At 55.8% G+C, this 234,108-nt stretch overlaps 6 protein-coding genes across 12 annotated transcripts in view; 1 reads left to right on the plus strand and 5 right to left on the minus strand.

The window, feature by feature from the left end:
- Nucleotides 1-2,730, minus strand: part of ERAL1 (Era like 12S mitochondrial rRNA chaperone 1) — a 9,762-nt gene extending 7,032 nt beyond the window's left edge. Inside the window, exons 1-3 of the mRNA XM_054008232.1 lie at nucleotides 2,601-2,730; nucleotides 476-637; nucleotides 21-148 (exon numbers count right to left, since the gene is read on the minus strand). Coding sequence (XP_053864207.1) covers nucleotides 21-148; nucleotides 476-637; nucleotides 2,601-2,667 — 357 coding nt within the window. The 5' untranslated portion in view covers nucleotides 2,668-2,730. The remainder of the gene's footprint in view (nucleotides 1-20; nucleotides 149-475; nucleotides 638-2,600) is intronic.
- Nucleotides 2,731-13,306: 10,576 nt separating this feature from the next.
- Nucleotides 13,307-44,730, minus strand: FLOT2 (flotillin 2). 6 transcript variants are annotated; one of them, XM_054008816.1, is made up of 11 exons: nucleotides 44,617-44,730; nucleotides 35,010-35,091; nucleotides 28,369-28,459; nucleotides 20,979-21,102; nucleotides 20,481-20,599; nucleotides 19,827-19,940; nucleotides 19,597-19,716; nucleotides 17,930-18,144; nucleotides 17,539-17,722; nucleotides 17,028-17,177; nucleotides 13,307-16,578 (listed from the first exon to the last, which is right to left on the minus strand). In XM_054008816.1, exons 1-11 carry the CDS (start codon nucleotides 44,663-44,665, stop codon nucleotides 16,540-16,542), a joined length of 1,287 nt encoding a protein of 428 aa, XP_053864791.1. In that variant the 5' UTR covers nucleotides 44,666-44,730; the 3' UTR covers nucleotides 13,307-16,539. The 6 variants fall into 6 exon arrangements, with proteins under 6 accessions (XP_053864791.1, XP_053864792.1, XP_053864796.1 ...); XM_054008817.1 differs by lacking the exon at nucleotides 28,369-28,459 and adding an exon at nucleotides 30,614-30,704; XM_054008821.1 differs by having other exon boundaries at nucleotides 44,648-44,727.
- Nucleotides 44,731-47,287: 2,557 nt separating this feature from the next.
- DHRS13 (dehydrogenase/reductase 13) lies at nucleotides 47,288-51,875 on the minus strand. Its single transcript, XM_054008252.1, has 5 exons — nucleotides 51,503-51,875; nucleotides 50,323-50,441; nucleotides 49,424-49,547; nucleotides 48,868-49,179; nucleotides 47,288-48,050 (listed from the first exon to the last, which is right to left on the minus strand). Exons 1-5 carry the CDS (start codon nucleotides 51,627-51,629, stop codon nucleotides 47,788-47,790), a joined length of 945 nt encoding a protein of 314 aa, XP_053864227.1. The 5' UTR covers nucleotides 51,630-51,875; the 3' UTR covers nucleotides 47,288-47,787.
- A 2,866-nt stretch (nucleotides 51,876-54,741) lies between these two features.
- PHF12 (PHD finger protein 12) lies at nucleotides 54,742-100,644 on the minus strand. Its single transcript, XM_054008276.1, has 15 exons — nucleotides 100,194-100,644; nucleotides 99,792-99,973; nucleotides 80,043-80,115; nucleotides 74,458-74,845; nucleotides 73,513-73,633; nucleotides 72,240-72,372; nucleotides 71,319-71,483; nucleotides 69,831-69,992; nucleotides 66,942-67,755; nucleotides 63,875-64,003; nucleotides 62,310-62,453; nucleotides 59,870-59,968; nucleotides 59,113-59,195; nucleotides 57,443-57,581; nucleotides 54,742-55,907 (listed from the first exon to the last, which is right to left on the minus strand). The coding sequence occupies exons 1-15, from the start codon at nucleotides 100,257-100,259 to the stop codon at nucleotides 55,573-55,575; spliced, it is 3,033 nt and encodes a 1,010-aa protein (XP_053864251.1). The 5' UTR covers nucleotides 100,260-100,644; the 3' UTR covers nucleotides 54,742-55,572.
- A 4,845-nt stretch (nucleotides 100,645-105,489) lies between these two features.
- Nucleotides 105,490-165,813, minus strand: SEZ6 (seizure related 6 homolog). Of its 2 annotated transcripts, none has more exons than XM_054008566.1 (17): nucleotides 165,681-165,813; nucleotides 131,480-132,307; nucleotides 130,342-130,472; nucleotides 124,111-124,303; nucleotides 119,197-119,382; nucleotides 118,617-118,785; nucleotides 116,679-116,845; nucleotides 116,371-116,565; nucleotides 115,993-116,131; nucleotides 115,374-115,570; nucleotides 114,870-115,064; nucleotides 113,513-113,704; nucleotides 112,905-113,102; nucleotides 112,400-112,438; nucleotides 111,245-111,362; nucleotides 110,727-110,829; nucleotides 105,490-109,881 (listed from the first exon to the last, which is right to left on the minus strand). In XM_054008566.1, exons 1-17 carry the CDS (start codon nucleotides 165,763-165,765, stop codon nucleotides 109,852-109,854), a joined length of 3,165 nt encoding a protein of 1,054 aa, XP_053864541.1. In that variant the 5' UTR covers nucleotides 165,766-165,813; the 3' UTR covers nucleotides 105,490-109,851. The 2 variants fall into 2 exon arrangements, with proteins under 2 accessions (XP_053864541.1, XP_053864540.1); XM_054008565.1 differs by having other exon boundaries at nucleotides 105,490-109,897.
- A 47,031-nt stretch (nucleotides 165,814-212,844) lies between these two features.
- On the plus strand, nucleotides 212,845-222,641 carry PIPOX (pipecolic acid and sarcosine oxidase). The gene is made up of 8 exons (XM_054008740.1): nucleotides 212,845-213,029; nucleotides 213,980-214,128; nucleotides 218,000-218,213; nucleotides 218,699-218,881; nucleotides 220,308-220,451; nucleotides 220,990-221,148; nucleotides 221,515-221,590; nucleotides 222,119-222,641. Exons 1-8 carry the CDS (start codon nucleotides 212,904-212,906, stop codon nucleotides 222,247-222,249), a joined length of 1,182 nt encoding a protein of 393 aa, XP_053864715.1. The 5' UTR covers nucleotides 212,845-212,903; the 3' UTR covers nucleotides 222,250-222,641.
- The last annotated feature ends 11,467 nt before the right edge of the window (nucleotides 222,642-234,108 follow it).

The raw sequence follows: 234,108 nt of genomic DNA on the forward strand, positions 1-234,108 counted from the left end.
CTGAAGTATAACAGATTTACCTTTCTGCCCAAGAGTTTATTCGAGAGGGTAGATTTCCCAGCATTTGGTGCTCCAATGATGGCAACTCTCAGAACCTTGGGGTTCTCTGGCTCATCTGGTTGGTGCACCAACAAGTTATCTTGCTCAGCTGCAGAGAGAGAAAAAAGGTGTTCAAGTAATAACACTGCAGTCACACCAGACTGTACACATTTAATTGATTAGTCCACCAGAGACTAAAGAGATATCACTGCACAAAACACAATATTAAGTGGCTAAGAGATTAATCTTGAGAGAATGTACAGCCTTTAATCCCCACCTCATGGGGTATCCAGCTATTTACAACTGCCTGAACTTTCTTTTACAAGTCACTTCTTCCAAGGCTGTTTTCCAACTTTCTGCTATGCCCTCTTTAGGGGTTGCCCCTAATGCTTATTGTTCATCACCTCTGAGAAAAATCACGCAGGCAGCTGTTTACCTTTGCAGTAAGACACTGGTGGCGGATGCTGCCCTAGTGCACATTCTGTCTTCTCTCTGGAAATTCCTAGGATGGTATCCAGGGCAGAACTGTTTCCATAAAAGCAAGCAGGAAAAATGTTGACCCTCTGGACTCTGTTCTCCAGGAAACAGGCACCACTGACTGAAAAACCAACACAGAAATACCAACTTAAACCTCCTGCACGCTGGACCAAAAACGTTACAAGAAATTCTAAGCAAGACGGCCTCAAAACACAGCCGAGAAATTTGATTTATTTTACCAATATGGGTTCCTCAATCCCACTAACAGATTACAGTTGGGATGGTAATGACAAGGACACACACTACGTAGCCAGAGAATTCCATAATCAAGGCTCCTAAACCATTAGTATGAACTATGTACAAAGGACTAATCACTTCGGAAGAGATATTAGCAAACACTGTGGCTGAAGCCCCTGCCTGTAATTCTCCCCAGCCTCCCTCCTTGCTGCCCATTACACTTAGAATGCCTTCTCATGTGCCAGTTCACACGGCTTCTTCCACGATGCTTTTCAAGTTCAACAATGACCTGAAAAGAGGTCAGCACCATTTCCCAGCATTCGTTTAGGGAATTGTGTCTGAATTGTACTGTCCAAATCTAGCAGCCTCTTTGGCAACCTGTGCAGAGAGAAGTTTTACCAGTTCTCCCACCTTTGGTCTAGCATTGGTGCTAACAATGGAACCACAAGTGCAGATTGGGCACAAGCATTTTTACCACCAAGTCCCTAAGCTCAGCTATGAGTATATTAGATAACATGATGATAAAGGCATCCGAGCCCAGTCTACACTAGTACTTCTAGCATTGCTGCAATGCTGTCAGACTGCTAAGAATTCTCACTTTCTACAAGATGCTTCAGGGCTAGTAACTTGTCCTTTATGCCTGTACATTGAGATTTACTATTTGTAACATGCTAGCACCTAGGAACCTCAGTCCCGGACCAGGACCCCACTGTGCTAGCTGCGGTAAAAACACACAAGAAGATGGAACCGACCCAAAGAGCTTACAATCCAAGTAGAAGACAAAAGACGGACAAGTGCAAAGAAACAACGAGAGGATATTAGTCAGCAAGACACACTGGTTTCACACCAGTGGCCCGGCCACTATCAAGTTTTTGTAGACATCACAGCAAAGGAAGAATTCAACAGAGGATAATGAGATGGCTTTGCAGATATGTATTGGGAGCTCCTGACAAGTGAGGGGCAGCAAGGGAGAAAGCACAAAGGGGCTTGTTTGGGAGATGGAGGCTGGCTTTATGGACTGATTTGAGGTGGGTCATACAAAGCTAAATAGCAACTGCCCTCAATACCAACAGAAAAAAAAGTGCTGAACAATGACTCCTAAGGACTGAACTCTCACAGGGATAGCAGGAAGAAGAGCTGGTTGTGCTCCTTTTGCCAGGAAACTGAACATGGGTGCTGTTTGTATAACGGGTGTCAGGGGACGGTGAGTAACCATAGGGGAGAGTTTCTCTACATGTGACCTAAGCATTAAAGGGCAGAAACTCTTATTTGAGTAACTGTATATGGAGGTTTCCTCTACACTTGTCAGTTATAGCATCCCCACCCCCAGACCCATCCCACTGGTCTGTGGCTCTGCAGGTCTGGGGAGAGCTCCCTGATCAGAAGACGGGGGCTGCGCACTGCAGGGAGTGGGGAGATGGGCTCCTGGCGGCTGAGGCTGACCGTCCGGGGCCTGTATCAGCGTCTGAGCAGCGGCAGCAGAGCATCTGGGACGGTTGTGCTGCCAGGGGACCAGAGTCCTATAATCACTCTACAGCAGCCCCATAGTCCGCCCTAAGTGCGCCAGAACCAGCCCTCAGGGGCCTTCCAAAGCGTCACAGCCCCGCGGCTCCTCCTCCCCCACAGCCCCACACCCCGGCCCCTGCCCAGGCCCCCCCCCAGCCCGCCCCAGCTTCCCCCCCACCCCGGCCCAGGCCAGCTTCCCCCAGCCCCAGGCCCCCCAGCTTTCCCCCTCCCGCCCAAACCCGCCCCTCCTCCTCCCCAGCTTCCCCCCGGCCCAGGCCCCCCAGCCCGCCCCAGCTTTCCCCCTCCCTCTCCCAACAGGCCCCACCCCCAGGCTCTCCCACCTGTGCGGGCCCAGCCCGACCTCCCCGCCTGCAGCGCCGAGCTCAGAGCCCGGACCACGGCGGCCATGACACCCCCGGGCCTCAGCAGCTGCAGCCCCCGCCGCCTCGCTCTCCGGGCGCCGCCATCTTCACCCGCCGCGGGGCATTGTGGGAGCGGAGTGCGACGGGCCCGCCCCATTGGCTGCGGGAACATGGAGGGGCGGGGCCCGGCCCTAGTGTGGGCGCGGGGCGGCCGTCGGGGGCGCCACAGACACAGTCTGCGCCGGGCGGGGCGCCCCCTGCTGGGGGGGGCGGGGTCTGAGCGCCTCGCCCAGCAGAGCCGCCCCCGGGTCCCTGCCCTCAGGGCCCCTACAGCCCCCGCAGGACCCCTACAATCCCCTCAAACCCCCACAGGGCCCTTACAGCCCCCCCAGGACCCCTACAATCCCCTCAGCCCCCCTACAGCCCCCCCCAGGCCCTCCGCAATCCCCTCAGCCCCCCCAGGGCCCCTACAATCCCTTCAGCTCCCTACAGCCCCCCCCCCCAGATCCAGTGCAATCCTCTCGGCTCCCCCAGGGCCCCCTACAGCCCCCATGGTCCCTACACCCTCCCAGTTCCCCTCCAGTGCCCCCTGACCTCCCCCAAACCCCCACCTCATAGGCTGACCAGATGTCCTGTTTTGATCGGGACAGTCACAATATTTGGGGCTTTTTCTTATATAGGCTTCTTCTATTACCTTCCACACCCTGTCCCAATTTTTCTCACTTGCTGTCTGGTCACCCTACCCCTCAGCTCCTGCAGCCCCCAGCAATTCGTGGACCTACAGATGCTCCCCCAGCTAACACGCCCCACTGCTGTGTTGCTGTTTGCATTGCCGAACCCCCCAGCTCTGGACCCTGTGATGCTCACCTTCAGCCAGCGCTCTGCTGCTGCCCAGCCCACCCCACCCCAGCATCCCCACCTCTGCCCTGCAGGGCCGTAAACTCTCATTGCCCCCAGCAAGATCAGCGTTGATACACGCCCAGCCTAGATCTGCCCAGGCCCGTGCTTGGCAGGCACAGCGGGCTGCTGACCCACCTGCCCCGATGGTAGCATTGTTGTGTCTGGCCAAGGACTAGTTGCCATGTGCTGGCCTGGTCCTGCCCCACTGGCTTTATTTACTGCACCACCTCGAAGAATAAGGGGACAGGGCCCCGGGCGTGCAGGTGATCCATGTAGCCAGCATGCGGTGAGCAGCAGGTGGCAGTGTCCCATATGATCCAATCACCTTTCCTTAGTGAGAGAATGGCCTCTCTCTGGAGGAGGAGCCCGCAGAGGGGTTTGGCCATCTCTCACCCCTGAAATCCTGCTTAGCCTCACAACCCCCTTGCGGGGAGCGGGGGAAAATCGTCTTTCCAGCTGGATAGAGACCAAGGCACAGAGAGGTGAGTGAGGTGCCCAAACCCCCAGAGGGAGGGGGTACTGAGCTGGGGGAGAGCACAAGAGCTCCTACCTGTCCGGTGTGGAGCTGAGGATACGCAATGGGGCAGTGGAGTAAGGAAGGAGAAGGCCAGGAACAGAAGAGCAGGGGGGCTGCATGGCAGGAGCAGGGTGCCTCACTAGAGGGGAGCAGACTGCTGAGTACTTTTTATACCACCCTTTCCTTCCCCCCTTGAGCAGCTAAATGAATTGCCTGAATTGCTGGTTCTCGCTGCAGGGTTGTAGCCAGCACCATGGCAGACGGAGACACCGGGTGCAGGTTCTAGGAGAGAAGAACAGAGCTCCCAGGGCAGGTTTCTCCTCGTGTGCTCAGTCTCACTCCAGGAGGGGAAACTCGCTGCCCCCCACCCTGCAAGGGGCAGAGGCAGCACCAATGCTGGGCTCTGCCTTTGGAGGGCTGTTTTCTGGGATTATACAAATAGGGAAAAGAAATCCAGACATCAAAGAAAACATCTTTATTTCTCATTGATTGGCAGAGGGACTAGGGAGAGGAGGTCTGCCCCAAGGGAATGTGACCCCCAGGCAGGGCACCCCAAGCTCTCCCCCCTACAGCTTGGAGAGGACGTGGGGGGAGGGTCTCATTGCTGGCCTCCCAAAGAGGCTGGCACCCTGGAGGGGTGCTGCTCCCCCTGGCAATGGGGTGCTGCTCCTCTTGTTCTCCCTGGCCGGATGCTGGGGCGGCAGTAGAACCGTTACCATTACTAAAGTCAGTAATGGTAACGGTTTCATTGACGCCCCATGGGCTCAGCTTCTTGGCAGGTGCCTTCGCCAGCTCTGAAAGTGGCTTCTTGCCCATGCGGCAGTGGAATCTTCCCTCTCCCACCCCCCATGGCTTAGCAGGGCAGTGCCTCCCAGCCTGGCGGGAGGAATGGTTGTTAACCCTTTCTTTCCCATTGGCTGCCTCCCCACTTGCAGCCTGTTCATGCAGATGTTCCAGAGCAGCAGCGAAGGTAGCACTTGTTTCCGTCCCACACTGGAAACCCAGGGAAAAGGAGCACCCTGAATGCAGGAAGAGGCTGAAGGGGTGAGGCTGCCACAGGCAGGGCCAGGCCTTCATGGGAGGCTTTAGCCCCCCCACAGTGCTTAGCCCTCCACCCTTCTGTGGGAGGGGGAGGAACTTGTGCTGTGCTAGAAGCGCTTTGGGCCACTGCTCCCAGCTGGCCAGGCGTTCTCCTGTACGCTGGACCTGCAGTAGAGCTCCTGGCTGAGGGGTGAAGCTCAGGATAGTACATCATCTATACTGTAGTGTCTCATAGCAAACTTACAGTATACGATGATATCCTGCCCAGAGTCCCCATGGCGGGTGGACACTCTTGCTGCCTGCGCTGGAAAAGGGAACCTAGAAAAACACCAGGAGATTAGCGTTATGAGCGAGACCAGATAGCTGCTGAGACAGGACAGCACGAAGCCAGGCTGGCCGGCCTGCCTGAGAGCAGCCACTACTCCCCTCCTCTCACCAGCTTCTTGGCTGCCCTAGGACTTCCTAAAGCCACAGAGTACACTATAAAGCCAGGGTAGGCCTGGACTCTGGGCCTCCCAGCTCCTGGGCAGGCAGTTTGGTGCCAGAGCCCCACATGATGTCTTATAGGGGTGCGGAATAGTCTCCAGAGAAGAAATGCCTGTATCTTGGCCTTGCTTGTCCTGCCCTCCTGGCATCCAAGGGAGGCGTGTGGGGCATTACCCTCCAGTTACCATCCCCAGCCAGCACCAGCCTCCTGCCAAAGGGCTTCCCAGAGCAGCGTGAGCACTGGACGTGGCAGTGCCCCTCAGACACGCAGAGCAGGGAGTGCTCCTGGAGAAGGGAGCCCCATAACACAGGCCTTTCCGCACGCAATGCCCCAGCCTCCAAACAGAGCTTCCACACCCACAGCGCAGCGATGGGCACAGAGGCAGCTGCCTGGCCCCCCACAAGTCAGGGGTACACAGAGCTGGGCTTTGGTCTTTTGCATCCCTGGGGACATTCCCCCCTCCCATGGCGAGGGGCCCCTCTCTGTTCCCTAGTGCAGAGATTGTCAGGTGCCTGCTGGCTGCTGAGAGGGAGCTGGGACTTAAGGGAGCAAACCACGAAAGTCCAGCCTGTGATAAAGCAGCACCAGGGGCCCCAGGCCTCTCTGCTGCGGCTGCCCCACTGATGCAGCTCTGGGAAAGTCTAAGGGGGCACTGCCAGAGCCCCTTTCCCTTAGCCTGACGGCCATCACCAGGAGAACCAGCTTCCCTCTGGAATCTCCAGGGACCAGCCCTGGCAGAACCTGCCCCAGGAAGACTGAACAAGCACGTGGCAGTTACCACCCAGGCCAGGGGATAGTAGCATGTAGCAGAGTCCAAGCCCTCTTCAAATGTGACCCACCCGCCCACGGGAGTCTCCAGTGGGGTGGGACGGGATGCAGCCAACTCACCCTGATGGGCCAGAGCAGAGCAGGTTCACCCCTGGGGACTATGGACATGTCATTAAAAGGAAGAATCAAAAGAATCAAAGAGAGCAAGGCCCCTGCTGGTGAGCCTCAGGAAGGCAGAGCAGGCTCGGGGCACTTACCTGGCTCGGGTGGGGGGGAGTGGGCTCCTTCTTTCCACTCCAGAGCCAGGGCCTCCCGCTGAGTCACTTATAATACCTACTCTGGCCTCATTTGCATATCAAGTATCTGCTCATATTGGGCCCTTCCCCCTTTTAACCCTTTCCTTCGGGGCTTTGGTGCAGCTGCAACCAAGAGTCTGCCCAGGAAATGACAGAGCTGTGGGGACAGCGACTGAGGCTGCTTCCTGGGCTCATGTCTGCTTGGTGTGGAGCTAGCCCCCTGCACATGGGCACAACCCCCACACCAACCACCTGGCCCAGCAGCACTGCCCCCCGCCTTGCTCCCCTGGGTCAGAGAAGCACTGGCAGGGCCTGGATGCAGGGGCAAGTTCTTCCCATTGGTAAATGGCCTGTGAAGCTGCACCAGAACTTGGGGTGTCATTACACACATTCCCCAGGACTGATGTCAAAAGGAGCCCAGCCCAAGTGCCCTGGCCCACGGCCAGCAGCGCCCAGGGGCCTGGCCCCTGCTCCAGGGCTAGCACACGCATTCGCACACTGCGAGAGTGGGGGGACTTGGGCACCAGTGGGAGGGGCCCTGGAAACTGAGCAGCCGGAGCAGTTCTTCCCCCCACCCCACTAACGTATCCTGGAGAGAGGAGCGCTAGGGCCAGGGGTGCTCATGCCCCAGGGGCCACTCTCTGCCCAGCCTGCCAAGAACAGGCCCCAGTTCCAATTTGGGCTGGTTATAGCCATGGTGTTTGGGCCAAGGCACCTGTCTGCTAGGAGCTGGGCTAAGACCCACTAAACTCATTCCATGTGTGGGCCACCAAACAACCAGCCCAGGGCTACAAAGCTGGGCCCTGACCACGGCTCTGACCAGGAACCAGAGACCCCTGCTGGCCCAGAGCTTGGCGGTTGTCAACTTCCAAATGGTCTTGCTTTTTTCCAAAAGGAAACCCCATTAGCTAGCAGGATACGTGCAACACAAACCAAAGCGCCCCCCAACCCCCAGCCTGACACAATCCCTGGCCCCGACTGTAGGCATCCCAGACCCATCCAGGGACAACCCTGACGTGGGTGGCTCCCGTCCCCGCAGGTCTAGGCACTGGCACCTGTGACAGCACTACACACGCAGTGCCTCCCTGTGACCCCTGCCCCTGCCCCCAGCCAGGCATGGCTCATTTCACTGGTGTGCCCTGAAATTGCCTGTGGAAGCTGCAGGCTCAGTAGCCCTGAGAACCAAGCTTGGGCGATTCGACCGGAGACCCTGGGGTTGCTCTGGTCCCCCCTGCCATTGGGCCATTGCAAATGCCTCTTAGGAGAGCCACTGAGGCAGGGGGCCAAGCTAGGCACAGCCAACGGGGGGTATAGAGGCTGTTCTTGGTGCCGAGCAACACATGGCTATTGCAGAGGGACTCAGCACCGGTATAGCTGGTGGCATCTAGGTTGGGGAGGGACAGACGTGGGTGTCCATGTGTCCACATGCCCAGCCACAGAGCAGGGCTTAGCCTTGGGGGTGGGAGGATGGCTGGCGGGATGCCTGGTCACCTCAACCCAACTGAGTGCAGGCTCCTCCACTGGAACCCTGGGGTAGAACATCTGGGGGGTCACTGTGTGCGTGGCCTGCGTGCCTGTTTGCTGGCTGGTTCTTTGGCCTGGCAGAGGGGTGGGGCTCAGGGTTCCTGGAAGCCGCTCGCCTGCGGGGCCTGCGATAAGGGGCTGGATGGGGCGCTCTGCGGAGGAGTTGCTGATAGGCAAGAGCCAGCTGCTTATCAGGGGCCCTGCCCTGGCACCTGGGTGGGAGCCTGTGCTCTCCCAGCAGCCCTGCCAGCACCTCGGCACTGCCCAGGTTGCAGTAGGACCCCAGGCTGGAGCTGCTCTGATCCTGGCAGGGAACAGGGGTGGGGCTTCTGTTCTCCCAGGAGCAGGGATAGGCAGGAGGTGTCCCACAGCGCCGGCCTGGGGGGAACCAGCTGGTAGCACCCAGGAGACTTTCAACTTGTGCTGGCTTACGGGACAGGAGCCCCCTGGCAGGTCCGGCCACACTGGGTCAGCCCAATAGCCCAGCGATCTGTCTTCTAACAGTGACCGGTGCCAGACGTATCAGAGGGAATGAACAGAACAGGGCAATTCATCGAGTGCTCCATCCAGTCTCCAGTCCCAGCTTCTGGCCGTCAGATTTAGGGACAGCCAGTGCCTGAGTTGTGTCCCTGCCCAGCCTGGCTAATAGCCACTGATGGACCATCCTCCATGAATGAAGGGAATTCTTTGTGTAATCCAATTTTACTTGTGGCCTTCACAACATCCCCTGGCACTGAGTTCCACAGACTGACTGTGCATTGTGTGAAGAACTACTTCCTTGTGTTTGTTTTAAACCTGCTGCCTATTCATTTCATTGCATGACCCCTGGTTTGTGTGTTAGGGGAGGGGTAAATAACACTTCCCCATTCACTCTCTGCACACCAGTCATGATTTTATAGACCTCTGTCGTATCCCCCCCCAGTCATCTCTTTTCCAAGCTGAACAGTCCCAGTCTTTTTAATCTCTCCTCAGATAGAAGCTGTTCCATACCCCAATATTATTTGTTGCCCTTCTTTGTACTTTTTCCAATTCCAATACATCTTTTTTGAAAGGGGGTGACCAGACCTGCCCCCAGTATTCAGGAGGTGGGCGTACTATGGAGTTATATAGCAGCATTATGATATTGTCTTATTATGTATTCCTTTCCTAATTATTCCCAACACGCTGTTTGCTTTTCTGACTGCCACTGCACATTGAGTGGATGTTTTCAGAGAACTATCCACAATGACTCTGAGATCTCTTTCTTGAGTGGTAACAGCTAATGTGGACCCCATTAGTTGGTATGTAGAGTTGGGATGATGGTTTCTAACATGCATCACTTTGCATTTATCAACATTGAATTTCATCAGCTGCTTTTTTGCCCAGTCACCATTTTGAGAGATCCATTTGTAGCTCTTTGCAGGCTGCTTTGTAACTATCTTGAGTAGTTTTGTACCATCTGCAACTTTTGCTCTCTCACTGTTTACCCCTTTTTCCAGATCATTTATAACTATGTTGAACAGCCCTGGTCCCAGTACCTCTCGCCACTGTGAAAACTGACCATTTATTCCTACCCCTTTGTTTCCTATCTTTTAACCAGTTACTGATCCACAAGAGGACATTCCCTCTCAGCCCATGACTGCTCACTTTGTTTAAGAGATGTTAGAGTGGGACCTTGTCAAAGGCTTTCTGAAAGTCCAAGTACATTGTGTCCCCTGGATCCCCCTTGGCCACAGGGCTGTTGCCCCCGTCAAAGAATTCTAATAGATTGGTGAGGCGTGATTTCGCTTTACAAAAGGTGTGTTGACTCTTCTGCAACAAATCATGTTCAGCTCAGGCGCTGATAATTTTGTTCTTTACTATAGTTTCAACCAACCAATTTGCCTGGTACTGAAGTTAGGCTTACCTGCCTGTAATTGCCAGGATTGCCTCTGGAGACTTGTTTTAAACTTCAGCATCATGTTTGCTTTCACCAGTCATCTGGTGCAGAGGCGGATTTAAACTATATATTACATACCAGAGTTAGTAGTTCTGCAATTTCATATCTGAGTTCCTCCAGAATTTTTGGGTGATACCATCGGGTCTTGGTGACATCTTACTGTTTAATTGATCAATTTGTTCCAAACCCTCCTCTACTGACACCTCAATCTGGGACAGCTCCTCCCATCTGTCACCTAAAAAGGAATCGCGTGGGAAATTGCCCTCACATTCGCTGTGGTGAAGAATTCATTTTGCTTCTCGGCAACGGCCTTGTCTTCCTTTAGCACCTCAATCATCCAGTGGCCCCACTGATTGTTTGGCAGGCTTCTTGCTTCTGACATACTTTATTTGGCATTCAGCAGTTCTATGCTGAGTTGATTAGACAAACATGGGGGGTTAGGATGCAGGGTTCATTACAGCTTCAAAGTTACACAGAAACCATTTTTAAAAATATACAACAACATTTTATTGCACATACTGTCCATTGCATTATACAGTTTTGGATTGGCTTAAACCACTTCCTGTGCTGCATGCGCTGTTTATGGTTCCATTTCCTCTTTTCCTCATCATTACATTTGTAAAACTTGAATATAAACTAAAGAACAAAAAAACGAAACAGTTTCCTGGGTGTTCTCCCCCATGGGAGATGGCTGAGACAGTTTGTTTTTTTAGCCTAAATATTTACTTATTTAGCACAAACATTTTGTTTTAATCTGATGATTTACTGACCTCCCCAATTCTATCTGCAAAGAAATGAGCCCCCCACCCCTCCCTGTGTTAATTCCTCAGGTCAGACCCATAGTCCAGATAGCCCAGGAGCCTGTCTTCTAACAGTGGCTGGCACCAGATGTTTCAGAGGAAAAGAACAGAACAGGGCAATTATCGAGTGACCCGTCCCATCATCCAGTCTCAGGTTCTGACAGTCGGATTTAGGGACACACAGAGCATGGGGTTGTGTCACTGACCATCTTGGCCAATAGCCATTGATGGACCATCCTCCAGGAACTGATCTAATTCCTTTTGGACCCGTTATAGTTTTAGCCTTCATAACATCCCCTGGCAACAAGTTCCACAGGCTGACTGTGAGTTGTGTGAAAAGAACACTTCCGCTTGTTTGCATTAAACCAGCTGCCTATTAATTCCACTAGGCCCTGCACTGCAGTGCCAGAGCTAGGACAAGGTGGGGGAGACGCTGCCAGCGGTGATGCAGCCAGAGGGGCTCGGGGCCAGTACCCCAGGACCTGGCCTGCACACACGCCCTGCTCCCTGGATGTGCCTAGATAAGGGATCCTCCAGCTCTCAGCCTCTGCTCGGACTGCGGAAAGTTTTAACTGTCCCCACCCTGCACTATCTGCAGCTTCACAGGCGTCAGACAGACACACACCGTTCAGCTGTTTGTCTGTACAGGGTCCCTCGTTCCGGGAGCTGCCAGACACACGGATCTTTGCTCAACAGATGGCTCGGCTTCCAAGCAGCAGCCAAGTTTTGTCCTTACCTCCTAAGCCTCATAGAGGTTTTGTAAGAAGACTGATATCCCCACACGCAGCTCTGCCAGTGCCCCTCGCTCCCAGCCCCTGCTACCCCAGCCCGGGCCCTTCCCCTCACTCCCAAACCTCTCAACCCTGACCCCAGGCTGCCATGTTCCGGGGAAGGATGACCCGGCCTGCCCTGCTTCGGGGTTTCTCCTGCACAGGCATTACTACCAGGCTAGCAGGATTGGGATGCCCTAGCCAAGCCAAGCGTCCATGCTGAGCTGCAGGGGCAGGTGTGTTGGGGAGCAGGGCAGGCAGGGCCAGCCAGGACCCACTGCTTGAGGGGCAGAGCAGTAGCTACAATGGGCAGGGACGGAAAACCAGAAACACACTTGCCGGTTTTAGATTTGATTGGCACCTGCTGCTCCTTTAGCCGGGCACTGCGGGGCCCAGGGCCTGCAGATGCCACAGCTTGAGCAGGAAGCGTAAGCGAACAACAAGCGCGGCTGCCCCAGTCCCACGTACAGCGACAGGGACTTGCTTTAAACCCGGTTTCTAGAGGGGCTGCGCTTGTGTTCCCGGGAAGGGCTAATGTGACTGAGGCTCAGGGCAGACGCATGGTAGGTGGCTGGGACACTGCAGTTGGATGCCTGTTTGCCTGGCCAAGAGACCCACAGATTGCATGGAACTGGTCAGCGTGGAACAGGGACCCTACCCTCAACGTCAGCCGGCAGATCCCAGCACGTGCTGTGGCCAGGCTGTGCTGATGCAGAGAGCAGCGTGGGCCGGACCCAGTTTCCACGTGCCGCAGGCTAGGCACTGAGAGCCCAGAACAGCCACGTTCCCTAGGAGAGGCCAGAGCATGCCAGCCTGCCCAGCTGCAGGGCTGACGTCCCTGCTGTTACTGCCCTCTGGCAGCTGCAGGCACTGCCCCATTTCAGCCTCGGGCTGGTTTCCTCGCTGCCTGGGGCAGGGACTAACTACCCTTTGGGCAGCAGCAGCCCTGGCTAAGGGCAGGCAGCACCGCCAGCCTAGAGTAGCTGGAGCTGTGGGATGCTACCCTGGACTCAGACTCCGCTGCCTGACTCACCTAAGGAAGATGAGCTTGTTGGCAGGAGCCTGGTAAATCCACTTGGACACGGAGGGCAGTATGGCTGAGTGGTCAGCGCAGGGACCAGGCCCAAGGGCGGCAGGATTCTCCTCATCTCTGCCATGGACTCTCTGCAATGCTGGCCAAGGTGGTCACCTTGGAGGTGAAATGCGAGCGGGGGCCCCTTTGGTGCAGTGACGCACCATCCACAGTGGCTTCCTCCTGCCATCTACCAGCAGCTGGTACGAGACTGGGATCCCAGCTTGGCACAGGCAGCGCTACCCTGCAGGAAACACAGGCGAGCTTGGCAAGAAGCCTGTGGCTGCCCACCTGGGCCTGGTAAGAGAGAGACAGGGAGAGTCCCGGCCCAGCTGCAGAGTTGTGGGTCCCAGAGCAGACTTGGGCTGAGGGCAGTTCTCAGGGCAAGGCTGGCCCTTTGAATGCTGCCTGCCAGGTCAGCCCCTGCAACCTGCCTGTGTCCGCCTGCTCCTCCAGCTGCCTCCAGCAGCGGCTGTGGGGCTCAGTGGGTGGCACAGGACAAGCAGACCCTGCCCTCCACCTGCTGGGGGCACTGAGGGGAAGTCGAACCTGCCCTGTGACAGAGAAGGAAGGAGTCAGAGCAGGACACGACTGACAGCCAGTGCAGCATGGTCACGCTGCCTCTTTATTATACAGTATGTAACATGTCAGCAGAACGATGGCATGCACAGCTGTGCCGCACAGTCATGCACAATTTACATGCAGATATGAACAGCCTTTACAGAACAGTCAGCTCCAGGCCTCCCACTGCAATAAGCTAGTTCCAGATATACAGAGTAGTGTGTCTGGGGCCTATGTGCAAGCCAGCAGATAAAACCATCCCTTCCCCTCCTGTTGTCCAGCCAGCTCCTCCTCCCCGCTGGACGCAGAACTAGTGTCAGCCCTGAGAGAAGCCCCAGGAGGCCAGAGATTCCTTCGCTCCACATGTTTCCCCACCGAAATCCTGCCAGACCCAGTTTCAGCTCTACATTACACTCCCGTCACATCCTGGAACTCCCCGCTCAGCTCCCAAAGAGGGAGGCGCCTTCCCAGATGCGGGGAGGTGGGGAGCAGCCTGCCAGAGCGCACACAGCTCGGACAGGTTTTCACCAGCTGCCCCACGGCCAGAGCAGTGTTGAGGAAGGAAACGGGTGGTGGGAAACCAGGGCACATTCGCCATCAAAGCACCAGGTTTGCTCTGCAGGGAGGGCCTTCCACAGGACGCACAAGACAGCCGGAGCAGGAGGAGGAAGAAATGTAACAGGGTGCAGGGAGCAGCAGACTTTCTCCTCTGCAGACCTGGGGAGTCTTACTTTGGCAAGGAAAGAAACTGGTGCCCATGTGCCCGGGGCTGTCACAAAACCAGGCACTGTACCTCAGCGTAGGATTCACACTGCAGGCCCTAGGAGCAGAACAGCCGGGGGCTGTGGGTGAGGACTGAGGGCAGGGGGAGAACGGGCACCCGCCCTGTGGGCCTTAGGTCTTGGGCCCCTAGATCACCACCAACGGCAGCTTTATTGTTATGCTGATGGGCTTGGCACCTTTGCCTGCTGGCCACGGTGCCCGTGTCCTTGCTAACCCGGTAAAGTGAGAGACTGGACGTCAGAGCATTTTCAAGGCCTACTGTCAGGCACAGCTTCCCTCTTGGTTTAATCCACACACACACTCCCCCTTCGGGCCTGTGAAGCTTCCTTGTGATGGTCCCTATAACCAACCAGCGAGTGAACGCTCACTGCAACCACAAACACTTGGTGCTCAGTCCAGCACACCGTCCCGTACAGGCTCTGGCCTCAGCCCTGCCCCTGAGTTCCAGCAGGGCCCTGGGGGGATTTCACACAGCACTCAATACGCACTGGGCACTACTGCACCCCCCTTGAGCGCGGAAAGCAGTCTGTACAACAACCGAGACAAGCCCGAGGCAGGTCAAACAGCACCGGGAGCCCTGGCGTGTGGCCCTCCTGCTGGGGGATCGACCCACACACCCCTATGCCCACCCTGAGCTGGACAAACCGCCAGGGGAAGAGGAGAGGGCACCGCAACAGATACAAAGAGGAAAGCCTTGGCTACCACTGGCAGGAGAAGACACTTTGGCAGCAGCAGAGTGCCCGCTGGCACAGCTTGGCACCTACAGCAGCGGGATCAGTCACACCGAGAGACAGGAAAGGTTGCTACACAGCCTCATTTCACATTGCTACACAGCCCAGGATGACAACAGCTATGGACGCAGGTGGCACCTCACACTGGGGGGAGTGGCAGGGAGAGCGCGGGAGATGGAGCTAGGACTCTGGGCCACGTGTTCAACAAAACTAAACAAACAACAATCAGGCGGCGTTTGGATTACAGCCCCGGGACCCCCCACCTGGGCGAGGGATTACACCACACCCAGATCCCTCCTTGGCATTTGAACAACTGCCCTGTCAGGATCAGGGGGACACCGGCACCCTGGCTACTCCCCAGCCTCAGCATGCACAGCTCCAGCCAGATCAAGCACGCCGCAACCCAACGCCTCTGCAGGCTGCACCTCAGCGGCCCAGCCGAAGGAAGCCAAGAGGCTACACTGCCCGGGCGGGGCCTTGCTGGCTGAGCGCTAGCAGGGCTTGTAACGCTGCCGAGAGAAGCCGTCGGGAGGCTGTGTGTACAAAAGGGAGCCAACAGAGCCATGACTCCCGTGGCCCTTCCATAACGGTAGCTGGCTTCCCCAGGAGCAGTTTCTTCTCCCAGTGTCAGGGCCGGGTCTGCAACGCACCTGGGACAGGAGGCTGGCTTCATGCTGCTGACTGACAGACTCAATCTGGTGGGGCTGCAAGCAGTTTCCTCACTGGGGCAGGCAGCTGCTGGACACACTCCAGAGAGCCTGTCTCCAGAGCACCTGTACTAGCCACGCTACTGTGCGCCGCAGACAACAGCCAGGAGAGCAAGGGGCGCTCCCAGGGCAGTGCTCATCCCGAACTGGGCCCCAAGGCTCTGGCGGGCCCTGAGCGGAGATCTGCCGAGAGAACGTCACTGTAGCCCCCTCAGCAGCTAAATTCTGAGACTGAATCAAGCAGTAGAGGAACCGCGGCCCCCGGGCTGCAGCATGGCATGGCAACAGGCTGGGCAGATCTCGGCAGGCTGGCAGGACTCCTGCATTGCCTAAGTCATTGTCGGAGGGCGGGCTCCTCTCTCAACCCCCAGCCTAGACTGGGCCCTTCAGAATCAGCATGGTCCTGGGGCTTGGCTCAGTGCAGTCTTGCTAGACTCTGCGTGCCCTGGGGGTAGTGTACAGGGGAGGCCAGCCAGCGGGTGACCAAAAAAGCAGTTGTGAGTGCAAGAACGTGGGACTTGCTAGATCACATTTGTAACTCGGGCAGACAAGAGGACGTCCTGCTCAGGGTTCTCTTCCAGCAGTTCCACACACTGGGAGCGCTGCAGAAACAGGCTTCTGCCCTAAGGAAGAAGTTTGCAAGCCCCTCCATCTACACTCCTCACTGCCCCAGTGGATGCTCCCTGAGCCCCCGGGCTTCCAGCTCACCCCTCTCGGCCTCTCTGCCCCTGAGCTCCAAACAGAGGACAGAGAACTTCAAGGCACCAAGATTGCAAGACCAGACAAGCTGCCAATTATAACCGAGGATTCAAATCGACACTCCAGACTAATACAACACACAATTAAACTTACAAAATAAATTCCCCTTAAGAAAAGAAGGCCAATTTAACATGCATCATTCTGGTCCTACAAAATAAGGCACCAGAGCTTAAAAATGAACTTCCAATTGTCTTTGATATAAAAGGATTTCCCAAGTGTTAAAGGCAGTTGATGTAAGAGTGCATAACAGGGGGTTGTCTTCACTAGCTTTGGACTGGCCAGCCTCATGCCTGGGCTCCCGTGGCTTTCTGGATCAGGGGGATCTGCAGGATGGGGAGAGAGAAGCTGTTAGGAGTGTTGCAGTGGGACACAGAAGGCGAGGGAGCCAGCACCAGGCTCTCGGGCTGAGACTCTGCAGGGAGAGGGGAAGATATCAAGGACGTGTTTGAGTTTTGAGACGTGGAGGGTGCACTGAAAGCCCCCTCCCTGTCCCCCCAGCACATCATGGGAAGGGATCTCCCTCCTTCCCTTCCAGGAACTGCAGCCATGACTTGGCCAGGAGCGTAGGGCCACCATGGTGACCTCCTATCAAGGATGGTCAGAGCTTCCTCAGTCCGACAACATGCAAAGGGCATGGGGAGGGGTAGGATCAAAGGGGTTTCTAACCGGTGCTGCAGATATGGAACAAACCACAAAGAGAGCTAAGGGCAGGTCCCCTGAAGTGGGAAGAGGCCTCAGCTCCCCATGTGACGGCCCCGCTGGTCCCGCTCACCTTGGACAGATCGACGCCAGTGAGGGCATGCACAGACGCAGGGATCTCAGCCAGCAGACGGCTCAGCTCGGACGTCACCTTGTTATTGTCCCCGCTGAGAATAACAATCTCGTCCACTTTAGCCAGCGGAGCGGCCACCTTGGCAGCGATCTGTGGAGGCGCAGGGGAAGGAGACCAGAATGAACCAGGGACCTTCATCTCCAGCAGGAGGCCAGGAGGGGGCTGCTTGCAGACTTGCTGGCCAGACTTCGAAAAGGTTCAGGCATAAAAGGGCACCTGCGAGCATGTCCCCCTCGGTGCCTGACTGGCAGGAAGGCTCTGAGCACCCGATCTGGCCCAGGACTTAGCCACCAGGCGCCGGCACGGTGCTGTGTGCGATTCACAGGCGCAGCAGAGCCAATGCTCCATTAACCTTTCACTGTCCTTTCCCACAGCCCCCACCCTGCAGAGCGACTAGCTCAGCGACCGGCACCGAGTGGCAAAAAGCCGCCGGAAGCCTCGAGCCTCTCACCTGGGGCAGAGCATCCAGCACCAGAGCCATCTTGGCCGCGTCGCCGTACTGCTGGTAAGCCTCTGCCTTCAACTTCATTTTCTCTGCGTCTGCTTTCCCGATGGCTTCGATGACAGAGGCCTCTGCCTCGCCAATCTTGCGGATCTTCTCTGCTTCGGCCTGCGCAATGAGAACCTGCTTCACCCTGGAAAGGAAACAGCCCCTGCTTGGAAAGAGCCCAGAGCCCTGCTGCTTAGCAACGCGCTGCTGTGGACAGCCCCCTGGGCCGGGCTCAGCGCGCTGGGACCCCCATGGCTCCCAATGCAGGGCTCAGCTCAGCTCAGCCGTGCGACTCCGGCTCTTAGCATGCTGCCAGCCGAGTCTGGGCACCTGTACCCGCTCGGCCACTCACTTCTCGCCCTCGGCGATCTGCTGCATGCGGTGCGCCTCGGCCTCTGCCGGACGCTTGATGGTGGCGGTCAGCTCCTTGTCCATCCGGATGATCTCTTTCTCCTCAACGTCAATCTGCTTCCTGCGCTGCACCACCTCGATCTCGATCTCCTCCTGGCGGATCTTCTGCTGCTCCCGGGCACCCTGCAGCTCGTAGGCCAGCTGGGCCTCGGCAGTCTGTACACAGAGAGGGACAGAGCACGGCCTGACTCCAATGCTTAGCCTACAAAGCCGTTCGCTCTGTCTGCCCAAGCCTGGCTGAGACCGCAGAGGCACGAGGAAGGGGAACCCCTCCTCGGACCCTGGCTATCGTGCTCTAGACAAATCCAGAGCTCAAGCGACTGCCCCAACAGGAGTGATTAATGGATGGCTGGAGCACAGTGCTCCCTGTTCTCCAATGTCCCGATTCCAGGCTTGCTCCGAACCTCCCTCCCTCACCCAGTTAGCAAGCTCTAGAGGTGACAGTTTCCCCTTGCAGCAGCTGCTGCCCTCACTTTCCCCAGTGTGGGGAAGGACTGCAGCTCCCTGGGCTATTTTAGGAGTTTGCCATGTCTGCATCTGTAGTGGAAGCAGGAGCTCTGAACCTGGCTCTGAGGAGAGCAGCAGCATTGTTCTTCCCTCACCATTGCAACTGAGACCACAAAGTCACTTTGGGATTTCCAGCCATAAAGGCTCTTCGTGCCCACCCTTAACACCGACTGAACACAAAAGCCTGGCCGCTGACCCAGTAACACACTGACACTGCTGGCCGTCACCAGCAACGGAAACAGAAGGACCTTGGCGGAGAGGAGACGGTATGGCCTGGGAACGTCTCAAGAGTGAGTGGCCTCGGCCTGAGAGGGCAATAGTGCCAGAGCACAAGAGCCTGCAAAGAAGCAGTAACTGCTCTCTTGGGAAATCAAGCAGATGCTCCCTCCCTCTCGGACGGGAATCTGACGGGAGCTGGAGTCGCAGCGAGGTAGCGACATGGCAGGGCTTGGAGGAGCCCGCGATCTGTCCACTCTGCTCTCCACCAGTCCCAGCTAGCCCCCGATACGAAAGGGGAGGAACGTGCTGTGAGGAGCACTCAAAACTGTGCTGGGCCAGTGACTGCCCAGCTTTGCCCACACTTTCTCCACAGCAGACTGTCCCCATGTGCCAGCCCCTCGTCCCCCCACTCCAGGAGCTAGTGGTGGACTCTGAAGCACCTGGACACATCAGGGCCAGCTCCTCATCATGCTCCAGTTGGACCCACTTGGGAAACCTCATGCTAAGGCAGCACTTGTCCAACTGGGAAACTGACCCCACCTCTTCTTGCACCTTGTGCCTAACGAACCAGCCAGTTCAGGTGCTCTTAGCATTTCTCTTCCTCCCTTCTGAGGCAGTACACACAGCCCTAAGCATCCAACACATCTGCAGAGCTGCCAGGCCTGGGGAACCTAGTTTCTTACTCAAAGGATTTGCCAGTACTGCAACTAACCTGGAATGTAGAGTCTACAAATCTGGTTGACAAGCGACTTCTTCAGCATATTTCAGTGTAAAAAGGAGAGAAGACGACTAACCACAGACCCCGGAGAAGGGCAGCCGGGAAGAACCCCTGCTACTGATCTCCAGGTCAGAAATCCAGCTGGGGGAAGCAGACTCTCTCACCTTAATGTTAATCTCCTGGCTGAAGGCGGCTTTCTGCATCTCAAAGGCCCGTTTGGAATCGGCCGTTTTAGTGTCTGACATGAACTTGATGTCCAGCATTTCCCTCTTGCACTCCGACTCCTGCAGGAAGGGATCACACCACACACTCAATTAGGCGCACGAGGACATCAGCAGCCTTGGTAAGCAGCTGAGGGACGACACTCGCTTTGGGGGAGTGCTGCTGAACGTACCCGAATGCCAGCGTCTCGCTCAGCCTCTGCCACGCCAATGTCGGCATCTCTCTGAACAACGGCTGTCTGAGTCTTCCCCAGAGAGCTCAGATATTCCACCTTATCGTACACATCCTAGACAGAGGGAGAGACTTCAAAATCATCCACCACAAGTCATTCCATCCCGGAGCCCACCCCTCCTTCCCAGAGTGCCTAGTGCTCCCGATAACACAGCAGCCGCTTCGCTCCAGGATATGCAAACCTGCCTTGCCAGCCTGCCTGAGAACTAGAGAGATGCCAAAGGGGGAAGGTTACCACACAAAGGAGGATAGAGAAGCTCTCTGTGCAACCCCCTTGTGACTCCTTAGTGGTGCAGTTGGCAGCACACGACGTTTACAGCCGGCCCTGACGGGGCGCTGAATTCCAGCTCTTTGCATACAGAGAACTGTACGTATGGTCCGTATTTTATACCAGCCTGTAGCTGCTGTTATGGAAACTCCAGCAGGGCACAGGCAGACTGTAAATCCCACAGAGACCTTTCCAAATCAGTCAGCCTCAAAGAAGTCAGGACCGATAGGTTACTGCCCCATTAGCATTGCAGGGCTTGGAGGAGCCCGCCATCTGTCCAGTGGGTTCCCCTCATCCAGCTGTGGGGTTCCCTTTGCCTGGCTGTACCTTGATGGTAAAGCTCAGGATCTCGATGCCCATGCGGCCCACATCTGGAGCTGCCACCTCCCGCACTAGCTTGGCAAACTGATCCCGGTCCTGATAGATCTGCTCCACTGTCAGGGTGCCTGGAAAAGGAAAAAGCCAAAGCGCTATTGCACGGACAATGGGAAAAGCACAACAGGCGGGCGGTAAGCTCGGGAGGTACCCGGGAACAGCAGGCCCCATTATCTCCTGGCTGTTCAAGAGCTGGGAGAAGTGGGGTCAGGGTTGGACGTGACGGCACAACCGTTTGCCCAGGCTTTGCCAGGCCTGCCTACATCTCAATTTCACACCTTCACATGAGGAGGAAGATGCCAGACACTCCGACTACGAAGAGCAGTTGTACTAGCTTGTTTCTCGAGTACCCAGAGGACAGCAGCCACTGAGAACTGTACAGACAGAGGGGAAACGCCACTCAAGGCACTGGCTACTGTGACATCAGTGGCAGTGCTGGTTGCACCACACCTAGGATGGATCGCAGATGCCCCTCCAGCGTTTGAAGGACCACGTTCTTAATGTCTTGGACGTTCTTCCCCAAGAACTGCTCACAGGCCACAGCCAGAAGCTCTCTCTCGGTCATTATTTTCACCTGGAGGCAGGAGAAAAAAACACAGTGAGATAAAGGTCAGTCTAGAGGAAGACAGGCACCCACCAACAGCAGTAGAAGCAGCACTGCCACCAGACTGTCCAAGCTACAAGCACTCCAGGGGACCTGGCTACTTCATGAACACCAACAGCAAGACTGCAGGAGACACAACTGAATGAGCACTGGCAGTCGCTGCTGCAGAGTGAGCAGTGATGGAGAGCAGAGACGCAGACCTCTCCAAACCCATGACTACAGTTGACCTCTGCGGGTGGATCACTGCAGTTACCTCTAGGTCAGTGCCAGCGATAGTAGGTGACTCCACTGGCCAATGCCAGAAGTGGGTCCAGTGCGCACACCGACTGTACCCAATCAAACTGAACAGGTAACAAATATTGCAGAGGTGACCCGACCAAGGCCACAATTACCATGCAGATACCCAAACACATGGGGGAGGGGTATACCCCAGGAGCAATGTACAATCCCATTTCATTACCTTCCTGCTTCTCGCTCTTCCTTTGCTAGAGCTAGCCCGTCCACAAACAGGAATGCCAGAGAACGAGAACAACCCGGACTTGTCCCAGGAGCACTTGGAAATCAAAGTTCCACGTAACGTTCCTAACGAGAAACAGCAGCCGGGGCGGGCGTCAGACACGGAGCCTGCTGGGCTCCGCCCTGCCCACGGCAGGAAGTTTGCCAGCCGCGTCTGCAAGTGGCTCAGGTGGTGACCTCAGCCTATCATGGCAGGCCAGGCTCCCAGTCGTCTCACCAAAGGGAACAGTCACACCCAGAGGCCCCTGTGAGAAGCGGGTCTGACCCAGGACGCCCCAATTATCGTGACAAGGTCATTGGTCAGGTCAGTAGCTCTCTGCAAAGCTGGGAACGGTTCTCTCTCCAGTAACACACAACTCAACTTTCAACTCCCAACAGCCTGTCCATTAAGATCATCGAAGATTTACGTTCCCGCCGGGCTCATCAAAGATGGTTCTCTTGGTATGGGACATGTTCCTTTAAGATAAACCTCGTTTAAATCCAAACCCTACGGAGTACGTTAGCCAGTGGAGACCCTGGGCACACGCTGCAGCTGCTGCCACTCGGTGCTAACAGCCTGTGGCCGGGGAGTTCTAGTCATCTACTATGTGGCTGCTTTTTGTTAACACAGAGCTGCAGCCCATGGAAAATACAGATCCCAACATGCAATGCTCCATCTTAATCTGAGAGCCCACTGCTGGGACCTGAAGTTTCCATGGGTTGTGTGCCCCAGGGATCTCCTGAGGCCAGCTAGCAAAGGGCATGGGGGTACCCAGCGGTATAGGGATCCCCGGGGGGGGTTCACTGAAAGAATGTCAGGTGTGGTCTCTATTGAAAGCCTGTGTCAAATGCTCACACAAATCACTGAGGTGGAGGAAGGAAAAAAAGACTGAGGAGTTATGTGATATTCTAAGAATGACATTCTCTAGGCCTGCTAGTTAAAGGCAGTGTGCCTGGAAACCGGCTTCTCCAGACCCGAGGGGGAGCCATCTCTCCCAGGGGACCACTGTGTGTCTTACATCAGAGGGCTATTCGCACACTGAGTCAAATGGTTAATGAAGAGCTTGCGGAGATTTCAGAAGGAAAACAACAGGAAGAGGTAAATGCAGGGGGGGGGGGGAAGGAGGAGACACTGTTTTCAGGTGAAGATCAAAGGTATCTGGGGGGTGCAGAGAGACATTCTGCCATCCTTCAGGCAGTGAAGACAAGTTGCCAGTGACTTTGATTTTATGAAGTGTGTGGGGCGGGTAATTTCGGCCACCCTGACTGAAAACGCTGGGAAAAGGACGTGGAGCAAGCGGTCCTGTAGGAGAGAGGGGAATGTCTTGTGAGTTACCTTTACACACTAGCAAGCCGGTTATGATTCTGCTGTATATGTAACCATTTGTTTCCAGTGTAATTACTTTCTATCATTTGAATCTCTGCCCTTCCATAATAAATGTGCTGTGTTCACTATGTGCTACGTGTCAAGGGGAGCGGTGATCCCGGGCGCACACTAGTAAGTGGTGTGTACTGTTCCTTTGGGAGTAGGGACTCAGTGTTCAGTGGATCAGGGGCTGGGCGCTCCCTCTCTGGGCACTCCGGGGACGGTGGGTGCCTACTGCTAACCTGCACCGAGAGCGAGGCCTGGCTGGTGGAGTCAGGGAGCTGATCCACAACCACACAGACAAGGTGCCTTGCAGCCCCGGGACGCATCACAGGCTGCCACTCACAGAGGACAGCTTGTGCCATCTGCACCTTCTCATGCTACTTCGAGGTGACTCTAGAGCAGCTGGCAAGTTGCTCGGGGCTCCTGGAATCGGCATCTTGTGGTGGAGGGCCTCATTCCTTGACGAGAAACAAAACCCCGCTGGGCCATGTCTCTCAGCAGCGCTGCCACATTCACAGCACTGCAAAGAGGATGGACTCAGCTACCGCTGGCTGAGATTCTGACTCTGAGAGTCCTCAAACAATTTCAGAGCTCTGCATGAAGCGCTTCCAGGGTGTGGCTGCAGTTCTCGGAGGTGTTTCCCTTGATGTCTCACCCTACCACCTAGGGGAGCAATATTCAGTGCTTCAGCACGCTGCCCAGGCAGAGGAGACAGGCCCAGTGCTGGGAGAGGAAATGACCCTCACATCTAATCAATGATCTGGAAAAGGGGGTAAGCAGGGAGGTGGCAAAGTTTGCAGACAGTTCTAAATTACTCAGGATAGTTAAGTCCAAAGCTGACTGTGAAGAGTTACAAAGGGATCTCACTACACTGGGCGACTGGGCAAGAAAACGGCAGATGAAATTCAATGTTCAGAAGTGAAAAGTGATGCACGTTGGAAAACAATCCCAACTGCACGTACAAAATGATGGGGTCTAAATTAGCTGATACCACTCAAGAAAGGGATCTTAGAGTCGTAAGAATATGAGAATGGTCCAACCCAATATGGCCAATGGTCCATCCAGACCAGTATCCTGTCTCCCATCAGTGGCTAGATGCTTCAGAGGGAATGAACACGACAAGGCAATTATCGAGTGATCCATCCTTTGTTGTCCAGTCCCACTTCTAGCAATCGGAGGTTTAGTGGCACCCGGAGCCTGGGTTGTCTCTCTGACCATTTTGGCTAACAGCCATTGATGGACCTGGCCTCTAGGACTTTATCTAATTCTTTTTTTGAACCCAGTTATACTTTTGGCCTTCACAACATCCCCTGGCAACAAGTTCCACAGGGTGACTGTGTGAAGAAATACTTCCTTGTGTTTGTTTTACACCCACCACCTATTAATTTCATTGGGTGAACCTGGGTTCTTCTGTTACATGAAGGGGTAAAACAACAATTCCTAATTTACTTTCTCCACATCATTAATGACCGTGCAGACTCCATCATCCTCCCCCTGGTTATCTCTTTTCTAAATTGAAGAGTCCAAGTCTTTTGAATCTCCTCATACAGAAGCTGTTCCGTCCCCCTAATCATTTCTGTTGCTCTTCTCGGTACCTTTTCCAATTCTAACACATCCTTTTTGAGATGGAGTGACCAGACCTGCACGCAGTATTCCAACTGTGAGATTGCCTGCATTTCCCAGAGAGCAATTTGTGGTTTTTACACCAGAGGGGGTTGCAAGGGCCATTTATGGGGCCACACGACGACGCAGAAGCCTTGCACAAGTCAGCTCTCTTAGCATATTCAGCCTGGGGTTCAGATAAGGACTCTTTCAAATACCACAAACAATTGGAGAGACTCAGCAGCAGAATGCACAGCACGAATCAAAGATTAACTTCCACTGTGTGTCTTCCACGAGCTCCCCTTTCATAACAGAGAGCTGTTTCAGTGCAGTCGAGTCAGCTAAGCCAAGCCCCTGGATCTGGACAGCGATTGGGCACTGCTCTTAGCTCTGGGTCTCAGGTGTAGACGCCATATCTGACCCCCCTCTTGGGTAGCGGGACCCTGCAGTCCAACTGCCTTGACCCTGGAACCAGTGCCTCAGCCCCCAGCTGCTTAGACCTGACTGTGGGAGCTCTGGTTTCAGGGATGACGTGGCAGTAAAGCAAGGAACACCAGCTTAACCAAAGAATCTCTAACCACTAACAGTTTATTCTTAAAAAGCACGAGAGTTACAGATTTACAGAGGGCTCCCGAACACAGCCCCCCAGAGCAATCTCACCACTCCTGTGCGTCCTGACTTTGGTGTTAGCATCCTTAGGCCAGGCACCTCTTCCTGCCAGCTTGGCCTTGTCTTTTGACTGCAACGGTCACAAGGCCTCTGAGCGCACAGAACCCCCTCCTTAACTAAAGTCTCTCCTCGTGACTGGCCAAGTGGAGAAACTGCAGCTGTCCCAGCCGCCCGTTGAGGTTGCTGTGTAGTGAGTCCTCCTGGCAGCAAACCTACTGTTTCTGTACAGAAGAACCATTTATAGCTGAGGACCCTCTAGGAGGTGTCCCACCCCCTAGCAAAGCACGGTGCCCTTGTCAGGACCAGACTGGTTTTTCCAACATGTCTTGGATGGAGCTCACAATACATAAGTGACAGGAAGTTTACAGTCAAAATGCCATTCATAAAACCAAATGGGAGTGTACGATTTGACCCCTACATATCCCCAGTCTGTCACACAGGGAACAGCCACAGCATGGGATTTTTTTCAAATACCATTCAAACAATTAAAGGAATTTTCAGCGGGTGTGAAGTCAAAGTGCCTCTGCAAAAAGAGTCCCATTTTAGCGGATCAATATTGCCACCCCCAGGTCAATCTGGCATTAAATGAGCATAGGCACAAGCCAGCCAGCCGCACGGTTCAGTGTAAAGGTACAGCGCAATCCTACAACACCCAAGGCACAATCCCCATGTGTCCCAAAGCACCCCACTGACACAAAGTGAGGTGCTACCAAGTGGTAAAGGGTCACTGCCCAGTGACGTGCATTTTGAAGTGTCCTTATTTATGTTACAAACACTTTAGAGCATCAAAACAAAGAATCAAACTTTTCCCTAGTAAGATCCTTTGTTTGCTTTCTGCATGCCTTAGTTTGGAGAAGGCAAACAAACTAGTCAGTTCCACTTTAGTTTCTTGTCAGTGTCATTTTCTATCTTCATGCACTAGTGCAATACGACAGTGGAATGATGCAACACAAAGGAAAAAAGCTGATTTACTTGAAAAGCCTTTCTATTGGAACTTCATAAAGTTATGGGAATATCTGTCTTATTTTGTAGGTCCGCACCCCATGCTTAAAACCCACAGGAGCTACATGTGACCTGAGGAGTCCTTTACAATTATATCCCAACAGTTAAAAACCCTTAACATTAATTCTTGATCCGGAGGGTAGCAACATTTTTTACTGGGGCTCCTGGTTTTGGCAGCAAAGAGCAATGAGTGCTATGAGAGGATACAAAATAAATTAAGTGAGCTCTGCATTGGATTTTAAAATGAGACATTCAGCAGCCTGTGCCATAGCAAACACTCAATCAGTTGGTATCGTAGTCAGCTCTCCATTATACTATTGCCACAGTAAAGCCACTGGCAAGCAGGGTTTCCTAGGAAAGAATGCTGCAGAATTAGATCAGAGTGAGAGTGGGCTACTTAGACAATGGTTATGAAAACAGAAGAGTGTCTTTGGATAGATGAAGCCACAATGTGACGTGCACAACTACCTGCATTTGGTCCTCACTTTAGCCCAATATGCAGGAAATTCTGTGGTTATGTGAACATGTTAGCAGTCAAGTGGAAATGAATGATCTGCTAAGCCTGAAATATAAGAACCAACAACAGCCATTTGCATTGTACTAGCACCTTCCATCTGAAGTTCTCAGAGTTTTACAGACATTAATGAATTAATTTGCTGCCCCCTGAAAGGTAGGTCAGTACTGTTCCAATTTTAGCGAGAGAGCCATATAGTGGTTAAATGACTTGCCAAAAGTCATACAGAAAGCCTGGAAGAGATCTGCTGATCCCCAATCCCATGTTCGAACCACATGACTATTCTCCCTGAAGCATCAGTGCGGATCTAGGTTCTCTTTTGATGACTGAGGCATGCATACAACCATTCTGCTGCGCATGACAGTCCGGGAATGCCAGTGTGCTGTTGTTTGTTATAAAGATGACGTTCTGCACCACCACTTTAAAACAAGGCAGTAGACTGACAGACTTTCATGGGTTTAAGGCCATTTGCTACTTACATTTCCAGGAAATGGAAGTGAAATTCATTCAAGTCCCCATTCCCAACAGGTGTGAAACAAGTAGATGATGTCCCTTGCTAGCAGCGTGAACATCTGGCTTTTTGACACCTGGCCACAACACACTGACGTGACCAAAAACACAAAGTAAAACTCCTCAGACTAATTGTTCATGATACAGAAAAAGGACGTACCCTTTTCCTTTCACCGTGATGTGCCTGTATACACACGCTGTTTACACAAGGAACCAAGTACAAATCTGCAGTTAAATGCACTTTGAAAACCATTTTTGCATGAACCACTTTGTCTAAGTTTATGTCCAACTGAAAGACTGGCTGTGCTGAGCTGCAAGCAGCCATTTTTATTTGATTTTTTCTCTTAAGAGGCATCTTGCTACCTGAGTTGGCAGCAGAACTCAATACCAAAACGTGACATTTCTCTCCGCAAACACTCTCCAGGAAGCAGACCTTGCATGCCAGAAATAAACCCCAAGTCAATTTCTTGGCTGATTTTTAAACTTATGAAAAATAGGAGTATACAATTCAATAGCATTGTAGTGAGCCTTCTGGCACAATCAGAATTCAATTCAAGCATAAGAGACTTGTGTTTTTCTTTTTAAACAACATTACACACATTATATGCAGGGACTAAGTCTTTCTTTAAACTCTGTAAATCATCATGTAGAATTATGATGCGCTACAAATGCCTATTAATATTAATGCAAAGCAACAGGATTGATGTGATTTCAGAACAAAATGGTTCAGTTCTGGGAAATGATAGATCAAGCTCAAGGGGCACCGTGGTATGTTACAGTTTTTAGAAGTAGGTCATGTCACCAATACACACCTCATATGCTGCATGAATGAATGAGACCAAACATTGGAAAAGAAGCAATGATTTTGTGGAGGGTGGGAGAAGTCACATCCCTCCCTCACTCCATGGACATGCTGTCGTATGAACCGACAACAGGGACAGTGTTGTTGTCATACAAGAATTCATTTCAGAGCAGATAACCTCTGTTACTGGACTACAGCACCCTTCTAAGAGGAAAAAATGAGGAGGTAGGTTAGAGGCATGCATTCCTGAAATGATGTTTGGAGTTACTGTACCTGTGCCACACCTGTGACAGTTAAAGCTACCCCCTCCGCCGTCTCTACGTCCTCGCACCTGGGCTGTAACGTCATTATCTCTAGGGAAATCCTGCCAAAAAACGTAGAACATTTGCACGTTTCCAGGTAACACACTGTCAGCTTTTCCCCTCTACCTCCTGCCCCAGGCTACCTGCCACACTTCTTACAGGTAATGTAAAGGATGCTGTCCAGTGACTCGGTTCATAATTAGAGAGGTAATTTCAGCCAAGGAAGTAAGATTTTCAAATAACGCTTAGACATTTTCTAAACAGAGAAAGGCCTGGAAGCCAGACTGAACAAGATATTGTGACCCCTTCCCTTTTATTGAGCTCACTAGCAGGTTATAGGCTAACCCCCAAAGGCCCCTCTATCTGAAAGTTTGGATATTATAAATTGCCCAATAAAAAGGCAGTATATGATCTGCTTGGTCAGTGTCACTAGTTTTAAAAGTACAGTATCAGATTGAGAACGCCCAGCCAGATTTCATCTCTCTAACTGGAGTAGCGACACAGATACCACAAGACCTGTGCAGACCCCATAGGCTCAGACATTCATCAAGTAGTACTCTAGGAGAAGAGTCACAAGTACATTTTGAAGACATCCTGGCCTATAGCCATCCTTCCCAGTCTCACTGTCCAGGCCAGGAGTTGATTTTTGAAATAACTAATGTCCCAGCAATCAGGATATGAAACCCAGGACTGAGGCCGCCCCACTGTGGGTGTGAGAGTCTGGTAATTCTAATCCACATGTAGGTTGTTGCTTCAGGGCAGCTCCAGGCATCCAACCAGTCTCCTATTTCCTCAGGAACCCAGAGCTTATGGAAATGGAGAGCCTGGGCCCTCTAGGGCCACGACTACTCTTCAATATCAGCCAAACAAACAGGAACTTTAAGCTATTGGGTTGTATCAATCTGCTCCTTTTTCCTCTTAATTCCTTGCTAGTTAGGACCAAAGTACATTGGCAGAGCTGTGTGTGTAGGAGGGGGAGGGTCAGGGATTGGAAGAACAGAGGATGCTGCCTGTCAGGAGTTAGACAGAACCACAGAGCTGCGTGTGTGCCCCAGACCCCTATTTAGATACATAGAATACAAGGGATTGGAATTCTGAACCAGTTCTAGGAGAGTAAGTATGACTTGGCTAGCAGCCACGACAAACCAGCTCTGAATCAAATCAAAGAGGCACAGGTCAGAGGGTTTATGTCAGCGAACATCAGTTCACAGGCATGAGATAGGAGTAGGCAGCAGTATCCACTGAATAGGCCACTTTACCATTCTGTGAAGTCATTCAAATGTACTGCAGTGAGTCTGCGCTCTGCAATCACCCTAATTAAACTGGCATGCAGGCATGGGAGCCCATTACACAGATCCTGCTGTACAGTGCATACAACTGGGTATCACTGCCACGTGAGTTTATAGCGATGACTATATTTAACAGTTAGTACAGGGCTGGAGTTGTGTTGGGGAACACTTAATTGTCCTATCTACGCTACGAACTAGAACAAATATGGTAATGAGTCCTCAATTCTGCTGTAGCATACATGAGCTCTTGGAGCAGACCAAGATTCAGCCCAGTGGAAGGAAACTCACACCGATAAATAATAAGCACCTACATCGATGCTTTGGGCGCCGTACAAACATCAGTCAAATGTGAAGCAAAATAAGATGGACTCTTTCCATACTGTGCTTTTAAAACACAACAACGTTCAAGATGGGCGTTACCGCCATGTGGGAAATAGAAGGACTTGGTTTAATCTCACAGCACAAGTTTGGGAACAAGTCAATGAGCCAGTCACATTAGGAATTTTCCACACACAGGCTTTAAATTGAACAACAAAAATCCTACATCACAATTTGCCCCTCCCATCTCAAATAAGCCTGAACTTGGTTTGGCTTGCGATTACTGGATGCTCTTGTGTTCTCCCATGGCACACGACGAGGACAGTGTCCCCAAAGGAAAGAGGGAATGTCTGCAGCATTATTGAAAGGAGCCATCCTGGCCCTGAATTTGGAATACGTCAGTAGCATCTCTCTACATTACCTACAGAGCTATGGAGTGCACCAGAAGGCAAACACCAGAGAAGGGGGCAAAGAGGAGGGTGTTGAGATCTAGTTGTAGTCCCACTAGAGGAAAAGTTAGTGTTTCTGTTATCCTGCTGCTGCTGTTGCACAAAATGGAAGGGAGAGAAGAAGGTTAGACACAATGTTAGGAAGCTGGTGGGTTATTACCTGTGCAACCCCTGTTACGTACAGTGGGACCCCCTCCGACGTCTCAATATTCTCACAGCGACAGAGGATGGTCATAACCTCCAAAGACAGTCTGAGCAGCGATAAATAAGGGTAGGACAGCAAATACACAAAGCAGTTACCAGAGAATAATAGACACAACGCAAAGGACAGACGGGACTTTCAGGTTTTCATTTTCCCCTATCACTTTCCATGTCTCCCGCTGCCCACTCCGGAGTCCCTAACACAGCTGCGCAGATTTCCATTAGACAAACCCCAGCCTCTCTCTGCCTGGGGGAGTGGGAGTTGCCACTGCTTAGTAGCTTTATTTAGATTGTATAAATGCAGTATGGTTTGATCTGTAATTCTGGCTGTGAACCATGTATTTAGATATTCTGCAAAACAAAGGCTTCCTGCCACCTGGACATTGCTGCTACAGCTGATTAGGAATTTTCTGTCAGTGCCTTTTTGCAAAATCAATTTTTTTCAGGGAATTTTCGATTTTGCCAAAAAAAATTAAATTTCCCACTGGGAACATGAAGTGACAGCCCCCACCTGGAAGGCTCTTGTCAGTTTCATTTTCTGCCCGCCAGGCCTGCTGCCAATGTGCTGAAACATTCCATTCCAGGCCTCCACATTTGAAAAGTCAGAATTTCTGTCCACAGAATATTTCCAAGGCTGTTAATTTTTGTCCTGAATCAGACTGAAATGTTTTATGAAACCTCAAAATTTTCTATGGGATGGACATTTTGTTTTCTGACCAGCACTAATTATTACTCCATTTTCCCAGTTCAGAACCACCAGGACTTCCCTCCGACAACTGAGCAATAACTGCAGCTGTTCTGGCTTTACCTTCTGACTGGTCCTCCTGTGGAGATTTTCTAGTTCAAGAGAAGAAACGTCTCATTCCCTCAGGCAAATGTGAATGCAGGAAGCTTCATTACTTACACTGTGCTTAGAGTTACTCAGGAGGTCATCGGCTCTTGGAATAAGAATCAAATCCTCCACTCAGGACCTGGCATGCCTGGTAAGGTGCCTCTGAGCTCTCTAGAATGTGTGTAATTAAAGCTATGTCTACATTGCACAGCTGTAAGGTACGCAGTGTAGCTGCTCTGTTGCCAGGAGAGAGCTCTCCTGCCAACAAAATAAAACCACCCCCAACGAGGGGCGGTAGCTTTGTTGGCGGGAGCACTGTTCATCGGGCAGGGGTGTGTTTTTTTCAAACCCTTGACGGACAAAGATTTCACTGATGAAAGTGCAGTGTTGACATAGCCCAAGCCTATGCACCTCATGTAACGAACAACCTGGTAACCCAGACTTTTTTGAAGTAAAAGATTATATCGTGGCAACACCTAAAGGCCCCATTGTACTAACTAGTGTACAAACATTTACTAAATTACAATCTCTCCCTGCCCTCGAGCCCACCCCACATTTTAACTCTTTAGACAAATCCTCAGGCCCCTTGAATAAGTTCATTCCTTCTGCAAATGATGTGTCAGAGCCTCTCTTTGGGGTTTCTCAAGAAACTCAAAAAGGGAACCATTTAAACACAAAGGACAGGAGCCATCTGTTCAAACAGTAACTCCTCTCAATGCTCACGTGGTGTCAGACTTCTGAAGCAGTGTTGGGGAAAAGCCTGACACCACTGAAAACACACCGTACCAAAAGCATCAGTTCTCCCGTGCTGCACACCAGAGCTGGGCTTTTCTTCACTCTCCCAACTGACCCGAGTGCTACTAGAAAGTCTGTTAAGACGGCAAGCATTAGTGGACAGCCTTCACATGCAGTCGGAGTGCTATAGTGCCCTGGCACTGTAACAACCTAGTGTGGCAGCCACCACAAGAGAGTCCTGTACAGGTGGTGTCAATCATTTGCAAACAGCATCAGATGAGTGCTTGCTGTGCCCACAAGCGACCTGAGCCAGTGGGTATCCCGAAGCAGACAGCTAAGACAATGTGTCATTTCTATTACACTGGAGGTGCACAGTAAGGACAGCAACATGCTAACTACATCTGACAGTGGCAAAACATCGAACGAGAGAACAAGTGAGGAGGCCGGCCAGCCAGCGCAGGTTAACTAGAACCATTTGGCATTCACTCTTATTGCAAAACCAAAAAGTCTCGTCTTTCTCCTTTTCCCTATTAATTCTTATAAGTGTGAAGGAACCCCACACAGGTCAGTTGGGTGTTACGACTGTTACTTATTGTGACATTCCCATGGACCTGCAGACTAAGCAGTTACATTAGGACAACAGCAGCACTATCACAGCATGTTAGTTCAAAGACTGAAGCAATAATAAACAGCAAGCAAAACGCATGGCTGGGAATGGGGAGAGAAAGGAAATCCCTTGGTTTTAAACAGAAATTTGGACCCAATCCCAAAGTAACGGTTAGTTTTTGAAACTACGCAGGGCTGCATACCTTTAGGAAAATAGACTTGAGTAAGAGGAGACGGAAATTGCTCCTCACTCCATCCCTCCCCTGTATGTTCAGTGCCACCGGCAAATCACCAGCACCCTTATCAAAAAGACTGGCTTGGTAAGAACAGTCAGACACACGGCTCTCCCAACAGAGCTTCTACACTTACTGATAGACAAACCAAACTGGCCACAAAGGAAAACCAGCCCCCACTACACAGCACCTCTATTACAGCCTCTTAGCAAAGCAGCAGCTGTGTCCCTGTCACTGCATTTCGCCTCCCAGCAAGGGGAATAGCAACTGAAAGTTCTTGAGTTCCCCCAAACTGACTGATTTTAGCAATTGGAAAGAAAAATCAATTCAGTAACATTAAACATAGACACGGCCCCTCAATTTGGTTTGATTTTGAGGTATCTGGAAAAAATAAAATAAATGTTAAGGGGGAGACACACAATATCTGCCTGAAGAATACTTCAGCTGAAAGTAGACTCTCTCTATCATTCGCCATGGTATCTGGGTATCTCTGAGCAAGTAATCTACACAGAGAACGCAGCCAGAGCCAGATTGTCCTGAGACTACCAGGTTATGTGGGTCCCAGTGTTAGGATAGAGATATTCAGGCCTGTCTGTAAAGTCCTGTACTTTAAGAATGTAGGTGTATTCTTATCACTTAGCTAGTTGTAGAGGTATAAAAGAAAGAATCAAAATCACTTTCTGTATGTGTCTGGGCCTTCTCGTACTGTGACAGTCTGAGGCCTGGTTCTTAGGCTAAGGCCTTCGGCTAAGCAGCAGAGGCAGCCATAAACTGGGAAGTGTATGGTCACATCCTCCCATTCCAAACTAGTCACATTGAAATAAGGTGCTATTGGGCTGTTAGGAATACAATTCAGTCCTGATATTCCTATTGCCTCCAGAGAAAGGGAAGAGCCTAGAAGATGGAAAAGGAAACTTAGTTTGATAGCATCCTGTCTGGCAAGAACTCACTTCTCAATAGCTGGGATGTGAAATCCTCATTTCTGTATTGTTCCATCACTGTAGTCTTCACTTCCCTATTGTTTGGCTGTATAATCTCTCCCTGGTTCTGTGATTGTTTCTGTCTGCTGTATAATTTTTGTTGGGTGTAAACCAATTAAGGTGGTGGGATATAATTGGTTAAATAACCGTGTTACAATGTGCCAGGATTGGTTAGTTAAATTTCAGTAAAATGACGGGTTAAGCTATAGCTAAGCAGAACTCAAGTTTTACTATCTAGTCTGCAGTCAATCAGGAAGCAAGGGGGGAATGGGAACAGGGGTGGGGGAATTGGAATCATGTTTTGCTAAGGGGGGGAAATGGGAACAGGGACACAGGCAAGGCTCTGTGGTGTCAGAGCTGGGAAGGGGGACACTGAGGAAGGAAACTGGAATCATGCTTGCTGGAAGTTCACCCCAATAAACATCGAATGGTTTGCGCCTTTGGACATCGTTGCTCTCTGTTCCTGCGAGAAGGACCAGGGAAGTGCGAGGGTGAAGGAACAAGCCCCCTAACACCTGTTTTGAATAGGACGACATTACTAGATGGTACATTTGAAACAGCAGGAAATATTTCCTGAAGTATCACAAAGACCAGCTGCAGGATGTTCGGAGGATGAATCCACAGCTGGATTTAGAGGGCTGTGCAGGTGTTAGCGGCCCTAAAAGGCCATCATTACATGACTGTAATTAGATCTCATGCTTCAGGACATTCCTCAGGGGCCAAAAAGGATCTTCCACTCCTTCCCATCGCTCTATCGACTACAACACTGCACAACTGTTTAGAGGCATCGTGGGGGGGTGGGGGTGGAGCTTTCCTTTGAAACACCATGGATGGAGGCAGGGTACTGGGCTTGACGGGGACCAACGGTTTGATCTTGTTTGGTCAATTCTATGTTCCTAAAGGTACTGCTGGCAGCCTGAAGGTTTACCTACCCAAAAGACACAAGCAAGAGGAGAGAGGTCTCCTTACCTTTGTGTGTCAGAAATGCACCACCAAGCCCAGGCCCAGCCTCCGAACACATACTGCTTTAGATCGGAGCCACAGCAGCCACCTGCAGCACAAGCAGAAAGCACAAGTAGGTTATAGTTACACACCCAGCGCCATCTCCCCTGGGCAAGCGACAAATAAAAACTTGCTTCCAAAGAGCTCTCCACTCAACGCTGAGCCCCGGTAGCGCCCCCAAGCTTGCAGAAAATGCATGTGCAATTCCTGGGAAAGCAAAGGCAGAGAGCAGCTCCCGGACAAACAGCAGCTTCTGGAATACTGGCCTTTCTACCTCCAGAGGCTGAAGAACATGGCTGAGGAAATTAATTCTGCTGGTTTTCCCCAATCTTCCTGAAACCACAGTGATGTACTGACACAACAGGCGACCGATGCAATGGTAGAGGCGAGCTAAATGCATGGTAATCCACAGGACAGAGCACATGAAGAACATCTTTCCTGAAGCCCCCCTATATATTGCTCTCCTCACCATTGAGGTTGCTGAACATTCAGTGCTGACCCAACTACCATATTTGCAAGAGTTAGACTAGGGGTGGGCAAAATATGGCCCGGGGGCCGCATCCAGCCCTTCAGATGTTTTAATCCAGCCCTCTCCCACCGGGAAAAGGGGTCAGGGTTTGGCCCCATTCCACGCAGCTCCTGAAAGCAGCGGCATGCCCCCCTCTGACTCCTACGCAAAGGGGCAGCTAGGGGGCTCCACATACTGCCCCCGCAGCTCCCATTACCCGGGAACCATGGCCAATGGAAGCTGCAGGGGCGGCACCTGCAGATGGGGCAACGCGCAGAGCCGCCTGGCCATGCCTCTGTGTAGGAGGCAGAGGGGGGACATGCCGCTGCTTCCGGGAGCTGCTTGAGGTAAGCACTGACCGGAGCCTGCACCCCGTCCCACTCCCTGGCTCCTGCATCCTTTCCCACCCTCCAAACCTCTCGGTCCTAGCCCGGATCCCCCTCCTACACCCCCGACCCCACCCCCAGCCGGAGCCCTCACCCCCCACCCCAACCCCCTGCCTGGAGCCCCCTCCTGGACCATGAACTCATTTCTGGCCCCACCCTAAAGCCTGCACCCCCAGCTGGAGCCCTCCCACACCAACCCCCAATTTCATGAGCATTCATAGCCTGCCATACAATTTCCATACCCAGATGTGGCCCTCGGGCCAAAAAGTTTGCCCACCCCTGAGTTAGACTGTAATGCCTTAGCACTTGTATTACAGCAATGGGTGCTAGAGAAAACCCCTCAGAGGGATTTTCAGGGCAGGTCCTGTAAAAAGCCACATATATTTGCAGCACTAAATAAAAATTAAAAATCCTTTCCAAGATACGGGGGACGAAGAAATCCTGCCAGGGCCTAGAGTGGGTTAGCTGGATACCGTTTCCTGTACAGAACCACAGATAATATTTACAGTAAATATGATGTGAACTCCTTCTCTATGTAGAATCAGGAAGCTAGTGCCCTTTTCCCTCTGCTCAAATCTCTTTTCACAAGGTTATTTTCTGAAGGCAACTTTTCGATATAAATCCTATTAAATGTACTACAAAATGTTTGTTGTTTGCCATATTGAAATCCAACAGGCAGAAGGTGCCTGTGTTTCAAAAGCAGGGTAATTTATTATAACAACCGAGGCTTCTTTTCACAGACACAGACAGTGTTATCTCAAAAGCACCTTATGCTTCAGGCGTCTTCTAAAACAACAGTTTAAAAAAACAAGCTGAAAAGTTGGATTCTTGCAGGGGGAATACCCCAAGCTGTGGACAATACCGGCTGCTTTTAGCTCAGGAATATTAGGACATCCCAGGCTTTGAAGGTACAACACAGACTCAATTGCCTGCAAGTTGCTTAACTTTGTGTTTTTCCCAGTAACTCTTTTTGCCATGCCCGGGTTTAAGACCTGAAACCAATGAGCTTAAGAGCCACTAGCTTAGATTTTTGTTTTGATCACTACTTGTACATGCATTTTTCTCCCACCTCCAAGACAACAGCTCCATGCCAACTTGCATGACCGCTGGAAGACTATTCCTCCGAATCGGGGGGGGAAGACTTTAGGCCTGATCTGCACTTAATTAGATCAACCCCAGTTACCTCACTTGGGGCTGTGAAAAATTGTGTATCCTGAGTGCCGCAGTTAGTTTAACCTAACCACCCATGAAAAGGCAGCTAGGTTAATGAAAGAATTCTTCTGTCGACCTAGCTACTGGCTTTGCGAGAGAGGGATTAGAAAAACCCCTGCTATGGAAGTAGGGAGTGTCCATGCTGTGCCGCTGTAGCGAAGACAAGCCCTCAGAGAAGCTGATTGCTAGGACAGCTCTTAAAACAGATTCAAAGCAATGTCATTTAATAGCTCTTGGAGGCTAGGAGACTGGCTTGCTCCGTTAATTAGCCAGACTCTCAGAATGTACGCTCTCTGCCGCTTCTTAACCTCATTTTCTGACTGTTACTTGTATAGCAACATGTTCTGGATAGATTCTGCTTCCCAGAACCGTACTTATCACTGGGCAGAAATGGCAGCATGTGTCCCTTCAAACAGATGTTATTTTCTTTCACGGACAATGCAAGGAAATATCCTACTTAGAATCGTCTCCAAAATGAGCAGCAGCACCTTTGCTAGTTCTCACCAGAAAGCACAGAAAGTTACATTTGTGCACAGATTTGGTGAGGTTTATAAAATCATTCTGAGTAGTGTCCAAAGCAGAAAGAAAATATGAAAAGTTACAATAAAGTTCTTCTAGAAAGAGTCAATCTGAATTTACTAACGGGAATGAACTGCCAGACTGGTTCTTTAATACAAGTTGTACATCTGGGCACAGTAGAATACCGTGGTGGTAAAAGAATGAGCTGCATGAACTAATTGCTTTAAACACTAATTTCCCATTTACAATTTTGCCATCTGCTTCCCAGGTCCCAAAGATCAAGTGAAAAACCAAAAACAAATCACCGATGTGAAAACTTTGCAAATCTGGAAAACAATCCCCAGCACAATGAGATTTGGCAGCGAAACCTCCTATTTCAGCTAGAACATCCCCTCTTTTCTTCAAGTGTGGGTCTCACAGCTACTTGGCTACAATTTACAGACCTCCATTGTGCCTTTTCCAGCACAACAGAATGCAGCCAGCCAGATTCCCAAGGGAGGGAGGATTCATGCCAGACAGCAGTATTCCAGCTTGGAGCCTGCAGAGGGAAGTGCTCCTGCATTAAAGTCAGAAGTGTTCCCAGAGCCAACAGAAACTAGATGGCCTGTTTCTTATGAGATTAGATGAACCAAATTAGGGTTTATGATTAGTTCCAAGTATACATACAGAAAATGCCTCCAGCAGATCCAAAAAGGCACTTTGCGCTGCTGCTCTAAGAGTCACATTCAAGAAACGACAGAAGCCCATCTGGGGAGAGGCCAGAAACACAAAGCGTGGCTACATTAACATCTGAAACAAGCCTCCCAGCTGTTGACAGACTTAGGCTAGCAAGGCTTGAGCTAGCGAGCTAAAAATAGCACACTCCCAGCTGCAGAGAGACATACCCACTGAGGCCCAAAGGTAGAGGTCCCTTCTGCAGTTTAAACCATTAAACAGATGCGTATTGTCTGCTGTAATCAAACTAGCTTTGATGAGTGAGCGTGACAATGTGAGCCGTCACCACCTACTCTGGCTGCTGCATTTGGGAGCTTAACCGTTACAGATGGTAGCAGGTCATATTGGGAGGGTCTCTGGTGATCACACATCCTCTTCCAGTGACTTCATGGAGACAGGATGGTGACGGGAAGGAGAATCAAAATGAGCTGGGTCCCAGGAGACAGAGGAGAAAGGAGGGACTAGGAACCTCCTCCCCCCCCCCCGCCCTTCACCTGTATGAAACAACTTCTCTTGCTTTCTTCTTATCCCCCCTCTCACTTATGGGGAAAGGGATGCCAAATTTCATTGTTCTGTAAGTAGAACAAATGGTGAATGTCACATAACCCAATCTGTTTATTGTTCAAACATACTGGGCTTGTTAACCAAAATAAACTGAGCCATGCTGGGAAATCTAAAAAAAAACCACTAACAACTGAGTGCAGAAAACTAGGGAGCTGGTTAGTAATTAAAAGCAATTATTGATGGGGAGGAGAGAAAATGAAACTGAACAACAGATGCATAAAGAAATTCATGTGCAGTGAAGTCAAGTCTAGGCATAGATCAGTGTCAGAATCTCAGAGTTAAGTTGATACAACTTGTGTGTAGACAAGGCTTAACTAAAATTAATTTAAATGGTATGGGTTAGTTAAACCAGTGCAAACTCCTGTTTGGACACTTATCAATCAAAAACTGGTTATACTATTGTCATAACTATAAAGGGAAGGGTAACAGCTCTCCTGTGTACAGTACTATAAAATCCCTCCTGGCCAGAGACTCCAAAATCCTTTTACCTGTAAAGGGTTAAGAAGCTCAGGTAACCTGGCTGACACCTGACCCAAAGGACCACTAAGGGGACAAGATACTTTCAAATCTTGGGGGGGTGGGGGTGGGGGTGGAGGCTTTTGTTTGTTCTCTTTGTTTGGGAAGTCGTTTGCTCTTGGGACTGAGAGGGACCAGACATCAATCCAGGTTCTCCACATCTTTCTGAACAAGTCTCTCATATTTCAAACTTGTAAGTAAACAGCCAGGCAACGTGTGTTAGTTTCTTTGTTTTCTCAACTTGTAAATGTACCTTTTACTAGAGTGTTTATCTCTGTTTGCTGTACTTTGAACCTAAGACTAGAGGGGGGTCCTCTGAGCTCTTTAAGTTTGATTACCCTGTAAAGTTATTTTCCATCCTGATTTTACAGAGATGATTTTTACCTTTTTCTTTAATTAAAAGTCTTCTTTTGAAGAACCTGATTGATTTTTCCTTGTTTTTAGATCTAAGGGGGTTGGATCTTGATCCACCAGAAGTTGGTGGGAGGAAGGAGGGGGGATGGTTAATTTCTCCTTGTTTTAAGGTCCAAGGGGTTTGGATCTGTATTCACCAGGGAATTGGTGAAGAGTTTCTCAAGGCTTCCCAGGGAAGGGAATTAGCTTTGGGAATGGTGGCAGCGGACCAGATCTAAGCTGGTAGTTAAGCTTAGAAGTTTTCATGCAGGCCCCCACATTTGTACCCTAAAGTTCAGAGTGGGGAAGCAGCCTTGACAACTAGTTTACCTAGCACCAGTAACAAGCTAAACTGATGACAGTTTTAAACTAATCTAGACAGCGTCCACACAGCATTTGCACTGGGTTAACTAAATTGAGTTCAAAACACACCTTTGAATGAACTGGTGCAACTGTGTGTATAGATCAGAAAAATCCAATGTATGGCTTGAATTTTACAAGCCGTAACAAAGATGTGCAACATTACACCATGAAAATCTCACACTAAATTCTTCCTGGAAACTAAAAGGAAAAGCCCTAAGACAATGTTAAGCAAACCACACATGCAGAGAAGCTATTCCAACTCTTTTGGAGACTTAACAAGCACTTGACAAAGGAAACATTGGATTCAATCTGTTGCAAAAGGCTACAGTGCTGCCTCCTGGGAAGGGCAGTGTCTCTGAAGAGCGCAGATTACCCAGTTCTATGTAATTACTGAACAACAGTATTAAAGATTGGCTCAGGCTTGTGTCACACTGCAATGCACCTTGACAGGCTGTGAGGTTGCGTACTGGACTGTAACAAACAAACAGGTTTCAGGGAAAGAACAGTACTGTATCCAGTCACAGTTCAAGGTTCTTGGCTAATCACATTTATGAAACTAAACCGATTATCATGGTACTCGGATCTTAGGGGAAATGGAAGCCCATTTCCTTTAAAGACCTTTTAAACAGCTAACCTTGCATGAGGTGTGTAAGAACTTCACTTTCAGGAACACATATTCTGAATACAAATGTGGAAATCTGATTCCAAAGGCTAAACAGATAAGGGTAAAACCTCTCCCATGCAGAGAAGACAGCCAGAGCTGCCTGTTCCCCCTTACTGTTATATCATGCCTACAAACTTTTAATCCATCTACAAAGCTAGGGAATTAAAGCATTGTTAGTCAGAAGATCATGGGAGTCCATATTAGTTCTGTGACCTGCATATCATATTTGTTGTTTACAAGTCAAAAAGGTGATTTTTTTTTCCCCAAGGAAAATTGGGATGATCCTTCTGTGTCTTACATCAACATATACAAGAAAGGGTCTGTCACCGAACATAGGTGACCATTTTGTTGCTGACTAGAATCCAGATTACTCAAGAGACAAGCAGAGTAAAGACATGTCAGTAAGGTAAGCCGATACATTTGATGTTATTTACGGACTGCAATCACACGTTAAAGATTGCTCATGTAAGATATCTAGTAACAAGAAGGATATGTAGTTTGTGTGTAAGTATTACAGGATCACAATTCATGACTGGCAGAGTGCAGGAGGGCCACGCATAGCTTAAATTCAGGGAAGTGAAATAAGCCAGCCAAATAAACCCGTTAACAGTGCAGTCAGTATTGGCCATTTACACAATGGGAACTGCAGTCTGATTGTCTAGATAAAGTACTTTTTGCATTTTCCTGAAAAACTTCAATGGCACCAGTGCCCTAGGACAGAAGCCATAGCCTCAGTAATGGCCAGTATGGAGAGTGCCGGACATCCGATTCTGGGACAGATTTCACACGGAAGTGCCCCATAGCACACTGCTGTCCTTAGGTTAAACTAGAACCAAACCAAACCAAAGAAAATCCTGAATAGTTTTTCAAATGCTGAACAGAAGAACTTCAAGTCTGGATTTAAAAGTTCCCAGAAGTAATTTTATAACCAATATGTGGCTTAACAGGAACCCAGAGAAATTACCACAGAGTGGGAGTAAAGCACTAACACTCACCATTGACCTGTGCCCTTGGAATCAGATTTCCAAATAAGGCCATCAAGCAAAGGGTTGTATTGGTCAAACAGAAGTTACAGAGAGCTGACTGCTTGTTGGAGTACTGTATGTCACTATAAAAAGTACTGAAAGAAAACCACACCCCCGAAATGGCATATGGTGAGATTCCCTCCTCAACAGAGACAAGAATTTATTCTAAAAAAGCTTTTCAATTAAAATATTTCTGAGCCATCTCCCTAGTAAGTGACCTCTTAACAGTATTACTAAGGGGACCCTATACAGCAGAACATAAACCTGTTCACATGTTCTAATACTGGTTTATCACACACAAAAACTTCTCAACTATGATAATAACTACACACAGCAGGGATGAAAACCAAAACGGACACAATTTACAGACATTTTAACTCTGCCCCTGAGGTTGCTCAATGTCCATGGAATGCTCTGCCCCGGCATGTTAATAACCCACCAGTCACTCAACACCCAGATAAACAAAGGGTTATTAGTACCACAGGCACAACCGTGCAGCCAGGGCCCAGACTGAACACCTATTGCAAAGCACCCAGGAAAGAATGAGGCATCCATAAGCACCCCCAACTCTTTTAGCCTGTTTCCCAAGCACAGAACCAGTCTCTTAGGAAACAGGCAGGTGTTTGCATCGCACACAGCATGCTGGGTAGTGGAATACAAAGGCCATCTTTGGTGACGATACGGAATACAGAACAGACCTTTATAGCCAGGACCGATGTATTCATATACAAGAACACAGCAATGGCCACAATACAGGGTCAGACCCGTGGCTTATCTAACCCAGTACCTGGTCTTCCAACAGTGACCGATGCCAGATGCTTCAGAGGGAATGAACAGAACAGAGCGATTATCGAGTGATCCAGCCCATTGTCCAGTTCCAGCTTCTGGCCGTCACAGGTTTAGGGACACCTAGAGCATGGGGTTGTGTCCCTGACCAATCTTGGCTAACAGTCATTGCTGAATCCATCCTCCACAAAAACATCTATTCTTTTTGGACCCCCCAAAATTCTCAGTATGCTACTGCATTTGATGGGTTATCCTAGGCACACCGGGGCTGAGCTGTGGGAAAATGCACTTTGGGGGTGTTAATGGATACCACAGATTTCTGTTGCCATGTCTTGCGATTCAGAGTTTATATACTGCTGCTTTCATAATTATATTTTGCTTTAAAAAAAATTAGTAACTAATCAGGGATTAAAATAAACTTGTTTAACGACCAAATTTAAAAACACAGAGGATAATTCCCCTTCCTTTGCTATTTGTAAAATACTATTCTTGGACCCTGTAAGCAGGTTTTAGAACATGTTTGAACGACTCATTACAACCAACTCATTAGGCTCTGTAACAGGCCTGTCCTCTAAGAAAGATTTACAGATTGCTTAATAGACCAACTGGAAGTGATTGCCACTGCCTGCAGGAAATTTCAGGCTAAGGGACTGATGTAACTGGCTTGCAAACCATGATGATGTAGTTTCAGATACACAGCAATGGGAGTGGAGCAGCCTTATAATCATAATGTATCCTTTGTAACCCCAAAGGTTTGTTTCCTCCAAGGCATGAGGAAAGATGGTTAAAGATTTGAGGGTCAGAGTCCCTATCACCAAACCTATCCATCAACTCCATCTCAAAACCAGTGTTGACAAAGAGGATTTATGTAGACTGACAGCATATTGAGCAACTGAACATTATTTGTAGATGCCATAAACATTCTCTTGCCCACAGCCCAAGCATTCCACATAACCACAACGGATTCAGTCATCATCTACAGGATGCAGCATCATGTATTGGTGTTTAACACAATTCCACATTTTGATAGAACCAGGCCCCAGATCCTCTCCTCCTAAGGCCTTGTCCTTCACTGTGCACACTTCACAGTTGCAACTGTAGCATAAATCAGATAAAGGCATAATCATCACTCTAAGTACGGTTAGCAGACACAGTAGAAAGGTACCTGCTGCTTCTATTGTTGCTACCACTGTTGATGAATTACAGAAACAAAGCTCGCTAGCAGAGCTGCAGCCTCAGAGAGTACCACCGCCAAAGCAGCAGCAAATGGGCAGCACAGGGACCAATGGTTGCCACACCCCTTGCAGCTCCAAGGTGGCAAAGGGAAAGGGCTGACATGCGCTCACGGGCGGGAATGATGGAAACCCCCCACCCTCACTGAAGACCCAACGAGAATCTCTCCCTTTTGGGGCACCACCTGCCCCATCTGTCTCTAAGAGGAAAGGTGCCTGACCTCCATTCCGGACAAGCCGATGCATCTTTCGCCCCAAGTCCCTCCGATCGAGGCGCCGACCCCTCCCGAGACATTTCACACCCGACTCGTTGGCCCTGCAAGGGGCACAGGCCCTCCCCCAGGGGAGCCCAGCATCCTGGGCGGTGCGACCCCAAAGCGCCAAGCCCCCCCCCAGGTGCTACCCTGGGCGCCCCGCCCCAGCCACTGGAGAGCAGTCCTGGAGCTGGCCCCCAGCCCCCAGCTCCAGAACCCCCAGAGCTGTGGGGTCCCCTCCCGGGCCCCCCATCAGAGCTGTGGGGAACCCCCCGCTAAACCTCCCCCCTTCGCCCCTGCGGGGGCCCAGGCCCCCCAGCACCACAGGAGCCCCCCCCGCAGGGGACCCCCCCATCCCCCTCAGGGCTGCGGGCACTCCCCCCTAAGCCCCGCCCCCATCACGCCTGCCGGGACGGCCCCGCCCCGCCCCGCCCCTACCTGACACCACCAGCGCCTCGTTGGGCCCCACCGTGTGGCAATTGCCCATGACGCCGGCGGCAACGACACCTCCCCGCCCGACTCCCAGCCGCAGCGCCAGCCTCGCCCCGCCGATCCCACAACGCCCCGCGCGCCAGGGGCCCCGCCCAGCCGCCGGAAGTACGTCACCGGGAGGGAAAATTGGGCTGTGGAGTCGCCATGTTGGGAGGGGCTCCCAGGCGGCGCGCGCCCGGGAGGGGGAATGGCGGACCCCGGCCGCCATGTTGGATTGGAGGGGGGGGGGGGGGGGGAGGGTGTCTGTCAGGAGGTGCCGTGCTGGGTGCGTTGGTGTGTGTGTGTGGGGGGGGGGGGTCTGTCAGGCCGTGCCATGCTGGGTGCGTTGCTGTGTGTGTGTGGGGGGGGGTCTGTCAGGCAGTGCCGTGCTGGGTGCATTGGTGTGTGTGTGTGGGGGGGGGGGGGGGGTCTGTCAGGCGGTGCCGTGCTGGGTGCATTGGTGTGTGTGTGTGGGGGGGGGGGGGGGTCAGGAGGTGCCGTGCTGGGTGCATTGGTGTGTGTGTGTGTGTGGGGGGGGGTCTGTCAGGCGGTGCCGTGCTGGGTGCATTGGTGTGTGTGTGTGTGTGGGGGGGGGTCTGTCAGGCAGTGCCGTGCTGGGTGCATTGGTGTGTGTGTGTGTGGGGGGGGGGGGGTCAGGAGGTGCCGTGCTGGGTGCATTGGTGTGTGTGTGTGGGGGGGGGGTCAGGAGGTGCCATGCTGGCTGCGTTGGTGTGTGTGTGTGTGTGGGGGGGGGGGTCTGTCAGGCAGTGCCGTGCTGGGTGCATTGGTGTGTGTGTGTGTGGGGGGGGGGTCTGTCAGGCGGTGCCGTGCTGGGTGCATTGGTGTGTGTGTGTGTGGGGGGGGGTCTGTCAGGCCGTGCTGTGCTGGGTGCGTTGGTGTGTGTGTGTGTGTGGGGGGGGTCTGTCAGGCAGTGCCGTGCTGGGTGCATTGGTGGGGGGGGGGGGGGTCTGTCACGTGGTGCCGTGCTGGGTGCATTGGTGTGTGTGTGTGGGGGGGGGGTCAGGAGGTGCCATGCTGGCTGCGTTGGTGTGTGTGTGGGGGGGGGGGGGGTCTGTCAGGCGGTGCCGTGCTGGGTGCATTGGTGTGTGTGTGTGTGGGGGGGGGGTCTGTCAGGCGGTGCCGTGCTGGGTGCATTGGTGTGTGTGTGTGTGGGGGGGGGGTCTGTCAGGCCGTGCCGTGCTGGGTGCGTTGGTGTGTGTGTGTGTGTGGGGGGGGGGTCTGTCAGGCAGTGCCGTGCTGGGTGCATTGGTGTGTGTGTGTGTGGGGGGGGGGGTCTGTCAGGCAGTGCCGTGCTGGGTGCATTGGTGTGTGTGTGGGGGGGGGGGGGTCAGGAGGTGCCGTGCTGGGTGCATTGGTGTGTGTGTGTGTGGGGGGGGTCTGTCAGGCCGTGCCGTGCTGGGTGCGTTGGTGTGTGTGTGTGTGTGTGGGGGGTCTGTCAGGCAGTGCCGTGCTGGGTGCATTGGTGTGTGTGTGGGGGGGGGGGGGGTCAGGAGGTGCCGTGCTGGGTGCATTGGTGTGTGTGTGTGGGGGGGGGGTCTGTCAGGCGGTGCCGTGCTGGGTGCATTGGTGTGTGTGTGTGTGGGGGGGGGGGGTCTGTCAGGCAGTGCCGTGCTGGGTGCATTGGTGTGTGTGTGGGGGGGGGGGGTCTGTCAGGAGGTGCCGTGCTGGGTGCATTGGTGTGTGTGTGTGTGTGGGGAGGGGTCTGTCAGGTGGTGCCGTGCTGGGTGCATTGGTGTGTGTGTGTGTGGGGGGGGGTCTGTCAGGCAGTGCCGTGCTGGGTGCATTGGTGTGTGTGTGTGTGGGGGGGGGGGTCTGTCAGGAGGTGCCATGCTGGGTGCATTGGTGTGTGTGGGGTTTGTCAGGCAGTGCCAGGCTGGGCTGGATGTAGTGTGTCACCAGCTGGCCTGTGGGCTTGGTAAGGAGTTGGTAGAGAACATGGGGATGATCATTGTACGCTGGGTCGCACGTATAGGTAAGTAGTGTCAGCAGCCGTTCAGTTGCCCCTATTAACACCCAGCAGCAGCTCGGGGTGATTTTCACGGTTGTGGCCTTTTCTAGAAATCCCCAATTCTGTGACCAGCTAACACCTGTAAAAGTGTTAGACAATATCTACAGAAAGTGTTAAAGGGGGTTTCGCCTCATGTTAATTCACTCAGTTTTAAACAAGCACTTTTCCCCCTACTCTAGACAGAATTTAAATGACTCTCATAACTTGCTGGCTGCAGCCAAGACATCTTCAGAGAGACGCAGCAGCTGTTTCACTGGAGGAGGCACCCATTGGCCAGTCTGCAGTGAGGACTTTCAGCATTTTGTCTCTTTGTGCACGTAGCTGTTACCTCTAGCATCCTGCCCAGAAATTCGGCAGACTTCCTTTGAACGTCAGCCTTCCAGAAACTTCTCAGCGAACACGTATATGCTACCCAGGAATTCTGTGCAGTTCTAGCACCGGACCCAGCTGACCAGTTACATACAGAAACATCCTCATGAAACTGTTGCATTCGGGCTACCATAGAACTAGTCAATTGCCCCAGTGGAAACATGTTTAGTGTTCGGCCTCAGTGCTATTCTTGAAAGGCAAGGGTAAACTGCTCTGACAACATGGGATGCGGAAATGATACATGCTCAAGGAGGTGTTTTAATTCATCTTCTAAAACAGTTATTTTTATTGTGTTTTAACTGATACAAGTATAGAAAATGCTATCAAAAGTGTTTGGGTATGAAACAGAGCTTGAGGTGAGAGAAATGAGAGAGTGGATAGCACCAGCAGAACCCATATCATCATCCTTACACATTGTGGGGCAGGGTAAGGCCTCTACATTCAGCGTGGGAGTCCCAGCTCTCAAAATCTTATTTGTTAGATGCAGTGTAAAGAAAATCCTGCTGCTTAAAAAGATGGGTAAATGTTCATATTACCACGCTGGATAGTCTGGCATAGCCTCGATGCCATGGAAGCTTCCACCATGTAACTTCCAATGTATCGGAGGCCTGTCTTTCAGCTCTGCCTCTCTCGTCAGTCCGAGGCCCCCTCCGTTTCCTAATGCACCTTAGTCCACCCCTACAGCAGCCACTGCTATTCCAGTCTATGGTCCCCACATAGCTGTCAGGAGATAGCACATTCTAAGCAGCCAAACCCACCATCCTCTCACTGACTTCCCACAGCTTCTTGGCAACAGCATCGTCACGGGCCGGGGGCCTGGGATCTTGTACCCGGCAGTCCACAAAGTACCGTCCACTGAACATCTCAATCCCCTCCTGCGTGGCACAGTAGATCGAGGTCTGGGCTCCGTCAGTAGGGTCTCGGAAGAAGAGCCAGGAGATCGGAACAAAGAATGGCGACAGCCAGATCGGAATGTAGCGGAATAGTTCAGTGTTAACAACCCCTGGAAGCAAAAGAAAGCAGCAGCTGCAGTTAGACTGGAGTGTACAGGAAACATCCCTCCTCTGGGAGCAGGGTGTCTTACTCAGGAGGCACAAAGGGCAATGGCGCCAGTGAAGATGGATAGAGAGAAGGCAAAAACTACGTGAGACGCATGCAGGCACACTGGGTTTGGTTCTTAGTTCATTTCACTGAGAACCATCCACAGACCTTTGGTCTGACCCAGTATGGCCGTTCTTATGTTCTCTTGGCAGGAACTTCACCTCAAAGAGGGGTTATGGATATGGACAGTTCAAAGAAAGTGACTTGCAAAGTAGGGTGTTGAATGGTTTCTGATCTGTACCTCATGCTTCCTCCAAATACCAGTTCCTGCATGCTCAACACCCATTTTCTGGCCTCCCTCCCACCCAAATTCCAACCGGTGCTGGAGAGGTAGGAAAGAGAATTTAATTGCAGGCAGGGCAAGCTGCAGAATTAGGGGTCACGGCCTTGGGGGTAAAGAGTAACTTTGGTTCATTAGAAAGCTGCCTCTCTTATTAAGATTGCTGACCAGTCCTCCTTGACTGGGTGGGAGGCTCAGTATGAAAGGGAAGAGCCGCAGGAGTCCGGGAGCTTGAGTACCCCTCTTTGGGGAGTTCTGAAATTAACCTACATCAGAGATTATTGTCCTTAGTAGCCAGTTTGGATGTCCTGAGGCAGGTCTCAAACAGGACTGGATTGAACTTCCCTTCTTGAGTGGCGAGGCTCTGATCTATAGCCCCCAGGAACTTGGGTGGGATTTGGAAGGTGCATCCCTAGAGAAAGGCTGGACCCACACTCACCTGGGTGAACAGCATAGCAGGTTACATCAGTTCCCTCCAGTTTGTTGGCCAGCTCTCGGGCATACAAGATGTTGGCCAGTTTGCTGGTGCAGTAAGCCTGGAAGTTCTGCAGTATCCCTTCCACCGGCTTATGGAGGTTCTCAAAGTCTATCTTCCCCGACCGATGTGCACTGGAGGCCACAATCACCACGCGGCTCGGTGCACTGAGCTTCAGCCGCTCTAAGAGGAGGTGAGTCAGAAGGAAGTGACCAAGGTGGTTGACCTGAAAGACCAGGTTAAAGCCATCTTTCTTCCTGCCACCTGCTCCAATCCCTGTAGAAAAAAATAAGCTCCAATATACAGCAGTGATCTCTGGTCCAGGACTTTCTCTGCCTGACAGGGTCCTGCAAACCAAAACCAGTCTACAGGATGTTATTCCCTGCCTCAGAGAGTCATCAACCCATCATCAGCATCCAGGGATTTCCCCCAGATCCTCCTCAGCACAGCCTCAGGGCCTGAGCTACCTACCCCGGCCCCACCCAGAGCTGGGTGACAGACTCGGTAATGAGATTTCCACCTGCGTTGTTGATCAGGATGTCGAGGCGAGGCTCAGATCTCAGGAAAGTCTCTGCAAATGCTCGCACCGAGTCCAGGCTGGCCAGGTCCAGACTCATGAAGAGAACCTCATTGTTCCCGCTCTCCTGGAGAAAGAGCGGGGAGGCACTCAGTGTAGGCCACAGTGGTGCACAGGGACTCCGGCCCAGTGACAGCGACGGGGAAGGTGGTACCCCGTTTCCACCTTGAAGCACGAGGCAAACTGCAAACAGGAACTAGCAGAGGGAGCTGCTTTCCCTTCAGAGCACCCAGCCCCAGAGCGTGCGTGTGCGGTTTTTTTTGCAGGCTCCACAGTGGTTACTGTTTGGCACCATGCAGCCAGGCCACATTGAGGCACCTGAGCAGGATGGAGAAAGGCCTCACCAGGTGTTAAATTGGCAGTTGGGCAGGTAAACAGGAATTCGGGCATACCTGGGGCAGTCAGAGAATCCAGCCTGGGGGATGCTGTCATCTTGGTTAGCTCCCTGCCTATGGAAATGGGGCCCACCATGCCCGTGGAATGTGCACAAACCCCTTGCCAGCTTTCTCTGTAGGCAAGTACCTCTGCAGGCCTCCACTCCCCACCCACTGCTGGCATCTGTGCCCCTCGCCTCACTGGGGAGCAGCAGAGCCTTTACATGCTGCTCCCTCTCCTATCTGTCATGGCACCTGAACCCTTCCCCAAGCTGGTACCGCTGCCCTCTGTACCTCCCTGGGTCTGCCCCATCCTGAGCCTCAGTGGACCCTCGCCTTTCTCAAAGTTCGGCAGTGTCCCGTGACTGGCACAGGACGGGGCAGACCTGCCATATTGCAGTGACTGCTCATCTCTGGGGCTCAGACTACATCCATCTGAGCAAGAGAAAAGGAGCACAGAGCCCGCACCCGCCTGATGTCATAGACGGCCGCTTCTCCTCTCGCTCTGCTGCGACAGGCCAGGATGACGCGAGCTCTTCTCCGGGCCAGATCCAGGGCTGTCATCTTCCCAATCCCAGTGTTTCCCCCTGGAAAAGCAGAACAAGGAGCTGGGCCCAAGGAGGAGACCAAGAGCAGCCCAGCTCTGTGGTGTGGTAGCACTGGGTTCCCTCTCAAAGCAATTCATAGAGCCTGCCTGAAATGCAGCCGCCTCTGGGGTGGAATGGTGTCTAGCCTCTGTTTGCCAGAAGCTAGGAATGGGCGATGGGATGGATCACCTGGCGATTCCCTGTTGTTCATTCCCTCTGGGGCACCTGGCCCTGGCCACTGTTGGAAGACAGGACACTGGGCTAGATGGGCCTTTGCTCTGACCCAGTAGGGCCGTTCTTATGAGGAGTGCGCAGCCAGCACACAATCCCCTGCACAACAAACCCGGGGAAGAGAACTTTGCCGAGGACACCAGGGTCCAAACCTCCTCTCACTGAAATTGCCTGGGGAACTTTGTTTTTTGAAAGTCACATTTAGAGGATCGAGATGCAGTGTTCTGTGCGGAACTGCTACCGAGAAATCCTTTTTCTTACTAGGAATAGACTGTGGAACGCCTTGCCACAGCCAAGGAGGGATTGGCTGTTTCTATGGTTATCGTGCATATCCAAAATTAGACTAGTCAATACTAGAAAAGGGTTTGGGGAGGGAAAGAGCAACTCAGCACCCAGCCAAGTTCAAACTCTTACAGGCTAGGAGACTTCACTAGGGGACAGGTTATCCCGTAACCCTGCTGTGGGGCTGCCTGCCCATTCGTCTCACATATCCAGCCCTGGCCACTGGACTGAAGGTGGACCCCAGCTGATTCCAATCTGTCTCAACTAGCGGAGTCAAGTCTGCTGGGATCCCAACCCTTGACCGCAGGCGCCTTGGTAGCGCCAGCCAGATGCAGTGAGCGCACATCTGTGGCATACAGGGAGAAGGCAGAGCTGGGCCGGGCACCCATGCCCCTGGATGCTCTGCCAACAGGAGAGAACATGCTGTGTGAGAATCAGAGTCCTGGCCCTGGAGTGGGGGGTGTTCCCACGTTGAAGAGAGACGATCTACCAGAGCCCAGGTAGCGCCCCCACTGCCCCTGGAGGCACCTGTCCCCTCTCCCGCTCACCTGTGATCACCACCGTCTTCCCTCGGAGGCTGGTTTGGGCCCTACACTTGGCCCCTTTGATGCAGTTGTAATAGAGGAGGGCATAGAGGCCCAGGAGCAGCCCAAGCACTAGCAGCACTGTTGCCATAGCTTCCCGGGGCCCAGCTACTAGGATGAGCAGCAGTTTTCCCTTGGCTGCAGCCAATTCACAGACGCCTCCAGCTGCAAATTCGCCTTTCAGGCCGAGCTGCGCTCCTCGGCGGGCCGGGGACTGAGCCAGAACCCGCAGCAAGGGAAGGACCAGGCCAAAGGGCACTTGCTTCACATTGCAGGAAAGCTCTCCTGGGCCGGTCTGTGCATGCAGCAGAGCTATGGCAAGCCTCCTGGGCCAAACTCTGCCTGTTCACGCCCAGGATGTGCACGGTGCTCAGGCTGGCTGGGCCTGGGCCCTCTGCCTTATAACGGGAGCCTGGCTGTAGTTCAGTCAATCTGCTGGCAACACTGCCACCTGCAGATCCATCGCCTGCAAGACACTCGTTCAGCTTTGGACAAGGAGCTAGAGCCGGCCGGGAAATTTCTGATCGACGTTTTTGGTCCGAAAAAGCCAAGGTGTCAAAACTGAAATTGCTTGCAGGAAAGCAATGGGGGTTTCCATTCATCCCCCGCTTCAAACAAACGGTGACAGAAGTGTCAGTCCTCAAAAACATCCTGTTTCAGCATTTTCTAAACAAAAAAGTTCCAGCTTTTGGTTTAAATGACTTAATAGATGGAAGAGAAGGTGGGTGAGGTGGTATCTTTTATTGGACCAACTTCTGTTGGTGAGACGCACAAGCTTACATAAAGCTCTGTGTAAGCTCGAGAGCCGGTCTCTTGCACCAACAGAAGCTGGTCCAATAAAAGATATCACCTCGCCCACCTTGCCTCTCTAATATCCTGGGACTGACAAGGCTACAATACTATTGCTACATACACGAATTTACAATTAAAAGGTTAGTTAAAGAAACATTTTGATTGACCCAGTCCAAAAGCAGTTTCAGATTTTCAGTATGCAGAATTTTTCGAGATTGAAGTTTTGTCCTGATTTGGGATGGAAAATTGTTTTGAAATCTCAAATTTCCCCCCAGACAGGACAACCGTTCCCCAGCTTACCAAGGACGGTGTGTTTGTTTTCTTCAGCAACCCATGACTGCAGTGGGCATGGTGGAGGCTCAGCACCTTTGAAAAACTGATAAAGGGCTGCTGCAGAGGTGCCAATAAACAAACATGAACGGGTTCATGCTCCCAGCTGGCTTAGGGGCAGGGGCAGGGCCATTAGCTGTAGTGTCACTATTCCCCAATTACAGGTGCACAGACAGGTTTCAATAGGCTTAGAACCACCACTCACGTTCTGAACTGTAGGTTTATTTCATGGTTTTCTATCAGAGAGATGCTGATTACAGTCTGGTACCATCTCTGCTAGAGAACTAGGACCCCAGCTGTGGGACAAAAACCCAATATGAAAGAACTAAAGTAGCAGAGCAGGCAGGGGGGGAGGGGGGCTTTAAACGATTAGTTATCTAGCCCCATAGACGTGCATTTCACTTTACAGACCTAGGAACACAAAGTCCCAGCCCTCTATTCTCTGTATCCAAGACCCCAAAATTGTCCCCCAGCCCCTCCTAAGAAGTCATTTGGACGAACACCACCTATTCCTAATCATGCAGACCATGGCCACACAATAGCTCTGTGGCAGTGACAGGACTCACTCACGTGGAAGGTCTCCTGTGTGTGTAGGCACCGCTTGCTGGCAATGGAATGACACTAGAATCACACCCCCGGCAAACACTGGACTAGAGAAAACAGCTCAACTGCACCACTGGGCAGTACAAGCAGAGGGGGGTGAGCCCACGGAGGGAAGGAGTGTTTGCCTTCGGTTCCTGCATGCTGGGCTAGCAGAAGCCAGGAGCAGCACACGAAAGGGGTGCAAGCCAGTTCCAGGGGGGTTGTGGCCAGCCTCTAATGATTTAAGTGGGACAAATGGGGGCGGTAAAGGACAGAGGGCAGAAAATGCTGCTTCAGGGGGTCATTTGGACAGGTAGAAGGGGTGCATCCCATGGGTGTATATGCCAACCTCCCTCAGGAACATTCACCAGCTCCAGGAGAAGTTCCTCTGCTGGAGGCCTGTTTGGCTGAAATGGGGTTTGCCAAGCACTGAGATCAGCGGCTGGAGGGTACCAGAGCAAAGCATTACAGTATTAGCATTTACTTTACCACTCACCCCTGCCCCAGGTTATGGCTGAAGATGATTAAACAAACCCTCATCTCCCAGTACCAGAGGCTAAATTCATGCAGGGCTTTAAAACACTTTGCCCAGGACTACAAGAAACCCAAAGCCAACACATTAAAGGCTGCTGCCAAAATACCAGAACTCACTCAACACAGAGGTATGTTCCCCACGGCTAGTGATTAGCCAATCCAATCCGTCACAGGTCTCAGGAGGTGAGCACAGGTGTAGCCCTGAGCTACAAGTGAAGTCATGGCCCTGCAGCCTTCTCACTGGAGAACGCTCCCTTCACACCAGGCCTCACAACCTGCCCAAGGAGGAAAGTTCCCTGTCTGGAGAGGGCGAGAAGCTATCTGAGCCCCAAACTGCAGGTGGGAGGGGAAAAAAGAAGGGTGCAAGTGTGGTTCTCGCTCTGTTTTCAATAGTATTATGAGAGTTTATTAATACAGACTTAATGCCATTGGAACAGATCGCAAATCCTTCCGTCTTTGTACAAAAAGATTAGTATTTCCAGCTCAGAACATAGAGTATAAAACAGTAAAAATACAGCCGAGCGTGGCTCTAGGGCGGGAGAGCCAGGAGTGAAGGGGAAAGCTCCCGAATGGGAGCAGCTCCCGCCCTGTAATAGCTACAAACCTTGAGTGCCAACAGCGCGGGTCGCTGTGCCGCACGCCGCCCTAAGAACATACCCTGTCGGGGGGGAGGGAATGCACACCGCCAGGGCATGGCACTGATGTGGTCAAGTACAAAGGGGAGCCACAGGGGCCATCCCAGATACACCCTGTATTCAAACCTTCCATTCTTCAGAGCTCACTTTGTCCCCAGCCACCCCAATCCTGGAGGCCTGGGGCAGAGCAGGTGGAGAGGAGCAGACCAGGGCTGTTCCGGGGGCCCAGCCTGGAAGCCCTTCTCATAGAGGTTGGGTTTTGCCATGCGATGCTCTTGTAGATCCTTGCTTGTGTGTACAGAGTCAGGACAGACAGTCGAAAGCAGGAGGTGACGTATTTTGTTTTTTATATACAGAATACAGGAAAGTTTCTGTAAAGTCTAAAACATTACAATGACTATGTACATCGGAACTAGCTGTTCTGGAGGGCGGGGAGGTGGCAGAGAACAAAAAAGACAAACAGGTTTACGACAAACGATTTGCTACAATAGACAGTTTGAGGCAACGTCATACCACATGTAGCACTGTACACAGCTTTAAAACATTGAAAATGCCATCACGGATGTATTTACACAGAGTCCAATACTTTTCCTTCTTTGAAATAAAATAGGATGGACACCAGGAAAAGAACTCACTTCTCATTGCCCATAATACACAGTAGCTACTTGTAGTGCAACCATAGCAGGGAGGGTGGGGTAAAATAAGTGGGGGGAGGATAGCACTTCTTTACATTAAATAAAACAATGATATTGTATAGATTTGCTGTATGAAAACTGTATTTTTCTCTTTTAATATAAAACTATTGTCACTGGCACAAAATAGAACAAGTTTTTGATTATTTTACAACTGCATGGGACCGATCTGTCAGAGAGAGTCCAAGTCAGCCAGCACCCGCCCCTCCCCTTCCTCGCTCTGACACGTCCTCCTCTTGCTGCAGCTTTCCTTTTAAAATGAAATGTATAGTACAAATATATGTGCAAATGCCCCTAAAACTTGAGCAAAAGAAGAAAATAATTAAAAAAGTGAAACGTTCTTCATTTCATGCAAACGGCGTGTGAACAGTTTCTGGGCCGACAGAAAATCCCAACTTGGTTTGTACATTTTTGCATTGCAGGAGTCTAAGGACAGGGCTTTTCTTTCCCCACGGCTCTGCCTCAGCTCCTAGGGAACGGAGTTGGACCGCAGCACGGGCACCTGGTGGGGTTTCAGAGAGAGCTTTTCCTCCAAGTCCATCTCTTGTACTAAGGCAGCGTCCCCTTTGGGCTGTTTGGTTGCAAAGTCAGTGATGCTGAAGACAAACTGCAGGCAGCCCAGTTTGATGTAACTGCCGTGGTGGAGCAGGGCTGTTCCTTCCCACCCCGCTCCGCTGCCCCCTATTAAACTAGAGCTGCTGGCTTTGCAATTGCAGGGTTTCCGGCGTTGCCCTTGTGCCTGGGAATTCATCACGACTGCTTCTTCGTGCGGCTCCTCGTCCTCTTTTCTGCCTTTGTGGCATTCTGAAAAAGAAACGCAAATGAGAAACAGGCTGCAGCAAGTGTCCCATCCAGAGAGCATCACTCAAGCGCAGCAGCTTGTTTCTATACAACATGAAGTGCTGCAGTCACATGATCACCAGCCACTTCAGAGTGCGGCCAGCCCCTGGGTCAGTGCTGCAGAGAGCTGTATGTAGGCCCAGCTGTGGGAAGTGCACGCAGTCAGGTGGGCAGAGGTGGAGAATGATGCTTAGAGTGTAGCCCCACCCACAGGACCATTTGCTTCCAGGTCAGAGGCTGTGTTCCCTGTAAGCTGCGTGCTTGGGTGGCCACGCAGGAGAGATTCAAATGTCACCCAGCTGATTAGAGAGCACAGCTGGCAGAATGTGTTCAGGTGCCCTCCCCACACATTGCTCTGTCCTGAAGCTGCTCCCAGGACCCTCCTGGTGGCTGTGCAGAGCTGGGGAGTGGAGGGGGAGAGAGGCGGAGGGTGCTGTTAGGGTGTCCTCCTCCTCCTGTACCCCATCTCCGCAGAGCAGGGCAGAGGGGACAGCTTAGCTCAGGAGGACTGGGAGCTGCTGTGGTCTGAATGGGGAGTGGCGGAGTGCCTTTCTTAAAGAGACAGTGCAGTTTCTGAGATTTCCCCAGCAGCCAGCTCACACAGTCTCTCTCTCTCTCGCGCACACACCCCTCCTCCCCACGTACCCCCTCTCTGCAGAGCGGGGGAGGGGAGACAACAGGGCTCAGAGTCAGTCAGGACAGAGCAGGAGAGCTTTCAGTGAGTGTCTTAAAGAGAGCACACAGCTTTCCCCATCAGCCAGCGCGTGTACACACACACACACACACACACACACACACACACACACACACACACACACAGAGTTATTACTACTTGGTACTTCCTGCAGTGCACGTATAGTCTCTGTAATTGTATTCTTTCTAAGTGTGTTATTTTAGTGTTCTGACTGGTCTGTGCATTTCATAATTTTTATTTCTCTTACACTTAAATTTAATTCTTTGAGTAGTGAGTTCTAAAACGCCTAACCTGTCCTGGCTGGAGTAATTATCCCTATGGTAACTTTAAATAAATAAATAAATACTTTATATAAATAAATAAATAAATAAAAATTATAGACAGATTTTTTTTGTTTCTACTGGTGGCGCACATCTGCGCACCCCTTGGTGCACATACCAAAATTTATTCTGTACATGGATGGAAAAAGTTAGAGGGAACATTGGTCAGAGGCAAATCTACGGAGACCATGATTCCAGCTCGGAACTGATGGCTTTCAGGAGAGGCCCTTAAGTCAGAATTAACTCTAATTAGAGGAAGCAGGAATTTGCAGTTCAAAGCACTCGCTGCCCAAGCAGCTGGGCTCAGAGAGGAGAGTTATACTGTGTGTGCTGAGCAAGTCTGGGCTTTGGTGAGACCCCTTCCTTCTGCACTCAGTCCTTCACCACCAACTGGAGTTTTCACTCCCCCCACTGCTGGCTCCTCTGGCAGCACGAGGGCAGGGCCCGGCCCCTCCCTGTCGGGAACACGTTCCTCCAAGACTTACTGATCACACTCTGCACTTTGGCAACAATGCTGCTGGGAGGAATGGGCGTGGTCTTCTCCGAGAAGTCACATGAATACAGAACATTGTCCACAGTCGTCCCATGCTCACTGTAGTTCAACAGCTCGTAATGTTTTGTATTCTAGGAAGGAAGAGACACTTAACATGTAACCCAGGCAACACTGAATGGGACAGAAAGCCCAAAGACCCCATTCTGTACTGAGTTCCTGCTTCCCATCAGTGCAATGCTCAGACGGAGGGACCTACCGAGCTAAACAGGCCGTTTCAGGCAGTGGCAAGTCAGACTTCATGGAATCTGGCTGCATGCATGTTACCCAGAATGCTCTGCATGCATGTTACCCAGAATGCTCTGCATGCTGATCTTGCACAGAATGCAGAACAAGCAAATGAAAACTGCTCACACAATTATGGCTCATCAACCCTCTGAAAGAGATTCATATAGTTGGGAACATGCTTTACTGCACAGGACCCAATTCCCCACCTGCTAATTCTCTGACAGACCCTCACACATTAGCCACTGTGTGCTGCTCACCACACTGCCAAGGGGTCTGACCAGAAAGGAGCGTCTGCTAGTGAACACTTCGTTCCCAAACCACGGAGCACATTCACTGTGCTGGAGAAACAGCAGGCCTCAGCCCTCCCTGCACAGGGGGTCATCAGCACAGCTGTGAGCACTAATGCCAGCCACAAGGCACTGCCCCAGAGATTAAACACGCTGCCTCCAGTGTGTCTAGAGACACTCAGGTATGAGTGAGTCCCTGACCCCAGCAGAGTACCCAGCCCGACAGCGGGGGAAGAAGAGTGACATGACACGAGAAGGAAGCCATGCGGACTGATCAGATCTTGTCAGGGTGGGGTAGGATCAAGTTATGAAATTGCTATTACATTAAAAGTACAATGTTTTGTTAGCTAAGTTTTAGTCCATGTAATGTGGGCTAACAGGGATAGCTCAGTCATTGTGAACGGGGAATTATCCGCCCCTCGGGTGTTTCTGGTGGGCTCCTGCAAGGATCTGCTCTTGGCCCAACATTATTCTGTCACTTTAGCAATGGTTTGGAAGAAAAGGTCCACAGACGATGAAATCGCTGTAGTAGTAAATAATGACTGGGACATGTCAAATCTAGAGCGCAAGGCAGGCTCATCTGAACAGGGGGTGTAACACAGCCAAAGGCAAAGTCCTACATCTGGGGACAGAGAACGCAGGCCTCACGTAGAGGACAGGGAACGATTTCGGAACACAGTGACTCTGAAGAGGACTTGGCTGAACAGTGTGACCGGTGGCTAAGAGGGCTCAAGGGATTCTTGGATGTAGAAGCATAGACGTATACGGAGGAGTAGGGAGGTGTTCCCACTGTATGTGGCAATAGTGAGACCACTATTGGCCTAGTGTATCCAGTTCTGATGTCCACGCTTCAAAAATGATGTTGACACTGAAAACAGATTAAGGACGTGCAGAGACTCAGACCAGAGTTTGCCCCGAGGCAACTTGTCAGCAGAACTCTGTCTCAGAAAGAGGGTTACCAGTAAATGCTGACCCCACCTTAACTCTTATACAAGCCTGGCTCTCACTCTGCAGCCCACAAAGGAGCTCCACCCAGCTGCCTTCATCTCCAACTCTGAGCAAGTGGCAAAGCAAAGGCCCAGGCACTCACCTCATCGTAGAATATGCAGGCATGTTTGCCAGACACATAGTTACAGTGACCGTAGCTTGTAAGGCACACATCCATGTCAGCTCCTGCAACGGACGGGAAGACAAAATACGGGCTCAAGTCAATTGAATTCAGAAAAGCTGGCCCAGGCAGCACAGAGCGAGAGAATGAAATGTCAGGGGGCTTGGTGAACAGTGCTGAGATAAGCCACAGAACAAAGTTTCTGCAGGGAAACTTCCCCCCTGTAAGATTAAGCAGGGAAAGGTGGAAAACCATTTCAGCATTATTGTGCCCTTCCAGTGTGCTAGGGGCTCCAGGCTGAGGCAAGAGTGGTAAATGCCCAAAAAGATCATTAATCTCCCTTCTTAGCAGTTACCAGTTAGAAACCGACTCTGGGAGCCTAGGAAAGTTGTGACTTTTTAATGGCAAATCTCAGACTATGTGGTATCAAGAGTTAATACTCCCACCCTAAAACAATGGCTATCAAATCTGGGCTACAGGCACCTAACCATGCCAGTCACATGGTGTCCTGCCATCTAAGTGAGCTTTCTTGCACATGTTGCCTGATAATACACAAGAGGAACAGAATGCCAAAATCCCAGGATAAAATGACTGGCCCCAACATGGCATTCTCCAAAGAGCTGCATTCACTTCTACTGGGTGACTTTAGTGCATTATGGCTTGGATTGTCTATGTGCAAACAAACAAACAAATGGAAAGTGATTTTTTCATTGTGATTGTGCAAGGAGACGGCACTGACCTGTCCCGATGTAGAGGGTTCTGTAGCACATGTTCACTGCACTTCCTGTACCCATCAGGGGATAGAACACTGCCCGGGCTTGCACTTCCTTTCTTTGCACTGGAAGACAAAAGGGAGATCTGAACACTACGGAATATATTGCCTACAGTAATATCAAGTTACTGGGTTTAAGTATTCCCCCTGCTGGGCTGTTTGGGGCTCACGCAACTTCAATCAACTTGAAATCTGGACAAAATCAGAAATAGTTTCAGCTCTTACCCCCGACCAATTGTTGTGGTTTTACAGTCACATCTTTCTACTCCCCCACTGCTATGTGAAAGACCCGCACAAGCCACGTGACTATACAGGGGAAATGACACTGGGCACAGACAAAAGGAAACTAACTGGGAAGAGACTATTTCTCCTCTCTCATCTCTTCCAGTTCCAGGACAGTGAAGTGCTAAAGCCCACGTCTTCTGAATTGTTGTCCTCCAGTCCCTTTAAGATGGTGCCCCTTTAAACTGAATTTGGAGCTAGCGAAAGCTGCCAAGTCGACAGCTCTAGAGACAGAGCTGCTAGTTAGCCCCTGAGAAAAGCACAGGCAGATGCAGAACAAGCTTCCACGGATCAATTTCAAATTCCTACAGCTGGAAGGGCGGGGGCGGATTCCCTCTTCAACTAGTTTAATCTTAGTTGAGTCTCCACAGCACAGTCAATCCTGGACCCTCCTCCTACCGAGGCTGCCGACAAAGAACCAGCGGTTACATGGACACAGAGCTCACATCCCAATTGCACCTGGAACAGGCAGACCACCATCTTGTTTCACGTAAGGGTCACTCACCTAGCAGTCCAATGGCAACCTGGTCTAGGTTTGAATGGTTCCGTACCTGGACCTAAACCCCCCATGTCCTCTTCCTGTCCATGCAAACACACATGCAGCCTAACCTAACTCCCCCCCACATGCATCTCCAGGACAGTTTCACATCAAGAACAGATGTGAAACGGACGAAGCATGCAGATTACAAACTGAGTAAAGAGCGTCAAAAACCAAACATTTAGAATCGGTGTCTGGAATTCACCACTGCTGTCAAGAACACTCTCCGTGGGATTACGTGGAGCCTTCAGCATGGAACATGCCAAAAAGCTCCACTGTTCCCAACACGTCATTTCTACATTTGGCTGCTCTGCTTAGTACAGATCAGCCAGCGGGGCTTGTCTCAGAAGTTTTGTCTCAAGTGTGCCATCAACAAACAAAATAAAAGTCAAAATTAGCACAGGGGGAAGTCTGATGGGTCAAAAAGACAAAGCAGGTAGGGAACACAGCCATGGATCTCCCCTAGGATAGTCTGTGCCAATGATCTGAGATTCAGTTCTACAAGTGTCTGCTGGCCACATTATTTAATCCCAGTGCTGGCCCTGTGCAGTCCCACAGCTGCCTCTAGCTCCAGAAGTGTTAGAAGACAGACACAGTTACTGATAGACATTCAGAATCTGTGCTGCAATGCCACAGCCTGAAATGACCAGGTGAGCTGAGACAAGGACAAATCAAGTTTGTGATACAGCCAATGGGGCACTACCACAGATCTCACCTCTGTCCCTCTTGTACCCCACCCCCCCGTAGGCCTAGACCAACTGAGAGCAGGACACGGCTCCCACAGGACAACTCTTCTTTACTCCTGAAGGTAAATGGACACGGTTCAGGGAATTGATACTTCTTCCTAACAGCTGATAACCCTAACAGCGGACTAGGAAGCTGCATACCTGACACAGCTCTAAGGATCAGTGACATTAATGACCATAACAAGGAAAGCAGAACCCTGACCTCAGGCCCTGACAGATTTTATAAGTAAAGGAGGTAACCGTTTCCAACTATTTAGTGTTAGAACATATCTGCAATTTTAGCTCTGCGGTTCCCAATTTGGATTGAAGAAATCCATGGATTTTAAAATGTAACACCCTCACTGTATGCCCCAGTTTTTGCAGCTCACGTTTAGGTTTCTCTTTCAAGCCCACAAACCAGTTTTCTCCAGCTCCAAAAAGAAGGCAGCAGGATTTCAAACACACTTGTTCATTTGCTTCCCAGATCCCCGAGCCTCTTGCAAACATGCCAGAGAAGGCAGCTGGGCCTTTCCCTTCCTCGCTAGCTCAGACTGGTGCACCTTGGCCCAACACCACAATAACAGAACCAGAACATCCATGGCTGCAAGTTGCTGTGATGCAGCAGGGAGAGAGCAAGCTCCTTTTCCTACCACGTTTGCCAAAAGCTCAACAAGGGGAAGTGGAGGAACATTTCTGATCAAAGAGTATCCGGAGAGGAGGGGCAAGAGGAAGGAAGGAGAGGAAATGGGGGTCTCCCAAATACCAGAAAAGAGAGAATCTCTCTGGATGACAGTCTGATGGCATGGTCTGCTGAGAAAAACCACAGCTCAATGCAAAGTGCCTATTCTAGGGCTGCTCTTACCTTCAATGTGATTTGCCAAAGGAGACGACTGATGGGAACTGACACTGCTCACTACAGATTGAACTTTGGAAGGAAAGAGCTGCTGTATTCTCTGCAAGGCCAGAAACTTGATTAGCTTCTCATCCAGCATATTTATCTCAATCTCTGTTAATAAATAAAAAGCAATTAGTAAATTATTCCCGGAGAGGGCGTCATTCGATCTGCTGTGGGCTTAACTGTCCTGCTCCTAAATTTTGCCATTTGCTTCTGTAAGCAGCAACTCTGTCAGGAAAAACTCGGCAGCCTCAGGAGTCTAAAGTGCAGGTGCTCTATTACTTTCTAAATACATTCTCTTTCCTAGCAGCATGTCTGGACAGCAAGACTTGTCCTCTTGGAGAGCTGCAGTCTAGACAGGAAAGGGACATTTGCGTTTTTCTGGCTAGGAAAAAGCTGAAGACTCTACAGGTGGGCAGAGACACAGAAAGGCCATGTGTATTTCAGGCTCTTTTGGGCAGCAGGGATGGGGCGTGCTTCTTGTGAGACTCAAATTTACAACCCGGTTGGAAAAAAGCTTGACTAGGTCTATCCCAGAGATAAATGACAACTCCTTAGGTGCGGTATACTCTCATTTTCAGGGTCACAGTCTTTCATGGCAGGTTCAACTTAAAATTGTTCAGAAAGAGGGGGAATTTGGACAGATCTCTATTTGTGTAAAAAGTAAATCTCAAAACAGATCACTGTTGCCGATACTGACCAGCAAGGACGACAGTTACTCAGGCCCTGCAAAGATCTGCATTGGGCTCGTGAACAAGTTAGTTCACCTCCTGCAAGAGCCGTCGCAATGTCAATGTCACTGGTAAAAGAGCGAGCAAAGGAAGCAGAGCCATGCTGGCTAGTGCGAGTCCCGTTGCGAACACAGGAGGCCAAGACAAACAGCCAGGGTTTTGCCAAAGGAAAGAGGGTCAAAATGGCAGTGCAAGAAAGGCTGTAGAGAAGGGTCACAAGCAACAGACGGAGAATGAAGTTGAGAACTGTACAGCAGTCCTCTGGATTCTCAGTAAGTCACCCTGAGGAGAGTCCGGGTTTCCTGCTATCCCACTGACAAAAGGAGAGGAAGATGTACCAGTCTCTGGGACAAAGGCAGAAAACGTAGCTGTAGAAAGATGTAATTGAAGGCAAACCCATAACAATACTGCAGCCCAAAGAATACGCAATCGCTAGCCTCCGAAAAGGTGAGGGAAGTGTCCTTGGATCACAGCTAAAATCATGACATGGCCGAGCTGGTGATCTGTAGCACATGAATTCCACCGAGCAACAGGTCTGGACACCAACATTCTGGACAGACACCCCCAAAGCTTACGAGGGTAAACACTCCAAGTACTAAGGTGTGAAAGTGAATAAGACCCACGATTTTGACAGGGATGGGGCACTCCCTTGTTCACCCAGGGTAATACATATCCACACCCCAGCCCCCTTTACCGAAGTCACTCTCCCCTTTAGCAGCGTATTTAAGGAAAGGAACATTTCCCTCTCGGCTAGTATACACAGCCACTCTGGACCGAGATAAAGAATCAGAGACTACTCACCACTGTTGCCATCCATTAATGCTTTCACAGAGCTGGTGAGGTCCAACATAGCTGCAGAGTTTGAAGTGAAAGATGAGGGGACAGTTAAAGAGCTTCCTATGGATACGGTGCTGGGACTGACCTTACCATCTAGAGAGACGGGGAGAGAAGAGAAGTGTCAAGATGCACAGTCACCTCTGAGCTACTGATGAGCCCTCAACTCATACTTCTGATTTACAAACTGCACAGAATGGCTCGTTTTGCTAGTAGCCATGCTTTGAAAAGAGAAGTAACTCTTTTCACAACCAGTAATCCATGCCTCCTGAAAGGGGCTCTGAATAGCACCACACCTTTTCCCAGAGCAGTTCTAGCTGGCAGAACTGAGTTCCATTTCCATGGGCTCCTGCACCTCTACCATATGCTGAAGGGAAGTCACGTTATCCTGGAAGTACGACCTGTGGAGCAGAGCTGTAAGGTGTTTGGGGGACAGCCTGAAACCCAAATCTCACTGGACCCAGAGGGGAGAAATCTTGGGAGCAGTTTTTCTGTGTTGGGTTTTATACTTTTGCAGAATTTTGGATAAGAAACGTTTTGTTAACCAGAAACAAAATGAATGTTTCTGTAACTTGTTTTGGAGATCTGCTACTGCCAACACAAGTGCCATATGTACTGTGGAAGTCTGAAAGCTCTTTCCTGGGTGGTGAGAATGTAACAGAGAAGCAATGTGCATACATGTGACTTTAGCTCATTCACAAACTGCAATCCTACTGCTTAAAATAGTGTGACATTTGTGAAATGTCTGCTTCAGAACTACATAGCAGTGAAGGAAATTACGCTCCCATGCCTCAGATACCCAAATCCCCTGCCTCCCCCGATAATCTATTTAGAATTAGATGAGAAATACTAACGGCGTTTAAAAGGGATATTACTTTTTCCTTACCTAGATTCCCATAACCTTCCGTTACTAGAACCAAGAATTAAAATCTAATTTATTTTTCACTTCCAATGTCAGTTTCTCTTTAGTTTAGGCTCGTTCACTTGTTCTCTAACACAATGCAGCATGAGTTGAATAGCAAATACTGGAGGGGAAACCTACATTTCACCAACACTTGTTATCATAGGATTTTTTTAATTTTACAGAAGTTCTCTTGGAAGCTGAGTGGGGCTTTGGTTTGCATTTTATAAAATCTAAAGTTTGGGCCCAAACTGACCTGACAGCATCCCTTTAAGAAGCATTTTCAGGATTATCCATGCTTTGCCAGACTCTTAGAAGCTTGAACATAATGTTTCCCCTAATCAATATGGTCCCTTTTCCACTTGGTAAAATTTCCCTCCTCCCCATCCCCGTACTTCCAGCTGAAGCAACAGCCAAGCCAGCAGCTGTGTGTTTGCTTTCTCCTTTGTGCACCAGTGTGGTTGAGATAGTCAGCAGCCATGGGCATAGATTTTACATTAATGCTGCTTCAGAGGAAAATCTGTCAGTCACTCATACCAGAGATTTTTAAGATAATACTCAAGCCAGCTAAGCGCTCGCTCTCCCCACTGTGTGTACTGTTTGGATGCTCACTAGCTCCAAAAAAATAATTCATTTATTTTTAAGTGCCCTGAAAGCACTTTAACAAACCAAACTTATGTGGGTATCTCTCAATCACTTCCCTGCTGCTACGGAGGGCTCAGCCACTGGTGCACCTCAGCCCCTCCTATTCTCTGTCTGGGGCTGTAATACTTGGCTCTCATTTCGGTTGCTGGGTTTAGTGTGCAGGTGCTGGGTGGCTTGTGACACCGAGAAGGTCAGACTAGATGATCCGGTGGTCCTTCTGGCCTTAAACTTGGACTCTGAACTCAACCCTCCCCACAGAGCTGTACTGGAAACACCGCCACCTCTACAATTTGCATTGTGACTGTTACATGTCCTTAATGGCCTCTTTGCAGTTGCACATGGCTTTTTGAATCTTTATGTTGAACAATGGCCTTTTCTGGGCTTAAACGAATGTGAAGGTGTTGGTTTATTTGTTTTGAAGCTTGAGGAAAACCGATTCAGCTGTTTCTCTGTACAAGAAAATATCCCATTCCTCAATTATAAAAAATTGCAAGTTTTCTGAACAGCTTTACCATTCAAAAAGAAGATTCACTATTTGCATGGCCATAATGCGTCTGAATATCTTTGAATTAATTTTTTATGTTATCTGGTCCTAAGGAATCCATTTTAGTACGTTTGTTAGCATCCACAGTATTGTACATTTCTTTTTCAATTAGCAGCACAGACATTACTGGTGCAATTCGGGGTGGAGGCTGTTAACCACACAGCTCACTGAACAGCATGTATTATGCCAGCAAACTTTCACTATTAGTGTTGTAAACTTTAACACTAGGTTTATATCAAATATAAACAGAATTGTCCTATGAATAACTTTCATGATTTGGGTATACATCCAGAAGGACAAAGTTACAAGACACTAAACACATCGAAGGTTGTGCAAAAAGCAGACAGAAGACTATTGTAATTCATAAGAACCAGGGTGGAGCTGAGGTTGTACATGAAATCTTAACTGTGGCATTTCCTGACTAACCCTTGGGATTTGGGGGGGGGGTTGTATACAGTCTTTGCAAACAAATGAACGGGGTCACACATTATGATCTTCACAGCCTTGAGTGCTTGCTTCCACCAGGAAATTAAAGCAGAGATTTGAAGTAATCCATTTGGAAACTCCAGCAATCTTCTTAAAGCAAATGTACTGTTACAGTTGTCAAAATAGCAACTGTGACAGCAACACAGCAACTGAACAGTTTAAATGACAGTACGTTTCCGGAATTTCCAGTTCCTTCTGAAGCCCTGATGGATCAACAGTTTCAGAAAGCAGCACAGTGCTCTCCCTCTTTAGAGACGCATTCAACTCGCAACATCTAGCACAGGGCCCAATTTCTGTTTCAGGTCCTGTGGGCAACCCTAACCCTAACTCTTTCCATGGTGCCATGTCTGCGGCAAGCCTCGCTTCTTGCAGTTACTATACTTCATGCTCTGAAAGAAAGATTTTTAAACACTCACTTCCCAGCTGGAAGGCCCAGATCTCCCCCATCAGATGCTCACCTGAAGGTGGTGCTGGTGAACAGAATCTGTGTGTGGATCCGATGGCAGAGATCCCATCTCCCGTTGCCTGTGGAGGAGTAAGAGCCCTTGTGGCAGTCAAAGGGGAACCAATTGATCGCAATTCTGCTGTCAGCGGGGGGCCTATCTGCGTCTGGACATTCTTTCTTTGCAAAGTGCTGGTGGTCTCTAGGCTGGAACAAGAGCTTGGTATGGAAGCAGGCATACTTGTGACTGGCACAGAACCCCTTTGTGCACAAGAAACGGGTCCTGCTATGTTCTCAGTCTTCACAACAGTTCCAACTGTGTGATTCAGAAGTCCACAAGCTGCTGGGGGAGTGAGAGGCCTAGCCCACGTTTGCCGATGAGACAGCCCAGGTATTGCATTACCTGGGCCAATTAGCCTCTGAGAATCAGTCAAATGTGCCGAAGGTTCAGAGGAAACACCATACAAATGAGGACCATTTACTTTAACTTCAGAGGCTGTTGGCCCATTAGAAGTCCCGCAAGAAGATACTTTCTTTGACTTATCCATACAAGAGCTGCAATTGACATCTTCCTGTGGTAAAGACTGCTGGGATTGAGAAGAGCTCAAGGAATTCTGGGTGGTAATCCCTGAGGTGCACGACACAGAATAAAGGGAAGGTGTGAGTGCCTTGTCAGCTGCCTGGTAAGGGTTGGTGATCGAGCCGTCTGCCACAATAACAGGCTTAATATCAGCCTTCTCTGTCTGTTCAGAGTCCCAAAGCGAAGGCATCTGCTTAGCAGATAAATGTCTCAAAATGCTGCACTGGAGCGCAACAACACTACAGAGCCACTGAAAACAGAAAGAAAACGTAGGTAAGTGTCACAGGCTGGTCACTCACGCAGCATGCCCGCTTCAGCCACCCAAACAAGCAGGACACTTTACCCGGCATCGCTCTGCCTGCTCCTGGAAAGGCAGTTCACCACCACAGCAAGACAACTTAATATAGATATATTATGGAGCCATGGTAGCTGTTCCGATACAAATGCAATACAAATCAGGTGGTTACAAGCACTATACCTCTGTCATAGGACTTACATTTATTCCATAATATATATCAATCACGTTGGTACTCAAGAGAAACAGTTTGCCCAAATCCAAGCTAGTTACAGTGAGAGTCTGCCTTATGCCCAAAATTCCACCTTCATCTTGCTACAAGATTCAAACAGATTCCACTTTAACACACTACTTACTGGTCTTTCTATAAAATGGGTTTCTCTCAATCTTAGAGTGCATCCAGCCAAATGACTGTAGAGAAAGCTGGAACAGACTGCAGAAATACTTTGGCTTCCTGTACAGAAGCTTTTTTAGGGACAGAGCAGAGAACCTATCTGAACAATGAGGATTGGGGGAGGATTCCTTCAAGGCATCCAAAGGCAGCGTGCTGACATGACCAGCTTGGAAGGCACTTTCTGAACAAGGATGGGTATTGGCCTAAGGCATGTCACCATGCATCCTTCACTTCCAGAACAGAATGGAGTCCCTACATTAGACACACATACACAGAGGCAGCAATTGCCTTCCACTGAAGTTTACCCCACCTCACACTGTGGGACCAGCTCATCTTGTCAGTCTTGTAACAGACGACAGAGTGGCTTACAGCGTAGACCGCTATTTGCAAGGGGATTTGTGGCTTACAATACTGTAACCCAGCAAGAGAACTCATAGGAGGTATAACATTTAGATTTGACTTTAAAAATATGCCCATACAAAGCTTCCGAGTGTCCTCACATTAGTCTTACAAAAGCCACCCAGCAACATGAATGTTAACATACAAGTTGGTTAATGCCACCAGCCTTACACAACCAAATGGAGAAAGCAATTTCCCTCTGCCAGATGACTGACAAATAAATAAATAAATAAATAAATAATATATGAATATATACCCATCTCACAACTGGAAGGGACCTCGAAAGGTCATCGAGTCCAGCCCCCTGCCTTCACTAGCAGGACCAAGTACTGATTTTGCCCCAGATCCCTAGGTGGCCCCCTCAAGGATTGAACTCACAACCCTGGGTTTAGCAGGCCAATGCTCAAACCACTGAGCTGTCCCTCCCCCCAATCGGCCTGCTAAATCCAGGGTTGTGAGTTCAATCCTTGAGAGGGCCACTAAGGGATCTGAGGCAAAATCAGTACTTGGTCCTGCTAGTGAAGGCAGGGGGCTGGACTCGATGACCCTTCAGGGTCCCTTCTAATTCTAGGAGATAGGTATATCTCCATATATTTTAATTTAATGACAAAAAATTTAAACACTCAAACCACACCAAGCATTATACCCTCCTCACTCTCCCCCAGCCTCTGTCAGAAACAGCCTTCTCTCTGTGCATGGGAGGTGTGACGATGAGAGGAACTTGCATGATATAGGTATCCACCATCAGCTGATGAGTTGTAGGTCACAGACACCAGTCTGGGCACAATGGACTTGAACGTTGGTACTCTGACCATCCAGTAGCTATACTAAGGAGGATTGGCTGGAGCTGGGAGACATTTCCCCCAGCTTGTCGGTAGGGGGCTGGGATTTGAAGAGTGGAAAGGTGCCAGCAGCAGAACAAAGGAACCTGGTGGTGGGGCAAAGACTGTACCCTAGGAGTGTGCCTAGGAGGTGCTGAGATAAGAACACTGCATGGGCTCCATTCAGACTTGAGGCTTAACACACAATCCAGCAGCTGGATCCCCTCACAGCTGTCTGGGGAGTGGACAAAAGGAAGCGTTCAACGAGAGCTGTGACAGGTCATGGGAGGAGAGAGAAGAAACAGTCACCACTGCACATATGTTCTAGACTTGCTATTCAGAAAGATACTTTGATCATATCTAACTGAAATGCACAGCAAAGAAGCTATAGAGCCAAAACATTTGCCATCGTTTACCTCTTGTTGTTCTGACTGGCTGGCTAAGTGCTCAGAATTCAAAAGGTGCTTCTGTGAGGATTCCTCAGGGACCCCATTACAGATGAGCTCACCATCCCGAATTGCTGCAGGTGCAAGTAAGGGGGGTGGAAACCGGTATTGAGATTTTATCGCATCAGGAACCTGAATTGTCAGGAGGGAAGAGGAGACATTAGATAATTACAGGTGCGTTCCATTAAAGTATAGTCATTCTTAACAAGTATTATCCAAATTTACTACTGGCCGATGGTTTCCAGGCCAAAGAAACCAGAGATTGTGCCAACACCAGTCAGCACTGTGGCAGAGTAGAATACGAAAAGGGGACATCAGAAGATAGGAAAGTTTCAGGACTATGTGCAGACTTGGTTTAAGTTGACACAACTCTGCTGAAGTCAATGGAATTTCCCCATGCTTATACCAGATCTGGACTTGAGTCCTTAGTGTATTGGCTGTAGCATGAATGCATCCATTCAAACAAAATAAAAAGAGCGGGGGAAATACATTTATTTAGAATCAAATGCCCATTATATTGAGTTATTCTTCCTCATTTAGATTGGGTGAGGTATTTTGCTGACAAATTAGAACACGTGAAGCAGCACTGGTTCTTCTGACTTCAGCACCTGCTACAGAAGAAGTTCCTCCATATCTCTACTCTGCTTTAGAAGTTAGCCACCTCAAACACTGCAGAAGAAAACCGAAGCCTGGATCCCATGCTTGGCAGGTTAAAGAACTTTTCAGTTTCTCTAAATTAGTACATGACAAAAAGCAATGCTTTCAACTGTGGGGCTCTGAGCCACACATTTAATAGGATACCCTCTGCCCTGGCAGCTTTGAGTCCATTAATCCTTCATCCATCCCCCATAGACTGATAAGTATCTAGTCTTAGCCTGGAGGTTCTAGTAAAGATTCCCTCCCATTTTGTTTTATCTTCCCAACTTGTTCCAAAAGTGTATTTACATTTACTACTCAAAGGAGTTTAATTTAGAAACCTTACTAACTTTAAATTGTAGACCTGCTGTGATTGCAGAAAAATATTTACACATTCTAGAGCACATAAAAACAGGATGGTTTGCATGGTGTATGCTTGCTTTCGTCTCATATACAAATAAGTAATATAGGGAGCTCTTAGTAACTTAAAAACCTTCCAATTTTGAAGCATGAGTGCCACTCACTAGAAAGGCAACAGCATTTCTTAAAGTTGCATTTGAAAGGTGTGTAGTTGCCATCAAGTGGCAAAACTGTGTAATGCTACTTCATTGGTAGGCTGGATAGCTAAATGTAGCTACTGGAAAGCAGCAGTACTCCACTCCCAAGTTTGAGTTCAGGTGCTATCGTCACTTCTTCCTAGCCCTGCTAGGGACATACCAAAGACTAGAGACTTGATAATCCAGCACACGCCTGTTACATGCCTTTTTATTATGCTAAAACATGTAAGCAAGGTTCTCCAGAACGTTTCCTGTTTTCACTTACCTTCAAACCTCTTCTCTTCACTGACTGAACAACTCTGCGGTTGGGAGGGTGTTTCTTGTGGATTCGGTTCAGGAAATCCACCTTGACAACATGCTGAGATATGGTGTCTTGGAACCGATCAAAAACCCGGCACCGATTGCTCAGGGTCATGTTCTTCTGGTTCAGCTGGAAGAGCAGATATAATACTGGCATAGTTAGGATGACCGATCCCAATACCTGTTCCAAACAATAGCTGCCTCTTTCACAGTCAGTTAGTACTGTACCACCAATACCATCAGCTCAGCTTTAGTGCTCTATGTTTATGAATCAAAAAATATAAAGTTGTTTCTGCTAGAGGGTACAACTCTATAAAGTCGAAAGATAAAATCTTTCAGTGGCCCAATAAGTTAATGTCTGCTTGTGTAATCTCACAAGCAGTCAATCTCCTGATACATGTATTTAGATACCAGCCATCAGTATAATGAATATTTGACTATAAAGTAGTCCCCACCAACTTGAAGCAGAGGGAACAGAGAGCTGATTCACACAAGGAACTCCTTATTCAGAAAAGGGTAGGGTTTTGGGGGGATATAGTTCTAGACTTTGGTATGAAGAAGCTGAAAGTTATTTCTCTGTAGCTCTCATCTACTGCTTTCCTTCTGTCTCAGAGGTTGTCAACTTGATCACATTTGTCTGAAAATCAAGCTTTTCAGAGTCACAAACACCAATTACTAAAGCAAGGAAAATTAGCAAAATCAATATTCTACTTTTTCAGTGTGTTTACTTTGTGTATAGTCAGTTTATTGCTTGTTGAAAACATCCTTAGAAATACCAATGCAGGAGCAATAAACTCTAAAAGTTTGAGGTTTTTTTAAATTAGTCCATTAATAAAATTGAATCTGACCACGTCCTTTTAACATCCATTTACTGTTATAAACTTACCACCACGTGTTCAATATGATTTGGACACATCCATCTGCCCAGGGGCATGGCAGTAAGAGGGGGCTCAAGACAATCCATGTGGAACAGGAGGGGGCAGTAATCACACTGAATAAGAGGTGCCACTCTGCAACTCCTGCAAAGAAACAGGGAAACAGCTGCTATTTTTAGTATTTCCTAGAAAACCAAAATTAATGTTGCTCACCACCTTCTTATGCTACAAGTGGGAGGGGAGGGATCACTTGTAGCCAATAATTAGAAAGACCAAAGTAGCCCCAGTGTCACAATTTATGTAACCTAATAAAGTTACTGTAGCTCTCATCCTTCCTTTCCCCTGCATTATTTGTTGCTGTTGTCTAAAATTAGGCAACAATGGTGTAATTCGATCTGTGTGGAGTCCTAGTGGACTGAAGTCAAATGGGCACAAAGATCTGCCCATGCAGATCCAAGTGCAGGATGGGGGTCTTGGATTGTAAAATCCTTCGGGTAGGACTGGAGCAGTGTCCTTTGTTCCCCATGCACTCCATAGAAGTTCTGAACACGCTGCTCTCATTCACTACTGCTTTGGCCAGTAAGCTCATTACCAAGGAAACTCATGGACGCTAAGAGCAACCTCCAGGGAGTTCAGTTATTCCCAATTACTCCACTCCTCAGAGAGGTACAGTCTTTTGCAATGGGAACTTTTACTTCAGAGAGACGGAAGAGGTCATAAAAAACTGGACATGAGAGGGGTTCTTTCAAATACGCTTGTTCTTCCCAGCCACACACAATTCATTTAATGAAGCCATCAGCCATCTCGTAGGTTTCTTTTTTTAAAGCTTACTTGAAGCTCCTCCTCTCTTCCGACAGCTCACTTAGAGTGAAAGACAACACTAAGCATAGCTGTACTGTGATTCAGTTTCCACAATAAAATGATTTAGACTATTAAACTGACTTTTTGGGCTGGGACTTAAATTCATAGATATGGTTCACTATTCCAACAACCCAACATTGCATAAATATTTAGCTCTATGGTTTTGTGATTAACCATTTCTGAGCATAATCTGGTGGTATGCATCTTTGTCAGTGATGTTCTGCCTTTTGTTTCTGAGGGTTATTTTCTCCTAACACCCTCTACATGTACCATAAATTACACTCACTACTGCACAATTTTTATTTATCCAATACCTTTTAAGATCAAAACTGGTATTTAAGCAGAGGACGCCAAACTTCTTTCACAAACAACAGAATTTCACCCACACCAAGTGAAACTCCCAGAAGTGGGAGACTTGGGTACCTGTTGCATGTGAAGCAGACTTTCACCGGCAAGGGAACCAGACCATTATGGTCTAGCTCATGTTGTGCTTTCTTAACATTCTTTCCCGTGGTTTCCTCCTTCCTCCTCCTCTTACTCGTACCTGAAAAGTAAATGAAAAGGTTTTGTATTACCTGTGTGTAACAGAGCTCCTATTCTGATCACTGTAACTGGAACAGATGGATATACACATCCATCTCTGGCAGAAACAAACAGACTGATCTAGGAAGAGGCTAGCAAAGCTGCTTAGGGCACCACAGCCCTGACTTAAATCTGGTATCAATTTAAAAGAAGGGGAGATGAGGAATAAAAAGATAAAATGAAGGCAGGCCGGTCTCATTTGTAGACAGGAGACAAGAAAGCAAGAAGCCATCTAGATTTAGTCAGAGACAACATCTAGGCTAAAGTGAGTTTTCAAATGATCAATTTATTACTTAGTATGAAAATCTATTCCAGGAGTACAATGGCAGTGAATGAAAGTTTGGCAATGAACAGTCCTAACAAAATACAAGGAGACTTCCTCTGGCTGGTAAAATCCTCTTGCCAGTGTCATTTGGTCTGGCAGAGAGCGTCTGAGAGTGGCTGTACAGACAGTACACTACTCTGTTAAACTATTGAAGTTCAGGGCAGTCCTGTTTAATAGCAAAATGCCGATTTCCAAGTCCTGCTGCGTGCCCTGGAGCAAAACAAACACTCATCTATTGTTCCAGTGAAGCAGCCACACCAGAAGAGGAGCTGGAGGAGAGCGTACACCCGCACCATCTACTTTCACGAGGAGGGGGCATCAGAGCCAGAATTAGAAAAGCATGTCAGTAGAAACTCGCACAAGCTGGACAAACGAGAGCACAGAGGCGGCAAAGAGCACATTTGCAACCCCCAGTTGCAGCTCTGAACAGTAAGCTATGCCAGCAGACAATATTTACTCACCTGGAAGTGCTGTGGTGCAGGTCAGTTCATTCGGCAACTGGAACTGGGTTGGGTTTCTTTCCATGGCAGCTGCAATAAGAAGCTCAAAGGGTCGCTTCAGCTGGGGCTGCCCACAGTCCATTTCCGCAAGGGCAGAGTCATCATCCACGTCAATTATGTCCTCATCGTCTACATTCTGCTCGGAATTGGGAGTCTCAGTGCTGGCATTAGATGTGGGAGTGCCAGGCCGACTTGCTCTCCGTTCCAAGATCCTGGCATGTGCAATTGCCCTGATGCTGGTGCTAGACCTGTCCAACAGGTCTGTGTCACTGGTAGGGGAGGTGGTCCTTTTCCCAGATTTGTCCACCAATCCATTTACCTGCCCCAGCTCCTTCTTCTGTTCTCGCTTCTGCAGAACATGAAGAATCACACTTACCACTCAGGCCAGATAAATAAGTACATTGGCCCTGATACATACATAAGTAAAGATTAAACAGTTTTCAGAAATGCTACATGAACAAGAGCTCAAGACATTTATTGCAACAGTTTCTCACCATGACATTTAGCCTTAAGCCAGTAAAAGCAATTGGTTATTACTAGTGTGACTAAGTCATACAATTACTAAAGCAGTTAGAGCGGCCAAGCGTGGGAGGAGGTTAGCCTACTTGCCTTTTGCCTCTGGAGACTTGGATTCAAATCCAGTTTGGACACAAGGAACATATTTAGTGGCATCAGGTTTCAAATTAATACTCAAGAGGTCAACCAACCAATGTATTTGGAAGACCATATTTACCAATGACACCTCTTAGAATAATGCACCGTGCAGCAGGCTTTGCAGTGTTTGAGTCCATTTATAGCAGGACTACTCAAAAACGAGAAAAGAATTAGAACGATGACTTGAGCGCACATAAAAACCGCAATGTGCCAGCACAACACAAGAACTGGCCACTTCTGCTCAGGAGAGTCCGTGGGGGGCTGCAGGTAAGGCCAGAGAGCAACACTGGAGCTAAGGGCTGCAATAGCAGAGGCTGGGGCACAGAAGGGTTCAAGTGTCCGAAGAAGCATGCAGAGTACTTGCCTACAATGAAGAATCAGCCACTGGGAGTCAACAAAGTAATGAAAAGCCACCCTAATAAAGTGGGTGAGTATGGAAAGGAACATGGAATACATACAATTTTCAGGGGACTAAAGGTGGAGTTTGGCAAGCAACTGATTTAATTTTGAGTAGGGCTGTTGATTAATCGCAGTCAACTCACATGATTAACTCAAAATTAATCGCAGTTTTAATTGCAATGTTAAACAATAGAATACCAATTGAAATTTATTAACTGTTTTTGGATTCATAGAGTCTAGGACTGGAAGGAACCTCGGGAGGTCATAGAGTCCAGTCCCCTGCCCGCATGGCAGGACCAAATACTGTCTAGACCATCCCTGATAGACATTTATCTAACCTACTCTTAAATATCTCCAGAGATGGAGATTCCACAACCTCCCTAGGCAATTTATTCCAGTGTTTAACCACCCTGACAGTTAGGAACTTTTTCCTAATGTCCAACCTAGACCTCCCTTGCTGCAGTTTAAACCCATTGCTTCTTGTTCTATTCTTAGAGGCTAAGATGAACAAGTTTTCTCCCTCCTCCTTATGACACCCTTTTAGATACCTGAAAACTGCTATCATGGCCCCTCTCAGTCTTCTCTTTTCCAAACTAAACAAACCCAATTCTTTCAGCCTTCCTTCATAGGTCATGTTCTCAAGACCTTTAATCATTCTTGTTGCTCTTCTCTGGACCCTTTCCAATTTCTCCACATCTTTCTTGAAATGTGGTGCCCAGAACTGGACACATACTCCAGCTGAGGCCTAACCAGAGCAGAGTAGAGCGGAAGAATGACTTCTCGTGTCTTGCTCACAAAACACCAGTTAATATATCCCAGAATCATGTTTGCTTTTTTTGCAACAGCATCACACTATTGACTCATATTTAGCTTGTGGTCCACTATAACCCCTAGATCCCTTTCTGCCGTACTCCTTCCTAGACAGTCTCTTCCCATTCTGTATGTGTGAAACTGATTTTTTTTCCCCCTAAGTGGAGCACTTTACATTTGTCTTTGTTAAATTTCATCCTGTTTAACTCAGACCATTTCTCCAATTTGTCCAGTTCATTTTGAATTATGACCCTGTCCTCCAAAGCAGTTGCAATCCCTCCCAGTTTGGTATCATCCGCAAACTTAATAAGCGTACTTTCTATGCCAATATTTAAGTCGTTAATGAAGATATTGAACAGAGCCAGTCCCAAAACAGACCCCTGCGGAACCCCACTCGTTATGCCTTTCCAGCAGGATTGGGAACCATTAATAACAACTCTCTGAGTACGGTTATCCAGCTAGTTATGCACCCACCTTATAGTAGCCCCATCTAAATTGTATTTGCCTAGTTTATCGATAAGAATATCATGCGAGACCGTATCAAATGCCTTACTAAAGTCTAGGTATACCACATCCACAGCTTCTCCCTTATCCACAAGACTCGTTATCCTATCAAAGAAAGCTATCAGATTGGTCTGACATGATTTGTTCTTTACAAATCTATGCTGGCTGTTCCCTATCACCTTACCACCTTCCAAGTGTTTGCAGATGATTTCCTTAATTACTTGCTCCATTATCTTCCCTGGCACAGAAGTTAAACTAACTGGTCTGTAGTTTCCTGGGTTGTTTTTATTTCCCTTTTTATAGATGGGCACTATATTTGCCCTTTTCCAGTCTTCTGGAATCTCTCCCGTCTCCCATGATTTTCCAAAGATAATAGCTAGAGGCTCAGATACCTCCTCTATTAGCTCCTTGAGTATTCTAGGATGCATTTCATCAGGCCCTGGTGACTTGCAGGCATCTAACTTTTCTATGTGATTTTTAACTTGTTCTTTTTTTTATTTTATCTGCTAAGCCTACCCCCTTCCCATTAGCATTCACTATGTTAGGCATTCCTTCAGACTTCTCAGTGAAGACCGAAACAAAGAAGTCATTAAGCATCTCTGCCATTTCCAAGTTTCCTGTTACTGTTTCTCCCTCTTCACTAAGCAGTGGGCCAACCCTGTCTTTGGTCTTCCTCTTGCTTCTAATGTATTGATAAAAAGTCTTCTTGTTTCCCTTTATTCCCGTAGCTAGTTTGAGCTCATTTTGTGCCTTTGCCTTTCTAATCTTGCCCCTGCATTCCTGTATTATTTGCCTATATTCATCCTTTGTAATTTGTCCTAGTTTCCATTTTTTATATGACTCTTATTTTTTAGATCATGCAAGATCTCGTGGTTAAGCCAAGGTGGTCTTTTCTACATTTTCAAATGTACTGATTTCAATTACAACAGAGAATACAAAGTGTACAGTGCTCATTTTATATTATTTTTATTACAAATATTTGCTCTGTAAAAATGATAAACAAAAGAAATAGTATTTTTGAATTCACCTCATACAAGTACCATAATACAATCTCTTTATTGTGAAAGTGCAACTTACAAATGTAGATTTTTTTGTTTGTTATATAACAGCACTCCAAAACAAAACAATGTAAAATTTTAGAGCCTACAAGTCCACTCAGTCCTATTTCTTAGTCAACAAATCGTTAAGACAAATGCTTGGACGCACGTACTCTGCAGTGGTGGTTGAAGCATGAAGGGACATATGAATCTGTAGCGCATCTGGCATGTAAATATTGTGCAACACTGGCTACAACAGTGCCATGCAAACATCTGTTCTCATCTTCAGGTGACATTGTAAACAAGAAGCAGGCAGCACTATCATCTCCTGCAAATGTAAACAAACTTGTTTGTCTGAGCAATTGGTTGAACAAGAAGTAGGCCTGAGTGGACTTGTAGGCTCTAAAGTTTTACATTATTTTGTTTTTAATGTAGGTTTTTTTGTACATAAGTCAACATTTGTAAGTTCAACTTTCATTATAAAGAGACTGCACTACAGTACTTGTATGAGGTGAATTGAAAAATACAATTTCTTTTGTTTTTTACAGCACAAATATTTAATCAAAAATATAAAGTGAGCACTGTACACTTTATATTCTGTGTTGTAACTGAAAGCAATATATTTGAAAATGTAGAAAACATCCAAAAAATATTTAAATGGTATTCTATTTTTTTAATCGCGATTCCTTTTTTAAAATCGCTTGACAGCCCTAATTTTGAGGTCTCTAGCCAGCCACCATTAGTTCTTGGTGGTCCTAGTCTGGAAGGTGCAATGGGCATAATTTATTATGAGTCACAAGGGGCAGCATCAGCACAGTTTAAGGACTTAGCATTCACATCAATCTACATGAAAGCTGTGAGATGTGCAGCACATGAACCTCCAAGGGAGAAAATGTGCAAAGCCAGGGGCACATGGGAAAGGAGGAGGGGAACACCCCCCACCCCCCAAAAAAAACCAACCAACCAAACAAACCAACCAGGAAAGAAATCAGGAGCAGAGGGGGGAAAAAACAACAACAAATTTGAGCCACCAGAAACTCAGCCTTTTGTCGGATACAGTTTTTCCGGAAGCATCATTTCTTGTTTGTGTGAGGTGCTGGAATGAGTGAAAATTAAGGGCTAAGCCATTCAAGATAAGGAAAAGAGTTAGAAAAAGCAAAATCCATTGCTCTTTTTAAGATGACCTTTTTATTGTTGAGACAAGTTTCTGAAGCGTTACTGTCTTCAGGATATAACAGCATCACAAGTGATTTGCCAGGAGCAAGAGACCATGATAAAAGGTGGCAAGTTGGAAAAAAGAATATGTTGGAGGTGAATTTGTGTGGCACTTCATATGAATGGCTTCCTGGATAGTTTGGTGCAGAAACTCTTTAAACACTTGGGTACACAGTCTGAAGACGTCATTGCTGCAAAATCATGTTTACATTTAGCAAGGAGAGCTTCCTGGGAAATAGCATGTCAAAAAACCAAGCCACAATCTTGCCGAATCATCTCTCCATCCTGTTCTTGCAAATAAGGAAGTCATAATTCACAGCAATTCAGTCTGTTGCTATGGAAATTGTTGTGGGGTCACAGTTTTGTTTTTGCTAGCCAGAATCATGAGGCACTGCAATAAAAGCATCAGACACTAAAGATGGGAAGCCATATTAAGTCACAACTAGTCCATCTCCTTTGCCCGTGCAGAATTATTCCCTCTGGGATATTTTTAGTGCAGTTTGTTTTTTCCTGTTCAAGATTAAATGTGGAAAATTGCTGTTTGCTGAGGGTATGTTACTAAATTAAATGTTTGTAAGTCTGGATTTAAAGTTCAGTTTTGTGATTTCTAATAGTAAAAATCAGTACAGGAATTTGGGACTGGCTTAGAGTTTTCTATCCACCTACTCCTAATCAAAACCTCTCTGCTCTGCCAAGCTGTCTAACCTTCACTTTACTTCCTGCGATTCCATGATCTCACACACACTGGAGCAGAACTCTAAGGTTTTGTATCTGTGTCTGTGGGGGTGGGAAAAGAAAGGTTGGTAGGAGGAAAAAAGGGCAGAAAGACTCAAATACGAGTGACAAATATTTGGAAAATACTAAAGAGTTAACATTTTAGAAGAGTGACCCAAAGAGAACTGAGTTTGTTTGGATAAGAGGTTTTACCTTTCGGCGTACAGTGCAGCGATGACACATCCACTCCCCTGGAGGCAACATTTCCTCGCTCAATGGAGGGTTACTACAAGAGGAATACAAAGACAGTTTACTTTCAGATTCAGCTTGCAACTCAGAGCATTTCAAGCTGGCCCAGAATAATTCTGCGAGCTTCCATTGCCAGGAATCTTCTGCATTTTATTCAGGTTCGTTGACTGTGCTCCCTCTGTAGAGGGTTCTTTGTAATAAACCTTTTATCACCAATTAAGCAAATTATAAAATCTTATAGTCTTCTAAAACATTCACTTCCACCTTAAAATATTCTGCTCTTAAAAATCAGCCCTCCATATTAAGCACTTATTTTCCACTACTGTGGTGCTTGCCCTGTCCTTTGCATCAAGAAAACTAGACTACCCTTTTGGCGCCATATAAATCATGGCATTAATAGATGCAAGTTTCACTGCCCTTAAATATATACACCTATGCACCTTTATAATTCTAACAGTGTGGTCTTAAAGTTCATTTAGAGCCTACCATAAGACTGGGTCAGATTCTTGTCCAAGAAACGTAGCATAAAATTTCCCCAAAACGAGTGACAGAATTTGTCTTCTAGTTTACTGCCAGGACCCCTCTTCAATGAGGGTGTCTCTACACTGGAGCTGGAGATGTAATTTCCAGCTTGAGGAGACATCTCAATAAAAGCTAGTATGGGTAACACGCTAAAAAATAAAATAAAGATAGTGTGTGAGGGGTGGGACGGATTCCCTGTCCCAACTACCGTACATGCCTAGGGTCCTTGATGGGATTGGGCTTGGAGTTGCTAATCCACCCTGCCTCTGGGATCCACTTCTATTTTTAGTGCACAAACTCAATAAGAACTAGTGTGTGTACATTTACCCACCTCCAGCTCCAGTGTAGACATACTGTAAGTGAGTTGTTGCCATGAAACTCACTTGCCCAGGAAGAGAAGAGGCAATGCATTATACCTACCAGTGCATTAGAATCAGCTAATTGGCAGCAAAACACATTCATTCTCTGCATCAGTGACTATCAATCATAAGAAGGCCCTGGTAGTCCACCAACACACGATATATGCAGTTTGACTTGAATATATGAGGGTAAGATTTGTCTGACTCAAAGAATCAGCCCATAGCCATTAATGAACAGATACTCTTGTTGACATGGTGCAGTATCTCCAAAACTGAGAGATGATATACTGCATACATGAGTCAAAGTCCATATTCCTTGGAATAGCATTTTCTGTGCCTCCCTTCCCACTATATTTTAATCTCCTTTGTCCAATCCTCCTTCCTGTCTATGTGATAAGGCCACTGGTGAAAGAATTACAAAGTTACTGCTTGATCACAGATTGGGAAGGGTGGAAACCCTTTTGATACGGCTTAACTACAATTCTTTCAGTTTTCTGGAAGCAACAGAATTGGATAAAAGTATTTGCTAGGATCCTGGACTGTGGCCATGAGCAGCTCCAGTAGAAAGCATACAGAAAAACCAGCAGACTGGCTGGCTGAAGCAGGAAACGTGGCAGAGAATTTGGAAAACTGCAAAGATTTTAGGGGCGTGGAAGTTAGTCTCACATCAGTAACAAATGTGAACAAACTTACAAATACACATCAATACCATTTTCTCCTTCACTATCAAAACTGAACTGAATTAAAAGTTTCCCTTGCAAGATTTGATGACAAAAATCAGCATAAGCAGACACAGAAAGAAAAAACATCTAAATGAGAAACTCAAGTTAAACCAAATCAGTTCCAGGGGTGATGGGGACAAAGCTCACCACCACCCCCAGGACAGTGGGATTTTGAAATCTGGCCATTCTGTAGCCTTCTCTCAGTGTTACAACAGCAGAAGAGATGTTTGAGGGGTTTTGTTTGTTTGTTTTTTAACTCTTTTCCCAAGACATTTATCTTGTTAGTGTTTTTAAAACAGTAATTTTCAACTAAGATCTTTTTTTCCTGCACAAGTTATGGTTTAATCAGATCACTAACTGTTGCAGAGGAAACAACTTCTGTCAGATAAACAGAGGACCCCGTTTCCATGTACTTTGTTTTCAAAGTGTGTTTATTTGTAGTTTAACTCTGTAGAAGTTTACTGCAGTTGTTAGCCAAACTTCAATGATGCAATACGTACTTCAGCCCAAGGAGCCCGCTTCCCTGCAGTGTGTAAATCCACTGGTTAGGCACTAGCATAGGAAGTGGGAGATTGAGTTCAATACCCTTGTTCAGCCAGACACCGAGTGTGACCATGGGCAAATCTCTTAACCTCGGTGTCTGTTCTGCATCTGTACCATGTGGAGAATAGCACATCCCTGCCTTCCAGGGTCTGGTGAGGATAAACACATTGAAAGAGAGTGTGAGAGCTCAGCTACTGCAGTAATGGGGACCATGTAAGTACCTGAACTTAAGGGACTGAGGCCTTATTTTGTCAAGTGCTTTGAGAGCTTTTGATACAAGGCACTACAGAAGAGCCAATTACTACATTAGTATTAACTAGCCTTTAAATACCAATCACTAAATAGCAGAGTCCTGAAATAAGTGACTGCTAGTCAAGTGTTCTTCTATAATTCATGAAAGAGTCCTTTTTACTACAAGGCACAGTGACACATCACTTAGACAAGCCAATATAAAGCTAGCAAAAGTCACAGATGTTCTACTGTAAGTTAGTCTTTGCAAACAAATACTTCTAAATACGTCTCAGATATCAGCTTCTTCAGTGAGTCTGCCACCATCCGTTCTAAAGCTGTAGGTATTTGCTCCATAGAGAACCCTAATGCTAGCAGCAAGTCCCAGGCACTGGGTCTGGCCTCAGCTTTTAAGTTTAACCTATAAAACAGACTTCCTCTTTTCAAACGACGACGTAGCATACATTGGGTAAGGCTCACGAACATCCTGACACCACAGCCTTCCACAGGCATTGAAGCTGTCAGGTTCACATTCTGTATGTTCAGTTGCACAGGTTCTAAGAATGGTTTTTACTGCCTTTTTCCTTCAGTCTTCCAAAGTGGTGGTAACCGCCATTTCTGGTCTCAAAAACACAGGGGGATTCAGTAGAGGTGACACATCTGGCAGCAATTTTGAGAAACAAAAGTTGAGCATTTCAAGCAGCCTATGCTTCAGGAATCTAGAGTACTATATTTCTAGAATGCACAGTGAAACACAGCTGCAGCGTGTTTTTCCATTTCCTGGAGGTCTCAGGTGAACAGATGATCAAGCTCCTTAGAAGGCACAAAGCACCAAAACCTCTCTTTCAACCACAGATAACGTGACAGAGAGTCAGATGTGCATCTGAAATTATGTTTTTTGTTTTTAAATAAACAAACCTTTTGTTATCAGAAGCCTTAGTAACAGCGACGATCTCAAATGTGCTTCTTAACATTTGGATTAATTGCAAGTCCTGAGGTGACCCCAGCAATAGCTTCAGATCCTTGACTCCTACTGGAGTAAGAGTTCTTTAAAAAACATAGCTAGAAGTCACTGAACTATCTTGGGGCATCTTGCTGATTCACTGCCCCCATCCCGAAAGAACAAAACTAAATAAATTAGCAGTTCCAAAACTGCAAGAGGGCAAAAAGCATTTTAAGGTCTGTTTAGTGTGCCAACTCAGAAATACACATTTTGCCAGACACACTTCAGGCTATTTTAACTCATTATCCTGATCTTAGATATTTTTATAATGAAACAGTGAATAGCGCAATGGATCCCAGGAAGTGATAAAGGACAAATGATTTTGAATAGATTTCATTTTATGATGATTTTTCAAAAAAAAATATTTCCTGTATGTATTTATGAAGAATATGATTTTTTGTTTAAAAGAGTCACTTAATACCACATCTCTCTTGCATTAGTCTGTAAAACCACTAGTTTTAAAACAAAATGCTCATTTTTAAGGCTCTCTGAACAAAGTTGCCATTTCAGATCAACTGCAATATTTCAACATCAAGCTCTCCTCCTGAATTTACTTAACCCTCCAACGGGGCCCAGCTACTGCAACCAATGCACCAAAGCCTGAATCTGGTCCCAGAGGTTAATGAACTGCTCATCAAGACAGAACACTGTACTAACCAAGATGGATGAATACGGTTCTTGCACTGCTGTATTCTGAGCCAGGAAAAAGCCACTACCCTAGGTTAAACACAAAGGAACTGTACCTTAGTTAAGCATGCAATTTTAATTAACTAGTTATGACCACATTCCCCACCCCTTTACAGTAGGCATAATAGAAATAAGATCTTTAAGCAAGACAGCAGTCAGTGTTCTTACCATTTCACCAAATTCGACTTTGAGCTGACCACAACATGGCTGTTTTCTGCCTCCTATCTTTCATACACTTATTAACACAAACCTCAAGAGCATTAATATTTGTTACAGATGAAGTCGCTGCCAGCAGGACCTGTTGCTCAACAGCACCAACTTAATTATCAATTACACATAATATATTTGCTTTTCAATATGGAATCATACCACAGATAGTTATACAAGAGCCTGCCCTCCATTTCAGAGACTTTTCCTTTTTATCATGACATGCAAGCAAAATGGTGCAGCAACACTGACATAACATGGAAGGTTATCGAAGTGCGACCTGCATCTGTCTGCTCAGCAGTGTAACATGTACATTTTAGAACTTAAACCAAAAGAAAGACAGCCCTGAAAAATATAAAATCTGACTTTCAAAGTTAAAGGACTAAACACACACACCTGAAAGGTCAGTCCCACAGAGAACTAATTAAAGATTTTCATGGCTCTACCATTGTAAAGAACAGATTACTGTCAGTATAAACAATATTTAACGCCTTTTTCTCTGGCTTGTGTAATCTCATGGTTTCTCTATACTAAGTATCTTTTTTTAAACCCATTTTCACAATATAATGTTTATACAAGACTCATTTTATAAGTCTATGGAACTATCTCCCATATACTGTACATTATGCAAAGCCTCACTTAGGAAGGTGAAATCATTATTTAAATGGATATCATGAAATCAAACAAACCCCCAAAGTGATCTGTATATTAGGAGTTTTCATCAAGCAATGAAGCTTGTTTTATTTTTCAATTTCACACTCTGGAGCTCACATACATCTGATGCTGGTATTAGACTAAATCCTGTAATTATACTTACCGTCATTTCCTGAGGTCAGCAAAGTAAAGAAAACAAATGCTCAAGGGAATGGCACCCTCTCTGATCTGGCACATAAATGGTGCAAGTGTAAGACACTCGTCTCAAAAGGAACTGATTGTGACTGCATTGGAAATGCAAGTTCATTACAACTGGCATTCCTGGTGGGCACCTTGCTGAAAAAGACCATTTGTGAAACCTGCAGTGAGGGTGCTCCCTGCCTGCTGATGGCAGAGAACAGAAGCCAGTTTCCATCATGCTTGAATAATGGAGTGGAGAACTTTGGAGTTCAATGTCTGAATAAACTTCCTTGTAAGACTTTGATGCTGATGAATTGTGCAAAGACATACTTGGAGTTTTCTCTTGTGCAGAGGAAAAAAGTCAGAATTTAACAGAAACAACTGGGCACAAAAAGAAAAAATTCACAGCAGCCCCTTCATTCATCTCACTCATGTTGCTTCCTAAAGCCTCCCAGTTATGTAGCAGGATTTACTGACTGACTTATATTGGAAGACACTGCCAGTAAGATAAAAGGCAGAAGAGTGAAAAGCCTTTATGTGGACTCGTCTTATTCTAATGATGGATGCAGCTACAGCTGTTCTACAAACATCATAGAGAACAAGGTTTATTGGCTTCCCAGTGTATGGCCATAACTAAAACTAACAAGGAAACTAGCCAGAGTGCCAGCATATTACAAATGCCCCATTGAGAAATATAGAAAGTTGCATCATTTAAAAATTTGCAATTCTTTGAAACAGTTTTACTGTGCCCAACTTACAAACTTCTATTCACAGCTACTCCCCAAAGCCCTCCAGGGAAAGGACACCTGGAATGAAGTGTTTGAAGCCAATACATTATACAAAGAACAAACAAGTCAACAACTGCAGCTAGTCAAAATCCCTGCCTGTCTTAACTATTTTACCATCCCACTATAGATCTTCTGTGCCAAGGAACAGTTTGCTGGTTTATTTTCTGTGGAAAAAAAGGAAATGGAGACCGTGTATCTTTAAGACATAGTTAGGAAATATTGCAACCCCCTTCCTCCCCAATAATGCCAGAATCTCTCCAACAGGAAGTAGGAGAGGAGATGATTCAGCAATATAAGTGTTACATAGAGCTATTAAATAGCGCATCTAAGCTATTCAACCCCACTATGGAGATCCACCTGTTTTTTTTAAACACAGATAATGTTTGGCATGTAGGATCTAGGTTTGGGCTCTCTTTAAACTGTCAGCTTCCTGATGTTTATAGTGAAACCAAAAATCCCACAAACCAAATGTCAGAACGTAGAACGCATCCCACATTTTGGATAAACCAACACGCAGTACCTATTTCCTCCTAAGAATGAACAGAGCTCCAACACATTTTTACTATACCAGTTTCAGGAACAAGGTATTCCTGATCAGACTTTAAGTGGCCATTTTTGTATCAAATGTGATCTGGTAAAGTCTGCAAGATTTAAATACAAACACACATTTTACAACACGTTTTATTTGACAGGATTTTAAGGACAGCCACTGTAGAGGTTGGGAACTTTCCTCTGTAGGAAAGCTGCATATTCCCTCCCCCCCCCTTAATATTTTGGGGAAAATTAAAAAGCTCAATCCTGACAAGTGTAAGGTAATCTGCATTGGAAGGAATAAATTTAAACTTTGTCCACACTGCTGGCTCTAAATCAATACCACTTAGTAAGGAGACTTAAGCATCACTGGGGATAGCTCAATGAAAACTTCTGTTCAATGACAATCGCAATCAAGAGAGTCGTATAAGGAAGACTAAAAATATTACACCGATTACCCTCTCTCCTGGAGTCCTGCATTCAGTTGGGTCACACAGTTGCAAGGTACAGCAGAAACAAAGGATTCAGAGATGGACAATAAAGAGATCAGAAGCCTGGAGTCACTTCCATGTGAACAGAAAGAAGAGTGGGACCATTTCGTTCAGAGGAGGAATGTAAGGGTTTAGGAGGAAGTTTCACTACGCACACGTGGTTCCATAACTGTTTACTATGGGGTTTCTTGCACATTCCTCTGAAATATCCAACACTTGCCACTGTCACAGAGCAAAAAACTACACCATCTGCTGGTCTGATCTGATATTGTAATTCCTGTGCACATGAAAGCAAGGGACTAGTAGTGCTGGCTAAATACTGACATTACATGAGCTCTTACTTTACCCAAACATCTCAATCCTTCCTTGGATCCTTCCACTCCTGGGAGCAACTGTTAATATCAAATTGTCTGATAAATCTTTGATGTGGACGGATATCCACTGGAGTATGGTCCCAAAATCATTTCATTTGTGAAGATATGAATGCAAGGTTTTCAATGACAGAAGTGGTGAACTAGAACACCTGGCTTCCCCCCATTGCTCAGCTTGAGTTATTAGCAGAATTTGGATTGGTGCAGGCCTTCCCAGGATTTAAACTCTCAGCTAATGCCGATGGTCAAACACCCTGTGACAAAGTCTGGAGAAAGCACCCAGGGGACAGACACTCCGGAGGTCAAGCCTCAGGAACGCCTTATTGCAAAAATAAACTTACAGGGTTACTTCAGGAAAATTCCAACTCAGGTAGTTCCATTCTGGCAATGTAAAGTTTACTCTGCTGTTTAGTGACGTGGAGTGTTCTTCTCCGCTTGTCCTGAAGTGATGTTAAGTGCAGCCTACTCTGATAATACTAAACACTAGAGTGGTATATGATCTGAAATCCTTTGGGATGAATGTAGATGTAATATCATATACAATATTGCACATGCATTAAGGCGGCTAAATTGTGTGCAGATCAGGCCTACAGAATCATATGCAAACAAATGCACTGTTTCATAAGATTCTCAATGTTTGTGATGAACTTAAAACTCCATACAGCACGATGAGGTGCTCTTTCCCCTAAAGAGGGGAATAGCCAAGTCACTTTTAGACTTACTGAAAGGCAAGAAAAGACAATGCTCATCAATATTGCACAGACTGAAGAAAAAAAACCACACCACCTAAAAAATTGCCAGACAGGACAGTATCTAATCTACAAATTCACCACGACACAAACAATATTTCTTCACACAACGCAGTCAACCTGTAGAACTCATTGCCAGGAAATATTGTGAAGGCCAAAAATATAACTGGGTTCAAAAAAGAATTAGCCAAGTTAATGGAGTATAGGGGTTCATCAATGGCTATTAGCCAAGATGGTCAGGGATGCAACCCTATGCTGTGGGTGTCCCCTAAACCCCTGACTGCTAGAAGCTGAGACTGATGACAGGGGACAGATCACTCAAATTACCCTGTTCTGTTCGCTCCCTCAGAAGCATCTAGCACCGTCCACTGGTGGAAGCCAGGATACTGAGCTAGGTAGACCATTGGACTGTCCACTATCACCATTCCTATGAAATGTCTTTCTGGTTGATGGCTTATGCTGTGAGACATGAAACTATGTATATCTTAGCCAATGTAACTGTGGATACTCTGGTTACCCATATACATGTCAAAGACATTTGGGAAAACTACAAAGCACATGATCTCTTACTGAAGTGAGTTCCACAGGTTAATTGTGTATTATGTAAAAAAAAATTACCAGTTAAATTTGTTTGCTTCTAAGAATGTTCCCTTGTTCTTAATCAAGGAGAGAAAGTAAACAGCTGTGCCTGTTTAGCTCTCTCTAAACCACTTGTTGTTTTACGTAACTCAAGGTATGTTCCCTCGCCTCATCTCTAGAAGAGATTAATTTACATTTAAAATCATTTAGTCTAACTTTCAATCTCTCTGCACACAGAAGCCTTTCCATCTCTCTAATATTTTGTTGCAGGCCTCTATATCTGCTCAACATTTCTCAGATGGAATGATCAAGTGAATACATATTCAAGGTGAGAACATTTTAATTTGCTTGAGGATTTTTAGTCTTAGAAATACCAGGAATGTCAAGTCTGGAATTCTGTTTTGCTAGTTGTTTTGCTAACAAGACAGAAGTGTATACTGAATTTTAATAGAGAGCTTTTCCCCAAAGTATTTTAATTAATTAGATGTTTAAAACTTGTTTTCTTTTATTTAAACCTGAATAAAAGCATAATTCTCTCAGGCGTCACCACAACATGTCACAATCCATGTTAACATGGTTTTTGTAAAGGGAAATCATGCCTCACCAATCTACTAGAATTCTTTGAGGGGGTCAACAAGCATGTGGACAAGAGGGATTCAAGTGAATAGAGTGTACTTAGATTTTCAGAAAGCCTTTGACAAGGTCCCTCACCAAAGGCTCTTATCCCATGACAGCTTACTCTGCTTAAGAGGGAAGGTGCTCTCATGGATTGGTAACTGGTTAAAAAGATAGGAAACAAAGGGTAGGAATAAATGGTCAGCTTTCAGAATGGAGAGAGGTAAATAGTGGTGTCCCCCAGGGGTCTATACTGGAACCAGTCCTATTCAACATATTTATAAATTATCTGGAAAAAGGGGTAAACAGAGAAGTGGCAAAATTTGCAGATGATACAAAACTACTCAAGATAGTTAAGTACCAGGCAGACTGCAAAGAGCTACAAAAGGATCCCAGAAAACTGGGTGACTGGGCAACCAAATGGCAGATGAAATTCAATGTTGATAAATGCAAAGTAATGCACATTGGAAAACATCATCCCAACTATTCATATAAATTAGCTGTTACCACTCAAGAAAGATCTTGGAGTCATTGTAGATAGTTCTCTGAAAAACATCCACTCAATGTGCTGTGGCAGTCAAAAAGGCAAACAGAAGGTTGGGAATCATTAAGAAAGGGATAGATAAGACAGAAAATATCACATTGCCTCTATATAAATCCATGGTACACCCACATCTTGAATACTGCATGGTGGTATGGAACGACCACCATATGAGGAGAGATTAATAAGACGGACTTTTCAGCCTGGAAAAGAGACGACTAAGGGGGAGGGGATATGATAGAGGTCTATAAAGTCATGACTGGTATAGAGAAAGTAAATAAGGAAGTGTTATTTACTCCTTCTCATAACAAAAGAACTAGGGGACACCAAATGAAATTAACAGGCAGCAGGTTTAAAACAAACAAAAGGAAGTAGTTCTTCTCACAATGCAGAGTCAACCTGTGGAACTCTTTGCCAGGGGATGTTGTGAAAGTCAAGACTATTAAGAGGGTTCAAAAAGAACTAGTTAAATTCATGGAGGACAGGTCCATCAACGACTATTAGCCAGGATGGGCAGGGATGGTGTCCCTAGCCTCTGTTTGCCAGAAGCTGGGAATGGGCGATGGGGGATGGATCACTTGATGATTACCTGTTCTGTTCATTCCCTCTGGGGCACCTGGCATTGGCCACTGTTGGAAGACAGGATACTGAGCCAGATGGACCTTTGGTCTGACCCAGTATGGCCATTCCTTTGTTCTTTCAGAGTTTCAGCTGGCCCCAGAAATTTTCCAGGTAGAAGTACTAGTTTAAAAAAACCCAAGCAGATTAAAAAAAGCAAAACTGAAAATCCACCCAGCAGTTTTCAGATTTTTTTTTTTTTTTTTAAAGAACAAAAAGATAGAAACATAGGCACAACCTCCACCCCCTTCTTCACACCCTGCTCCTGTTACTATTCCTAGTGGAAGGAGATCCTAGGGGTAATTAACACAGTATCTCTTCCCCCCGCCCCCCCCAAAAAAAACAAAACAAAACAAAAACCAAACCACAGCAGAAAGTCATAGCCTGTAGAGGCACTTATTTTAAAATGATTAGGGCTACTTGCTCAGGGAAGGGTTTTTTGGCCTGTTGTGTCCTCAGGCCAGGGCTAAATTCAAACCCCACAGACAGCACTCTCTAGCTCATTCTAGTTTATTTCAAAAAGTGACTCATGCACAGCAGACATCAGTGGAAAAGGCTCAAGTCAGGTTCAGTCACTAGATTTCCTCCCAGCTTGCTGTTACAATATTTGCCTTTTATACTCTTGAGATGATACACTGAACACTTCTCAGGAAATGCAATTTGTAAAAAGTATGCTAAGGGTGGAAAAAACCCACAACTAGTTATACACAGAAAAGACACAAACCTGCATGGCTACAACTGCATTCAAGTGAGCTGACAAAATTATGATCCATGGTGACACGCAAGGTATTTTTCTCTCTAAGTGGGGTTTATTTCTACAGCCCCTTGGCATCACACAGCAGTCCACTAGGGAAGTTGGGCAAAAGCCATGGTGAGAACTACTGGTTGGGGAAGAACACAAGAAGCTCTTTGATAGGTTGACTGTGCCAAGTACTCCAGAATCATAGTTTAGTCACATACAGTTTAGCCAATAACTCACTGAGGCAAGACACTTGCTTACACTTTCTCATCCTGGGCCCTGATCAACACGTAAAACTTAAGATACGTGACTCAGGGCTGTGACAACTTCACTTCCCCGACATATTTAAGCCAGCCTAAGCCCTGGTGTCGACACTGCTATGCTGATGGAAGAATTCTTCCGTCAAACTAGTTACTGCCTCTCAAGGGGGTGGATTTACTACAGCAATGGAAAACTCCCTTCCGTAGCTGCAGTGTCTACACTACTGTGGCATAGCTGCAGCTGTGCCACTGTAGTGCTCGTAAGTGTAAACATAGGACGGATCGAGAATTTCACATCCCCAGAACAAAGCCACATTATATTCTGAATTACTTTAATGTTTTCACACACCTAAACTTGCTTCCTGGATGGTCTTTTAAACGGCTAGATCTTGCACGGATTTCTACTGTATTATTGTGTAAAGCCTCTGACTGCCAGATGCTGGGACTGGGCGACAGGGGATGGACCCTTTGATAATTGCCCTGTTCTGCTCATTTCTTTTGAAGCATCTGGCATTGGCCACTGTCGGAAGAAGGATCCTGGGCTAGATGCACCATTGGTCTGACCCAGTCTGGCTGTTCTTATGATCCCTTGCTACCACAAGGTTCCCCTCACATTCTAATGCACTGAGGACTCTGTTTCAAAAGGTACACTTTCCTTCCTACTCTGGAAATTACTGCCGACTTTCTTCACAGTAGGCTTCTGCTAGTCAATACTGACTTAAGGATTAAGGAACAGGTTTCCTAGAACACCAGAAAAGTCAAGAAAGCATCACATTCTGACTCAGTCTAGATACAAAGGAACTCCAAGATGTGTGTGTGCTTACGGGGTGTCTTGAAGCTCAGCAACACCAATGCTGCTGCCTTTATTACGTCAATACCTGTGCTGAATGTGTCTTATAACTGAAGGCTGGCAAAATGCTTTTCTTGTAATTTACACACATGCTTGGCACCCCACAAATGAGGTGTAGGGCGTGATAGGAACATAAGAACGGCCATACTGGGTCAGACCAATGGTCCATCTAGCCCAGTATCCTGTCTTCTGCCAGTGGCCAATGCTAGATGCTTCAGAGGGAATGAACAGAACAGGGCAATCAAATGATCCATCCTGTTGTTCAGTCCCAGCATCTGGCAGTCAGGGGCTTATGGACACCCACAGAAGCGTCCCTTCTGTGGGTGGTGTCCCTGACCATCTTGGCTAATAGCCATTGATGGACCTAGCCGCCATGAACTTATCAAATTCTTTTTTGAATCCAGTTATATCTTCTTGCGAAAGAGTACATCAAAAGTTTCAATGGAGTTTTAAGTTATATTTCACCAGCCTTGTATCAGGCAGAGTGACAACAGACAAGGATCTCAGAGGGCATAGTTCAAAAGGAGTTCTGCTCTAGTCACCACAACCAGTTTCCTAATTACAATTCACTTCTAGAGGCCTGAGGCACACACTGGTGTAACAGGCTCAGTCACATCCCTGCCAGATTCCCCAAACGGAGATGCTCCCCAGTACACACTGTAACAGAGTGATAGCACCATGAATATTTTGTTAAAAGTGCCTAGAACTAAAACTTCTGATTATCCCACCTCTAAAGAAAGCAAATGCTGTTTTCCCCATTTTCTCCCTCTCTAATCAGTACCAAACAGAGGAACACACACCTTTATTTTATAACTAAGGCCCTGTATAAAAGACAAGTTTTTATTTAAAAAAAAAAATCATGAGTGTAAATGGCAAAGTATTGGATTTCACATGGTTTGCATGCAATTAATTTTACAACTTAATTTAGTCAATTTATAGGCCAGCATGAATTTTACAAGTGCTAGGAAAATTCATTCTGTCCTTGAATTTTTTTTTTTTTTTTTTTTTTGGGGGGGGGGGGGGGGGGGATTAAAGACTTCATTGTAGACATTTTCCATTTTTAAAAACATTTAAAAGATCATAGTTTCGGGGCATTTTCATGATTTCTGTGGCCTCCATGAATTTGTATAGGGCCTTAACCAGTTGTCCTCCTCCTCCTTTTCGTGGGGGAGTGGGGGGGGAAGGGGAGGAAGAGAGTGGGATGTAAAACAAGCCATAGAAAAAATTGCAGGTGGTAACCGTTTATTCTTGATTTTTTTTCAGCAGTGTTGAGCCTAGGTATGTAGTCTAATTAAGGTCAAAGAACTTTTACAGGTAATATTTAAGATCTGCATCGCTGTCATTAGCCAATGAACAGTACCCATCAGAAATCAAATCCAATTCAAATCTCCTTGCTAAAGCAAGTGCCTCTAGGTACTAGAAACCCTTTGGGAGGACGTTTCCACATTCTGAAACGCTCCCATGAGCCACACCTACAGATGCGATAACACACTGGAAGACGGCAGCTAGGAAGTAAACCCATAATGGGTGACTACTGAGCAGAACAATGGATTCAAACTAAGTCACAGTTACTTAAAAAATACTTCACTAAACCAAATAGTTCAGCAAGATGCAGCATCTTTAAAACACAGATTTCACTGCTGCAGTAAAAACTGATGATCACAATTTTCAAAATGTTTAAGACTTACAGTTCAACATAAAAGCATATTTTCCCCTAGGCAGGGTAACAGGCCTTTTTAGTTTTTATCAGTGATTTTATCCTGTACCTTTCAAACAACTTTACTTGTAATTTCAATACCTTTTCTAATAAGTTTAGTCCATTTGATACAGAGGGGGGTGAAGGAATCATGTTTAAGTTCAGCTGTTATAGCACATCTTTTGATCACTGATGACTGGGAAACCCGATTACTGTGGTCCAATTCTGAGAGCAGCAGCAATCAATGGTTTAGTCATCAGGCACACTTCACTGTGTACATGTTAAATCAACCATAAGAAGATTTTACAAGAGCATGCACCCACATACTGAAGAGAATGATACCTTAAGAGTCCTGAACTAAACATTAAAAAAAATTCAGTTTATTAAGTTGTGACAAACCAAACTCCAGAAAATTCTAAGTTCTGCGCACATTATTATTACTCCAGTTGAACTTTTATGGCTTTGCATTTCAGAGCCTTAGTGTAAACTAAAAAAGCAAAACCAAAGTTGAACAAGAGAGCTTAACAGAGCTGCTAGGGCTGATCATGTTACTGTGTCTAAAGGCACATAAAGAATGACTTTTTTTAATTAAGTAGACCAGTGCAATTGCGTCTTTCATTAACTTTAATATCTCAAATTCCACATTGCTTCTGAAACCACCTAAATACCAAAGGCAATTAAAGCATACGAATTTGGCAAGCAGCAAATTCATTTAAAATATTTAGTTATTAACAAAGATAAAATAGCATGAGTTGTTTTCTTACATAACTTTAAAATATTATGGTCTCTTCTAACGGTTATGAGCTCAAAAAGAAGCTTAAATTAAGTCCATGTCTCTGTATTCCAGGCTTACTTCAAGGACCTTTTAAAGGATGGATTTTGCCAGTACATTGTTCACATAAAAGGAGGATCTAGTTTTGATAACATTTAAGTTTGAATGTTTACTAAGTTCATTTAAACCTACAAAGAGCTAATGTGCAAGTCTTTTTAAAGTTATTAGTAATATCAGTATGAAGTTACACTTCAACTCTACATGTAAATTAATGAATTTAAACTTTGTCCAATTCACTATTACCTAGCTGAGAGTTAGTTATCTTATGGCAAGATGTCCAGAGCACCTATTTTTATGGCCATTAAAAGACAAAATCACTGAAATTAAGGCAGCAGCTCAGAATCTAGATGCCTCAAAGATTTTTTTCAGTCAAAAAGAGAGAGAGAGAGAAGGGGAGGAATCGGACACAAAAGTGAAAAGTCAAAATTAACTCCTAAATTATTAACTAAATTGAATGCTAGCTTGCGATAGGCCAAGATAATTCTAAATCTGAATAAGGTACAGAAAGTTATTCATGTTGTAGCAGTTGAACATAAAGATTTCACATGTAGAATGGAAAACTGTCAACTGATGTGACTCAGAAACTAAAATATGCAAAACTAGGCTAGTTTAGCTTCATCTGCCTCTCTTAGCAAGCTCTGTTACTCCAATTCTTCAACAACAGCATGCCAGAGGACTGCCAAATCAGAAAGGGGAAACGGAGCCAAACACTCCAAATGTAAACATGGGGAGACAAGTGTTGCAAAAATGTTTGATGGAACTAGCAGACAGTGCTCAATGCAGTGCTCTTACCCTGTAACAGCCACAAAATTCATCTGGTTCAGAACAAGAGTCAACTATTAAGGGAAATCTTGGGAGGTGGCACAAGAGATTCACAATTTTGGTATGTCAGTGTTGTCATGTAAAAAGCCATATTCACTTCAAAAGGAAGTTGATTAATTTCAGACAATTTAAGTTGCTTCAGTATACTAACACCCTTGTACTCAGGAGCCAGACAAACAGGCAATTGTAAATGAGAATCTAACTGAATGTTATGGGTCTGTAATTTGAGAGCACCTTTCACACTAGGAAAAATTAATAGCACTGCTTTAAAAAGTCAGTTCACTTGCTTTGTTTTGTAACTTCTATTGCCATTTTTACTAGTTATCTATTTTAAACCTGCGCTTTTCCTCTCAATCACTTTCTGCTTAATCCCTCAGAAAAGCCATATGGAATTTTTGACATCACAATAATTTCCATGGACTGATCTCAAGCACAGGATCGCCATTTACTGAGGGATCAGGCAGGAGAGAAGAGACAGAAAAAAAACTACAATAGCTACACGTATCTCGAACAAGGGGGTAAGAGAAAAGTACAGAAAGTTACTAAACAAGAAAACTGCTTTTGGATAATTTTTAAATAGTTTATCCCAGCTCAAAAGCCCCCTTGGAATCGAATTATGAGATAAAATTCAAGTAAAGACTCTCCTGCATTACTTCTAGAACTGTACTATGAATGGAAGTTATTGAAATCACATTAGTGAGTGACAAATTAATATGCAAGCTTCATAACCAAAACCAGAGCTTTAAAAGCTAAAAACCAATAAAGCTTCTTTGGAAAAAGCGGATAAGTGGAAAAAGCATTCTATGCAAAATTTAAATCTGAAGTCAACATATTTGAATATAGCAGACGCAGCATCATAGGTAATCTAGCGAAAAGGGCACTACAAAATTTTCTATAACTATTACCCCATCTAAATTATTTGCAACAACGCTGATGAAATCTGATGTAAGCAAAGAAAATAAAATCTATTTGTTTTTTCCCCAAGCTATAATCTTTCTTGGACAAGATTACAAGAGTGGTCAAATTCATAATAGATGAATCAGAAATCTGTTCCATCCACATGAAGTCATTCTGGGGCTGACAACCCACTCGTAACTACAAAGAACTTGGTAAAACTGCTCTTTTTGGCAGGTAAATATACTGTAATTAGACCTGGAAATATTCAAAGCTATCATCTTTTTTCAGCTGGCTTCCAAATATGTGGAAATACCTTGACTTCTACAGTATGTTTAAGAACAAAACAAAGGACTTTCAGGAAAGAAGACCAGATCTCCCGTGAACACCCTGACACTAAACCAAACCAAAAATGGAACCACAATACCTGCCTGGATTATATTTCAAGACTTGCTTTCTGGAACATATCTTCAAAGTGCACACAATAGATTACAGAATGAATTTCAATAAACATGGGTAAGAACTCACCCACCAGACTAACATGGACTATGGAAGCAGAGAACCACACTTTGCATCATTTTGGGTTGTTTCCTTTTTAAGTTAAAACATGCAGATTGTTGCTTTAGAGATACACACGTATTTACCTAATCAAGGTACAATAATGTAGCAAGCAAGTTATAAGAACTGTATATGGGGGAGGCAGTGTCACCTAGTGGATAGCGCACTGGACTGGGATTAGGGTGACAGATTCAATTCTTGGCTATGCCACTTCCACGGCAGGCAAGTCACTTCCACGCCTTATCCTTTACAGAGGGTACCGACCTCCTTGGTGAAGTGCTTCAGGGTGTACTGTTGAAGCGCTCTAAATAAAAACTAGGTATTGTCGTATTGTTTTCCTCATTGTCACAAAGGAAACTTTTAGAACAGTGAAAACAATATTGAGGGAAATGCCTGGAAGATGCCTCAAACAGTTAGCAGAATTCACAAGTTGGCCATAGATTGGTATATTTAAGTTTATAGTCGATATTTAAATGTACTTAAAGCAAGCATTATTGAAACATTGCAGAATAACGGAAATGCATGTACTGCATTCATGCCCAATGGAATGGAAGTTTACTTTAAGCAAGATGTACGAGGTAAAGACAAAACCCAAGTGTTCCTTTGAGGCAACTTGTCTCATTTGCATGCGTTTACAAAATGGTATGCAAGGCTTTGGAAATGAGAACAGGAAAACAGAAAGCAGCCCATCCTTTACTTCTGCTGAAGAAAAAGCCTGTTAAAGCAAATTTAAGCCGAAAATTATTTGAATACAGTGGCTGCATAAATTGCAGGGTTAAGCTTACAAACCCCTTACCCTAGAGAGCAGTCTCATTGAAGTCAACATGACTTATATGCATAGCTAATATCTCCATGACTAGAAAATGGATATTGACTTAAGATCAAGAGACCAGGTTTTAAGTTAAGTGAGAAACTGTGTGTGCATCATTTCCCTCCCCAAAATTCTCAAGGTTTCTAGCAGCTATCCTGCTTCAACAAATGAGACTCAAAACTGTATGGAGGCTTAACATTTTAGGCACTTAATTCGACTTTACCAGGTTCAGCTTATATCAACAACATCCTAACGTACAACATTAACTTGTTTGCGTTGAATTACTCAGCCCTACATTATAAAACAATCCTGTCCTAAAAGGACAGCTATGTGAAGGAGAGCTTCCATGTAAGCATCCAAGTTTGTCTCTTTCACCAAGTGAAGTTGGCCCAATAAAAGATTACCTCCCCCACCTTGTCTAATTACTAAACAGATTAAACCAAAAAAAACAAAAACAAAAACAAAAAAACAATGTTCTCCAGCAGATTTTAAGTGCTCTATATAATAAAACTACCAGGGGAACTTCTTCCAGGTAGAAATGATGGTATCATGGATTATAAAAATGGAGCTTCCTGTCTTGGGTATACAGGTCTATAGAGTGGTAAGAGGGCACTCCCTACAGAATTCTGACCAGACGGTTAATTTCCCCAGTATCAGTAATCACTGTAATAAGCACCCTAAGACCTGCAATTAGCATATAAAAAAATACAACCATTCAGCTAAAGTCACAAGGAGACAACTGTAGCCGAGTCAAACAAATATCCGAGGCATGAAAGACAATAAGGAATGTGGTTAAAAACTCTCTCTCCAAGGAAGAATACCGATTTGCCACAACTTCATTGCTCTGACTTGCCCTGCTCCCTCCCCCATCCCATTATTCACTTTGGCTGTCTGAATTTCACATGAGCCTGAGTCAATTGCTGAACAGATATACGCAAATTCGCTTTCGATGCATTTGGGCTCCTCACACAGAAGCAAAAAATAACTTCTCAGGGCAGAAACCGAAGTTCAGACATCTCCTGACTTCGCTAGTTTGCTTTTTGTTACTAGCTTGGGAGGCTTCCAGGTAATGCACCGAAGGTCCAGTCAGTCCCCCCCTCACAGCAGCCACTATGCTCTAAAGCACACATTTCCAAACCACCACCGAGGATTAGCAACAAGAGCACAAAACTACAGGCAAGCTGTCCCTGAATTCGTATTGGTCACTCCTACAAGATGGAACAGGCAGGTCTAAAGGACAGGAGGAAGGAAAAGGGAATAAGGAGGGGTCAATTTTCAAGTTCAGAGTTCTGGATCAACGCTGGGAAGATACTTCTGTATTCAAAATACTACAGTAACGGTGCCAGGGTTTGGAAGTGCTATATGCAGCCAAAATGGCGCTGAGAATAAAAATATAATTTAAAGGAAGGTCGCCATATTGTAAACAGTGAGGCAGGGAGAGACACAGAGACAGCAACCTCCATTATTCCCAGCAGCTGCAGCAGCACCACCGAGGCGCTCAGCAACGTCAGGACAGTCCAAGAGAAGCAAAGGCGACTTCCCACCCATCGCAGCCCCCAAGGGACCCCCCGAGCCAGGCAGCCCCGAAGACGGAGCGGGAAGAAAAGAAACTTCAAGGCTGAACCCCCGGGCGCCTGCAATAAAGGCGATGCGAAGCGCAGGCGGCCAGCACAGCTCCTCCTCCAGCCTCTCCTCGGCCCCACACAAAAAGGAAAGAGGAGCCGCCTGCCCACCCGGAAAGGGGGCTGGGGGGCTTTTCACCTCGGCTGCCCCGGAGGAGCGGGCGCTGGCGGGAGCAGCCCTAGCGGGGTTTTGTTCGCGCACCCAATGCGCCGAGCTAAGGGGCAGGACCCCGGGCCTTACCAGCACTGGAGGTGGAAAGCGGCCGGGCAGTGATCGCAGCACAGCAGATCCCCTCCTTCCTTGCAGCTATCGCAGCTATCGTGGTTCGTGGCCCTGCCGCTGCGCCGGGCCTCCTTCTCGGGCCGCCGGCCCTTCTTCTCCCCGTCCTCGCTCTTCGGCGGGGCCAGCAGGGCTTGGATTTGCTGCACACACAAACAGAGGGGCGGTGAGGGGCTGGGCCGAGCCCTGCCGGCCCGGGGACGCGGCCCCCACCCCGCCCGAGCCCCCGCGGCTCCTCCCGGGGCCGGCTCCGTCCCTCCGCGCTTCCTTGGATGGGCCGCGGGGGCTCCCGTCAGCCCGGCCCCGAGGGGGGGCCCGGCCCCCAGCGGCCCCCGCCATTTCCCCGGCGCGGCGGCGGCTCACCTCCATCAGCCCCCCGGAGGTGTCCAGGTCGTACACGATCGTCTTGGTCTCCATCTTGCCCCACATTCATCCAGCCCGGGCGCGGCGGGGGGCCCGGCCCGGCCCGGGGGCCCCGGCCCCTCGGCGGGGGCAGCGGCGGCTCCTCGCGCGCTCTCCGGGGGCAGCGGGCGGGGGCCTCAGGCCAGTCCCGGCGGGGGGCGGCTCGGTGCGGGCGGGGGCGCTCGGCCTAGCCCACGGGCCGCTGCTGCTTCCCCGTCGTCCTCCTCCTGCCGGGCCCGGGGGAGGCTGCGGGGGGCCCCGCGCCCAGTGCCATGCCGGGGGAGGGACGGGCGGGGGTCGGGCTGGACCTGCGCAGGGGCTCCGGGCTCGGCTGGGCTCCGCTCCCTCCGCCTCAGACACACAGGAGGCGCCGCTAGCTGCTTAGGGCCCCGCCACCGCGCAGCCCGCGCAGGCGCAGCCCGCCCGGGCCCGGACACCCCCGCCGCGCAGGCGCAGCCCGCCCGGGCCAGGACACCGGCGCGCAGGCGCAGGCCGCCCGGGTCGGGCTCCGGAACCTCGCCACCCCACGCGCAGGCGCAGCCGAGCTTGGCCCCGGACACTACCACGCAGGCGCATCCCAGGTGGCATAAGCGCCCCCATCCGCCCAGGCGCGATGCAGTTAGGCGCCATTCCCGCGCAGGCGCACACCGGCCTCCCTCCGGCCCAGTCCCGGCGCAGACTCAATCTGACCGGCCCGGCCAGGAACCCCTCCCCGCCCCGCTCTATCCCCGCGCAAGCGCAGTTCAGACTGCCCATGCGTTCTACGCGCATGCGTAAGTCCTCCCTTGTGGGCAAGCTCGGCGCAGCTGCAGTGGGTCTGGCGTGCCGACAGGCGGCGCGCTCCGCAGGGGGTGGCATTGGGGTTGGGATGCTGTGCTCGGCGCTGTACAAAGAGGGGCCCAGCCAGCTCCCAAGGCGGAGCACAAAGCTGTGCTCCTGCTGTGTCATGGCCCTGGCATGTGCCCACCTTGCGCCCGGCCTCTCTCTCCTGGGGGTGCCCGGTCCCATCCTTTGCCCTGCGGGGCCCGTGCCTGCAAACCATGGCCTGGGCAGCTGGCAGCAGTGCCCTGGGGCCGGAGTGCCCTTGGCTTTGCCAGCCTGGTAACACTGGGGAGCATGGTGCAAATAGGGACCACTCCTGTCTGTATTCACTGCCCCTCGTGCTCGTCAAGCGCTGGCCTGGGGTATCCCAACATTGACTAGTATAGATGGGCTGTTGTCCGGGGGCGGGCGGTTCAAGGTGGAATAGAAACATGCCGGGGGAGGGTCTGAAACCGTCTTTTTATCCCAGAACCGTGCCAGTGTGGGCAGCAGGCTTGTGGCATGAGCACCCTTGCCCTGTGCCTGAGAGCCCGTCTGTAGCGGGGAGGGCAGGTGAGTTGCCGTGCCTGGTCAGTGCTTGGCCTCTTGGAGCCTGCCGTCAAGAGTGCTAATCGTGGGTTGGGAGGGGAGACTGAACGGGACTGAGACCCCCAGCCCACCCCATAATGACTGGCACAACGTCTAGTCACTCTGAACCGGGGCTGGATTTGGATGGCTGCACTAGCTCTGAAAGGCCCAGTCTTCGGCCCCATTCGGCCCTTCTGCAAGCTGCAGCTCTTAGGAGGCTGCTTGCCCTTCCCCGGGGACTGACACCAGCAGCAGCAGCCAGTACCCGAAGGGTTAGCCAGTAACAAGCTGCTTCTGGGAGCACGCCTCACCCCATGTGACCGTGGGAGCATAATGCCGTTTCTGGCAGGCCCACGTCCTGGCAGTGACATCATCCATGGCACCGCTACGTACCCCTGGGCTGGGCCAGCCACAGCCAGATGGGCTACAGCCCAGCCATTTGCCTTATTCCTTTTTAATGTGGGTTCAGACTTCCTCCTTCCCACCAACAGACAGCGTGTGGATAAAGCATGGCTGAGCTGTGTGGCCTGGGGTGAGTGTGTAATCCCTCTCCCTTGGCTTTGTGCTGGTTTCATTGTTCGCCTACCCGCAGCCACATGCGGTGAGCTCAGTGCGCCTGGATTGGAATGTCACCTCCAGGGGAGCTGCTGGGGAAAGGGGCCCCTGGCCTTGCTATCCTACTTTCCTCCACTGTCGGCTCTGATGACTTTCTGTGGCAGTCCTGGGCCAGCGAGGGAGCCCTCTGCCTGCTGCTCTGAGCCCTGCCTGGCTCCCAGTCCTTGCGTGCCTGCCGGAGGAAGTGGCTTCCGCTGACTAACAGTAGTAGCAGCAGTAGCTTCAGGTTGTGTTGCTTGCAGCCGCCACGCAGTTAGCTGCGCCCCACCCCACATGTTGGGGAATTGCTGCCTTTTCGGAGCCAGGTGCTGCTAGCAGCGTTTGTGCAACATGCTTGTGATTTCTGTGCTAAGCGCTATGGATGTCACTGCTCTGAAGGTTCCCCAGATTAAAATGCTTATGGGCCAAAAAGCCCTTGGAATGCTGTGCTTCGTGGCCTCCGAATTCCCTTCGCCTGAGTGCCGGGGCGTCAGCATTACGAGTCACCATCACACTCCAGTAGGCAGACTAGACAATGCAATATTGTCTCACGAGCCCATGTAACTTCCCAGCGTGCTGAGCCCCAGGGGCTGTAGGTATAAGCAGAAACTTGCTCCTTTCCACTGGCCTCCTTCTTCCTGCTGCGGCATGCAGGGCTGTCACCGCTGAGGCGGTCACTGCGGGGGCTTCCCCTGTGGTGGGTTCATCACCTTTCGGCCTATGCCAGAAGAAATGCAACCCGTGGGGCAGTCGTGAGCAGGAAGTGTGGCTGTGGGTGGCCCACAGCTAGGGTGACCAGACAGCAAGTGTGAAAAATCAGGACGGGGGTGGGGGGTAATAGGAGCCTATACAAGAAAAAGACCCAAAAATCAGGACTGTCCCTATAAAATCGGGCCATCTGGTCACTCTACTCACAGCCCAGCTGCGTGTCCATGCAGCAGGTTTCCTGTGTCTGGGCCTGCTGCGGGGCGTGATTTCCCCATCTCCCTGTGTGCTGTTGGCCTGGGCTGCACCAATACCGACCGACCGCATCCCACTCTGAGCCCCTGGTGGCTCCAGCTAGGGCTGGGGGTAGGGGTGAGAGGTGGGCAAGGGCTGCCCTTCCCCAGAGTCTGTGCTTAACATTGGGCCAGTGAAGGCTCCACCCCTCCCCAGGTTATTGTTCGAACTCAAACAGCCTGGCCGCCCGCTGCTGTCAGGGCCGGCTTTAGGCCAATTCCACCAATTCCCCCAAATCGGGCCCCGCGCCTAAGAGGGCCCCGCGCCGAGTGGCAGGGCCGCCCAGAGTGGGGGGCAAGTGGCAGAGAATCCCTTCCCTGGCTAGAGGCACCTTTTTAATTTTTACTCACCCAGCGGTGCTCCAGGACTTTGGCGGCACTTTGGTGGCATGTCCTTCAGTGCCGCCAAAGACCCGGAGCGAGTGAAGGACCCGCCACCAAAGTCTAGGAGCGCCGCCCGGTGAGTACAAGCCCCACGTGGGTTTTTTTTACGGGGTTTTTTTTTTTAGTCATCCCTGTGGGGGCCCTGTCAAAACTGTTCGAATCGGGCCCCACACTTCCTAAAGCCGGCCCTGGCTGCTGTGATGGTGCCAGGGAGGATCCAGGAATGCTCACACCTGCTTTTCTTCCTGAGCTTGCAGTTTCAGTTCCCCAGGCATGAGAAATCAAATGAAGCAGCTCCCCCACCTCAGGCAAAGCTCTGGGGACCGAGAGGACGACCCGAGGGTCTGGGCTTTTGATGCTCCCCAACAACCCGCTGGCAGGCACCAGTGAGGCAATTCAGCGACCTGTGCGTGGAGGCCACGGGGAGTCAATGCCCTTGGGCCGCTCGGCTCTCTCTGACACTGATGGGCACCAGGGGGAGTGGCACCCTTGCCAAGGCCAGGCAGGGTAGGCGCTCCGTGAGCAGCCGCTCAAGCAGCAAGACTGCCCAGGAGCCAGGGTGGACCCTGGAGAAATCTCGGGCCAGTCCTGTGGGAGACTGGGCTAAGTGCAGGGGGGTGGAGGACGAAGGTGGGGCAAGTCACAGGCTGGCATGACATGGGGGTGCAGCAGTGTTACCTACCTGGCAGGTGGATGGGGGTAGCGGTGTAGTGGGCAAATGGCCAAGAGGAGAGTGTGGGCTCAAACAGCACCCCCCCATCCCGCACATCAGCTTGGCTTCTCCTGGCAGGTTCGGCTCAGCTTCCCACTGCCTTGGGCTGCAAGGCAGCCACTTGGTGCTGGAGCAGCGGGAACCCAGTAAACACCCCCCACCCCTCTGGCCATCCCACCTGGGCTCGTCCAGGTCCTGCCTGATTCAGGGGCCTGGCCATAGCTAGCTGTCTTGGCCTTTCTCCTGCAGCCCAGCACGCAGTACAAGCCCTTGGCCCATAGAACTGACCCCCTAGGCCCCATGGAGTCTCTGGCTTGCTTGCCTTTTTGGAGAAAAACCTCTGCTTGGAGGAGGGCATTTGGGGGTGGTTTAATTTGGGGGATGAGGGGAAGCTGCACGGGGCCTTATGGCAGTGGAAGGGCTTTTCGACGAGGAATGCTCTGCAGCGTTTCCTGAGACAGGCTTGGATTCACCTGATCCCCTCTGGAAGTTTGTCCATACCCAAGTCCCCAGCGCTCACACTTCCCCCGGACTTTGAGATCTGCATGCTCCTGGAGGAGCGCTGCTGGCACGTGGTTCATAGCCTGAAATCCGGCTCTGGGTGGATGGAGCTGGGGCTTGAGCCATTCATGTTTTTGAAAATGAGAACCTAGGGCAGCCTTCCCCTGGCATCGGCAGCTGACTAGGCGCCACTGAAGAGATGGGAGCACGGGCCTGACACGCTCACGGCAGCCCTGACCATAGCAGAAGCAGGCAGCTGCGCTCCCAGCTGAGTCCAGTGCATGGGCTACAGGGACACAAGGGGGTCCAGGAAGGTCCCATGGAGCTGCCCTTCTCCTGTGTCCTCCCATTCCCGGAGCTCGGCTCTGCACCATCACGCTCCATCCAGGACAGTGCCCAATTTCCCCAGCCGGGGGTGGTTGGTGTGTTGGGACCCTGAGTCCGTCTGCAGCAGGGAGTGAGGTTTAGACATCACCCCAGGCGGTTTCAGCGGGTTCGCCCTCAACACACACAGGTGGTTCTTTTGGCTGCCAGAGGGATGGGGGAGCGTGACAGGTGAGGACAGGACAGAAAATTTGGGCCGCCTGCTGCTCTTGTTCCAGGGGAGGAAGGTGTGAGAAGGTTCCCTGTGCTCACAGATTGCAGGCCCCAGGAACACGGCACCACCACGCAGAGCAGGTTCTTCTAAAACACCAGTTTATTAAGGAAACAACTGAAAGAAAAGCCTGGCTCTTCTCCCCAAAACGGACCAGCGGCTGAAAGCTGTGACTGTCCATGACATTTTACACGGGAAAAGCTTCCAGCCCAGGCTGGGGCTTGCCAGGCCCAGGGGCTCCGGCTGGGTCGGGGGGCAGCAGCACTAAGCCCCCCTTTCCTCACTGCCCTGCACAAGCAACTCTTGCCCCTCATGGAGACCGTGCAGAGCTCCCTGTCCCTCCAGCACCGGTGCCCCTTGCTGGTGGGATGCCCCGTCCTGTCCGTCTCCGCAGCCCAGCCTGCTGCTTCTCACTCCCTTCTCACAGAGAACAGCCTGGCAGGTGCCGTGGCTGGGCTGGCGGGCGAGGGCAAGGGGCCCTGGCAAACGCGGGCTGGGAGCCGCTTGGGCTGGCGTCTCTCTCAAAGCCCCATCAGGGCTCTCTGGGAAGCAGCCGCTGCAGCCAAACACTCACTCCCGTCCTGGTGCCACGCTAGGCTCTCTGCAGCAGTGGGACAGCCATTCAGAAGGGCCCGAGAGGCAGAGGGGGGTGGGCTGGGCTAGACGCCCGGGGGGCCAGGAGGATTCTGGCTGCAGGCTGGAGCTGGTGGCCACCACCTCAGGGAGAATGGCATCTTGAGCGCAGGGGCCCTGGGCAGGTGCACCTGGGTGGGAGAAAATGTCTCCCTGCCCCAGCCTCCTGACCCAGCCCACGCACACAACTCACCAGGGGTCTCTTTGGGCCACATGTGACCGAGCCGGTGTCCACCCCCCCCCATCTGCCTCCTGCCGGGCATTTGGCTGGAAGAACGCTGGCAGTGGCTGGCGGAGCCCAGGGCTGGTTGTGCACAGCCAGAGCCTGGCGAACTGACAGGGGTGTGAGCTGGCTCTAGGGAGCTCGATACTCGCCTGCCCTCACTGCTTCCCATGCCCCAGGCAGCCCTGCCCAGAGCCAGGCAATGGGCAAGTGACCAGACATGTGGGGCTGGAGTTCACCGTCCTGGGGGCTTAGGGGCAGGTTGTGGGGGTCCCTCAGGCTGCCTCACAGGGGCTAATCAAGGTGCCCCGAAGCCCGCAGGGCAGGAGTCACGCCCAGGCAGGATGGCTGCCCGTGGAGCTGTGTGACCTGCCCTCGTTGTGCCTGTCCCCAGCCTCTCTAGGTTGGGGCAGGCGCTGGGGTGAGCAGGTGAAGCAGTGTGACCTGACAGGGGCTGGCAGACCAGCGCCAAGGGTGGAGCCCAGCCACCTGGAGGTGCCACTTCAGGGTGGGGCTGTTGGTTCCCAGCCCGTTCCTGAGCCCCTGGAATCACACGCCCCCTCTGGGTCTGGGCAGGAGGGTATCATGCTGCCCGCCACTGACAACCTGGGGGAAGCTTGAACTTAGCTTGGGCCCATCCTCCTCCAGTGCCCCCTGGGCAGCCGGGGGCTCCCCTCAATGAGACTCGGCCATGGGGCTGAGCCGCAGCCTGGGGTCGCTGCTGCCCCTTCTGCAGGCCCTGAGCCTGGTGTTGCATTGTAGTCCTGCGGCTCCCATAGAGTGCAAGACCCCCCCGTCTCTCTCTGTGCCAGGCCAAGAGACCGTGCCCTGTGCTTGCCCACTCAACCCTGCCTGGGCCACCCCCTTGCTGGTCAGCATTAGCTGCTTTATGCCCTCCCCAGACCATGGGGCAGCTAGGCCAGAGCACGTTAGAGCTGTCTCTGCCCCAGGGGCCGGGTCCTTGGCCCAGGCCCATCTTACCACCACTTCGTCTCTGACCTGCATGGCAGGAACACTGCAGCCGCTGTACCCAGGGGATGGCCAGCACCTCCTCATGGCCTGCATCTGAACACGCTGCACTGTGCTGGGAGCCATCTCTGTCCAGGCTGGGCCCTAGCCAGGGCCACTGGAATCTGCCTGTTTGGCTCAGGAGCACCCCTTTAAACCGGGGGGGAGGGGGCTTGCTCCCTGGGCTGGGGATGCCCCCACTCTAAGCCATGTAGTTCTCCCACGAACCCCACTGCAATGGCAGCTTGTTGCACCCTGCGGGAAGATGCAGGCCTGCTGCTGCTCATGCAAAGGGAGTGCGGGGGAGTCTGGGCCCTGCCCTTCGGGCTTTCTCCTAGATCCCAAGGCCACAAGGGTCCCTTGTGACCACCCAGCCTGAGCCCCGTACAGCACAGGCCTGAGACCCGCCCCAGTAATCCCTTGGGCAGAACTGTTAGAAAAACAGCCCGTCCTGATTTTAAAATGGTCAGTGACGGAGAATCCACCCCAGCTCTGGGTCAGTTGTTCCAATGGGAATTCCTCTCACTGCTAACAATTTCCACCTTACTTGTGCCAGTGTGAACTGCTTAGCTTCAGCTTCCAGCCGCTGGCCGGGTTAGACCCTTCTCCGCTAGATGGAAGAGCCAGCGCACTATCAAATGTTTGTTCTTCTTGTAGATACCTGTAGACTGGGCTCAAGTCACCCAGAACCTTCTCTTTGCTAAGCTACAGAGTCGGAGCTCTTGGAGTCTCTCACTAGAAGGCAGGTTTTCTAACCCGTTCCTCGTTCTCGGGGCTCTTCTCTGAGCCCTCCCCAATTTAACACCCTCCTTGACTTGTGGACCCCAGAACTGGACCAGGATCCCAGCAGCGGTTGCGCCAGTGCCACACACAGAGGGAAAAGCTTTTTGCAGTCTCTGCTTGGCATGACAAGTCCTCCAGCCTGTAACACAGCCTGCAGTCTCTGCTCCTCCACATTGACATTTAGCAGGATTCAAACACAGTTTACCAAGCAATCCGTATTGCTCTTAGCAGTGACCTGGCCTCTTCATTGTGTACCACACCCCCCGTTGTGTGTCATCTGCAAACTTTATCGGTGATGATTTGGTGTTTTCTACTGATGATGTTAAATAGCACAGGGCCGTGAACTGCCCCCCGGGACACACACCTGTTTGATGACGATTCCCCACCTACAGTGACATTTGCAGACCTATTACTACCAGGTTGATTTTACAGAATTCTAATGTGAATGTCGTTTTTACACTGGCCCTGGAGGCTGGCAGCAGGGGCAGGGCTGTGTTACTGGCGGGTGACTTAGGTGTCTCACACAGCGAGATGCAGTGCTTGATATTCAGGGCACAGTGCCATGCCAGCATTCCTCTAGCCTACGACCACGAGCCACTGAAATGCCCTGCATTCTGCTACCCCTGCTACACACACAGAGGGAGGGTGGGGAGTTGCAAACACTCATCGAGGTACAATGTGTCTCTGAGTAGTTCCAGGGCTGGGTGTTTTGCTCCCATGAGCCAGGCTCAGAGCCTCCTTCTCCTGCACCATCCAGTAGGTGCCAGAGGAGGGCAAACTTGCATTTGGCTTCAGCAGCTCATCTCCCTGGCTCCCCAGACTGCACTGTTATCCCGGCTGGCCAGCTGCCCCAGCTCCCTGGCTGCAGGCAGGATTCGGCTCTGGCTCCAGGGAGCGGTACGGGGAGCAGGTGCTGGAATCCAGTCACTCCCCGGCTGAGGAGCAGGAGACAGCGACTGCAAAACGTCCAATTCCATGGCATGCATACTGACATTGGCCTGTCCTGGGACACGGGGGAGTCCACGGCTGCAGATTGGCAGAGTCCATGGGGCAGCGCACAGCTCTGCATGCGGCTGCCTCAGGCTGGCTGCACACTCAGGCAGGCGATGCTGCGGCGCTGACACTCGGGTCAGATTTTCCACAAGCACGAGGGCAAGAATCCTCCCGGCTGAGAGTGAAGCTGAAGCCCTGGAGCCAACTCGGCAGCAGGCTCCTCACACCTGGAGTACGCAGGGCCCGGTTCAGACCCCACGAGCTACAGCTCAGCACCTGGGACACGAGGGGCTGAACAGGTTCGTGGGAATAAAGCGTCTCCTTGGCTCCCTTTCCCCTGCTCTGGGCTGGGCCAGGCTGGCGATGGGAGGGAGACTGCAGAGCCCAGCCCCACGGGCACGGTGTTATCCCTGGTCGCTGTGGGCAGGAGCAGGAGGCCGTGTGGTTGGCTCTGGCCTGGCCTGGCAGGTCCTGTGCACAGCTCCATGCGGCGTGACAGAGAGTCCAGGGCCCATCACACCCACATGGAGCCCAGAGCCTCCCAGTTTCTCTGTGCACAGACCCTGCTGGGCTGGGGGCTGGGGCTGGGCAGGGCAGCGCCGGCAGGAAGGGGCCAGGCCGGGGAGGGGAGCTGGGCCGCTGGCTCCTCCTGGAAAGCGCTTGGGCAGAGTCTCTTGGGGACAATATTTACAGTCCCTTCCCGCAGGACGCCGGCGGGGTGTCCGGAGGGGCCCGTCGGCATGGGGGGCCGAGGACAGTGCTGCTGGGGCGGCCCCTTCTCCCGGCTCGGCTCAGCTCAGCTCGGCCTAGATGGAAACTTCATATTCCCTCGTGTCCTGGAAAGGAAACAGACTGCAGGGGGTTGGACACTTGCCAGCGCTGCCGGGGTGTGCTCTGCCCAACCCCACTGGGGGCAGCGTCCCCACACTCGTTTCCCCCACCCCCCTCACGCGTTCCCTTCCTCCCTCCCCCCTCCTCTCCCTCCACCTTTCCACCCCCCCCTTGGGGCTCCCTTTGCAACCCCCCCCCCCCTGGGGTTGGCTACTGCTGCACAGAATGACCCCTCTTCTGCTCCACGCACATACTGGGGGGGCTGGGGCAGACCCAGCCAGGGCCCAGGGCACTCCCCAGTGCAGGGCCGGCTCTAACTTTTTTTTTGCCCCAAGCAGCAAAAAAAAGCACTGCCCCGCCGAGCCCCCCCCCCCCCCCCCCCCAAGCGCCGTGCCCCGCGCTGCCCCCCCGCTGAGTGCTGCGCCGCTGGAACCCCCCCCGAGCGCCCCGCGCTGCACCCCCCGCTGAACGCCACGCTGCCAGAACCCCCCCTGAGCGCCGTGCCCCGCCCACCCGCCGAGCACCGCGCCGCCGGAGGCCTCCCCCCTCCGCTGAGCGCCGTGCCGCCAGAGCGCCCCCCCGCGGATTGCCACACCGCGCTGCCCCCCGCCACCCCAAGATTGGCCGCCCCTTACCAGGTGCCACCCCAAGCATGTGCTTGGTTGCCTGGTGCCAGCCCTGCCCCAGTGAGGGGCATGGGGCTGCCCGTTTGCACAGCTGCTCTGCAGCCCTCCAGCCAGGGCCAAGCCAGCCCCCAGCTCCGGGCAGTGCCCCGAGCACCTGGGTTTACTCCCAAGCTGCCGACAGCCCAGGGCTGCTGGGGCCCGACTGAGCGGGGCTCAGAACTTACTCCTGTCTCGTAGGCGGTGTTGTCAAAGGCCGATTCCACGGTGATGTGATCGTAGGGGTGAGAACCAGACAGGGGCAGCTGCAGGGACGGTTTCCCCTGGAGCCTGCAGGGGACAGAGACGAGCAGGCAGTGACCCAAGCTGGCAGAGCACTGATGGGCTCCCACTGACAGACAGGGCTGGGCAGGGCACAGACAAGAGAACATGGGGCCCAGGCGGGGCAGATGAGTCCCGGGGCAGATGAAGTTGAGCCGGGGCAGATGAGAACATGGGGCCCACGCTGGGGGGCAGGGACAGACAAGGTTGGGCAGGGGCAGGGGGGGCCAGGCAAGAGGCAAATGGGGCCAGGCAGGAGGGCAGAGGGGCGGGGCAGACGCGGCTGGCAGGAGGCAGACAGAGTAGGATGCAGGGCAGATGGGACCAGGCAAGAGGCAAATGGGGCCAGGGGCAGACAAGGCCGGGCAGGGGCAGACGGGGCTGGCAGGAGGCAGACTCCCCCCTCCCTCCCCGTGGCACTCACTTGGAGAAGTAGAGGTAAATGCCTCCAATGAGCAGCGCTACGACCAGCACTGGCAGGAAGATGGCGATGGCAATGTTGGGGCCCTCCTGCGGGTTCCCCGAGGGCGAGACCTTTGCGACTGCGGGAGAGACAGGGAAAGGGGGGGGGAGGGGTACAGAGACCGGGGCAGCGGGCAGGGGAAGAAGAGAATTTACCAGACTCTTTGGGTAGCTCGGTGGGGATGAGGGGAGGGGGGATCCTGCCCCCCCTTCTCAGGGCATTGGGGTTCCACCCCTCTCCCCCCCCAGGCACTTCAGTGACAGGTGCCCTGCATGGACATGGGACCCAGCCTGCTGTGCCTCCTCCCCGCTCACATGGGAAACGGCGCCTCCTGCTGGCCGCCCGCATCCTGGCTCTGCGCTCGCTGCTCAGCCCAGCCCACATCCCCAGATAGCCCACCCCCAGGGGCACCCACTCCCACCCACACCCCCATGGACACCCCCACAGGCACCCACTCCCACCTGCACCCCCAGGGGCACCCACTCCCACCTGCATTCCCACGGGCACCCGCATCCCACCCGTACCCCCATGGGCACCCACTCCCACCACACCCCCATGGACACCCCCACGGGCACCCACTCCCACCCGCACCCCTACCCGCATCCCACCCACACCCCCACGGGCACCCACTCCCACTGGCACTCCCACCTGCACCCCCATGGGCACCCCCTCCCATCCACACCCCAACCTGCACCCCCACCCTTACCCCCACCGGCACCCCCTCCCACCGGCACCCCCTCCTGCACCCCCACCAGCACCACTCTCACCTGTACCTGCACCTGAACTCTTTCTTTGATCCCTCCTTTGCTGAGTCTCCCTGGCCGGCCCCTGCCGGGTGAGCCGTCCCTGTGGGCAGAGCTGCACCTGCAGGCCCCAGCAGTGAGGCCAGCCCACCTGCCCTCTGCCCCCAGCACCACCACTCCCTGCGTTTCTGCATCTCCACCTCTCCTGATATTCAGTGTCATCTGCTCTCCCCACCCGCTCCCAGCCCCAGTGGCTCCCAGGCCACCCCCCTCAAGGCCCCTGCCCCACATCTGCCCTAGAGGGACCCTCCCGCACAGCAGCCTGTGGAGAGCCTGCAGGGAGAGCCGAGTGAGACCGCTGCCGGGTTCTTACCGTCCAGGTTGCGGTTGCTGTAAAATTCATCGTAAGCAACTGGAAGAAGAGAGGGATGAATGAAAGGCAGGAACGGGGGGCAGCAGCTGGGCAGAGCGAGGGGGGCAGGGCTGCTGTGGTTATTAAGTGTGAGCCTGTGGCCGGTGCTTCGCTAGTGGCTTGGCCCAGCGTGGCCCCCCTGCCCTGGGACTGACATGGGCACATGCTCCCTGCGCCGTGGGGCGGCAGCGTTAGTCAGGCTAGAGAAGGGACAGTTGGCTTTGCAATGCCAGGGAGAAGCTAGCGCTGACAGTGGCCGGGGCGCCACGGTGGAGGGTGCGTGTGTCCCTTGCACACTCACCATTCGGTCGTGGAAGGGGCGGGGGAGGAGCTGGCGTGCCCAGGGCGCAGTGACCACAAGGCAGTCCCTGACGGAGAGGGCAGTTCTGCAGGGAAGCTGAGACCCTGGGGGCTCGGGGACTAGCTGGCCCACACACACTGCTCACCGGTCCCCGGGCAGACTCACCGGCCTTGCAGATGGGGGGAGAGCTGTTCCACTGCGAGGGGTGGCCGGGCACACAGCGGAGGCTCCCCTCCCCCTGCAGCACGTAGCCCGTGGCACATGAGAAGCGCAGGGTGGCCCCCGCCTGGTACAGCCTCTTCTCCGGGGTCTGGACGCCGTGCTCTGGGGCGCCCGGGTTGTGGCAAGGCTCATATACTTCCGCTGCAAACGTGGAACAGAGCTGGGGTGAGACGCACGCCTGCAGCTCAGCCATGGGGTGGGGCCGGAGCTTCCTTTGGGGGCCGTGGGGAGCCTCCCACACGGGGCTCAGCCCTGGCCCAACTGCTGGGGGACTCTTGCTGGGGCTGCGAGGCGGGCAGCTTCTTGCCAGGCTGCTGCCCAGGCCCTGGGAGACAACCCAATGGGATGCCTTGCCCAGCACGATGCCACCGGCAACACCCCCCTCCCGAGCATCCCAAGCTTCAGGGTGCCAGCACAGGCTGTAGGGCCAGGGCTCTCCCCGACCCTGGAGACAAGCAGCCAGGTGCCCCGTGACCAGTTTTGGGGGGAGGTCCCCAGCCAGACAGCTGGAGCAGGACCCCACGCAAGCAACTGGCAGAGCTCGGACTCACGGGTGCACTTGGGGAGGCGGTCGCTCCACTTGGGGCCCCCGGCCTGGCGGTCCCGGCAGGTCAGCAGGCCGCCCCCCGTCAGGACGTAGCCCTTGTCGCAGACGAACTGCACGGTGGAGCCCACGGGGAACTTGGAGCTGGAGATGATCCTGCGGCTGTGGTTCACGTCCCCGGGGTCCTTGCAGGCGGTCACTGTGCAGGGGAGGGAGGCGAGACTCACACCAAGCTGAGGGGCAAGGGGGAGACGCCTCCCCGCACGGCTCAGGGCCTTGGGAGGGCTGGAGCCAAGTGGGGCAGTGGCCCTTAGCGCTGCAGGGTGTGGGGGGAGGGGAAGCGAAGCTGCTGGGGAGGGGGGGCTGCAGCCCAGAGCCGGTTACTGCCCCTGCTCGGGGGCAAGGGGGAGGCTGCAGCCCCCGCAGCCTGCAGAGCCACGCCGTGGCAGGCAGCGTGGCTAGTGGTCGAAGCACAGGGGACCACAAACGCCTACAGTCTCTTCCCAGCACCCCCATCCATGCCCTGCGGGGCGAGGCCTCCAGCCCCTCTGCACCCCAGAGAGGGATGCAGTCAGACCCCGGGCGCCCGGAGCCCTGCCCCAGGGCTGCAGTGGGCAGGTGAGAGTCAGGCCCTCTGGGGCCAGCATTGAGGGCACAGAGCTCCAGCAGGGGGAGCTCTCGGCCCAGCAAAGCCGGCCTGAGCCAGGCAGCCTGGGCACAAAGGGGTGCAGGGTAGTTTGGGGGAGGCGACTGTTGGCGTCCTGGCAGGGTTCCGGTCTGGGGGGCTCTTGTACCCCAGCCCCACCCTGCTGAGTGTGGCCGCCTGGGGGGCAGCCCCACCCTCCCCTCCCAGCTGGGAGCCCGGTTTGGAGCTGAGGGGGGAGACAAGGCACTGTGGAGGGTCCCTCCCAACCTATGCTCCAGCAGCAGCAGCCAGTGCTGGAGGGAGGCCCAGGCCTGACCAGCTGATTGTCCCCTGGATGGCAGGGGGCCCAACCAGCCGGCACTGGTGCAAAGGGGCCAGGACCCTGGCAGAGCTGGCCTCCCTGGCTCCTATGCCACCCCCCCTTGCATGGCTGCCTCTCTGCTCTGGCAATTGTCCGCTGCTGCAATAGCCAGTGGGAGCACGGGCAGGGGGAGGAAGGGGCTTGGAGCCGCGGCCCAGCCCTCCCTGTCTGTGCCCTGTGTCTCTGGGCTGGGTCTGACAGGTGGGCCAATGGCACATCTCCTGGCGGCAGTAGGCGCTGGGGGGCAGCCCAGAGGGCAGGGCAGGGCAGGCGGGGAGGGGACCCCCGGGGCAGTCTCTGGGGCGTGTGGGTGTGTGGCGCAGCCTGCCCCAGCAATGGCCCGGGCCCTGCGCTCACCTCTCTCACAGGTGGGCAGGTCCCCACTCCAGGTCAGGTCCCAGTGGCACATGAGCAGGTCCGTGCCCACGAGCTCAAAGCCGGGGTAGCAGTGGTAGTTCACCATGGTGCCGTGGATCAGCTCGGGGTGGGACGTGGTCTTCCAGCCGTTGGGAATCTCGGGCAGCTCGGGGCACGTGTCGTTGCGTGGAACCTCTGCAGGGAGAGACGAGTGAGACCGCTGCCAGCACGGGGGCCTGGCCATACAGGCCGGCTGCAGGCCGGACTCCTGGGTTCTATCCCCAGCTCTGAGGGGTGGGGGCATCTAGGGATTTAGAGCAGGGGCCAGGACTCCTGGGTTCTCTCCCCAGTGCTGGTGGGGGGTGGGAGGTCTGGGGACGAGAGCAGGAGGGCAGGACTCCTGGGTTCTCTCCCCAGTGCTGGTGGGGGGTGGGAGGTCTGGGGGCGAGAGCAGGGGGGCAGGACTCCTGGGTTCTCTCCCCAGTGCTGGTGGGGGCCCCTCACCGAAGAAGTGGATGACGAAGCCCTGCTGGTAGCCGAAGACAGCGCCGCCGGGGTCCGACTGGAACTGGATGGTGACGTCGGCCATGGCCGTGTAGAGCTTGAAGCGGCGGTGGGCGCCCGTGTACTGGCCCAGGATCCGGGCCGTCAGGTCATCCCCATCGTAGAACGTGAGGACGTCGCCCTTCCCGATGCGCAGCCTGCGGGGAGAGAGGGGCTGGGGCAGATGCCCTGCAAAGGGGACCTGTAGAGCCCGGCTTAGCTGGCCCTGGCCCTAGGGGGGACTCTCCCCTTCGGATGAGTGGGGCTCTGTGGGTGTGGACTTCACTTGGGGGGGGTTCAGCCAAGACTATCCTGGGGCAAAGGGAGCCCAACCCGGCCCTGGCCCCTTTGCAGCCACAGACCCACGGGGAGGCAGCTGAACTAGCCTCTTGCACAAGGGACAAGGGGCAACCCACAGGGCTCACAGCTCTACCAGCCATCCCCAGGGCAGCTAAAGATCGCCGGCCTTAGCCAGCACCCAGGGCAGGCTGCCCCCACCCCCCCGCCCCAGGGCAACCCACAGGCCCTTGCTCCTCCGCCTCCCTGGGGGACCTGCCCTGGGCAGCCTCAGCTCACTCACACTTGGACGTCCAGCATGATGCGCTTGTCCTCCTCCACGTGCAGGCCCCAGATGCAGTCCTGGCCCTTGCCATAGGCCTCCGGCCAGTTGGGGGACAGCACCACGCCCGCCGAGTCTGTGATCTCCCCGCTGCACACAGCTGCAGGGAACACGACACTGAGCTCCTGGCCCCACAGCCCAGAGCCGCGGGTGGGAGGCCTCACAGCAGCCCCCCTTCCCGTCTCAGCGCGCAGCACAGGGGGTGCTCAGTGCAGGGCCTGGGCCCCGGCTTCCCGGCACAGGCCTGGGAGCCCAGGGGAACAGCGCCCTGCCTGCTCTGTCCCCCAGGCCCCTGCCTGCCCCCTCCCCTGCCGCCTGGCTTGGCCTCAGCAGACAGACCTCGGCACGCCGGCTCCGTCTCGTTCCACTGGGGGTCGCTGGGGTCCACGCACTCAATGATGATGGAACCCTGCTCCAGGGTGTAGCCGGGGTCGCAGCTGAACTCCACGCTGGTGCCCACGGCATAGGTGGCGTCGCTGGTGGTGAAGTTCCCGTACTTGACGAAGGGCTCATAGCAGTGCCCCTGCTCGAAGGCTGGGGGCAGAGGGGCAGGGGGTTAATGCTGCCACCCGAAGGGGGCTGGGATCACAGGGCTCGTTCCCCGGGCCAGGCGTCTCTCCATGCCCTGCGGGGGTCTCAGGCCTTACCTTCGTAGCGGAGCGCCACGCCGGCGGAGGCGCCGCTGCTGTCGGTGGTGAGCTCGAGGAAGAAGTGGCGAGCAGTGCTGAGCAGCCCCTCGATGGGCAGGTACTCCACCTCGTACGAGTCGTACACCGGCGGTGCCTCAATGTCCTTCCCGTTCCGGATGATGAGCCTGCCAAGCAATGGGCACAGTACCAGCTGGGGGGGGAGGGGGGCACAGGTCTTGGCAGATCCCTGCGGCCTGGCCGCTGGGTACTAGGGCTCTGTGGCTCGGCCTGCTGGAGGCCTGTGTGCATCGGGAGAATGGGGGGAGACGAGGGGCAGCTGCTGATGCCTGGAGGCAGGAGGGCAAAAACCACAGGGGCAGGGTGTGACGCTACATAGAAATATTGTTAGAATATGATTATAGCATCACTAAGATGCAAGAGAAGGCATGCGAGGTGTCATTGGAAGTTATGCTTTGCTGAGTATGATTATCCTATTTGTATGCATGGATCATTTTTGTATCTAAAGTTAGGAATATTGACTATACATCTGTACTACAAATACGTTTGCACCTAGGGAACGCCCCCAGACAGAATGCAATCAGTCTGGCTGCCTAGCTGGGGACAAGTCAATGGACTATTAGAGAGAACAATAGGCCTTTGAAGATGCTAATCTCTCACCTTCCTGGGATGCTCAAACAACCTCTGACTTCTGGCTGCTTTGACACTGCAGGGTCATGTGATTAAGTCCCCTGGTACTGGACTCCATGATAGAATAACAATATTTTTCTACTGGGGAATAGGGGGGAAACCACACTGGAAAACAAAGGATTCCTGCCACATGTAAAACCTATTTAAGGCAGGGGAGGGAGATAATCAGTGGTCATTCTTCACTGACTCCCTGCCCAGCATGACTGCTGTGACCATCAAAGAAACAAAGACAAAGGGTGGGGGGAGGGGGAAGGACTGAGCCCAGGCTGGGAAGGTGTCTACCTGTGAAAGGGACACCTGGAGTTTTAAGCTGCAAGCAAGAGCAGCTTGCCTTCCAGAACCTCTGCAGCCTGCCTAAACCAACATTTAGGGTGAGAAATTACTACTTGTAACCAGCTTCTTTTCTATCTTAAGCTATCTTCGTTTTTGTTTTATTTGCTGGATAATCTGCTTTGATCTGTTTTCTATCCCTTATAATCACTTCAAATCTATCTTCCCTAGTTAATACATTTGTTTTTGTTTTCTCTCAAACCAGTTTGTGGAATTCATAACTGGGGAGTGGGGAAAAGCTGTGAATATCTTCCTCCACATTGAGGGAGGGGGCGAATTTCATGAGCTTATGCTGTGCAGTTCTCTGTGCAGCGCAAGATGATATAATTTGGGGTTTGCACTCCAGAGGGAGTGTGCACTTGAGTGCTGTGCTGATTTCAGGGTCTGTGTCGTTCTGCACCTGGGCGAGTCCCTACCTGTGTGTGCTGGAGGAGGCTTGAGGGCCTGGCTCAGCAAGACAGTGTAAAGGGAGCCCAGGCTGGTGGAACAGGTGGGTTTCAGTGGTACCCCAGTACATCAGGTGGCACCCTGGAGGGTGGGTAACCCGTCACACAGGGGAGCTGTGGTGCCCTGGGTATCTCCTCTGTCCCCTCTCCTAGAGGAGCTCAGTGGGAAGACAGGCCCAGGCATGGAGACGCGAAGGGCAGCCCCTGGTTGGGGCGGAAGCCCCAATACCTGTCACTATCCAGCAGGGCTGGCTAGAGCCCTGACCAGAGAGCAGGGCAGCCTCAATGGCACAGCTGCTCTGGCATGTGCCATCGGTAGGTTTCAGAGTCAACATCCATTTGCAAACACATGTTGCAAGTCCTACACAGAATGGTAGGGGAGCTCTAGCCCCCCAGGCCTCACAGACATGTCCATCCTGCTCCCCTGAGGCTGCACCCTTCCCTCGTATGGGCCCCACTCCCTGCCCCGCACCTGTCATCATCCTCAGCCAGCGAGACCTTCTCAAAGTGCAGGTGCAGGCGCTGGCCCTCTGGGGCCTCCAGCAGCCAGTGGCAAGTCAGGTTGTTGCTGTAGTTGCCTGGGAAACCGGGCGAGATGATGCGTCCGATGGTGGCATTTCTGATCACCCCCCCGCAGGCCGCTGCAAGGGGAAGCTGAGGGTTAGGAGCACTGGGGAGATGGCTGCCAGGCAGCTGCTTGCACAGACAGGGGCATCAGAGATGGGGCCCATCAGAGCGCCCTTGGCCACATACCGCCTGGCTTTGCAGCAGTGGGCAGAGGGCAGTGCCTGGAGCCGGGCTGCGGCTACAGGGCAGTGGTTGGAATATGCCCAGTGCTTAGGAGGCACCCCACAGCCGGTGGGAAGGTGCCGGGGTGTGGGACCCTCTCTTAGGAGGAGGCAGCCAATCAGGAGCTGGCGGTCTGGGGCCAGGCTCAGGCTGAGAAGGCCAAACTCACGTCCCTTGTGAGCAGCTGAGGCCTGCTCTGGTGAGGCCCGTGCCTGGCCAGGGGGGCATCCGGCCGCACTGTGCAGCCCCTGCCCCCCACTCACCCACACAGACGGGCTCCCGGCTGCTCCAGAAGGGCCGGGTGGCGTTGAGGCAGGTGAGCGCAGGCGGGCCCTGCAGCTGGTACCCCGTGGCGCAGTAGAAGTGGGCGCTGCCCCCAGGGTGCAGGCTGGTGACGGAGACATCGCCGTAGGCCGGTCGGGAGGGGAAGCTGCAGCTCAGCAGATAGGCTGGGAGGGAGGAAGGGAGAGAGAGGGGCATTTAATGGCAGGGCCTGGCGGGCTGAATGGCGGGAGCGCTGTGCTCCCTGGCTTGGCATGCCTGGGGACTGTAGGGGCGGGCGCCTGGTGCCTGTGGGGCTGTGTGCCCAATGCCTGGAGGGGTGGGTGCCTGGTGTCCGCAGGGCTAAGAGGGCCGAGGCCAGGGCCACAGGTGGGGGCAGGACCAGGAGCGGAGCCCCTGGGTGTGGGGCTGGCAGCCAGGACCCCAGGTGGGGGGGCCAGAAGTGGAGCCTCACGTAAAACCTGGGGGTGCTGCAGCACCCCCACATCTCTAGTTCCTGCACCTATGCCAGGCTGGGGATCAGCGGGATCCTGCCCCACAGTGTGGGTGTCACGCCTTCCCTCGGAGCCACAGGGCAGGAACTGGGGTGGGAGGAGGTAGGCTTTCTCCCCTGGAAGTCCCAGCTGCTGAGCTGTTTTCTCTCCTCTCCCCCCATTGCATGGAGACCCAGAGCCTCTGGAAACAGCCGGCCCCATCTGGGGGCCGCATCCAGTGGGCGCAGTTACAGGTGGGTCGGACAGGGTGTTGTTCCTGATCCCAGACAGCAGGTGGCAGCAAATCCTTCTGTCTGGCCAGGCAGCTGGCCAGAGGGGTGCAGCCCCCAGTCCCTGCCCCGCCCGAGGGTGCTGCCTGCCCAGGGACACGGCTCTGCCAGGCTGCAGGTGGGGGGCCAGCCTCCTCGCTGCCCCTCTGCCAGGGGAGCTGGCGTTCCCCACCCCGCCAGGAGCCTGCAGGGATGAGCCTTTTGCCCCTGCTGATGCCTTGGGAACCCCGGGAGCCACAGGTCCGGACTGAGTGCCGATGGGCTGCTAGCATGCCAGAGTCCCTGCCGCCCTGGGGCAGGTGGCGCTGCAGGGCGTGGGCAGGACACAGGTGAAATCTGCCCAGGTCACGCTGGGTCTGCGCAGGCCGGGGGTGCTGGGGCCAGAGCAGGGCTGGCAGGACCTTTGCAGCTCTACTCTGGCCGAAGGGCGCTGCACAAGCCGGGTGGGAAGGCAGCTGACAGAGAGGGAATATGCTGGTGCCCGGGGGAGGGACACAAATGTGGCTGGGGATGCAGCGCCCTTCCCCCTCTAGCACCCGGCTCACGTTGCCCACACACCCGGGCACAGCCACGGTGTAACAGAGGGGACACTGCTAAGCACTCTCCTGCTACGGCCAGTCGCTGCTTCCCAGCCTCCGCGACTCAGGGCTACACACTGACTGCCAATGAGCTCACAGCCTCTGCTTGTGACATCACTCCATCTCCGCAGCAACAAGCTGTGATGTCACAAAGAGGCGCGCCTGACCTCAGCTGGGGTGGAGGAGGGATTTGGAAGAGGGAAGGATCCCAGGGGCACTCCAGTCAGAGCACCCACAGCAGTCAGAGCACCAAGCCAGCACCAGCGCCATGCAGGGCAAAGTCTAGTTCTAGTGCAGAGGAAGGGCAGGGCCCTGGGCCCCTTTGCACTCGAGCATGAGGCCCCGCCAGGGCCCCTTTGCACATGAGCGTGACGCCCTGCCAGGGACCCTTTGCACACAAGTGTGATGCCCCACCAGGGCCCTGTGCCCCTTTGCACACCCTGGCAGCCGGCAGTAGTGAGGCCTGAGCCCAGACTCCTGCACTCAGGGGCTGCAGCCGACTGTGCAGTGTCTGTGGGTGATGGGGGGTGAGACCACACTATTGGGGGGGGGGTCACAAGCAGTCCAGCGCCTGCCCTAGGAGCTCCCCACGGGGGAACCAGCAGGGGAGGGGAGCAGGGATGGGCGCGATGGCCAGTGGTAGCCAGCCCAGGGCTCTCAGTAGCCAAGGGCCTGACCCTGCTGTCTGGGAATCGAGGGTGACTCTCAGCTCATGGAGCAGCTCAGCAGTCCCCAGCAGACCAGAGCTGGGCCTGTCTGTACAACCCCAGGTTACAGCTCAGACCCTGGCCCTGGCCCCCCCTCGGCCTCAGGCTGGGGAGCGCAGCAGGCGCTCAGTGCGCTGGCGGAAGGGCCAAATCCCAGCAGGACGCTGCCCCTGAGCAAGAGGCAATTCCTCCTGCCCCCCCCCCATTGGGTGCTGGGACCCTCTGCAGCCGTGACCTGCCCCCCCGTCCATAGAGTCCCTGCCCCAGGCCCATCGCGGCCATAAGCACCTGCGGGGGGGGCCCTGGGTACCCGGGCATCCGGCTGGGGGGTACCACAACCCGGCGGGTGGGAGTGACTGAGTCATGCCCAGCCCCCACCTGTACCCAGAATCCCCCTGAATCCGAGGGGGGGCGGGGGCTGGGCCCATCAGACATGAAAATAAAGGAGCGTGAAGTGCGGCTTTTCCCATTAATTTGCTTCACGTTGCCATGGCGACCCAGGCTGAGGGACGCGCTCGGCACAATCTGTCGTTATTTCCCCATTAATAGCGTCAGGGCGGCACCAGGCCTGTGGGTGAGTGAGGGCAGGTCGGGGGGGCAGGTCACCCCTCACAGGAGATTCTGGGGCAGACAGAGACCCCCCCCAGCCGAGTGCCCCTGGGGGTATTGCTTTGCTGAGGAACCTTGGGCAGGTTAAGGAGACAAAGGACCATGGGAAATGGGAAAGGAGGTGCCCCCATCCCTGAAACCCACCGAGCTCTGCCAGTGCCCCTCAATCCCGACCCACAGCCCTTGATAGCCCAGCCATGGGCTCCCCCGACCCCCCAAAGCCACCAAGCTCTGCCAGTGCCCCTCAATCCCGACCCACAGCCCCCGATAGCCCAGCCATGGGCTCCCCCCATCCCCGAAACCCACCGAGCTCTGCCAGTGCCCCTCAATCCCGACCCACAGCCCCCGATAGCCCAGCCATGGGCTCCCCCCATCCCCAAAACCCACCGAGCTCTGCCAGTGCCCCTCAATCCCGACCCGCAGCCCCCGATAGCCCAGCCATGGGCTCCCCCGATCCCCGAAACCCACCGAGCTCTGCCAGTGCCCCTCAATCCCGACCCCCCCCCGATAGCCCAGCCATGGGCTTCCCCCAGATCCAACAAGCTCCACACCCCAGGGGTCTGGACTCCAGCGCCCCTCCTGCCCCCCGCCAGGCCATGCCCCTGTCGTGCTGCCCAGCATCTGCACTGATGAACCATGCACCCCATCCACCTTCAACCCATGCTCCTTGGAGTCTCCCACCTCATCGGCTGGCTCGGCGCTGACTCCCTCGGGCTCTACAGCCCAGCTCTGCCATCAGCCAGGTGGGGGCGAACCTGGCAGCCCCTGGGCTGAGACACGGAGCAGCTGGTGGGCAGGGAGTGATGCTGAGCCTGGGGACGAGGGGGCTGCACATGGTGTGTGAGGGGATTCACTCTGGGGGCTTGATGTGGGCAGAGGGGGCAGGGCGAGGGAGGAGATAGGCGCACAGGGCAGGATAGTGGCCTGCCCGAGGCTCTGCTGGGCTCCAGGCCCAAGGGGAGGGGCAGGGGAGAAAGTCCCTGAGCTCCAGGCAGGCCCGTAGGTGTGTGGCTGGATCCCCCGCCAACAAGCGCCTCTGCAGAGCCCACAGGAGGCTCCCCGGAGGCACGTCCCTCGGCTGGCCCCGTGGCACATGGCGCCGTGCGGGAGGAGCGGCTCCGCCCTGCTATCAGCGACAAGGGGCCTAACTTTGCCGGTAATTATGTTAAATGAGCCCGTAATTGCTCACACCAATTATCTCTCCATTAGCGCGTCTCTCTGGTTGGTGCCCGTTTAACCTGGCGATGTCGCAGATTAACTCCGCCGGCAATTCCAGAGCTTTAAACAGGCTAATTGGCCCTGGCTGGCTGCAGCTGTGCCAGGAAAGCAGGTTCACCTGCAGGGGAGCAGGCAGGGCCCGCCCTGGGCGCAGACCCTTGGCAGGATGGTGCCATGCCATGCACTGGACGCAGGGGCGAGATGGCTGAGCTCTGACCCAGGGTTGGCCTAACTCCCCGAACTATGGGAGGGAGATGCTGCTGGGTGTCCCAGGCTGGGGGGGCGGAGGGGGGTTCTGGGAGGGACGGGGGGGGGTGTATGTGACCCACACTCAGACAGAGCTTGCCTGGCAGCTCCCAGCCAAGGTGAAGTGCCAAGAGCCAAGGTGAAGTGCCAAGGGCCCAGGTGCAATGCCAGGCTGAGCTCTGGGCAGACACACGCCCACAGGGGTGCCATGTTACATGCCCAGTGCGCCCATGGGCTGATGAGCCAGATTACAAAGGGACTCTAGGTTGGCTCCATGGGAGGGGAAAGGGCCCCTCCCCAGCCTCAGCTGCCAGGCCCCCCTTCCCTAGGGGCAGGGGCATGCCCGGCCCCATTGCTAAGTCAGGTGGCCTCTGGGTCCAGCACGTGGCCTGGAGATGAAGCCAACGGACATTGGCTGCCAGTCCCCTTCCCAAACCTGCCAGGCTGCCTGGCCCACCATCTCCTGGGAGCAGCCCCACACTGCTGTGGGGCAGCACTCCTCTCCCGGGGGTGGGGCTGGCTCGTGGGGCACTGGGTCTATGGCGCAGGGCACCACATCGCGCCACCCAGCCCTGCTGCAACACCAGAGCTCTTGGCCCGCAGGGCTCTGCCCACCAGTGCGGGGGCAGCTGTGTGACCCTGCTGCGCCCCACCAAGGGACGAGGCCCGCTGGCTGCAGGAGGGCACCGTGTCTGGCTGGCGTGTGGGGGGGGGTAGGATGGCACAGGGACCGTGGCTCCGCAGGGCACCGCGGAGAGCAGGCCGGGACTGTACCTTGGAAGCGGAAGCGGAAGGTGCCAGGGCTGGAGGGCTGGGGGCTCCGGAACCGCACGCTGACCCGATTGGTCGGGCTGCGGATCACCTGGCCCCTCATGAGGAAGGTTTCGTTGGCCAGGACGACAGGCTCTGCGCCCCCGAAGGTCTCCATGGCGACCGTCTCCCCTTCCAACAGGCTGATGTTCAGGACCTGCGGGAGGAAGGGGCATTGTCAGTGGCGCACCAGGTTATTGCCAGCACGGGCACTTGCCCCCGGTCCCGTCTGGGCAACTGGCACAGCAGGAGACTGCCTTGCCCCCCCCCTGCAGCTAAATCTGAGAGCCTGGGGGAGTGACCTGGCCAGCCGCCCCACACCTACCGGGCTTCAGAGACAGCCCACAGCCCTCTCCTGCGCCAGGCCTGCCAGCTCCCTGGGGGGCAGGCAGTCACCCAGACTGCCCCGAAGAGGGGCTGGTGCTCACCCCCATGGGGCCTGTTTCCTCTTCTGGAAGGGGATGTGCCTGCCCTGCCCAGCTCCTCCCCCGACACATCCCCCCGCCGCACCCCAGAGCCCCAGTGCCAGGCGGGCACGTCTCTCTGTGCCTTTTCCCACAGCCAGTCAGCGAGCGGTGAGGCCTGTCTGCGCATGGCCAATGGCAGCACCAGCTTTCAAACATGCTTAGCAGCCCTGTAAATCTTGGTGCTGGGAGATGCCTTGGACAGGCGGCGCTCGGAGTGCTGCTCCCGCCCGGGCCGGAACCGGCCCGTGGGCACAGGGGAGAGCCCACACGAGAGCTGTCAGCTGTGCCCTGGCCCCGTCACTGGGCTCAGTAGCAGAGCTGGGGACAGAACCCAGGAGTCCGGGCTTCTGGTCCCCCCTGCTGTAACCCACCGGATCCTGCTCCACGCTGAGCTGTGCTGCCCACAGGCTGTTTCTCCCAACCCACAGGCCCAGCCCTGGCTAAGCCCTGTCATGGGCCTATCGCTGCAGTAGCCCCTGGCTGGTGCTGCCCACGCTGCCATTAGCTCCCCCAGGGGCACCGCGCCAGCTCCCCCAAGCAGCCTTTCAGTGGCAATAACGCCTTCGCTCCATTGCCATGGTAACTAGTGGCTGTCCCAGCCGCGAGCTTCGGAGCTGTGATCACTGCCAGCGCACGGGGCACGGTGCCAAGGCGCCTCCACGGGCTCCCTCTGCTTGCCACGGGAGGGGGCAGCACGATGGGCCCATCCATGACCTGCCCCCCCCCGAAGCCTGTGGGGACTGGCCCTGGGCATTGTCCTGGGAACGCCGGGTCTAGCGACTGCTGGGGGCAGATCCGGGATCTGAGCCAGAAGGCAGCTTGGCCTCACGGAGGGGTGAAGGGACAGGCCCCAAGTGTAACTGCTGGGTGCCCCAGGCCCAGGGGTGGGGCTGGATGGACAGGAGGGCGGCTTGTCCCTCTGGAGACTCCGGGTCACCCCTGGAAGGGGGCACAGCGGTGCCAGTCCCTTCCGCAGGCTGCCGGGGCCACGTGGCCCATCCCCCAGGGCGCAAAACGTCCTGCACCTGGCGCAGCCACAGCATGCAGCACCTGAAGACAAATCACACCGTGGCTTGTGCTGGGCCTGGCACTGGGAGAGGGCAGTCACGGTGGCTGCAATGCTGCCAGCATGCAAGGCAGGTACGGGTCACAGATGGTACCTGCCTGCTGCAAACCCCTAGTGGAGACACCATTTGCACGGGTCCAATGAAATCACGGAGAGCTGCACGGGTGCAAACCACATCTCTGTCACTGGTGCCTGGGGCAGCAGCACCAGAGACTGGAATGCCAGGGAGGCCTGCAGCCCCCTCTGCCAGGGACAATGGCTGCTCGTGCCAGCAGTACCGGGGAGCTCACAGCCAGCGTGCAGGGACGGAGGCTGGCAGAGGCCAGAGCAGCCCCCACAGGGGCTCCAGGTACAGGGGGCTCTGCGGGCAGCAGCTCAGACGCCAGGCAGGAAGGGAGCCCTGGGAACGGCACGTGGCAGCCTGCACATGGCTCACGGGGGGCACGCACATTCGCTCCCTTGGCCTTAACCGGCAGGCGAGAGCCAATGGGAACCGGGGACGAGGCTCTGGGCACGGCGCGATGGATCCCGGCCAGCGGGAGATGGAGAACCGCCAGCACAACGAGCTCCAGATGGCGAAGAGACACAGCCAGCTGGAGAGAGGGGCCCAGCCACCGAGCTAGCAGAGCAGGGAGCCTCCAGCAGGATCCACACAGCACACAGACACTCCCCCCAGCACGGGCACACGCACACACTCATACACCCCTCCCCCGCGTGCACACCCCCTCCCCCGCGTGCACACACTCATACACCCCTCCCCCGCGTGCACACCCCCTCCCCCGCGTGCACACACTCATACACCCCTCCCCTGTGTGCACACACTCATACACTCCCCCGGCACGGGCACACGCACACACTCATACACCCCTCCCCCGCGTGCACACACTCATACACCCCTCCCCCGTGTGCACACACTCATACACTCCCCCCGGCACGGGCACACGCACACACTCATACACCCCTCCCCCGCGTGCACACACTCATACACTCCCCCGGCACGGGCACATGCACACACTCATACACCCCTCCCCCGCGTGCACACACTCATACACTCCCCCGGTACGGGCACATGCACACACTCATACACCCCTCCCCCGCGTGCACACACTCATACACCCCCCCGGTACGGGCACACGCACACACTCATACACCCCTCCCCTGTGTGCACACTCAGAGACACCCCCCCCCCAGCATGGGCACATGCACACACACTCACAGACACCCCCCCGGCATGGGCACACGCACACTATAAACCCCCATGCAGACGCATACACATTCTCCCATGCGTGTGCACACACGCACGCACACCCCTCCACATGTGCACACACACACTCAGCAGCAGTGATGAGAGGAACGCAGCAGAGGGGTCCGTGGCAGGATGCTGCAGCCGCAGGCCAGGCTGAGTTTGGCTGCGTGTCTGCAGGTTGCTGCAGGGCTCTTGCCTGCCAGCCCCAGCGGTGCCGTGCAAGCGCCACGTGACTCACAGCACGGTAGTCAAAGCGCAGCAGCTCGCCCCCGGCCCCAGGGGCTGCTAGCGTGCTAGAGCCTGCAGCCCACCCACATGGGTGTGGAGCGGGGGTGGGTCCCACAACAGGCTATGCCCTGCTCTAACTGAACTGTTTTCACACCGGTTGGATCACGCTGGGCACCGTTTGGTGCAGAGGTGGCCTGGATGAGAGGCAGCGGGAAGCTGGTTTACGCAATGGGAGCTGAGTGCTGGCCAGGGCACAAGCTCACGCTGGGTTAGTGCATGTGATGCCTTCCCCGCAAGCGGCTGCCTCATTGAGTAACAGCTGGCTGCTCACCTTTGGGGGCAGGGCACACACAGGGCACAGAGAGCCGCAGCCCGGGTTTCGTAGCTTCCTCTGGGCCAGCGCAATCCCGTCGAGTCCCTGTGCACCTCCCCATCCCACTTCCAAGGGCTAAGGGGCTCCTGGAGTGAGAACGCGGCTGCCCTCCCAGGCAGAACAGACCGGGCCCTGCCCAGCGCTCTCAGTCAAGCTGCATCGCATTCACTTAGGCCAGCTATGGATTCTCACGGCGGGCGCGGTCACGGCTGCCACTCAGCCACGCAGCGTGGAAATGCAGACAGATTGCCCGGCACGGGTGAGGAAATGGAGTTCTCTCCTGTGATTGTGCCGCAAATTCAGAAACTCCAGCTGGGGTGGGCGGTGTCCTGGACGGGACCCTTGGCAGCAGCCAATCCTCCCCACACTCAGGTGAGCTCTGGAGCAGACACAGGTGGAGCACTAACGCCTCCAGCCTTGTCCAGGCGAAGGTAAGTAACTGCCCCACTCTCCCTTCACTGGTTTCAGCATCCCTGGGCCTTGACATCTGCAGCTGTTCCAGCCAGCTGCCAGAGCAGAGCAGTCCCCACATGCCCCCGCGTACCCCACAGCCTCATGCCCCCTGCTCTGGGGGTCAGGATCACCCCAGCTTTACAGGGGGGCACCACGGCTCAGAGAGACTCAGCCAAGGTCTCCCAGCACTAGGAATTGGACCCAGGTGTCCTGAGTCCCACCCGGCCCGGCTCTGAGCCACTCGCTCGCTGCTGGAGGTGAGCGAGCATCCACACACTCACAGGCTCCCGGCTTGCTGGGAATCCTGGGAAGGTTTAACCTTGAGGTTGCCTGGCAACAGTTTATATTTTAATGGATCGTTATAAAATATAACAACCCCTGCCCCGTTTGGGACTCTCCCACTGGTGGCCCGGGGGTGGGGCGCCGGCGGGGGAGTAGGGATGGCGTTTCAGCCCGTTCAGTGGCCACGGAAAGCTCCGAGGCCCTGTGGCTGGGGGATGGCCGTGCAGCCCGGCACACACACTGCAAGGACCAGCCCCTAGTCCCCAGCGTCCATCCCCACTTCCCTGGGGCCAGCGGGGAGGTTCCAGGCCCCGAGGCCTGGCTCCCGGCAGCCCTCTGCTGCAACGGCATCATCACTTATCCTGAGAAACCCCAAGCTGTTGGCTTGTCTCATTAGGAGGTGATTGGATATTAACGACGTTAATTAAGCAACGCTAACAACGCTACACGGTAATGGAGAGCAGTGCCGGTACACACGTTCTCGCCCCACGCCGCTAATTACCGCGAAGTACCTGTCGGGCGGCGGGGGGTGGGACGCTGCGTGTGGGCCGGCACCGTGCTGAACTCCTCGCCGTGCTGTTCAACTGCCACGGGATGGAGAACGACGGGTACGGGGGGAAACTCCTCGCCTGTCTCCATGGCGATCAGCTTCCCCGCCCCATAGCCAGCCCCAGTGCAGCGCTGGGCTCACCCTGCCGTAACGGGCCAGCCCCTCCCACTGTGCCAGGGCCGGCCCGCGGGCTGATCTCCCCCCCAGCCCCTCAGGATGCCGGGTGATTGTGGGCCGACCCAGCCTGGGTCTGGGGGATGTGAAACCAGAGCCTGGCGTAGAGCTGGAGCATGACAGAGGCCCACAATGCCCAGCCCCGGGCAAGCAGAGCCTGCCTGGTTCTCCTCCCGGTGCCGCCGCCCTGCCCTCTCTGCGTGGGCAGCCGGCGCGTCACCCACCCTGGCTCGACGGACGGGGCCTGTGTGGCAGGTGGAGGCAGCGGGGTTATTTATTTATTAAGATGGAGTCTGAAAGCTCTGCTGTTGCCGAGGTCTAATTAGGCCCCAGGAGGGGGGCTGGCTGGGGGCTGGAGCGCATTGTTCAAATGTCGCCAAATACCACGTGCATTGATCTGACATTCTGTTACCCTTTCACGAGAGCAGCACTGCATTCGCATGCCCCTCGGTTGAGGGCTGGGTTTGCTCCGCAGCGGCAATTCCAGCCCCCCTGCAGCCACCTCCTGCTGGACGGGCTCCTGAATTGCGCCCCTGCTATTCCCCCTGGGGGTCCCTTCCAGCTCGCCAGCCAGCGTTTCCCTCCCGGGCGGTTCTGCAGAGCCAAAAGGGAAAGTCCTGGAGTGCTGGGTCATGTGCCCGCCACAGACCCCATCAGAGCAGGGCTGGCCTTTGCTGCTGTCTCCAACCCGTGGCACCGTGGCTGTGCAACCGCCCAGCTATGAAACACGAAACACCTGCCCAGGGACTGCCCAGCACCTCACCTGCCTGCCTGGCACCACCGGGCTCAGCTGCACCGGTGCCCAGGCACGAGTTCCAAAAGGAACAATTGCCCCAACCCCCAGAGTGAAAATCCTCCCTACCCACACAGCCGTGGGTGACCCTGGTTCCTGCAATGGTGCCCATGCTACTCACTCCTGCAGCCATGGCAGGGCCTGCCCTGCCCCTCCAACCTGGCACCGCGACCCAACTGCCTGTCCCACAGCTGGAGATGCCCCCTGCCAGGTAGTGTGGGGGAGGCCCAGCATGCTTTGCGCAGAGGGATTTGCATATTGAGTGCCCTCTGGTACCACCAGCGCCATCTGTTGTGGGGGAGGAGAGATGCAGGGTGCTCAGCAGCTCCGCCGGGGCGTTCTCAGCGTGAGGCTTAGGGGCTAAAGGCAAGGGGGGGAGCCAGGTGTTTTGGCGGTTTGAGGCACTTCGCTAGGATTCCATTCGCGCCGTGAGAGACCCACCCCGCCCGTCCCCCGCGCTGTGCGGCCTCGAGCGCAGGTGTGTTTCCCACTCAGGGCCTTGGGGCCTGCAGGGTCCCCCCCCCAAGCTGGCAATGCGGCATTCAGGAGCCCCCGGTACCGACCTTGATCTCCACGCCGTAGCCAGGGTACCCGGAGATGGTGTAGGTGCAGTCCAGGCTGTCGTAGGGTGAACTGACCGGCTCCGGAGACTCCAAGGAGCCCTCGGGGCCCGTGAGGTTCCAGTTGCACGGAGCTGGGGGCAAGAGGAAACCATGGGATCAGACAGGCCTCACGCCTGCTCCCTGCTCCGACGGCCCATTCCACCCCTCCTCCCCAAACAGAGCCCAACATCCTCACCCTCCTCTCGCTCGCCCAGGCTCTGGGACACCTTGTGCTGATGACAGGGTGGCTCATGGTCTCGTCCCCAGCCAGGGAAGTGGAACCCCTGGTTAGCCTCATCCCCGGTACCCACCAAGGGCCAGAAGCAGCCTGTGCCCTCCCTCCCACCAGCCCCATCGCCTTAGATACGAGTTTGCCCAGGCCAAGGCCCCATCACGCCCCATTTCACACGCAACTGTGGCGCTGGGCCAGAGGCCCTGGGCTAAACTGGCCTCCCTCTAGGGCGCGTCTATACTGGGCGCAGCTCCAGCAGGGGTGCAAAGGCGGGAGCGCTAGCGTAGACCGGGCACTGGTCTCGTCTCCAGTACAGCTCCCACCGCACCCTTCCCGGTGGGGCCACGGCCACAGCCCCCCACCACAGGAGGGGCCGCACGCCACAGCAACTGCCGCCCCCTCCTGCTGGGCCGTGACCCTGGGAACCTGGGGGCTGAGTACTGCTAGCGGAGAGGTCAAAGCAGCTGATGTCGGCATGGCGGGACGGTCCTTACAGCCGTTCCATACCTGGACAGCAGCTGTCCCATCAGGGTGCTCACCAGCCCAGTCCCAGTGGAAGCCGGCTCCCAGCCGAGGCAGCTGTGTCTCCTGCAGCCTGGGACCATCTCCCCGCCATGTGGTGACACGCTGGCTGCATGCCTGCCACACACTGGGCGTGGAGCGATGCAGCCAGTCAGAGCTGTGCCCAACTCCTCCTCGCCTTCCCTTGTGTCACCAACGTGTCGTGACTGCCCTGCGCGACGGCCCACTGACACCCCAAAAGCGGGTCCAGCTCTCTCCGAAGACCGTGCCCCCACCCCCACCCCCTCTTTAGCAGGCAGCCTGGCCTGGTGCCCCTGGCCCCTGCTGGGGTGGGAGTGCCCTCACCTGGCACCTGCACCGTGGTGATGGTGGTTGTGGTGATGATGGTGGTTGTGGTGGTTTCCTCGTCGTCCCCAGAAACCGTGGCTGTGGTGGCAGCCTCCATCCCGGGATCCTTGGCCCTTGGCAGCACTGGGCTGGGTGCCCGCGGTGAGACAAATCGGGCTGTGGGGGTGATGGCGGTCGGGGTGTTGCTGGTCACCATGGTGGTGGTGGCTTGACCCGGGTTGGGTAGGGCGGCCTGGGAGATGGCAGGCGCGGGGGTAATGGGAGGCTCCGTGGGGACAGAGGCAGAGTTGCTCTCGGGGCCGGCTGGCCGGGGATCTGCCCATGACGCCATGTGGCCTGCAGCCGTGGTCAGCAGCTCGGCGGTGAACGCTGGCTTGACCATTTCTGGGGTCCTCTCTGTGTCTCTGGCCTTGGCCTTCTCTCCCACCAGGGCCGTGGTGCTGGTCATGGTCACGGGGGCCGTGGCTGGCACAGTGAGGGATGTGGTCAGGTCAGAAAACACCGGAAGGTCATCTTGGTTTGGCAGGTTGGCTCTGGGGGTCTGGGTGATCCGCCCTGGCACGTCAGGCATGACCGGGCCTGGCCCCCCCAGGCCCCACGTGAGGAAGGGCACCTGCCTCAGATAGTCCTTCTTCGCCAGGGCCTCGTGCAGGAACTCCTCCAGCAGGGGGTGATGGTTGAGCAGCGTCAGCGTGGGGGCTGTGGTGACAAAGCGGACCTCGCCCTCCAGCTCGTCCGGAGTGGGGGGCACCGTCTGGTCCCCCTCAGCCTCAGAGCTCCCCGCTGCCTTCCGGCCCACCATGTTCGGCTCCTCCGAGGCAAAGTCTGGAAGGAGGAGAGAGGCGGCTGAGAACACGGGCGGCCAAGGGGGAAGGGGCCAAGGAGAGGCGGGGAGCTGGGCTGCCAGAGGCCTGGCTCTATGAACCTTGGCATCACACCCCCCACCCCCAAGGGGACCAATCGTGGCAAGTCACGGTGTGGCGGCTGGTGCTCCGGGGGCACCCAAGTGCTCAGAACACCCCTGTCCAGCCAGCAGGAGACCCCCCAGGATGGGTGGTGCTCAGACCAGCTGCCAATTCCCTCCACACCTGCTGACAGCCACAAGCCTCTGCCAAGCTTGTGGGGACAGACGCTATGTGTGCAGGGGGACAGGTCCCCCCCAGCACAGCGCCCTCAGAGCAGTACTCCCCTTTCCAGAGGTGTGGGGGGGTCTGCAGAGCTGCCCCCAAAAGGCCCTGCACTGCCCTGCTCCTGCTGGCAGTCATGGCTTTTACACCACATGCCCTGGGCCGCTGGCTGCTGAACAAACTGAGCCACTGGCCTCCACACTGTGCCCAGGGCCCCAGGGGAGGGGAACTGAAGCCCTGCTGGGAACACCAAAGGCCCCAGCTTCTCTGAGAGACAGCACGCCCCTTTCCTGGGCAGCAGGCCCCGAGTAAGGCTCCCAAGCGCTCCCCAGGCCAGTCTCAGCAGCTGGCCGTGTGCCCTGCCCAGCCTGGTCACTGACGGGAAGCTGCTAGGAGCTGTGCTGAGCTGGGCCAGCCCATGCCAGTGCCCCACACATTGCAATGGTGCCAAGGGGGCACAGCCCTTAGCCCTGGCACCGGTATCCTGCAGACCCAAACTATCGCACTTGGCCCTGGCACTGAGAGACACAGCAAGCAGCTCCATCGGGCAGCCAGGCTGGGGGCCCTCCATGGGGCTGGGGTCCTGAGCCAGGGCCTGGAGAATGGAGGGGACAGGACGCTAGCAACAGGCAGCTGTGTAACTGCCCCAGAACTGCGCCCACCCCGCTCCTCCTACCCAGACAGGCTCCAGGCCTTACTGTCCCAAGCCAGGGATGGGATTGGAGCTGACCCCCCCATGACTGAGACAAACCCAGCTGCCAGCCAGCCCCCTCCCCACCCAGGCAAGACAGGGGCGCTGTGAAGGCCCCCTCCCCATTTCCTGCGAGGAGGGGCGGGCAGCCGGGAGAGGAGCGGGAGCCGCGAGGCGGAACGGTATCTAAGAGGAGGCGCCAATCGCTTTCAATAAAGCTGATGACTTTATCGGGGGACGTGTGTTTCTGGGTAAACAGAGCCGGGGCTGGAACGTCACTGACTGTGCAATCAGCAGCCGGTTCGGCAGCCCGGCCACGCGGCTGATGGGCGCTGCTGAGGCTCTGGGGAGATGGCGCTTCCGGACGGCATTGGGGCCCTTATCCTGCACGTGGCTGCTCCGGAGAGTCATGCCCAGCAATGCAACACTTGCTAATGGATGGGACGCAACAGTTTGTGGGGGCAATGCCCCCTGCCCTCCCCAAACTACGCCCGTGTCTTCAAATAGCTTATTCCGGCAACTGGGTCTCTTGATGGACTCATCCGCCCTCCACCCCCCACCTGGCCTCACCAGCCCCCACCTGCCCAGATCCTGAACTGGGCCCTGATGTCAGGAGATTTTAACTCTAACCACATCTGGTTCTTTGCTCCTGGGTCAGTGCCTCAGGGCCTGTTCCCAGCAGCTCTCCCCCAGCACGAGGGCTGGGAATGCACTCTTTTCTGAAATGCCAGCCGAGATTTCCCCCCAGTCACCTGACTCCAGGAGCTGGGACATTAGGCAAGCAGCAGACGTAGCAGGAGCTGGCAGAGTGTCGCTCCGGCCCTCCCGGGCCAGCCGCACGGGGTAGGGTGGGCAGGGCAACCCACATGGCTCCATGGCAGGCGCGCTCCCCTCCTGCCAGCACCGCAGCCTCATTAGTGGCCCTCCCTGCACATTATCTCCTAAGCTATGCAAATAACCTGTGTGTGAAGCCATTTAAAGTATTTAGACTAAATGAGAAAAGGCTTTCATCAGTCCTAATGAGCCATTGAACATGGCTCCCTGGCGAATTCGCTCTCCCTCCCTCTCCTCCCCACCACCGCTTGTGCCCCAAGAGCTGGTGTGTGATCCCATCTCCCGGGGACGGCTCCCACACATGCCCTGCCCTGCCTTACCCAGCAGGGGTGGGAGGGGTGGGGGGACAGAGCTCCCAGAATGCCCCCTCCCCTGTTACAGAAAACATCACAGCTCAGCCATGCGGTCACTAGTGACACCAGTGCCGTCCGGAGACTACGCAACAGTAGACTTATTGTAGGGCCTACGTAAACGGTGTCTGAATTGTTTACTCTTTCCAGACAAGCAGGGAGATTGCTTTGGGGAGTGGAGAACCCTTGATTTTCCCAACGGGAAGGGCGTTCCTCATGTGCTAAGGGGGGTCACATCCACATTACACTGTCTGCCTGGGGTGAGATGGGCCCTGCTAACTCTCCCCTGCCCCTTGGTCACACCTGGGTTGGGTTGTTCGGAGCTGGTGGCGAGTGAGCTGCCCTGATCAGGGCAGGAGTGGGGACAAAGCGGGGCGCGTGTGGCTCTCAGGTCCCCAGTGCGGGGCAGTGACTGACCACCGGTGAGGGTGGTAACACCTGTCGGGAACATTGAACTCCAACTGCAGGAGGAGAAGAGCTCTGCTAACGGAGCTAAGGCTGGCGCTGGGAGCTCCTGGCTCAGAGAAGGCAGGACGGCCATGTCGCGGGGAGCTCCCGCCCCCTTCGCCCCCCGGCCAGAGTGAGCAGGCAGCCCCCCTCGCTGCCCAACGCAGCTCCCTCAGGCCTGGCAGCACCGGGGACGTGGCAGATGCACGTCAGGGTGGGCGTGGCAGGGGCCATTGTGCCACCTGCCAAAGGGGAGCAGGAGACTCCCGCTAACGTGCTGCAGCAGAGTTCAGCTCCCGGGGAGGGCGGGACAGAGAGAGCCAAGGACGCGCCCAGCAAGGGCCAGCCATGTCCCAAGGGCCCAGCCCGCAGAGCACGGCGTGTCTGCAGGAGGCAGCGGCACGAGGTGGCCAGGCGGCGCGTGCTCCGAGACAGGCTGTGTTAGCGCACAGGGCACGTCCTGGCGGAGCGCTTACACCGCGCGCCAGCACTGATGACATGATACTGCCAATTAGCAGGTAATTATACTGAACGCTACCAAGGGCAGGGCCCTTCAAGGATTAATCGCCACGTGACTGCCACTTTGAAGGGACTATTAAGAGGCTTTAGCTTCAAAGATTGGGGAAAAAGTTATTGCTCCAGTTCCTGAGTCCTGCTGAACGGGGTGCTCAGAGAGTGGGTGGGGGCTGTCAGCCAAAGGCCCCCCCCCAAACTTTGCCAGTGCCCCTTACTCCCGACCCACAGCCCCATCCCCACTATCACAGCCCCAGGCTCCCCCCTCAATGCAGTCCTTCAGCACCTCATGCTATGTTAGTTCCACTCACCCTCACCCCAGCTAACGCCCCTCAACCCACAGCACCCAGGGCGTGGAGGAGATGCTGGCTGTGGAGAACGTCTCTCCAGGCCACGACAAGTCGAGTTCCCCCCCACCCCATTTTCACTTGTTACTCCAGGCACTTCTGGGGTCACAGGACTTGCCAGACCCGCCTAGCCCTAGCCCTGGCCCTGACACTGCCAGTTCTGTCAGAGGAGACATAAGGAGCAGCTGGCGAATGGCTGTTTCCTGCCCTGGTACAGCCAGATTTACATCCCTTCCTACTTTATAATTAACCCACTTCATGGCACCAGGCATTCTCCTTACCATGGCAAGGCCCCCTATGAACCCAGGTGTCCGGGGCCAACAGCTGGTGCGCTGGCCCCCAGCACCACGTGCATGTAGAGCAGGGTTGGATGGCAGTTGGAGGGAGCCCCTGCTCTGCAGCCTCCAAGTCCAGGGGCCGGGATGCGCCCCTGGGGCCGGCGGGTGGCCTTTCAGGGGCGTCCCCAAAGCGCCGGAGGAGCCTCGCTGCACGGTAGTGGCCAGGAGAGGCCCTGCCCCCCGCCTCTCTCGCTGAGCAGGGAGAAATATGCCTTGTTGCAGAAGTTCTAAGAGGTTAACTTGCACCCAGCACGACTGGAATTATTTTTTAATAGGATCCATTTATTATACCATAAAAGTTAATGAGTTTATACTGAAGGGCGCCAGAATCCCTTTTAGGTTTTAATAGGGGATTAGCACTCCAGCCCAAGCCCTACACCGGCTCATTAACTGCTGCCTGCAATGGCTCCCCGCTCCAGGGGGTGGGATCTCTGGGGAAGCGATTCCCGCAGCCCCCTGGCCTGGCGTACTCATGGACACAGCCAGTCAACGCAGATTCCCCTTTGTCACCAAGCCTCGAGTGGCCCCACAGGACTCAGCCACCTGCAAAAGCTTCTGGGAATTTGCCTGTCCCGGGCCGGGCATCCAGCAGTGACCCCAGGGTCACCGAGAGCCGTGTGGCCACAGCCCTGCACGGAGCCTGACCAAACCCGGGGCAGATGGGCAGAAAACAAGGCCGTGTCCTGTGGGGTCTCGGAGCCAGACAGCCCAGGAGCAACCAGGGAGTGGCTGTGCGGAGACCAGTGCCAACAGAGGGGTGCCAAGTGCACGGCCCCATCTCCCCTGGGCAGGGGACACACTGGCAGAGCGGGCAGCAGGGTGCACTGGTGCTATCGGGCGGTGCCAGCCCTAGGGAGGGAGAAGGCTCCGGTGCTGGCACTCCGCCCCGCCCTGCCGGATGCTGCCCCCAGCCCCGGAACCAGCCGGCTGCTGGGCTCAGCTCTCCCTGAGTGGGTTATTTTCTCCTCAGCGCTCTAAACGGCGGTGATAACTCTGCTCCTGCTGCTCGCTGGATGGCTCTGATAATGAGATGTAACTTCTCAATGGGTGTTTTGTGCTCCAGCAAAACGTGTAAATAAATTGAAATGCTAATAATACCCCATCAGGAGAGATTCACTCCGCGACCCCCGCAACCTCATCAGCGCCGGCTCCTCTGTACCAGAGGCTGCCGGCAGACGCAGGGCCAGCCAGGCGGCCCATTATGTAACGCTGGGCTGGGGGAGCCCCTGCGGGGGTGGGACGGAGGCAGCCGGATATTTTGGTGAACACCGAACAAGGCTCTGCAGGAAGAGCCATCGCTCAGTAGTGCCCCCGCTCCCCACGGCGGGCGCTGGCCAGAGGCGCTGCTGGGCAGTCCTGGAGCGAGTACCAAACGTTTCCCACCATGCCCTGAGCAATATGCTGGGCTGCAGGCAAGGCAGGACCAGAGAGTGGGGATGCAACGGGCTGCACCAGGTACCCTACGGGTGCTGTCAATGCAGAAGGCCCCTGGGCACCGCCTGCCCTGCCCCCATCCTCATGCCTGGCACAGGCTGGGTCCCAGCCCCGTCCCACACCCCTTATGCCACAGCTGGGCACATGCTAGCCCCCCACTGGAAGGGGGAAGCCAGCGCTGGGTCACCGCACATGAGGTGGCCAGAGCCACCAGCCAGGGGGCTGGGCTAAAGGCACCCTCTTTGCCCAGTGGCGTGTTTATCCCCCGGAGCCCTCCACACTCATCTTCCCACCTGCCACTGAGAACAGCCATGAGCCGCATGAGACGCCTGGTGCCCGGGTCCGCCAGGCGGGTGGAGAGTGCTGAGCCGGGGCGGGGCTGACTGAGCCCTAGGTACCGAGTCGGGACTGCCTGGGCTACCGGACCCCTGCCAGCGGCTCCAGGGACAGCGCTGGGCAGCAGCACAGAATAAACCTCACGCGCAAAGCTGTGGGATCCCCGGTGACGAAACAGGCACAGAGATGGATTCATGTGCTTGACATCACACAGCGAGGAGGTGGTATGGAACCCAGGAGTCCTGCTCCTCCCCCCACGCCAACTCACCAGCCCCCACTCCCCGCCCAGAACGGGGGATCAAACCTGAGTCAGGCTCTGAGCTCCACACTCCCCCCAGATGCATCTGAAGAAGTGAGGGTTTTTACCCACGAAAGCTTATGCCCGAATAAACCTATTAGTCTTTAAGGTGCCACCAGACTCCTTGTTGTTTTTGTGGATACAGACTAACACGGCTACCCCCTGATACATACTCCCCCTATTCGGCTCTGCACCCCTGGCTGGGGACCAAGCGACTGGAAGGGGAGACCACGCCAGCAGCGGGGTGAGCAGGGGGGTGGGTTGCCTCAGGAAAACGGCTCAGATGTGGAGCTGCTGGAGGCAGGGATCCGGCAGCGTGGCTGCTTGTTAGCGGAAGGCCCTTTAGACTGCGGGATTAGGCACTGAGCTGGTAACAAACACTGGCAGATCAGCCCTGCGCCGCGGCTAATCGCACATAAGTCAGCACTGGCTTCTGCTGAAGGAGGCTCGTCTGCTCGGCAAAGCCAGGAGAGAGAGAGAGATCGGCTCTGCCAGGCTGTGGTGCCCACAGTGTCCTGGGGCGGGGGCTCCCAGCCAGGGCCGGCTCCAGCTTTTTTGCCGCCCCAAGCAGCGAAAAAATCAAAGAGAACAAAGAAAAACCCGATTGAGCTGCCGCCAAAGTGCTGCTGAAGAGGAGGGAGTGAAGGACCCGCCGCCGAATTGCCGCCGCAGACCCGGACGTGCCGTCCCAATACCGGACGGACGTGCCGCCCCGGGCACCTGCTTCCTTCGCTGGGGCCTGGAGCCGGCCCTGCTCCCAGCACACCTGCCATGGGCGCTGGGTGCGCCGCCGCCCCGTGCCAAGCAGGGCGCTCTGGGGCCAAGGGGCAGGCGCTGCCAGGAGGGCTCTGCAGGAGCGAGGGGGTCAGGAGCCAGGTTCCCAAGAGCGATGGGCCCAGCTCTGTGCCAGGCTCCGCTACTGAAGCTTTGCCGGGCACATCGGAAACACTCCCTCCGTGCTCCTATTACTAGCGCAGGAACAATCCGCTGGGGGCCGGGGCCACGCCTGGTAACCGGGCTGGGGATGTGGGGGCACAGCACCTTCGCAGCACAAGGGAGGGTCTCAAGGCCGCGGAGGCTCCCGAAGCAGTGCCCCCCAGCGGAGAGCGGGAGGGGCTCAGAGCCCCGGGGTGACAGCAGCCCCAGGACGGCTGCCTGCGCCTGGCTCCGGAAGAGGAGGAATATTTGCCTCCTGTGCAACCAGCAGCTGCTCAGCCTGCAATGCAGCGCTCAGTTTGGATGCTCCCCAGGCTGTGGCACGGCCACTGGCCGCCCTGTTCACTCCCCAGGCTGGGCACAGCCAGCAGTCACCTCCTGCTTTGCCTCTGCAGGCGCCAGGGCGTGCAGACCTGGTGCTGCGGCAGCTTCGCAGCGCCAGCACCCCCCAGCGCGGACGCCGTGCTCTTGCCACAGAGCCTGGCAGAGGAGAACTCTCCCGCTCCCCGAGCTCGCTGGAGACGGGGCAGTCGCTGGCTGGAGCCTGGGGCAGCCGCTGCACAGAGAGGGTGGGAACGAACTGCCTTCTGGAGTCCTGCTGAATCCAGTGGGGAGTTCTCAGGGCCCCGGGCCAGCCCCCCAGACCTAGGAGGGGCTGGGAGCAGGAGCCCTGAGCGCACAGGCCCCGAGGGGCATGGGGAGACAGCAGGTACTGAGTGATGGGGCCACATTCCCCATGGGACAATGGCTGCACCGCCCAGGACCCCAGGCAGCAGCGGCAAGGTGGGTGCCACATGGTACGCCAGCCACGAGCCAAGACACACACACCCCCGGCCCAATGGACACTGGCCCTATGGGGGGCCTGGCACCCGTCACTGTGCTAACGCCCCCAAGCAGCCAGGTGGGTTTCAGATCAAAGGGATAAAGATGACGCTTTCTCCAGCTGCCATCCAGGGCAATTGATGTCCTGTGCAGGGCGGTGCCAGCCGAGTGCCAGGCCGAGGTGTTGCAGGGGCCAGGGTAACTGCCGCTAAGAGAGGAAATTCCCCCCAGGCCCACAAAGCCTCTCCCCACCCAGGCATGTCCCCGCTGCTGGCAATGGGCGTTTATACAGACACCACCCAGAGCCCGTTGTCTTCCCCTTCCTCTAGTGACAGCTGCACGGCCAGTGCCCCCACCGCTGATCCCACAGGCCCCACCGTTGCCACCCACACCCTGAGCACAGCGCGGCGACGGGACCTGCCTTAGGCCAGAGAGAGAACCCAGGAGTCCTGACTCCCCGTCCGTTTCGCTAACCACTAGCTGGCCCCACCCACCCTTGCTTGTGCTGTCATGGGACAGGTACTAATGAGGCCTCAGCCCATCAGCAGAGCCCTCCGGTGCGCGTGTGCAGGCTACTCCAGTGCAGATTGGCACAGAGATCCTGACAGCTCCCCCTCCCCGGGACCTGGGCTGGCAGGGCCTGGCTGGGCTCTCCTGGGCTGGCCCTGGATTGCAAGGGGCACCCTGGAGCTGAGCCCGCAGGGGAGCTGTGCGGAGGGGCAGGCTCGCGGGGAGGGCACTGCAGGCTGGCTCCCAGCAGCCTGTCCGGTGCTTGGCACACACCACATGTTGCCAGCCGGAGCAGCTGGTCTGGGGGCCTAAACTTCCTGAGCGCCAGTCTATTAACAACGAACGCACGTTGGGGCTGCTGGAGAATAAGCCTCTCTGTGCTGTGTGCGGCAGGTGAAGGGGGGGGCGGGCAAGCGGGGGGTTCCCAGCAGAAATCAATAGTGTCTAGTGTAAAAAATAAACAAACAGCAGCTGGGAACGTGCTCAATCGATATCGCGCAGTGCACGAAGCAATAACCTAGTGCCTGGCAAAGCGAGCGAGACGGGGCAGCGTGCATGCCGGCCGGGGGCCCAGCCACTGCCGCTCTGCACTGCTGGGGCCTGCTGGAACAGGCAGGTTTTGGGGGAGGGATGGTTTGACCGTCAGCATCTCTGTGGCACAAGCTCCCGCTGCACATTGCTCCCTGCCCTACGCTGCCGTCCAAGAGCAGCTGTGCCCCAGAGGTGGCTGCATTGCAGCAATCCTGGGGCCTCTCCCACGTGCTCTGGAAGGCCGGCCAGGCGGCAGGGGAGGAGGGACGCGCTATCACTCAGTGCTGGCTGAGCTCTCTGCGCCACCCGCGACCCCAGCCAGCAGAGGGGACCTTCGGTTTTCTTTGTAATTGTCTAAAGCCCTGGCTGGCAGGAGCCTTGCCCAGTCCTCACTCATTAACCTCCCCGCGAACAGACCCTGTCTGTGCAGGAGCCGGGTGCCGGCTGCCATGAAAATGAGGCAATTAGAGCGAGCAAGCGGCCCTGGGCAGAGGGCAGGCGCAGAGAGTGGGCTGGCTGGTCGGCTGACAAAGCAGCTCCCTGCAGCATGGCCAGGACCACGCCAGCCACCGCTCTGCAGATCAGAGCCCCCTGCTCCTGTCAATCAGCCTCAGGCCCATGGCAACAGCCCCCAGGACCAGCAAGCACCTGCAAGATGCACCAGACCCCTGCAGAGCCCGTGGAGGACCCATGCCGGGCACCTTCCTGGGGCACCCCCACCCCAACCCCCACACAGCTGTCCCTTCCTGCACGGAACCCTGTGATCATGGGGGAGGCCGCTCCTTGGTCTATCCCCGCCTCCGATGTCTGCAATGACCTTTCACGGCATTGGCTGCCAAGCTCGGAGCAAGGAGGCCGGGGACGCAGGCAGGCGGCCCATGGAGGCACGGAGGGCTTGCTTGGAGGGGAGCAGTCTGCCTGGGTTGTTTGCTTTGTGGGGCCTGGTGAGATATTGCCCCGCCCACAGCTCCTCCCCACAACCTGCAGCCTGACTTTGGGAAGGGTGGGAATTTCTGAGGCTTGAGAAGTTCTCGGGAACAGGGTGAAGCGGGGGATGGAGAGTCTCCCCCCACTCCTCCACACCCGCTGCCAGCCCGCCACCAAGGTCCCTCCTGCATGCGCCGCGGCCCCTGGGGCCGGGAAGGCTGACAGCAGAGAGACATGATGGGAATGCGAGAGCGAATCGTGCTCTGGGTCAGCTCTTGTTCTCCATTAGCGCGGAGCTGCAGGGCAACTCACATTGTGCAGCCAGAACCGGCGTGGAGCTGAGAGCCGGGGCAGGACGCTGGCCGCCCCGGCTGGGAAGCCTCTGTCCCTGCTGCACGCTCTGGGGCACCCCTAGTGTCTGGAGCAAGGTAACCCCTCCAGGTAGTACCATGGGTCTGGCCCATCAGGGCCCTGCCACACCTGCTGGAGTGAACCGTGTTGCCAAGCCATTCGCCGGCTGCTCCTTATGTCTCCTCTGACAGAACTGGCATGCAGAAGGGGCTGCCTCTTCGCAGAGCACTGGCCTGGCCACTGCACCCCCAGGCCCGGCAGCATGCCGGGATGTGGTTTGGCTGCAGCCTGGGCCCTGTACTAGTTTCTGTGCTTCAGGCCGCTCCTGTGAGTGGGAGAGTCGCTCTCCGTGTCCCCCCACCGCCTGCTCCAAATGACACCTTCCACCACATCCTGCCCTTCAGGGGCCACCTATGTTCTCTCCGCCCTGGCCCTGGCGAGACGACCCCACTCCCCTCCCTTGGGTTGGTGGGGTTGGGGATCCAGGGAGCCAGTTCACATCAGCTACACCCAGCTGGTGCTGGCCCTGCGCAAGGAGAGGCAGAGAGGGCAGGGCAAGGCAGAGTGAAGCCCCAGGCTAGATCACGGGGACCCTACTTTATGCACTCCAGAAGCAGCAAGGTGCAGAGTGCACGGGGAGGGCAAGGTGGAAACCAATCTGGCTACTGGGCGAGGGGCTGGCTGGGCAAACACAGATCTGAGCCCCTCCCTACACACGCACCGTGGTGCCTCCTGCTCTGGGGTTGCCGGGTCGATCCCCAGAGCCAGCACTGGTGGTTGGCTGACATCTCTGCAGATGGTAGCGAAAGAGATGGGAGGAGGGCCCCTGGCGTGGAGTGAGGGGGCCTGGGCAGCCGGGATCACAGGCCCACAGAGCCTGGCTGGTGCTTGCCCCTCATAGCTGCTCTGTCACACCTGGTTTCCATCAGGCAAGCTGCGAGTCCAGCAGCCTGACGGGCTGATGAATCCAGGTGGGGCCGGGCCCTGGAAAAGGTCACTATAAATAAAACATGGCTACGCTGCTCCCCTCCATGCCTCCGGCCACCTGCTGACCTTTTGCTGCCCACAAGTTCCCACCCCCTGTCTCCAGCTCCAGCCACACAGAACGGGGCAGCCTGGAGCCCTCCTGGGCCAGCCGGCTGGACACAGGCCTGGCACCAACGAACCCTGCTGTCCAAAGTGCTCCCCAGGTTTTGCCGTGTTGGACTCGGTCCCACTATGGAGGTGACATCGCTTCCCACCAACCCTGGCTGCTCCCAACGCCCCAGGCCGGTGCCGCTCGCTGCAAGGTCCATGGCGTGCTTTAGAGACACACCATAAAGAAAAAGACCCAAACAAATCCCTAATTAAAATTTATGCAAAATTGCGCCCGGCGCTGGTTGCTGTACGGCAGCGGGACTGGCATCAAAGGGTCCAACAGCCGGGCAGGCACAGGTGACCCAGCCCAGCCGGGCGATGGAGGAGCGTTCGGTGCGCAAAGCTGGGCCGGGCGCTAACGAGAATGGACAGGAGCCCTCCAGCGACGGGCGCTAACGAGAGACGTGACAGGACAGGAACGATGAAGCTTTAATTCTTGCTGGTCTTACTCAAGCAGAAAGCCCGCGGTGCTGGGGTGAGGGCTGGTGCCAGGGCTGGTGCCAGGCAGTCACCCCCACCCCTCTGGGCTGTCCCCGCCCGGGCCAGCCCCCTCCATGCCTCGCCGGGCCATGCTGGGGGCTGCCCCCTCCCTGCAGGGCTGGCTCACACAAAGCCAGGCAGCGCCTTGGGCTCTGGGGGCTCCTGGGGCTGGAGGGAGCTGGCTCCCCAGCCCTGCTTGGTCCTGTTTGGGCCTAGATCCCGTCTTGCGCAGCGGATTCTGCCCCCACATTCCCTGCCTCCCTCCCCCCCATGCCTGTGCCCTAGGGAACAGTGCCCATGGACCCAGACACAGACCCTGCTGCCGCCGAGGCTTCCCGCCAGCTGCTCTGGGTGCGGGGCAGCTCTCCTGGGTCTGATGCCTGGAGCCGCCCACCCGCCTGCTCTCAGCCCCTCGCCAGAGTTCCTCTCTGCAGCACTGCACTGGTCCCCACTGGGAGCCTGGCACTGCGCTCCCGCACGCATGCAGGGAGCGATCCACGCGCCGCCCCCGGCTCCCGCCGAGCCCTGTGGTGGTACCCGGGGGCTGGCCCGGCATCGCCTCCAGCGCTGGAGCTCCGGGAGGCCGCGCCGGTTTAATATTCCTGCCGGCGCACGCAAGGAAGCGTTTGACCTTGTGTGTCTTGCGATTCTCCTTGAATTGAACAGTCATTTACCCACTGACACGTGTCACATGTCGTCTCAATAGGCTCCCTCGAGCATCAAGGAGAAATACAGCGATGACAAATGACGGCTGACATATCAACTGCAATGTTTGGAAATTACAGCCATGTAGCGGTAATGGAGCTATCCTGTCAGAGCTGTGCTACAGCCGGCCGCGCCCGCGCCGGGGCCACACCAGGACGGGGCGCAGCCGGAGCACCTGCGGATCCCCTCCCAGACACCAGCTGGGGAGGGGCTGCCGGCTCCCAGCGGGGGTGGGGAGGGGAGGGGACTTTCTGGGTCACTGGACAAATAAAAAACGGGAGGAGCCGAGTGAGTCCCAGCAGACGGGTGGCCAGGCGGTGCACTGGCCGAGGCTGGGGGGGGGGCGGGGAGAAGGGGGGAGGGGCAGGCTGCCGGGAATGGCCACTGTGAGAGGGGAGCATCGGAGTCCGGGGGGGGACACAGCGCTCCAGCCCGGCCCCAGTACGCCTGCAGCCAGCGGGAGGCCCCCATGCCGGCCTCCAGCCAGCCCAGTGACCCCGTGGGCCCTGGCACTTCCTGGGAATGCCCCGAACTCGACGGTCTCTGTGGGCTGGCTCAGCTCAGAGCCGTTTGCTAGCACATGGTGCACCAGCGCAGCCTGGCTGGGCAGAGGACACTGGTACTTGGCCAGGGTAGGTTGGAATTCCTTCCCCAACCCCAGCTACAACCTGCTTGGCAGGACCAAGCCCCAGGGAGCATTCCCCTAGCGGGGCAGTGGAGGGAGGATGGCAGAGCACGGCTTCACCCTGCCACCTTCTCCCAGCCCAGCTGTCCCATTGCCTGGCTGCTGTCCCAGCCTGACCGCGCCATGGGGCTCCGTGCCGGGGGCACCACAGGGCAGGCGATTTGCTACCCGAGGGCCCCTGGAGAATGGGAGAGGCCTGCTGGGCTTGTCCTTCCCCCCACGTCCTCCCTGGAGGCAGCTAAGCCGAGGGGCTGGCAGTACAGAGGGGCAGGGGTGCTGGGCAGAGCCAGCTCCTAGCAAAGCAGCTAGCCTCTGCCTTTCTCCACGTCCCCTCCCCCACCGCTGTCCTAGGCCGTCCACGCCCAGCCTGCCTGGCAGATCCTGCTGCAGGCCAGAACCTCAGGGCTAGAGCCCCAAAGCACCCCCCACCCCCATTCCCAGCTCCCCCGGCGGCCCCACCCCGTGTCCGTCTAATCCCGATTCCCCGCTCTCCCGCCGGAGCTAATGCATTTGTACAGCAATTTCCCTGAGCAGTGGCGATGATAAATGGCGCGTCGGCTGCTATTTCAGCCCCGGGAGTCATCGCCAGGCACACACAAAAGGAGCCAGCCAGGCTTACAGTGACATTTTCTCCCCGAGCCAGCGTCACTTGAAACAACCCCTCTCTCTTCTCATTGCAGGCAGCGTGGCCGTGACCTCCTGCAATGTGTACTCGGGACGTGCTGGAGCCGAAGCCGGAGCCCGACTGGGTTTGGGGAAGGGGAAAATAAGCAGCTACAAGAGACATTAAAACAAGGCGCGAGCGGCATGGCGAAATAGTGACCCGCTTCGCACCCTCGCTGGAGACGCCAGCTGATAGCCCTTGCCACGGGGCTTCTGCGCAACTTTCCAGCCCGACAACTTCTAGCCCCCGCTGGAAAAGCAGCCCCCGGCTCTGCTCCATGGGGATCCCCGTGGGCATTGCAAACTGCCCCGTATGCCAGCTGGGGCCGGCTGGCAGCAGAGCTCCCCGGAGCGGAGCAGAGCAAGCCGCTGGGGCTGGGCGCCTGGCAGACGCTGCATCCCACACTGCAAAGGCACTAGAGGGGACCTGATGGGCAGAGTCGTGCCAAAGCAGTGGAGGCACCAGCGTGAGGAAGGAGCCTGCGTTAGCCAGGCAGGGGGACCAGGCGGCCTGCCGGCGCAGTGCAGGTCTCTGCCATTCCTCACCGCGCGTGCCAGGGGTGGCTCAGAGCGTCTATCCCTAAAAGACACAGGGCAGCTGCCCAGGGGCCCATGAACCACGGGGGGGCCAAGCAGAGTCCATTGGTGGCAATCCCTCACTCACGTGCCCTAGGAGCTGTGCCCTGGGCGGGGGAGGACGCCTAGGCTGGCTCTACGCTGCCTGTCTAGCACCAAACCACCGCTCCCTGGACTCTCTGGCAGCTGCCAAGCCTCAGTGGCACGTGGTGGTGAAGCGAGTCCAGCTACCCAGCACCCATGGGTCCCTCTGCACGCGTAGTCTGGCAGGGCCCTGGACAGACCAGCTCACTCAGGCTCACTTGGCGGGCGCGTCATGAAAATACAATTTCCGCCGTGAGGGAGGGGTCACTCCCAAACAGCTGTTCATGCCTGGTCATTCGCTGAGCGAGGTGGGCAATTGGCTGCCAGAATCACATGGCAATATTTCTGTTCCCCGATTGGCTGGCTAGCGTATCATTTCCCACACGCACCATGTACCCACAACAGCAGCCAGAGAGAAGGTCGAACAGCCAGGAAGGGGATGGGCTTATGCCCAGGCCTGTTCTGAGACACCTTTGCCCAGCATCTGGCCAGCTCCCAGTGCCAGGAGAACAGATGGGAGCTCAGATGCCGAATACTTAGATCCGAGTTTTGTATTTGCAGCCACGCTCCCGCTCCAACCTCCCTGGAACCCAGCACGACCTCCCTATGGGGGGAGCTGGGCCAGGCGGCAGCACAGAGCTACCCCAGCTCCGATCTGCTTCCCCAGTGCATCTGATCTCCCGAGCACACAGCAGCGAGTGGGGTGGGGGGCTTGCTGACGCTGCACCTTGGCTGAAATCCTGCAGCGTTCAGCACCCAAAGCCCGGCTGCAGGGAACAAAAGCCACTTTCTTCCCCGCTCGCTCGCTGCGATCACATCTCATTTCAGGTCAGAGCATGAGCAGCAGCGGGGAGAGGCAGAGGCCGGGCACGCGGGGCGAGCTGCAGTGTGGGGTGCAGGCCCCTGGCCCCGCAGGCTAGGGGGCAGCTTGCAGTCACCAGTGCGTGAAGTTAGAAGCCATCTAGCGGGGGCTGAGGGGGGGCACATGAGAGGGTAGGTTACTGGGCGGGCTCTGTGCCCATGGGCAGCAGCTGGTTGAGTTCTCCCCCCATGCGGGCTCTGCTCAGAGCTCAGTGGCCTTTGCTGCAGCGCCCAAGGTGGGGGGCCGGTAGCCAAGCCGGCGATGCTAGAGCTGTGCCAATGAGGGGATGCTGGAAAGGTGCCAGCGAGCACACTAACAGTGTGGCCGGGGAGCTGGGGATGTTTTCTGGCCAGGGTGAGCCCTGGGGGCAGCCCACACCGTGCCTCGAGCACGGAGAGCCTCGCTGCATGGGAAGGGGCTGTTGGAAAAGTGTGGTGGGGGACTGCTCAGCAGTGGGTGGAACAAGGGACGTGGTTTCTAGTCTCAGCTGTGCTGGGCTAGAGGGGGAGGGTTTGAGGGCTCCTGGATCCTATTCCCAGCTCCGCCACAAGCTCACAGCGTGACCATCTTGTGCCTCAGTTTCCCCAGCTGGGGTGAGCAGGAAGTTCCTTACCCCCAATTGTGAGCTGGGTGCTCTGTAACCGCACGCAGCCCCTGCCGCCCATGTGGCCCTGTGCCCGGGGTGCGGACAGGGCACGGGAAGGCCTGACGGGTGCCAGGACGGCTGCTGGCAGCGTGGGATCCGTATCATGTTTCCTGAGGTGTGTTTGTGAAGAGCCACTTGTGCTGCTGCTACTAATTGGCTGCGCTGCAGTGGATTGCGAGCACGGCAACTGCTCTCCCCGGGGCCCCACTGTTTGCAAACACGACGGCAAGCAGGAGAGGGGAAGGGCTGCGCCCTGCAGCGTGGCCTGATGCGGAGAGACAGGCAGCGCTGAGCACGGCTGGGGCTCCAGGGCGACTCTGCTCTGCCCCCCCGCACACTTCGCCAACCCTCGTCTGCCAAGGAGACCCGAGACCCCAGCTCTGGTGCTTCCAGGTGTCTGGGAGCTCACGGAGCCACCCCATGCAAGGGCCCTCCCTGGTCAGTCCCAGCCCAGCAGTTCCCTAGGGTCAAGATTTCCTTGGAGCCAGAGATCTGCCTCCCATCCTGTACCAAGCCATGTGCACTGCCAGTGCTGGGTCAAGCTGGGCACACCCCAGCACCTCCTGTCCGAGGGCTCGCCGCACTCACAGGGAGCTGGGCACAGGCCTATGACGCAGAGGGGAGGGGACATGTGCAGGGGCCCATGGGGCTCACCTGCAGGAGAAAGCTGTCTCCAGCCGGGGCAAAGCAGCCAGCGGGCTGTAGAAAGAGCCCAGGTGGGCGGATGGAGAGAAACCAAAGGCACCAGGGGCTGGCAGAGCGGGAGCAGGCCTGGCCGGGTACCATTCCCCCTCTGCCACGCAGCAGGAGAGCGCAGTCGGTTGTCAGCTGTGCCTAGCCTCCCTCCGACACAGCAGCCACCTGTCCTGTCCTGTGAGGGGAGAAGGTGCATGGAGGGAGCAGGTCGCCATGGGAACGGCCCAAGGCAGCCCAGAGATAATCCGCCGGGCCAAACGCTGCGGAAGGGGCAGCGCAGAGGGAGCGTTCAGAGGCAGCCAGCCCGGAGCCCCACCTGTACCCCCAGCTCCCAGGGCAGCTCACCCCCCTACCTGCCACACAGGGAGAGGAACCTGGCCCTGCCTGGGTTGGCGGTGGCGCACTGCCAGCAGCTGCAATTCTGCAAGGGGTGCAGTGCCCTCCATTGCCAGCACGTCAGCGGAGCTGGCAGTTAGCCAGCCTCGAGCTGGGCGCCTGGCTGCCTGCAGGGCACGTCCAGCCGCCGTCCCCAGTGGCTGGGATAGGATCCAGCGCATGTCGCAACTGCAGGCGTGCCCTCGCCAGCCAGCAAGGACGAGAGCAAAGGAGTTTTGCCCTTTACCAGGCTCCCCCCTCCCCCTCGCCCCCATCTCTCTGTGACACTCACAATAATTGAAATCCACTTGCGTTAAGCGTGCGAGATCTGCTTGTTCCCTTTCCATGTTCGGCTGCTCAGCCATGTCATCATCCCCTGCAGCCACAACTCCTCAGCCGCACGCGGGAAGTTACTCGCATGGCCTGTGAGACAGAACCCAGCCTCCCCCTGCAGAGCACTGCCAACACATCCAACCCCCTGCTCCACGGCGCAGGACACCTGCCAGCCCCTGCCCCCACTGCCAGGGGCCTGTAACCAGCACGGTAAGACTTGGCCCTCAGCACTAACCGGGATTTGGCTTCAGGCAATTAAGAAGCGACCCCTTAACGCAGAGACCCTGGAGCTGGCAGAGCGAGAGGCTCCCAGGTAGCTGGCATGGAGCGCGAGCCTGCCATGACCAGCCCGGCACCAGGGGTGTGGGGCTCTGGGGCACGTTCCCTACCTCTCCCTGTAGGCCCTTCCATCAGCCCAGGTCTCAACAGGCCCGGTGCCCTTTCCCGGCACCATGGGGTCACCCAGCCCTTGGAGGCCGCTCCGGAGCCCTGCTCAGCCACCCGCAGGAATCAGCAGGAGAAGGAAAAGACACACCCACATGCCAGGGCCTGGCACCTCCATGGAGAGCTGGGGAAGCTGTGCTCGGTGGGCACCAGCCTGGTGTGCCATGGCGCGGGGCATTCTGTGCTCGGGAAGGGAGACGAGACCACATAGCCAAACGCGCTTCCTGTTCCAGCCTCAAACCTGGGTCTGAGTCACTTGCCCACCGATTGCAAACACAGCACTCTGCGCCGTCCAGGATCCCCACCTTGTGTTTGTATAGGACCTACGATAAAGGGCCACTCAGCCAGTTTGATTCTGGAGCCATTAAAGACCCATATTCTAGCAATAGATGTAAGACGTTAAAGTCACCTCTTCCCTCCCCCAGCATCCCTGTGTCCTCTGCTGCCACACGCTGCCCTGAGCCGGCTCCATCTGGCACCTGTGCTGGCACCTGTGCTGTCTGCAGCTTGCATGGACGGGCAGCACTGCCTTACAAGCAGCAGCTGCTAGAATCTTCGATATTTCATTCGCAAGTGGGGATTGTCTATTACATGCGTTCAGGCAGACGCGTGCAAGGAGTTTAAAAAGGAGATTAGATCCCTGCACCTGACAAACTCTCACCCTGCGGCGCTGCTGGGGCATGGGGGGGGAGCTCCCTGTACCACCTGCACTGCTACATGCCAGATGGCACGTGGGCCAGGGGCCCTACAGTGGCAGAGCAGGAAGGGGGGTGTTTCTCTTGGGACCCAGTAGCCCCACAGGCTCAGCTCAGTGCACCGGGGACCAGACCCGCGTTGGGATCCCCCTGCTTGGCGTTGGCCGCTGGAAGCCTCCTCCCTTGCTGACTAAAATCCCCTGCTCTCCTGTGCCCTCCGGGATCAACTCAAGTCTGTTTCGGATTCAACTGAAAGCAAAGGATGAGCAGGGACAGGACAGAAACGCCCCCAAGTGCGCGTGGGAAGAAGATCTCCTCTCGAAGGAACAACTGAATATGCGGAGTACACAGCGCAGCTCTGCCCCCTCCCTCCACACACCCCTTGCACCCGCAACACCGGAGACAGGCGAGCCCATTGACAGACAGCAATTGCTCCCCACCCCGGCCCATGGGGAATCCGCCACAGAGGAGGGGAGACTTCCTCAAGGTCACGCAGCCAGTCAGTGGCGGAGCATGAACACAGGCTCCCGGCCCTTTGCTCTCACCACCAGGCCACACTGCCTGCTGCAGGGACACTCGGCTTACAGCAGGTGCCCCTGGCTCCTAGACAAAGCCGGACGTTCAGCCAGTGGCAGGGAAGGCTTCGTCTACATGAGAGAGGAGAGACGTTTCCTGTTTGCGCCCTACAGCGCCCGTAACCCCCTCATGCCCTCGCCGCGTGCCAGGCTTGGCTCACTCTCCCAGGGCCAGGGCAGCCAGTCCCACAGTGCAGTGCTCCCGGAGCTGGGGAGAGCTCGCCAGAGGCCACTGCAGCTGAGGAGGGGTGAGGAGCGCGCTGGAGCAGTGGCAGGGCAGACGTGCCACCATCCTTAGCTGGGTGCAGGAGGCTGGTGCAAGCACACTGACTTGGACGGGCTGGGCCAAGGCCTCCATTCTCCGCTGCGGGCCCAGTCCGAGAGTCTGGGGGGAAGCGAGGGAATGAAGAGCAGCTGCATTTCGACCAGCTCACCAGGCGGATCTAGCCCAGGGCTTCCGTACACGCACAGCGACCTCCCGAAACCCAGCGCCTGGGCGGGCAGGAAGCAGCCCAGGCAGAGAAATCCTATCACAGGCAGAGTGAGAGAAGAGAATTCACTCTGGAGAGGTCACACAGCTACATCTGATCTTGAATTTCAACCACCTCACTCCATTTTCCCTGGGTCACAGCCATCTCGCTGCTCATTAATATTTGAAACCTTCAGCACATCTCATTACCGGATTTAAATTATATATGCCAGAATGCCCATTGGAATTTGCAGCATGTAGGCCGGGTCTTAATGCTCCTTCAGTAGGCCTGCAATTGAATGCAGCCTTAATCTAAACAAGCAGAGACCTCTCCTGCGCCCCCAGCTGCTCTCCAGAGACCCACCCAAGAGCCCGGGGGAGCTGCAGAGCTCGGGGCCGGGCAGCAATACGGAACAGCATGTGCCCACACCGCTTCACCTCAGTGTGCTCAGCAGAGAGTGGAGACACGGGGGTCTTGCTGCCGCTCGGGGACTGGGGACCCTTTCACCGCTAGGGGACGGCTGCCTGGGGGAGCTGTGCCAGCTCTCAGGACACCCGCAGGAAGGGCAAGGACCGAGTGAGTCCCTAGCTCCCAGCTGGCCGGTAGAAGAGGTCATTCTGGGAGGGGAGCTGAGACAGTCACAGGCGGGTCCTTGGTCCTGTTCTGCAGGAAAAGGGCACCTGTCTCCAGGACTGGACTGACCCCTTTGGAGTCACGAGGCGATGGGTCAGAAGGAAAGGAGTGACTGTGTGTGACAGAACTGGGCTATTGCTCGGCGGTACCCCAGCTCCAGGTTGCACCCTGGGGAAGCACATCACAGTGCCAGGAACTGCCCCAGCCCTGGGCTCTGTGCACTTTGGGACACGTGGTGGGAGCGGGGACGATGGATTTGCTGCGATGGTACAGGAGATCCCTGCTTGGGGGGTTAGATCTAGCAGCCCTGGAGTGAGGGATTGGGCCTGCTCTCGTTAGTCGGGGCTGGGGGTTTCAGAGGCAACGGAAGGAGCCTCGCCATGCCTCCAGGGACAGACTGACAATATCCTGCATGTCCGAAGGAATTTAATTCAATCGAGCGCAGCATCTGAGGGGACCGTTGTATTAACAATGCAATTGTGGCTGTTATTGTGGGGCTGGCTAGATGTACCTGTTCTAGGAGACTGGCTAATGCAATCTCTGGTTGGATTAGGAACTTCAAAGGGCTTTTGGGAACAATGCCTCTGAAGTCGATTTCCCACTTACAATCCTCCCTTTTCAAGCTACCCCCGGGGTGAAAAACCCATTATCTACTAATTACCTGCGCCTGGAAAATCCAGCCCAGAGACCCCTGACCTGTCTAAAGGGTGGACTAAACATGTGATGAGTGAGCTAGTTCTGAGCTGAAGCTGCGATGAACTTGTAACCCCCACAAGCGACCCTTGGGAGGGGATTTGAATGGATGGCTCCATGTTAGGGGTGGGGGGATCTCCGGTAAGGTTATTAGTATGTGGGGAGGTTCTTTCACTGTTGTAATATATTGTCTCTTTGGTACTTTTACCTTCAGAACAAAGCAGGCTTCACCAGAAGAGCAGCGATTACACCTGCTGCCCATCTCCAAGATGAAAGCCGGCAGGACAAAGGGTGCTGGGAAATACAGTGAAGGCAGGAAACTGCCCCGGTCAGCAGGGAGAGCCACGCGGGTCTCCGCCCACAGAGGCAAGGGCTGGGGCGCGGGAAGCAAAGAGCAGGTTGAGGGGAAACATGGAGCCCTCCTGGGGCTGCCACGCCCCCAGTCCATCCCCACTGCTGAGCAGTAGGGTTTAGACCACCTAAGAATTTTGCCTCAAGCGCCTATGCAATTTACTGCTCAACTGGACAACTTCCCACTGCGTCCCCCACTCAGAGGGCTCATCGCATCTCCCCCTTCATCCTGACCCGGGCGACAACAGCCCCTCCCACGCCCATGTGTCGCTCCCACATGGGCTCCAACCTATCTTCCTATTTAACCCCCAATAACTCGCCCCAGTGGGGGGCGGGCGCCAGTGGAGAAGGCAGGGACAACCTGCAATTCGCTTCCATCTGAAGGAACTGGGTGGCAGGGGGCTGCTGTGTCCAGAGTTGAAAGGGCTTTGAGATCTCCGCAGAGGTGCTGGACGGAGGGCAGCTCACGAGCAGCATCAGTCATGGCTGCAAGCACAGAGGCCACGAGCCAGAGCCAGCTGCTGTTTACCCCAGGCCGAGCTGGGGAGCTGCCGGGGGCCAGTGCCTTTGAGTGACTCAAAGCAGGCGGCCCCAGAGCCGGGCTGGCGTGCGTCTCCACAGCTCATTGCCGGGGGTGCTTTAGGCACCCACAGTGGCTCCCTTGCCCGCTTTGCTCAGCCTGCCAGGGCCGGGGCCACTGCCCAGCGCTCGCCCAGCTTCGCTTCATTGCTTTTACTTCACAAGCTCAGCACTGAAGGCTGCCCAGGGCCTCTCGTGTGGTAAGTTTACGCGTCGGCTGCCTATTACTCCAGAGGAATCCATTATCACACTGTTTGTAGGCAGCTTTCAAAAGCAATCTTTCAATTGTGTGCATTTAAAGAATTGATTGGAGGCTAAATTATCCTCTTCTCCTGGCTCCAGGAGAGGGAACTTTTCCCCCATCTATTAACGCCCAGGCTGCCAGCTTGCCTCCTGGCCTAGCTCTTCGCTGGCCGCCGGGGCCTGGGCCCGGTGCCTCGTCTCGCCCCCTTAGGGGCTTTTGGAACCGGGCACCGAGGGGGAGTTCATGTGCCCACTGCCTGCATCTCCGCGGGAGAGCCCGACACCCGGGGCGCAGGCCCAGATCTTGCCCCGGGGCCAGCGGTGCTGACGAATCCCCGTAGGCCCAGCCTGGCTTGGCTCACCAAGCTTTCCCTGCAGCGCTTTGGGCGGGAAGCCCCACAGTAACCAACGCCTAGAACGGCGACCTCCACACTGGGCCCCCTGCCACAGCCAGCCCCCTAGCTCACCAGTCCCACGGGCACAAGTGCTCCGAGCCCACGCTGCCCAGGGAGCCTGCTCTGGGGCCAGCTGCAATCTACAGAACGATGCTATCCAGACTGGGGTCGCCCCTCCAGTGGGGAAGGCCTGTCCCCATAATGCACCTGCCTTGCTGTGCAACACCCTCTCCTGGGACCCTCCTTCGCAACTCCAGCTGCCGGATTGGGGTTGGCCGCCCTGCCTGTGTACCTAATCCTTGTATCCTGGCACTTGCAGTCCCGGCCTGTGGCAGAGAGTTTCACAGGTTAATTGTGCACCTCTCCCAGCAAGTCCAGTCCTTCACCCGCCCCGCCCCGCGCCGCGGCCAAGCACCGTCTCTCCAGAGCCGTCCCCACATAACCCCTGTGCTGGCAGTGCAGCAGCCCAGCGACACACTCCTCCGAGACGCAGGACAAACATGTATTCAACTCATTGCTGAGCCAGATGTTGCCGGGGCTCCTCTCCGGACGCCCCGGCTTCCCCAGCCCCTCCTGGACATGAGCACCACCATTTCCAGCTCCTGCTGCACAGACAGCCCCGCTCGCTGGGCAGGATGCCCCCCAGTGCCGCACCCTGCCACATCTCGCCCTCAGGGACGGGCCTGCCCAGGCCTCCCCATCACTGGGACCCTGTGCCCCTCCCCGTAACGGCACAGAGCAGGCGCTGCTCTGAGTCCACAGCGGCTCCGGCCAGGGCCAGCGGGGCTCCCGGCTCAGAGCTGGCTTTTGCCGACTGGCAGGAGAAGCCAGCTGGGCTCTACCCTTTTCGCATGACAGTGCCGGTACCCCTGACCCAGAGAAGGGGAACACTCGGCCCGTGCGCTCTGGGAGGCACCGGCCCCACACTCCCTGGGTGGGCTCTGCTCCCAGGGCTCTCCAGGAACCATGGCAGGGCCAGCAGGTCTGAATGCGGCTCGGTGAGCTGCCCCTCGGGCTTCAGGGAGGGCTGTGCCAGGCGCAAGGTGCCTTTTGCAGGGGCTGGCAGGGCGCAAAGCGGGGATGGCAAATCCTCTGCTGTGCGAGGGGGATTCCTCCTAGCCCCCAGCCTCCCAAGGCCCGGGGCTGCCCTGCCCGGCCCCCTGCACGGCAGGGAGGGGCTGCCACCAGCCTTGGCCGGCTCTGAACTGACTGCACCACTGCGTGATTGCTGCCGCCACCTCCCTCGCCAGGGTCACGTTTCACTGGCGGCTGCCCCCAGGTTAGACGCGATTCCTTCAGAAGCGCAGGGTCCCCGCGGGCCAGAGAACAGCAAGGCCAGGCTCGAGCTGCCCGCACTGGCCCAGACACACGAGCAGCCTCAGATCCAGGCCGCAGATCAGAGATCCTCCTCATCCACCCGCCGGCTGTGCACCGCCGTGCCTGCTGGCTACAGCACGGGCCGGGCCTGACCACCTCAAAGGGCCACTGGGCCCCGTCTGCTCCCGCCCACACCCTGGGGGGCCGAGAGGAGCCTGGCTGGAGCCCGAGGCATCTGTTCCAGGATGCCCAGAAGGTGGCAGCCTCTGTTGGGGCAGAATCCGAGGCAGGAAAGGTGCCTCAGGGACAGCGCAGAGGGGAGGGGGTTGCAGCGCTGAGCTTATCCCTTCCTTTCCCATAAGCTCCTGATTTACAGCCACCCGCAGCCGAGCCCTGGGCTCCCCCTCACCCAGCCCCACCAGTGCCCCCAATCCCAGCCTGCAACCCCCTGCTGGCCGAGCCCTGGGCTCCCCCTCACCCAGCCCCACTGGTGCCCCCAATCCCAGCCTACAACCCCCTGCTAGCCTAGCCCTGGGCTCCCCGTCACCCAACTCCACCGGTGCCCCCAATCCCAGCCTGCAACCCCCTGCTAGCCGAGCCCTGGGCTCCCTCACCCAGCCCCACCGGTGCCCCCAATCCCAGCCTGTAACCCCCTGCTAGCCCAGCCCTGGGCTCCCTCACCCAGCCCCACCGGTGCCCCCAATCCCAGCCTGCAACCCCCTGCTAGCCTAGCCCTGGGCTCCCCCTCACCCAGCCCCACTGGTGCCCCCAATCCCAGCCTGCAACCCCCTACTAGCCCAGCCCTGGGCTCCCTCACCCAGCCCCACCAGTGCCCCCAATCCCAGCCTGCAACCCCCTGCTAGCCGAGCCCTGGGCTCCCTCACCCAGCCCCACCGGTGCCCCCAATCCCAGCCTGTAACCCCCTGCTAGCCCAGCCCTGGGCTCCCTCACCCAGCCCCACCGGTGCCCCCAATCCCAGCCTGCAACCCCCTGCTAGCCTAGCCCTGGGCTCCCCATCACCCAGCCCCACCGGTGCCCCCAATCCCAGCCTGTAACTCCCTGCTAGCCCAGCCCTGGGCTCCCTCACCCAGCCCCACCGGTGCCCCCAATCCCAGCCCGTAACCCCCTGCTAGCCCAGCCCTGGGCTGCCCCCTCACCCAGCCCCACTGGTGCCCCCAATCCCAGCCTACAACCCCCTGCTAGCCGAGCCCTGGGCTGCCCCCTCACACAGCCCCACCGGTGCCCCCAATCCCAGCCCGTAACCCCCTGCTAGCCCAGCCCTGGGCTCCCTCAACCAGCCCCACCGGTGCCCCCAATCCCAGCCTGTAACCCCCTGCTAACCTAGCCCTGGGCTCCCTCACCCAGCCCCACCGGTGCCCCCAATCCCAGCCTGTAACCCCCTGCTAGCCCAGCCCTGGGCTCCCTCACCCAGCCCCACCGGTGCCCCCAATCCCAGCCCGTAACCCCCTGCTAGCCCAGCCCTGGGCTGCCCCCTCACCCAGCCCCACTGGTGCCCCCAATCCCAGCCTACAACCCCCTGCTAGCCGAGCCCTGGGCTGCCCCCTCACACAGCCCCACCGGTGCCCCCAATCCCAGCCCGTAACCCCCTGCTAGCCCAGCCCTGGGCTCCCTCAACCAGCCCCACCGGTGCCCCCAATCCCAGCCTGTAACCCCCTGCTAACCTAGCCCTGGGCTCCCTCACCCAGCCCCACCGGTGCCCCCAATCCCAGCCTGTAACTCCCTGCTAGCCCAGCCCTGGGCTCCCTCACCCAGCCCCACCGGTGCCCCCAATCCCAGCCCGTAACCCCCTGCTAGCCCAGCCCTGGGCTGCCCCCTCACCCAGCCCCACTGGTGCCCCCAATCCCAGCCTACAACCCCCTGCTAGCCGAGCCCTGGGCTGCCCCCTCACACAGCCCCACCGGTGCCCCCAATCCCAGCCCGTAACCCCCTGCTAGCCCAGCCCTGGGCTCCCTCAACCAGCCCCACCGGTGCCCCCAATCCCAGCCTGTAACCCCCTGCTAGCCTAGCCCTGGGCTCCCCATCACCCAGCCCCACCGGTGCCCCCAATCCCAGCCTGTAACTCCCTGCTAGCCCAGCCCTGGGCTCCCTCACCCAGCCCCACCGGTGCCCCCAATCCCAGCCCGTAACCCCCTGCTAGCCCAGCCCTGGGCTGCCCCCTCACCCAGCCCCACTGGTGCCCCCAATCCCAGCCTACAACCCCCTGCTAGCCGAGCCCTGGGCTGCCCCCTCACACAGCCCCACCGGTGCCCCCAATCCCAGCCCGTAACCCCCTGCTAGCCCAGCCCTGGGCTCCCTCAACCAGCCCCACCGGTGCCCCCAATCCCAGCCTGTAACCCCCTGCTAACCTAGCCCTGGGCTCCCTCACCCAGCCCCACCGGTGCCCCCAATCCCAGCCTGTAACCCCCTGCTAGCCCAGCCTTCCCCTCCCCCCTGCCCCTCCCTTCCCAACTGAGCTGATCCACCCTAATCCTCTGGGATTACCCAGCAGGCACCAATGGCCATTCTGATGTAAGGAGCCTGTTGCTACCGTCAGCTCTGGGCCATCACCAGGGCACCCCGGGGCCATCCTCCCACAAGCTGCAGTCCTTTGGGTTTGTGTCGCTTTGCGCCCTGGCTTCCTCTGGGCATCCCCCGGAACATGCACTGCTTGGGGAATGGGGCTGGCAGGCGGTGGCTGCTCCACACCCAGCAGGGGGTGCTGTCACACCCATGGGTTATTACTCCAGGGGCTGAAGGGCTCTGTGGGCATGGCAGGGCCCAGCTCAGAGGGAGGAAGCCACCCAGGCCCACGCTCCCAGGAACGTGCCCCATAGTCCTGGCGGAGCATGCCCCAGGGCTCCCAGGTGCATGGGTTGTGTGGCCAGGGCACAGCTCTGCCCTGGGCACGCTACCAGGTCCTGGCAGGAGTGCGGCAAGCTCCAACTGCAGCAGGCAGGATACTTTGTCAGGGGCCTGGTTAAACACCAAGAATGCACAGGCCCCAGGTTCTGAAGCGCAAGAGATGACACATACCTCACCACCAGAGGGTCCCCTGTCTCCTGCATGTCTGGACTGGCCCCAGGACACAGGCTGGGGAAGGTGGTGTCAGGGCTGGGAATGCCCTGACAGAGGCGTGGGAAGCTTGCTCAGTCCCTGCCTTCCTGCACCCAGCACCGCCAGCCCCTGGCCAGGCACAGGGCAGAGCCATAGATGCCGAGAGAACCCGCGAGGTTCAAAGGCCACCAACAGGTCTTCTCACGGGTGGGACGCACAGCGAGGGGCGGGAAACGTAGCCTGAACAGCAGGATCGGGCCCTGCCCTAAACACGTCCCCTGGGCCCTGCCCTAAACAATGCGGGGAATGCTGGGGCCTCCCAGTAGGCCGCTGCGGCGCCGGCTGACTGGCAGAGGTCCCCGCGGGGATGTGGAATTGACGTGTATGGAACCACTGAGAAAGGACTCCAGTCGAGATCAAGGTCATTTACCAGCTGGGGCCCTGCCTTCGCCCTGCTGTGCTGACAATCCCATGGGGTGACTCTTCCCCATCACATGGGCCAAGTGTTCCTTCCCTGGACAGCCCACAACAGGCTCAGGAGGCCAACCTGGGAGCGCAGCAGCCCCAAGTCAAGACGCTGCCCCTCATGGCCACCCCGAGCCCCAGACGCCAGCCCCCAGGGCTGCCCCATGCACCCCAGGATCAGCCGCTCCCCACAGCGATACTGGGCAAAAGACGACAATTGCCCCCCCCCTCTCCAGTTCGCCTCCTGAGGTCCCTGGAAATGAAAGTCAGAACAAGCCTAACAAGGATGCAGCTGCCCCCTTGCTGCCTGCCCTCCCCAGCCCTAGTCTGGGCTGTGCCTCCCTTGGCTGGGGGCTCTCTGGGCAGTGTCCCACTCTCACATGGGGGCTACAAGGTGTCCCAGGCTCTAGACGATGCCCGATGGGGGCCAGGCCCTCCAGCCCCGAGGAGCGGCAGGCCGGCCCTGTGTTATGCAGGTGGAGCAGAACGCACACCTGGAGGGTTGGGGAGCACTAAAGGGGCCTCCCCGAACTCCACCAGCCTGTGACCAGGGCTCCATTTTCCTTAATGGCCGAGGAACTGCAGGCTCACGACAACCGCGCCCTGACAGCAGCAGGCCCAGGTGCAAGGGGCCTTCAGGTCCCCCAGCTCCCAGCTTTGCTCCTAGTGCCACCTCAGCCCAGGCAAGGAGACGGCTGGGGGGCCCAGCAGCCAGTCACGGCCACGCTGCTGTGAAGCCACTACAAGTGACGCATCGCTTTGCGGGCGGTCCATCCCCAGCACGAGCCCCTTGCTCAGATCCAGTGCTCAGCCCCGGTGCCTCGTTCATTACAAACTCAGCACTGCTCAGCTCCCCCAAGGGCTGCAGCACAGGGAGGGGGGCAGGAGGGCTCCCCATCTCCACTCCAATCCCACCCACCTCCTGCTCGGGAAGAGGCTGTCAGCCCTGGAGCTGGAGGCGCCTCTCGCCGGTGTGCCCTCCCTACCTTTCATCTGCTTGCTGCTCAAAAGAAACACACATGCAGAGTTTAATTAACTTTATTGATATTCAGAAATTAGGAGAATGACTAAAGGTAATTGCTCATTAAAAATCATTACACTGACACAGCAGGCACCGTGCAGGCAGCCTCCTGCCTTGCAATTACGGCTAGAGCTTCGCTGCGGCCTGCCCGGACCCCACGGCCACGCTGGCCCTGCACCGGCTACAGGGAGTGCGGTTCCAAGTGCTGAGCCATGGAAGTGGGGCACGGCTGGACCATCAGCCTGGTCTTTCCCAGCTTGCTGTCGTGCTGACCAGCTCCCCAGTGCCAGAGCACCACAGTGCCCCCAGCCCTGCCTCCTTCGCCACCCTGCATGAGAGGGGCCCCGGCCAGAGCAGGGAGCTGCAGGGCCTCTCCCCAGCTCCCAGCCTCAGGGTGTGGGGAGCTGACTCTAGCTTGGGGATGGTTCCAGTCTAGCTCATGCAGCACCATCCTCTTAGACCAACCCCAGGGACCAGCTGGGATAATGCTGCTGAAGCCCCCCAGAGCAGCAGGTCATGGCATGAACTCCCATTGAACTGAATGGAGTGGGTGACGCCTCTCACAGCAATGGGTTCAGGCTCTCTGCAGACACTGGCAGATGTTGCTGTGTCGGTTACATGCAGGACATGGTTTTGAGCTTTTCTCCTCAACCACAAGAGCTTTTTATTTAAAAAAGGAAGCGGAGGTCTTGTGCTGATCACCTGACTCCAGGAGCTGGGGCCCTAGGCCTATGGTCCCTGAGCCTTAAACCAGCTTTGAAACTACACTGACTTCCATGGAGGCACTCCAGAGACACACTGGGACAGGCCTAACATTTCAATATTGACCCAGCCAAGTGCTTCAGACTGTTCTGAAACTCAGCCCATCTCCCCCCACCCCGGCAGCTGCTTTAGGAGGCAGATTTGAGGCACACAACTATGGATGGGAAATCAATTAACCTTCCAGCTCCAGCAAACACTCCCCGGCTGCGAACTCCAGCGCTGATGACATTCCCCCAGAACAGCACCATGCAAAGCATTGTGGGCAACAGCTGCATATCTGCCAGCCAGCCAGCAATGTCGACGTCTTTGCATTGCTTACAAGGCTGAATTACTGCCGACAACATATGGTGCTTTATGTAACTAGCTAGATACGGCTTCTCCTTGCATCTCCACTATTAACCACGTTTGCTCATGCCTTGCCCTCCGTCAGTGAGCTCTGCTGGGGCAGGAATGCCCTGAACAACGCAAACAAGTCTGAAAGCGACAAGGGAACCCGTCTACCAATAAATCCAAGGGGAGAGATGTACTGCACTACGAAAACAGCTAGTAATTACCCACCAAGCCAACGGGGCCCTGGCAGCTCCCTGCCCGGCCACTCAGGGTCTCTGGGAAACACAACAGCCTCCAAAGGTCAGCGAGGTGGTAGTTAGAAATTGCAGCTCACATTCCTGCCAGGAGCTCAGCACCAGTCACCACCCTAAGAAGCCAGCGGGACCCAAATATCCCATTTCTACTCTTCGGAGGAGCTGCTCACAGCACACATGGAGTGGGAACAGCACACGGTACAAACTCCATTAACTGGGCCCCCAACAGCCCCGGGACCAGATCCTCAGCACAGTTCCATTGGCCAAGTTCCCCCAGCCCCCGTTGGTTGAGGCCCCCCCTCCTGGCTGCCAATGATGCAGAGGAAGGTCCATCACGCACATACAAATCCTCCTCCAGAGGGGAGGTGCAAACACGCTCATCCAACCCTCAGCAAGTTTAATTACAGCCTCCCACAGCCTCAGCTAAACCGCATATATTTGGAGAACTGTAATTTCCCTGCCCTCGGAGTGCCGAGCGATGCAGCCTGAAAGCCTAGCCTCCCGCCCCCTGCCATCCAACGCGCTCCGAGAACCGCCTTGCAGGCTGAAATCCTCCTGCCTGACACGGAGGACTCCCCCCAGGCCCCTGCCATATGGCTGGCTTAGAGCATCCCTCTCCCACTCAGGGTGTCATTCCTATTGCCATCTGGCTGCCTCCAGCGCAGCAAAGCAGCGACGGAGCAAACACAGCAAGCTCTGCTAAGGTGGGCTGTTTTTTTCCCAGGCATCTTCATTTCAGGGAGAGTTCAGGACACGCACCACCAGGTTTGGAAGGGGGGAAAAAAGAGTTTGACACTTAGCAGCTCATGTTCCCGCTACCTCCAGCACCCAAGGGAAGCCGGCTGCTGTTTGCTTTTCCTCCGGCTAGCTCGCAGCAACCTCTGGTTAACAAAGAGGTTCACCTGGCAGTCACCCTCACTCCCCAAGGATGGCCCACTGCTACCCTTAGGCTGCCCGGCCTCCTCCCACCAAGACACAGTTCCACTGGGGGCTGGAGCGTGAGGAGCCAGAGACACTCAGCTCCTTGGCCTGTAGCTTGCAATTAAAGCACCAGCAAGAAGCTTGACATGGTTTTCAAGATGGCCTCTGCATTTCCATGCAGGGAAGCACTGGAGCACTCTGAGTAATGCCAGCCTAATATCAGCCTAATAGGGGAGTATTTGGGAGAATTATTGAGCCAAGGCTTTATAGACTAACAAGTGTTCTGACTCATGTGAGCTGCGAGCTCCGTCCCCGAGCAAGGAAAGAAGCAAAGCTCCAAGTCACAGAGAAATCAATCCCGAAATACCCAGAGCAATGAGACTACAGGAGCACTGCAGATTTAAGGGCATGTCAGACAATGTGGCAATTAAGGAAAACCCAAGGGGCCAGTCAGCCCTCTGGAGATGCAGGCAGGGTAGGGGAGAGAGGCCTTCCCAGGCTCCTGGGAGAGTCCTTGCAGCCAGCATGAAGCAGCGTTCTCCCACAGCCTGGGGGGCCCTCTGCTCTAGGCGGGGGTGGTGGGGAACACAGGGGCAGCTCACCACCCGAACAAGGGCCTGAGCCAGACCCCGTGGGGAGACTCTGATTGGTTCCCTGGGCTTCGGATCAGGCCCAGCGAGCTAACAGTGTTTCCCTTGGCGAGCTACCCGGAGACATGACCATGTGCCACGGCGAGGTAATACGGCCTTCCTCCCTCTCTCCAAAACGGTAACTCTGGCCTCCCTGGCAACGTCCAGCCCAGCGCGGATCCCTGGGCAAGGAGCCCCGGGCAGGGCTCACACTCGGGAACAGTCCAGCTGCTCGGAGGATCCGCAGTGAGCAGAGCAGGGGGATTGGTAACCAGTCTGTGGTTCTGCCTTCACCATAGCTCCGCATGTCCGTCCTCTGCTGGCGTCCCGGGAGAGGAGCCAGAGCGGAGACGGGGGGGACTGGGACGCCAGGCGTTATGCCCCCAGTGCCGTTTGCGATGGCCTGGGCTGTGCAGAGGTCACAGAGCCAGGGGCCATTGCAGCAGGATGGGGCAGATGCCCCAGAAGCACTACTGGCAACCGAAGGCATCACAGCAGCACCAGGGGGCCTGGGCCGTGCCCTAACCCTAGTGGGTATAAATGGATGTTAGAAGAAAAAAAGCTACTGAACATCTAAGCAGCCGGGGGAGGCTCCTCCAGGAGGAAAAGGCACCAGGGAAGGTGTATTACCGGCTCTGGTGGGGGTTTCTCTTTTGATCATGTCCAGCATGGGAGCTTGTTATTGTATTAATACCAGAGACTGGGAAGAGCCAGGCCAGACCAGAGCCAGGCCTCCCCTCAATTAGCCACTGCCTGGTGCACCAGCCCCCAGGACTCTCCCATGTTACTGGCAGGGCCGACCCGCCAGCCCACAGAAACCGGCCCTAGAGCGCCAGCCCCGGGAAGCAGCACATGGGGGGGGCTCTGGGAGCCAAACCACCATCTTAGGTCAGCAGCTGGGCAGGATTTTCGCCCCATCGCCCGCCCACTGCTGCCCATGGGCTGAGGGCACACCCGGAGCTGTGGGGAGCGCGGAGCCGGCCGGGGCCCCGGGGCCCCGGGGCGCTCTGACAACGGGCGCAGCAGGACAAGTCGTTCGGCGAAGATCACAGGAAGCCGAAGGAAAGGAGGCGGCGAAGCGCGGGCTCCTGGCGAAGGCGGCGGGAATTGGTGTCTGGCAGCCCCGCTATCAGCAGAGGGCGGGCGGTGCTGCGAGACCCGCAGCCAGAAACACCCGCTTCAGCGAAGCGGTTCGTGCGGAATCCGGTTTCACCCCAATCGCAGGAGGCTCGGGGTAAACCAGCTCCGTGTCCCCCCCGGCCCGGGCAGGCTACTCCTGTTTGCAGCGCTACAAAGGAGCTTTACCAGCAGTCCGCGCCGTGCCGGGAGGGGTAACGGGGCGGCCAAAGGCAGAGCAGACTCACACGCGTTTACACGGGCAGCTCCAGTCATTCGGAGCGGGCGCTAGAGCAGCCGCGCCGGGACCTGCAGGGAACGGCGGGGCTGTTGGGGGCAGGCGCGCCGGGCCAGCCTCATCCCCCCACGGCTCGGGCCAGGGGGGTCCCAGCCGAGGCGGGACCCCGCGTAGGAATTACAGACACTCGGCAACTGAGGTCCGAAGGCAAAAGGATCAGCTACGCCCAGCCCCGCGCTCCAGCCCCGCGCCCCTAGCAGCGGGCTGCGGTGCCCGACACCCCGCGCACCCTGCGGCCGAGCGAGCCGCCCAGAGCCGGCCGGGGGCTGCCGGAATTGTTCCCCGAACGCCTCTCCCCGGGCCGGGCGCGGCTGCGTCCCGGCCGGGAGCCGAAGTCCCCAGCCCGCTCCCCACCCGCGAGCGAGCTCCCGTGTCTACCCCGCAAACCCGCCAGTCTCCGAACTTCTGCCGGGCCCGGCACCCCCCAGCCCGCAGGACCAGGGGCCCCAGAGCGACACCCGGCTCGGGTCACGGACCCCACCCCGAGCCCGCTCCTCGCAGCGCCTGGCGGGGTTAGTCCGGGCAAGGGGGCCCGGCTGCCCCACCGCCGGATCGGCCGCTGCCCGGGGGGCGCCTCGGCTGCTCCTGGCCAGTGGGCTCCGCGGGGCGGAGGATCCCGGGGAGCCGGCAGCCGAGTTGACGGGAGAGCGCAACTTGGCAAAGTTTGGCGCAAGGAGCCGCGCTGGCCGGGAGCGGCCGGGCCCGGGGGGACCCCTCGGGCTCGGGCGGATCCGCAGCCTCGGCCGGGCTGCGCCGTGCGGAGCCCCGAGCCCAGCGGCGGGCGCCAGGCAGCAGAGCCGGGGCTGGGACCGGCTGCCCGGGCTGCGGGGGACCCGGGCGAACCCCAGGCGGGCGGCCCGAGGGGGGGCAGCGGCGCCCCCCGGAGAAGTTGGGGGGCGGGCGCGGAGCGAGCTCTTACCTCGAGCCTGGCCCTGGAGCAGCGCGGCGAGCAGCAGCAGGCAGCCGGCGAGCCCGCGGGCGGGAGCCCCCGGCGCGGCGCCCATGGCCGGGGCTCGGCGCGGCTGCAATCCGCGCTCCCCGCGCTCAGCTGCGGCTCCGGACCCGGCGCTGCCCGTCAGCACCGCGGAGAGCGCCTGGCGTCTGCTCCGGCGAGCCGCTCCTACCGTAACGCTGCGAGTAGCGCGCCCCGCCAATCCTGCGGGGACGCCCGGCCGCCGCTCCGGGGGAGGGGGGCTGGTTCCTCCCCGCTGCGCCGGGCTGGGGGGCGGGGGCAGCGCCGGCCCCGGATCTGCCCCCCCGGCGTCACATGGCGCTGCCAGCGCCCCCCCTGCCCCCGCCCGCAGCGCCGCCGGAGTCCCGCACACCCGGCAAAGTTGGCGGCGAGTTGCGGGGCGCACGCACGGGGGGGCCCCGCAGGGGTAACGCAGCCGGCTTTGGAGCTCACAAAGGAGGCAGCTGCCGGCCCGGGACAGGGCAGCGCCGGGCTGGTGCCGCGGGGATCTCAGCGAGTGACTGCGGAGAGCCGGGCTCCTTCGGGCGGGGGGCGCGCAGCCCTTCCCGGGCTCCCTCCCTGGCCCCCGGGCCGGAGCCCGCGTCTCCTTCCTGCCGACCTGCGACCTGCACAAGGTTAATCGCTCGCGGGGCCAGTCAAGCAGATTTGACAAGGATAGCCCCTCCCCCACCCATCCCTAAATCGTCCTTGTTCGGTTCCAGCGAGTTGCCCCAGTTGTTATTTTCCAGGCTGGAGGAAGGGCAGCTCTGGCAGGAGGCTTCCTCGTGCCTGCCCCCCTCCCCCTTTCCCCCATCTGTCAGCCCTGCCTTCTCCTGGGGCAGAACCAGACCCAAGGACAGCCCTAGAGATCCGGGGGATTGAATGGTTACTGGATTCAGACCCATTCTGGGTCCGGCCTCTGGGCCCCTGCTTTGGATTTCTCCTCCTTGCGTTGAATGGTAACCTCCTCCTGGGGGGAGAGCAGCGATTTCCAAGCGACAGAAAGAACTGCTGGCAGCAGACAGATGGCGTTTGGAATGAGCTCGGAGAGCTGCTCCAAGCTGCTAGCTGGACACGTCTGAATGTAGTAAATAAAATAATTAAAATAAAAAAATCAGCTGTTTGCTTAATGAAATCCCCCCTTAGTCAGAGTCCAGCTGGCTTTGGGTTCGGGCAGGCACCACACCCCAGGGAAATGGCTGCAGCGCCCTTCCAGCCTGTACCTACCTCCACAAACACACAGCAACAGGCCGCCGAAGGAGCCGTTCTGCAGCCTGTCCATATACTTGGGGCCAGGGCTTTGTCTTGCCCCAGCGTGGCCATGCACCTTCTCCCCCTGAGCGCGGCATTGGCCTGTCACCCACAGAGGCTGCACTTCCACCTGGAAGCTGGCAAAGTGCTGCAAACCAAGCGTAGGCATCAGGCTGTTAGCAGCCCTCCGCTGGGTACCCTAAGCTGAGATCCTAGGAAGGAATCTGCTTGCTGCAAATCATGATTCTCTTAAGAAGCAGAGCGGCCTTTCCCAGTAGGCAGAGCCTGCCCCTCCCTCCCACGTCCTGGCTGAACATGGGATAGAAATGCTGAGATGAAAGGGAAACGTTTCTTTCCAACATCCTTGCCTAGCACCTGGCCCCTCGGCTGGATAGGAGGGCATTTCGAGGAAGACTGACCCTCTTACTCCAGGTGTATGTTAGCATAACCGCACTGAAGGCAACCGAGTTCCCGCTTTATACTGCTCGAACTCTCCGGGCTTTGGTACCAGTGGAACTCCACCCCACTGGATTCCTGCACCTCGTTCTTAGTGGCATACACACATGGCTCTGGTCACTTATTTCTGCTCCCGCTCTGACATTGCTGGTACACCCACGTTCCAAGTGAGAGCAGGAGAACACTGCTCTAGCCTGGGGCAGCTCTAAATCACACGTGATTCAGAGTGGGAGGAAGTAGCCTCTGTTTTTTAAATACACGTACAGACAAGACAATACTAGCTATTGTTCGCCTAGGCAATGCAGAGCATTTGCAGTAACCCTACAATACGTGAGGGGAGAGCAGACCAGGGATCCAAGTAACACTGGATTCTCAGTTACCATTTTAAGTGACAAAAAAGCAACTGTTTTGAAAGCCCCAAGCAGCTTAGATGCTGGAGCCTCCATGGAGAGCTGAGTTTCATTGCGGGCTAGGCACCCAGCACACATCTGCAAAGCACTTTCAATGCTAAATTTGAAACTTTGATCCTCAGTAGCTCTATAAATGTTTAATGCAAAAACGCTTCTGAAAGGACTCAGAAGATGTGCAGTTTGAAGCCAAATTGAACTTTCTAATATTATGATATTCAAATAACTTTAAGCTGCTTGGCACTTTCCAGGGCACATACTTGGACTCTTAATGAGGGGGGACGCCTTTAAAAATAGCTGTTGATTTAAAAATAAAACAAACACCTGATTTGCAGGTACCGTCAAAGCTTTATTGAAGGGAAGCGATGGGAAGAGAAATGATATGTGAATGCAAATACAGCTCAACAAACAAAGCAGCAAATAAACTCGCAGACGAATAATCAGCCCCTTTGGAGCCTGCTGGAGGTGTGTGGATGTGTGCGTGTGAGACAGTGTCTCGGTGTGTTTGCATTTATCTGAAGTGCATGACAAGCTGAAGACTGAATTTAATTGAAAACCTCATCATTTCCCCATGGCTTGTCTCACAGCTGCGTGAGCTCAGACAGCACCCGAGTTTCTGGGTCCCCCCAGTTATCCGAGGCTCCTGGGGTCAGGGGTGGTTCTTCACTCCAGCCCAATTCTTTACAATGCCAGTGGAAGCCGCCGAGCCGAGACGCAAGCGGAAGCTGGCAGGAGGTTCTTGCTTGGGTGATTTGTGACCTTTGGGCAAATGGCAAATGTAAAGCGTGGCCCAGCTGTGCTGCGAGAACACCCAGGGCACCAAGCACCAAGGCAGGTAGATCGCAACAACTGAGCATATAGGGCACATTCAAGGAGTTAGCCAAGGGCGAGAAGTGGAGGGGGGAGGGGCCTCTGAGAGTGGAAAATGGCAGATTAGGAGCTTGGTTTCTAATGGATCCTAAAAACCGATGCAGCCGGGGGAGGGTCTCCGGGCTGCTGCTAGGTTGCCCCCATGAGGGCTGGCCAAAATGTGTACAGGATGGCAGCCTGGTGAGCCCGGAAACACCCGGGCTGAGGAGGGGACCAGGGAAGTGACTGAAGGATGGGGTGGTGGGGGGGAGAAACCAAAGGGCAAACTGCAAAGGTGCTTCAGGTGCATGAGGAGATGCTGTGGAAGTGGACCCAGCTCCCAGCACTGCACAGAGACCAGGTGCTGCTGGAAGTCCTGTCAGCACGTGACAGGAGGGGGCCGAGGCCTGTGCCCAGCAGGCTCCAGGCAGCACTGAGCAATGCAGAGAGGGGGAGTGGGTGGCTCGTCCCCAGATCAGGCCATTGGGTGCATTCACATAACTACGGCCATCCCTGGGGATGGAGGGGAGCTTTAGCCAAAACACAGGGCCTGATTCTCCATGCCTTGCACTTCACACCATCACTGACTCGTGCAAGGTGAGTGCCACGTGCTTTGCACTGGAGTTGATGGCCGTACAAGGCACAGGACGAGAGAGGACCGGGCCCACATTGTTAACAGATGCCGAGAGTTGTTAATTTCCCTCCTTCCCCTTCGATCCTGGAAACAGCAGCTGGGCCAGCCTGAAGGCAGATGGGAAAGGGGCCAGGAACAAGGGACAGACCAGGAAATCCACAGCCGAGACACAGGGAGGGAGGAGGCCCTGCTAACAGAAGCCCTGCAAAGGACTCATGGCCTCCTTTGAGTATCATTTAAAACACCCTGAAGGTTCCCCCTTTCGGCCTCAAACCTTTTTTTAACCTTTGAAATACCAGGAAGGTTAAACTAGTCCAGAGTGTTGCTGGAGGCGCCTGTGGGTCTCAGTATGGGTGTGCAAGTGCTGGCAGCTTGGGAAGGGCCGGAAGATGAATCATTAGCAAAGAAATCCTTTTCCTGAAGAGTTCATTAGGCCTCAGAGTTGAATACGTGTTTAAAAGCCAAGAGGTTTAAACAGTCCCTCCTCTCTCAGCTACTCACCGTTCAGTCACTGTAACAAGCAGCAAGCTCTTGTGAGTCCAGGCACCAGCGTGAAAAGAAGCAGGAACCCCCCCCCCCACACACACACACACTTTTTAAAGACAAACGTTTCTGACCTTCTCTCTCCATGACAAACAAGCCCAAGCGCAGCTGTATAGTCCCTTTGCATGTCACCATTAACGAGCAAGACCTTCAGGGCAGAATATTTAGAAACACAGGAGCGAAGAGCCTCTGGGAGTCAGGAAAACATTCCTTTTCCTGTACTTGGCAGCACCACAGACTAAAGGTAATCTACAAGGTCACTACGTATCACACAGGCAGGCTGCTGCAATCAATATGGACCTGCCATGGGTACCAAAGATAGAAGACATCTGTCAGAGGCAGTAGATTGGTCTAGAGGAAGCTGAGTGCTGGTGTCTCACCAGGATCAGCATTGGGGCTGGTCTGACCCACTAAGGAAATCAATGACCCAGAGGAAGAGCCATGCAGGGCTGGAGTTGTCAGTGACACAAAACAGATGAAGCCAGGGTACTCTGTTATTATTAATTATTATTGAATAAGTGCTGACAAGACACAATGAACAGACAGTGCCTGCTGGGGAGAGCTGGTGAGCTAAGCCAGATGTAGAAGGGCAGACGCAGAGGAGGAGTGGACCTGGACAATTAATGTATGTTCATGATTTATTTCAGTTGCCTTTGTGTGCCTTTGGCAGGAAGTAGGAACAGAGTGCCAAGAATTCCTGCATTCTGATCTCAGCCCTGCCTACTATAGGATCTTGGGCAAGTCAGAACCCTTATGTGCCTCAGTTTCCCCATCCATAAACTACAGCTAATAATCCTCCCTGCTTCACAGGTGTGTCAATGTCTGCAAAATGCTTAGGGACAGGGAAGAGGGCCCATTAACTGAGGAGGGGGAGAGCTTTCAGGATGGCAGGTCAGCAACAGTGAAGGGGTTTGGGTAATTCCAGCTCGCCAAAAAACTTCTTCCACTTGTGTTGAGTTTCAAGAGACAAAGGGCCTGATGCCTGGGCCCCAGTTCTCTTAGGAAAATGAGAAAGCTGCTGCTCGAGGCACCTCCTCCTGCGAAACCATGGGAGGCAGAAAAGCCCAAGCCCAGGGCTGTGTCCACGGGCTGGAATGCCAGCTGCTCTGAGGATCTAAAGCTGAAAGGTAATTTCCGGGGTCTGAAGTACATGGCTATTTCTACCAAGTTGTCAAGTGTTACTGATTCATGCAATCTTGTTAAAAGATATGAAATCCAATCCCCCGTCCCTCTCACGGAGCCAAGGGGCTCAGCTCAGATCATTAGAGCTATCCAGGAGCCTCAAAGTCCCACATCTCCGGCCTGACACTTGATTGGATGTGAGACAGGCTGTTGTCAGGACCGCTCTTCTCCTGGCATTCACTGCTCAGATTGGCAGCAGCTCTCCTGTCATCTCCTCTCCTTCGCTCACAACTTTCTGTGCAGAGCATTTGCTCTGGCGCAGATGAGAGGGATATTGTCAGTGCTTCGGCAAGCTGCCGGGGCTGACCTCAATCCGAGACAGCCCGTGTAATTCTCATTCCCATCCCAGAGATACGAGGGGAAATTGCAGCTCTGAGAAATGCCCTTTCAAGCACTAACCCGGGCTCAGCAAGTTATCAGCACTGCAGATTTAATTCTGAGCAGAGACGCCATCCAGGGCGCCCGGGGAGCCAAGCGCCGGCCTCGTCACCCCGAAGCCGGGTGAAGGTGGGCAAGGACACGCAATCCGGAAGGAGATAAACGCTTGAGCCGATTGGCTTGGATTGTCTCTCTGCCACTGATCTAGTGCGAGGGCTGCCACCCCTTGAGGTCCAAACGAGGGGCCACGCAGGATGATCCGGAGCCCACAGCAGTGGCCAGCTGGCCGTGTGTTCTGGGCACCTGTCTAGTGTTCCCAGGACAGCTACTCAAAGAAGGGACGATCCTGGGAGAACTGGGACACGCGACAGCCCGAGCTAGGATTGCCTTGTATGAGTCCAGACTGGCCAGAGCAGACGCGTGATGCTCCTTGTGGCCTCCAGGGCGGCGCAGCAGACACCTTCCCCGTCTCTTCATGCATAGACAGGGGCTCAACCCGGCTGGATTTCTTGTAAGTTGCCACTTTCCAGCTGCTGACGGCTACACAAGCTCCTGCCTCCTCTGTCCCTGGGCCCAGCCGGCAAGGCCTGCAGCCGCCTCCCCTTGGGTGAGCTTTGTTACAATGGAGTCAGGCCCCAGGTGTGAGCAGAAGCCACTGGGGGTGCCGGGGTAGCTCACCGCACAAACCTGCAGGGCTGGCTGCGTCCCGCAGCATTGCAGGGCCTGTCCCCAGGCGAGCCCGGAGAACGGCAGCTGGCCCCCCAAGTCTGTGAATTCCCGGGGCATGGCACGATGGTCCAGGCTGCTTCCCCAGAGCCCAGTGGGGCTGGGTTTGAGACCCAGCTCGGCAACGGTGGGAGTCAGTCCACACTTTGCTGTGACGGATCGGTGCCCGTGGCCCTCTGGCTGAGCCCACTGCAGCCAATTAGCAGGCTCTTGCCGGAGCCGTCCCAGCTACAGGGTAGCAGCTGCCTGCCTGCCACAGCTGAACAAAACTGTCACATGAACGTCCGTGCCACCAGCCGCTTAGTAACACTAACCTCCAACGTGTCATCTTTCTATCTCCATGGGAATCCCACGCAGCTGGCTAGCTCTGAATCGCACCAGCGCTACGGTCAGGCAGCACGGCTCCTCCAGCTTCAACCCACAGAAGCCAAGAAGCACAGAGTCATCTCTGCCATGCAAGAGACCCTGGGCTGAGAGCGCTCAGAGCCGCCGCGTGGCCACTCAGGGCCAGCAGGTTCCTCCTGGGCTAGTCTGGGTTTGTGACATCACAGCAGCTGTGATGTCGTAGAGGCCAGACAGAGGCTGCATTGAAGGAGCCCGAGGAGCTGGAGCCCAGTTTGTAGCCAAAGCCCGGGTTCCTCGCCCGCCCTGTCCTGTCAGAACTGGGCCGTGTCTGCCAAGCTCACTGGTCTGCTTTGCTTCCCCTGCACTACGCTGTTCGTCCTCCCAGGACAGCAGCCATTCTGCACTCAGCCAGGCCGGCTGAGGGGACACATGGGGCTTCGCGTTGGCTGGCTTCGAGCAGACATATACAAGACATTTGGAGCGAACGTCCCCTGTTGCTCTTTGTGTGCTCGAGAGTGAGGAGGGGAGCGAGGCGGAAGCCGAACCATTGGGAGACGGGAGCTTTGCCAAGCTCCCATGAGGCAAAGCTTCAAATCACGTTCGCTGGCCCAGCAGCTCCAGCAAAGGAAGAACTCTCTTGTCTCTGGCGGGGATAATAACCAGCTGTCGAAAAGGCTTCCTGATGGGTCTTTTAGTATCCCCCCCTCCTGGATAATTACAGCCCGTTGAGTCACAGTCCCAGTACTGTCCAGCACCGCCCACCAACGTCACGCTAGCCTCGCTCATCCGCAGCGTTAGCACGGACTCCAAACTTCCCCCTTCCTCGGCAGCGGGCAGAGAAAGGGACAGAAAATGCAAATTCTCCTCTTGTCAAATCATCCTCAAACTGGCAACCAACCCACTCCCCCTGCCCCAGCCCCGGTCCCCAAAACAGACTTTGAGCAGCCTGTGCTTGGTTTCAGCTCTTCCAGAGCTCACTGAAGTCCCAACTGATTAGAAAGAAGCACTTGGAAATTGGAAGCAATCTTTTTATTTACTGCTTCAACTCTGGCCCTATAAAGGTGGCAGGAACCATGCTGCCTGTAGCAGGGAATGAGAAAATCAATCAGATCACCTGCTGCATATTTGTTTGCTAATCAATTTCCTGAGCTGCTTCTCCTCCACATGGATTAGGGAGATGACACAGGGGCTCGGAGCATTGCAGACAGGTCAGATCAGAGCAGGTTTGCTGAGCAGACCCAGAACATGCACAAACTGGCAGCTGAGACATCGTCAGAGAGACTAGATCTCAGTTCCCTTGGTTATCGGATCAACTGGGAAGAGGCGCTGAGAGCACGGGACTCAACTGGGGACTCCCAGTACATCGGCTTGTTAATTATTATTATTATTGTGCTTCTGTTTAAATCCTGAGCTCAGCAGGTAATGTCATGCCCCGGAGCCCCTCCCCATGCAGCTCCCGAGGAAAGGACAATGCCAGGGCTGGTCGAGTGACGCAGGAGGCAGGGTCTAGCTTCCTAAGCAGCCAGGGCTGGCGTCTGTGGGACCCAAGGCCCTGGTTTTGCCTGGCAGAGTTACTGGTGGGTTCTGTGCGCACCCAGGCCTTGGGAGACCCTCCCAGTCTTCCCTGGCTGGTCCAATAGATTCATTGTGCTAGGTCCGTTCATTATGTGCACCACTGGAGCATCCAGAGCTTCGAGTCAGGCTAGGGACTGTGCTACACACACACACACCAGTGTGTAGGGCCGCTACAACACACACACACACACACACCAGAGTCAGCGGCTCATGGCTTAACAGGGGCTAGCTGGACCCTGCCCCCCGGCTCTGTGTAAAGGGTGGGGCGGAGCTGCCCAACCACAGGAGAGCCCCAGAGAAGTGGGTGGGGCCTGGCACAATCCCCTCCCACAGGGAATAAGCTACTGCTCTCTTCCCCCATCATGCCAGCTAAGTGGGGGTGAGGACTGGCAGCCCTGCCATGCCTCGGGCCATCTCCCTAGGACTGTCCCAGCACCACTGGGAAGGAAAAGGGAATCCAGTGGACCAAGCTGGCGGGCGCTGCCCATGGGCTGCAGGTCACCCAGCGGCCCCCAGTGACGGGCAGAGCCCGGGAATACTAATGGGGCTCAAAGTGGGACGTTCACAGACACCCGGGAAAATACAGCATCGCATTAAGCAGCAGTGACCTGTGAACCAAGTAGCACGACTCATCCCCCTCACTGACTCTCGAACCTGGGGGCTCTGCAGCTGGATACATCAATGTATTTGGGGGGAATCAAAGGCTTGTGCGGGTCAGTAGCAGACACCCCCGGCAGACAGCCCTCCTGCAATCCAGACAATCAATGTAAACACACTACAAGTCGCACCGAGCAGGGGCAATTGATCTCGGTCTATGGGGTCGTCCACACGCTGTGCCGCTGTAGCACGTCAGTGTAGACACTACCTACACCGATGGGAGGGTTCTCCTGTCGCTGCAGTTAATCACCTCCCCGAGAGGCGGCAGCTAGGTTGGCGGAGGAATTCTTCTGTCTACACCAGGGTTAGGTCAGTCTAGCCCCGGCTCTGGGAAGGTGGATGTTTCACGCCCGGAGAGACCGAGCTATGCCATGTCAGTTCCAGAGGAGACCAGCCCTTGTTTGGAGTGACGTGAGCACGCCAGGCCAGCGAGCGGCTTTGAATTTCTGCAGCACTAGCGGAGTTTTCTTCCGTCACCGGGCTGCTCTGATTAGCCCACGTTTGTATCTCGCTGGTGGATGGAACCCCTAGGGGTGTAAGTCAGCCTGGGACTCCGGTGCCAATTTATCCTCGTCCAGAGGAATCCTGCACAGCCCGGGGCACTGGACTTCACGGCTCGGCTAGACACTAAAAAGCAGAGCCTCGGGAAAGACCTGGATTTATGGCTCATCACAACACTCTGTAGCCCACTGACCCCCGTCTCCTGCTGAGTGTTAACCTCCAATGGGCTCGTGCAACAGGTGTGAAGTCCTTACGCTGACCAATCCGCTCCTGACACTCAGCGCCCCAGCCCCAGCCTTAGGGAAGGGCTCTGCATGCCCCGAAGCTGGGCCAATAAAAGCTATTACCTCCCCCCTCCTTGCCTCTGCAGCAGCCAAAGACCTGAAGCTACTCCGGTTTACACCAGCCGGGGATCTGGCCCAAGAATTCATTTTACTCTTTCCTTCCAGTGCCGGGCGGGAGCTTAACCAAAGGCTCATGGTCAGCGCTGCCAACTCACACAGCTGTATTGGGAGCTCGTGACAGCTGGTGCCTGCCGAAAGCCCCAGCTCCTGGAGGCCTGGGACTGCAGGAGAAACAGCTTCTAAGAAGCCATTTCACGTTCTAACCCTGCTGCTGTGGGATCCGCTGGAGATGTGGCCCTGCCCGGCTCACAAACCGCAAGGCCAAGCTGGAATAATTTAAAACTCACCTGATCTGGGGGAGTCCCGGCTCCCGATTGCTGAGTGCCTGGAGGCAGCAGTACCGGAGCTGGCATCCGCAAGTGCAGCTCAGCCCTGTGGCCTGGCCGGGAGCCCTTTCCCGCTTGCTGATGGTAGGCGCTTGCAGCAAGGCCTTGGCAGAGCCACACACCCTCGCACCAGCTGCAATGGGCCCTGACTCCATCCCCCACCGCTGGCCACACCCTTCCCTCTCCTCCAGAGCTGTTGCTAATTAAGATCCTGGGTGCAATATGCAAACCCTGAGCAAACCAGTCTCCGAGGCCCACTGCACAACATCAATGAATTCTCCCTTCTGGCACTTGGCCCTGACACTGCAGAGGTTTAAATGAGCACATGGGGCAAGGCAGCTGACCCACCGCTGTCGTGTGCGTCCGGACTCAGATCTGCTTTCCCCAGTGACAGAATTCAGGGTTTGCCCCTTCTCTCTCCGGTTGGCCCTGCGGAGCCAGCCCAGCTGAGGGAGAAGGACCTGGTCTGGTCTGGCTCTGGGGGGCTCATCACCGAGAGAATTGTTCATTAAGCTTCAGTTGCAGAATCTTCGCTCCTGGGGATGAGGCGTGAGCCAGCCAGTGGCCAGCTTGAGTGATCCCTGGGAGGAGCCTGCCGGGTTGGCAGCTAGAGAAAGAAACAGCTTTTCGCTTGTAATTTGGGCAAATTTGAGCCGGCGCCGCTGAGGGATAATGGACGTGGAACTGCACAATGCCAGCGTCTCAGAGCCACTTTCTGGTAAACATCAGGGCTCCAGCAGCTGTTCTTGGAAGCGTACAGCAGGTAGCCCCATGTTTGCTTAACATGAAATGAACAGGACGGCAGGGCACACGCTTCCCTCGCTGCCAGGCACCGTAATTCTACCGCTTTGAATTCCTCCCCTGCGGCTCCCTGAGCGCCGAGAGGCTGTGATGTCGTCACAGGTTACTTGTGACATCACAGATGAGCCGGCCGCTGAGGGAAATGCTTCCAAACAGTAGGCAGAGAGCTAGATGGAACTAGAATTTTTATCTAATATTACACACACACACACTGCAACAACACACACTGCATCAACACACAACACAACACACACTGCAACAACACACACAGACAGCATCAACATACACACACACACAGAGCTTGTATCTCACACACACGCACACACACACAGAGCCTGCATCAACACACCCACCCATACACAGCCTGCATCACACATGCACACACAGAGCCTACATCAACACACATACACGTACACACCCAGCCTACATCAACACACCCAGACAACACTAACACACACAGCCTGCACCAACACACACACACAGCCTACACCAACACACCCAAACATCAACACACACAGCCCGAACCAACACACAACACCAACACACACAGAGCCTGCACCAACACACCCAGATAACACCAACACCAACAGAAACACACAGTGCCTGCACCAACACACAGACACACACCTGCACTAACGCACTCAGACACCACCACACACACACAGCTTGCACCAACATTCAAAGACACACACCCACACCGACACACAGCACCAAACGCAAACTCTCCCTGTCTCCTAGTTTGAATGTCTCCAGAGCTGGGACGTTCAGCCCAGCGCTGTTTTCCTCCCTGCTCAGACAGGCCCATCAATCTGGCTGGGCCAGCGCTGCAAGTATTTCATTTTTACAGTGCAGCGTGGCAGGGCTCTCCTGACCCTCACACGCTTCTTTAGGAAACTGATTTCTTGCTGCCATGAAAATCACTTCCAGTTAATTTAAACCAGGGTCAAGAGGAACATGCAGGGACAAAGGAGGCCAGGGATTTTTTTCCCCTCCAGCTCGTCTCTCTCTCGCTCTCTGAATTTATTGGCAGCCGTGCCCAGCTGCTAGCAAAGAGGCTGGGACGTGAGGCTGGCACAGAGGGCTGCGGCAGCGCCGTGGGCATGGGGACACAGCAGGAGGAAGGAGATGGGGTTCTGAGCTCACTGCCAGCCAGGGAGCTGGTCCCTAACAGCCACCTTCTCCGAGGTTACAGGGAGGGACAGCAGGAGCCCGCAGTGACAGCACATCCCCTGGGGAGAGGGGTTCCCACCTGTGCCTCGTAGGAGTGCCCATCTGATCTCAACCCCACCCTCCCCGGACTGTAATTCCCAAGGTCGGCCCCAGAGATCTGCCATCTGGGGAGGAGGGCTCTGCAGCGAGGGCCTCGGGCTGCCCCCAGCGTTCTCCCATTCTGCTTCCCTGCCGGTGAGAGGCCGGTGCCGGGGGCGCGCCCCCAGCGTCGGGTGCAGCACTGCAGAGGGGGCTTGGCGGGCAGGAGGTGCTTTGTAGCGACTGAGGCACAAGTCAGGACTCATTAACCCCCCACGCGCAGCCCTGTCACTGACCCCCTCCTGCCACGCTGCAGACACAGTCACTGTGTCCCTGCCAACGTGCCTGGCTCTCAGCGCCCGGCTTACCACGCCACCAGCTGGGACAGGAGACGCCTTCCCCTTCAGAGCCACTGTGGTTTCACCTGCTGCGGTTGTACATCTGGCTCAGGACACATGTCTTGCCCTGCATGGAGATCAACGCAGGGCACTAGTCTTGGGAGTCGTGTTTCCCTGGTGCCCTTGGAGAACCGACCTCCGGCCCATTATTGTGCATGGTGCTAGTCACATGTTGGTTGCTGCTCTCCACCCCAGATGTGGCTGCATTTCAGGCATGACGTACATACAAAGAGTGGGCCCCCTTGGGGGTCTGGCACACTGAAAGGTTCCTCCAAGGGACAGTTTAAAAGCTGGGGCATCGCCCCAATCCTGTGACTCTGTGACAGCCAGCAATGTCTCCATATGGGAAGGCAAAATGCCCCTTCACGTCATGCCAAGGCCTGCTGACAGCATCAAGGCGTGGTCACGTTGCCCCCTCAATGCCAGCCACAGCCTCCTCTGAGGCCATGAGGTGCCCACCCTGCTGCACCTTCACCTAAAGAAGCAGGTTCAGTCTCAGAGCCTCTGGCTCGGGGGTGCAGGCTGCCAGGCTGGCCTTAGGGTGAGGCAGGGCAGGGGGTGAGGCCTGGGGCGTTAATGGTGCTGGGCTGCTCCCTCCTGCCCTGCTAGCCCTGGTGTAGCGAGCTCCTGGCTCGCACCTTCAGCCCCACTCAGCCCCTGTCTCCAGTGTGCCCTGGTTTGCACACGGCTGCGCTGAAAGGCCCCTGCTCCACTCAGCAAAGCCACTTCCCCAGCACCTTGGGGTGCAGCATACACCCCTCGCCCCAGCTCACCAGGCCCTGGCATGGCTCTGATATACAGCTGGTTGTTTGCCAGGTATGGAATCATTTCCAAGGTCACCTGCCGGGCGCTAGCAAGGCTATTGGCCAACAGGCTCTGTGCCTCAGTTTACCCCCTTCCAGAGGGGTGTCATAATCCAAGCTCCCCACATATCATTCACACCCATGCAGCTTGAACCTTCCCACGTCCCCTATCCCCTCCCATCCATCCCCCCTTCCTCCTGCCAAGTCCTGCTCTTGTCCTGCGGGGTGCAGCTTTTTGCCCCTCGCTGTTCGGCAGGGTTAGCACAGGACGGCTGGTCCCAGCCCAGGGCTGGAGAGATGACTAAGGAAATAAAGAAACCCAAGCAGATTGCAGCTGCCGCGGGGAGCGCGGCTCGTTTGTTACTGTCAGCCCTCCCGGAGCACGAGAACTGGCTTCCCAGACAGTTTCCTTAGGAGGAGGTTGGTTTTCTGTGGGCAGAGACTTCTGGGCTGCCAGCAGGAAGGTCTTGCTGATGCACCAGCAAGCACCCTGCCTACTGGGACCAGCCTTCCTGCTACTCCTGCCGAGCACCCGAAGGCAGAGGGGGGAGGTGAGGGGTCTGGCTCAGGCGGGGTGCGAGTTGCTAACCGAGGCCCCGTGGGAAAGGCAGAGCGCTGGCTCCACGCACAGCACAGGCAGGCCTGGGGCACGTGAACGGAGCCTCTGGCAGCGCGTAGGGCACTGCAGAGTTCAGGGGAAATGGGATTTCCAAGCCCTGTTCATTGGGCTGCTCCCAAGGCCCTGAGTTCTAATGGAAGAAGGGCCAGGGTAAAGCAAAGCGTGCACGCTGGCTCCTCGGCGCCGGACCCCGCAGCAGCACCATCAAAGATTCCTGGAGTGCAGGCCAGAAGCAGCACGGTGACCATCGAGTCTGACCCCCTGTGTAGCACGGGCCAGAGACCTGCCCCATGTAATCCCTAGAGCAGGTCTCTTCTTCACTGTACAGATCGTCAGTGGTGGAGAATCCACATGACCATGTCCAGGGGGTGATGCATGTCTTGTTTCCAGACTGAATGTGTCTCACTTCAACTTCCAGCTACGGGATTGGGGTCGACCTCTCTCTGCTGGATTGCAGAGCCCAGTAGCAAATCTCTGTTCCCCGTGCGGGTACTTACAGCCTGGGATCAAGTCACCCCTGTACCTGTGTGCAGCTGAATAGACTCAATGAGCCAATCTATCACTGTAAGGCAGGTTTTCTAATTCCTTAGTCATTCTCGGGGCTCTTCTCTGCGCCCTCCCAATTTACCACCGTCCTTCTGGAATTGTGGACCTCAGAACTGGACACGGGATTCCAGCAGCGGTCACACCAGTGCCACACACAGGTAAAATAACCTCTCTGCTCCTACCCGAGCTTCCCCTCTTTCTACAGCCCAGGCGCACATTAGCCTTTTTGGTCACAGCGTCGCACTGGGGGCTTATCGCATGATCCCCAAAGGTTCTCCAGAGTTCCTGCGTCCCAGGCTAGAATCCCGCACCCTGTGAGCATGGCCTAGACGGGCACACTTGCATTTAGCTGTATTAAAAGGCATGTGGTTTGTTTGCACCTAGTTTACCAAGTGGTCCAGATCTCCGCATCAGTGACCTGTCCTCTTCATTGTTACCAATCCCCGATTTTTGTGTCATCTGCAAACTGGATCGGTGACGATTTTATGTTTTCTTCCAGGTCTTTGATAAAACTGTTAAATGGCACAGGGCCAAGAGCCGATCCCTGCAGGACCCCAATAGAAACATGGCCTCTCCGTGATGAGTCCCGTTTCCACGCCAATCGCTTCGCCAGCTTTTAAGCCATTTAATGTGGGCCATGTTCATTTCATCTTCTTCTAGTGTGTTAGCGCCATGCCACAGCCCCCTCCCCCCCAGCCCCACGCAGGGCTCAGGGGTGCACGGGGCACCCAGCTCCCCCTGAATTAGTCAGCGGCCGCGAAGCCGGGCTTCCCTGGCACCGTCGATTGTGTGCAGCCAGCGGCAGAGGAGTCATTTTTGCCATTTAACATTTCATGGATAATTAATTATTCGTCATGCTCTGCGTGAAAAGCTGAAGCAGGTACAGCCATTCAAAGAGCTGGCGCCCGCAAGGAGCATGATCAAACCAGGGAAAGTGGTGAATTATTCACACTGGCAAATGCAGGGAAGGTGCTCGCCCTTAATGGAGCAGGGCGGCTCGTGCAGGGCGCTGAGACCAGCGCCAGAGAGAGACCGTCTCAGTGCAGCTCTACCGGGGGACTCGAGGGAGGCCTCTCCCGCCAAGCCCTGGGGTAGCTTGCACTGCCGCTGCCCACGCTGTGTGGAGAGAGGCCGTCGGTTCCCAGGGCCTGCCTCAGTGATGAATACATGTGCAATCAGCAAGCGCAAACGGGGGTCTGCTTGGCTCGCACCCCTGAAGACACCCGCCGGTAATATCCGAGCCACTAACTGCCGCACATACGCTAGGGGATCCGGCATCTAGGGGCCTCCAGCCAGCAGCAACGCAATGGTCGACTAGTAGAAATCAGATCCTAGATCTCAGTGCAATGTGGGGTAAGACCTCCCTGCTGCTCCCCAGGGTCTTTGCCCCTCACAGCCCCTCCGCCACTTGATCTGCCCAGCCGCGACTGCCTATGGCCAGGGCTCCTGCTTGCAGCTGAGGGTTTGCGCTGGCGCAGCCGTAACAGAGAGGTGCTTTGCTGCACTGTCAGTGCGCCAGTATCTGGGGCCTGCCCTTTGGGTGGCCCAGCCGCCCTTCCCAGCACTCCAGGTGTCAGCACAGAAATGCACTGATTAGCATCACCTGGCCTGTCAGAGCTGGGCGAAGGAACCCAGTGCCCCCGGGGGCCATGTGCTATCAGAGAGAAGGGCCTTGAACCCACTCGGCTGATTCCTGGTGGCCCGGCTCACAGGCCGTGCAGCTCCCTGGCCTGTGGGAGCAGAGCCGCACGCTGACCAAGCAGCAATCACTCTCCGGGTGGGTGTGGGCAGGAGATTGCATGAAAGGAGCCGTGAGACCAGCACATCTTGTCTGCAGCAGCTGTGGTAATTGAACATTCTTGCCTATTTTCTAGGTAACCAGTTGAAAGCTGCAGAGATTAAATTTCCAGGCAACGTTTTGTTGTTCAGGGCACAGCTCAGTTAATTAAAAGGGAAGGAAAAGGCTGACCACTGGGGCAAGGGAAGCCGGGCCTCGTGCTCGCAAGCGATACAGGGGGCACGTGGGGGACAGCAGGGAATAGCAGCCATGTGTGTCTTCTCGTTAATTGCATTGGAGACGTAAGGCAAAAGGACCCAGCACCGTTCGAGCCCCTCTGCCGCCTCACACGCGGACCTAGGAGCCTGATGGCCTGAGACGCACCAGCCTCGGCGGAATAGATGAGCCTTGAGCTGGGAAAAACCCTACATGTCCAGGCCCAGGACTCTGCCCGAGTCCAACCCCAGCCCTCAGGGTAGCCTGGGAGCTGATTCTGCATGGCAGGTGGTGCTGGGAGAGGATGGGGCAAAGCCAGGATGCGCCGGGACCCGGTGCATGCCTACTAAGACTCCACTTCAGCTAGCCAGCCAGGCGCCCGCCCCGTTCTCGTTTGCGCCTGGTCCAATGGCAGCGTTTGACTCCGCAGCAGCTCACATTTCCTTTCTTGTTGCCTTCGCTTCCAGCACAATTCTCCTGATTCCCGGAGCAGTGGGATTTGAAATTAGTTTCTTCATCTGAAGGAAGAGTTGGTTTCTCACTTAGAAACCCCCTTTTCTCTCTGCTCCCCCCTTCCTGCCCTCTGCCCCAGCAGAGCACCCCCGGCCTGGAGCTCCCAGAGGGACTGCCCACCTGTGCCCACAGCAAGCTTCCACCGGGGCTGGGGGCTGCAGCGGCATTGTCTGATCAATTACAAACTGCATTTTAAATACCTAAAAACTTAGTAAAAGCCTGTAAACCCAGCGGGAGCTGGAGAGCAGCTTCAGCTTGAAAGCAATTCTTTAGCATAAAACGTGTTGATAAACCAGGAGGTCGTGAATCATGAGCCGCACTGCGGGGACCAGGGGAATAGAAAGAGGGTTTAAAGAGTGTGTGGAGAGATGTACATTTGAAAAACGTCCCTGTGTTCTCCTCTGGTGAACTGATTCCCGAGTGCTGATTTCCGAGTGCATCCAGGACCCTTTGCTAAGGAACAAAGCCGGGCCGAGGCCTGCCCACACGCCTGGCTGAAGACGTGCTAGCCGGCCCATTGTTCCAAGGAGACGGCTCGTGGGAGTCTGCAGGACTCACACTGCACTGCAGCCCAGCAAAGGCAGCAAAATCGGCTCTTGCGGTGATCCCAGCTCTCATCCCAGATTGGCACCGTCTGACCCTCAGCTTGGTGAGAACTTGCCATGTGTCCACGCACGGGTCTCCAGACCAAGGTGAAACTGCAGCAGCTGCCAGGAGCCATCAATGCGCCGGTTAAGACTTTCCATGTCGGCAAAGGCCAAGGACGGCTGTAGTTGGAAGTCAGTCGAGACCCGATTCAGCAGTGCCCGGTGGAGTCGGCAACACCTGTGCAGAGCAGGTGCAAAAGGAACAGGGCCAGATTTTCAATGGCTCTGCACTCAGCCGCTCCCACCGGGACCCTGCGAGCTCAGCAGCACCTGGAGGGATCAGGGCAGCCACCTCCTGTGCTCCTGGGCTGGGCGGAGGAGTGAGCGAAGCCACACGGCTCGAGGCCAAGCATGGCCCCAAGGGAAGTGGAGAGTGAGGACAGCCAGAGTTCTCACAGTTACGGCTAACACACACGTGAAACCTCCTACGCCCAGGTGTACGCCCGTCTCTGCCTCGGCGGCTGGGGCACTGTGACACCGCCCACCGTGCTGAGCGAAATTGCCTCCTTGCTTCCTCAGGCTCCCATTGTCTCTTAGACTATAGGTCTCTTGGTCTTGTGTGTGTACAGCGCCATGCACGCTGGGCCTAGGCCATGGCTGGGGCTGCTAGCGGCTCTAGATAGCTAATAACTATCAGCGATCAGGATGGGATCGCATGGGGGGCAGCTTAGCCCACATCTGCCACTGGGATGTTCCTCCGAGAACCTGCTGGCAGAGACAGGACCCTGGGCCCGCCACGCTGGCAAGGCCTGTGTTCCTCAGGCAGGCTCTTCAAGTTCCCTGTGCTTCCTCTTGCTTTCCTTTTATCTGATCGGAATCTTTTTCTTTTAAGCATTTGCACAACTTCCATTCCCTGCCTGCAGCAGGGCCCGGCTCCACGCCTGGCGGGTCTGGTAATTCCCGCCTCCTCCTGTCATGGTTCGGGACTTTCCCTGCCTTACAAACGTGATTAAGGCTCCATGCTACCTAATAAATTACCGGGAGATTAGCAGTCAGGGGGGCAAAATAAATGATATTTAACATTTTGTAATAACAACAATTAACCAGTAAATAATGTCTTTTAAACTGCAAAAGCCCAAGTAAATTAATTCTTCTAATTAGCTGTCAAGTAATAAAAAAAACCTGCAGGTTCTGTGTGTTATTGTCGGCGTCTCCCAAATCCAGGCAAAGCTCCCCTCCAGCCTCCCGATCTCATTACAAGGGAGCCCTCTGCACTGGCTGGCTAGCCCTGTTCACTGCTAATCAGCGCTTTGGGCTCCGTGTTCCCCAGTCACACGGCATGTAGTTAACACAGCCACGAACACACACTGCTGCACACACACAGACACATCCACATGCACACCACTGCACACACACATACAGACACAGCCCATGCACCCGTGTACACACAGCCACACACGCACACCCAGCGCACACACATAGACACAGCATACACACAGGCATGCATACACACTGCTGCACACACACAGCACATGCACACATGTGCAGACGTGCGCATACACTGCATGTGCACAGATTCCCACACGCAGACACTGCACGCACACTCATTGGTACACACACACACAGGCTGCACAGAGCTATACTTACCCAGCTGCTGAAAGACCACAACTTGCCAAGGTTCCTGCGTGGTACGGTTCCTGCCCGGCAGCAGCTCCGAGCGCGGGTTTGCTGCCTTGCTCTGGCTCCCTTTCTTAGGGAATGACTGTCGGTGTTGGCGGTTGGGGCTTTTTTTAAAAACCTCCCAATAAATGTCACCTGCTGCGACTCCCCCGACGCCCGGATCACGTATCAGCCACCTGCTGCCACTGCGTGCGGCTCTTGTCAGCACCAGCTTTAAACACTTCTCCTGCCGCTGGCACCTGCTGGGACTTTAAAGCCAGCAGGCCCCGTCCTAGCCCACGCGGGTCAGCAGCCTGTCCTCACCCTGTGGGCACAGAGCTACGCGGCTCAGCACCTACACCACACAGCCCCGCAGGCTCCATAGCTGCTCAGCGGGGGGGGAGGGGAGACCACAGAGACCACACGTGGCCCACGCCCTTGACCTGGTCACTGTCCAGCCCACCCCCCTGCTCCAAACCTGCCCCCGCTCTGTGGGTGCTGCGAGCTGGATCCCAGCCCCTGACTGGCCACCCTCACTAACGAAACAAACCAGCCCCTGGCTCCTACACCCCCAGGCACCAAGATGTGGGAGTTCTGCGGCGCGGCCCCATCTCTCGCGCGACATTGCAAACACCAGCCTGTGCTGAGCAGGACAGAGCGGCTGGCTGCATCCAGAGAGCCCAGGCATCGCATGCCCCCCGCGGCCCAGCCTGGGCATCCCCGGCCTGGGACACCAGGTGCCACGGCCTTGTGCCGGTGCCAGGCAGGGTAAGGGACTGGCGAGGGCAGCGAGGTTTAGCAAACAACGCTGGCTAATCCCTAGCACTGAATTACGCTGAATTCCAGAACCGCTCCTGTCCTTCGGAGACCTCCCCACTCAGAGCTGCCCTGGGCCGGAAGCACATTCCCTGGCTCCTGCAGATTGGGGAGGGCTCCAGCCCCAGGCCCTGGCTGTCTAAGGATGCGCTACGCATGCCCCACGGGCTGTCAGCTCATTGGCTGCCCCCTTTCCCAGTGACTGGCTGGTGGCAAGGCTGGTAACTCGCCCCTGGGCACTGGCGTTCGGAAGGGAACCATGATGCTGGCACCACGCTCCATCCAGCAGCTCTGCCCTAGGAAAGCAGGTCTCTGGCCCTTGCGATCCGGGGGGTCAGATGAGATGATCACAGTGGTTCCTTCTGGCCTTGGAATTGATGGGTCGGCCGGCACCCTGGGCAACCAGCCCCTGCCAGCTAGCCTTGGCACCATGGGCATGGGTGTGAGGGAGCCAGGCACACTGGGAGTGGGGGGTCTTGCTGCCTGGCCTGGCTCACCGTCCAGCTCTTCTGGGGGTCTGCATCTTCTAGGCTGGGCCCCTGGGCAGTGCAGCCGGGGCAGGCAAGTGAGAGCCCTGGCAAGAGACACGATCTCAGCTCGGGCGGGTGAAGGAGAAGGGCCAGGCCTGGCATCCTCAGCCCCTCCTCCTGTGTCTCTCTCGCCTGCGCTGCCTTGGCCTGCTTCCCACCTGCGCCCACACCTCGGTGCTGGCGCCTTCCTTGTGCTCCATTTCCTCTCCTGCTCTTTTCCCCTCCGCCAGCTCGCTGTCTCGGCCCATCGCTGTCTCCTCCCCGCTCATGCGGACGCAGCCAAGTTCCCCGTGCTGTGGCGGACCCAGGCGAGCGCGTCGCATGCTGCAGACAGGAGGGAGATAAAGGGGAGCTCCCTGCCAACAAAGCTGGGCTACACAGCTCTGTGCCCCGCAGCTCAGCCAGCTGCTAAATGACCCTGCCAGGCTGCAGCTAGCAACGAGCAGAACATGCTTCCCGGCTGGCAGCTGCCGTGCCCAGGGGCGGGGCGAGCGGAGAGAAGCTCCCCTGACCAGCTGCAATTGGGGCTTGAACCCTGTGGAGCAGAGTGAACGGCTCCAGCTGTGACAAAGGGGGGGAGGAAACCACGCAGCATTTCTTCACTGCTGCGGGGAGTGAGTTTTATGGGAGCTGCGCGGGAGAGAGGCATAAATATCCCATGCCCTGGGCTGCACAGAGGTGGCGATTTTATCCTGGCGAGTGATGAAAGGCCTTAAATCCAGCTGCCGGTTAAGCCACTGAAGAATTATAGTGAGGATAAAAGCAATGTCCCCTGGCCCTGGCAAGTGTGCTGGGCCCCAGTGGCATAGCCAGGGTTGCAGCTGAGGAGGAGCAGCAGAGAAAAAAGGCGCCGGTCCTTCGGTGGCATTTCGGCGGCCCTGCGCAGGGCCGCCGAAATGCCGCCGAAAGACAGAGCGGCGCATGCGCAGGGCCACCCCGCTTCCCCATCCGGAGCGCTGTCCAGGGCACCGAGACCCCTGGCCACGCTTTCAGGGCTGGAGTCCTGCCTGGAGCACCGGGAACCCGCGGCCCCGTTCTGCCGGAGCGGTGGGAGCCAGCCCGCGGCCCCGTTCCGCAGGCGCCACTTTTGGGGAATGTGGTCAGGGGAAGCAGCCGCTTCCCCTGAACCCCGCTAGCTACGCTACTGCTGGGTCCCCCTCCCCCACGGTCACTGGCGGGGCGGGGAGACACGCACCAGGCTGAAGGGATTTCAGAGCAAGGGCTCCCCCGAGCTGTGACAGCCAGTTCACGAGCAAGCGGGCATGACCCTCCCTCACACGTGCTGCCGGGGGTGCCAGGGCCAGCCTGCTGCCTGGGCGGTGCGACCTCTTATGCAGTGCTCCAGCAAGCATCCAGGAGAGCTGGCTGGTCTCTGGTGGCAGCCCCACGAGAGCCGCCCCCTCATCACCCCCCAACTTCAGGGGCCACAGAGGGCCCAGGAAACCTGAGGCAGGGAGTTCCCAGAGTCACCCGAGCCAGTGGCTGTCCTGCGCCAGATACAGGCTGCAGCAGATCAGCACTTACCCCAGCCGGGGGCTCAGCGTGCCGAATGAGACACAGGATCCGACCCAAGCTCTCGCCATAGGAGTGCTGCTCCCTGTGCTCCTCCCTCCAGACTGCTCAGCCCGCCCTCTGGATCCTCTCCCTTATACCAAGCCCCCTGCCTGAGCAGCGCCCCCCAGGACACTCCCCAGTGTGATCAGCACCCACAGCAGGGCAGGGTGCCACTGGCCCAGTACAACCTGCCCTGTTCTGCAGGGAGGGGCTAGCAGCCTGCCTGGCACCTTTTACACCAAGAAGCACAAACACTGACTAACGAACACCAGGGAGCGGGAAAGTCTCAACGGCTGGAAGGCTCCTCCAGCGGCTGAATGAAAAGATTAGTGGCTGATTAAAGGCGAGATGAAAAGTGAAGTGCAGGTTGTGCAGTGCAGTGCAGCTCCTCTGCCGGTGCAGTGAAATCATCCTCATCTCCTGGACCTTAATCAAGGGCAAAGTTCGGCTTCTGACAAGCAGCCCTTTCATTGATTTGACATAGCGCCTTTGCCAAGCAAGGAGAAAGCGTTATGTTCTCAAGTGCTCATTAAATTTTATATTTGTGACATGGGGCAGTGCATTTACAGACACAGGCTGATTGTCAAATAAATCAGCGCGCAAAGCAGGGGAAACAGCCTGATGAAAAGGAGACAGAGAGAGAGGGGGAAGAAGTGAAGGGAAAGACAGGGAAGGGTTTTGCCAAGTGGTGTGAAGAGAGGAGAACAACAGAGCCCACTTCCCTCTTGCTCCAGCCTGACACTCACTCTTGGGCTGAGGCTTGACGCCTTTTCCCCCTGCCCCAAACTCCGACAGTCAGTCGGGTCGTCTCTGGGGACGCCTGAGCGTCACGTGTCTGGCTCTGTGCAGAAACCTGGCTCGGAGGGAGATCTGCTTCTCGACCTGCCCCAAAGGGTGGGGGCCCTGCCCAGGCGGAGGGGGAAAGGCAAGGGCCCAAGGAAAGGACTGACTCAAACAGAGTTCAGATTGGGCAAGCACCCCTCCCCCCACAGCTCTACCTGGCCCCCGTGGGTGCAGGGGGCCCGGGCCCTACAGGATCAGCCCTGGGTTCCTGAGTGGAGCTGCTGTCCCACAGGAGAGTCACCCCAGCCCTCAGGTGACTGGCAGAGTGCCCAGCGCTGGCCGAAGCGTGGGGCATCCAGCAGGCACGGGGAGCTGGCCCCTCGGAGCCTGCAGACAGCAGCATGCAGAACCCCCCTGCCAGGGGGATGGGAGGAGACGCGTGGAGCAAGCTCTGCCCTACCTTCTGCAGGCTGAGCCGGAGCCCAGGGCGACTGCTTGCTTCGCAGGGACTGCCCACCCCGCCACTCTCGCTCCAGCAGCTTGCAGCCAACACAGCTGCACCCAGAGTGCGAGCAAAGGCCGCTGGGCGTGCCGTACGGACAGCCCGGGGGCCCGGGAGCCATGAACACCCCTCGAGACGGAGTGAGCAGCATCTCGCCTTCCCCAGCCGGCGGCCGGCAGGGCCTCTCCACTAAGCTACTCCCAGTGAGCATCAGCTCCTGCCCTAAGTAACCCCCTGCCGCAGGAAGGTCCCCTCCCCATGGCTGCACTGGATTTCCCACAAGGCTTCAGATAGCGCGGGGGGGGGGGGAGGGGGGAGAGACCACAGCTGCTGCCAATTGCCAGCCAGTAAAGCAGAAGGTTTATTTAGACGACAGGAACACAGGCCAAGACAGGTCTTGCAGGCACAGACAACAGGACCCCCTCAGTTAGGTACCTCTTGGGGGGGGACAGGGAGGCCATAGCGCCGTTGGAAGGTCAGAGCCCCATCTAGGCTCCCCTTCATTTCCTCAGCCAGCTCCAAACTGAAACTCCCTCCAGCCTCTCACTCAGCCTCCCCCCCCCCGGCTCCTTTGTCCAGTTTCCCGGGCAGAGGTGTCACCTGGCCCCAATCCCCCTCCTGGTTCTTATGTTACATGCTCAGGTATCCTTCCTCAAGGCCAGTCTCCCATCCCCAATGCAGCCAGCCCCAGCCAAACTCCCCTGCAACCTTCCCCAGCCAACACTCCCCACTCAGCATTCAAAGACCACATTAAGAACAGTCCCAGTTCGTCACAAGGCGCCTTTGTGTTTAGCCAGTGCTTTGCCCAACGGGCTCCTGGCCCAGGACTGGGGCTCTGAGGTGCCACCACCAATCACATCCTCAATGTGAGAGGACAGGCGTGAGATGGCGCCAAACGAGGGATCCCCAAATAAATGACAGACAAGTCCTATGGGACTCCACACAGGTAGCCCACGCCTGGGGTGGCCAGGGGTTGGTTACTGGTGTGGATCCAGGGCAGGAACAATCTCTTCTGTCCTGCCTTGGGCCTCGACAGTCGCTTTCCCAGGCTGTGCGATTGCCTTTTGCTCTGCGTGGTTCTGCTTCCCATTGTCCCAGTAAAGGGCTATTTGTACCCACTCATCCAGGGTGAAATTCCCCCTTGTGCCAAGACCCCGGCACTAAGTAAGTCCCAGGCACCAATTAAGTTGGATCCCAGAGGGCTGAAGCAGAACTTAATTTAGTGCCTAGGCCTTGTGCTGTACGTCCGCACGCGGGTAAATTCCACTCACCCACGCACCCTCTCATCTAGTAAACAGAGCTGGTTGACGGTTTCTTGTCTGAAAGAAAAAATAGCTTTGGACATGGACCCCATGCCAGCTTTTCATCCAAAACTGAACCGTTCTCAAATTGTTTTCCACTGACCTAATTTGCCATGGGAACGTTCAGTGATTTCCCCTCACCCCCCCCCCCCATAAGTCACCAGGGGGTTTATGATCAGTTCTAACACCAAGGAGACCTGGGCTCTGTTATCATCTGTTTTAAATGAGAACGTCTGCTGCTGACTCTTGTGACTTTATCATGTGTGTAGTGATTTTCATGGCATTACCTGAGAAACTTGGCTTTCATTGAAAAAAAGAGAAAGTTTCTAGCTTTCATGGCTGAAGAAAAGCTTGAAAATGTGAAAATCTCCACCCGCCATAGCCAAATAAAAAGAACCCTCCACTGACTGTAACTAAATGTATTATAAAATCATCACCATCACAAAGTAACCTCCTGCAGGAGCACTGGCGTGCCAACCAATACCTAGTGTATTCATAAAAGAACACCCCCACCCCGACAAAATTACACGGCAGGTGGGTAACCAACCAAGAACTGTGTAGTTCGCTGGCAGCCAGGTGCCAGCTCATGCCAAGGTCCCCGTGTCTCAGCTGAACACTGACAAGCACAGAGCTGGAATCCGGCTGCACACCTGTGCGTCAGTGTTGTTGAAATAGGTATTGGGATGATCCGAGTGTGTTTAGTGGTTAGACTTTGAGGAATGTTTGTCAGTTGCTGTGCGTATTAACATCTGCATCCCACGCTGCAATGCAAGACTGGAGCATTTGCATTGCAAGCCTCTGTGAGGGAGTAAATCACCAGACAGGAGAGAGCCATTAGCTAGTGTGAAGTGCTGGCCAGACAAAGAAGGGCCATTGACACCAGACGGACTAGAGCGGAACATTAAAGAGAACAAAAGACTTTGTTGTCCTTCCCCTCCCCCGCACATGAAGAGGCGTCTTGCAAGTGAATTCCTCACATCAGCTGTGTTTGCTGCTCAGCGAAGAAGGGGGGAAGGGAATAAAAAAAAACTCTAACAAGGAGGAACTGAATCTTTATGCTGCTTGGACTCTGGGGAGCAAAGATTACTAGGCGTAAGCAACTGATCCCCAGTGCTTAGCCTGGGTAAGCCCCAAAGGACATGGCGGTCTTGCTTATCATAGAAGTTTCAATTACCTTTTGAAACTTACAATTGTAACCATTTGGGTCTGTACATTTACCTGCTTTAACCTTGTCAATAACGCTCCTATTTCCTTTCCCTACATAATAAATCGGTCAATAGGTTTTTACAGGACTGGCTACCAGCATTGTCTTTGGTGTGCGATCTGAGGTGCAATTGGCCTGGGGTAAGTGACTGGGCCTTTGGGACTGGGAGTGGAAGGGACCATCTATCACAAAGGCTGGCTCACCTGCGTGGTGAGACAGATTGGAGAGCTCCCAAGGGACTATCTGTGGCTCCGTGCTGAGGCTGTTATCCTACCTGAGGAGTTCACACCTGATAACTAGTTGATGAAATCTACCTACAGAACTGACAGCCAACAGGGGTTGGGCTCTGGTTCCTAACAGTCTGCCCTGAGGTTGGAACTCACTCTGGAGTCACTGCCGGACAGCTTACCAGTAGTAATTTAAAAAGCTTTACAGTGTAAATTTCATGATTTGGGGGGCCTGGGCCCTGTCTGAGCACAGGGGGCTGGTGCTGAGAACACAGCACCCAAATTCTATTGGTGGCTTGGCAAAGCCCAGCCTGAACCTTCCCCTAGAGCAAAGCCACCGGCACGGCCCCACCCACCCCACTGACAGCTGGCACTGCTGCCAGTCACAGAAGCATAGAATAGTAAGACTGGAAAGGACCTCGAGAGGTCATCTAGTCCAGTCCGCTGCACTCATGGCAGGACTAAGTATTATCTAGACCATCCCTGACAGGTGTTTATCTAACCTGCTCTTAAAAACCTTCAGTGATGGAGAATTCACAGCCTCCCTAGGCAATTTGTTCCAGTGCTTAACCACCCTGACAGTTAGCAAGTTTTTCCTAATGTCCAACCTAAACCTCCCTTGCTGCAATTTAACCTCATTGTTTCTTGTCCTGTCCTCAGTGATTAAGGAGAACAATTTATCACCCTCTTCTTTATAACGTTTTATATACTTGAAGACTGCTATCATGTCCCCCTTCAGGGCTTGTCTACACTGAAAGCTATGTCTCTCTGGGGTGTAAAAAATCCACACCCCTTAAGTAGTTTAGTATCATCTGCAAATTTGGCACCTCACTGTTTACCCCTTTTTCCAGATCATTTATGAATATGTTGAATAGGACTGGTCCTGTACAGACCCCTGAGGGACACCACTATTTACTTCTCTCCATTCTGAAAACTGACCATTTATTCCAACCCTTTGTTTTCTATCTTTTAACCAGTTACAATCCATGAGAGAACCTTCCCTCTTATCCCATGACCGCTTACTTTGCTTTAGAACCTTTGGTGAGGGACCTTGTCAAAGGCTTTCTGAAAATCTAAGTACACTCTATCCACTTGTCCACATGCTTGTTGACCCCCTCAAATAATTCTAGTAGATTGGTGAGGCATGATTTCCCTTTACACAAACCATGTTGACTCTTCCCCAACAAACTATGTTAATGTATGTGTCTGACAATTTTGTTCTTGACTATAGTTTCAACCAGTTTGCCCGGTACTGAAGTCAGGCTTACCAGCCTGTAATTGCCAGGATCACCTCTGGAGCCTTTTTAAAAATTGGCATCACATCAGCTGTCCTCCAGTCATGTGGTACAGAAGCTGATTTAAATGATAGGTTACAGACTACAGTTAGTAGTTCTGCAATTTCACATTTGAGTTCCTTCAGAACTCTTGGGTGAATACATCTGGTCCTGGTGACTTACTGCTGTTTAGTTTATCAATTTGTTCCAAAACCTCCTCTAATGACACCTCAATCTGGGACAGTTCCTCAGATCTGTCACCTAAAAAGAATGTCTCGCGTGTGGGAATCTCCCTCACATCCTGATCCGCAAAGGCCGATGCAAAGAATTCATTTAGTTTCTCTGCTGTGGCCTTATCATCCTTTCACTAACCTCCTAATCTTTGTGTAGTTCCATTTTCTGAAATTAAACGCTACAGGGTTGGGCTGCTGTGGTGTTTTCCCCACCACCGGGATGTTAAATTTAATTATATTATGGTCACTATTACCAAGAGATCCAGCTATCGTCACCTCTTGGACCAGATCCTGTGCTGCACTTAGGACTAAATCAAGAATTGCCTCTGCTCTCGTGGGTTCCAGGACTAGTTGCTCCAAGAAGCCTTAAGGTGTCAAAAAACTTTATCTCTGCATCCCGGCCTGAGGTGACATGTCCCCAGTCAATATGGGGATAGTTGAAATCCCCCATTATTATTGTGTTTTTTATTTTTATAGCCTCTCTAATCTCCCTGAGCATTTCACAGTCACTATCACCATCCTGGCCAGGTGATCAGTAATATATCCCTACTGCTATATTCTTATTATTCGAGCATGGAATTACTATCCATAGAGATTCTGTGGTACAGTTTCGTTCATTTAAGATTTTTACTTAATTTGATTTTACGCTTTCTTTCACATATAACGCCACTCCCCCACTCAGCACAACCTGTTCGGTCCTTCCGATATGTTTTGTTCCCTGGTATTACTGTGTCCCATTGATTATCCTCATTCCACCAAGTTTCTGTGATGCCGATTAGATCAATATCCTCATTTAATACGAGGCACTCTAGTTCGCCCATCTTATTATTTAGACTTCTAGCACTGGTATATAAGCACTTTAAAAACTTGTCACTTTTTAGCTGTCTCCCATTACATGATGTAATTGAATGGGACTTTCATTTGACTGTTTCTCATCAGATCCTACCTGTATTTTATCATCTTCCATCTTCTCCTCTTTACTAGGACATAGAAAATCTCCATTAATAGATCCTCCCTAAGGGATATCTCTGTCCGAACCACATGCTCCTCCGCACCTGTCGGCTTCCCCAGCCCTTAGTTTAGAAGAGTTAAATGCTTGTCAATTGATCCCCAAAGAGATGGCTGCCTGTGCATTTGATGAAGCTGCAAACTTCTCTGGAAGAAATGGTGGAGTACGAGCTTTGCTCAGAGAAAAGTGTAACCCTGATCTGCAGAGGCCAGCGTAACTTCAGTAATGGACAAATAATTAAGCAATCAATTTGCAAACACCTAGAAGACCATATGGTCAGAAGTAACAGGCAGCCTGGATTTGTCAAGAACAAGAGGTCCCTGACAGACTTGTACTGGGGGGCGAGGCCATGTCCTCACTGCCTGGCCAGCTAGAGTAAAGCTAGCCCAGGTGTGGCTACCCGCACGGCACTCACACCAGCGCTCTCTGTGCGGACGTGTCCACAGTACGAGGCTGGGTGCTGGCCCCTGGCACACAGGACACTCAAAGCATCTCTTGCACATTTGCACCTGCTCTCATGGCTTCCTTCTTAGCCACTCGGCTCCTCCCCCTCCCCCACCAAACCCCCACATCAATAGCCACTCCGGGGCAGTTTTCCAAAACACCAGATCTGTCAGCCAGGGGAGCAGGGGTGTGAGCCCAGAGCCGCTCTCTTCTCCTTTCTTTTAACCCCTCTGAGCCTTGGCCACTGTGCCTGCACCTCCAGGGAGGCCTTTGCTTACTCCGACTCTTCTGTAGTTCTATATTATTATTACTGTTATTTGCAAAATAAAAAAGAATAATTCACAAAGCAAACTGTTGACAGCGCCACTCTGGAGCCCTCTCTCTGGCACAGGGGAATATGCTGGGGATCAAATGCAGCTTGCAAAACCCTTTAAATGTATTATTCATTGCACCAATGAGATGCAATCTTTTCATTTTTTTAAATCAAAAAGAAAGAAAAACCCCACATGTACACTGCACAGACGCCAAAGCGCTTGGCTTCAAGGAGCTCCGGATTTGTGTGTCTGCAAAATTAAACAGTTCTTACTGCCCCCCAAATTATAGAGAGTGTCATAGCTAACCACATAAAAGTTACCTTAAACTCTGTAGGGCCCTAAATCAAACTGTTTGCTCCTGGAAGAAAAAAAAAGGCTACAAAATATTTTATGGACATAATAAATTGCAACCGAAAAAAAATGTTTCCCGTGAAACAAACTGCATGCTTTGCTAATCTGTAGACAAATGTGCTTTCATAGATAAAATGTGAGAGTTACAAGCAGCCCCTTGTAAGGGCCCTAACGAGAGCAGACAACAAAACAGTGGGGAGGGAAAGGGAAAATTTATAGGAAACAATTTTCCGTTACATTTATACCACCCACTCGCTCTAATCTTTCATTATTCTTTTCATCGCTAGATTATCAGTCACCTTCCATTTGCAAGCTCACCCAGGGGGTTTTTACCCCGCCCCGTTCCCTTTGAATGCGACATAATTCAGGTGACAGAATAAGGCCAGAACTGAAGCACAAATGTGAGCTGCTTTGAACATCGATTGGTGTCAGTGGCTAGAACCTTGCAAACCAACAGATAAATAAATGAACACAATATAAATAAAACAGCACCATTTCCCAGGCCAGGTACAAAATCAACTGGCCCAGTCTTTATCCCCAGAGGCAAACAAGGGGCTTATCAAAAAAACAAGGAGCTGGGACTTGCCCGGGCTGAGCAGCATTTGCAAAGTGCCTTTAGGGTCCTTTCCCTCCTGCAGATGGTTAGTCCAAGGCCGGCGTGTCGGCCTGCCATCATCCTGCAGAGACACGAGCGATTCCCGCACATAGTGAATCAGTGGCAAGGCTACAGACAGAACCCAGGCAGGCTGGCACCCAGTCCTGCCCTAGCCACGGAAAGCTAGTGCCAGGGGACTGTGGCACAGTCTAGTCCAGTGGCCACCAGCACATCAAGTGACACAGAACCCAAAGCAAGCCTGTTCCTCCCTCGCCAAGGCAGTGACAGAGCAGAGCCGGGAGCGAGACGCCGGTGGGCGCAGCAGAGCACTGTAATCCCGGCCCTCGGTCAATCGGATGGAGTTGCTCATGGAAGAAGAGGTTTGGAGTGGCTGTGAGAGATGGCAGGCGATACGCTAGATGTGGAATCTTCCTGCCACCCTTCTCAGCTCTGGGCACGTCCAGCCAGCAAAACAAGGCAGTGAGGTGCAGGGTCTGGGGCTGCAGCCTGGGGCTCGCACTATGGGGCTAAACATACCTGTGTAGATGTTCAGGCTTGGGCTGGAGCTCGGGAGGGGGGTTTCAGAGCCTGATTTCCAGCCTGAGCCCGAACACCGACACAGCTCTTGTTAGTGTGAGCCCGGGCTGGAGCCTCATTGCTCCAGAGTTTTCCTGCCGTGCAGACGTACCCTCTGCCACTAGCCCAGACATGGCTCTGGTGCAGCTCGTCCCCTCACACAGCAGCTCCTTGGACACAGGGGGACAAGCCATGGCCTGTGGCCTGAGCCCAGAGCTGGGAGCCAGGAGCGCTGAGCCACCAACCTGGAGCCCTGGTGCGACGCCGGGCTGCGTAAATGGGGGGATTTCGGGTAGGAGCAGGGAGGTTATTTTAGCACATGGCACTGCCCGCTGCTGGAATCCTGCGCCCAGTTCTGGTGCCCACGATTCAAGGCGGCAGTGGGTAAAGTGGAGAGGGGTCGGAGAAGAGCCACGAGAACAAGTGAAGGGTCAGCAGCCCTGCCTCCTGGTGACAGATGCAGGGCGCTCACAGCAAAGGGCTGTGACCTGATCCCAGGCTACAAGCGCCTACAGGGAGACAAACATTTAATAACGGGCCCTTCAGCCCAGCCCTACACCTGGTCGGACTCAATCCAGCGGCTGGAACCTGACGCTAGACAAATTCAGACAGGAACTAAGGTGTGAATTGTTAACGGCGAGGGTAATTAACCACTGGAACAATTGACCAAGGCATCCCTGGCAAGCTTTAAATCCAGACTGACTGCTGTTCAGAGAGATCTGCTCTGGGAATGATCACAGGCAGGTCTCTGTGCTACGTGGGAGCGCAGATGATATGATAACAGTGGGCCCTTCTGGCCTTGGAATCCGTGAATCTCGACACCCTCTGCAAGTAACCTGGTGTCTCTGTGCCTCAGTTTCCCTGGGTGTAACTGGGACCGTGCTCCTTGCTGCGTGGAGGCTGGCGAGGAGAAGCCAGCAGGTGTTCGTGGTGTCCTCCGAATTGGATCTGAGCAGGGCTGTTGCATGGGGAGATGTGAGCTGCCCAAGGACACATTGCTGGCTCCCCAAGGCCTCCAAGGCTGGCTGAGAAGGGGCCTGCACTCAGTTGCTTTAGGACCACTGCACATGCCCGGCCTTCTGGTCAGCATGCCCCCTGTGGGTAGATGTTGATAGATGTTTGGGCTGCATGTATGTGTTCCTTCTGTGTGCCGCCCCAGCTGTGTGCAGACAGCTGGCATGGCAGACCTCAAGCAAAGTACCCAATGACCACAAGATCTGTTAAGGGACGAAGGCACCCAGCCAGGTTTATTGTCGACAAAGCACGATACTAGTATCCCACAGACTCTACTAGACCACTAATACATGTATGCCCGTGACAATGGACCAGCTCAGTGAATGGCGGGACTTTCCGTTCCTCCCTAAGGCCAAAGACACTCCCTCCGAAATACATCTTTACACCCCGATACAAACAAGGTAGTACTGCCCTGCTGACATAGTTATTGCCCCCTGATGTGGCTAGTTATCACCCATCATCTTATACATGTTGGTTGGATCAAAACATCTCTATTATGTCATCCTGACCTTATCTTTTAGGAGGGGTCAGTGTGTTCCTGTTATCCTTGGGGAATGTTTTTGTACCATCCTTGATAGCGGGATGTTTGTGTGAGTGCTCTGTGACTAGCACTTCTTAGGAATGTGAATTTCTGCAATATCAGCCCTGTTCGTGCCAGACTCTGTGAGCAGGGCCTGCCTCAGGCTGCTCAGTGCCAGGCGTAGCCAGCAAACCTCCCAGAGTGGGACCAAGGCCCCAGGCAGGTCCAGCACGGCCTGTGGCCTGCACCCAGGGGACACCAGCACGCGTGATGCCGCACTCTGCAGTACTAACATGCACTGCTGGGCCTGTCCGTCACAGCCGGTGTGGCTAGGCAACGCGCGTCCCTGTGCTGCAGACAGCCCATCCAGCGCACAGGGAGCAAACAGCCTGCCAGAATGGGGGTGGATATTTCCAAGCTCACCGGTTACCCCTCTGACGCCTCTTTGGAGGCCATTTGGAGGGGCTGGAGAGCGGCAGCATTAGCTCCTCTGGGCTAGGGCAGAGCCAAGCTAAAAATACCACAGCTGCAAAGCAGGCGATGCAGGGGAAGGGGCCGGAATGTCATTAGGATCAAATCAGCTGCCTTGCGGAGGAGGAACCAGAGCTGCCTCATTTGCAAGTGTCACTGCAAACCTCCGGGCAGGCAGAGGAAGGCAAAGAGCCAGCTTGAGGGGAGAGTCTTCAGCCTGTAGGCGCCAAACACCAGAGCTGGGCGGCCCTGCATAGGGGAGCAGAATGTCATGGCCTGCACACCCACACACACACACATCCACGTGCACACCCACACACGCTGTACACGCACGACACGTGCACACATGCACGCTCACACACACACATTTGTGCATGCACACCCCCACACCCCCCACACACACGGGAGCCTGTCGCGCTTGCAGCTGGAATTTCACCCCGAGCGCGGAGGAAGGGCCCAAGCGGGCCCAGCTCGGCTCACATCAAAGCAGAGAAAACTGGGACTCAATTAGCTTTTCAGTTTCAATGGAGCGAAGAGAAGGCGGAAAGGCCCCGCGGCGGACAGGCGCTGGAACCGGAATGGCGACGCGGCCTGGGGCGGCTGGATCGGGGCCCCCAGGGAATTCGTAGCCGCCGAGACCAGTGTAAATACAATCAGCGCAGGAAGGGGAGCGGCTTGTGTCCGCTGAGGAAGGCTTTAGGGTGCCAGGTGGCCGTGAAGAGGCTTCCGGGGGCAGGGCTGGGGCTCAATTTCTTCCTCCCCCGCTGAGCGCCGGAGCCGCCGGCCTGCATCACAGCCCAGCTCCTGCAGAGCCGCACCAACGCCCGGGCCCAGCTGTCACTCGGCTGCACACGCCGGGGGGGTTGGCACAGCGGGCAGCTGCCCAGGGAAGGGGAGGTGGGTGGCAGCCGAGAGTGCTGGGGGAAGAGACTTTGTGCGCTGCTCTTTCCTGCAGCAGGTTGTGGACGACAACCTGGCAGAGCAGCTGTCAGGGTGTGTTCTGGGGGCCAGCACAACACAACGCACAAGCAGCACCCTCGCACCACACCCCTGGGTGCTCACCCCCTCATTGTAGGCAGAGCAAGGTGCACTGCCCACCCCCCCCAGCCATGAGGACCGCCCCCACCGGCCTCACACCCCAGCACGCTGCTCGCACGAACCTGCGTGTGTGTGTGTGAGAGGTACACACTCTGCACCACACAACTGGTGAAACCTGCCCTCTGCGCTGGGCCGGCCCCAAGTGTCATCAGCTTTCAAGTCTCGCTTCAGCCTGGAGGGTGCACGGCCTGGCGAGCTTCTCAGATGCAAACGCCCTTCCCTGGAGTGTGCAGATACACTCACCCCAGACCTGCTCGGGAGACAGGCCTCAAGAACTCACACGGTTAGCTAAGTATCAAGAGATTTAAAAAGTGAATAGATGGGGATGGGGGGGGGGGGGGGCTCTGCCACTGTCCTTGTTTCAGAGCCTTCAGGTTACACCTGGGTCACGTTTTGCAGCTTTTATCAGCAACCAGGAGGGCTAGAAACATGCCTTAAAACCAGCTGAGATTCTGAGCTCGGTCACCTGAGCCCAATAGGTGGGACTTTAAGAAAAGCAAAAAAACACTGAGAGCCTCATGCTAAAAGTCTGGAGTTGACAAGAGACCCGCGCACCTCCCAGCACGCCGAGCGCTGCTCCAGGAGCGTGGGGCTCCTCCGATCAGGAATTCAGCACAAGTGCGAGGAGCCGGTGCCTTTGCACAGAACAGAACTCCCTCTCTCTCCTGTCGGCAATTAAACCCGCACATGCTCAGCAATACAAATTGGAAAATTACTTAAAGGCAAATTTTTGTACACAGTAAAACATCTCGCAAGCCAAGCCGGCGCGGGGTAAACAGCCGTTCATTTGCTGTTCAATTATGTTTCCTAGCTGACTCCTCGGAATGGGTGGTTATTAAGATGTTGATGTGTAAACACAGGGAAGTTGACTTTCCTCACCCCTCCTCCTCCTTCCTACAATTAAACCACCAGGAACAAGATTAAAATCCACTTGGCAATTTGCAGCGTCTCCCCGGGGTGGCCAGGAGAAACTTGGGGAGAGCACAGCCTAACGCGCACCCTCTGCAGAGACACCCCAGATCGGTCGTCGCTCCCCACGGGCTGCTCAGGACCTCGGGCCGTCCTCGATGTGCAGCTTGCAGGAACTACAGCTCCCAGCATGCCCTGCTCCAGGGAGGCAGGCTCAGTGCATGCTGGGGCCTGGCAGGTTTGGTGGGTCGCCCCCTAAGGAGACAGTGCACCTGGGTCTCTGTGGCGCACGTTCACAGGCGCGATCAAGTGCCCTGCAAATTGGCAGCGAGGCCCCCGTGTCCTGCAGCCCCAGGGCGCCCCGCTGGGTGAGGACAGCAGCCAGAGTGAGGCTCCATGTGCACCGAGCTGGGTGGGTCTCTGCTCCGCACAAAGGTGCTGCTGAGGGGCCATAAAGCCGGCTTGGGGCCTGCGCTGGGTCTCCAGGGCGCGCGGTCGCTGGCCACTGCAGCCTCCCAGAGCTCCCCTGTCCCCACGGGAGGCAGCGTCGGGGCAGGAGGCGGCTGCTGCTGTGACTCTCCACGGCCTGGCGCCGGGCTCTTCCCTTTGGTCCCAGCGACCGCCAGGCTGCAGCGCTTTTCCCCCCCGCCCCCACTGTGTACCTCGGGAATCTGCTCCGGCCCCTGCCCCAAAGCTTTGGTCGCACTCGCTGGCCAGCCTGGGTCTTCTGAGCCGGATCCTCCTGGAGGCAGCTTGGCACCGCCGCCCGGTGCCCTGCCTGCCGCGTACCCACAGCCCCTCTGCCAGAGCTGGCTGCAGGAGGCCACTGGCGGGCATTTCAGAGCCTCACATAACCCACTGGCAAAGGCAGCAGGGGCTGCGTCCCAGAGAGCGACACCACAGCTCTGGCTGTATCCACCCCTCTGACACGGCTGGAAGGACGGGGCTCCCTGCCTGCGAACTCCCCGCAGCTCCTGGAGCAAGGGGAGTCTGGCATGATGCCATCAGCACAAATCCACTGAAATCAGCAGGTTCCCACAGGGCACCAGGTGCCGGGACTCCTTACTATTGCACCAGAAGGACCCCGGCTCCCCACCATCTGGAGCCTCCGGCTGAAAGCAGCTGGATCCCGGACAAGAGGCAAGGCCAGGAACCGGAGGAACAACCCAGCGCCAGGCAGGGGGAGTGGGGGAGAGATCAGCAAATTAACATTTTTACAACCACCCAGCAAGTCATCTGCAGAAATTATCCTCCCCGCGGTCTTTCATTTATCTCATTATCTGGTTCCTAATGTGCTTTCTCCCCCTTTTCTTTCCTCGCCACACTTCGGGCAGAATCTTATTAGCTGCTTTTCACAGGCCAGGGTTTCTCCCCCCCCCCTTCTCCATTTTTCATTAAATTCTCTAATAAAGGCAATCACAGTTATTACGTGTGCAGAAGTATTAAACGCCCGCATGTGCCGGGCCAGCCAGTTCACCAGCATCACAGCGGAGCCGGCCCTGGGCCAGGCATGGAGTGAGCATTAAGCCCAGTTACGGCGAGCGAGCAGAACCCAGGCATGGGACGGGGCAGCAGAACGTCAGCATGGGTCAGGAGTACCTGAGCGGAGCCGCGGATCCAACCCATTTCCTCAGAGATTGGTTCCGGCCCCAGGAACTGCCCCGTTTGGGTGGCTGGACAGGGCCCTGACTCCAGGCCTTTCTGGAGATTTATAGGACAGTCATAGAAGATTGGGGTTGGAAGAGACCTCAGGCGGTCATCTAGTCCAATCCCCTGCTCAAAGCAGGACCAACACCAACTAAATCATCCCAGCCAGGGCTTTGTCAAGATGGGCCTTAAAAATCTCTAAGGAAGGAGATTCCACCACCTCCCTAGGTAACCCATTCCAGTGCTTCACCACCCTCCTAGTGAAATAGTTTTTCCTAATATCCAACCTAAACCTCCCCCACCGCAACTTGAGACCATTGCTCCTTGTTCTGTCATCTGCCACCACTGAGAACAGCCGAGCTCCATCCTCTTTGGAACCCCCTTCAGGTAGTTGAAGGCTGCTATCAAATCCCCCCTCATTCTTCTCTTCTGCAGACTAAATAAGCCCAGTTCCCTCAGCCTCTCCTCATAAGTCATGTGCCCCAGCCTCCTAATCATATTTGTTGCCCTCTGCTGGACTCTCTCCAATTTGTCCACATCCCTTCTGTAGTAGGGGGGCCCAAAACTGAACGCAATACTCCAGCTGTGGCCTCACCAGTGCCGAATAGAGGGGAATAATCACATCAAAGCTTCTACTAATGTCAGTACTTTCTCTGTCTGGAGGGAGGTTAGATCGGCCCTGGAAGCGGGGAGAAGCCAGCCAGGGCTCTTTAGACCTTGGCAGGAGTTTGGGGCTTGACTCTTGTTGGTATTGGTATCCCCAGCCCTGGGCTCCCCTCGGGGGTGTCTCTCTGCAGGCATGTGCCGGCCTCAGCCCCAGAAGCTGCGACAGCAGGTCTGTTTGGGGGCAGGTTTTGTCTGAGGCACATGGGAATTTCACTGGGGAGACAGACTCTGGCAAAGTCAGGCCGCCTGGGCTTGTGATCTAGGCCAGAGAGCTGCAGCCTCCTGCCCGGTGTGGCACACATCGCTTGCCAGCACAAGCCTGTCACGGACTCACAGATCGTGCCCACTCTTGGCCCCGTGCGGTCCGTGGGTGGTGTGCCTCTTTTAGTGAGACAGCCCTTCTCGGGGGTCCACTGTCTCTCGGGGTCAGCCCCCTCCATCTCCTGGAGCCGCACCTCTCTGAGCCTTAGCACGTCTGTCTCTGCTGTGGGCCCCCTCAGGGAGTCCACTCGCTCTGGACCCCTGGGGCCTCCACCCCCGAAGGGGTTGATGCAACCCTGTTCTCTAGACCGGAGTGACTCTCAGCTAGCATAAAACAGGAGGGTTTATTGAGAGTTGAACACAGCACAGGAAGCTCTCTGACACTCAGGCCTGGCCTCCCTCAGCACAGCACGTCCCAGTCTCTCTGCAACCAGGTGGGCTCTGCCTACTTCCCCTCTCCAGCCCGGAGCCCCCCTGCTCGCAGCTGGGCATCTGAGATCACCGGCCCCAGGCCCCGCCTCTGTCCATTGTCTTCTCTCCAGGTAAACAGGGTCATAAACCGGGGCCTCCGCTCCTGCTTCTCTCCTCTGTCTGGAACCGGTTGGTTAGGTCACTGGGTCCTCACTCTGCAGCCCATTGTCCTCCCACTGGCCAGAACCGGCTGCGTCTCCTCAGCTGGGCTATCATCCCCATTGTACAGAAGGGAAACTGAGGCACATGGAGGCTAAGTGACTAGCCCAAGGGCGCACAGGGAGTCTGTGGCAGAGCAGGGAATTAACCCTAGGTCTCCCTAGGCTAGTTTCCTAACATGTGGGCCACTCTTTCTCCGCACTGCCCTGCGCCTGGCCCGGGTATCACAGCCTGCCCCCAGGGTGCCACACCTCACCCCAGCTGAGCAATGGGGAATTCACTGCAGCCGCATTTCACGCTCACTCGGCACAGGTGCAGCTGGCTACACGCCGCAGCTGCACTTTCCCCTTCAAACCCCACTGCCCCAGCGAGAAACGGGGTGTGCCAAGCCACGTGTTACCTACTTCCACACTGGTGCTAGCAAGCTGCAGGCTGAGAGTCCGGCCCCGCCGCGTGCTGGCCAGGGATAAAGCCCCAGGGCTCCAGTGGCTCTGTTTCCAAGCGCTGGAGGTTTGTGGCTCTTCCTTGCATCTCGGCGAGCACGATAGCGCTCGGGAGGGCGCGGGGCTGGATTCATTTCTTGCACAGTTAGACTCAGTCGCTGGGGGGTTCTTTTAAATATAGTTCCCAACCTTTTCTCATAAATCTCCCTCTAGCTCTCGCTTGTTTAGGGGGTTTTCTGCCTTGGCTTTCGTTTTTTCCCTGCTTTCCCGCACGTCCCGATGGTATCAGCTCCTATAAATCAAGACCAGGAGAAAACTTTATCTGCTGCTGAGGATGGAGGACTCTCCTCAGCCAGGAGTGGGAGCCGGCCCTGTACGTTTCTGCGCTGACGTTTATAAATGCAGTGTATGATATCGGAGAGATCGAAATAAATCAAATTGTTTCAGAGCGCGAGCCCAGGCGGGCTGCCGGGGCTCACACTAATTCCCTCCCCGCGGTCCCAGGGCCCTGCATGGGACCCACTAGATTTCTTCATGTTCACCCTTCCACACCTCGCAGGCCATAGATGGTGCAAACCGAGAGCGACCCCAGGAGGTGTCAGTCACTGGGATCCCCGGGGCGTGAGAACGCTGCCCAGCGCCAGGCGCAAGCACAGCTCTGGTGCCACGCTGGGGATCTGGCCCCTGGCGCGGTCCCAGGGTGCAAAGCAGATTGGTAGCAATTCCCCCCCGCTTTCATCCCCCAGCTCTCCCCAGAGAGCGAGCGTGCGTTCACCAGCTAAAGAGGGAAGAAGGATCCGAGCAGGGGTGAAAGTAACTTACAGGACTTACTTGTACTGCCGGAGTCCCGAGGGGGCGTGGTCTCATCCGGAAGAGGCGTGGCCTCGACCAGAAGAGGCGGGGCCTCTCAGGATTTAAAGGCCCTGGGGCACTGGCTGTGGCAGGGAGTCCGAGGGCCTTTAAATCACCCAGGGCTCCCGGCTGCAGAGGTGGCTGGGAGCCCCCGGGGCTCAGGAGCAAATTAAAGGGCCCAGGGCTCCCCCCTGCAGCAGCGGGGAGCCCAGAGCCCTTTAAATCCCCGCCGCGGTCAGGCACGGTGTACTGGCTCTTGCCGGTACGCCGGACCGGATCGGACCGGCTTACTTTCACCTCTGGATCTGAGGCAAGAAGTGACTCAGTGTCTCCAGGGAAAGCCGGGACCAGGATACGCAAACAAGCACCGGCCAGCTCCAGGCCAGGTCAGGGGCCAGCAGCAAGGCAGCGGGGCCAGAGGCGGGGTCCCCAGGGGGCAGCTTTGCATTGGAGTTGGAAGCCGAGGGAGGGAGGGAGGTTGGACTTGTGGACTTGGTTTCCTGTGTGTGACCTTGGCGACCAGCTGGGAGCAATGGAGATGCCCGGGGCAGGCTGGTCAGCGCCTGCTTTCCAAGCCCCGGAGCCTGAGAAGGGCCATGGTGCCGAGGAAGCCGGAGGGGCCAGTGTAGGTGCTCTCTGCGGGAGCGGGCTGGGCAGGCCGGGAAGGGAGCCCTGTCCTGAGGAAGACGGGTGCGGGTGGGCATTATCCAGGAGCACCTCGGGTGGAGTACAGAGCTGTTACGGGGGGTGGGGGGGAAGTCAGCCCCAGCAAAGAGACGCTGCAGCCTCTGGCTGTCGGCAGCACCCGAGAGAAAGGAGCGAATAAAGTGGAGGGCTGAGAGCATCGCTACACAGCAAGGCCCACTCTGCCTTTTCATCTCCACCCTGCCGGCCTTTGATCATCTCCCTCCCCTCCCCGCGTCAGGGCTAAGGCTGCAAAACACAAAGCAATTAGACTGAGCCGTGCTGGCTGCTCCGCGCCCGGGGAGGGCAGAGCCCCAGCCAGACACGCTCCAAGAGGGGCACTTGCCGGGAACGGCGGCGGTGGCCCCCTCACCAGTGGGCCTTGCAGGCAGGCAGCGCTGGGTTCATTTCTAATGACAAGTGAAGAGTTGCTGAGTAGATTGATTTGGGGAAATCCAGCTCCCTGTGGCACAGCGACATCTGTCCAGAAGACTAATTGCAGCAAAGAGGGCTCAGCGCTCCGCTCTGGTGCATGTTCCCTCTGCAGTGGGGCTGGCTGCGCCCCCCAGCTCTGCGCACGGCCGAGATCACAGGCCGGGTGTGGATCTCGGCCAGGGGGAAATAAGCATCCCTGGCTCAGCGCGAGCGGTGCGATCCCTATCTCTGCCTGGTTTAATGGCAGGAATACCAATGTGTGACACTGGGAGCTAATCCCCCTCCGCGGAGCGTCAGCCCCATTACAAGGTAGATCTGAACCTGCACTCGGCCCGCCTGCTCCCGTCGCCCCATATCGCCATCAGCAAACCCCAAACCCTTCCTCCTGCCTGGGCTGCCGCCGGAGAGCACAGGGCTTTGGCGGTAACGTGCTCCGGGAGCTGAGCGCGCTTCGCCCTCGGGGAAATAATGCCACACACTCCACCCGGCTCCTGGCACCAGTGCAGACGGGCAGCGCCATGGCTTGTCGGGGGGATTTTGTGAGCACTTGCAATCGAATCCCCTAGTGCAGGCAGCTTCTCCTCCCCCAGCTCTGCGCTTGCTCCACTCCGCCAGGACTCCAGCGCTCAGCTCCCCCAGAATCCAGCCCCTCTTGTGCCGTGGGGCCTGGGCCTGACCCACCCCGGGTTCACCCCACTCATGGGGAGAGCTGCTCCTGGGGTACACGTCGCAGCAGAGGCCAGTTACTGAGAGCTCTGGTGTGGGGTTTGCTCTGCACCCCCCCAGCCCCGACAGTCACCGGACCGCTCCGTCTGGGCTACAGTCTGCTGCGTGCCGCTGGGGCCCTGGTGCAGACTGGCCCGGAGACGGGCCCTTCTCCTCGCGCCTGGTGTGACGAAGCGGGGACTTTTCTTGTATTTTCCTTGGTTTTCCAATGGTTTGCATGCAGAGGGGGTGGGACTCAGTGTCCCTGGGTGTTACTGCTTTAACGAGGGGAAGGGAGAGGGAGTGGGAGTTTGTTGTTGCAGAAGACCAGCAGGGAACTTGGGACCCCAGCCGATGGCCTGGAGGATGGACACCCCAGCGATCCGGTGACCTGGCAACCTGAGGACCCAGCTCAGGAGTCCCAGCCGGTTCTGGCCAGAGGGAAGACAATGGGCTGTAAAGAGAGGAACCCATGACCTAACCAGCCGGTTCCAGCCAGAGGGGCCAGAGGACAGAAGAGAGGAGAGGAGGGCCAGGCCCGGTTTACGATCCTGTTTACCTGGAGAGCAGACAATGGACAGAGGCGGGGCTTGGGGCCGGTAATGTCAGATGCCCACCGGGGAAGCAGGGGGGCTCTGGGCTGGAGAGAGAGGTGCAGCTCCAGGAGGTGGAGGGGCCTAACCCCGAGAGAGAGTGGACCCCCGAGAAGGGCTGTCTCACTGAAAGGGGCACCCCCCACGGACCACACGGGGCCAAGAGTGGGCATCATCTGTGAGTCCGTGACACCTGGGGAGGAATCAGAGAATCATTTGCTGGAGCTGCCGTAGGAAATACTCACTTGAGCCCACCCCAGAGGCTGCCTCCCGGCCCCGTGCCCCTCTCGGCCCAGGAGAGGCCATCTGTGAGCCCTGCACCCCCAGCACAGCCGCTGTGGGCTGCAGGGACGATGCTCCGGGCTGCACGCTAGAGCCTGCCGCAGGAGGTGAGGGGCCGACTGTCAGCACAGGACACACAAGGGGGCTCAGGGAGAGACAGGATCCGTTTGTGCCAACAAGCCCGGACTCCCGGGGAGGTGTTTGCGGCTCCTGCCCTCCCCCCCACCCCAGCTGCGGTCAAGTGTGTGCAGCCCCCGGCTGATACCAGAGCGAACAAACAGAACAGGGGGATTATGGAATGATCCAGCCCCTGGCGTCCAGGCCCAGCTTCGGGCAGTCAGAGGCTTAGGGACACCCAGAGCATGTGGTCGTGTCCCCGCCCAGCCTAGCTAATGGCCATTGATGGACCATCCTCCATGGACTTCTCTCATCCTTTTCTGAGCCCAGGTATACTTCTGGCCTGCACACCATCCCCTGGCAAGGAGTTCCACAGACCGACCATGGGAGACACACTCCTGGTGTGTGCTCTACACCTGCTGCCTAGTCATGTCAGTGGGTGACCCCTGCTTTGTATGTTATGTTCCCAAGTCACGTCCTCCACACCAGTCATGATTTCATAGACCTCCATCATCTCCCCCTTCGTTGTCTCTTTCCCAAGCTGAACAGTCCCAGTCTCTGAGCTCCCCTCAACTGGATGCTACTCCAGGCCCCTCATCATGTTTGTAGCCTTTCTCTGAACCTTTCCATCTTTCCGGAGCCGGGACGCCCAGCACTGCACCCAGTATCCCAGGGGTAGGTGTACCAGGGGGTTATATTTACTCTCTTATCTATCCCTTTCCTAATGGTCCCGGCCCACGCTCCATGTGCACGGCCCCCCGTCCCGCAAGCAGCGACTGCACTTTCCAAGTGGTGGAGAGCGACCCGCAGAACTGCCCGGCTGCCCCCAGCTGACACTCAGGCCGGCCCCACTGACGGTGCACGCTGGACGTTTCCCAAGCCGTGCAGCGATTTCCCGGGACCTCGCAGCGGCTCTGCTCAGCCGGGGTCGGCCGTTCCACAGACTGATTGATTTCTCTGGCTCTCTCGGTTTCCCAGCGCCCGTGAGTTCGCCCCCTGCGCCGGCTCGGCGTGCTCAGCAATGCACTATTCCACAGCCAGCTCTCTCCTCGCCCGCACGCTGCCCCAGGACACAGCCTGCAATTGCTGAGACATAAGTGCCGTGATGTGCAGATTTTTTTATTACTATTATTCATATCAAGAACTGGTGTAAAAATGTAAAGAGAAAAAACCCCGCTGTCTAGCTACACGCTCCTCTCCGCACCCTCCTGCCAGGCTGCAGCAGCGGGAGAGGGCGCACGGCTCAGAAGGCAGGTGGATTGGTTTCCTTCTACGCTGTGGAGGGCAAACCGCCCTTTCGGCGGCGGTTATGTTTGCAATGGAGCGCGCAGAAAAGGGGGGTCGTTCCACGTACGTGTCCAAACAAAACGAGAGGGGAAGCCACGATTCGGAGCTTCCCCCCGATCCCGCTCACGTGTAGCGCATGACATGGGACGCCGCTCGCTGCTCTGGAGCTGGAGGGCAGGGGAGGCAGAGACCGGGAGCCTCTGTCTCTCTAGGGCGAACTCCACCACCCGCAGAGAGGCTGGCACGAGGAGCGGGACTTGAGCAGAACATGGGCTTTGTGGCTGGAGTGGTGGCAGGTCTCTCTGGACAGGGGGCAGGTTAGGGCTTTGCATCGCCCGCTGCCCCCAGCAATCCCACACTCGTCCAGCACGGGCGCATGAGGATTTCAAAGCGCTTCCCAAACACTAAAGGCCACCCACCACATGCCTGGGGGGGAATCGTAGCAAAGTCAGAACTGCTTAGGATGCCCCACTTCCCGCCATGCCAGGGACAAAACCAGGGTGGGTCGGTGCTAAAAGCACAGTCCCTGCCAGCTGAGGTGGTGGAAAATCACCACCAGCTGCTAGCAGTACAGGGCCAATGACACAAAGTCAGGCAGTTCCAGTTCCGCTCAAGGGAGGGCAGTGATGCACGCACAGCAAGCTCTGAGGCAGAGGCAGCTTTTGTTGATGTGGGGGCCAGAGCTCAGGAATAATGGCCCTCAAAGGGCCCGTTACCCCAGTGAGATAACGGCGCTTCTCTTCCAGACGCAGTGTCTGTTCTGTGCAATCCCCCTTTTCCAGAGGGGGGGGGAATTACAGCCCCTCCCCAACCCTCCGATTGCCTAAGTCCACCCAGCCAGCACATATTACACGCAAGGAGGCGAAAACCCTGCTGCCAGAGCACCTTGGGGCAACTCTCCCAAGCAAAGCAGGGTTCAGCCTGGGACGAGCCCCCATAGGACACTGGGGGAGCCCAGACGCCAGGGTGATGGGTGTCACAGAGTGTGGGGGGTCAGGGCCCTGCACCCCCCACTTCCTGCGATTCACCGTGACTCTCAGCCAGCCAGTAAAACAGAAGGTTTATTAGACGACAGGAACACAGTCTCAAGCAGGGCTTGTAGGTACAACCAGGACCCCTCAGCCAGGTCCCTGTGGGGGGCAAGGATCTTAGACCCCAGACTTGGGTTCCCTGCCTCTTCCCAGCCAGCCCAAACTGAAACCAAAAACCCCTCCAGCCGGCTCTCTCCCCCTCCTTGACTCCTCCTCTCCCTTTGTCCAGTTTCCGGGGCCAAGGTGTCACCTGCCCCACCCCGCTCCTGGCTCAGGTTACAGGCTCAGGGACCGTCCCTCACCTAAAGTCATCCCCTGCTCTCCCATCCCCCATGCAGACAGTCCCAGTAAAACTAACAGACATTGCCAAGTCAATCCGCCCCGCTCCCGACTGCGTGACACAGGGCACGGTGCGAATCTCTAGCTAGGTGGAAGTGTCCTGCCCAAAGTCACGCAGCAAGAGCAGCCCCCGAGCCAGCAGCTACACAGGGGCAGGACGCACGCGACCCACACGCCCGCCGAGCAGGCCGGGCTGTCTGACTCCTCGCAGGCGGGGTGTGTGTGTCTGTCTGTGTGTGGCAGCTAGCGCTGGTCAGGAAATCCCAGCCCCACAGGGTATATCTGGCCCCCAGTGGGAGGGCGAGGGGTGTGGAAGCGTCTACCCCCAGGACCAGGGGGAAGCCCCAGCGCTTGGGCCTAGAGCAGACGAAGCTCTGGAAGCTGCACAGAGGCTGGGATCTGGGATAGACGCAATTCGGATCCTTCTAGGGACCCCAGAGCTGCAAGGGCTCGACCTCAGCCCCCAGCTTCGGCTCCGGTTGCAACCAGTCGCTAGCCCATCACTGCCCTGCCCCCTGATGTGTGCAGCTCTGGGGGTTACAGGGTGAGTGTCGCTAGTCGCTGCACGGGGGAGGGGGAGATGCCAGCAGCCCGGGGCCCTCCCCAGAAGTGTCCCACTCTCCCCACCTGGCGGGGGCCAGGGGAGCTGGTTGGTTTTCCATCATCGAATTCACTTGCCCCCAGCTCACTGAGCAGCCGTGTGCAGTGCCAGTGGCCCGTGCTCGGAGGAGGACGCTCGCTCCAGGCCACAGTCGGGGCAGCTTTGCATGTGGGCCCATGCCAGCGCGGTGCGGCGCTGAGAGGCAGGGCCGGGGGGTCCCGCGGCAGGAGACACGGCTGGCAGGAAGCCAGGGTGGAGCTCTGGGCTGGCGCTCACCCGCGCAGGAGCTGGATGGGTTGTCCGGAGAGAGCCAAACCGCAGCGATTAATGATCAATAATGCAGGCGCGTTTCCACCGCCTCCCGTTAGCTGGGGAAGGAGACTGGCCGGCCAGCGAATGAATCCAGCACGTCACAGGCTGGCCACAGGGCGAAGGAGCAGACGCCCGGGCCAGCTCCTTGCTGGGGTAAGCTGGCGCAGCAGTGCCGACGGGCAGAGCGATGCTACTGGCCTTCGTGCCCCAACAGGCTGAAGAGCAAGTCAGTGAGAGAAGGGCAGGCCAGCCGCGCGGGAACAGGCCCAGGCCACCACGTGCTCCCTGCTCCTTTTAGTCGCAGAGCCAGCCACAGGCTAGCCCAGGTCTGCCCAGCCGAGCTGCCGCCACACGCTGAGTGCAGCGCAGATGGGCCCTCGGGCCGGAGCCGCAGGACAAGTAATCAGCCACAGGTAGAGCTAAGAGTAGGAAGGCCCAGGCTGGGCTATCGAGGGCTGCGGGTCAGGATTGAGAGGCACTGGCAGAGCAGGGGGGAGCTCAGGGCTGGAACGGGGGGGGGGGGGGGCGGGTTCAATTGAGGGGCAGGGCAGAGCAGGGGGAGCTCAGGGCTGGGACAGCGGGTGCGGGTTCGATTGAGGGGCAGGGCAGAGCAGGGGGAAGCTCAGGGCTGGGACGGGGGGTGCGGGTTTGATTGAGGGGCAGGGCAGAGCAGTGCACAAGGGAAGTTTGCCCAGTGCTCCCCACCTTGCTTCCAGGGGCCCTGGATGCCCCCCACCCTTTGCAGATGGTGTCCCAGGGACTGACCTGGCCGGGCTGGGGCCAGAGCATTTGCGTGGCATGGCTGTGAGGGAGGCAGGAGTCCTGCGGGTTCCAGCAGCGTCCGGGGATAGTCCCTGGCAGAGGCCACACGATGCCCTGCTCAGGGACGGGGTGGGTGGGAGATGCCCAGTGCACTTATGCCCCCCCCCCAGGGCTGGGCTGCTCCAGGCCCCGTGGCAGGGGGAAGCAGCCAGGGACCCAGACCAGCCAGCTGGGGCACATACTGGGGAGCCAGGAAGCCCCAGGGACTCGGATGCAGAAGGCCGGCGCCGGCTGCTGGAGGCAGGCCCACCGTGGCCGGAAGTCAGCTCCACACAGCTTCCTGCCTGACCATGCCAGAAGCCTGAACTTTGCTCCTGGCTCCGGTCCCAGGCCCCTGCAACAGGGGGAGGACTGAAGATGGCGGCTGCAGGCGAGCCCCACAGCTCCCTCTACGACACCATCGTGGTGGGGGCCGGGATCCAGGGGTCCTTCACTGCCTACCACCTGGCCAAGCGGGGCAGAGAGACCCTCCTGCTGGAACAGGTACCCCCCGACACGCAGCTCTGGGGGCACTGCAGGGCAGACACAGCCCAGCACTGAGCCTACACAGGAGCGAGGCCGAACGCCCGGGGTCTGCCTGAGCGACAGCCAGTCGGCAGGACGGACATCGCCCCAGACACAAGCTCTGCACAGCGCAGCTCCGCTGCAGGCTCCGGCCCACCCCCCAGAGCTGGGGGGAGCTAAGCCCCTGCTCCCCCTCTCCAGGTGGGGTCCCTGCAGCTGGGAGGCGCACCCTCACCCGCCCCCCGACAGCACTTCAGGGCAGAGCCGCCCATATGCCAGGGGCTCTCGGTAGCCAGGACTTGCCAGCTGAGAGAGCAGCGGCTGGGGCTGTGCGACGCTGCCACACGGGGGCGCTACAGACCTGCCCCAGGCTGGGCCCGCGGGGGCCCTACAGCCGAGATCAGTGACCACCTGGCACCTAGGACCCCGCATGGCTCAGCACTGGCCAGAGGGGCCGGGGCAAATCACTGCATTCCCCGCAGAGCGGGCAGCACCCGGGCAGCCCTCGCCAACGGGTCTCAGCCCCCCCGAGCTATTGCACCAGCCAGGCAGGGGCGTGTGGCCCAGCTGTGCCCACCGGGTGCCCCACAGCCAGGGCAGAGAGCAGCTGGAACCCAGACACTCAGGAAGCGATGGCAAAGAGGGGGGAAGGTCCGGGTACCTCTGCCCACCGCGCCAGGGCAGCTGCTGCCCCCAGCCTCCCCTGCAGCATGGGGAGGGAGCATGGCTCAGGGAGGGGGCTGGCTCCAGCGCTGCCCTAGGATGTCCAAGGTGCCCTGCCCCAGCCCAGGTGCGGGCACGCAAGTCGCATGCACCCGCCCAGGCAGAGCTAGTGGGCTCCCAGCAGCACCACAGCCAGGGCTGGCAGAGGGAACCAGCATCCCCAGAGCAGGCCGGGATCTCCAGCTAACCCTCCCCTGTCCTGGCAGTTCCCCCTGCCTCACTCCCGAGGCAGCTCCCATGGCCAGAGCCGGATAATCCGCCACGCCTACCCCCAGGAGCACTACGCGCGGATGATGGCAGAGAGCTACCGCCTGTGGGAGCAGCTGGAAGCCGAGGCTGGCGTCCCGCTGTACAGGTGAGGTGCCGCCCGCCGGGGGCTCGGCTCCCTTGCAAGGGGATCTGCTGGAGGAAACTCAGCCCTGACGCCTCGGAGCTGGGGGCCGGGAGGCACAGGGCCCCAGCTGGGCCCCAGCAGAACAGCAGCCGGGCCGAGGCCATGCCAGCGAGCCCCACGGCCCATGCTTAGCATTGCGCGCTCCAGGCCTCGGCCCGGCTGTCAGAGCTGCAGGGGCAGCCAGCCTGGCCTGGGGGAAGGGAGCCAGCCACAGGCCCTGGCCCCCAGCCGGGTTACTCCCCCCAGGCGCTGGCCAGACACTGCAAACAATGGAAAGGACTGGCCAGGCTGCCCCAGAGTAGCCGACACCAGGGACCAAGTGAAGCATTAAGGGGTCGTTGGCCGAGCGGCTCAGCCCCACGTCAGGGCAGGGGCAGGATTTTACTGCCCCGAGATTCAGCAGCGTCTCCGTTCACTGTGGGGCCTGCCCGAACGAGAGCAGATTGAACCCCCCACTCCCAGGCCAGCCCCCTGGTAGCCTTGGGCCCGGCCCAAGAGCACAACGGGGCGCTGTGCCAGCCCGCCAAGGCATGCCGAGAGCAGGAGGAGAGGCTAGCAATCCCGCCAGGCTTAGGCTCTGTTAGCACAGGGAAGGGAACCGGGCGTGGGAGACACAGGACTGCGTCCAGCCAGGATCCTAGAGCACAGATGGGGCCCGTCCCTCGTTGGTCGGGGTGCCCAGGCCAGCGAGCGCAAACAGGGCCCAGCAAAGAGCAGCAGAAGGAGCGAAGTCCCTGGCACCGAGCATGAGCCATGTTTGAGTGATAACAACCCCTCTCTCCCCCCCGCCGGCCTGGGCCCTAGACAGAGCGACCTGGTTTCCTCTGGCGACCGCGACAAACAGCCAGAGCTGGAGCCGAGCAATCCCGATTGGCAGCGCCGCCCGGACTCAGGCTGGCAAAGTGCACGGAGGGTCTCGCTGCTCCACCAGCCCCCAGCCATCTCCTGCGGATCTCCCAGGAGCAGTACAGCGCTGCTGCTGGCCACGCTGCTCTGAACGGGACGGTGCCCAGCCAGCTCCCGGGGCTCCGAAGTGTCCCCTAGGACAGAGACTACAGCTCCGTACTCCCCTATGCAAGCCTGGCTTGGGCTCCAGACCTCTGGGTACACATTGCCAGCAGCCCCGGTGACGCTGAGCACTGGAGGGGTCATGGCGTGACCCCGCTCCCAGAGGGGACGCCAGCAGCAGCTCCGTGCTAGGCCATGTTAACAGGCAGGGGAAAACAAATGATCAATTTCCATCCACCCCGGTCCTTGGCTGACTGCTCAGCTGCTATCAGCGAGATGGGCCCCCCTCCATCTGGGCCACAGCCCCACAGGCCAGGGGACTGGTAGGGGCTGCAGTGCAGGGGCCGGGCATGGATGGAGAGCCCAGGAGGGAGGTGGCAGCCCACCTGTGAACATTGGCACGGGGCTGCCAGCGGCTCAGAAACCCCTTCCCCCCATGCCAGCATGCAGAGCCCTAGGGCAGAGCTGCAGGGGGCCAGGCCCACAGGGCGAGCACTTGCACCGCCGCAGGAGGCCTTAGCATTAGGGGAGTGTGTCCCAGACCTCCATGCATGCTGAAAAGCCTCCACTTCCAATCACGCCAGCAAGGGCCAGGCAGTGCCTGGGCCCAGCTCAAGGGAGGCAGAGCAGCCCGGAGCCCGCCCCCAGGAGCCAGCCAGCGTGGCCCAGGGCCGGGCTGCAGCCCACAGGAGCTCTCAGCCCCTGGGCCAGCGGGGCCCTGCAGAAACCTCACCTAGACAGCCGGGACCCATGGGCTTGCACCATGACACACCGTGCTCAGCCCCCCGCTCACCCGCTCAGGAAGGGGCCTGCTCCGCTAGGTGCTTGCCGCACTGGCTGCACGCCCACCTGGCCTGGGGCGGAGCCACAGACCCCACCCCCAGCGCACCTGGCCCAGAGCTGCCAGGATGCGGGGGAGGGAGCAGACGGAGCCTGCTCTTCAGGCCAGAGCCATGCTGGGCACAGCAGCGAGGCCGGGGCAGCCCCTGCAGCGAGCCCCGGGAGGCTCTCATAGTACCCCTAGGGCTCAGGGTGAGGCCCCCTCCCTGGCCCCCCACCCTCATCCCAGCACCCCTAACTGTGACCCTCAGCACCCTCCAGCCCCACTTGTCTTGGCCTTCCTTAGGCATTGGTTAGCCAGGGCAGTCCCTGGCCCTGCGCCGGCAGGAGTCCCAGGGTGGGCCTGGGGCAGAGGCCGGGGGCAGGTCTGCTGGATGGCCCCTGGACTCCCAGCCCAGCAGAGCCGCAGCTCGTGCCCCAGGAAGTGGGTGACTCCTGCTGGCTCACGAGGCACTGCCCCAAGTCAGCCTCAGCCAGACCCTGGCCTGGCCCAGTGGGGGAAATAACCCGCAGCAGGGGGCCAGCGAGGCCTGTTTCCGGGCTCAAGGATGTCCGGTCACCATTAATTACCAGCTCCCACGCGCCCTGTGACCCGCTTTAGACTTTGCCAGCCATCTGCAGCCACCTCTGGGGTGGGACATGGCAGCCCCTGAACAGCGTGCAGCAACACCGCCCACCTGACCCTGGGCCCCCCTCCTCCTACAGACAGTCCCCCCAGCACAGGGCAAACTCATGGCGAACTGAGACATACTCCACAAGGGAGCACGGGTGCCAGGCTGATACGTTACCGCACAAACCGACTGCTCACAGGGGCTCCGATCACGTGATCTACAGCACTCCTGCCATTCCAGACCCGGACCGCCCCATCACCCCTGTTCTGCCGGTAGCAGCCCACTAACCGTCAGCCTGAGAGCCCCCAACTTTCTCCCTTGGCTCCAAACCAGGCTTTGAACTCTGTCCCAGCGACTCACGGGGCCACACACACACACACCCCCGCCCAGCCCTTGCCCTGCTCTGGCCTGCCCTGGGGGTGCTCAGCACCGGCTGCCTCCCAAGGCAGCAGGGTGCATGGCGGGCGAGACGGACTCCCAGTAATTTATCTGACTCTATAAAGGACGAGCCATTAAGGAAATAAACATATAAACGATTCCCCATCTAGCCAGGGTCGGAGCTAATGGAGCTATCGATCGTGTGAGACGGGAGCCCGGCAGAACGGCCCCTTCCTGACTCCCAGATCCTTTGGCCTCGCCCCTGGGGCCCTGCCCGTTCTCCACGCAGGGGCTGGGCTGTCCCGTGGGCTGGCAGTGCTCAGGGATCTCCCATGACGGTGCGGCCCCGGGGAGAGACAGACCCAGTCTCTTGTGGGGCAGCAGCAGCCGCGGTTCAGAGGGGAGATTCCCGCCTGCTGGGGGCAGGAATCGGCACTGCCCAGCCGCCGGGAAGGGCAGGAATCGCCCCCCTGGCGTTTAGTGATGGGAGGGATCCAGGCCAGGCTCCCTACGTGGCCACGGGATGACCTGCCGCAGTGCCAACCGCCCCCCAGCTCTGCCAGTGCCCCTCAGCCCCCTGCTACTCCAGCCCCGGTAACAGCTGCGCCCTGCAGGTTCCCCCCTCACTTGCTTAGGCAGCGCCTGGTGGATGCCGCGTGGCACCGTCACAGCCCGGCCCCTTGGCCCCTAACCTTTGTTATTTAACCACATCCGACCGCCGGGGCGGCAGCCTGCACCAAACCCTGCGATACTGGAACATGGACAGCGCTGCATCTGCAGTCAGCATCCCTGGCAGCGTGGCCCAGTGGGTAGGGCCTGGACTAACCTGCTGGTGGCCCCTGGGCAAGTCACCGCCCCTCTTGCTGGCTCCGCGTCCCAGCCTGCCAGAGGGGGCTGGGAATGGAGGGGGCTCGTGGCACACCCCACGCGGGGCCGGGACGTGGGCAGCGACTGCCCGGTGCCATAACACTCTGCTCCCTGGCCCATCTCCACAGGCAGACGGGGCTGCTGGTTCTGGGGGCCAACACCAACCCCGAGTTCCAGCACTGCTGCCGGACCTTGGCACAGCACGACGTCCCCGGCGAGCTGTTCACCACGGAGTCGCTGCACGAGCGCTTCCCCGGCATCCGGCCCTACTGCGGGGAGGTGGGCGTGTCCGACCGCACTGCAGGGGTCCTCTCCGCGGACAGGGCACTCCGGGCTGTGCAGGTACCGGGCTGGGCCTGGGGCGCGTGGCCCCAGGAGATGGGGGTACCCACAGCATCACCTCCAGGCCCTGCAACCCCTGGGACAGCTCCAGCCAGGCCACAAGCCAGACCAATGGCCACTCTTGCCACAGACATGGGATGAGGCTCAGCTGGAGTCCCTGCACCGTGGGGAACGCCCAGTGCTCTGCCCAGCGCCTGGGGGTGCTGCCACGTGGTGCCCGGAGCTCCACAGCTTTGCCTGGCATTTCTCATCCCCGGCATGTGCCCTCTGCACCGTCTCTGCAAGGCCATGGGCAGCCAGCAGCCCGCGTGGGGCCCCGTCACACTCCCGTGCCAGAGCCTGGCTTGGCCCCATTGCGGGGCCCAGGAACGAGGGGTTCCCTGGCCGGGCTCACACCCACTGACTGCAGGGGCTGTGCACTACGCTGCGCCGCTCGACCCCTTGGGCAGGGCCCCCGCCCCAGGCTGAGCCGTCTCCCTCCCCAGGACGGGGTCCGGCGGTGCGGGGGAGCCCTGCGCGACGGGGAGAAGGTGACTGACATCAAGCCGGGGGTCGTGGTTACCGTGACAACCAGCGGAGGGGTGTACCAAGCCAAGAGTCTGGTGATTACAGCCGGCCCCTGGGCCAATAAGCTCCTGGCCCCGCTGGGGCTGCAGCTGCCTCTCCAGGTAAGGGCTGCATCTGGCTGTGCCCGGGTGACGTTGGGGTGGGGCAGGGTCAGCGCGAGCACAGGATCATTACCCAGTGCTCTGCTGCTCTGCACAGCTCACTTCCACCCTGGCACCCGCCTGCAGCCGGCTCACCCTCGCGTGCGTGTCCTGGCTGGGCACGTGGGGCTCCGTGTCTTGCATGCGCCTGGCTGGGCACATGGGGCTCCGTGTCCCCGCCCTGGCTCACGCCTGGCTGGGCACGTGGGGCTCCGTGTCCCTGCGTGCGCCTGGCTGGGCATGTGGGGCTCCGTGTCCTTGCCCTGGCTCATGCCTGGTGTCACGGAGTCCCCGGGCGATGCTCTAGAACTGCTCCCCACAAAGCCAGTCAGGACCTTGGGGAGCCTCCTCTCCCTCGGAGCAGACTGTCTTCAGGGCAAGGAGCTCACACGGCTTCACCTTCCTGGGTCTGAGCTTGCAGCATTCAGCATATGCCCCCCCGTGCGCTTCCCACAGCGAGTCCGCCCCGGCAGGGTCCTGGGGAAGCCAAAGGCACCCCCCCACTTCGCAGTCAGACGTGACTCTCAGCCAGCCAGTAAAACAGAGGTTCATTAGATGACAGGAACATCGTCTAAAACAGAGCTTGTAGGTACAGCAGCGAACGGGACCCCTTGGCCGGGTCCATTCTGGGGTTCAGAGAGCCAGACACCCACGTCTGCCCTCACTCCTAGTCCCCAGGTAGCTCCAACTCTCAAACCCCCTCCAGCCCCTTCTTCTCTGGGCTTTGTCTCTTTCCTGGGCCAGGAGGTCACCTGATCCCTTTGTTCACCTTTAGCTATTTCCTTGCAGGGGGGGAAGGGCCCTGTCCATTTGTTGCCAGGGAGACAGAGTGTCCGTGATTTATGCACACTGGCCTTTCCCCACCACCTAGAGACTTAAGAAATGCATAGGGGAAACTGAGGCACCCACACAGTATTCAGAGGAAACATTAAGAACAGTCCCACTTCGTCACACCCACAGACATGTGGGGCTCCGTGTCCCTGCGCAGGCCTGCGGGCTCCATGCCTGTGCGGACAGGGCTGGGAGGAGCGAGCGCACCTTGCCAGGGGTCGCTGTTTGGGTGGTCAGAGCCCTGCAGTCGCTGCCTGGAGCGGCTGTGACATGTGGCACGGGGAGGGGGGCACTGGCCTAGGAGCTCAGCTGGGTCAGGCTGGGCAGAAGGGCACCAGGCACCAGCCAGGAGGAGACCTGGCCTCCCACCCTGCCTGCCAGCTCTGCTGCGTGGTAGTGGGTCCGGCTGGCCCCGAACCTCGCTCACTGCACTGCCACCCCCACATGCCCCCGCCCCAAGGGAGCCGCATCGCTCTTCCCCACATCCCCCACCCTCAGGCAGGGAGGAGACGACTCACCACGGGTGGCAGCAACCCATGTGCTCCCTGCCCTGCAGACGCTGCGCATCAACGTCTGCTACTGGAAGGAGAAGGTCCCCGGGGCTTATGGGGTCTCAGCAAATTTCCCCTGCTTCCTGGCCCTCCGCACCCCCCACCACATCTACGGGCTGCCCTCCAACGAGTACCCAGGACTGGTGAAGGTGAGACAGTGCAGCACGGAGGGGGACCCAGCTTATGCACCCATGCACCCACGTGTTCATACACACATACATACCCTTTCGTACGCATGTGCACACACAGACACACACACGTGTCCATACACACACACACACACACACACTCTTGCACGTATGTGCACACAGACACATATGAGCACATACACACCCTCTCGCACGCGTGTGCACACACACACACATGTCCACACACACACCCTCTCACACGTGTGTGCACACAGACACACACACATGTACATACACCCACACACACGTGTGCACACACACCTCCACACACTTTGTTGGGGGACAGGCAGGATATGGGCGCTTCCAGGCCTGATGCAGCCCCACTGCTGCAGCCCTGGGCTTTGCCAACCCTGCCTTTGCGGGGGTGGGGGTGGGGGTGGGGGCGGGCACAGAGCTTCGGGGGAGGGAGCCTGGGGGAGAGCCCAGCTCAGTGGTGCTCTGCAGGGCCTGCGCTGGAAAGGAGCAGGGATAGCCTGACCCTCCCTCCTAACCCCACCAGATCTGCTATCACGCTGGCAGCCCAGCAGACCCCGAGGAGCGTGACCGGCCGCCCGAGGCCTCGGCCCTGCCTGACATCCAGATCCTCCAGGACTTCGTCAACAAATACCTGCCAGGGCTGGTGCCAGAGCCGGCCGTGGTGGAGCACTGCATGTACACGGTGAGGGGCAGACGCTGGGCCCAAGAACTCCCCTCCCAGAGCCTGCCAGCTCACGTGGGCACCCCCTGCCTGGAGCTAGTCCTGGCTCCCAATCCCCCTGTCCCCAACCTGCTAGCCCCTACTCCCCTGCCAGGGCCAGAACCCAGGAGTCCTGGCTCCCAGGCAGCCTGGCCTCTGCTTAGATGCCTGCTCCCAGGTCATGCCCCACATGGGTGGTGATGGACAGGCCAGGCGATGGACCCCAAAGTCACTTGGGTGCCCCCAGACCCTCCCCACCCCAGCAGGAACCAGGGCGCCAGTGCCCCCCTCGCCCATCCTTGGGGGGTGCTCTGCCCTCCTTGACATGCGCGCACTGGCTCCCCGCAGAACACCCCAGATGAAGACTTCGTTCTGGATCGGCACCCCAAGTTCAGCAACATCGTCATTGGGGCAGGGTTCTCGGGTAAGTGGGGGTGGGACGGCGGGGAAGGGTTCTCGGGTAAGTGGGGGTGGGACGGCGGGGGTTCTCGGGCAAGTGGGGGTGGGACGGCGGGGGGTTCTCGGGCAAGTGGGGGTGGGACGGCGGGGGGTCTCGGGTAAGTGGGGGTGGGACGGCGGGGGGTTCTCGGGTAAGCAGTGCCAGTGCAGTGCTGGGGATGGCTGCCTAGGGACCGGGATGTTCCCCATGGGGCTGGGATGGCCCAGCTGCCCCCCTCCCCGCTGCTCCATCCCCAGGCCCCATTCAATCTGCTCCACTGCTCAGCCCTGCCCCAGTGCTGGTCCCACCCCACGGGGACGGTGTGGTGCAGATCCCCCCAGCTGCAGGGCGCCCCGGGCGTTCCCAGGGACACTGGCCGGCAGCCTGGCTGGGGTGGCTGAGGCCTGTGCCAGCCCGGGGGCAGGCGAGCATGGGCAGTGCCCGTGGCACGGGGCTAGCTCTCGGGGCGGCCGTTCCCAGCCGACTGGAGTCTCTGCGCTTCTGCCCACACAGGCCATGGGTTCAAGCTGGCGCCAGTGGTCGGGAAGCTCTTGTGCCAGCTCAGCGTGGGGGAGGAGCCGTCCTACGCCATGGAGCCGTTTCGCATCCGTCGCTTCCCAGCCCTGCCCGCCGCTGCCCTGTAGCCTGCCCTGCACCTGGGCTGCCCCGGGGCTGGGGCCTACGGGGCCGGGAGGAGACCAGGGGAGAACTGCCGTCCACCCCAAGGCTTCATGGGCATGGCCACGTGCCCAGCGACCCCGCGCCAGTGCTGGAGCTGGGCTGGGCCCAGGGGTTTCTGCTACCAGCGTCGCTGGCCCCAAGCTCTGCAGGCTGGCCGAGCCCGGACAGAAACGGGGGGCCTGGCTGCGGGCCTGGGGGGGTCGAGCTGAGTGTGGGGGGGTCACCCCTCTGCCTGGGCTCTGTACCCCAGTTTGTTTGGGTCTCAGCATCCCCCCGTGCTGGGCACACACAGCCCGAGACAAGGGGAGCATGGGACTCCCCACTCCTGTTCCAACCAATAAACACTGGCAAGCCATCCCCGTGTGCCAGCTCTCTCTCACCCCAGCTGGGGGGACCCCGGCCAGCATGGAGGGGGCTGGGGGCTCTCTGGGCCCCAGGAAGCTGAACAAGCCCCACCATGCTGGGTGGGGGTGGGCCGGACGGGTGGGGGTAGGTTGGAGAGGTGGGGGTTGGCTGGACAGGTGGGGGTAGGTTGGCCAGATGAGTGGGGCTGGACAGGTGGGGGTTGGCCAGACAGGTGGGGGTAGGTTGGACGGGTGGGGGTTGGACGGACAGGTGGGGTAGGTTGGACGGGTGGGGGTTGGCCAGACAGGTGGGGGTAGGTTGGACGGGTGAGGGTTGGACAGACAGGTGGGGTAAGTTGGATGGATGAGTGGGGCCGGACGGGTGGGGTAAGTTGGATGGATGAGTGGGGCTGGACAGGTGGGGGTTGGCCAGACAGGTGGGGGTAGGTTGGATGGGTGGGGGTTGGACGGACAGGTGGGGTAGGTTGGACGGGTGAGGGTTGGACAGACAGGTGGGGTAAGTTGGATGGATGAGTGGGGCCGGACGGGTGGGGGTTGGCCAGACAGGTGGGGGTAGGTTGGATGGGTGGGGGTTGGACGGACAGGTGGGGTAGGTTGGACGGGTGGGGGTTGGACGGACGGGTGGGGTAGGTTGGACGGATGAGTGGGGCCGGACAGGTGGGGGGTCCCTGGCTCACTTGGAGATCGACCGATGGCGCCATGAGACACTAAGCCCCGTCTTGGCCCCACGTGGCTCCAGGCCGGCCAGCAGTGAGCCGTGGGCGCGAGCCTGAGCTGCCCCCGCCTGGCCCCACACATGAAGCCGCCTCCAGCAGGTGCCCCCCTCCCCGCCGTGTGCTTTGCAGCGGCGCCGCTCGGCACCAGCTCATCCCGGCGCGTTGTCGGGCTCAGGACGATGAAGCTGTTTGAGCAGGAGACACTCGCTTAGGGGGCAAGTGACTGTTTGAATGTTAAATGTGCCATTTTATTATCATTAGATCGCTCCCACGTAATGAAAGCGCATTAGTGCAGCGCAGGCTTTATGGCGCCGCGTGCCCAGCCTGCCCCATTTGTTTCCAAGCGCTCACGTGAGAACCGGCCCGGCTCCTGGCTTGGGGCTCTGGAGCCGACGGCGCCAGCGGGGAAGCAGCCCCGTGCGCCAGGCGGGTTGCCGTGGCCCAGGCCAGGTCCTGCGTGGGGACAGCCCGGCCTTGCCCCGGGTTTCCGGCGGAGGGGTTAAGGGCAGCGCTGGGCGTGATGAATCACTTAGTTCAGACGCCAGCCGCAGCCATCTGGCTGCCCCGCAGGGACTGCGGAGGGTGCGAGGGCCCCTGCCTGGGGCAGGGGCAGTGTGTGGCATGCTCACCCCGCCCCGGCTGTTTGGTTTTCTGCCGCACTGATCCAGGCCCTGCCTGGCTTGACAGGCTGAGCCGGGCTCCCCATGGGGAGCAGGCGAATCCGCGCAGCGGGCACAGGTAAGGCCATCGCACTGTGGCCCAGCAGCAGCTGCGGGTCCATTGCCCGGGCTAAGCTGGAGCTGGGCATGCTGGGCGGAGGGTGCAGCCACCCCATTGCCCGCTGCACTGGCGCCCACATGTCTCACGGTGCAAGGAGCTCTCGCTGCCAATGCCAATGGATCCGGGGACCCCCTGGCTCTAAGGAACCTGCCTCACAAGAGCGCTAGGTCCAGGGACACGCGAGGAGCTCCGGGGAGATGCGACGATCTCCAGGCCTGGTGGATCAGGCAGGTCACTCAAAGGCAGCGAGCCGGGCGCAGGGGGTGGGGGCAGCATTTGTTCTCACACACGAAGCCGCTGGCACAGCGGGGTGAAGGCACCCGGGGAGCCTGCAGCTGGAGCGGGGCAGGAACCCTGGCTTGAGGTGACCATCACAGGGCTGGTGTGGTGCGTTTGGGGGCGCAGAGAGGCGCCCTGCAGCCTTCGCTCTGTGAGCCGTGCTGGAGCATACGAGAGGGGAAGAACCGGGGCCCAGCTGCCTGCCTGCCGAGGGGACGGGGCTGCAGGGGAGACAGGAGCCGACGGGTTTTGGATGTAACCATTCGTCCCCACCTCGCCATGGGCTGGCTCCGGTCAATTCCCGTTTTATAACTGAACTCAGGTGCTGGGTGTGCTGCAGGAGCGGGGAGCTGGGGTTTCTGTGGGGGCTGGTGCCCACAGAGAAACGCGGGGGCTGGTGCAGCTGTCGGCAGGCCCAAGGCAGGTTGGTGGAGCCCGCAGGAGGGCGCGAGTGGCTGCCAGGCTGTGGGGCAGGGACCTGACGCCCTGGCGCTGGGGGCAGGTGGGAGGACGGTGACCCACAGCCCCGAGAAGCGTCACCTGCTCAGCAACATCGCCACGGGGCAGAGGGAAGGGCAGACAGGCTGGAGCGACACAGGGAGCTGGGTTCCCATGCCAGCCAGGCCCATCCCCCCTGCCCAAGGCCTGGGGACCTGCCCGCCTACCGGGGGCTTCCAGGTTCCCACATTTGCATTTCACTCGCTGATTGGGGTCCAGGGTGCCCCGGAGCAGAGCAATGAACTCCCCTCGCAGCCCGGGAGCCAGCGAGCACCTGGCAGGAGCGCTGACCAAAGGGCCGAGGCCAGGGGCAGGAAGGGGCTCGCGCTCGCTGGGCGTACTGGCCCTCTGCTGCAGCACGTCAGGACACAGCTGCCCTGCAGCCCTGGCGGCCTATATAGGTCGCCTTAATAGCTGCCATTGCCGACGAACGCACTCCCCTGCTCCTGGCTGTGGTGAGCGTTTCCCCCACTGAAGGGGGGCAGCACGGGGGGGTGAGGGGCAGGGCTCTCAGTCGGTGCAGCTCCCCCCAGGAGCCCAGCTGCCCCCATGGGCTCTCGGCTCCCTTTTCCTGGCTGGGAGCGGCAGGGTGAGGGAGGAGGGTCAGCAGAGTCTAAGGCCGCATCTGGCCATGGAGCTGGGGTGAGCCCCCGCCAGCTCCCGTGCACACGCTCCCCGCAAGCCAGCCTCTGCAAAGACTACCCTGCCCTGGGACTACCCTGCCCTGGCTCGCTGAGCTGGACGCTCGCCTCCAGCGCCTAGCGTACACAGAGCCTCCCTTCAGGCCCTGGGTCATCCAGGGAGTCTGGGGCAGGGAAGGGAGATGAACCCAACCCCAGGGCCGGCCTTCCTCGCAAACAGATGTGGCGCAAGGAAAAGGGGCTGGAAGCAGGACTCTGGCTCCATGCCTGGCTCTGCCTCGGTCTCTGTCTACACGGCTCTGGGGGGCCCCCGCTCCTTATGGCTGCGGGCAGAGCAGCTCGGAGAAGCTGGCTCCCAGTACAGCGTCAGGCAGCGGGCACGGTGCGGCCCTAGGCGGCAGCTTCATGCCCAGCTGCCAACCGCGGCAGCAGATAACCGGGACCTGGGCGAATCTCCTGCCGTGGCGCAGGGGAGGCGCAGAGGCTGGAGGGCGGCTGGCAGCTGACTGGACACGCGCGGTGACAGATGGGTCAGCGAAGCCGGCACAGGCGGGATGGAGCAGGGACCCCCCCAGCTCCCTGGGGCGCAAGGGGAGGTGGCTGGAGACACAGGGAGCGCGGGCAGGCCGGGGGGCTCCAGTCGCGGTGCCCAGGGGAAGGGGCAGGCAGGGAGCTCTGGTGCTCCCCAATCAAAGGGCCCCAAGGGGCTTTGGGACCCGCCCAAGCGCAGGGCAGGAGCTGGGGGGCCCTGCAGCTAGGAGGTTGGGCGGGAAGTGAGGAGCAGCGTCTCCAGCCAGGCAGTGGGGGGCTGCTGCTGGCCTCTGAGGACCCATTCCCGGCCCAGCCAAAGGCCTTGGTGGCCCCCAGGGGCCTGCTGCTGCTCCCGCCAGCCCAGCGAGCCGCCCGTGGGCTGAGCGCCACACGGGCCCTCAAGGGGAAACGCTCAGGGAAGGGGCCAAGACTGGGCCCGGCCTCCACTACCCAGCATACACCAGGGCACCACGCTGCAGAGATTCCGAGCGTGATTATGCAAATAAGTGGCTCTTCCAAATTACCATAACTTTAAATAATTAACACCAGCCGCCCGAGGGCTCCCAGGCCCTGCTTCTCATCTGCATATTTATTGCGATTTATAAATGATTCAAACACCTTCCATGGGGCGGGGGGGACACGCAGCCTCTGCCTCAGCCCCTGCCCCTGAGCAGGAGTGGGACACGGAAAGTGGGGCAGGCCTGGAGCCAGGGGGAACCAGGCTGGGCCAGTCCCTCCCATCCATTGCATGGGGTGAGTTGCCCTAGCCCATGGCCCAGGGCAGGTGGGATTGGATCCAACAGTGCAAGGCCAGGCCGGGGCAGCGCGCTGGGGGGTGGGGATGTGAGGGTTGGGCCGGGCAGGGCCAGGGGGCAGCACGCTGGGGGCTGGGAGGATTGGGCTGGGCAGGGCAGGGTCAGGCCAGGGGGGCAGTGCGCTGGGGGGTGGGAGGGTTGGGCTGGGCAAGGCAGGGCGGGGTCAGGCCAGGGGGGCAGCGCGCTGGGGGGTGGGAGGGTTGGCCCGGGCAGGGCAGGGCAGGGGCAGGCCATGGGGGCAGTGCGCTGGGGGGGGTGGGAGGGTTGGGCAGGGCAGGGCCAGGCCAGGGGGCAGCGCGCTGGGGGGTGGGAGGGTTGGCCCAGGCAGGGCAGGGGCAGGCCAGGGGGCAGCGCGCTGGGGGCTGAGCTCTGAGCCATGGGGAGGCAGTGCCAGCTGTGCAGGTGAATCCCGGGGGTCCCGGCCAGCCCAGCCTGCTCTGTCCCGTGGGCTCGGCCGCTGGCACGGGCTATGCAGAGGCAGCCCAGGGCCCCCGTCCCGCTCCCGCCGGGCTGGCAGCAATGAAGCCCTTGGCAGGCAGCTGCGCTAATGCACCATGGCAGAGGCAATCAGGGGAAGCGACAGCAGCAGCAAGTGCTGATGACAGGGGCGTCTCGGGGCCCTGGCTGTGCGGGTGGGGAGCCAGCCGGGCTCCATGCAGGGAGGAGGGAACGCCGGCCCTGCATGCCGCCTACTGGGAACGCCCGAGCCAGCCTCCCAAGCTCCCGCCAGGAGGGGCTGCCTGCACTCTCCTCCCCCAGAGCCAGGCAGAACCGGGCCGGGGGATGCAGCTGGGCTCAGCCTTAATGGGAGGAGACCAGCTGCGTGTGTCCAGGAGCCCGCGGGGGATGGAAACGGGGGGTGGGGGAAAGCAGCAGACGACACACGTCAGCACAAATCACCATGGGCAGGCGGGGGCCCGGGAGGGGACGAGGCATGGGCAGGGGTGGGCAGCAGGGCAGGGGTGGGCCCAGAGGGGGATAAGGGGTGAGCAGCAGGGCAGGGGTGGGCCCAGAGGGGAATGAGGGGTGGGCAGCAGGGCAGGGGTGGGCCTGGGAGGGGATGAGGGGTGAGCAGGGGTGGGCCTAGAGGGGAATGAGGGGTGGGCAGCAGGGCAGGGGTGGGCCTGGGAGGGGATGAGCGGTGAGCAGGGGTGGGCAGCAGGGCAGGCAGGGGCCCAGGTGGGGATGAGGAGTGGGCAGAGGAGAGCAGCAGATGAGCTCTGGGCCCCACAGGGCCCCAGGAAGACGTCCGTGCTGGGGTGAGTGAGGGCTGGCCCATTGGCCTGGAGCACAGCACTAGGGGGCAAGCAGGCTGCCCCAGCCCAGGGCACCACCTCCCTCCCTCCCTCTGCCACGTGCCCGGCTGCTCCCCCCAGCTCCGCCTGCCCCATTCCCCTGCGGGCCAGGAGGGAGCCAGGCTTCTGGCTGAAGCCCTGAGCGGGTGCAGGGTGCGGGGCCTACAGTGGAGCTGGCTTCCCTCGGCCAGCAGCTCTTGTGTGTCACGTAGCAAATATTCAGCACATTTTTTCTCCCAAGCATCCTGCAAAGGCGCCAAGCCATAAATCATGCGTGTGCGCGGCCGGGGCGGGGAGGGACTGTGACGAACTGGGCCTGTTCGCACGGTGGTCTGTGAATGCTGACAGGGGAGTGTGCTGGGATAGTCTGCATTGCAGGATGGGATCTGCCCGAGGGCGCCCGAGGGCGCATACCTGAGTGTGTAACATGAGAACCCAGGAAGGGGTTGAAGGTGAGGTGACTCCTTAGCCCGGGAAACTGAACAAAGGCTGTGGGAGGGGTCGCAAAAGGAGAGTGCTGGAAGCAGGCTAGAAGGAGGCTGGAGAGATGGCTGGGAGGCAGAGATGGCTCTGACCCCCCAAAGGGGGGTGGGCTGGCATGCCCTGGGACCCCAAGCTGGACCTAACTGAGGGGGGCCCTGTTGTCTGTGCCTGCAAGACCTGTCTTGGACTGTATTCCTGTCATCCAAATAAACCTTCTGCTTTACTGGCTGGCTGAGAGTCATGGTGAATCGCAGGAAGCCGGGGGTGCAGGGCCCTGAGTCCCCCAATACTCCGCAACAACTGGTGGCAGCGGCGGGATCTACTGCACCCCGTGGACGGCGCTTCCTGCAGTAAGTGACTGGGGAGCAGTAAAACGAAGGGGGATTGACGGGGACCAGGCGCGCTGAAGAGTGAGAGAGAGACGGTTATTACCCCTGGGAGTGTGTGACCAGCGAGAAGGACTTTTGCAGTAACAGGGTCCCCCGAGGGGATCGCAGCGAGTGGTCCCAGGGGCGGAGGAGTCTGCAGCTCGACCCTGGCAGAGAGGTGGTGACCTCGAGAAGGGCTGGCACACTAGGGGGCCCCCTGGGAACTGTGGGGAGCTGTGAGCACACAGGCCGGTGAGTGGCCAGCAGGAAGATGTATGCCAAGCGGCTTAAGAGCGACCTGGTGGAGCTGTGCAAGCAGAGGCGGCTGCGCATTGGGAGGCTCACCAAAGAACAGCTCATTGCCCAGCTGGAGGCGGAAGATCGCGCGAATGAACTGATCCCTGTGTCTCAGGGAAGCAGCCTGGCAAATGCAGCGCAGGCCCCAGTGTCTGTCCCAGCTGGGAGTGGTCAGCCGGCTGCTGAGGGCGTCCCGAGACCCCTCCTTCCTATGCCTAGGGGAAGGGTGGGGAGGAGCCCAGCAAATACCGAAGGCGCCGTGGGCCCCCCGGCCAGCAGGGGGTCCCCCCGGCGAAGCTCGCCGGCCAGCAGAGGATCCTCCCGGCGACGTTCGGCATCCGGGGAGCGGAATTGGCTGGAATGGGAGAAAGAGCTAAAACTGAGAGAGCTGGAGGATCGTGAACAACAGAGACAGCATGAACGGGAGGAGAAAGAGAGACAGAGACAGCATGAACGGGAGGAGAAAGAGAGACAGCATCAGCGTGAACGGGAGGAGAAAGAGAGACAGAGACAGGAGAATGAGAGACAGCGTCAGCATGACCTGGAACTGGCGAGACTGAGGGGCAGCGAACCCCCGGCTGCGGTGAGTGAGGGAGGACCCAGGACTGCACGGAGCTTTGATAAGTGCATCATGGCCCCATACAAGGAGGGGGAGGACATGGATGACTTCCTGGAGGCCTTTGAGACGGCCTGCGAGCTGCACCGGGTGGATCCCGCGGACAGACTCCGGGTCCTTACCCCCTTACTGGACCCCAAATCCGTGGCATTGTACCGCCAACTGGGAGAGGCAGAGAAAGGGGACTACGAACTATTCAAAAAGGCCCTGCTACGAGAGTTTGGGCTGACTCCTGAGATGTACCGGGAAAGGTTCCGGAGTCAAGATAAAACCCCTGAGATCTCATATCTGCAACTAGCCGCCCGCATGGAAAGATACGCCAGCAAGTGGGCTGGTGGGGCCCAGACGAAGGAGGACCTGATTAAACTGCTGGTACTGGAGCAACTGTATGAGCGGTGCCCATCCGACCTGAGGCTGTGGTTGGTGGACAGAAAGCCAGAGAACCCGCGACACGCCGGGCAGCTGGCTGATGAGTTTGTAAAGAGCCGGTCAGGGGGTGGCAGGGAGGAGTCCCAAAGGAGCAATCCCACCACAACGCAGAGAGAGAGTCACCATGGGACCTCCCCGTGGGAAAATACAGAAAAACCCCATCAGAGGGGAACATCCGGCATCAGGACTATCCGACCCACTCAAGGGGACCCATGGGACATGGGCTGCTACCACTGTGGCCAAAAGGGCCACATACGGGCCCAGTGCCCCAGGCTCAGGGACAGACTGAGCAGGCCGAACCCACAGAGGGTTGACTGGGTAGAGACCCAGCCCGGCGAGAGGCAGCATTCCCAGGGAAGGGGGGCTGGCAGAGTACCACCTGCTAAGGAGGGAGGAGAGCCCCAGGCCAGCTTCTCTGGGGGGCCAGATGCTCCGGATTCAAAGTTCTCCGTTTACAGGGTTGGCACGGGGCTGTCCCTGCGGAGCGAGTGCCTTGTTCCCCTGGAGGTGGATGGGAAGGAAGTTTATGGTTACTGGGACACGGGCGCAGAGGTGACACTGGCCCGGCCCGAGGTGGTGGCCCCAGATCGGGTGGTGCCCAACACCTTCCTGACCCTGACCGGGGTGGGCGGGACCCCATTCAAGGTTCCCGTAGCGAGGGTACACCTGAAATGGGGGGCCAAGGAGGGCCCCAAGGACGTGGGAGTGCACCACCATTTGCCCACTGAGGTGTTGATGGGGGGGGACCTAGAGGACTGGCCCAGCAGCCCCCAGACCGCCTTAGTTGTGACCCGCGGTCAGAGCCGGCGAGGGGCACTGCGCCCTGGCCTTGGGGGGGGTGCCTTGCCTGAGGCGCGGGACTCTAACCTGGTGGGGAGGGAACGCCCAGGGACGCGGCTCAGGGAGGCTGCAGCTTCGGACCCAGCGGGCGAGAAAGAGCAGGTGGCCATCCCCGTCCCAGCTGCTGAGTTCCAGGCCGAGTTGCAGAGAGATCCCTCCTTGCGGAAGATAAGGGACCTGGCCGACCTCAATGCGGTACAGACCATGGGACGAGGTGGCCGGAAAAGGTTCCTGTGGGAGAAGGGGTTCCTGTACCGAGAATGGGCTCCCCCAGGGAAAATGGAGTCAGGGGGGATCAGGAGGCAGCTGGTGGTACCCCAGAAGTATCGCCGCCAGCTGCTGTGCCGGGCCCATGACATTCCCCTCTCAGGGCACCAGGGAACCTGGCGTACCCAGCAGAGGCTGCTACGGAGCTTTTACTGGCCTGGGGTCTTTGTTACTGTCCGACAGTACTGCGGATCCTGTGACCCCTGTCAGAGGGGGAGGAAGGCCTGGGACAAGGGGAAAACAGCTTTAGGACCCTTGCCCAGCATAGAGGAGCCTTTTCGGAGGGTGGCCAAGGTAAAAAGGGCGGCTCTAAACCAAGAGAGCCCAAAGCACAGACCTCCAGACTGGAGCGCTGGGAGAAGACCACAGCCCAGTTGGAGCCCCAGAGGTATGGGGGTGGGAAAAGGGCGCAGGCCGCATAAACCTTCCCACATGCGAACTGCGAGTGCCATCAAGCAACCCCAACCTAAGGGGGAGCGTGAAACTGGAGGGGCCTGGTGTAATTCTCACCAAGGAATGGGAGGGATGCGGGGGCATCCATGGGAACGGGGGTAGGTTCGAACTTCCCCGGGTCACTGGCTAAAGTGACCCTGCTCAGTTCGGTCTCAAAGGGGGGAGAGATGTGACGAACTGGGCCTGTTCGCACGGTGGTCTGTGAATGCTGACAGGGGAGTGTGCTGGGATAGTCTGCATTGCAGGATGGGATCTGCCCGAGGGCGCCCGAGGGCGCATACCTGAGTGTGTAACATGAGAACCCAGGAAGGGGTTGAAGGTGAGGTGACTCCTTAGCCCGGGAAACTGAACAAAGGCTGTGGGAGGGGTCGCAAAAGGAGAGTGCTGGAAGCAGGCTAGAAGGAGGCTGGAGAGATGGCTGGGAGGCAGAGATGGCTCTGACCCCCCAAAGGGGGGTGGGCTGGCATGCCCTGGGACCCCAAGCTGGACCTAACTGAGGGGGGCCCTGTTGTCTGTGCCTGCAAGACCTGTCTTGGACTGTATTCCTGTCATCCAAATAAACCTTCTGCTTTACTGGCTGGCTGAGAGTCATGGTGAATCGCAGGAAGCCGGGGGTGCAGGGCCCTGAGTCCCCCAATACTCCGCAACAGGGACGTGCTCTGTTCCACCCTTTCCTGCTGCTCGTGTTCCTGGGGAGGGTTCGGCCAATTACCCCTTTAAGATGCCCAAACTGACTCCAACCAGCGGCACGAACGGCCCCAGCGCGGCGCTCCTGGGGCTCACCCCCACGACAGACCGGAGGCCGGGCCCAATGTCTCCCTTCCCCTCTCTGCCACCTTTCAGTCCCGAGCCAAGGGAAGCAGCTGAGCTGGGGCCGGTGCCAGCCAGAGCCAGGGTTTGCCCACACAGGCCAGGACATCCAGCAACGGTGCCACCCAGGGACCCCGCGACAAGCAGCACTTCACTACCGCCCGGCACATGAAGGGGGGGCTCAGGCAGCCAGCGCCCACCTGCACTGGAGAGCAGGGGAAATGCAGCATGAAAAGAAACGGTTTCCTCACTCCCCTTGTCGCTGCCCACGGGGCAAGAAGGGAGCGTTTCCTAGGGCCGGGGCAGGAGCCACGAGGCAGCAGGCAGATCGGAGTGGGTGAACGAACCATCAAGGCTGCCCTTGGTGAGGCAATGGGAGAGAAGGGTCGGGCGCTACCTTAGGGGAGGCAGGAAATGGAACGGGAGCGCACCGGGTGGCGGCTGGCACGGAGACAAAGCAGGGGGCTCGGGCCTGGGGGAAGAGCCCATGCAGGGAGAAAGGAGGCCTTGCCCCGGCGCAGGAGATGCTGTCGGCCGGGGCTCTTCCATTGTCACGCAAGGCCCCAGGGGTCCTGGTGACAGACACCCGGCCCCCAACAGAAGTGCGGGGATGATGGACTCACGGCAAGGACCAGGGGAGGCAAAGCAGGGCCTGGCATATGGGCGTTCAGGCCTGGCCCAGCTTGTCTCTGCAGGGGATTTGCCTGGTTACCACATCAGCAGGGATGGAGGGGGTGAGGCCGCGCACTCGGGGAATCGGGGGTGGGAGGGACCCGTCGTGTAGGTGAACTGAGGGGCAGAGAAGCAGGCAAGGGCCACAGCTGTGATGGTGAGAGGGGCACAAGGCCCTGATTGAGAGGCCGAACCCCGGGCCCAGCCCACCTGGCTCATGTACGGGGCAGAGGCTGCTGGGGGGCTGCTCACGCTGGGACGTGTTTCTCTGGCTGATTATGCTGAGCGGCAGCCAGGTGGATCAGCCCGCGGCGCCCGAGCGCTTGGCATGCACCATCTGCTCCAACAAGCCGAGATTTGTGGCTGAGATTTCCTGCCCATTCCTTGGGCAGCTCTTCTCCTGCAGCACCTGGCACCTGAAACCCAGCGAGTCCCATCCCCGGCTCCTCTCCCCAGCACCAGCCAGCGGGCCGGGGATGCCAGCCCAGAGCAGGGCGCCGCGGCACGAGCTGTACTAACAGCCATAGGGGTTGGAGTGGCCCAGGCAGCCGCTGGGAGATAATCGGTGGCTAGGCCCTGAACTAACAGCGCCAGGCTCCAGCACGGGGCTGCTGAGGATGGGCTAAGAGGGCCTTCGGGGATAGGAGGGAGTGGGAGGCAAAGCTCC

This window comes from Malaclemys terrapin, chromosome 18, assembly GCF_027887155.1.
Source record: "Malaclemys terrapin pileata isolate rMalTer1 chromosome 18, rMalTer1.hap1, whole genome shotgun sequence".
Classification (NCBI taxonomy): domain Eukaryota; kingdom Metazoa; phylum Chordata; order Testudines; family Emydidae; genus Malaclemys; species Malaclemys terrapin.

Coding starts and splice junctions, on each gene's coding strand:
- SEZ6 (XM_054008565.1), bottom strand. CDS start 165,765: ATGGGCGCCGCGCCGGGGGCTCCCGCCCGCGGGCTCGCCGGCTGCCTG. Junction 116,132..116,370: donor GACGGAGCCGGCGTGCCGAG/GTCTGTCTGCTG, acceptor TGTTCCCTGCAG/CTGTGTGCAGCGGGGAGATC. Junction 109,898..110,726: donor ACACCGCCTACGAGACAGGA/GTAAGTTCTGAG, acceptor AACCCCCTGCAG/TCTGTTTCCTTTCCAGGACA.
- DHRS13 (XM_054008252.1), bottom strand. CDS start 51,629: ATGGCAACAGTGCTGCTAGTGCTTGGGCTGCTCCTGGGCCTCTATGCC. Junction 50,442..51,502: donor GAAGACGGTGGTGATCACAG/GTGAGCGGGAGA, acceptor CTGCTTTTCCAG/GGGGAAACACTGGGATTGGG. Junction 49,548..50,322: donor CCGTCTATGACATCAGGCGG/GTGCGGGCTCTG, acceptor CTCTTTCTCCAG/GAGAGCGGGAACAATGAGGT.
- FLOT2 (XM_054008816.1), bottom strand. CDS start 44,665: ATGGGCAATTGCCACACGGTGGGGCCCAACGAGGCGCTGGTGGTGTCA. Junction 19,717..19,826: donor AGCGAGACGCTGGCATTCGG/GTACGTTCAGCA, acceptor CCCTTCCTGCAG/GAGTCGGAGTGCAAGAGGGA. Junction 18,145..19,596: donor GCCAGGAGATTAACATTAAG/GTGAGAGAGTCT, acceptor CTCTGTGTACAG/ACTGCCGAGGCCCAGCTGGC.
- PHF12 (XM_054008276.1), bottom strand. CDS start 100,259: ATGTGGGGCAAGATGGAGACCAAGACGATCGTGTACGACCTGGACACC. Junction 80,116..99,791: donor GCTTTCCACCTCCAGTGCTG/GTAAGGCCCGGG, acceptor TTCCTCTTGTAG/TAACCCTCCATTGAGCGAGG. Junction 73,634..74,457: donor CTGCACCACAGCACTTCCAG/GTGAGTAAATAT, acceptor TTTACTTTTCAG/GTACGAGTAAGAGGAGGAGG.
- PIPOX (XM_054008740.1), top strand. CDS start 212,904: ATGGCGGCTGCAGGCGAGCCCCACAGCTCCCTCTACGACACCATCGTG. Junction 218,214..218,698: donor GGGCACTCCGGGCTGTGCAG/GTACCGGGCTGG, acceptor CTCCCTCCCCAG/GACGGGGTCCGGCGGTGCGG. Junction 220,452..220,989: donor AGTACCCAGGACTGGTGAAG/GTGAGACAGTGC, acceptor TAACCCCACCAG/ATCTGCTATCACGCTGGCAG.